We start from the raw sequence: 288358 nt of genomic DNA on the forward strand, positions 1-288358 counted from the left end.
CAATTTTTCTCACAGTATTACTAGAGGTCAGGGTAATGCCATCCAGAGTAAGGATCTGGTTAGACACCATGTTTCTAAGATTTGTGGGGCCAAGTACAATAACTTCAGTTTTATCTGAGTTTAAAAGCAGGAAATTAGAGGTCATCCATGTCTTTATGTCTGTAAGACAATCCTGCAGTTTAGCTAATTGGTGTGTGTCCTCTGGCTTCATGGATAGATAAAGCTGGGTATCATCTGCGTAACAATGAAAATTTAAGCAATACCGTCTAATAATACTGCCTAAGGGAAGCATGTATAAAGTGAATAAAATTGGTCCTAGCACAGAACCTTGTGGAACTCCATAATTAACTTTAGTCTGTGAAGAAGATTCCCCATTTACATGAACAAATTGTAATCTATTAGACAAATATGATTCAAACAACCGCAGCGCAGTGCCTTTAATACCTATGGCATGCTCTAATCTCTGTAATAAAATTTTATGGTCAACAGTATCAAAAGCAGCACTGAGGTCTAACAGAACAAGCACAGAGATGAGTCCACTGTCCGAGGCCATAAGAATCAATCAATCAATCAATCAACTTTTTTCTTGTATAGCGCCAAATCACAACAAACAGTTGCCCCAAGGCGCTCAAGAAGATCATTTGTAACCTTCACTAATGCTGTTTCTGTACTATGATGAATTCTAAAACCTGACTGAAACTCTTCAAATAGACCATTCCTCTGCAGATGATCAGTTAGCTGTTTTACAACTACCCTTTCAAGAATTTTTGAGAGAAAAGGAAGGTTGGAGATTGGCCTATAATTAGCTAAGATAGCTGGGTCAAGTGATGGCTTTTTAAGTAATGGTTTAATTACTGCCACCTTAAAAGCCTGTGGTACATAGCCAACTAACAAAGATAGATTGATCATATTTAAGATTGAAGCATTAAATAATGGTAGGGCTTCCTTGAGCAGCCTGGTAGGAATGGGGTCTAATAGACATGTTGATGGTTTGGATGAAGTAACTAATGAAAATAACTCAGACAGAACAATCGGAGAGAAAGAGTCTAACCAAATACCGGCATCACTGAAAGCAGCCAAAGATAACGATATGTCTTTGGGATGGTTATGAGTAATTTTTTCTCTAATAGTTAAAATTTTGTTAGCAAAGAAAGTCATGAAGTCATTACTAGTTAAAGTTAATGGAATACTCGGCTCAATAGAGCTCTGACTCTTTGTCAGCCTGGCTACAGTGCTGAAAAGAAACCTGGGGTTGTTCTTATTTTCTTCAATTAGTGATGAGTAAAAAGATGTCCTAGCTTTACGGAGGGCTTTTTTATAGAGCAACAGACTATTTTTCCAGGCTAAGTGAAGATCTTCTAAATTAGTGAGACGCCATTTCCTCTCCAACTTACGGGTTATCTGCTTTAAGCTACGAGTTTGTGAGTTATACCACGGAGTCAGGCACTTCTGATTTAAAGCTCTCTTTTTCAGAGGAGCTACAGCATCCAAAGTTGTCTTCAATGAGGATGTAAAACTATTGACGAGATACTCTATCTCACTTACAGAGTTTAGGTAGCTACTCTGCACTGTGTTGGTATATGGGATTAGAGAACATAAAGAAGGAATCATATCCTTAAACCTAGTTACAGCGCTTTCTGAAAGACTTCTAGTGTAATGAAACTTATTCCCCACTGCTGGGTAGTCCATCAGAGTAAATGCAAATGTTATTAAGAAATGATCAGACAGAAGGGAGTTTTCAGGGAATACTGTTAAGTCTTCTATTTCCATACCATAAGTCAGAACAAGATCTAAGATATGATTAAAGTGGTGGGTGGACTCATTTACATTTTGAGCAAAGCCAATAGAGTCTAATAATAGATTAAATGCAGTGTTGAGGCTGACATTCTCAGCATCTGTGTGGATGTTAAAATCGCCCACTATAATTATCTTATCTGAGCTAAGCACTAAGTCAGACAAAAGGTCTGAAAATTCACAGAGAAACTCACAGTAACGACCAGGTGGACGATAGATAATAACAAATAAAACTGGTTTTTGGGACTTCCAATTTGGATGGACAAGACTAAGAGTCAAGCTTTCAAATGAATTAAAGCTCTGTCTGGGTTTTTGATTAATTAATAAGCTGGAATATGAAGATTGCTGCTAATCCTCCGCCTCGGCCCGTGCTATGAGCATTCTGACAGTTAGTGTGACTCGGGGGTGTTGACTCATTTAAACTAACATATTCATCCTGCTGTAACCAGGTTTCTGTAAGGCAGAATAAATCAATATGTTGATCAATTATTATATCATTTACCAACAGGGACTTAGAAGAGAGAGACCTAATGTTTAATAGACCACATTTAACTGTTTTAGTCTGTGGTGCAGCTGAAGGTGCCATATTATTTTTTTTTTTTTGAATTTTTATGCTTAAATAGATTTTTGCTGGTTATTGGTGGTCTGGGAGCAGACACCGTCTCTATGGGGATGGGGTAATGAGGGGATGGCAGGGGGAGAGAAGCTGCAGAGAGGTGTGTAAGACTACAACTCTGCTTCCTGGTCCCAACCCTGGATAGTCACGGTTTGTAGGATTTAAGAAAACTGGCCAGATTTCTAGAAATGAGAGCTGTTCCATCCAAAGTGGGATGGATGCCGTCTCTCCTAACAAGACCAGGTTTTCCCCAGAAGCTTTGCTAATTATCTATGAAGCCCACCTCATTTTTTGGACACCACTCAGACAGCCAGCAATTCAAGGAGAACATGCGGCTAAACATGTCACTCCCGGTCCGATTGGGGAGGGGCCCAGAGAAAACTACAGAGTCCGACATTGTTTTTGCAAAGTTACACACCGATTCAATGTTAATTTTAGTGACCTCCGATTGGCGTAACCGGGTGTCATTACTGCCGACGTGAATTACAATCTTACCAAATTTACGCTTAGCCTTAGCCAGCAGTTTCAAATTTCCTTCAATGTCGCCTGCTCTGGCCCCCGGAAGACAATTGACTATGGTTGCTGGTGTCGCTAACTTCACATTTCTCAAAACAGAGTCGCCAATAACCAGAGTTTGATCCTCGGCGGGTGTGTCGTCGAGTGGGGAAAAACGGTTAGAGATGTGAACGGGTTGGTGGTGTACACGGGGCTTCTGTTTAGGACTACGCTTCCTCCTCACAGTCACCCAGTCGGCCTGCTTTCCCGGCTGCTCGGGATCTGCCAGAGGGGAACTAACGGCGGCTAAGCTACGTTGGTCCGCACCGACTACAGGGGCCTGGCTAGCTGTAGAATTTTCCACGGAGCGGAGCCGAGTCTCCAATTCGCCCAGCCTGGCCTCCAAAGCTACGAATAAGCTACACTTATTACAAGTACCGTTACTGCTAAAGGAGGCCGAGGAATAACTAAACATTTCACACCCAGAGCAGAAAAGTGCGGGAGAGACAGGAGAAGCCGCCATGCTAAACCGGCTAAGAGCTAGTAGCTGCGCTAAGCTAGCGGATTCCTAAAAACACACAAAGTGAATAATGTGTAAATAATTTAGAGGTGATTCAGCAGAAGGAGTGCTTTAGTTAAGGCACGTGAAGATAACACTGGGAAACAAATCGTTATCTAGATAACTAGATCAATCTAACTGCGCAGATTAAACAGCTAACAGATACAGAAAAACACTGCTGTGCTCCGGAACAGGAAGTGATACAATACAGCAGTGAGAGCCAACCACCAGTAGAGGCCGAGATGCAATCATGTCGAGTGTAGTTTTGAGCACTGAGTTTAAACTATCCACAAGTCTGTCTACTGACTGGGTATTTGTCAAATGTGAAGCTAAGACATCAGGCAGTCTAACTTCAAGTTCAGTCTTAGTTGAGGAGTTGATGCATCACCGTAATGATATATAAGGTTGTTGTTCCACTAAACACGGCAGCAAAACTGTAAACTTAATAAGTGAGTGATAAGACACCACTGATGTAAGAGGCATGATGTCAATATTCGTGACAGCAATACACGTGTGAGAACCAGATCCAGGGTATTTCCACTAATGTGCATCGAATCCCGAATGCATTGCCGAAATCCTAATGCATCCACAATTTCCAAAAATGATTTGCAGAGGGGATCAGAAGGCTTATTTATATGAATGTTAAAGTCACCAATGATCAGAATGTTATCTACACGAGTTGACAAATTAGAGATGAACGCACCAAATTCATCTAAGAATTGAGAATATCGGCCAGGAGGCCTATATATAGTGACAAAGTAATACGATTGATTTTTATTCTTCTGACCTTGGCAATGTGTAATATCCTGAGCAGAGCGGAGAATCAGATGCTCAAACGAGTGATATTTGTAACCCCCAACATCTAATAGGCTAAACCTAGATTTATAAATAAGAGCAACACGTGACTAAATGTACAACCCCTGGCAAAAATTATGGAATCACCGGCCTCAGAGGATGTTCATTCAGTTGTTTAATTTTGTAGAAAAAAAGCAGATCACAGACATGACACAAAACTAAAGTCATTTCAAAAGGCAACTTTCTGGCTTTAAGAAACACTATAAGAAATCAATAAAAAAAGATTGTGGCAGTCAGTAACGGTTACTTTTTTAGACCAAGCAGAGGAAAAAAAATATGGAATCACTCAATTCTGAGGAAAAAATTATGGAATCACCCTGTAAATTTTCATCCCCCAAATTAACACCTGCATCAAATCAGATCTGCTCATTGACATTGACCCTATGCCATGACATTGACCCTATGTGTCTTTTTGCAAGGAATGTTTTTGCAGTTTTTGCTCTATGGCAAGATGCATTATCATCTTGAAAAATGATTTCATCATCCCCAAACATCCTTTCAATTGTCCAAAATATCAACATAAACTTGTGCATTTATTGATGATGTAATGACAGCCATCTCCCAAGTGCCTTTACCTGACATGCAGCCCCATATCATCAAAGACTGTGGAAATTTACATGTTCTCTTCAGGCAGTCATCTTTATAAATCTCATTGGAAAGGCACCAAACAAAAGTTCCAGCATCATCACCTTGCCCAATGCAGATTCGAGATTCATCACTGAATATGACTTTCATCCAGTCATCCACAGTCCACAATTGCTTTTCCTTAGCCCATTGTAACCTTGTTTTTTTCTGTTTAGGTGTTAAAGATGCCTTTCGTTTAGCTTTTCTGTATGTAAATCCCATTTCCTTTAGGCGGTTTCTTACAGTTCGGTCACAGACGTTGACTCCAGTTTCCTCCCATTCGTTCCTCCTTTGTTTTGTTGTACATTTTTCGATATTTGAGACATATTGCTTTAAGTTTCTTGACGCTTTGATGTCTTCCTTGGTCTACCAGTATGTTTGCCTTTAACAACCTTCCCATGTTGTTTGTATTTGGTCCAGAGTTTAGACACAGCTGACTGTGAACAACCAACATCTTTTGCAACATTGCGTGATGATTTACTCTCTTTTAAGAGTTTGATAATCCTCTCCTTTGTTTCAATTGACATCTCTCGTGTTGGAGCCATGATTCATGTCAGTCCACTTGGTGCAACAGCTCTCCAAGGTGTGATCACTCCTTTTTAGATGCAGACTAATGAGCAGATCTGATTTGATGCAGGTGTTAGTTTTGGGGATGAAAATTTACAGGGTGATTCCATAATTTATTCCTCAGAATTGAGTGATTCCATATTTTTTTCCCTCTGCTTGGTCTAAAAAAGTAACCGTTACTGACTGCCACAATTATTTTTCCTGATTTCTTATAGTGTTTCTTAAAGCCAGAAAGTTGCCATTTGAAATTACTTTAGTTTTGTGTCATGTCTGTGATCTGCTTTTTTTCTACAAAATTAAACAACTGAATGAACATCCTCCGAGGCTGGTGATTCCATAATTTTTGCCAGGGGTTGTATATGCTGGTGGGCAGGCCTCATTTAAGGGAAGGACAGCTGTAGGTTTATGCCAGGTTTCACATAGCCCAATCATATCTAAGTGATGATCAATAATTAGATCATTGATCAACAATGATTTTGAGGACAGTGACCTTGTGTTAATGAGACCCAGTCTATGGACCTCAGTGGGGTTGACAGTTGAACTGTTTGGGTTTAGGGGTGATTCCAGAGTAGCATATATAAGATGCCTAGAAGTAGGTTTAGGTTTGAGACATTCCACGCACGTTGTAGGTAGCAGACATGAAATCTTTGCTATTGCTAGGACAACCACTGGGCCATCCTCACTTTCAACATCATCCAATATAGTAATGGGTTTTAAGTTTGGAAAGCATATCCCTCTATGACTTTTATGGACACGACTACGGAAGCAGGCCACAGTCTCAACTTGTTGAAATTCCCTCCCTGGCAAACAAATTGCACTATCACCATAGTCGATTTTCTGCACTAAATTCCGCGCTAAGCTAATGGATTCCACACCCACATTTGTCATAAGCCTTGCAGGATCTCTAATCACCTGCTCCGTGGCCTGCTGTAGATTCCTAATGTTACCCTCCCTGTAGAGCTCTATCTATGTTCTCAGACAAAATGGCGGCACCTTCCCCAGTAGGGTGGAGGCCATCCGCCATCAGCAAGCCACGGCGACCCCAGAACGAAGGCCAGTTATCAATAAAGCTAAAGCCTTGCTGTCTACAAAACTGCGCCAGCCACCTATTTAATGATGTCAGCCTGCTAAACGCCTCATCAGTACCCCGGGAGGGGAGGGGACCAGAGACTATTAATCGATGCCGACACATCTTTCTGGCAAGGTCACAAGTCCTTTCTATGTCCATTTTTGTGACCTCTGAGTGCTTCATCCTGATATCATTGGTGCCAATGTGAATAACTATGTGACTATATCTCATGTCATGTTCTTTTGTCTGTCTTCCCTTCTGCAGCATCAGCACCCTAAGATGAGATGCAATGTCGGGAGCTCTGGCCCCAGGAATACATTTAACGTCAGCTGGCATCTGTAACCTGACTTTGTGGGTGATAGAATCCCCTATCACTAAAATCTGGTGTTTCAGCCTGGAGACAGGAGTGGAAGTCACTTGTGGGCTCAGAGAATTCACATCAGGCAAATCCAAGGGGGAGAACCGATTCACAGTTCGCACTGGCGAGAGTGATCGGGGTGCCACAACTGGGCACCAAGCCCTACGGGGCTTCCACCGCCTAGCCACAGTCCAAAAGCCGTCCTCCACAGCCGGTGTTTCTAAGCTGATACTAATGGGCTTGCTAGCCGACCCAACACTAACCTCATCTGGAGTGCCCGTAACATCTAACTCCACTGAGCTAAGAAGCTGCTCTAACTTACGGACACGGCTCTCTAAGAGAGCCACCCTATCTTCCAACATCACGCAGGATTTACGGAGGGTGTAAAGTAGAATTAGTGGTGTACTTTGTGCACTAAGAAATTCAAGAATATAGCCAAGCAAACACGAGCTAACCAATAATGGATAAGCTAACCACTCCTAAGGCTCACACAGACGCAAATAAATGAATTAAAATTCACAGCAGTTGCACTGAAAAAGTAACAGAAGTATTACAGTAAACAGGTAAAAAAAAAAAAGCAGCAGCTATAAAATACACTAAACAGTTCATTAACTAACAGGAGTGTAAAAAATGATTATTGATATGACTAATTATCTTCCGATGAATTACCGTCTGACAACTTTTAGACCGATAACGTACTAAACTAAGCTGAACAGTGAAAACATTTTTAAAACTGTTAAAGCTGTTGAGACCTACCTGTTAAAAGTTTCCTAATAGGCAAGTTGTTCTACCCTCTGCAATCAGAAACCACTCTAGCATCTGTAAGCAAAGGAGAACTAGTGACCAAAAAAAGTCATTTCCTTTAATACCATACTAATATAATCGCAATGTCACCAAGTCATCCAGAGGCATACATGTTTAACTTATGGTTCAAATTTTAATCACTCATTTTAGACAAGTTATTTAAAATTATTGTCATGTCTGAAGTTTATAAAGTGAAAATATCAGATATATGTTTCGTTTTAAAGTAATGTGCTAATTTTTAAGGTTTTGTGAGCACATGCTGTGCCAGGCAGCAATGCATTATGGGTAGCATAAGGTAATCTCAGACGTTCACGACAGGACAAATGCATTTCAGACACTCTGTTCAGGGTCCACAGATAACAGCATTAAACTCTAGTGCCTAAAACGTTCGTGAATATATTCTCTGGGTTTATAGACGTTAGTGTATTTGCGTTTGTTAAATTCCACGCATCTTAAATGTAGCAGACACAGATTATCTGGAATTTTGTTTGACATTTTTTCAAGGCCGCTACTGCCATTTACTGGCCAGGAGTGTTCATGGCAGTATTAAACGTCTGGGTACATGGCTGCTCTCAAAGTGTTGGTATTGTCCATTATCCAGGTGCTTTTTGTGTGCATATATGTTAACTTTGTATTCTAAAACTACGGTTAGAAGTAATTCCGACTCCTTATCTGTCCACACGAACGAGGTTGGCGCCATGTTTTTAGTTTTTGTGGAAGTGACGACAAGAGAATAAGGCTCCTGATTGGATAGAATTTTAACCAGTACCGCCACCCAAAGGTTTGGCAGACTAATTACAACACATTTATACGGTTCGAAGTGGATGGATTTTTTTTTTAAACGACGTAGTGTGGATGAAGTTTTTTCCCCAAACTGAAAGGGTAAGATATTCAGTTTTACAAATACCCGACAAAGTGTGTACATGGCCTTATGTCTGTGAAAGGCACTATATAAATAAATTTACTTACTTACTTACTAATATTGAGTGCACATTTTACAACATCATAAAAGTTTTAAAACATGCAATTGCGATGACACTTCCAGGGCTCCGTAAAAAAGCCTGTTTTTACAAATAAAAATGGAATATTTTACAAAAGCACATTTATCTTTAAACCAACACACGACACACATCACATTAACGTGTTGGTTTACATAATGGATTACTGAACCAATCACTGTTTAGCACTTTTACCCAGAATGCTTTGCGGTCTGTGTTTGTTACAAAACCTCAGAATTTGTGCCTTATTCAACATTAAAAGATATATGTTATATTTTAACTTTGTACAAATGACAGAATTGACATTAATGGAGTTATTCTATCAGTATTTTCAAAAAACCATAAGTTAGTATGACTTTATTTTTCAAGACCTCCGCCTGACTGGAGTGTTGAAATTGATAGGGAGCTGGCCTTATGGCTGCTCTTGGTGCGCCTCTGTGGTGGGAGTGCTATTGTAAACAAGAGCTTCCAGCACGGGCAGAATGTTGAAAGAAAAATGATTATGATTAGTAAAGAGTTGATTTCGTGGGTGCTGTCAAGATTTGTCTGTGCTGCTTCCTCCATGGGGCACCATGGTCAAACATTCTTGCTTACTCTTTAGGTCTTTTGATGCTTTCAAAAGCAATCGTGTTAAAAATCAATTTCAGCTCTTTAGTAACTGCAGATGTCCCATAGACAACACCGGAATTTATCGGTTATGGATTATCTGTAACTTCCGATACATTTTTGGGTGGTTTATCGGTTTATCTTTATCAAAGATAACTTTTCAGTTATTTTATTATCTGTTATCGAAGTTAATTTTTTGGTTATCTGTGCCCACCACTGGATATAAATAGTATCACTGCATTCCTCATCCTTAAAAATGTAGGATTAGGCACCGGGATCAAGACTCTTGGTGGTCTAGAGCCTGCGCTACTAATAAAAACAATAACGTTTGGTGGCCATCTTGGAAAATGGCCGCATCTGCAATGCCCCTATAGCCAAAAATAATTTTTAGGGTATGCTCAAATACTGTGCCAAATTTCATTCTTTTATCGTCAAAGTCATGAGTCATCCACATATCTGCTCCGCTACTGTATTATTGCCACAATGACTGCTCTTGATGTTGCCAAACCATGTCATTACTGTAAACCACAAGGGTTTTTTTTTTAACTGTGTTCCACACAGTGTAATTTGATGACAACCTCACAGCTGCCATCATATTACAAGCAGTCTACTGTGATCAGTAATTTTGTCGTTTAACACAAACGATTGCAGCTTCCACACTTCATTTATAAAGTATGCTGTGACCCCCAAGGTAATTGAATTGCTCCAATAATCCTCAGTAAAGACAACGTGCGGTGCTCTCAGACAGTGAGGTGAAAACAGACACAGGCTCCGCAAGTGCTATTTTATCTCAACACATACACGTGCACATACGTATTGGCACACTTGCATGTGCATACATACAAACGATCATAACTCCGTGATGGAGTGGAGTAAAGAAGGACTGTACAACAGGAAAATGGATCAAATCTAGGGTCGGGCTGCCCATGTGCCTTCTAGCAAACTGCTGCAGAAAATTTGTATGTTTTTTTTTAAGTAAATTCTGCTCCATATCACTTCATCATGCAGCTGTATAACTGGTGAAGCAACAAACAAAAGTTGCAGAATGCACAGTTTCAGCACTAAAACTCCTTTAGTGCTGTCAGGGGTCGTTGTTGGTGGCTTCCTTCACTTGTCTCCTTCCAGTATGATCACTCAATTGCCTCCTTGACACAGATAACCACAAAAACCTGGCTGTAAAAATGATGATTTAAGTCTTATATTTAGGATAAATTGCCCCTGCCCAAATGTTTTGTTGGACTATGTTGCAGACCTGAAATGCAATGGATGCATATTAAAAAATGAAATTAACATGACCACACAAAACATGAAATATCTTGAGCTCATACTCTCTGCCATGAAAAAGAAGTTAAAGAAAATGTACCACTGCATTTTTGCTTTTTTAGATTTGCATATACACACACACACACACACACACACACACACACACACACACACACACACACACACACACACACACACACACACACACACACACACACACACACACACACACACACACACAAAAGTACACATACATACATATATCACATTTTAAAGACATTATACCTATCTGTCTCATAACTTTTGCTGTACGCCATTTATTTTATTCCTCTTCAGACACATATTGGCAAAAATAGTCTTAAAATCGCATTTGCAAGCCAACACTGTTTCGGGCCATTGTGCTTTACACTCTAAAAATGTTGATTAATGGCACTGGGGATACTATATCATAAATGTTTGTCACATTTAGGACTCTCAGGCAGCCCGACTGTTATCAATCTTGGATGGCATTTACTGTGGCGCATTAATATGCTGAATTTTAATCCCTGGGTTTTTTGACACTGTCTGATGCAGCAGATTGTGTCTCTAACCACAACAGTCTTGCAGAACCTGAGCTGAATAGATCTCCTCATACACTGGCACAGTATTGTATCAGAGGCTACTTTTCCCCACTGCGCCTTAACGACAAGCTGTAATAAGCCTATTTATGCTTTTACACTAAATGCATTTTTTTCTCCAGCAGTCTTGGCAGCAGTGTCAGACACTTTTTGTGTTGCAGTGCTGCTGAGTCATTGCATAGTTCTGTTCACAAGTAAAAGTAAGTCCCTTCTGTTGTTTGGGCCGCTGAAGAGGAGGTACTGCTGGCCCACCACCACCAGATGGCGCCCTGCTTGGAGTGCAGGCTTCAAGCACGAGAGGGCGTCAGAGCAACGGAGAGTGACAGCTGTCATTCATCTTCCACATCACCATAAAAGCCGGCCTACAACTCCACCTCCCCGCCGAGAAATCAGCAACCAAGAGGTAACCTTCTCTGCGGTAATTTCTCTGCTAACTAAACTCTTCTTTGCAGCCGTTTGCCCTGTGGTGTACTTATCAGAGCTGGAGTAAGAGCGTGACCGCGACGACTTCGCATCATGCTCCATAGCAGATAAGTGGTTACACAGGAGCTGCACGAGTGTGTGATTGGAGGTGGAGGTGCTCCCTCCTTACAGAACATTTATCTGCGAGTGGACTACTGAGTGTGCGGATTCACACTCACCTGGATTTTCTCTGTTCTCTGCCAGCAGTACCAGGGTCGACAGCCGAAGGCAAAGGCCACCTGGGGACTCGGGACTTGGCGGCTCCTGTGTTCTTCGGGCCCGCTGGTGGTGGAAGCTGTGTGGGAATCAGCTCTTCTCTCGCCAGAGGTCTTCTATCTTCGAGCCTGCCCACACGTCACCTGGTGTATAATTGGCAATGCATATTTCTGTCTGTATTCCATTGTGTGTTTCCACAACATTAAATTGTTACTCGTTGGCTTATCCATTGTCCGTTCCTTAGCGCCCCCTGTTGTGGGTCCGTGTCACGACACCTTCCCAACAGGATTTCTCGGCCAGCGTCATGGATCCCGAGGGGCGTCAACCAGCGCTTGAACAGGCAATGGAAGAGCGAGGTGCACAGGCGCCAGCAGGAGGCGTGTTAGGTGAGCTGCAGCACATCTTAACCGCCTTTACTGCTCAGTTGGACTTAGTAACCGAGCAGAGCATTATTCTCAATCGAAGGATGGAGGCTCTCACCACCCAGGTGGAAGCGCAGGCTCAGGGCGCTGCTGCAGCACCTCCTCCTGCTGACCGAATGCCAGAGACAGACATTCCAGTGGTCGTTCAACGAACCCCCCCACCTTCCCCTGAAGCATACATAAGCCCTCCGGAGCCATACGGAGGCTGTGTGGAGACGTGCGCGGACTTGATGCAGAGAAGACCGTCCGGGAGGCCCTGGCAAGAAACCCGGACCCGGGGACCGGCCCTAAGAACAGATTGTACGTCCCACCAGAGGCCAGAGTTGCCGTCTTGGACTTCTGTCACGGGTCCAAGCTCTCCTGCCATCCCGGAGTGCGTAGGACCGTGGCAGTTGTCCAGCAGCGCTTCTGGTGGGCGTCCCTGGAAGCCGACGTCCGGGACTACGTCCAGGCCTGTACCACCTGTGCCAGGGGCAAGGCAGACCATAGGAGGACCACGGGCCTCCTCCAGCCCCTGCCGGTGCCTCATCGCCCCTGGTCCCACATCGGCCTGGACTTCATCACGGGCCTCCCGCCGTCCCAGGGCAACACCGTCATCCTCACGATAGTGGACCGGTTCTCCAAGGCGGCCCACTTCGTGGCTCTCCCAAAGCTCCCGACGGCCCAGGAGACGGCAGACCTCCTGGTCCACCACGTCGTGCGTCTGCATGGGATACTATCGGACGTTTGAGGCGTGTTTGGGGTACCAGCCCCCATTGTTCCCGCTTGTGGAGGGAGAGGTCGGAGTGCCCTCAGTCCAGGCCCACCTCAGGAGGTGCCGCCGTGTGTGGCGGACCGCCCGTTCTGCCCTGTTGAAGGCCCGGACGAGGGCCAAGGCCCATGCAGACCGCCGGCGTTCCCCGGCCCCTGCGTACCAGCCCGGGCAGGAGCTGTGGCTATCTACCAAGGACATACCGCTCCAGGTCGAATCTCCAAAACTCAAAGAGCGCTACATCGGACCGTTCACCATCCTCAAGGTCCTCAGCCCGGCCGCAGTGAAGCTGCAGCTGCCAGCTTCACTGCGGATCCACCCCGTCTTCCATGTGTCCTGTTTGAAACCCCATCACACCTCGCCACTTTGCACCCCTGGACCTGCACCGCCTCCTGCCCGGATCATCGACGGGGAGCCGGCATGGACTGTGCGTCGGCTCCTGGACGTCCGTCGGAAGGGCCGGGGTTTCCAATACCTGGTGGACTGGGAGGGGTACGGACCCGAAGAACGCTCCTGGGTGAAGAGGAGCTTCATTCTGGACCCGGCCCTCCTGGCTGAGTTTTACCACCGTCACCCAGACAAGGCTGGCCGGGCGCCAGGAGGCGCCCGTTGAGGGGGGGGGTCCTGTTGTGTGGGCCGCCGAAGAGGAGGTACTGCTGGCCCACCACCACCAGATAGCGCCCTGCTTGGAGTGCGGGCTTCAAGCACGAGAGGGCGTCGGAGCAACGGAGTGACAGCTGTCATTCCTCATCTGCACCAGCTGTCTCTCATCTTCCACATCACCATAAAAGCCGGCCTACAACTCCACCTCCCCGCCGAGAAATCAGCAACCAAGAGGTAACCTTCTCTGCGGTAATTTCTCTGCTAACTAAACTCTTTTTTGCAGCCGTTTGCCCTGTGGTGTACTTATCAGAGCTGGAGTAAGAGCGTGACCGCGACGACTTCGCATCACGCTCCACAGCAGATAAGTGGTTACACAGGAGCTGCACGAGTGTGTGCTTGGAGGTGGAGGTGCTTCCTCCTTACAGAACATTTATCTGCGAGTGGACTACTGAGTGTGCGGATTCACACTCAACTGGATGTTCTCTGTTCTCTGCCAGCAGTACCAGGTTCGACAGCCGAAGGCAGAGGCCACCTGGGGACTCGGGACTTGGGGGCTCCGGTGTTCTTCAGGCCCGCTGGTGGTGGAAGCTGTGTGGGAATCCGCTCTTCTCTCGCCAGAGGTCTTCTATCTTCGAGCCTGCCCACACGTCACCTGGTGTATAATTGGCAATCCATATTTCTGTCTGTATTCCGTTGTGTGTTTCCACAACATTAAATTGTTACTCGTTGGCTTATCCATTGTCCGTTCCTTAGCGCCCCCTGTTGTGGGTCCGTGTCACGACACCTTCCCAACACCTTCGGCTGCTCCCTTGTTTTCACTCAGGGTCGCCACAGCAAATCCAAGGTGGATTTGCATGTTGAATTGGCACAGGTTTTATGCCGGATGCACTTCCTGACGCAACTCCACATTACATTGAGAAATGTGGTAGGGGTGACATTTGAACCTGGAACCTTCTGCACTGAAACCAAGTGCATTAACCACTTGGCCACCACCCCTCTTCTGTTCACAGGTACATTTTATATTAGATTTTTGATATGAATGAAATCCCTATTTCTGAAAGGTTCCTTTGAGATGTGAAGATTAGTAAGGTTAATTTTGGCCTCTTTTTTTTTTTGTCAGAAATGAACCATCACAAATGCACCACATAATATTGTGCAATTGTATAAACATATCCGGCCTAGTGGCTTGCCACGGAGCCCAGTCGGACACAACCCAAAAAGGCAACAGGGACTTTCCATCTCCACCCGCAGCGGAAACCGTTGGGGTCGGGTGCACGGTCCCATGGGTGTCCGTGAATGTCAAGGCCCTTGACGAACTAAACTCGGGTGGCAGGGGCTAGCTCTGGGGGCGTGGAACGTCACCTCACTGTAGGAAAGGAGCCAGAGCTTGTGCAGGAGGTGGAGCACTACCAGTTCAATCTGGTGGGCCTCGCCTCCATGGACAGCCTCGGCTCCGGAACCACTCTCCTTGATAGGGGTTGGACCTTCTTCTTCTCTGGAGTTGCCCAGGGTGTGAGGCGCCAGGCAGGTGTGGGGATACTCAGGTGTGGGGTCACGAGTATCCCCACACCTGAGTGCTGCTATGCTGGAATTTACCCTGGTAGATCAGAGGGTTGTCTCTCTGTGCCTTCTGTGTTTCGGGGGGAGGGGGGCTCTGACTGTTGCTTGTGTGTATGCACCAAATAGCAGTACGTAGTATTCCACCTTCTTGCAGTCCCTGAATGTAGTCCTGTATGGGGCTCCATTGGGGGACTCCATTGTTCTCCTGGGAGATGCACACGTGGGCAATGACAGAGACAGCTGGAGAGGCATGATTGGGAGGAATGGCCTCCCTGATTTAAACCTGTGTATGCTGTTGGACTTCTGTGCCAGTCATGGACTGTCCATACCAAACACCATGTTCAAAAATAAGGATGCCCATAAGTGTACATGGTACCAGAGCACCCTAGGCGGAAGGACAATAATTGATTTTGTGATTGTATCATCTGATCTGAGGCCAAATGTTCTGGACACTCGATGAAGAGAGGGGCAGAGGTGTCAACTGATCACCATCTGGTGGTGAGTTGGACCAGAGGGTGGGGGAGGACTTTGGTCAGACCTGGTAAGCCCAAACGGGTAGTGTGGGTGAACTGGGAATGTCTGGAGTAGCCCACTGTCAGATCAGACTGTCACTGTCTGATCCCTGTGGTGGTTGGGGCATTGTACAAGAATGGGCAATGTTTAAAGCTTCCATTGCTGAAGCCGCAGCAGGGAACTGTGGCCTGAAGGTCCTAGATGCCTCAAGAGGTGGCAAACCCTCGAACACCATGGTGGACACCGGTGGTCAGGAAAGCTGTCCGACTGAAGAAGGAGTCCTTATCTCAGAGGACTCCAAAGGCAGTTACAAGGTACTGACAGGCCCGAAGGGCAGCATCCTCTGCTGTGAGGGAGGCAAAACAGCGGGTCTGGGAGGCGTTCGGAGTAACCATACTACTGGTGGACCGTGAGGTACCTTAGGAGAGGAAAATGGGGAACCATCCAAGCTATCTACAGTAAGGATGGGAGTCTGTTGGCCTCAACTGATGATGTAATCTGCCGCTGGAAGGAACACTTTGAGGAACTCCTGCATCAGACTGGAGCACCCTCTATAGTAGAGCCAGAACTAGAACATGATGGGGGATGATCATCAATTTCCATAGTGAAAGTTACTGAGGTAGTCAAACAACTCCACAGTGGCAAAGCCGTGGGGGTTGATGAGATCCATCCAGAAATGCTGAAGGCTCTGGTTGTGGAGGGACTGTATTGGATGAGATGTCTTTTCAACATTGTATTGAGGTCTGGACAGTGCTTATGGAGTGGCAAACTGGGGTGGTGGTCCCACTCACTCACTCATTCATCTTCAACCACTTAGTCCAATCAAGGGTCGCAGGGGCTGGAGCCTATCCCAACAGTCATAGAGCGCAAGGCGGGGTACACCCAGCATAGGACGCTAGTCTGTCGCAGGGCCACAAACAGACAAACAAACACACCCACTCGCCCACCTACAGACAATTTAAAGATTCCAATCCACCTAATCCGCGTGTCTTTGGATGTGGGAGGAAACCGGAGCACCCGGAGGATACCCACGCAAACATGGGAAGAACATGCAAACTCCACACAGAAAGGCCACAGGCAGGAATTGAACCCGTGACCTTCTCGCTGTGAGGCAACAGTGCTAACCACTAAGCCACTGTGCTGCCAGGGTGGTGGTCCCCATATTTAAAATTGGGGACCAGAGAATGTGTGCCAAATACAGGGGCATCACACTACATCATCACTCACTCTTACAAGGATCCTGGAGGGGGCCTGGGAGTATACCCATCCAGTCTACATGTGTTTTGTGGACTTGGAGATGGTGTATGATTGGGTACCCTGGGAGATACAGTGGGAGGTGGACTGAGTGGGTCCCTTCTCAGGGCCATCCAATCTCTGTACTCACAAAGCGAGAGCTGTGTTGGGGTGCTTGGCAGTAAGGCTGACTTGTTTCCAGTGGAGTTGGTCTTCACTAGGGCTGCACCTTTTCAACAATCCTGTTTGTAATGTTCATGAACAGGATATTGAGGTGTAGTTGGGGGAGGTGGGTATTCACTTTGTTAGGCTCAGGGTCTCATCACTGCTTTTTGCAGATTATGTGGTCCTGGTGGCTTCATCAGCCCGTGATCTCCAGCACTCAGTGGATTGGTTTGCAGTCGGGTGTGAAGCAACTGGGATGAGGATCAGCACCTCTAAATCCGAGGCCATGGTTCTCAGCAGGAAACTGATGGATTGTCTACTCCAGGTAGGGAATGAGGTCTTGCCCCAAGTGAAGTAGTGAGGAGACAATGGAGCATGAGATTAGCTGGAGAATTGATGCAGTAGGGACAGTGTTCAATGCATTCTACCGTACTGTTCTGATAAAAATGGAGTTGAGTCAAAAGGCAAAGCTCTTGATCTACTGGTCAGTCTACGTTCTAACTGTTACCTATGGTCATGAGAGTTGGGTCATGACCAAAACAACTAGATCGTAGGTACAAGCTGCCGAAATGGGTTTCCTCAAGGTGTTTGGTGTCTCCCTTAGAGATAAGGTAAGAGGCTTGGTCATCCATGGGGAGCTCAGCTTTGAGCCGCTGCTCCTTTGCATGAGAGGAGAGGTGAGAGGAGCCAGCTGAGGTGGTTCAGGCATCTGGTCAGGATGCCACCTGGGCACCTCCCTAAGCAGGTGTTCCAGGCCTGTCCAGCTGGAAGGAAGCCCCGGGGAAGACCAAGGATTGGTGGAGAGATTATATCTCCACACCGATCAGAGAATGCTTCGGTATCACCCAGTCAGAGGTGGTTAATGTGGTCCGGGAAAGGGAAGTTTGGGGTCCCCTGTTGGAGCTGTTGGCACCATGACCTGGTTCTGGATAAGCAGTCGAAAGTGAGGGAATGAGTGATAAACATACGGTGCATCCGGAAAGTATTCCTAGCACTTCACATTTCCATATTTTGTTATGTTACAGCCTTATTCCAAAATGGATGAAATTCATTTTTTTCCTCATAATCTCCCCATAACAACAATGTGAACAAGGTCTTTTTGAGATTTTTGCAAATTTATTAAAAATAAAAAACTAAGAAATCACCTGGTGCAAATTCAGTTGATTTGGACTGCAGGAATGTCTTACAGACATAAAGACATGGATGACCTCTAATTTCCTGCTTTTAAACTCAGATAAAACTGAAGTTATTGTACTTGGCCCCACAAATCTTAGAAACATGGTGTCTAACCAGAGCCTTACTCTGGATGGCATTACCCTGACCTCTAGTAATACTGTGAGAAATCTTGGAGTCATTTTTGATCAGGATATGTCCTTCAATGCACATATTAAGCAAATATGTAGGACTGCTTTTTACATCTGCGCAATATCTCTAAAATTAGAAAGGTCTTGTCTCAGAGTGATGCTGAAAAACTAATTCATGCATTTATTTCCTCTAGGCTGGACTATTGTAATTCATTATTATCAGGTTGTCCTAAAAGTTACCTGAAAAGCCTTCAGTTAATTCAAAATGCTGCAGCTAGAGTACTGACAGGGACTAGAAGGAGAGAGCATATTTCACCCATATTGGCTTCTCTTCATTGGCTTCCTGTTAATTCTAGAATAGAATTTAAAATTCTTCTTCTTACTTATAAGGTTTTGAATAATCAGGTCCCATCTTATCTTAGGGACCTCATAGTACCATATCACCTCAGACTGCTCTCAGACTGCAGGCTTACTTGTAGTTCCTAGGGTTTGTAAGAGTAGAATGGGAGGCAGAGGCTTCAGCTTTCAGGCTCCTCTCCTGTGGAACCAGCTCCCAATTCGGATCAGGGAGACAGACACCCTCTCTACTTTTAAGATTAGGCTTAAACTTTCCTTTTTGCCAAAGCTTATAGTTAGGGCTGGATCAGGTGATCCTGAACCATCCCTTAGTTATGCTGCTATAGACTTAGACTGCTGGGGGGTTCCCATGATGCACTGAGTGTTTCGTTCTCTTTTTGCTCTGTATGCACCACTCTGCATTTAATCATTAGTGATTGATCTCTGCTCTCTTCCACAGCATGTCTTTTTCCTGATTCTCTCCCCTCAGCCCCAACCAGTCCCAGCAGAAGACTGCCCCTCCCTGAGCCTGGTTCTGCTGGAGGTTTCTTCCTGTTAAAAGGGAGTTTTTCCTTCCCACTGTTGCCAAGTGCTTGCTCACAGGGGGTCGTTTTGACCATTGTGGTTTTTCTGTAATTATTGTATGACTTTTGCCTTACAATATAAAGCGCCTTGGGGCAACTGTTTGTTGTGATTTGGCGCTATATAAATAAAATTGATTTGATTTGATTTGGACGTGATTTGGAAAGGCACACACCTGTCTACATATAAGTTCCTACAGTTGACAGTGCATGTCAAAGCACAAACAAAGTCAAAGGAATTGTCTGTAGACCTCTGAAAACCGGATTGTCTTGAGGCACAAATCTTGAGAAGGGCACAGAAACACTGTTGTTTTGAAGGTCCCAATGAGCACAGTGGCCTCCATTATCCGTAATTGGAAGATTGGCTCCACCAAAACTCTTCCTAGAGCTGGCAGCCCGTCTAAACTGAGTGATGGGAGAAGAGCTTAAGTCAAGGAGGTGATCAAGAGCCTGATGGTCACTCTGTCAGAGCAGCGAACCTTCCAGAAGGACAACCATCTCTGTAGAAATCCACCAATCAGGCCTGTATGGTAGAGTGGCCAAATGGAAGCCACTCAATAGTAAATGGCACATGGCAGCCTGCCTGGAGTTCACTAAAAGGCACCTGAAAGACTCTCAGACCATGAGAAACAAAATTCTCTGGTCTGATCCCCGCCTGACTGGAAAATCACTAAGGGCCCTTGGGCAAGGTGTGTAGTGAGCACCTTGTAAGGCAGCACCCTGACATTGGGGTGAATGTGAGGCATTATTGTAAAGCGCTTTGAGCGTCTGATACAGATGGAAAAGCGCTATATAAATGCAGTCCATTTACCATTTAATACAATATTTAAAAAGTCTAAATTCCTTTGTCATTGTCCATAAACACAGCACCGTTTCAAGAAATACGCACAAACCCACTGAAAAGGCTGTACACACCAGACCTGTATGTGGCGCTGTAACATTCCCACAAAAAACAGAAGAGGATCTTGAGCATGCGCAAAAACAATGTAAGAGCTCATCAGTGTAGCAGCAGAAGCTACACTACAAAGTGACACACGGAGTAACATAAAGCCTGAAATAGATTTATTGCATACTTAAAGCGAAGTAGTGTGTCCATCTGTTTTCATAAAAACACACCACACTGACCATGAAACTGGGCTCGACAATAGCACTGGTCCGATGGCCCGGCGGCCTTTTTTACATGTTCCGGGCCACCACGGGCCAGTGAAGTTCATATTTCACTGGTCTGTATGGGCCAGTAAGAATTAAAATCGCTTTGGGCAGATTTATTAGTCTAATGCCGCGTTCACACCGGGCGCGATCAGATGCTACAAATTCGCGGGGGTCGCGTGGCAACGGACGCACCTCCTTCACCCGGTGTGTCGCTCTGCTTTTGCTGCGAAAATTCGCCCCGGTGCGTCATCAAATAGGAGGAGCTTCCATTCAGCTCGCCGGCTCCGGTTGTCAGTCAAGTTAACATGACGGACCTTGATCACACGGAGCGAGTTGTTGTGGAAAGCTGACAAACGTCATGAGACGTTCCCAATTCAGGCAGTATCATTATTTGCTGCAGGAGCTGCGTCTGGATGATGGCTGCTTTCAGCGGTCCTTCTGCCTCTGCAGGACCCAACTTGAGGACCAACTGTCCCGTTCACGCGCGCACATGTAAACAATTAAAAAGAAAAAGAAAAGAAAAAGAAACTCCGCTCTCGCTGCTGTGAGGCTGCTGCTCCTCCAAAAACTCTTGTCATAGTTGTGAAATAAAGGACAAAAGAGACATACGTCCTGCTCACAGACTGCTACCAGAGACAGGACATGTTGCACCACTTCGCAATGTTCGGAACATTGCCGAAGTGCAGACAAACTTCGTCTGCAGGCGCATCTTCTGATGTGGCGCAAATTTCGCTTCAACATCGACACGTCATTTTCGCTTAAGCAAGATCGAGCGCAGTGAATATTATGAATTTCTTGAAACCTCCTGCCCCTGGGCAGAAACCAGGAAAGCAAAGGAAAGAACAGCTATCACCCTCAAAACAAGCACAGAAGAGGAAGGCTGCTGATGCTGAATATGAGAAGAAAAGGGTGAGGAAAACTTGGCAAACTTCCTGGAAGAAAAGACGGCCATGGCTGGAGTGTGATGAGGAGAGTGAGGTTGTCTTCTGTGGAACTTGTAGGGCCATGCCAGAATATGCTAACAAGTAAGTATAAATATACCAAGTCCTGGTAGACAATGTGGTATGATTTCATACGCCAGTTTAAAAGTCTAATCAGTATGCCCTTGTGGAAACCCCACGGTGACAACATTAGCAAGGGAACTTGGTTTATGAAATTTAACATATTAATTTTGTAAATGATCAAGAAATACATCAAATGGGCTTTTCTATATTACAACCCCAATTACAGTGAAGTTGGGACTTTGTGTAAAATGTAACTAAAAACAGTATACAATGATTTGCAAATCCTCTTCAACCTATATTCAACTGAATACACCACAAAGCATTTGGGCTGCTCCTTTAATACCCAAACATGACACTCACAGTTAGCGTCCTCAGTTCTGAAACGCTTATTGAGTGTTGTTAGAAGGAAAGGTGATGTAACACAGTGGTAAACATACCACTGTCCCAGCTTTTTTGAAACGTGTTGCAGGCATCCATTTCAAAATGAGAAAATATTTGCACAAAAACAATAAAGTTTATCAGTTTCAACATTAAATATTTTGTCTTTGTGGTGTATTCAATTGAATATAGGTTGAACAGTATTCTCAAATCATTGTATTCTGTTTTTATTTACATTTCACGCTATGTCCCAACTTCATTGGAATTGGGGTTGTAAATTCAAATGTCCACAAAATCCACTTTCCGGTTCAGATCCGGATCAAACCTTGCCAGGCAATAGTGAGTGCCATTGTGCACCTCACTTTCAAATATGAGAATGATTGGAACATGTTTGATTAAGATATAATGTAAAATATACATCAAATGGGGTTTTCAACGTTAAATTTAAATGGCCACAAAATCTGTAATCCGTATCAAACTTTGCTTTGATAAAGTACCAACCTACATAATGCCCTCAAATATGAAATAAATTCAGTCTTTTTGACAGTTATGAATTTTCAAAAACTCAGTTTGAAAAGTGAATCAGTTCTCGCCTTATCAGAATGTGAATCCTCTGTAAAAAAGAAATTCATAACGATACATGAAAAATTGGGGGTTCCAGCTGTTCACAAAAAGAAAACAGACAAACAGGGGCAAAACCATGACATAAAATGTCTTTATTCAGATTCAATCATCGTTTTCATCAACAGGGTGCACAGCGGATTTATCAATGTGGCTTCTGTGGAAAAGCTATGAAACCTGTAACATTGTGAAAAAATAAATAATTACCTGGAGAAACAGAGGGAACATGGGCAGAATTAGTTCTACTAACATTCTCTCAACCACATCTTCTGTTTATACTGAGGAAAGTTATTTCACAATAATTATCACTGTCGTTTTATCGCCCAGCCCTAGTTCCATATAGTGCAAAACTGTTTGAGGTTTAATGTTAAACTCCTCCAAAGTCTGCCAATTGTATGTATTTTTCACAGTTATAACCTTCATTTGAGCCTGGAACAGCTTGTTTGAGACCTCTGTTGACTTCTGTACATATAATGGAAATACACATAAACACTATCATTTTTACCTAGCTGGTTATTACAATTGCACTCAAACGCACTCAATATTTGAGAATGCATGATAATAATACAATAACATGCTTTTGGAGGACAGTATGCATTTTCAGAGGCCTGATGTTCATGCCCAGTTGCCCAAAATGACAGATATTCGCCCGAGTGCGAGGGCGAATATCTGTTATTGCGGGCGACGGCATGGATGGAGGGACTCAGAAAATGCATACCGCACAACAGCATGTTATTTGTTATGTGTCGGACGCAGCTCGGAGAACCGACCAGCTTTTGAAGGACCCAGTATGAAATAAGCAGAGCACGGTACAAAGGCTAACTGAATTTAATACATAACAGTGATAATATAATAACAAAAAGGTGCGGCCTGGCGTGGTGCGCTCCCAGCAGCGCTAACGGTCCGGAGCCAGAAGCTGTTTCGGACCCAAGGACCCCGCCGACACCCCCCAGGTGGCCGCAACAACCGAGTCTGTGAAAGAAGGAACCATTATGTGAGTCCACACTCTACACACAGAACACTTAAAGGTGTACAAACAGCAAACACTTCCTGGCTTGATTACTGATCAGCTTCCCAACCTGCAGGCATGGAACATCCAGTTCACAAAACTCCACTGCAGTGGAAGCTGATACATGACTAACAAACAGCTCAATACAATAAGGTGTGAGGGACACCACATTTACTGACTGTATAACTGTTAGTCACAAAATCTAACGTACCTCAGGAAGTGTGCTGACGAGCGTGAAACCTCACCCCCTCCTCTTTCACAGACTGTGCATCAAACCTGGACGTTCTCAGCATCCGCTGTTGATGAGATGGCTCCCGAGACGACGATCTCACCCGTCTGGTCACAAGGTCGAGTCTCTGGCAAATACACACTGTGCACTCCAGTCTTAAATGCCAACATGTTCCAATCCATCCAGATGCACCACAGCTGTGAGTCCTGACGAGTCGCAGGTGATCAGGGTGAGGTCCTGACAGCCTCAGCAACACAGCCACTCAGTCCCAAACGCACGCCACCTGGGAGGAAAACCAAAAAACAGAAACAAACCGGCAGCCAGGCCCCCCCAGCCATATAACAGTACCCCACCCTCACGGGAAGCCTCCCGGCGACCACACACACCTGGCCCAGGAGAAACACCCCCCTCCAGGGACCATGGCTGGAAACCGCGTCTGCGTTCATCCTCCAACAGACTGGTTGAACTGGCTGCATCTTTGCCCTTGTTTCTGACAGTCTCTTAGCACAGGTGTGGCCAGGAGTTCTTACACCTGTGCGGTCAGCCTTTATCCAAACATGTGTAATTAGTCATAAAACAAAACACAAACAACCAAAACACCCCCCCCCCCCCCTCCCCAGGGGACCGTCCCATCAAACCCCAGGGAAGGGGAGAAAAGAAAAACAACCCAAACTTGAGCTTACAAATAAAAATACTAAAACACCCCCCCCCCCCCAGAGGACCGTTCCATCAAACCCCAGGGAAGGGGAGAAAAGAAAAACCCAAACTTGAGTTTACAAACAAAAATGCTAAAATACCCCCCCTCCTCCCCCCCAAACGACATGTAGGGACCAACACCCCCCAGAGGGCCTCCCGCCAGCTCCAGGAGTAATAACCACGACCGAGGTCCCTCTGGGATCCAACGTCACCCACGGGGACTACCAGCGCCTCCCAGAGGACCACTCGTCAACCCCAGGAGACGCCTCCCCTCATGACCAATGGACCCAGCCCCGGCCGTCCATGGCTAGATGGGCCTACAGCCCTTTCCCCCCCAGAGGACACCACAGTCAAACCCTGAGGGCGGAAACGGGGGGGGGGAAACAAAAAGATACCCCAAACCCCCCCCCCTCCCCTCCCGGGTGCAGAGGCTACCTGGGAAACGCCCAGCACAACCCAACTGCACCCCTCCAGCAATGCCGACACCACGGCACACCCGGCTGGAGTCAGAGGAGAAGAGAGGGCATAACAAAAAACAAAAAGAGAAAAAACAACCCAAGTACCACCCCATCACCCCCCAGGGGACCGTTCCATCTAACCCTGGGGATGTGAAACAAAAAGAAGAAAAAAACAAACAGACCAACACACAGTTGTTTGGGTCCCTTTTTTGTTTTTTTTTTTGTTTTTTTTTTGTTCTTTTTCAGACAGGCTGCAGGGCACAACCCCAGACAAATAGTGGACAACAAAAAATAAAATCCCACACAAAAACCAACTCAAAAAACACCCACACAAAATTAACTAACACAAAACAAATCAGTGAGTTATACCGTCAAGCTCAACCAAATGGAACACACCTGTTCCTACTCAAGAGCTTGACGGTAACGTGATTCAGTCACCACAAGGGGGAGCCAAAGTGCTAAAAATGAAAAAACCCCTTTGGCGACAGAAAAAACAAACGAGCTGCTTTTATGTGCGCAGCTGAGTGCAACACACAACCAAAATGTGCTCAACTAAATAACGCCGGAGCTGATACAACAGACGCAGTAGTTACCTTTATCCGGGGAAAAGGGGCTACAACTGTAACACAGGAAGCCCAGCGACCCGTGCTAACAGAGCTCCGCCGTGCGCGTGAACCCATTACAAATGCACTCTTGCAGCTCCCGTTTAAACCTCTTATCCGGTCGGAGTGTGCTGCGAAACCGTCGCCAGTCACACTCCACCACGACCCACGGATAAGGCACAACACAGGAACACGGCTGCAAGAGAGCACAAATCAGTATCCAGTAATGGGTTCTCAAACACGCACCTTCCGGGCGGAGAGCCCCGCAACTGATCCGGATAACCACTGAACGTCTGCTGCCGCCTTCCCGGTGCGTTACCGTCTCTGCTACCGCTGGGTCCGTGATGTTTGGCCAGAGACTACTGTTATGTGTCGGACGCAGCTCGGAGAACCGACCAGCGTTTGAAGGACCCAGTATGAAATAAGCAGAGCACGGTACAAAGGCTAACTGAATTTAATACATAACAGTGATAATATAATAACAAAAAGGTGCGGCCTGGCATGGTGCGCTCCCAGCAGCGCTAACGGTCCGGAGCCAGAAGCTGTTTTGGACCCAAGGACCCCGCCGACACCCCCCAGGTGGCCGCAACAACCGAGTCTGTGAAAGAAGGAACCATTATGTGAGTCCACACTCTACACACAGAACACTTAAAGGTGTACAAACAGCAAACACTTCCTGGCTTGATTACTGATCAGCTTCCCAACCTGCAGGCATGGAACATCCAGTTCACAAAACTCCACTGCAGTGGAAACTGATACATGACTAACAAACAGCTCAATACAATAAGGTGTGAGGGACACCACATTTACTGACTGTATAACTGTTAGTCACAAAATCTAACGTACCTCAGGAAGTGTGCTGACGAGCGTGAAACCTCACCCCCTCCTCTTTCACAGACTGTGCATCAAACCTGGACGTTCTCAGCATCCGCTGTTGATGAGATGGCTCCCGAGACGACGATCTCACCCGTCTGGTCACAAGGTCGAGTCTCTGGCAAATACACACTGTGCACTCCAGTCTTAAATGCCAACATGTTCCAATCCATCCAGATGCACCACAGCTGTGAGTCCTGACGAGTCGCAGGTGATCAGGGTGAGGTCCTGACAGCCTCAGGAACACAGCCACTCAGTCCCAAACGCACGCCACCTGGGAGGAAAACCAAAAAACAGAAACAAACCGGCAGCCAGGCCCCCCCAGCCATATAACATTATTTGCATTATTATCACTTGCTGAGATACACAACACGTAATGAGTACATAAAAAGTTGGCTCACTTTAACTTTTGTCGTGTCGGCTAGCGCGCGCTGCTCTCCAAATTCGGCAGTGCGTCCTCACATCAACCTGGCTGCTTTAGCTGCTGGGCAATTCTATGGTAACGGAATTACAAACGGAGCGCATTTTTAATGGGGAGCTAAAATATGGCCAGATTTTCCCGTCGTCATAATTCCGTTACCATAGAATCACCCTGCTGTTCACTGTCATACTATCCATGATAAAATCATCCGGAATATCCATATTGGGACCAACACATACTTCTCGCCTTTTTACCTTTTCCTCTGCGGACAGTTTTTTTTTTCCTCTGCAGACAGTTCTTAGGCTGTGCGCTATGACGTCATTTGTTTACGCACAGCAGGCAGGTCTAGCCAGGTAGCATTGACGTAAATCTACGATACCGGCCTAGCAACGCCTCGGTAAAGTGATAATAATGTCCAATATCTCCCAAATGACAACGATACATTCCATGTACTTCCAAAAGTTGGAAAAAGGTAATACTGTGCAATAATACCATCACCGTCCTGAAACTGATCGCTCATCCCTATTACAAATGATCAAAGAGCAAAGTTTTGTCAAGATCCAGATAATGATATGGAGCAATAAGAATTCCAGGACTGTTCCACCTTGGCATTAGCATGTTCACTCACTGTCTTTCTAGCTCGTTTTTAATTTTTCAGATATATTCTTTGTCAAAGTGTTCTTAGTGCCTACAATTCAGCATGTGATGAACCTTGTCTTGGGAAAGAGGTGTTGAATTTTTAAAATGTAATTTTCAATGCTCGGTGCATCAGCAACAATTCAGTCATGAATCTCAAAACAGGATCTCTCAAAACCTCAGGAACAGCCTCACTGTGGCTTCCTGCCACAGGATACATGAGAAAGTATGGTTTTGTAAATTTGAGTGAGCTTACCCTTTAGCTCTGCCTCTGGAAAGATTCCACACACGCATTCTTATCTCAAATAAGCTGCTCTGAATCTGTTGGTGTTGTATTTAATTAGTTCTTCCCACCTGCTGCTTGTGAATCAGCTCGTGTTGGAAAGCCTCGGCCTGGAAGAGTGGGATGATATCAACCGTCCCGGGAATTGGTCGTGCAAGGCTGCTATTGTTTGGATTTGCGAAGTGAAGGCCTAATGCTCAGCTTGCTTTGTCAGTGTCATCCCTGTCATTTCCACTGATAAAAAAAAAAAGTCACTTTCAAAGTCCACCCAGGAAATATACTGATGCTGCAGAGAAACAGAAATGGGATTAATAATTCTTTCCTCTACTTTTAGATGATGGTATACAGACACACAGCAAAGCCCCTCAATGCTGCCAAAAATTTAGCCTCTACATCATAGCGGGGGACCGTAGGACAAGTGACGACATAATAATGTGCTTGCACGTCCCGCCAGCGCAGAAGACTTATAATTAAAATTTTAAGCCGTGAGGCCGCGTAAGGTCTGCCTATCACTCAGCATCTTATTGAGTTTGACTCTTTGGGGACGTGAATATTTTGCTCTCAAGCGCTTGTACCCAAGTTGAACTCACGTCTTAAAGCTCTGTTGCGTTTACACATAGGCAGGACGCATTACGAATGTCATATTTGCGTCATTCTTGGCACATTCCTGACATTCTTAATGTGACTTAATGCATCTGAATAGGTTTCTTAATAGTGCGTGTTGGTGCGTGATATTCATGATTTTCGTGGAGCATGTTTTTGGCTGTCAAAAAATCTTCCACGAATGTCACACAGCACCCTCATTTGGCCTCATGTCGTGGAGGTCGCAACTGACCGCGTTGATTCGTCTTGATTAGTGGTGATTCTTAATAGCGCGTGACAGTGTTCTTCTCTGACATGCACACAATTAAACCCTGCTGCATTGCTTTCAGTTTCATTGCTGCCGTATGCTGAAGAAGGACAGTGACGCCAAGTCTTCTAAAAGTGTCGTTCCAATACTCATCAGCGCGCTCCTGCAGGTGGAACACCTGCTGCTGCTGCTACGCCTGATGTTTGGGAAAATGAACGAGATGAGAGCCGCGTGGAGCCACACATCTGGCTCTCTCCTTCTCCTCCCCCTCTCTGCACCACTCCATGGCACAGAGCCCAACTAAGCATACAGTCACAAAGCTCTTCTGCTGTGGATTAATCTAGATTTTGAGGAGCAAACTGGAGCAAACTGGAGCAAACTGGAATTGTTCAGCAGCTGATGGTAGGATGAATATGGGTTTGTGTGTGTGTGTGTGAAGACAATTCGCCTCATTCACAGCCTGACAAAATGTACAGAACGTAATGATGCGCGGAACTTTATTCTTGACCATGCGTAATGGTTCCAGCAACATGTGTCATTAATCGCAATGCGTGGTAACAGGTTGCAGCAGTTCCTGATGAGACGTGATGCCTCTGCCCCAAATCATCACATTCGTGATCAGCGGCCAAGAATGTATACTTTGTGGCATTCGTGACTTGTTGTAGTTATGTGTAAACGCAGCATTTGTGTGCATATGTTTCACACACTGAAGACAAAACGCTCCTGCCAATAAAGAAGTCACTGTCCAAAAAGTACTTTAACTCACTTTAATTAAATTTATCACATGTACTTTAAGCATTATGTTTGTACTGTACAAAATATTTAGGCTTCACAGGACTTTAATTAAAATGTAATTTTAATAATCAGTGGATCACAATACAACAAAATTTATTTGTATAGTACTTTCTGATGCAGATTATACCTTTAAAAGTGTTTTCTATTTAAAAGCATATATCCATAAAAGTACACTGAAATCAAAATCTGATTTAAAAAAAAACACTAAAAGTACACACAATAATTACCACATTAACATAATTAACATCAAGAGAAAATGTAATTTAATGTATCCAAAAATTCCTATTTTATTTTCCCTTTCAGGAAAAGGGATGCGATTTGGCTCATTTTTATGTTGGATTTCCATCCATATGCAAAAGCAGTTCTCAGTGGAGAAACATGCTTACAGCTCCAGACCTTCCCAGAAGGAGTAATCAGGACCTATCCGCTTCTGAGATCGGACAAGATCAGGTGTACTCAGAGCGGTGTTCCTGCAGCAGACATATTTCAAGATTCTATCCATCAAAATCAACAGGCCACTTTCGGGTGTAGGGGATGGGCAAGGAAATGTCAAAACTGTCCTTTCTACAAGCTTTCATAAAGGGACCATTTCATTAAATGATTAGGAAGTCACAAACCTCATTTTTAAATACAAAAGGTTTATGTGAGAGTACTTCCAAGTAACTGACAAAACAAAGTACTCACTACAATAAATCAAGGCATTATAAAAGTCTGAATACATACATACACACACACACACACACACATATATATATATATATATATATATAAAACCGGAGATCATGTGACCCAACTGCCCACAGTAAAAACACAATCCTTCCTCTTGACGCCACTGTTGCTCCTCAGATGAGAGGCGTGTTCTACCCAAATTTGCAAAAAAAAAAAAAGTTTCATGATGTCATTATGGGGTGTTGTGCGCAGAGGTTTGAGGGGAAAAAAATTAATTTACTCCGTTTTGGAATAAGGCTGTAACATAACAAAATGTGGAAAAAGTGAAGTGCTGTGAATACTTTCCGGATGCACTGTAAATTCAAAAAAGCTTTAATTATAAAATGGACCATATTACTAGAACCCACATTCACAGCTCTAAGAAAATGTTCCGTCTACTCCTGTGGCGGATGCTGGTCTTTCAAGGGGGGGAAGCTCAATTTCGGCCTACATCATAAAATGTGTCAGTTTATTTATACGTAAATCCTACCCTCCTTTCCTTTTCAAGAAAATGAGCTGTGACCCTGTCGTACCAACAAGGCGTTTTTTCCAGGGACTTGACTAGTGTCCTCTCAATAGCCAGCAGATTAAGGAGGATTACAACCGGATTAAAGACGGCCCACAGCGGCGGAGAGCGCGCTGCGCTTCAAGCGGCCATCGACAGGCTGAAACGACCAGATCATTTCCAAAGTGAACGCTGTGTTGATCGTCTGACTACCAGAGAAATCGCAGAAAATGTGGACATCAGCACTTTTGCGGCACATTCCACTGTTACAGGAGATTTTGTAATGAAAGACATGCAGAGGAATTTGTGCGTCGGGACGGAGCCGCTCATGGTGCACAACAAAAAACACCTCCATGTTGGAAGTCTCACAGGACAAGTTGTGGCATGCCCAGCTGTTACACAATTTCTCGGATACTCACTCGACTGAAAAGCCACCGAAAGCTGTCTGAATCTTCCGAATGGTTTCCAACACAGAGGTGTTTTTTGTTGTGCGCCATGAGCGGCTCCGTCCCGATGCGCAGATTCCTCCACACGTCTTTCATTACAAAATCTCCTGTAACAGTGGAATGTGCCGCAAAAGTAATGTCCACATTTTCTGCGATTTCTCTGGTAGTCACACGACGTCCCAGATCAACACAGCCTTCACTTTGGAAATGATCTGGTCGTTTCAGCCTGTCGATGGCCGCTCGGAGTGCGGCGCACCCTGTGCTGCTGTGGGCCGTCTTTAATCTGGTTGTAATGATCCTTAATCTGTGTGACGCTCAGAGTATCTTCACTGAAAGCCATCTGAATTTTCCGAATGGTTTCCACCTGGCTGTCTCTCACAGTTTCTGGAAAAATTTGATTCAGTGCTGCTCCAATCGCTCAGCCATTTTCCTGACAATGAAAATCCGACGAGGGGTGAGGACCAGTGCTCACTCAAAGCCTGCCCACAGGCGAATGACGGAACTGACATGCGTGAAAAAAATCACGCATGCGCACGAAGGTTCAAGCTTGGCTGATGCAAGCGCACATGATTCAAATCCATATAGTTTTTTAAAAAATAAAAAGGTCGGATAGTTTTCTAACAGACCTTGTATATTTTATCACTTATTTTTTGACATTTTAGGGGAAGCTGAGCTTCCCTTGCAGTCTTAGAGCAATCGCCTCTGGTCTACTCTGGAATAGATAATTGTGTAGATGTGGGTGATTTTCACAGAAAGATATGAAAAGGTTCAGTCCAACATGGAAGAAAAACACAGAGGAATTCTTCAAAACTCTGCTGGACTTTGATTTGAACACTTAAAACTATGGAAGACTTGAGTGCAAGTGTGCACCCACACCCAAGTGTGTGTTTTGTGCGCTGCCGTTCCCCTTCCCTCTGGACTTCCTGTCCTTGCTGGATCAGCGTTTGTTCTCCACCTGAATCTTCTTGTCCTTTATGCACTTCACATATTTCTGCAGTTGCAGCCTCAAGATAAAGCACACTGAAGCACGACGTGAGTGCAGCAGAAGACATGACAGTAGAAGAAGTGCTGAAATGCATTATAATGGATTTTATCTGCAGGACACGTGCACACTTTTTCTTTGAAGACATGAAAAGTGAATACTCGCCAAAAACCTGTTTTAATATTTGAATTGGAAAAAAAAATGCTTCAGGGATGCTGTTTAACTGACATAACTTGCTGTCAAGTTTAGGGGAAAAAAAACAAAAAAAACTTTTTTTTTTTTTGATAATCTACTCAAAAAGGAAGAAGAAGAATTTTACATACTATACTTATTTTATTTGGGGGGGCTTAAATAATTTAATCACTTTTGTTTTCAGCTGACCCTGGTAGCTCGGGGTCACTACAATGGATCTGGCACAAATGTGCATTGGGATTTGGCTACTTTTCAGTGACTTAAAAATGACTTGTCTGATGTAAAAGTTAGTATTTGTATTCACAATAATATTTGCATTTAGTTTGTCCAATTACTTATGGGCTCCAGAAATGGAGGGATTGTATATAAAAATGGCTGTAATTCCTGTGAGATTTTTTTTTTAATCCATTGAATTAAAGATGAAAGTTGACACTATAAAAGCATCTTGACTGTTTTATTTCAAACATATTATAGTGGCAATACTGTTACTATCCAAAAACCTATGGACCTGACTGTACAGTCTCATTTAGGGATGGTCGCTAAAGGGGTAAAATATGATGCTTATGTTGCAATTTTTCTACGTTCGGGGACAGCCCTCGTCTGTCCCCAGCAGAAACACTGCACTTTCTCTGAGATTTTAGGCAAATTACACAGCAAATAAAGTGAAAATGCAAATAAAAGTGACAATGCAGTGGAAAGTGGACATGTGCTGCAATTTGTTTATGACCCGCAGCTCAAACATGTTGAGGCGGTTGTGCAGGTGAGAGAATGCAGCTACTCTGGCTAGCTGTGTAGACTAACACTTACCGACACAATCTCTCCCATTTGCCTTATCTTTGTTATGTGTCGACGCGGGTTGAGGAGCGGACCTGCGTCTGACGGAACCCAGCGCTAAAACAACCAGAAAGCGGTTCCAATAACAAAACAATTTATTTTCCCCCTTTGGTGCATAACAAAGTGTACAAACAAAAACTGCGTCGGTCTGGCGGAGTGAAGGACGGCACGCTCTCCAGCTCCCAAAAGGATCGAAGCCCGGCGCTTCTGGACCCACGTTCACCGCCAAACACGCCCCAGGTGGACATGACAAACCGACTCTGCGAAGGATAGAAAAGGTGAGGTAAGTCAGCAGCTACAACTAATATCCTTCAAAAGGCACACACTATCAGCAACACATTCAGGTCCGAATTCAAGCTTTATGTAAATGAGCAGCTTCTCACAACAGGTGGAGGATCATCAGTCCGCATGCCACGGCAGTGAGAAGCGAGCTGCACAACTCTCATCAAAGTTCAAATATACTGCGTAACAAAATACCAAGTTACTGTTAACAATTATTCAGATAATCAATCACCTCTGATGTGTGCTGACTGCATGTGTCCCTCACCCTTCCTCCTTCACAGGCACGATGTGTCAAACCCAGGCACGGTCCTCAGCGTCTCACAAACGAACATCACAAGGTCGAGTTCCCGGCAATTCTGCTTGCATCACACATGACTTAAATGCAGAACGCCATCTCATTATCTGCTTCAGCTGAAAGTCTTTAAGGTTGCACGTGAGCACCATCCACAGGTGCTGCACATCATGTTGATGAGGGTGAAGGACTCTTCTGCCAGCACCTTCTCCACAGACAATAAATCAATTTGCATACCACCTGGAGAGCAAAGAAAAGAAAAGAACACCAAAATGTCCAGCCACACCCCCCCAACACACAACAGTACCCACCCTTTAACGGGAAGCCTCCCGGCGACCGAACAGACCAGGTCCGAGAACAGCACCTTCCTCCGGGGTCCTCGTCAGGATGCAGACAGCGTAACGCTCCCAAGGTCCACCACAGACAACAGGACAGGGCACCGCAGCTGGAAGGCCGGCTGGCATCAACAAAAACCCCAAAACAGTCCCTAGTACAATCCAACATACAAGAAAAAACATAAAACCCACCCAAACACCTCCCCAGGGGACCATCCCATCCAACCCCGGGAAGAAAAGAAAAACTCCCAAATGCAAAAACCCAACACAGCCCCACAAACACAATACAAACATAAATGCACAAAGAAAAATAACAAACAACCCCCCAGAACGACCTGCAGAGTCCAACACCCCCAGAAGGCCTTTACTGCCAGTTCCAGGAGAAATAGCCAAAGCCGGAATCCCACAGAGGTCCCCAGGTACACATGGAGCAAACGGCGCCCCCCAGAGGACCGTACCATCAAACCCCAGGAGGCACTCTCCCCACAACCCAGGAACCCCAGACCCGGCCACACTTGGCTAGGCGGCCCCACAAGCCAATTCCCCCCAGAGGACCGTCCCATCAACCCTGGAGGTGGAACCTGGAAGGAAACAAAAAACATCAAAGTCCAACCCCCGGAGGACTACCTTAAACAACCCCGGGGGCAAATAAAACAACCAATAAACCCTGTTACCTTCCCCGGCACCCCGAAAGACCCCAGGTCCCTCCCAGAGCCCCTCGGCGACTCAATTTTGGTGAACGGCACAAAACATCAAGCCGGGGAAGGGAACAGGAAAAACTAACCCGGCCCCAACCCCAAGGCGCAGCGGAAAACCGGAAATACGTCCGGTGTCTCAACCCGACCATACCCCAGCCTATCGGCAGGGGTGGAACTACTGAAATGGCGAACGGCAACAGATCGGCAAACCCCTCCGACTGAGGTATGTTCCCGCTGCACCACACCCCGGCAACACCAATGACGAACGGTACAAAGGCCCACCAAGGCTGGAGTGAAACCGGGCCCTAACTAAACCAGAAAAAACGCCCCTAACAACCCCCCCCCCAGGTGCAGAGGTCTTCTGAGAACGCTCAGCGTGACCAACCTGCACCACCCCACAACCCACAAGACGAACGGTCTTGGGGCGAGTGAGGTTGGGGTTAGGGAAGTAGGGAAATAAAAACAACAAAACAAAACGACCCCAGACCCAAACAAAAAATACCTAAAGACACATAAAAAAAACAACGATCAAGTGAGTCCAGACGGGCTTCGAACCGCCTGTCGTTCACTCCACCAGACACGCCTCTGACTCCCCAAACAAGTTCTAACTCCTTTCAGAAAAAAAAAAAACATTAGCCCATACAATTTTTTTTTTTGTGTGTGTGTGTATTATTTCGCCTGTCCCAGAACACCTGGAGAGACGTCACCACTATTTTTCTTGACGCTTCTATAACGGGGCAATATAGCAGCTTCAGCTCGTCTGAGCTGCATGGGCTCATCTGCAAGAGGAGCCAGAGGTCCCGTCGGAGGAGTCTCAGTGGGGCGAAGAAGAGGCAGCCCAGATCTGTGTCAGGGAAAGCCCCGAGACAAAAAAACCCGTTCTGATGGTCGCCCACTCTCGCGTCCACGCTCCTTCATCCGATCATCTAGACGAATCACCAACGATATTAGCTCATCTAAATCATTTGGCTCGTCACGGACTACTAGCTCGTCCCTTAATGGATCATTTAAACCAACCACAAACACTCCGCTTAATGCTGTGGCATTCCAACCGGACTGAGCAGGAAAAATTCGGAAATCCACAGAATAATCCGCCGCACTCCACCTCCCCTGCCTGTGATTCAGCAACCGCTGGGCGACGATAAGAGCAAAAACCAGAGAACATTGCATCAAAAACGGAGCACAAGCTTCAATGTTTCCCGCATAAGGCTCCGGACGACAAATAATCAAGTCGGAAGCCGAATCTCTGGGTGACGGAGTTATCTGCACCGGTATCGATGGTGCCGCAGCTGGAGCAGCAGGAAGCGGAACGGCTTGCACTGCAAGCTCCGTAACGCGGACATCTGTTTGTTTAATTTGGTTTGTGAGATGCTGTAATTGCTCCCATATTTCCTCCAAGTGTTCTTGAACTCTTTCGGCGAATGGATCCGCCTCTGCCGCTGGGTCCATTATGGAATGGCCGGGAACTACTGTTATGTGTTGACGCGGGTTGAGGAGCGGACCTGCGTCTGACGGAACCCAGCGCTAAAACAACCAGAAAGCGGTTCCAGTAACAAAACAATTTATTTTCCCCCTTTGGTGCATAACAAAGTGTACAAACAAAAACTGCGTCGGTCTGGCGGAGTGAAGGACGGCACGCTCTCCAGCGCCCAAAAGGATCGAAGCCCGGTGCTTCTGGACCCACGTTCACCGCCAAACACCCCCCAGGTGGACATGACAAACCGACTCTGCGAAGGATAGAAAAGGTGAGGTAAGTCAGCAGCTACAACTAATATCCTTCAAAAGGCACACACTATCAGCAACACATTCAGGTCCGAATTCAAGCTTTATGTAAATGAGCAGCTTCTCACAACAGGTGGAGGATCATCAGTCCGCATGCCACGGCAGTGAGAAGCGAGCTGCACAAGTCTCATCAAAGTTCAAATATACTGCGTAACAAAATACCAAGTTACTGTTAACAATTATTCAGATAATCAATCACCTCTGATGTGTGCTGACAGCATGTGTCCCTCACCCTTCCTCCTTCACAGGCACGATATGTCAAACCCAGGCGCGGTCCTCAGTGTCTCACAAACGAACATCACAAGGTCGAGTTCCCGGCAATTCTGCTTGCATCACACATGACTTAAATGCAGAACGCCATCTCATTATCTGCTTCAGCTGAAAGTCTTTAAGGTTGCACGTGAGCACCATCCACAGGTGCTGCACATCATGTTGATGAGGGTGAAGGACTCTTCTGCCAGCACCTTCTCCACAGACAATAAATCAGTTTGCATACCACCTGGAGAGCAAAGAAAAGAAAAGAACACCAAAATGTCCAGCCACACCCCCCCCCCAACACACAACAATCTTCCCTTCTATATTGGGAAAAAAAACCTGCACATTTTGTGTCTCTTTCGGTGACTGCAGCCAAAAACAAAACAGTACTCCATTTTTCCGTTAGAAGTGATGCTGTTTGTGGGGAGAGACTAAACCCCAGGCGGAGTGTGGGAGTGTCAGCGGAAACCATTTTAAACTGGCACGTCTTAAACCGGCACATCTGTTAGGTGGCAGCGAGTATGCTTTTAAGTTTACCAAGCCAGGCCAAATGGTGCATGCTGAAACACCCACACTCTGCCCGGGGATTAGTCTCCCCTGTGTTAGTGCAGGCTGTCCCCGGATGTGGTCAAATCCCGAAATATCACGCAGGGGTTCAAATGAGACTGCACTGTCCTACTGAAAATTTTATTATACTGGAATTTTGCCTGCTTAGGCACAGTTCAGCTAATCCGATAGCAGATAATTACCGAAGCTAATGTTTTTGCTAGCGGATTAGCTTTTCAGATAAGTTTTAAAACCATCATCAGACCAATTATCTTCCGATAAATTTAGTTCTGATAACTTTGTCTATTAACTTTTTTTTTTTTTTTTGGTAAAGCGAGCAAAGTTTAACAGTCAAAAACATTTGTAAATCCTAAAATCAAACATTTTAGTCCATCTGTTGTGTGTTTATTTATGGCAGACTGGCTGTCACTTGCTGATGATGTCATCATTAAACGCAAAACGTGATTGGCCGGTCGACGCTGGGAGCATTGTGGGTAGTGTAGTTCAGGTTTACTTTGGACATTACAGTGTTTCCATCTTTTGTCCCTTGGAAATCTGCTGCAAAACCCATCACACATGATGCAAAAACAATTATTTAAATATTTAAAGGACACTGGATTACTTCATCGCATCTAAACAAATGACTATGGCTGCCAGGAGTTAAGGTTTTGTAAAATCTTAGCAGCCCAGTAGGTGGTGGTAAATGCACCTTAAGCTGGTGACGTCCGCCATTGGATCCGAAAGAAGAAGAAGTGTTATCATCCACTCAACGCATAAACAAAACGGACTAATTTTAACATTATTTTATTTTATTTCTTTGCGGCTAACTGTATCGCCAAGACTTGGTGGGAGAGAGGAGCTCTCACGGCACAGCTGTGTACAGACTGGGATGTTTCTTCACTGTTTAGACTGTTTTGGACAATCTCAGAATGATTATTTTTTCAGATGAATCCCACTGAAACTAACAGGTAAGAATTTATATTTACTATGTGTCTTTATTCTGCCAATCAATGCATTAATGGACGTATTTCAGTTGTTTAAGCCGCAGGGTCAAAGCGTGTGAAAAAAGCAGCAGCTTTTAGTTCGTAAATGACGGTGAATACCGAGATAAACTGTGACTTCTAATACTGTGTTTTACTGCTTTTGAAAGATGGTGACAGTGTTTGGGGTTTTATTTTTTTATTCATTCATTTTTCATGGGTTCTTGTGTGTTTGTGATCCTTGAATTTACCCAGCAGCGCTTAAAGTGAAACTGGTTTATCAGAAGCCGACAGTGTAATCTGATGTGGCCGCGTCTGAATCAATACTAAAAGTTATCGGTTATCTGTAATAAAAACCAACAGGATTTTTTTTTGCAGTTCATCGACTTATTGTCATAAAAGATAACTTTTCAGTTATCTGATTAATAGTTATCGAAGCTAACTTTTTGGTTAGCTGCATAGGAGTAGGAGGTGGGGGAGCGGGGGGGGCAACCGCCCCCTCTAGACTCGGCAAAATGCTCAAATTCGGCAGATGGGCTGGGAAATTTGGGCATGGGCCATGTTAAGGAAAATATGTTTATGTCTAAAAAATATTCCAAAAGCCAAGAAAAAAAAACTGATGATGAAATTTTACTCGAAAGTGTGATGACCATCATCAGTGTAGAAGTAGAACAGATGTCTTCAACTCTATAGAGCAGGGGTGGGCAATCATGTGCCATAAAGGGCCGAGACACTGCAGGTTTTCCGTGCAACCAGTCACCTCAGCAGGTGATTTCATTAATGATCAGGTGTCTCAGATGTGATTTCATTGACAAACAGGTGTTTATGATCAGGTGTCTCAGATGTGATTTCATTGACAACCAGGTGTTTATGTTCAGAGGAGAAGCTCATCAGCAACCCACCTGCTGAGGTGAATGGTTGCATGGAAAACCTGCAGTGTCTCGGCCCTCGATGCCCACCCCTGCTATAGAGTCTAGTGCCAGGGTCTAGGGTTGTAAATACTAGCATAAAGCCCACTCCTTCCAGTCCAAAGCCCAAGCAGTGCTGCCTTCTGGTGGATAGTAAGAGAACTAAAGGCCACCTGTGGATCAACCAAAAGGTTATACAGGGAGGAAAATAAGTATTTGAACGTCCTGCGATTTTGCACGTTCTCCCACTTAGAAATCATGGAGGGGTCTGAAATTTTCATCGTAGGTGCATGTCCACTGTGAGAGACATAATATAAATAAATAAATAAATAAATAAATAAAAATCCAGAAATCACAATGTATGATTTTTTTAATAATTTATTTGTATGTTACTGCTGCAAATAAGTATTTCAACACCTGTGAAAATCAAAGTTAATATTTGGTACAGTAGCCTTTGTTTGCAATTACAGAGGTCAAACGTTTCCTGTAGTTTTTTAACAGGCTTGCACACACTGCAGCAGGGATTTTGGTCCACTCCTCCATACAGATCTTCTCCAAATCTTTCAGGTTTGGAGTTTCAGCTCCCTCCCACCCCCAGAGTATGATGTTTCCACCCCCATGCTTCACGGTTGGGATGGTTTTCTTGGGGTTGTACTCATCCTCTAAACATGGTAAGTGGAGTTGATTCCAAAAAGCTCAATTCTGGTCTCATCTGACCACATGACCTTCTCCCATGCCTCCTCTGGATCATCCAGATGGTCACTGGTGAACTTCAAACAGGCCTGGACATGTACTGGCTTGAGCAGGGGGACCTTGCTGGTCAGATGAGACCAGAATAGAGCTTTTTGGAGTCACCTCCACTTACTATGTTTAGAGGATGAGAACAACCCCAAGAAAACCATCCAAAACGTGAAGCTTGGGGGTGGAAACATCATACTCTGTGGGTGCTCTTCTGCAAAGGGGACAGGACGACTGCACTGTATTGAAGGGAGGATGGATGGGGTCATGTATTGCGAGATTCTGGCAAACAACCTCCTTCCCTCATGTAAGAGCATTGACAATGACCCCAAACACACAGCCAGGGCAACTAAGGAGGGGCTCCGTAAGACGCATTTCAAGGTCCTGGAGTGGCCTGGCCAGTCTCCAGACCTGAACTCAATAGAAAGTCTTTGGAGGGAGCTGAAACTCCAAATCTGAAAGATCTGGAGAAGAGCTGTATGGAGGAGTGGACCAAAATCCCTGTTGCAGTGTGTGAAAACTTGGTCAAGAACTACAGGAAACGTCTGACCTCTGTAATGGCAGACAAATGTTTCTGTACCAATTGTTAAGCTCTGTTTTTCTAGGGGATCAAATACTTATTTTATGCAACAAAATGCAAATTAATTATTTAAAAATCATACAATGTGATTTACTGGATTTTTTTTTTTAGATTCTGTCCCTCACAGTTGAAGTGTACCTACGATAAAAATTACAGACCTCTCCATTCTTTGTAGGTGGGAAAACCTGCAAAACTGACAGGGGGTCAAATACTTATTTTCCCCATTGTACATTGTGCTCAGCAGAGAGGTCATTTTCATGTTTAAGAAGCCTGGAAAGCTACCTCAGGTCTACTATGGGTCAGGATCGTCTCTCATCATTAGGACTTCTGTGTATTGAAAGAAGCCACACCAACAAAGTGGACATCAACAGTATTGTTGATGTGTGTGGTATAAAGAGGGGAAGGAGTAACAAAATGTTTTTCTGATTGATTAAAATTTAATGTTGTCTTACACTATCTTGATGCCCTTTGCAGAAGTAGTCACCTGAGGTAGCTTTTGAGTCTTCTCTTATACAGCTGTATATGATAATTGTCAGGCATGTTTTCATTTAATATTGTACTTGATTAGGTTTGCCTTTTCTGGATATGTTATTCCCATTATAAATCTCTTGACAAGTATTGATACTAAGTTGTGAACAATTTTGTAACAAGTACTTTCATGTGTTGGTCTTGAGGGAGGTCTGTTTTATACACACTCACGGCAATTTATGTGTATGCATGTTGACTCTGAATACAGAATAGAATGACCTAAAATGTTGTCAGACTTATTTTTGCAATTAATGTAAACAATCAAACCGCTATTTGGTCACCAATATAAATATAAATATGGGTACATAAATATATGGTAATTTAAAGAGTCATGGGGGTTTCTGAAATTCGGGCAAATTTGGTGTCCCCCCCCCAAATAGACCCCACCTCCTACGCCTTTGATTAGCTGTGCCCACCACTGCAAATTTTTCTACTTTTCCACCTCTGCTCTCCCTCTGGCTGAATTTCATGCCTTCTCACCAAAGAAAGCATTAAAATAAAATGACAATTTATTGAACGGTTGCAGAAATGAAGCAGTTACTTCAAACTAATTTCATTGATATTTTGTTTTTTTGTTTGTTTGTTTGTTTTTTACATCAGTTAAACTGGATTAATTTGGTTGTTTCTGATTTTTGGTACTACTCAAAACTTCCTACTTTTCAAAAAAAAAAAAAAAAAACCAAAACTCTTTTTTCCTCGACCCCCTATGTCAAAGTGTTAATTTAAAAAATCCAAAACCTGCACAGAGAACACAAGAGTAACTTTCTTGCATTCTCAGTAAATTTAATTGCACATTTGGGAAAAGCACGCTGACTGGCTGACAAATGGCAAAAAGTGTGGAAAAATTACAGATCCTTGTTTGCATGAATGGGAATTTACAGCAGGGGAGAGCAGGCGAGCATGAGAGAGATTTTTTTTTAATTTTTTTAGCTCAGGGCTGCTGTGCTTAAGAAAAGCAGAGCTTGAAAGTCACTGCACATCCGTACGCTGGATTTAATCCATCCATCCTTATTTTTGTCTGTTCTTCACACCTTTCAAAAATTTTAATCAAGTTGTACTGCACTGAAGCCTCCTTTTTAATATACTCTGTGCAAGAAAAGCAAAAATGTTAAACAGCTGTTTTATTTCATTTGGAAAGCAAAATTCCTTTAAACAGTCTCATTAACATTTTAAAGCTACAGAATAAGAATGTATGGCAGCTTGATTATAACCTAAATAACAGCCACGGGTCATAAGGAGTTCAGGTGATTCAACTCAGCAATGCACTCATTACCAAATTTGGTTTGTTTCATGTAAAATTACTGCAGGGTGAGCTGATGAGGAAAAACTGGAAATGCAACAGATGTTGGAATAATTAGCTGACAAAAACTAGAAGGCAATTAAGGTCATTCAGACCGAAAAAAAAGTGAAATTTAACACTGGCTGAATAGGAAAATATGCATTTCAAAACCTAAAATAGGAGCCCCCTCCCTTTATGTCAGTTTGACATGTATTTTTAATGTGTTCAGGTAACATGTTACAATAACTAATTAAAACAGTAATAAGCATTTACTAACTAAATTAAAACTGAACTGTGTTTAGCAATCATTTATTAAAGGTTTTCATGTTGACTAATGTATTAATTTATACTTAATCAGTACTTATTAGTTAATTATTTATAAGATGGTAAACACAAGTAAATGTTAGTTAATGCATACTACTGCAATAACATGTCAATGATCTTGCTCTTATTGTAAGGTGTTATTAATGCTCAGTAATAACAGGTGCAAAGGCAAAAACAAAACAGCTTAAATCATGATTGAGAATGTGCACTGTTGCTGCGCATTATAAAACCCGACATCTTACGGGCCTGGACATGTGCTGGCTTGAGCAGAGGGACCTTTGTTGCCCTGCAGGATTTTAAACCATGACAGCATCATGTGTTACTAATGTAATCTTTGTGACTGTGGTCCCAGCTTCAGGTCCAGGTCATTGACCAGGTCCTCCTGTGTAGTTCTGAGCTTTCTCAGAATCATCCTTACCCCACAAAGTGAGATCTTGCAAGGAATCTCAGACCGAGGGAGATTGACAGTCATCTTGTATTTCTTCCACTTTCTAATAAATAATCATAACAGTTGTTGTCTTCTACCAAGCTGCTTGCCTGTTGTCCTGTAGTCCATCCCAGCCTTGTGCAGGTCTACAGTTTTGTCCCTGGTGTCCTTAGACAGCTCTTTGGTCTTGGCTATGGTGGACAGGTTGGAGAGTGATTGATTGTGTGAACAGGTGTCTTTTATACAGGTTCAAACAGGTGCAATTAATACAGGTAAAGAGTGCAGAATAAGAGGGCTTCTTACAGAAAAATTAACAGGTCTGTCTGAGCCAGAATTCTTGCTGGTTGGTAGGGGTTCAAATACTTATTTGCGCAGTAACATACAAATTAATTATTAAAAAAAAAAAAATCATACATTGTGATTTCCGGATTTTTTTTTATTTTTTTTTTTTAGATTATGTCTCTTACAGTGGACATGCACCTAAGATGAAAATTTCAGACCCCTCCATGATTTCTAAGTGGGAGAACTTGCAAAATTGCAGGGTGTTCAAATACTTATTTTCTTCACTGTACATGGAAAAAGGAGTCATTTAATATTTACCTGGTTTTGTATGGTGACAGTTTTTAGTTAGTTGATGCTACAGGTTTTCATGATAACTAATTGGGTGCAGATTACTTGTCTGGAGTGTCTGATGTGACGTGCATGCTGTCAGTGACAGTCGAGCTGCATGTGCACTTGTACTAAATAGGGCAGCACTGTCTCGCTTGAACCCTGCGTGATATTATGGGATTTGACCACTGAGACAGCTGCTCTGGTGTACGGTTTTGTTTTTGTCTGCAATCGCCGAAGCAGTCGCAAAAAGTGCAATTTTTTTTGGTTCCCAGTGGAGAAGGCTCTGTTCTCTCACCTGCACAACCACCTTGACACGTTTGCACTCCAGGTCATAAACAAACCACAACACATGTCCACTTTCCGCCACATCATCACGTTTTCTTTGTATTTTCACTTTGTGTGTAATTTGGCCAAGAGCTCAGAGAAAGTGCCGTGTTTCTGTCCCCGGAAGTAGAGACGTTACGTCATATGTGTCATATTTTAACCCTTTCATGTCCGTCCTCAAACGAGACTGCGCTGCCCAATTGACACTGAAGCTTTCAGAAGCCCAGAATGAGCCATCAGCCGCAGGAGAAGTATAAAACAAATACCTCAGCCTGATCGCCGCTCAGATTTGAACACAGACAAAACTTTCTGATGAACTCCACGGACATCAGCTGACAAGGAACCCATTTTGCGCTTTATAAAACAAACTATATTCATAAAAACCATGACACACAGCCCCGATCATTGTGCGCTAATTGGCTGTGATATTGACATGATATTGCTCTTTATTTTTCCTGAGTTCACGTCCAAACTCACACCACTCTGGTCATGTGTCAGTGGACGATATGATATTGCCGTTGGGCGGCCATGGGGTGGTCTGTGAGGTGTTTTTACGTGGCCTGTATATTGGTGCGTCTTCTGGGCTTGGGGACTCTCTGGCAGAAATCAAGTGCAGCTACATACTTCACGGCGACCATTGTGATCATGGCAGCTTGTGAGAGGATCATGAGAGGACCTTGTAAGGTTCTGGTGGCAGCTGAGCGCCACTTTGGCATCATGCAGCATTCAATGCAATTTCATGACTGCACAAGAGCCGCAGGGCTGACCCTATCCCTGTGTAAAGGGGGTTTTTAAGTGAAAAGGTGGTTTAAAGTTTGGTCTTAATCCTGAAACTGAGGCCAAGACTGGACCTGAATACTACCACATTACTTCACAGATATGGTTCTCTCCGAAGAGGACCTGCAGTTCATCCTCAGCTCACAAAAGTATCCCTCTCTCAGCCAAAGCCAGGGATGTGAATCAAAAACCGGTTCCACTTGAGAATCAGTTCAGACTTTTTCAATCCAACTAAGACCAACGCAAGTCCTCTATGCCATATTGTTCCTGACAGTTCCCTGTTGTGAACTCTTGTGTCATATTATCAGATGCAATGTCATGATATCAAATTTTGCTTCTAGCAATCAGGAAAATCGCTGCATTGATGCTGAAAATCTCTGGAAGCCTTCATTTTTATTGCAGCCTGACTGATAAATCAATTTACCGATAATATCAGCCGATATGAGCCTTTCACAAACACTGGTACCAGTGTTATTTTTTGCAAATGTGAACCTGTTTTACAGAGCAAACAATGCAGGTTGTTTGAAACGGTGTTATTTAGTTTGTCCAAAATCATTGAGATTGTCCAAATTTTGAGCGATGCAACATGGTGACTGCCAGTCCAAGTGAGGGCAATGTGGCGGCAGCATGATGTACATTAGTTGATTGCTTGAAACAAATAATCCAAGTTGGCACAACAGACTTCCAGACAGCTGTATTTCTGCATAAATCTATGTGGCATTTTTCTCTTGTGTTTGGGAAACGCAAGCGAAAAATATCGGTATTGTAAATTTGTTTGATTCGCTAATATAGGTATCATACCCCCCCCCCACCCCCACCCCAAAAAATCCGTATCTGTTGGGCTCTAACGTCACACATAAAAACTGATGAGTAATTGATAAGGGAATCACAACAAAATTGGACAGAGAGGTAGAATCAATAATGATGTCATTATCGATAAAGTGTCATCAATTCCCACCCCTCGCCATAGCAAGGTGTCACCTGGTTGACCAGTGAATACAACAAAGTAATTTAAATTTTCTAAGCTTTATTTATTTATTTTACTTAAGGTTTGATTAAAACTAAACAGGTTTATCTGATACTGTGTCGAGGAATAAGACACTAAAACTAGGGCGCAGTGTAAAAAGACTGGTGGTCACTACGTTAATATCTGATAATAAGTCAGCAGTGTCAGACCTTTCATCTTATTTCTAAAAATATTCAGCGCAGTGTGGCAGAGGAAATGTATGTGGGCGAGTGACAGAGATGTTTTTCTGAAAGCAAGCTGTTCTCATCCCACCTAATGAGCCAGATGATCAACCTGTCACTCCCAATGTAATGCAGGCACACTGACAGAGCCACACACAACGAACACCCGTTAGCATTAAAGTAAAAGCCACAAATATACCAAAAAAAACCAAAAAAAAACACATTTAGATGCTGATTAAAACATGTTCATGTAGATTTCAATGTCTCACTTGTCAAACTGTCACGTTGGCAATAAGTAAATAATTCACTACATTTTCTACCCATTATGTAGAGACACACACTAACTAAACTTGACAAAATGGTAAAAATCCTCCATGTTAATTCAACGTCGGCCAGGTCTCAGTTAACGTTATACTTCTGCTTCTTTATCGATTCCTTTATTGATCAATTTTCTGTGTGGAAAAATGTACATGGATTTATACCCCCTTTGTGGGGTTATAATTGTGGACTTTGAAAGTATAATACTTCAGTTTTTGCTGCATAGATGTCCGTTTCCCCGCCTACATACCCCAGCTCTGGCTGGGGATTCCAAAGTGTTCCCAAGACAGATGCTGTGGGTTAGAGCCCGACCGATATGGATTTTTTGAGGCCGATGCCGATAACGATATTTTGTTGAAAAAAATACAGATAATCAATAAATTGGCTGATTTGCCGATAGCCGATAAATCAGCCGATAGTGAATCTGAATGTTTCAACCTCCTAGCAGTAAATGAAAGTTTTTCATGCTAGAAATAAGGTCTACACAACGTAGGCTTAATAAAAAACGTGACCAACACAATGAAGCACACCTGACACATTACTACATAAACTGAGTTAATCAAACTGAGTTGAACTGAAACGGGAGAAATGTGGGGTGAATGTAATTGCAAAGTTATTACAAAAAACATCCTTATAAACTTACTTGTATGCTTTTGTCAGCCAATCAGTGCAGTGTGACGGCGAACTACGGGGGCTGATGATGAACACATTTAAGCAGGAGTGTAAGCAGCTCTCAGTTGAATGGAGTCAGAACTCCATCTACTGGACAAATGGTACAAGGACATTTTACATTGCCGACACAAACATTATTTCAGTAACTGTTCTGTTTATGAGAAATTATCAGCGTTCTATTGGCAAAATTTCGGCTGATAGTGAGTACTTTGAAAAGGGCTTATATCGGCCGATTATATGAGCCGATAATATCGGCCGGCCGATATATCGGTTGGGCTCTACTGTGGGTCAATTACAGAGTCTCCTTCCAGTTGAACATACCCAGGAAAGCTCCAGGTAACATGGAGTCATCTTCATCAGATACATGAACCACCTCAATCTTGTTCCTGTCACAATGGAGGAGGAGGGGCTTTGAGACAGCTTATTAACCTCTCAACTTGTCTTGAACGATCCATTTACCTTCCTAAGGATATTCATTTTGATCAATACCCAACGTTCTTGACCGGCAGTGAGAATAAGAACATAATTTGGTGAATGGAGGCTTTGTTCTTCTTGTTCTCAAGAATGCTTGCCTTCCACGTAATTAAACCCTATGTACCGGCCCGGGCTCTGCGTTCTCAGGGTGTAGGACTACTTTGTGTCCCTAGGGCCTAGGGGGAATAAAAAGTCTGTGGGTCACAGAGCTTTCTCCTATCATGCACCTGCTTTCTGGAATGATCTCCCTGCATTAATAAAACAGATTCTGTAGAGACATTCAAGTCCAGACTTAAGATGCACTTATTTTCCCTTTCATATGGCTAGCATACTGGCATAGCATGTTACTATGCTTTCTCCCCTTTTAAATTAATTTTATTAGTAAACAGAGCGGGTCACGGCCTCAACTTTATCTAAAATCTGAGTCTTTTAGTGAACCTTAGGGCTATAGTGGCCAGCGATCACCTTAGTATTTCTTCTGTTTTTCTTGTTGCTTAATGCCGACAAATTATACTGTATTTGTTGTCTTTCCAATGTCTGATTCTGTTTTTTCTCTCTGTTGAGGTGCGGCTCCATCCATAAGTGGGAGTGTGTGTCTTTTTCTGCAGGCCTTCCATCCTGTATACAAGCATGGACTCCCAAAATTTCTTGTATATTTTTATTTTCAATTGTCATTCGCATGGCCTAAGCAGAGGGTCGCCCCTTTGAGTCTGGTCTGGTTGAGGTTTCTTCCTCAAATCATCAGAGGGAGATTTTCCTTACCACTGTCGCCTGTGTGCTTGCTCTAGGGGTTGGTAAGGTTAGACCTTACTCATGTGAAGTGCCTTGAGCCAGCTTTGTTGCGATTTTGCACTGTAAAAATGAAATAAACTGAATTGAAATTGAATGTGTGAAAGTTATTGCACCCCAACAGACAGATGGCCTAGGACAATACTTCAAATCAAGTCCAACAGGCAGAATCCAAGAAGACTGGAAGTTCGTGACCTGCTGTGTCCTTCCTCCACTTTCATAACCATCATATGAATCAATTTCAGACCAATCCACACATTCCACCTGATCCACTGTTGAGGACTTGCTGGTAGGTCACTCTTGCTCATGTACGTGTCTGACGGCATCGCTCTCAGAATCATCTGGTCACATGAACAACATCACTGCAACAAGATAGCCTTTCATCAAAGAATATCCTTAATTTTCATCTGTTTGTTTAATACTAAACAGAAGCTTAGAAATACACACAATCTGATATACACTCAACAAAAATATAAACGCAACACTTTTGGTTTTGCTCCCATTTTGTATGAGATGAACTCAACGATCTAAAACTTTTTCCACATACACAATATCACCATTTCCCTCAAATACTGTGCACAAACCAGTCTAAATCTGTGATAGTGAGCACTTCTCCTTTGCTGAGATAATCCATCCCACCTCACAGGTGTGCCATATCAAGATGCTGATTAGACACCATGATTAGTGCACAGGTGTGCCTTAGACTGCCCACAATAAAAGGCCACTCTGAAAGGTGCAGTTTTATCACACAGCACAATGCCACAGATGTCGCAAGCTTTGAAGGAGCGTGCAATTGGCATGCTGACAGCAGGAATGTCAACCAGAACTGTTGCTCGTGTATTGAATGTTCATTTCTCTACCATAAGCCGTCTCCAAAGGCGTTTCAGAGAATTTGGCAGTACATCCAACCAGCCTCACAACCGCAGACCACGTGTAACCACACCAGCCCAGGACCTCCACATCCAGCATGTTCACCTCCAAGATCGCCTGAGACCAGCCACTCGCACAGCTGCTGAAACAATCGGTTTGCATAACCAAAGAATTTCTGCACAAACTGTCAGAAACTGTCTCAGGGAAGCTCATCTGCATGCTTGTCGTCCTCATTGGGGTCTCGACCCGACTGCAGTTCGTCATCGTAACCGATTTGAGTGGGCAAATGCTCACATTTGCTGCCGTTTGGCACGTTGGAGAGGTGTTCTCTTCACGGATGATGCGGAGATGTGTTGCACTGCATGAGGCAAATGGTGGTCACACCAGATACTGACTGGTATCCCCCCCAATAAAACAAAACTGCACCTTTCAGAGTGGCCTTTTATTGTGGGCAGTCTAAGGCACACCTGTGCACTAATCATGATGTCTAATCAGCATCTTGGTATGGCACACCTGTGAGGTGGGATGGATTATCTCAGCAAAGGAGAAGTGCTCACTATCACAGATTTAGACTGGTTTGTGCACAGTATTTGAGGGAAATGGTGATATTGTGTATGTGGAAAAAGTTTTAGATCGTTGAGTTCATCTCATACAAAATGGGAGCAAAACCAAAAGTGTTGCGTTTATTTTTTTGTTGAGTATACTTTATTTTGGAAATATCAGCTACATATTGTCTTATGCATGTAAAATCTTATACCTCTATATATATTCAGCTTTTGTCTTAAAAGTAGGCCATCCACCCACACCACTTTTTTCCTTTAATGTTATTTCTTCAATTCTCTGCTGGAAAATCATCCACAGTACTCACTTTAGACAGTCATCAGGAGGCAGCTGATGAACGTTCACTTGAATTCAGTGGAATTAGCTGCAGCTCCAACTCTACAATGCTACTTTTCGTGGAGGAGTGCATGTAGGAGGGATGATTCTGTGTGTGCAATAACGTGCCTCTATTTGTGAAGACTGAAAAATTTCCCCGATTCCATATCCTTCCAGAAACCCCGCACCAGGCCCACATATGCTTGGTTAGTGAAAAGCCACTGACAGGAAGCGTGTGCTGGTGCTGCATCTTTTTGTTTGTTTGTTTGTTTCTCTGTGTGTTTTGGGAATGCTGTAGTTTGAACGACTGATGGGCATGAGCCAAAAGCTCCAGGATGCCTCCGTGGAAACTCGGTCAAAAAAAAAAAAGAACCACATTTTCTCCTTGGCAGCTAAAATATCGTAGGATGCAATGAAAACATTTTATTTTAAGCTTGTCTCATTTAGTAGGATCTTGTGGCAGTGAGAGGAGCGGGCTAATGGGTTAGGCAAGTCTCTGCCCGATATGTAGGCAGATACCTCTAAACATGCAGCCGGCATCGACGAGTGGGTAAAGGGATGGAGGAAGGCGACTATAGGAGGAAGCACAGTGTACTTAGAATGTGCATATATGACTGTAAGTGCAAGTCTGAATAACCGTCACGCTGTTTGGTCAGATATTTCGTGCTGTATGCTGTGGAGCTGCTCTCAGCTGTCCCTCTGCACCCATGAATATCCTAATGAATGCGGCTGTCTGTTTCTCCGGAGAAAGCACCCACTGTTTGTCTCCGAGGACGAGGACGCAAGGTGCCGGTGCTTCTCTCATACGCGCCACTGAATATAGAGCGCCGTAAAGCTATTGCTTTGGGATTAATCCACTCCAAGAACCAATTAATGGAAGGTACAAGTTTAAACTCAGGCAAGTAAATAGCCAAGAGTTAAACGAGACACAGACACCAGCTGTTTTTTTTTTCTACTCTGCTTTGGTTTAATTAAATCATGCATTTTAATGGAAGGGTAACTGAAGTGCTGTGGGCTAAATAATAATACATGGAAATGACAAAAACAACAATCACAACAAAAACCATTATGTGATTGTATTGGTGAGTGATAAAGGTAAATTATGATATTTAAAGGACTCCTGTATGCTGCAGGTTAAGTGAAGATGTTTCAATCTAAAAATTGTAAAGCCAGCATTCAAATTTTAAAATTTAGTTTTGTCTTGAGGAAGAAGACACAGATTGCCTTTTAAATGTTCTGTTGCAGACTCCATTAGTACTGAAATAATTAGTCAACAGAAAATTAGTCATTATTCACTTTCTAGGATTGATTAAATGTTGAACTCAGAAAGTGAAAATTACAAGCACAATGTGGGTCCAGCATATCAAATATGATTTTATATTATATGGGTTTATACTACTGCTCCAGTACGTAATCCTCTGGGGTCCACAAACACACCACCGTGTCCAGATCAACTTTTAGTTATTTTTATATTCATAAATCAGTGATGGAATGTCACAGAGATGCTGTTTGACCAATTCATGAAACTACAATTTCTTAGCTGTAGTTTCCATCTTCCTTCAAGGCAATTCGTTACTCACAGCCAATCCTAGAACATATCACATGGCCCGGCAATGTCACCTTGTTTCTTTACAAGTGACTGAAGCATGTCGGTCTCATACTCTCAGTAAAACACGCTAATAAACATTCAGAAAATCCAGAAGAAATTCCCCACTGACCTGAAAATAGTTTCATTTTAATTTTTACTCTTCCACATAAAGAAAATCAGTGTGGAAAAACACACATACAAGGATTATTGTTTTATCCCTGTATTTTTAGCGCCCCCTATAGGTGCCGCCCTCGACTTCCCGCCAAAATTTGCAAATTTACGGAACTCTTCCCAACAAAGATGGACACCAATGAAAACAAAGCTCATTTTTTAAGCCCAATTTTGGCCCTCGAGAAAATGACCTTTCTAGAAGCCCTAAAAAAAACCCTGTTTGATTCAGGGACTCCAAATTTTAGAATTTTCTATGTACTCATAGACCTTCCACCAAGAAAAAAGAAAGAAAGAAAGATAAACAGGTAAATCTGACATTGGTCATATATCAAGCACCGCCTGATTCTTTTAAAAAACCTGCCTTATCCGCCAAGGAGGTTATGTTTTCGGTCACGTTTGTTTGTTTGTTTGTTTGTCTGTCTGTCAGCAGGATAACTCAAAAAGTTTTGAACGGATTTTGATGAAATTTGTGTGGTTGGAGTGGTTGGAAATGACCACAAGTGATGAGGAACAAGTGATTAAATTTTAGTGGTGATCCGGATCACGATCCGGATCCCGATGCTAACGCCTTAACATGTCTATGGCATTTTCAGTGTTAAAAGTTAGCATTAAGCAGTTGCATTTTGGAATTGCACTCCTTCCTCAAAACGGTACATGTACTTGTACGCAATTTTTGGGGTGCCCCTGTGAAAGCAAACTAATCAATCAAATCATGATTGATAAAAAATGACAGGTCTTGAAAAAAAGTATAGAGAAACGACAGCACTCTCTCTCGCTCTCCATCTCTCTCCCTCCAAGAAATTAGCTCTTTAGAATGCTGAAACACACGCAATTGTAAAAGAACGACACGGTATACATGTTGATGTAGATGTAAACAGCTCCACTGCTGGATCAGTGGCTGAAGTTTCATTTCTTGAACACCAGTTGGCACACACACCCTGAGTACATATACCGTTTTAAAGACGGCGCGCATTTTCGCAATTCCAAAATGCCACAAAAACCACCAAAAAATAAATACAAGTACTTCATTTATTCATATTTGGAGTCAGTCTGGGTCAGTTTGGTTAAATTGTGGCACCCTTCCTCCTGGTTGTGATGAAAAGGTGGTCAGTGACCACTGTCAGCGATCTGGCTGAAAACTGCAGGAAGGGACCCCCTCCCCCTCCTCTGCACACCACAGCTAGTTGAGCAAAGCAGAGCGGCCAGCAAGACATTTCAGCACACACACAGACGGGTCCTAGAATGGAAAACTCCGCAGGTTGTATCGGAAATTTCCACTCTGTGAATTACACTGGTATCGGAAGCCGATACAGATACTGGATCGGATCGGCCCCATCCCTACTCTTAAGTTCCACTTTATCCAACATTGGCAAGCTGACCCAACAATAGCAAATTAATATTACACTTTGTACAAAATGTACTCAGCCCCATGGGCTTTTACATGTTGATATTGGTTCATGACAAGTGATGTGCCTGTAGTCCAAAAACTTTAACAAAGTCAAGGACTACAATGCCATCAGAAACTAAAAACATTTCCACCATACAGCCTTTCACAACAAAGGGCCAAAAAAAGAGCCATAAAATGATGTTATCACTTGGGGGAGGAGGGATTGCGATACAAGGAAAGAAGTAGGCCTCACACTGAGATTGTATGATCAAAACACCGACTCTCCCATAAGACCTTGTGACAAGGTGGCACCACGAGAATACACATAACTGTGGCTACAGATGCACACAACCTCTGGACTCTGGCAGTTGACTTCACAAACTACTGAGGGGTGCTGCTTCACCACAGTGCCTGGCACCAAGCAGCCGCTAACAACATTCTCCATTCTTGTACACACACAAACACAAACTTGCTAGCCACCATCTTAAGAGGATATAGCCAGCCATGATCTTGAGAATGAAATGAAACGTAAGTCTTATTTCCAACTGCTCCTGGTTATTGGTCCTGTTACAGGGTGGTACACTAAAGTTAATTAAATTACTTTATCTAATACTGACAGTGACCTTGGGTAACTATTAAAATTATGCTGTGTGCCTGTCGCTATACTCAACAAATAACTAGATGACCACAAAATAATGAATGTATTGGTTCTCGACACATTTTAATATCGTCAAGTCATGTGCTGTGCTTTGCTGCACTCACAACACCACGGAACCATCTTGTGTCCTCGATGGCAACCACCCAGGCAGACAACCTGTCCACCCCAGACCTCTAAAATAACCATGTATCTGTCACAGCTAGGTAAAACATGGGCATCCTCTTGTCCTTCCCCAGCTACTGGGGTCCTCAACATCTGCAGAGTAGTGTGCCACATGGCCAAAGTGTCAAAGCTGATGTTCCCTCTCAATGTAAGTGATCCTTCTCATCTCATTCTCTCTCTAAGGAACCCCTCATTTGAATCAAAGCCATTCCAGCAGTCCCTTAGAGTTCAGTTAAATCAATCATGAAGAAATGTAGAGTTCAACGCAAGGAGTTGCAAGCTTCACTGGGTGTGATTGGAGAGACTGAGCTGAAATCGAGCTGAACTCAACTTGAAATGATTATTTCGCAAATATTGTTGCTATAACAGCTCTTAAATAACTATTATCATCTGGTTCCTACCTCACCCTGAACCGCACAGAATGTATCAACAACAACCTGAAAAAACACACAAAAGTTTGACATAATTTCAGCCAAGCTGTCTAGACATCTTTTGACTTCGATGTCTTATTTTACTTCTCAGTTGTTTAGAAAATCTGCAACATAAAATAAACTGCTGCTCAAAAACCATCAGTATAACCAGGAAAAGAGAACTAGTCTGGAAGCTCTTGGTTCACTTTCTGACTCTGACTGAGAGCAAAATATCTCTGGATACAACTGGCCACATCAGCAATTGATCAGTGGAATGAAATATGACGTACACAAAAAGTTCGAAGCAACTGTAAGCGGTCACGGAATCAGGTTACACACGCTAACAAGCTACTAGCAAGATTATTGACAACTTTGCTGATTAAAAAGTATTTTAAGTTCAATACTTTTTAAGTACTGAAATTTGATAATACAATATATTGTGATGTTTGTATGCATTTTGTAACCCTAGATCACGAGAAAAGTTGAGTAACACTACATGATCTAGATGGATGGATGACCACATTTTTAGGAGTATCAGCTCTACAATATGAGCTCTGAGATTCATCTGGTTGCCAGGATGGTGCCAGTATTGAGAGAGAAAAGGTTCAAGTGATTATGTTAAAGCTGAAACATTGCTTTAACATCAACTTTCGTCAGGCACTTTAGACCAAAAAGCACCAAAACCAACAAGTGAAATCCAGTCGATCCTGAACAAACACACATGCGCAGGCATGTGTACACACACACACGCACACACACACACACAGCTACACTTCACATTGCCCGTAAACACCCTCAAAATAAACCCAGCCGCCTCTCTTTTGCAGTTAAAATTCATTCAGCGTTCCCCTAACTGTTAACATTCTGACAGACTCTAAACACAGAGAACGTTCTGAATCTGTTTGTGACGGTTTCGGAGCTGTGTGTAAACACAGTTGTCTAAATACTAAGTAGACGGCAGTTTGCGAGGATGTTAGTGTGCAGAGGCTTGTGTTCAGAGCACTTCACACAGGGAGACCTCAGGATAGACCTGGAAGATGCCGGAGGAATTCCATTTTCTCATCTGGTCTGTGAACGCCTCTGGATCCCTCAGGAGGAGCCGGGAGCAAGTTCTTGATCCACGTGTGAAGATGGATGGATGCAATGTATCAGGGATTATTGCACTCAGAAAGTAGTTAGTGGAGAGAAAAAGCAACATCTTTTTTCACAGATTAATATAAAAAAAAAAGTTACGTCCGGCACGATCGTTCCATTGAAGGTAGGGATTGCCCGCAGAATGAACACGAACCCAAACACTGGAATTTTCACAATACATACAACAACAAATCCACTTCATAATGAGACTGTGATGGAAACTAGAAGGGCACAGCATTTGGTTTGTAGCCCTTGAAATGAGGCACATGCAAAGTTTAGCACAGTTCCACCAACAATTCTATGACAGTAATGTTTGTTATACACCACAAATTCTTTCCACTAGCTCATATAATATGCATTTTTTTCTCCAATCCCTTTTACACTATTGCAAGTCTCATTGGTTTCTCAGGGAAATGCTTCCATCATACAAGGACACTAAATCCAGTAGCCGCAGTGTTCCCGAAGACCTGTTTAGCAAGCAGGACCTGACAGATGAAGAACTGTAGAGATTTTTCACTGGATTAAGGAAAAACTCACACACACACACACACACACACACACACACACACACACACACACACACACACACACACACACACACACACACACACACACACACACACACACACACACACACACCTTCTCGATGTCCAAAATGGAGTATTGTGGGGTTTTGGCATAAGCAGGCCCTCTGGGTGCCATTCAAGTAGAATCTTCAAACATTAAAAAATGCAGTATAGCATGAGTTCTACCAGAAGACTCAGATTTTAAGTATCCACTGAAAATCAGTTAAATAATCTCTAAACAGAAGCAGGTGTCCCCCATTAACAATCAACTTTTAACCTACGTAAGTGAAACATGCACATGTATTAAAACCTTAAAGTTCTCACTCGCCTCTAGCTGTTTACAGCTTTTTTCCCCAGACGCTACCTCCATCACCTTTTGGTCCCTGTCCACTGCCTGGGGGAAGGCTTCACCCATGCCTTTTCCAACAGCAGAATTTGAGATCATCTTATCTCTACCAACTACTGTGATGCAGAATTATGCCAAAGACTGTTCAAACATCCTGTACTTTATCTTATTGTACTAAATATTTCAACTTTAACCTGCCTCCCAAGTTGAGCAGTCAGTCTGCTCTGTATTTAACTGATCCCATCAGATGTCTGAAGCTAAGCAGAATGGGTCCTGGTTAGTACTTGGATGGGAGACCTCTATGGAAGACCGGGGGCTGTGTCTCTTTCACCAGGTAAAGCTGGAGTTGCATCAGGAAGGGCATTTAGTATAAAACATGTGCCAAATCCCAGTACAGATCTGTACTTTATCTGCTGTGGTGATCCTGAACAAACAGGGACAGCCAAAAGACAAAACAACAACTTGCCTCTAGAGTTTTTCTGGTAGAACCTCCATCAAGGGCCCAACAGTCCTCTGCTGTAAGCATCAATAGTATGGAAATCAAAGGAACCCTTTTCAGAAATAACCAACTGAGCTGCATTTGGCTGAAAATGTAATTAGGCCCCAACTGAGCCAAGCTTGAGCTAAACACCAAATTTCATTAAAATCTGTTCATGTGCTTTGCTTTTTTTTTTTTTTTTTCTTTTTTCTTAGATAATCTGGCAAACAGGCAGAAAAAACAAGTGGAGATGAAAACTTTGCTTCCCTAGTGGAGCTAAAAAAAAAAAAAAAAAACTGGGCAGTTCTGGGTGAATGGCTTTCTTTTCTCCCTCTTTTAATATTAAACTGTAATCCAGGGGTGCCCAAGTTCGGTCCTCCAGATCTACCTTCCTGACACTGTTAGTTGTCTCCCTGTTCCAACACACCTGAATCCAATGAAAGATGCGTTAGCAGGCTATTGATGAGCCTTTCACTGGATTCAGGTGTGTCTGAGCAGGGAGACAACTAACAGTGTCAGGAAGGTAGATCTCGAGGACCGAACTTGGGCACCCCATACTTTTACCAGAGCCACAGCACATTGACACTGCTCCTCCTCTGTTCAAACAGTGCATAGATTCTGGGGAAATCTATATTTTCATTGTGGAGTTGCACTGGGCTCCCGCCAAACGTCACAGCCAATCCAAGAATGAAGTCATAGGAGAGGAGTTGGGTTAAAAAAATGTCATTGAGCAGAGGACATGGAAAGACGGCGTCACACACAAGCAGCCAGAGGAGGAAACAGTTTTAACACAATACTATTAAAAAAACTGAGCTCAAGCAGCGTGACGTCGTGCACTTCCATTTGTCTGCTTGCTCATTTCTTTAATCGGGCTCTATCAATTTAGGTAGCAAATTTAACTCCAACCTTGTCCAATTTATGAGGATCAACGTTTTGTTCAGAAACAAACATCGATACTGTTTAATTAAGAATGGGCTGTGGCACAAAGAGAAAATAGTCTGAAGCTTGTTATGCTGCTCTGGCATTAAGAGAATGATTACTGGGCTGAGACTTAGTTGGCATTAATACGTTTTGCTTGACTGGAGTCAGCGCCACAGTCTGTTTTTAACTAGACTGGTGTTCAGAAGCAGTGGCCTGGATGTGGGTTTTCTTGCTCCAAGCTGACTGGGTGGGTGGGAGGTGTCTGGAATCCTTATTAATCCTGACACTGCGCCCCATCCTCTATTATGTGTGTTTGCCCAACACAAACAGCTGATATGGCTAACTGGGAGCATGCTCTGTGCCGACACAAAGTGGCCACGGTGCAATTATCTTTAAAGGATTTGCACAATACAGGCAATTCTGTTGTATTATGTGATGTAATATGTGCTTAGTCCAGTCCAGAAATATTTGGACAGCAATGATTTTTGTGATTTTGTGAGGTAGTTTCTGTTGTCATTATGATTTGAAAAGAGTAAACACTGTTGTTTGCCAATAAATGGCTTCACCTAACCACTAACCATGAGTGAAAAAAAGGTTTTTGTGTTATTGTTCATATTCTCTGAAAAATAGCAAAAAAAAAAAAAAAAAAAAATCTGCCAGGGTATGTAAACATTTGAGCACAACTGTAGGTATTGAAAAAAGTCATATCAGTGCACAGAGGTGCAGATACCATCCACTGCACTGTTTAGGTGTGGAATAATATATTTATATTCCTTACGTCAATGTTAACTAATGTTTAGGTGAAAATAATAAACTAAGTTTCATAGAAAATGATCAATTACTGTGAAATGACTTGTGTCTTTTTCCACCGAAAATATTACCAGAAGTGTCTGCTCGTATGAAGAGAATCCCAACAGAGATATACGTATGAATGTTTACCTTACTAAATGTGAAGACACTTTTTACAACAGCTGATTATATACGCAGTCTTAGCTTTCTTCTGCTTTGGCAAGTCATTTTAATTTGATTGACAACAAGTGGCTCAGTTTTCTGCTTACAACACGAACAAGCCGTTCTACTGATTACACATTGGTATTTGTAATTACTGTATATTCTATCAAGAAATAATTCTTTAAGAGAAAAAAATAGTCACCTTTAGTTCACAGTGTTGTTATTCTTTAATTTAGGATTTTTGTGCATTATTGCTGTGTATTTCAAACACATAAAAAAGAAAAAAGTCCAATTTTATATGAGAAATTTTAACAAAAAACATTAAAAAAATAATAGCAAAGTTAATTTAAATATTACAAATTACATGTTCGAAAAGGAGCGGGAAGAAGTTGCTGTATACTTTTTATTGTTGACATTTTTGTTCTTTTTAGGGATGGGGCCGATCCGATCCAATAACAGTATCAGGTTCCGATACCAGCGTAATCCACAGATTGGAAAATTCCGATCCAACCTGCAGACATTTCCAGTCCAGGAGCCACATCTGTCTGTGTGTGTTTTCTGATGAAAAGTCTTCAAAAGGGATTCCCTGCTGGCTGCAAACTGTAGAAGGGATTTCCTGAATGGAGGCATGTCTCAATGAGACGCGGAGTAATGAGGCACGCCTCTGTTCAGGGAATCCCTTCCACAGTTTGCACCCAGCTAGCAGGCGAGCATTAAGCAGTCCTGTGGCTGACAAACTTTCAGCACGTCCGCTACATTTTACATCAGAAACACCGCAAAGCAAGACAGCAACGTGCAATGTTTGCAAAACCATTGTACCGAGAGGTGGAAGCTCCGTCGTAACCTAAAAGGAACTTAATCAAACATTTGAAAAAGCGCAACATTAAAAAGCACAAGGATTTTTTAGCCGGGACTAGAAAAACAGAGCCAGGAGACAGGAAGGGTGCAGCGATTTACACAGACTAACTCCAAATATGAGTAAATTAAGCACTTTCATTTATTTTTTGGTGGTTTCTTATTGCATTTTGGAAATACGGAAATGTGCTCCTTCAAAATGGTACATGTACTCTAGAGTGCCTTATTAAGAGAGTGGTGCCAACTAAGAACATGGCGCCATTTTCGTTTGAGCTGCACTGAACTACTGAATGAACCTTTTATGTTTTCAGCATTTTTTAAAAATTATTTAACCACATACAGCAACACATCCAGGTACAGGTACTATCAAAATAAATATAAAAACAGTTAATTAATAATAATAGTTAATAATTTACAATTTATGATTATTTATTTAATTAATTTAAAGCCTGATTTATGCTTCTGTGGCTGTGTAACTCTGTGTCATACAATGACATGCTTGACAGTTGTAAAGATGTCCGTCTCTGCTTTATTCTGGATGAATTTGACCTTCAACAAGCTTTTCTTTCTATACTCATCACTTCCAATTCAAAGGTAAGCTATACAATTTCCTGTTTTACCGACTTTGTGCTGTAAATGTGCAGACTTTTCTGATACATTTTTAATCAACGTGCACACTGCAAAAACAGTTAAAATATGATGGCAGACAAAGCAGTGAAAGCAGAAAAGTGTCAAATCACAACCTTTTGCAGTGTCTGATTTAACAGGTCCACATCCAGGCTGGGCACAGTTTGAAAAAATAAACGGGTGGGCTTTTAATCACGCAAATGACTCCGGTCCCACATGTGAGGGGATTTAATGGAAATATGTTGCGATCGGACAGGACATTTTATCCGATGTGAGCGAAAAATCCGTTGTACGAAATCCATTATATACGGTGTTTATTACATGGAAAACGATACAAAAACTTTGGGACTTTTTTTTGTCCAGTGACTGTGAATATCTGATTAAGACAATGACTGTTTAGGTAAATTTTACTGTACATGGGACTGAACAATAATAAATTGACCTACCTCGCAAAGCTTTGACGATGATGTTGGCTTCCATCAGACACGATTGACTTTTCCCAATTTTTTCTTCTGTTCGGATCTGAAGGGAATCTGTACCTCTTGAAGCCCTTGCTGTGTCTATCAGTGCATTCAAGTGCACAACAACCCATCATTTTAAGTGAATAAATAAATAAAATAACTGGACTTACATGCAGACAGATTAATAGTGAACGCTATTTTGAACCCAAGATGGCACCATGAGTCACATGACCTTTTTTTTTTTTACTCATCATGTTGCCACTCTCTCAATTAAGGCACGTGTACTCGGGGTGGGTGTGCCATCCGGTGTTCAAGAGATGAAACTTCAGCCACTGACCCAACAATAAATAAAAGTACTTAATTCTTTCACCAAAACATCAAATCTAGGCTTGCATCTTAAATGTACCTTCTGGCAAATGGTATCTGAACTTTCAGGTCTTCTTTTTAAGAAAATTCTCTTCTATACCACTTCATCATGAAGCTGTGTAACTGAGGATACAAAATATCCTCATATAAAATCAACAATGACAATAATATTAAAGCAAACCATTGTGGGATCGGAATAGTATCGTATCGGCAGATATCCAAATTCAGGTATTGGGATCGGAAATGAAAAAATATGGATCGGTGCATCCCTAGTTCTTTTATCACTGGAGTTTGTTTAATGCTTTGATTCTTGCAAAAGTCCTAAAATAGCTCTGATAATTATTACTATTATTGATAACACATGTAATTTTGCAGTATACAAGTCACCCTGGGATGTAAGTCACAGTACCTCCCAAACAAGTACGAAAAACATAACTTGTACTCTGGAAAATACAGCCCAGTCTCATGGGTTTTTTTTTTTTTTTTTGTGGGGGGCTGGGGGAGGGGGGGGGTCACAATACTGTCATGAAATGGGTCATGAAAATGTGATGCATTTTGTGACTACTTTTTAACCCTAACCATAAGCCCAATGGCCTTGCATCCTTGTGTCACCCCACATCTCGTGATACCATCACAAAATCATTTCGTGATACCGTCACGAAAATGTAACATCTGATGGTATCACAAAAAAATTGATTATATCACTTTTCATGATGCCATCACGAACCTGGCATGAGATCGAGTTGGAAAATACGGTAGTATTTTTATAATATCGCCCACTGGTATTCATATTATTTGTAAGGAATATGTAACGATTCAAAGGCCACCCACCCACACACACAATTATACTCAGATAAAACAGATAAACACTTTAAAAAAAACTGTCAGAAACAAAATCTGACCAGATTTTCTCTGATGTTATAATAACGTTAGAAATACAATATGGAAGTGTTGACAAGTCGCTGTGCAAAATGTAAAATATCAATGCAAAAACATCACAGATGTGGCAAGTTGAGTAACTTGCTGTCTATCTGGATCTCTGAATTAATTAAAACTAGTCACCTGTAATTAAGCTTTCAAACATTATTGCAACATAAAGTCAGAGATAAAGTTGCTTATTCCATTCAGATTGCTACAAAAGCAGATACAAGTTGCCTGCGGAGAGCAAACAGATTACAAGCGAGTATCACATTTGTTTGCAGGATGAATGCATTTTTAACAATGTTCTGTGTTTTTGCACTCATTTAACATGAGTAATTACAGCACAGGATGAAGTCACAAACAATTTGTCTATGAGATGCTTCATCTTCAAATTCAATTAGCATTCCCCAAAGCCTCTGAGCTCGTTTCCACACTTGCCTCGCTGCATTATGTATGACTATTAGCTGTATGTATAAATGAACTGTGAAAGCAAAATGCACAAGTCTTGTGACAAACGTGAGCAGAATGCAAGATTTGAAGCTATTGCTAAGAATGGGAGCAAGCAATGATTAACCATTTGAAATGGACCATTTTAGAAAAAACTTAATGCAGGAATTAAAAATAAGGTTTCTTTATGACAATTTTAAAACATAAGCAACAAAGCAAATGTGAAAAACGTTTGCAGAAGATTTTACAGGCTGTCAAAAAAACAGCACATATGAGCACAAAGAGGTAGCTTACTCATTTTTGAATGTCAGCTTGAAAATACTGTTCGGTGCAGATCACACAAGCAATTTACCAAATATTTGGAGTCAATTTCAAGCTGCGATAAGTGTGAACTTGCTCAAATGTGCTCACATTGCTAAAATATTAATTTATGGTAAACTTTTGTAAACTTTGACCTGCTAATGTGCAATAGGGTCCAATTATAAGTTATTTTGGCAGTGACGACCTTCAAAACACTGGAGACACTCGTCTGTCTTCGTTTAATAAAAATTTTTTAAAAAACCCTTATTTCTTTCAGCTTCTACTGTTTTTCTCATTGGAGCCACCACAGCAAATTTGACAGGGAGCTTCATGTTGATTTGACACAAGTGTTCTACTAATTCTGGCTTACCATATTTTCAGGAGTATAAGTCGTATATTTTTGCTTATTTGTTTGTTTGTTTTTACGAGATGAGAGGCGACTTATATAACAACAAATGACGTTTATTAATAATATTAGCAATTATAATGACTATTTGTACAGCACTTTTTCAAGAATTAAAGTGCAAAGTAAACTCTAATAATAAAAGAATGAAAAGTGCCCTCGAACACTGCACAAAGATTCCAAATTGAAGTGGTAATACAGAAAAACGTGGTACTTATACTCCAGTGCAACTTATATATGTTTTATCATCCTGTTCAGGAGGCATTTCTGAATAGGTGCGACTTACGTTCTGGAAAATACAGTAATTATTGAGGATCATCAGGTAAGGCAACATCTGGATCAGAATTAAGAAAAATATCCATATATGTGGGTAACAGATAGTTACTTTCATGAGATAAGGATGGTCTGCTCAGGTAGTTGCTAACAGAAACCCAGTGCAGCCACATGGAGTGTGTTTCTAAACCCAACAAGGCTGCCAAACATACACCAACACTACTGTTCATGCGATTCAATCTGAAAAAGATTTCAAGTGAAAAATTCAGACTGGGTGACTAGAGTTTGTATAATGCACGATTCATTTCTATAAAAACCAACAGGTCACCAAGTTAAACAACATCGAGAGGACAAACACAACCGGATTTAATTTTTTTCCTCTTGATGACATTTATACCGAACCTCTTGCGGGTATGAATATGACAATCTTAGCTGCATTTTCAATGGTTTAGTGGCTTTTTAAAAGGCCAAAAAAAAAAAAAAAAAAAGACATCCTTGTGATCAAAAGCCAGCTTCCATGTCTGTGCACAGCTTTTCAGGGAGCCAGTGATGACAAGGTAGAAAGGGAACATCATCATGGGCATGATAACCTGGTCACCTAAAGGCACACATGATTCTTCTTCTTCTTCTTGATCAATATTTTCTTCTGTTCAAATATTTACTGCTGCAGTTAGCTGTCAATCTTCCCTCGCTGGGTGTTCTCCCCTTGCCTTCAGCTCCCTTTGGACTGAAGCTGCTTTGTCAATGTCTGGCTCTGAAAGCTCACTTCTTTCTAAACGCCTTTTCTCATCCTGGGTTTGGCTGGAAAATGGATGCATAGTTTACAATTGACTGGTATTCAATACTCCAAACAACAACTTTTAACTACAATTTTTCCAAATGATGACAGACAGATTGCTGTTTGAAGCATATATTGCTGGCATGCAATAACAAGTATAAAGTATATGAAGTATATTTTTGATGTCTGAGCTGAACAGTAGTTGCATATTTAGCATTTAATACCATTTTTTAAGCAATCCTCACCACCCACATCAGCCTCTCTCTTTAACTGACATTCGGTTGGTTTACACTTCAGAATGCTCCATGAAAGCATTATGTTAATTAAAGAAATTAGCTTTTAACAGTCATCAGGTTTTGATAACTTTCCATCAGAATTTGGCTTGTAGAGATTGTCTCAATTTCCATAGCAAAGGTAAATCTAAGAAGAGCTCTCTTCAAGACTTCAAAGAGGTCTGAGAGGGGTTTTTTTCTGTCAGCTATTGCTGTTCTTCGTTGTACACTAAGCTCGATATGAGAGCTTGAATCTGTCTCATTTGTGTCTCCTCATTGTTGAAAGAATTACATTTTCAAAATATTCTCCCTTTGCACCATGTTCACTTATATTACCTCAACAAAATCACAAATGTCATTCTATTAAACAATTTGTGCCAAATCTTTCAGTTTTTGGGGGGGTTCTAAGGGGTATTTGTACCTACTAGTGGTGTCATGGATCACAAAATCCACAGCTCGAATTGGATACGGTTTATAAACCACAGCTTGGATTGCTTTGTTTTTTTGTTTTGTTTTGTTTTTTGGAAAAACAAACAAATACTACTTTGCATTCCATTTTTTAAAAATAACAACGGGCAAAGAAAACAGGAAACAATTGCCTGTGGTAATGAATGAAAACAAGGTGTCTGATGTTTTACATAATATTTCAAAATAAAAAAACACTTCATTGTTATATGAAATTGCAAGATCAACAGTAAATAGTGAATCAAAACAGCTTTTGTCAAAATAATGAAAAGTAAAAAAGAAGAAGACATGGAGAAAAACTGATCTAAGTTTAAAACTGCAAATTATTTTTCAAAAGGATAAAGATAAGGAACAATAATAATGTTATTTATAACCCTTTCAGGATAAATATATTTGTCCTATCACCACTGATTAACATCCATTCAGATCAATGGGCCTGCTGAGCAGATGCTTGGAAAAAGTTGGGAATGTGGTAGTCATTATTTTCTGGAGTGGTGGATTTTCTACCAGCTCGGCTGTGCGCACACATCAAGCGAAATGCTCAGTTCAGTGTGCTCAAAACCATACAGGTAAGAGACAACAGACACTTCACCCTCAACCCTCTTAAGAGAGACTGTCGGATTTTGGATCTCGACGTGTGCAGGGCATACTGTCTGTAGCAGAGCATGGCGCTGTTTTCACCCAGTTTTAACAGGCTGCATGAAAGTGGGGCTGAAACTCCACATGAAGCTGTTACAGGCTGCCTTTACGCGCAAATATATTTCTTCTACTCACGCTGTTGACTGTTATCGCATTGACAGGGTACACTTATGAGCATGCACCAAGCTGTCTCCCTAGGTGTTTTTAACATGCTGCATTCATGACTGATCGACGTGCATATGCCCCTCTTCTAACAGTGAAAAGGGACTGCACGTTTACCGCAACTACATGAAAACTAAAAGTTATCACTTTAAAAACTAGTCATTATGACACAACTACTACTAAGATCCGTGTGCTTTTTGTACTTATGATAGTGTGTGGATGTTTAGTAGGTCAACTACAGGTATATAATGCCAGAACAATGAAACTTGGCATTTATTTAAACACATCTGGAAAGTAACTGTATGTTTGTTGTAATACAGCAGTATTTGCAGTTTCATACAAGATACTGAAATTTGTGCAAGATGGTCTTTGTCGAACTGGGGGGAAAAAAATGGGATCATAATAACAAGTACCTGCAGAAAAATGGTTTAACTCCAAAGTACTTTGACAACATGTTGTTAAATTGGAGCTCTCATATCGAGCTTAGTGTACAACGAAGAACAGGTTGTTAAATTGGAGGATTATCTTTATAACTACAGATGAAGAGAGAGTCCGGAAGATGACCTTAAGTCTGGGCAGACTGTTGTGATTCAGGAACAATGCCATTTATTATGTAATGATTTCATTTGATGCAATCAGATACAATTTTTTGCTTAATGTGGACATTCAGGAACAAAAATGGCAACAAAGAAGTAGTCAACTGCTGTTAGCATTGCATAACTTTCCTGTTCTGAACGGGTATGACTGTATTAACAAATTGTGAAGTGAATTGATTCGTAGTAGTACGTTTATCAGTTACATTGTCTACCACTATCAAATATATTGATTGTGATTTTACCTCGAAAAGTTAAACATTCTTGTGACTAGTCTTGTGAGAGCCTCATGCCAATCTTTGAACTTTTATGAGAGTTTGAAGATGGGGACATAGCGGTGCGCTTAACGCATATGATTTATGACATTAAACTTAAGCCATGGACGTACCATGGAGGTACTGCTGGCTCACCACCAGAGGGCACCCTGCCTGTTGTCGGGTTTCAGGCACTAGAGGGCGCAGTCGCCTCTCAGGAGCACCGGTACTGACAGCTGTCAGTCATCACTCATCTACACACCACACCATAAAAGCCTGGGAGAGAGACATCACAACTCTGCCGAGTTATCTGCTTACCCTCAAGGTAAACCAACTCAGCAGTTCTGTGCCGTACGCACGTTTTTGCATCTGAGCTTTTTGCAGTCATAACCTTTTGTACACTTGCAGCTTGTAGCCAAGTTTGTGGAAGTTGAAGGAGTTGGCATCTCCACTCCTCAGGTCAGACTTGATTAAGTGATACATAAGGCACTGCACGTACTCTGTGTTCCTGTGTTTGGAGGTGGAGGTGTTTCCCTCCGGAAGGAACTGTATCTTTGCTGACTGTTTGCTGGGTGTACACACACCCACCTTTAACCTGTCTCTTTTCCTGCCAGCAGTACCGGATCTGACAGCTGGAAGCGATGGCCACCTGGGGACTCAGGACTTGGCGGCTCCGGTGTGTTGCAGGTCTCCGTTGGCGGTGGAACCTTGTGGGTCCCGGCTCTTCTCTGGTTAGGTGTCTCCTACCCTCGGGCCTGCCCACGCATCACCGAATTTTGTGATTGACAGACTAAAAGCATATTTGGGTGTTTTGTGCACATTTGCAGAATAAATTGTTATTTATTCGGACTTCCTATTGGCCGTTCATTTACGCCCACTGGCGTGGGTCCGTGTACTTCACTTTCCCAACACAGCCTGCAACCACCACCACTGAGGAACGCACTGATCATGTTCACCACCTGGTAATGAAAGGTATAGGCAGACCTCTGACCATCAATGAGATAATGAATTCTGCCATAATCTGTTAGAGAGTTGAGAACATTCTACAGAAGATGGCATGTCAAAGGTTTTCTGTTTCTGATCAAAACACCACTAGGAAAACAAGTAAGAGAGAATAGGGAGCATATAGAAACAGATTTGACTAACTTTATTGAAAGTTTCCGAGCCAGACACAAAGGTCATTGATTCAGTGTTAAGACACGTCATCACCCTTTCCGCCAAAATTCGTATAATCTGTAGGGAAGGTGAAGAACTCGGGTTTTCAAAAAACAAAAAAAAAATGTGTCTGTGGTATGTCTTCTAAAGGGCCAAACCACAAACAGACAGTACTCTGCATGTCTTTTGAGGTCACTACACAAAGCCATGAGGACTATACACACAGGAAATTTGATTAATTTCATCTGGACACCGCCCCAGCTCACAAGTGAGTTTGCCATGGATGCTGGGACTGACTACAATTTCATCAACTTCATATTGATTGACCACCTCAGACATCGTCCTGATTTCATAATATCTGACTTTTAGAGATGTGTATCTCCCCCTTATGAAATGATATCTTTTGTATCTAGATACATGGGCTGAAATACAATTCAGGAACAATACCATTTATTATGTAATGATTTAATTTGATCAATCAATCAATCAATTTTTTTTATATAGCGCCAAATCACAACAAACAGTTGCCCCAAGGCGCTTTATATTGTAAGGCAAGGCCATACAATAATTATGTAAAACCCCAACGGTCAAAACGACCCCCTGTGAGCAAGCACTTGGCTACAGTGGAAAGGAAAAACTCCCTTTTAACAGGAAGAAACCTCCAGCAGAACCAGGCTCAGGGAGGGGCAGTCTTCTGCTGGGACTGGTTGGGGCTGAGGGAGAGAACCAGGAAAAAGACATGCTGTGGAGGGGAGCAGAGATCGATCACTAATGATTAAATGCAGAGTGGTGCATACAGAGCAAAAAGAGAAGAAACAGTGCATCATGGGAACCCCCCAGCAGTCTACGTCTATAGCAGCATAACTAAGGGATGGTTCAGGGTCACCTGATCCAGCCCTAACTATAAGCTTTAGCAAAAAGGAAAGTTTTTAAGCCTAATCTTAAAAGTAGAGAGGGTGTCTGTCTCCCTGATCTGAATTGGGAGCTGGTTCCACAGGAGAGGAGCCTGAAAGCTGAAGGCTCTGCCTCCCATTCTACTCTTACAAACCCTAGGAACTACAAGTAAGCCTGCAGTCTGAGAGCGAAGCGCTCTATTGGGGTGATATGGTACTACGAGGTCCCTAAGATAAGATGGGACCTGATTATTCAAAACCTTATAAGTAAGAAGAAGAATTTTAAATTCTATTCTAGAATTAACAGGAAGCCAATGAAGAGAGGCCAATATGGGTGAGATATGCTCTCTCCTTCTAGTCCCCGTCAGTACTCTAGCTGCAGCATTTTGAATTAACTGAAGGCTTTTTAGGGAACTTTTAGGACAACCTGATAATAATGAATTACAATAGTCCAGCCTAGAGGAAATAAATGCATGAATTAGTTTTTCAGCATCACTCTGAGACAAGACCTTTCTGATTTTAGACATATTGCGTAAATGCAAAAAAGCAGTCCTACATATTTGTTTAATATGCGCTTTGAATGACATATCCTGATCAAAAATGACTCCAAGATTTCTCACAGTATTACTAGAGGTCAAGGTAATGCCATCCAGAGTAAGGATCTGGTTAGACACCATGTTTCTAAGATTTGTGGGGCCAAGTACAATAACTTCAGTTTATCTGAGTTTAAAAGCAGGAAATTAGAGGTCATCCATGTCTTTATGTCTGTAAGACAATCCTGCAGTTTAGCTAATTGGTGTGTGTCCTCTGGCTTCATGGATAGATAAAGCTGGGTATCATCTGCGTAACAATGAAAATTTAAGCAATACCGTCTAATAATACTGCCTAAGGGAAGCATATATAAAGTGAATAAAATGGTCCTAGCACAGAACCTTGTGGAACTCCATAATTAACTTTAGTCTGTGAAGAAGATTCCCCATTTACATGAACAAATTGTAATCTATTAGACAAATATGATTCAAACCACCGCAGCGCAGTGCCTTTAATACCTATGGCATGCTCTAATCTCTGTAATAAAATTTTATGGTCAACAGTATCAAAAGCAGCACTGAGGTCTAACAGAACAAGCACAGAGATGAGTCCACTGTCCGAGGCCATAAGAAGATCATTTGTAACCTTCACTAATGCTGTTTCTGTACTATGATGAATTCTAAAACCTGACTGAAACTCTTCAAATAGACCATTCCTCTGCAGATGATCAGTTAGCTGTTTTACAACTACCCTTTCAAGAATTTTGAGAGAAAAGGAAGGTTGGAGATTGGCCTATAATTAGCTAAGATAGCTGGGTCAAGTGATGGCTTTTAAGTAATGGTTTAATTACTGCCACCTTAAAAGCCTGTGGTACATAGCCAACTAACAAGATAGATTGATCATATTTAAGATCGAAGCATTAAATAATGGTAGGGCTTCCTTGAGCAGCCTGGTAGGAATGGGGTCTAATAAACATGTTGATGGTTTGGATGAAGTAACTAATGAAAATAACTCAGACAGAACAATCGGAGAGAAAGAGTCTAACCAAATACCGGCATCACTGAAAGCAGCCAAAGATAACGATACGTCTTTGGGATGGTTATGAGTAATTTTTTCTCTAATAGTTAAAATTTTGTTAGCAAAGAAAGTCATGAAGTCATTACTAGTTAAAGTTAATGGAATACTCAGCTCAATAGAGCTCTGACTCTTTGTCAGCCTGGCTACAGTGCTGAAAAGAAACCTGGGGTTGTTCTTATTTTCTTCAATTAGTGATGAGTAGAAAGATGTCCTAGCTTTACGGAGGGCTTTTTTTTATAGAGCAACAGACTCTTTTTCCAGGCTAAGTGAAGATCTTCTAAATTAGTGAGACGCCATTTCCTCTCCAACTTACGGGTTATCTGCTTTAAGCTACGAGTTTGTGAGTTATACCACGGAGTCAGACACTTCTGATTTAACGCTCTCTTTTTCAGAGGAGCTACAGCATCCAAAGTTGTCTTCAATGAGGATGTAAAACTATTGACGAGATACTCTATCTCCCTTACAGAGTTTAGGTAGCTACTCTGCACTGTGTTGTTATATGGCATTAGAGAACAAAAAGAAGGAATCATATCCTTAAACCTAGTTACAGCGCTTTCTGAAAGACTTCTAGTGTAATGAAACTTATTCCCTACTGCTGGGTAGTCCATCAGAGTAAATGTAAATGTTATTAAGAAATGATCAGACAGAAGGGAGTTTTCAGGGAATACTGTTAAGTGTTCTATTTCCATACCATAAGTCAGAACAAGATCTAAGATATGATTAAAGTGGTGGGTGGACTCATTTACTTTTTGAGCAAAGCCAATAGAGTCTAATAATAGATTAAATGCAGTGTTGAGGCTGTCATTCTCAGCATCTGTGTGGATGTTAAAATCGCCCACTATAATTATCTTATCTGAGCTAAGCACTAAGTCAGACAAAAGGTCTGAAAATTCACAGAGAAACTCACAGTAACGACCAGGTGGATGATAGATAATAACAAATAAACTGGTTTTTGGGGACTTCCAATTTGGATGGGACAAGACTAAGAGACAAGCTTTCAAATGAATTAAAGCTCTGTCTGGGTTTTTGATTAATTAATAAGCTGGAATGGAAGATTGCTGATAATCCTCCGCCCCGGCCGTGCTACGAGCATTCTGACAGTTAGTGTGACTCGGGGTGTTGACTCATTTAACTAACATATTCATCCTGCTGTAACCAGGTTTCTGTTAGGCAGAATAAATCAATATGTTGATCAATTATTATATCATTTACCAACAGGGACTTAGAGACCTAATGAGAGAGAGACCTAATGTTTACTAGACCACATTTAACTGTTTTAGTCTGTGGTGCAGTTGAAGGTGCTATATTATTTTTTCTTTTTGAATTTTTATGCTTAAATAGATTTTTGATGCAATCAGATACAATTTTTTGCTTAATGTGGACATTCAGGAACAAAAATGGCAACAAAGAAGTAGTCAACTGCTGTTAGCATTGCATAACTTTCCTGTTCTGAACAGGTATGACTGTATTAACAAATTGTGAAGTGAATTGATTTGTAGTAGTACGTTTATCAGTTACACTGTCTACCACTATCAAACATATTGATTGTGATTTTACCTCGAAAAGTTAAACATTCTTGTGACTAGTCTTGTGAGAGCCTCATGCCAATCTTTGAACTTTTATGAGAGTTTGAAGATGGGGACATAGCGGTGCGCTTAACTCATATTATTTATGACATTAAACTTAAGCCATGGACTGGTACATAGTGAATTTATCTTGATTCAGGGGTCTGTGTGTCCATGACTTTAAAATTGATTTTCGATTTGAACTAGGTAATTGTCCACCCCTACAGACATCTACTTTATATTCTATACTTCTATGTTATATTTTATATTAATTTGGTTGCGTGGTTGCAGAGAAATATTGAGGCATGGTGGTGCCACATTTCCTGTCACAGACTTTACTGTTGAATTCCAAGTGGAGAAAGTGCTGCAGTATCACTGAAACTGGGAGTTTGTTAAAAAAAAAAAAACAACAACAACATCGCATGTCACAGGCACATCCTGTTATTTTATGAATGTTTCAGAAGACTAGAGATGGGTACCAAACCTGGGTATGAAACATGCACCGGTGTTAAAATGATTAAAGACCAGAGTATCAATTAGCGCTGCCGCTTAACGGTGCAGCTTTTGGTACTGCAGAAATTAAGGAAATAAATTTAGAGCTCTCTTTCTCCCTGGATTGAAGCCTTGTGTGCAGCGCTGAAGACAGGTCTTCTTGTCACGCATCACATCTGTCTCGCTGGAAGCGTGTGTGTCATTGTGGCTGCTAATCAAAGTGCTCTCTCTCTCTCACACACACACACACACACACACACACAAAATCCAGTGATGATGGAGAGAATTAAATGCTCAAAAGTGTGGTTGTACTTGGCTGCTTTTTTTTTTTTTTTAAATGGTACACAGTAGAAAATAAAGCATTCTTAATTTAATTTTTCTACCAAAAAGATAAGAATACAGTTAAAGTACCAGACCGATAACCAGAACTGCAAAGAGTAGTAGTACTGTTAAAATCTTAAAAATACCATCCCTACAGCTGGCCTTTATAGATAGGAGACAACATTAGATGGTTTTAAAATGAAAATGAAAGATGAAACGGCAAATAAAACATAAAAATATAACAATGCTAAAATACCCTCTGTTGTATAAGCATGTACCTTTAAACAGCACCTGCAGGAGGCTCTGCATGTGCACATACATGAGGTTTTGAAAAGACCGGAAGTTACCTTTGACCCTGTGTAATGTGTGTGCACGCTGACGACCACAAGATGTCTTATAAATCAATCCAGATCACACCAGATTACAAAAACAGCGTTTTTAGTTTTAGAAGTGTTTATTTCTTGCTAGCTTTTACATAATATACAACCCCTGGCAAAAATTATGGAATCACCGGCCTCAGAGGATGTTCATTCTGTTGTTTAATTTTGTAGAAAAAAAGCAGATCACAGACATGACACAAAACTAAAGTCATTTCAAATGGCAGCTTTCTGGCTTTAAGAAACACTATAAGAAATCATGAAAAAAAGATTGTGGCAGTCAGTAACGGTTGCTTTTTTAGACCAAGCAGAGGAAAAAAATATGGAATCACTCAATTCTGAGGAATAAATTATGGAATCACCCTGTAAATTTCCATCCCCAAACTAACACCTGCATCAAATCACATCTGCTCGTTGACATTAACCCTATGTCATGAAATTGACCCTATGTGTCTTTTTGCAAGGAATGTTTTCACAGTTTTTGCTCTATGGCAAGATGCATTATCTTCTTGAAAAATGATTTCATCATCCTTAAACATCAGAAAAGTGTCCAAAATATCAACGTAAACTTGTGCATTTATTGATGATGTAATGACAGCCATCTCCCCAGTGCCTTTACATGACATGCAGCCCCATATCATCAATGACTGTGGAAATTTACATGTTGTCTTCAGGCAGTCATCTTTATAAATCTCATTGGAACGGCACCAAATAAAAGTTCCAGCATCATCACCTTGCCCAATGCAGATTAGAGATTCATCACTGAATATGACTTTCATCCAGTCATCCACAGTCCACAATTGCTTTTCTTTAGCCCATTGTAACCTTGTTTTTTTTCTGTTTAGGTGTTAATGATGGCTTTCGTTTAGCTTTTCTGTATGTAAATCCCATTTCCTTTAGGCTGTTTCTTACAGTTCGGTCACAGACATTGACTCCAGTTTCCTCCCATTCGTTCCTCATTTGTTTTGTTGTGCATTTTCGATTTTTGAGACATATTGCTTTAAGTTTTCTGTCTTGATGCTTTGATGTCTTCCTTGGTCTACCAGTATGTTTGCCTTTAACAACCTTCCCATGTTGTTTGTATTTGGTCCAGAGTTAGACACAGCTGACTGTGAACAACCAACATCTTTTGCAAACATTGCGTGATGATTACCCTCTTTAAGAGTTTGATAATCCTCTCCTTTGTTTCAACTGACATCTCTCGTGTTGGAGCCATGATTCATGTCAGTCCACTTGGTGCAACAGCTCTCCAAGGGTGATCACTCCTTTTAGATGCAGACTAACAAGCAGATGTGATTTGATGCAGGTGTTAGTTTTGGGGATGAAAATTTACAGGGTGATTCCATAATTTATTCCTCAGAATTGAGTGAGTCCATATTTTTTTTCCTCTGCTTGGTCTAAAAAAGTAACCGTTACTGACTGCCACAATCTTTTTCTTGATTTCTTATAGTGTTTCTTAAAGCCAGAAAGTTGCCATTTGAAATGACTTTAGTTTTGTGTCATGTCTGTGATCTGCTTTTTTTCTACAAAATTAAACAACTGAATGAACATCCTCCGAGGCCGGTGATTCCATAATTTTGCCAGGGGTTGTATGAGAAACATGTTATATTTACCCAGAAAGGCAGCGGTTTTGGCGGCCAGAGAGAGACCAACCAGTGACGTCATGGTCCCACTCTACTCTGAATGCCTGTCAAAAAAAGAAGCAGATTTGCATGATTCATTGCATAAAATTAGACCTCCTGACCTCTTAAAATAGGTCAAGGTTAGGCATCTTTGAACTTACACAAGGCCTGTGTACCAAGAATGTTCCCTATGAATTTAAAGACTCTGGCAGTAACAGAACTGGACTTATGATAAGCAGACAGATGGACAGACAGACAGACGGACAGAGAGACAGACAGGACTGACGGATGACGCAAAGCCTTCGCAATACCCAATGGCCATATTTGATGGTCTCGGGTAACAACATAAGTGTTTCTTAAAGCCAGAAAGTTGCCATTTGAAATGACTTTAGTTTTGTGTCATGTCTGTGATCTGCTTTTTTTCTACAAAATTAAACAACTGAATGTACATCCTCCGAGGCCGGTGATTCCATAATTTTTGCCAGGGGTTGTATACATGAAACACACAACTCTGTACCTGTTCTTGTTATCACTGTATTTTTCGGCCCTGTTCCGGGATCCGGGCTCCGTGCCAGGGCCTACCGGACGGTCTTCTCCACGTCCCAGGTAAGGGTAGCCACGATAGTGGACTCCGGTACGATGGGTTCCGGTGGATCCGACAGCTTGGTCTTGACTTCATGTTCATGCACCCGGGACAGGGCATCCGACCTCTGGTTTTTGGTCCCGGGGCGGTAGGTGATCCGGAAGTCAAAACGGCCGAAGAACAGTGACCAGCGGGCTTGCCTGGGGTTCAGTCGTTTGGCGGTCCTGATATACTCCAGGTTCCGGTGATCAGTAAAAACCGTGAAAGGCACTGACCCAGCAGGTGTCTCCACTCCTCAAGAGCCTCTTTCACCGCAAGGAGCTCTCGATTGCCCACGTCATAGTTCCGCTCTGCTGGGGTCAACCTGCGGGAGAAATAGGCACACCGGTGAAGAACCTTATCGGTCTCTCCGCTCTGGGATAGCACGGCTCCTATCCCTGAGTCAGAGGTGTCCACTTCAACCACAAACTGGTGGCTGGGATCGGGCTGCACCAAGACGGGTGCAGTCGAGAAGAAGAAGAAGCGCAACTCCCTGAACGCGGCATCGCACCGATCCGACCAGGTGAAGGGAACTTTTGGTGAGGTCAGGGCTGTCAGGTGGCTAACTACCTGACTATTCCCCTTAATGAACCTCCTGTAAAAATTTGCGAAGCCGAGGAACTGTTGCAGCTTCCTACGGCTTGTAGGTTGGGGCCAGACTCTCACCGCTGCGACCTTGGCCGGATCCGGGGCGACGGAGTTGGAGGAGATGATAAACCCCAGGAAGGACAAAGAGGTGCGGTGAAACTCACACTTCTCGCCCTTCACAAACAGCCGGTTCTCTAACAACCGCTGCAGGACCTGATGTACATGCCGTACATGGGTCTCAGGGTCCGGAGAAAAAATGAGTATATCGTCCAGATACACGAAGGCGAATCGGTGCAGGAAGTCCCGCAAGACGTCATTTACCAAAGCTTGGAACGTCGCAGGGGCGTTAGTGAGGCCGAACGGCATGACCAGGTACTCAAAATGACCTAACGGGGTGTTGAATGCCGTCTTCCATTCGTCTCCCTTCCGGACCCGAACTAGGTGATATGCGTTCCTAAGATCCATCTTTGTGAAAATTTTGGCTCCATGCAGGGGGGTGAACACCGAATCCAACAAAGGCAACGGGTATCGGTTGCGAACCGTGATCTCGTTCAGCCCCCGGTAATCAATGCATGGACGAAGACCGCCATCTTTCTTGCCCACAAAAAAGAAACCTGCTCTCATCGGGGAGGTGGAGTTATGGATCAGCCCGGCAGCTAAGGAGTCCCGGATGTAGGTCTCCATCGATTCGCGCTCAGGTCGGGAGAGGTTGTACAACCTGCTGGACGGGAACTCCACGCCTGGCATCAAATCGATGGCACAATCGTACGGACGGTGCGGGGGAAGGGTGAGTGCCCGATCCTTGCTAAAAACGTCAGCAAGATCGTGGTACTCAACCGGCACCGCTGACAGATTGGGGGGAACTTTGACCTGCTCCTTAGCCTGGGAACCGGGAGGGACCGAGGATCCCAAACACACCCGATGGCAGGTCTCGCTCCACTGTACCACCACCCCGGACGGTCAATCAATCCGGGGATTGTGTTTTAGCATCCAGGGAAACCCCAGAATCACACGGGAGGTAGAGGGGGTCACAAAAAACTCTTATCTCCTCCCGATGATTCCCTGACACCACCAGAGTTACTGGTAGCGTCCTGTGTGTGATTAAGGGAGTAGGGTGCCATCTAGTGCTCCGCACCTGCAATGGTGAAGGAAGCGCCACCAGAGGGAAGCCCTACCTCCCGGCCCATCTGCTGTCTAGCAGATTCCCTTCTGACCCTGTGTCTACCAGTGCTGGGGCCTGAAGGGTTAAATCCCCGCTAAGGATTGTAACTGGGAGCCATGTTGAAATGTGTGTGTGTCCCACGTGAATTTCTTGGCCCACCCTAAGCCCAGTTTCTAGGGGCGGGCGTTGGTGTTTAACCGTTCGGGGCAATCTCTCAATTGGTGCTCAATTGAGCCGCAAACAAAACACGCCCCGCGGGGAAGCCTCCTCTGTCTATTCGGTGGTCTGAATGTGGCCCTGCTTGTGTCCATAGCTTCATCAGCAGGGGGAGCTGTAGCCACACGGGGCGTAGAGGCCAGGGAGCGTGGGAAGGGCGGACCTTTTTCGGACCCGGAAGGAAGAGGAACGGCGCGTGCCCGGCCACGCCCTTCGTCTCGTTCCCGACAGCGTTCTTCCAACCGATTGTCTAACCGTATAACAAGATCGATAAGCCCATCTAATTCCCGCGGTTCATCCTTGGCCACCGGGTGCTCCTTCAGGACCGACGACAGTCCGTTTACAAAGACGGCGCGGAGCGCAGCGTTATTCCAGCCGGACCTCGCAGCCGCGATGCGGAAGTCGACTGCATAAGCGGCTGCGCTCCGGCGTCCCTGTCTCATTGACAGCAGCACAGTCGAAGCGGTCTCTCCCCTGTTAGGGTGATCAGACACGGTTTTGAACTCCCTAACAAACCCAGTGTACGTGTGAAGGAGCTGTGAATTTTGCTCCCAAAGCGCCGTAGCCCAAGCGCGTGCCTCTCCTCGAAGCAGATTAATTACATAAGCTACTTTACTAGCATCTGACGCGTACATGACCGAATGTTGTGCAAAGACGAGCGAACACTGCATGAGAAAGTCTGCGCACGTCTCCACACAACCTCCGTACGGCTCTGGAGGGCTTATGTATGCTTCAGGGGATGGTGGGAGGGGTTGTTGAACAACCACTGGAACATTCATATCCTGCACAGGGTCGGTAGGAGGAGGAGCCGCAGCGCCTTGAGTGCTCGCCGCCACCTGTGCGGAGAGAGCCTCCACCCTGCGGTTCAGGAGGATGTTTTGCTCGGTCATCTGATCCAACCGAGCCGTAAAGGCGGTGAGGATGTGCTGCAGCTCACCAATCACACCTCCTGCAGACGCCTGCGCTCCCTGCTCTCCCATTGGTCGTTCAACAGCTGGGTGATGCCCCTCGGAGTCCATGACGCTGGCCGAGATATCCTGTTGGGAAAGTGTAGTGACACGGACCCACAACAGGGGGCGTAAATGAACGGACAATAGAGGGTGGTGGGCCAGCAGTACCTCCTCTTCTGGGGGCCCACACAACAACATCCGTGAAAAAGATATTGCTTGGATGGCAGCATGTGTTGCTCCAAAACCTGGATGTACCTTTCAGCATTGATGGTGCCATCACAGATGTATAAGTTGTCCATGCCATGGGCACTAACACACCCCATACCATCACAGATGCTGGCTTTTGAACTTTGCGCTGGTAACAATCTGGATCGTCTTTTTCCTCTTTTGTCCAGAGGACACAATGTCCATAATTTCCAATAACAATTTGAAATGTGGACTCATCAGACCACAGCACACTTTTCCAGTTTGCGTCTGTACATTTCAAATGAGCTTGGGCCCAGAGAAGGTGATGGCGTTTCTGGATGTTGTTGATATATGGCTTTTGCTTTGCATGGTAGAGTTTTAACTTGCACTTGTAGATGTAACGACAAACTGTGTTAACTGACAATGGTTTTCTGAAGTGTTTGTGAGTCCACACGGTAAGATCTTTTACACAATGATGTTGTTTTTTAATGCAGTGCCACCTGAAGGATCGAAGGACACAGGCATTTACTGTTGGTTTTCTGCCTTGCGGCTTACATGTAGAAAGTTCTCCAGATTCTCTGAATCTTCTGATTATATTATGGACTGTAGATGATGGAATCCCTAAATTCCCTGCAGTTGAACGTTGAGAAATATTGTTCTTAAACTGTTGGACTATTTTTTCATGCAGTTGTTCACAAAGTGGCGATCCTCGCCCCATCTTTGCTTGTGAATGGCTGAGTCTTTTGGGGATGCTCCTTTTATACCCAATTGCGACACTCACAATTAGTTTCCTCAGTTCCCAAATGCTTATTGAGTGTTGTTAGAAGGAAAGGTAATGTAACACAGTGGTAAACCCACCACTGTCCCAGCTTTTTTTAAACGTGTTGCAGGCATCCATTTCAAAATGAGCAAATATTTGCACAAAAACAAAAAAGTCTATCAGTTTGAACATTAAGTATCTTGTCTTTGTGGTGTATTCAATTGAATATAGGTTGAAGAGGATTTGCAAATCATTGTATTCTGTTTTTATTTACATTTTACATGATGTCCCAACTTCATTGGAATTTGGGTGGTATAATTTTTAGTATGAATAGCTTTAAACTACACAGACTGAGCACTACAGATGCACTATTTGCACTGAGTGCGCTGATGGAGAAGTGTTGGCCAGAAGGAGTTGCATTGTTTGTTTCTGCACTTACAGAAAGCATTTGACAGAATGCCAAGACAAAAGGTGTGGTATTGTATGAGGAAGTCTGGTGTGGCAGAGGTGCAGGATATGTGCAAGGACAGTCACCTCACTGAGTCTGGTGGGCTTGAGGTTCCTTAATCACAATTCCTGAGGAAGTCTTTTTTTTGTGAACACTATTCCCAATGTGCTTGCTCAGGGAATGGTCAGGTTACACCTCAGAGATGGATTGGCCATTCAGAGTACTGGGACTTTTCTCAGTGGGCCGATCAATAAATGGGTCGATGGCTGCCCGGATTTTTTATGGTAATATAGCAGACTTTCTGATGCTTTACTTTTATTTATCATTATGTTGTATGGGGATTAATTTTGGCATGTTGGTGTTGCCCTGGGACAGGAGGTGCAAGGTGATCTGTTCCTGCCTGCACATGTGTGGTTTGATCGGGAGCGCACAATAAAGGAGCCAGCCATTTTGCTGCGCTCGAACGACGGTCTTTCGATTGTCCTGTGTTTTAATGCTCAACATGCCTCACAAACCCTCATCGGCTCAGTTACATTTGTGGCAGCGGTGGCATTGCTCGAGCAGTGTGTCAGAACATTATGTACTGAGCTGTTAATTTGTTGTGTTGCCATGCTAGCATAGTTGTTAACTCATATCAAGTGCGGTACTTCAAAGACTGTTGCGGCAGTGTTGCAGACAGTGGCGTGGACACAAAGACCGCTGAAGCCCTACACACCGTGGACCACCCTCGACTCGCTTAGCGGAGAGATTATGGTTCTGCCTGCCCCGCGTCCTTTTGCTGGTGCGCGTCACTCATTCATACAAGCCTTTCATATAAATGAAAATGGCTCCCCCTTTTCCGCTTTGAGTCTAAGATATTATGTCTCCATAAACTTTCAAATCAAACATGTAATTTACTCACCTCATAGCAAACTGCATAGTGTGGTGTTACAACTAAATCCATTTATTATAGTATTGGAAAACAATACCATCCTGATTAAATACTGTTACAATAAAGACCTGCATACTATTTCACAATTATGCAGTACCAAATTACAAGTATTTCCTCTTTTGTCATGCTTTATTGGCTATACATATGTTGAGCTGTAAAAAGTGTTTGTCCATTGTTCAGATCATTATACTATTGTTTTCCATACTAACACAACTAGCCAAAGTTCTGATTGCACCCAGGCTCATTTTTTTTTTGCATGTAGTCTTGCTCAAAGTTATTCAACGCTACTGGATTGTTAATTTACAATTTGTAATCCCTTAAATAATGGTATCTGTCTTTCACAGGGCTGAGGAGATCTTTATAATTTTGTACAACAATTTCCACATAAATTCAGCATTATTTCATCATAAAGAGTGGAGGAAGCGATCAGAGCACCGCGACTACACAAGCTGCTAGCTGACGCGTTCACTGAGCGTTTATCATTTCAAAGCGTCACAGAATACTCACCCTCGTTTCTGCTTAAAACTGACTTTAGAATGATTTAAGAGGTTTTACACTTATAATCTGAATGGTTATAATTACATTAATCCATTTGGATCACTTTGGGTGAAGAGACAAACCGTCTCAGACGTGCTTCTGTGGTCTGAAAATGGCGCATGTGCAGTGGAGACAGAGTGGACCAATTTTTATATGGCTACAAAGGCTACGCAACACTCTGATTTGCTGCTTGTTTTCCAACCAGTGTGGCTGTCATGTTTTGTAAATTGATACTTGTGCTTGCGTTAATAGCATGCACCCATAAATTTTTGGTCTAAAAATAAGGTGTGGTCCAGGATTGAGTCTAGAGACACCTGTGCATGGGTTTGTTTTAACATGACAATAGTCTTTGGACGCTGACCAACACACAGTCCTTGATAGGTTCTTTGCTTGGTCCAATGGCTGGGAAAACCCAGACGATCTGGGTCTGAGGACCTGCTGCAGCCTTCATACCGCCTTCATAGCCATTTGGTTCCAGAGCCATCACCTCTTCTGCCCAGTGTTGTATAAGTACAGGAAAATCACACTTAAGTAAAAGTACAGATACCCATTAAAAAATTACTTTGATTGAAGTTCAGTCACTGATTGAAATGCTACTCAAGTAAAACTCTTAAAGTATCTAGTATTTATTGTACTTAAGTATGACAAGTAATGTACAACTAAATGTACTCAAGTAAAAGTACAAGTAATGTTAATATCAAAAACGGACTGATTTTTTTTAAAATAAAAGTTTATCTAGGCTTGTAAATGACTGGTAGTGTTAGTCAAAATACTGAAAATTGTGCACGTCACACAAAAACACTTCAGAAACAATGTTCAAAACCTAAACGAGAGTAGGCTACTCACTAGGTGTTTCACAGGAAACGTTATTTATTTCTATATGTATTTATTTATTTATTTTCATTGTACATGGTTTTATCTTTTCTGTTGTTTGTTTCATTAGGTTCTTTTTTGTCTCTTTCTCTAAAAATTGTATTGTAACATTATTAGTCTATTATGATTGACTATTATTGTCTATTATGTAGACTATTGTTGTTGCAATAATACATGAATAAAAATAAATAAAAAAATTACAATTTGACCCTTTTACGACAACGAATGCTGAGCCATTAATTATACAGAAAACAAGTCAACACCAATGTGCTGATGCGAACAGCTTAATGCTAATTTTAACATTGAAAATGCCATACACATGCTAATGCGTTAGCATCGGTCCCGTTCCTAAGTTATAAAATACATCTATCAACTGTTTCAGAAGCCGATAACAGGTCGGTTTAACATAAAAATATTAAATATTACTCACAGACACATGCTCTTCAGGGTTTTAGCGGGAAAAAATTAGGATAAAGCAAAATAAAATCCACGAATCGTAGATCGAAGCACTGCTTCGACCTGCGAATCACTGCTTCGATTGGTTCAAGGTTCAAAGCAAAGCTGCACTGCAGAAAAGTTGATTACAGACCCGCTGCAGGTCTGTAATTAATGTAGAGAAATTATCATTTTCCTGACAAACACCCCCCAAGTGCACAACTGCAAAAAAGCCTATCGGACATGCAAATCGGCCTGACTTCGTTGCAGTCACTAGTAATCAGTGGTGTCTCTGGGTGAAAACACGACTTTTTTCGTGTGTGTGTGTGTTTTTTTTTTTTTGTAACAAGTAACGGCATGGCGCATAGAAGATGTATCGGAGTAGAAGTATGCAATTAAGGTCAGAAATGTAGTGACGTAAAAGTGAAAGTAAGTTGAATAATAAAAAAAAAACTCAAGTAAAGTACAAAGTGTCCCAGAACGTACTTAAGTACAGTAGGGAAGTATTTTTACTTCGTTACTATACAACACTGCTTCTGCCTGATCTGCTGTTGAGGACTTCTTGTTTCACCAGAAACCTGTTAGCCATCTCACGGTCAGGGTTCTTGTTGAGCCTTCATGGTTACTGTTGTGGCCAATGGTCACAGTTTCGGCCAGATCTGGGGTTTGATTCGGGTTTTCCCTCTTTCTTTTTTCCCCTTCACATGCCCCGGTCTTGATTTAATAATTATTTTATTTTCATCAGGTGGTGTATTTTCTGCTGTTTTGATTTGTCACTTTGTTTCTTATTACTTTTTACTTTTGCCTTTCATTCTGTTCTAGTTTTCTTCAGTCTGTTGTGTTTTCATTTATTGTTTATTAATGTATCACTTGTTCCTCTTATTTGTAATATTTGTTGTACTGTACGTCAGGATTTGTTTTCTGTTATTGTTAGTCACTGCTTTTTCTTATGGTTTGTTTTACCGTCTTGTTTCTTAAGTCAGTTTGTGTTTAATTTAGTTTTAGTATTTATCTCTGCTTTCTCATCCAGTTTTCATTAGGTTATCACTTGTTTAGTTTTATGAGGTCTGTTAGAAAAGTATAGGACCTTTTATTTTTTGCAAAAACCATATGGATTTGAATCATGTGTGATTGCATCAGCCAAGCTTGAACCTTCGTGCACATGCGTGAGTTTTTTCACGCCTGTCGGTTTGCGTCATTCGCCTGTGAGCAGGCTTTGTGTGAGCAGTGGTCCACCACCCCCCTTGTCGGATTTTTATTGCGAATAAAATGTCTGAACGATTTGGAGCTTTGCTGCATCAAATCTTTCCAGAAACTGTGAGAGACCAGGTGGACACCATTCGGAAAATTCAGATGGCTTTCAGGGACGATTTTATGGGGATTACACAGATTAAGGAGTGCTCCAGCCGGTTTAAAGACCGCCCACAGCGTCTGAGAGCGCGGCGCACTCTGAGCGCCGATCGACAGGCTGAAACCCGCTCAAGCAACCAGATCATTTCCAATGTGAAGCTTTGTTGATCCGGGATGTCGTCTGACTTCCACAAAAAAGGCAGAAGGCGTGGACATCAGCACTTTTTCGGCACATTCCACTGTTACAGGAGTTTTTTTCATGGAAAGAGGAGCGGAGGAATGCGCCACCGTGCTGCTCATGGTACGGCACAAATCCACCTCCGTGTTGGTCTCACAGGACGGCTTTCAGATGGCTTTCAGACAGCTTTCAGTTGCTTTTCAGTTGTGTGACTATCCGAGAAATTGTGGATGACCTGGACATGCCAGAACATGTCCTGTGAGGCTTCATCACAGCGTTGCTTTGCGCCATGCGGAAACGTCCCGACGCATGGAATTCCTCCGCACGTCTGTCTCAATGTGCCGAAAAAGTGCTGATGTCCATGTCTTCTGCAATTTCTGTGTTAGTCATACGACGTCCTGGATCAACACAGTGTCCAGTTTGGAAATGAACGGCACATTCCACTGTTACAGGAGTTTTTGTCATGGAAAGAGGATCGTAGGAATTCCGCATTGCGCAAAGCAATGCCGTGATGAAGCCTCACAGGACATGTTCTGGCATGTCCAGGTCATCCACAATTTCTCGGATAGTCACACGACTGAAAAGCCACTGAAAGCCATCTGAAAGATGCTGTGGGCGGTCTTTAAATCTGTGTAATCCCCATAAAATCGTCGCTGAAAGCCATCTGAATTTTCCGAATGGTGTCCACCTGGAGGTCTCTCAGTTTCTGGAAAAATATGATGCAGCAAAGCTCCAAATCGTTCAGACATTTTATTCGCAAAAAAATCCGACGAGAGGGGTGGACCACTGCTCACGCAAAGCCTGCTCACAGGTGAATGACGCAACTGACAGGCGTGAAAAAACTCACACATGCGCACGAAGGTTCAAGCTTGGCTGATACAATCACACGTGATTCAAATCCATATGGTTTTGCAAAAATAAAAAGGTCCGATGCTTTTCTAACAGACCTCATGCTTTAGTATTTTGCTCCATGTCTCCTCATCAGTTCTCATATCATGCCTTGTTCTTGGTTATGTTTTTCTGCCCTCAGTTTTTATTTTTTTTCTTGTTCATATATTATATTCAGTTGTAGGTCTGTTCTTAGTTCTCTGTTTCACTCCACACCCTGCACCTGCTTTATGTTTTCATCCCTCTCGCATCTCTGTCTGTGTTGTCACTCCACTAGCTCTGTGCCCTCCTCTCACTCTTTGTCCCAGTTTGCTTTGTGTTTTCATTTACTCATGCTCTAGGCACATGTTCACATATCTTTGTTTATTACATCACTCTGCTTTGTGCACTCCCTTCCTCACCATCTTGTCCCATCCATACTCTTTGTTCACCAGCCACGCCCCCTTTCGAGATCCTTCTCCATACATGCACCTTGTTAACACCTGCTTATTTAATCTCCTCCCAGCCATCACATATTTTCCAGTTTGTTGTCGCTCTATGCACATATTCTAGCCTTTGTATCTTCTCCTGATTTCTTGCCTTGCCATGTACCATGTTTTGCTCCATCCTCCTCGACCACGCCTTTTTGCCTCATCCTTGAAAACTGTGTTTGCTCGTGCCTTTGAACCCTGCCTAAACATGACTGTGTTGTTGCCTAACCCGTATTGTGCCTCTGCTCCGCTGACTGATCACCTATGTACTGAACCTGAGCCTGGAATAAAGACAATGATTTCTTACATGCCTAAACCAAGTCAGAGAGTCTGCTTCGTGGGTCCAGCCACTCCTGGTGCCGGGCAGCCGCCTGACACAATGAGCACACAAGGTCCCCATTGCATTTCACCCCAACAGGCAGTCCCCTATTTGATCTGTTACCCAGGTGTCACAACATGAAAGAGAGTTTTGAATTTCACACAAAGTGGAGATTAGGTGATTACTATAATGTTGTTGGCTTATTATATGACAAGTGCACCTTTAAAAAATAATGACCAGAGGGTACGTTCACATTTCTGGGAGGAAGAAATGCCTTGCTTTTGATGTCATAATGAGTCTTTTTTTTTCTCCTGTGCTTCCATCAAATCAAACTCGGTCAGCCTGATAGAACTAATCTGTTGGCTAATCTATAACTTTTCTGTCATCTTCTTGGCAAATTGTTGCTTATGAAAGTCATTGAGTGACTGGAGTGATTTTGGGGCCTTTAGACGTCTGTATTGCACTGAGAACTTTCTCGTTTGCCTCTTTTATCCCTGTAAGGCTGACAGCCCTATCATTAAAACAGAATTTTGCTGTGCTAAAAGCCACCTGTTTCTTTATTAAAAACCTCTAAAAGTCAACACAGTGCACGGTTTGCAGCAACAAGTCACGGCAGACGGCATCAAATAGAATAATGTAGCAATGATTCCTATTTACTGCTTTTAAAGTATAACAACAAAAAAAACTCCCAAACTTTTTGTTTTTCCTTTCTGGCCTCAGGTTATATGTTTGGCTTATAAATTCTCTGCATTTACTTTTTCATGTTTTGCACTCCCTTAAATCTTACACATTTTCAGAAACACATTTCCATAAAGATGTAATCATAAACAGTCTTATTGTTCACATTATTTCTTTGTTTTAATGTCTGCCGTAGATGCACAGATGGATGCATTAAAATTAAATTAGAATGCCCTCAGATAAACACGAGTAAAAGCAATGCTTCCCACATCCCTCTGTAGCTTATTGTTGTAAAGTGTCGTGCGCCGCGCTGTGATGCGATTCTCTAAAATTGCTTTTCTGAAGCAAAGGCTCCTGAACTTGGAAACGTTTATGTAGTTCTTTTATCATTTGCATATGCCCGAGCATAGTGGAAGTGAAATCACTCGACAAGATGATTGTGGTCTAGCCCCAGGAGGATTTCACTCCTCCCCGCTCCTATAACACTGGAAATAGAGTAATGTCTTTGAAATGCTCTCGAATCCCTCTCATTTTATTTATATATTTATTTATTTTTTACCTTGGAAATATACAATAACTGCATTATTATATTGGAGTGGAAATCCATGTTTTTATAGACGATATCCACGTCAATGTATTCACTCTGGTACAAAAGTGAAAAGCAATTCAACATGTCGTGTTCAGCTTTGGTCGGGCGATTGCACCGGCAGAGATGAATCTTGCAGCATGTCATTAGCTTATGAATGAGCGTACACGTTTTATTAATGATACTTACAGCAAAGCTCTGAGCTCATTCCGCCTACTGCCACTTGTGACTCTGCTGACTCTGCTTTTCTTTTTATGATTCTTTTTCTTTGCTTTTTACCTCAGGTATAGGGGAGGGAGAGGAAGTCTGACATTCTTGTCCCTGGTGGAAAATTAAAAAGCAACAAGGGCAAATGTGATTAGTGAAGGAATATTGTTCATTCTCCTGAGCTGGCACTTTTGCCTCTGTTTGCTGAGCAAATTTGTTAATTTATTTGTTCTTTCAAACAGTCGGGCTGTTAATATTCTGCCAGTTCACAGGTCGTTCACATCAACTTGGTGACCTGATCTTACACAGCCTGTCTAGTTTTCAACCAATGTGGCTGTCATGTCGTGTAAATTGACACTGTGCTTGTGTTAATCCATCCACCTGTAAATTTTCTTGGTCTAAAAATAAGGTGTGGTCAGGAACATTGTTGTTGTGTTGCTGTTGTGAGGCAGCAGAAGGTGATGAAGGATTCTCATCTCACCCATTTTTTTTTTCTTTGACAGTATAAGGGTGGGACTCTCATAAGTCAGGCTGGGGATTTGGGGGCCTGCGTGGCTCCTGCATGTTTCTAGAGGCGTCACAACCCGGTAGGAGCCCCAGGGGCACAAAGCTCCCTGGTGTTTCTGAGGTTTTTAGGCTACTTGCAAGGCTAATTTGGCAACCCAGAGGGGTATAATTAATGGCAGATTTTTAGCTTGGTACACAGTTAATGTCTATTATCAGGAACTTGACATAATATAATAGGTCTTGATTTCTGGTGATTTTTGGTGAGGGGCCATCTGAATACCAACTTCAAAAATTTAAAGGCCAGTCAGAATTTCAAAGTCATATTTTCAGGGTTCTCACTGGGGGGTAATCTCAATTTGGATGGGTGGGTAGGAATAAAATCTTCTCCTCCCATGGGTCAGTGGGTTTTTGTTTTATATATATATATATATTATATATATATATATATTATATTATATATATATATATATATAATATATATATATATATATATATATATATATATATATATATATATATATATATATGTCACAGACATGAATGAGCAAAGCTCTTCAGCATTTCACCATGTCATTTAAGTCCTTCAGACTTTTTTTTTGAGCAAATATTTCAGGGGAGCATTAGCATAGCTAAAACCTTTCAGCTTCTGGGGGGGGCATGCTGGTGGAGGTGGTACTTTTTTGTTAGCTATTTGGTCTAATCAACTGATTAAAAAAAGTTTTACTATCTGTGACATCAGAAAAAAGTGATGGTGTGGATTTTTTCTTCATGAAACAGGTACATTCAAATCTGAAAAAGTCACGAGGGACTGACTATATCAGCTATTTTTTGAATACAGTTAGTGTACTGTATGTTAGTAGCATAACACATTATTATTAAATATTAAAATCATTCACACAAGGAGTAAATAATATAGTCTTGCCTGTCCGTTTCAGTGAGATCATCTTCAGTTCATGCGAGTGTGCTCGTCAATAAAAGTGCTCCACCTGAGTATCAAAAGGATTCTGCTGGCGAAAATGAACCGTTCTGACACAGAAAACACAGTGCAGCACTGACCCAAACCACTCGGTGGAAAAGGGGCTGTCACTAGCCTGTAAAAATCCATAAATTTATGGGACTATGAAGATAATGCTTCTGACTGTGATGCCACTTCTTCTTTCTACTCCAATGTTGGGACCAGCTCGGAAGTTCCTGTGTTTTAGTGGCACACAGTTCAAAATCCGAGTATTTATCTCATCAGTAACTGCGTACCAGGAAAGGATAAATTTCAAACTGTTTTTTTAGTTTTAATAATAATTTTAGTCTTAAATACGCAAAAAACATTACATATCATGTCACTTACACTTTAACCCCCTGCCACTTTAAGAATTTTTTTAATGTAGATGGAAATGAATATTCAAAGTTTTCATCCAGTTGACAGTAGAGCTGTACAATATGGCCACATTATTGTATCTCAATATTGTGATATCAGTATGATATACGATATGACTATGATTTCACACAAAGTGCAGCAACAGTGAAAATTAAACATTCTTAAACAAAACAGTAATAACACCACATTCATTTTGCACTCATCATAAGGTTAGGATACTGTGCCCTTCAAAAGTATTGGTATTTCACACATTTTAATTTGTTTATGCCATTTCAAAAATAATAAATACTAAAAATATAAAGAATAAAAATTTCTAAAATTATCTTCCTCAAACTCGAACTGAAAGCAAATCTCTAAAACTTGATAATACCTATAAATAATAACCAGTTTAATTGCCAGTTTTCTTCAGACAAGTCAGAAATACAAACATTTATGTCACCAAAACATCAAATCTAGGCTTGAATCTCAGATGTACTTTTTGGCAAATTTCAGCTGAACTCTCGGGTCTTCTTTTTAAGAAAATCCTCCTCTACACCACTTCATCAGGAAGCTGGATGTTTATGTTTTTAATTAATTTATATCAAGTTGTAGTGATTTGCTTTCAGTTTGAGTTGAAGATAACTTTAGATTTATTTATCTAAAGTTGTGTCACTGGTGTGTCACTCAGACAGCAAAATTAAGAGGTTATTTAAAAATAAGTCCTTCAGAGAGCAAAATTAAGAGGTTACACAGGTTTTATACAGAACAGAGGATGAGTAAATTACCTGTCTTTCTTTCAGCCTGAGTGTCTTCACGTTATATTTCATGACTCAATAGCTGCCTGCTCGTTTAAAATCACTGAAACATGTATATATAAGGCAACCCAAATTAAAAGAGAAATGCCACCTGGACCTCATTTCTGGCATAAAATACAGTCATTTACTCACCAATATAGCTTTGGTGTCATTATTAGTCCACAGTTCAAACAACGTGTTAAATTCAAATCTGAGTCAAACATTTTTGTTCTTCTACTAGGGTGGATTAGAACTTTTTGTGGTACACAGCACCAACTACTGTACAAGAGGGACCTAGCAGTCGATATGTGTCACTGATTTCAAAATGCAGCTCTTTCTTTTTCCATGTGCCCTGAAATGTAAAACATCTGTGTCCAGTCAGATTTCGGGGGAGTCCAGTGCAACCCTGGCCTCTGCTCCAGCTCCACCCATGCTAGGAAGTGTTCAACATTTGACATTTCCTGTTTCACTGTGGACTCAAAATTTGGTATTTCCTGTTTCAGTCTCATCTTGCTGCTCAATTCCCACGATATCCCATGAGATCTCATCTCGTTGGATCCAGGAAGTGTTCAACATTTGCCGTTTCCTGTTTCACTGTGGACTCAAAATTTGTCACTTCCTGTTTCAGTGTCAACTTGCCACTGAGTTCCCGCAAGATTCCACGAGATCTCATCTGTCAATCCAGGAAGTGTTAATCCAGGAAGTGTTTGACAATTGCCGTTTCCTGCTTCACTGTGGACTCAAAATTGAGCACTTTCTGTTTGGGGCTCCTTGTACCATCGCTTTGGTCATAATATTTTCCTCAAAGCTGTACCCACTGGTCTTTCACGGTCTAGATTTCACAGCTGTATTTCAAATATTCATTAATATGTTTCCAAAATATGAAGTTGGTATCCAAACTATATTTATTTACGTATCAGATATGAATGCTTTACTGCCATCAGAAATCTACAATACAGAGCTGCTGCACTTAAAGTACAATCAGAAAATTCTATCAGCGAAGTTAAAACAACATGTCAGGGTGACTGTTGAGCTTTTCTTTGTGGTAATCGCTTTCAAACTCTTGCATTTTAACTGAGCCTTTTGTATCAGTGAAAGCCCTTCCAAAGACACAATAGAAGAATTTCTTTCCAGTGAACATTTATGCTCCGTGTGGTCAATAATGATGAACAGCACTGGAAGTGAATGTTCTTTCTGCATTAATATCACCTTTTAAATGCGAGTTTTTATGATGCATTTAATCGCTGACTGAGTGCAGTGAAAATCAATGCTCAACTACATAACTGTTGATGTGGATCATTATACCCACAGTTTCAACTCCATTTTATGGTGGAATATCTTTTATGCTCAAAACATTTGTATTCCTGATGAGTCTGAGTGGCATTTACCAAGCTATCGGAAAATCGCGCTCTGTGTTTAGAATCAGGTGGACGTCAAATGGATTAAGTATACAGACAGAATAATTCCTTAATATAAACTCAGTTTGGTTTTGAAGGTCTGTGAGGAGTTTTGAGTGGGGTCATACCTCCAACCAAAAAAAAATAAGACTGAAGAGCTAAAAATCCATAACCGTTTTCATGAACTGCTGCTATAATCCACTCTGAGGGAAAGGTGAAGGTGTCGAGTGAAAGTGGGAATCCAGCGTCATTCCGACTCCACTACATCTCCTAACATGCATTTCTTATGTTTCTGATGTTATGTTTATATCAAAATGTTACAAACTGATAGTTCAGCAGGTTCTTTCAGCAACTTTGTGGTAAAGTGGGACCAAGCACATTTGATTCCTAAAAAAAATGAGGTCTGACCTGAGTATAGCTGGGTCCAAATTATTTTCAGTCTAATCTGGATTAGGGGTGATTTTGTACCATTTCTTCAGATCACTGGTGTTTGTGGCCTTCATGTACTGCCAGTTTAAAAAGGCTGGATTTCAGTACAGTTTGAGTAACAGACACAGAAAGACCCATGTGATCTAAATATGTGGTCTGGAAAACATTTTATATTATATTCACTATATTCCCTGGTTGGAATGATTTAATTCAGACTGTGTTCTGTTCCCTTCCAGCTCTTCCTGTAAACTTAGCTGTGTTGTGGACTTTCAGGCCAACTAGATGGAAAGAAAAGAAGAGGAGTTATAAATAAAAGCTGTTGTTTTGAAGCAATTAAAGAGTATCATTTTTCAAAGGGTCACACCACACTAGTGTTTGGCTCGAAAACAAATTGGGATAAATTTCAGTTCCATAGAGATTTGCAGATTGATTCAAAGAGATGAAATATTCTCAAGTGTACTTTGGTATGGAATGTCACTTATGTGTGGATAGCGTATAAACATGTAAGTGGACCACATTTATATTGCGCTTTCATGGTCAAAGCACTTTACACTGATGCTTCGCATTCACCCATTCACAAACACACACTCGCACACAGATGTCAGGGTGCTGCTGTGCAGTGGGCTCACTACACACTGGGAGCAACTTGGGGATTACAGGGGGTCGTAGTAATTTTCCGGACTGACCGGGATTTGAACAGAGGATCCTCTGGCCAGAAGCCCACCGCTTTTCCACTTGACCTCCCAATAGTATGAGTCACTGCTGTCTCGTGGCCCCATACCATTAAGAATATATACAACTTTTAATATGGCAGCAGTGATTTATTGTCCCCATTTTATCTTCCCATAAATTAAAAGACAGACCATGCAATGATCATAGAAATATTATATATGACTTGCCTCCCACTATGTACCTATGCCCATGTTGTGTGCTACTGCCCAGGGAGATGCCCCGAGGGCACACGAACACCTCCCAGCCCCTCCAAGCCATAGTAGCCAAGTAAGAACCTCCGCAGTCATGGGTCGTGCTCCTTTGCTAAGTAGCATATAGCTGCTAGAAACCTTCCTGAGTTTGTTTTTGAACAAATAATGTCAGACTTATATTAAATAACTTGGCCTTGCATTTGTAGCATTAGATATTCATAACTGGCTCCACACTCACAGCACAATATGAAACATGGAATTTTGTCAAAGCCCCACCTTATTTTAATTTTTTTTAATTTATGGGGTGTTTACCTCTGATTTATATTGCCATGCCACATAATCTTTTGTGACCTACAATGTAACAGAAATGTCATATGAAATTTTGGGCACAGCGTTAGCCATCAATGACATTTTACACTTTTCAGAAAAAGGACAAGATCACAGAGGAGTCTCCAGGGACTATGGTGTTCACAGATTACTTTGTGATCTGTAATGAGAATAAGGTGCAGGCAGAGGCGAGCCTGGTTGGTGGAAGTAAACTCTGGAGGGTCAGCATTCATCTGGGTGAATGAGAGTGAGGAAAGAGGAATGGTGCAGTGGCATTAATGAGTTGAGGTGGTGAAAGTGGATGAGTTTAAATACTTGGGGACAACTATTATCCTCAGGTTTATGACCTGAGGATCCGATTCCCCGTCAGACAAGAAACTCATTAAGGTGCCCTTGTACAAGGTCCTTAAACCCCAGGTTGCTCTCGGTATGCAGTTTAGCGCCTTGCATGGCAGAACACTGACATCAGTGTGTGCGAGTAGGAGACATCATGTGCTTTGAGGATCTACACTGGATAGAAAAGTGCTATAGAAATGCAGTCCACTTAGTATTCGTATTAGTGTGAGTTGGCATGGTGGATTGTTTGGAGAAGAACTGCAGTGATTTGTAGGAGTGTAGCAGCTCTCAAATCTTGGGATTCGGATTGGATTTCAATTTTAGTCATGGCAAATGTTGTTTTTTCTTTTTCTGGAGATTAGTGAACTTTTATCCACCTTGGCCCTGCCCGAGTTTGGCTCAGTGTTCTCTGGACAGCATGGAGACAAAGCGATGCATTCACAGTCTTCAACTCCTGATGTTTCTGAGTGATTCTTTCCGTGCTTGCACTCTGATGTGCATCAAGCCTGCAGCAGGATGCCTCAAGCTGAGTGCAAGGCGACAGAGGCTGTTTCCTTTTAACATGGTCCGTTCATATGAACATTCAACTGCTTTGATTTAAACATTTATTATTTCCTGATTAGTCCGAGTGGCATTTACAGAGCTATTGGAAGATCATAATCTGTGTTTAGAATCAGGCAGACATTTTAAAAACAAGTCACTGTGAAAATGTTTAATGTAAACTTGGCAATTACTCTGCAGTTCATATGCCGTTACACTGTGTGTCTAGAAGAGTGAATGGCAAAGTTTGCAAGATGTTAGTGAGACCAGCTATGTTGTATGGTTTAGAGGCGATGGAGCTCATAAAAAGATGGAAGGTGGAGCTGGAAGTGGCAGAAAAGTCGATGCTTTGATTTTCTTTGGGAGTATTGAGGATTTGCAGGAGTAGGAATGAGTATGTTAGATGGACAGTGCAGGTAGGACAGTTTTGAGATAACAGAGAGGTGAGATTTAGATGGTTTGGACATGTGCAGAGGAGAGATGTATGTAGGGAGACTGACGCTGACTATGGAGACACCAGGCAGGAGGAGAAGAGGGAGGCCACAGAGGAGGATTATGGATGTGCTGAGGGAGGACATGCAGGTGGTTGGTGTGACAGATGAGGACAGGGTGAGACAGAGACAGATGATTTGCTGAAGGGAGCAGTGGAAAAACGCAAATTTGAAAACAGTAATTACATTTGATATAGGTGACATCCATTGTGTGAATTTAAAGCTTGTTCACAATGATGGTAAGTTCAAATATATTCATTTTTCATTTCACTGTGACATTAATAAAAACCCAGATGCATTTATTTTGTGAAAACAGTATTGCACCGTGTGAAATCATTCCACAAAGTTATTCAGTAGCTTTGGAATAGGCATCAACAACTTCTTTTCAAATTTAGCTTCAATTATTGCACGTGATTTTTCCCAGATGTTGTATTTTAAGGAAGTCACAGGTGGTGACACAACCTGAGCTAATAGAATTCTGGTGCAGCTTGAAAATAAAACACGTCACTGTGAATTGAGTCACTGACTCAGTGAATGCTGCAGCATTTTCCACACAAGCTGATTACAAAACAAGCAAGCACACAACATGAAATGTTTTCCGTGGTGTCTCTTAGTGTGAAATACACCACTACTTTGGCAGGAGGCCGTCTTTGACGGCCAAGAAATCCGCAGTGCTAATCTGTGCCCACCATCCCCTCCAGGCTACCAGGGGTTCCTGTCCTCTTTTTGCTTTCTGTCAAACAGACAAACAATGTGCAGCAGCATCAAACGGTGTGCACACTGTTTCGGTGCCTGCGTGTTATTTCAATTGTGTATTTCCATGTTTCTGTGTGTCTACTTTGTGGTTTCCATATGGATTTGAATTCTGCAGGCTGAAAAGCTTTTTGCCTTTGGTCTCTGGCAAAGCAGTGGCATGCTGTGAAGGGCTGGTTTACACAGGCCTCAACACCCGCGAGAACAAAGCACTCCTGCTGCTGATCTCTTACGCGCGGCCTCTTTCCTGGCCAATGGAGTGACAGACAGCAGTCGGCTTAATGATGTGCGTCATAGTCCAAAGGAATGACTGTAAAAGCCCCCTGACACTTGCACTACTTTGATTCACGCACCCGTACGCAGTGTGTGATACTGGTGAGTAAACTTGCTGTGAACCGGTATAGACTGAATGTGAGATGTGTCCCACCGCATGCAAGTGCGCAAAGAGAATTTTGAAATATTCAAAAAATCTCTCACGCATCAAAGTCCTGCAGCAAATGTGAAATCGCTGTGAACATTGCACGATCTACTCGCCAACACTACTTGTTGATGCACATTGATGCTTGATAGTGCATGACATGGCACGCGCAGTTCGTCAAGTTGAGTAAAGAAGCGAACAGTGTGAGTGGTTGTGTCAGCACACTGCATCACAGCGCAGCTCGTCTGAACAATTATAACAAGATGTTAAATCTATCATAAACATACTTTTACAGCTGCACACAAAAATTAAAGAACATGCAACTGTTTTACTAAGCCATTACAATGTAAAAATGACAAATAAGTACCTTTTAAGATGGCTCCAAATGCTTTCTCCACCTCGTTCAGCATGTGAGAGAAAAGCAGCAGCTGAGGCACTCCTCTGTGGTTTCGGAAGTGATTAGAGGCATTTTCAACTGTTAACTCAGACAGAAAGTAATTAATCTGCTACAGTATAATTATTTTACACATGCAGCCTCCAGCGCACAACGCGTGGCAGCCAGTGGAACAATGCATGGTGTTCAGCTGGGAACACAGCGGGTGGGATCATCACGACGTTGTGCGTGCAAGTGCACAGATCAAAGTTGTGCAAGTGTCAGGGCACCTTAACCCTAACCTTTGCAGGAAGAGGATTTTTAAAAAATTTTAATTAAGTGATGGTGAGCATGCACAGATGGGATGGAAGCGGGAAAAGTCATCAATGTTTATTTAGATTATGGAACAAAGTTTAAAAAAGGAACGCCAGTCAGCTGCAGCAGGTTTAGATTTTTGTGTATGTGAATTGAAGTGCTGCATAATTTAAAGAAATGAGCACAAACTAACTTTCATAAACAAAAGAGGAAAAATGACAAAAATGACTTCAGCTTTGGAATGGAGCAGCACTAATCATAAGTTACTGCTATTTTTATCTTCTCCAGAATCAACCATCTACATTTCTGTGCAACATTTTAGACAAAAAGAAAAAGGCAAAAAGGGATTATGGTGTATCCTCCTCTTGAAATGGAAAAACAAGTCATTTTAATGAGACAATTTTGTGTTTTGCATACAAAATTAAGATCTAGCCACTCAGGTGGATGGCTAAGAAAAGTATCTCTGTTTTGAAACATTCCTATACATACTGCTATATGTGGTTTAGTACACCTTAGCTAAAAATGTTCAAACTCAGTATACCTCAATATATCATATTCCATCCATCCATCCATTTTCTTTTCCCGTGTTACGGGGGGCTGGAGCCTATCCCAGCAGTCATAGGGTGTGAGGCGGGGTGCATCTTTGACAGGATACGAGTCTATTGCAGGGCCACATATAGACAAACACACTCACACTTGCGACGCTGCATATTCAACACAATCTCTCAACTATTAAAGGAGTTGAGGACAAAGTGTCCATTTTACGTACACATATATACATTTCTTTTAATTCACTGATACTGTTCATTTAGCAGTTTAAGACAATAATTAAGTGTTTTATTTTCAAGTATATAAAACGGCTTTTCAAAGTGTGGGAGAGTGAGCTTCCCCTCAGAGAACAAATGATTAGCTGCCCCCCCCACGACACACATACACACAATTTCAACATCTTTGTGTGTTTCTTTTTATTCTTTTACACATCTTAAACACAAAGTATTTGTGTGGTCTTAAGGAACTGTCTATCCATTTATGCATTTTACAGCCTTTGTAAACATTTTAAACATATTTTAAAGAACTTTCTATTCTTTCACACATTTTACAACATTTTCAAACATTTTAAACGTGTTTTTAAAGAACTTTCTCTTCTTCTATTTTTTTTAATCTTTTGTCATATTTTAAACATTTAAACATCTCTGTGTGTTTTAACGTCTTTGACATAGCTAACACATTTTAACATAAATAATAAGGGATGGGTATTGATAACATTTTATCGATATTGATGCCATTATTGATGCCCTTATCAATATCTCCTGTGAATTTTATGTGTACTTAAAGTACGCTTTAAGTACACATAGGTTTTCTATGTCAATAACATTTTATTGTGTCTTAAAGTAAATAAATATGAAATTGGTCACTGGATTACAGACCTGCTGCAGGGTCTGCAATCAATGTTAAGAAATGATCATTTCCCCGATAAAACACCCTCAAAAACAACGGCCGCTCTAAAGGACCGATAAGGGAATCGTTAAGCAAAAAGGCTATTGATGTCGGTGGATTGAATAATTTATTAATGATTCTCGAAAAGAAACAGTTCCTGATGCCCATCCCTCGCGCCCCTCCTGGAGAACTCTGGTGCTCCCAAGGCGGGGGGGGGGGGGGGGAGCACCTTACAGTTTGAAAACCATTGATGTAAAACATTGTACACCTTGTTTTCATTTTTCATTCAGAATCAAAGGCAAAGGTTTCCTGTTTTCATTGCTCATTAAGTTCTTTTTTTTAAGTGGAATGCAGTACAATAGTAATTTGCTGTTGATCTGATCTGTGTCTTAAGAACTACATCCGATGTGATATTTTGTTAATTCAATTTCACTTCAATTTATGTCATTTATATAGCACCAAATCACAGCAAAGTTGCCGCAAGGTTGAGGTTGCAAATATTAAACATTGTAAAACTAAAAATAAAGACAGTATGGAAACAATTTTCCTACTGATGAGGGAGGGCGCCCTCAGCAGTTGTGGGCTGTCCTTAAAGGGGCAGTAACACCCCATAATTTGTTTAATCCCCATAAAATCGTCCCTGAAAGCCATATTAATTTTTCGAACGGTGTCCACCTGGAGGTCTCTCACAGTTTCTGGAAAAACAATTGATGCAGCATAGCTCCAAATCGTTCAGACATTTATTCGCAATAAAAAATAGACGAGAGAGGTGGACCACACCTCACTCCAGGCCTGCTCACAGGCGAATGACGCAACCGACAGGCATGAAAAAACTCACGCATGCGCACAAGGGTTCAAGCTTGTCTCACGCAATCACACGTGATTCAAATGCATATGGTTTTTGAAAAAAATAATAAGGTCGGATACTTTTCTAACAGACCTCGTATAAACATCCCAGAGCTAGAGTTTCTATCTTCTAGTGTTGTTTAAAAAACAAACAAACATACAAACAAACAAATTAAAATGTTTGTTCTCCTAATTAGCCACATCAATCTGTCAGGATGCACATCAGACGGAGAATATTGAATTGTTGAAATGTGAATGCCCATCCATTGTTTAGGAAATTATAATCAAGATTGAGAAACATGTTAATGAGGGAGCAATCACAGAGTGAGTGCATGTTGTTGTTGTTGTTAAGGTTTTCTTCACAGCGCTGACAGCACTGAAATACACAATACAAAATGCCCAACTTCTAACTATGCAATAAATTTGTTATTTACTATTCACTACTTGATTATGGTAATGGCTTTAATTTGAAAGGCAGTAAGTACGTGTTTTGGAATGGAAGAGACAGCGTATGAATGATAAGAGGCTGCAAAAAGCTGTCTGGAATGCAGTGTTCATGTTGCACAATGTGTCAAAACATTGGCATTGTTATTGATGCTGTTTGAGAGACACAGTCAAGGGGCCAGATTTATTCCAAAAGAATGATTAAGAGCACCTGTTTACCAGAGGTAAAACAAGACAATGCACTCAAGCGCCATCACTTTTTAAGCAGCTGTGAGATCTTGCAGGAGTAAAACACTTAAAAATTTGTTCACTTAAGTTCTGGTTCAACTTGAAGAAGTACTTATCAACAAACAAAACAAAACAAGTTTTCAGATTTATCCAGCAGGACTGTGCAAGATATGAATTGATATGAAAATGACTTCAATTTCAATTCAGTTCCTGAATTTCACTTTTGAACTGAGGTAACAAACAGGATTACAGTTCTGTCTGAATTTTTTCATTGTCCTGTTATCGAGGAAGTGTAATTCAAGTTTGTTTGAAGCTTTATTAAATACTCCCTACTTTAGTGCTGTTAAGACATGATGGAACATTCTGTTCTTTAAAGGGCATTCTGTTTTTGGCCCTTTGTGTTCTCTGGTATGTGTGTAAGCACAATAACAGATTTCTACCAAACCTGGTGGAATAAATGCACAGGGTTCCAGCAGATCTCTTGGAATTTTCAGCACATGTTTTTGGACTGTGTGAATTTTGAAAGGTAATTTGTCTCCTTTTACTGTTTCATCACCAAAATAATGATCCATTAATCATTAAGATAAAAAGATTAACCCATAATCAAATCTTTGATTCACCCTTTTACAATTTAAAATTTTAATGGGATTAGATGAACTGCATTGTGGGATTACATGGATAGGCATTCCGAATGATAAAAAAATATGTCACGCAGTCAGAATTTGTGCACTGAATTTAAAAACAAAAGCAGCAGAGTGACACTTTCCTCAAATATGGAGGGGGAAATCAAGAATAATGTGTTTATGCAAAAATCACAAACATATATTCAGCACTGATTTTTATTTAATTCTTAGGGGGATTTTTTTTTAACATTACGTTTTGTGTGACAGTTGATGAAGCTGGAGCTTGGTTCAGTAACACTCTTTTCTGCAAATGTGCATGTGTGATTTTGTAAATTATTGCTAAATGAAAAAGTAAGAAGAATAAGAAGAGCCTTTATTGTCAGTGTACATTAGGGCTGCAACAAACGATTATTTGGATCATCGATGAATCTGATGGAGTTTCGACAAGATTAATCGATTAATCGGATTAGCGGGGAATTTTTTTTTAAAAATGTGCCAGGGAAACAATTTTTGTGAAAACTTAAAATACTTGAAAATCAACAAATCGTCAAATGTCCCTTGGCTGTTCAAAAATAAAACAATAAAGAATAAAACAGTTTATAATAAAGAACAAAAATAATTATTTCAAATGACATTGCTTTATCAAAGTGCTGAGTTGCCATAAAACAACACTGAAGCATATAAATGTTATAAAATATATGGTGAAAAAAGAGGTATTTTTGTTGCTTCTTTTGAGCAATTAGCATAACCAGTTAACCATAAAACCTAAATCAAAAACTGTAGCCTGAATCATTATATGTGCAACATTCTCTGTATAACTTGTAAACTATGTGGTCATTTCACAGTGACACGTGACTCATGTCTCTTTCTCTAAAATTGTATTGTAGCATTATTAGTTATTATTACTATTATTATTGTTGCTATTATTATTAATATATAAATAAAAATACATTTAAAAATATTATAATGTGTAATACATTTGACTCTTTTACGACAACAAACGCTGAGCCATTAATTATTATACAGAAATCAAATGCACAAACATGCTGAAATGCCAGCAGCTTAATGCTAACTTTAACACTGAAAACGCCATAGACATGCTAACGTGTTAGCATAAAATACATCTATCAACTGTTTGAGAAGACCATACCAGGTCAGTTTAACATAAAAAGGCAAATATTCCTCACAGATATATGCTCTTTAGGGTTTTAGTGGAGAAAAATTTAGACAAGCGAAATAAAACAAATGAAACCAACGAAGCAGCAGCTCGAAGCACTTTCATTGGTTTAAGATTCAAAGCAAAGCTCGGTTGATTATATGGAAGAAAGGAAACATTTGCGATAAAACAAGTTATTTAGCAACTAATCTATGACTAAATTAGTTGACAACTATTTTAATAATCGATTTTAATCGATTAACTCGATTAGTTGTTTCAGCTCTAGTGTACATACATACAACAAAATTTGTCTTCTGCATTTAACCCATCCTAATTACAGTTAGACACCATGCAACCACGAGGAGCAGTGGGCAGCCACAGTCTGGCGCCAGGGGACCAACCCCTGTACCTGGATTCATAAAGCATGCTATAATCTTGTTAACTTGAATAAACTCACTTAGTTGACTAATTTTTTGACGTTAGTTGTTGCACAAAGCGCTTACTCGGCTGAAGTTTCACGTTACCTGACTAAAATTTTTAGCCTGGTACAGAGGAGGTTAATCTTATTTAAGTCGACAAAATGTCAGTGTTTGACCTCAAAAAGTGGCGGCTATCATGTGCCATCACTTGTTGAAACACTCAAGAGCACCCCTACATCACTCGTATTTCTCCAAAAGGAGAGCTTTCTCCACTTTTGGTCATGGTTTCAGCAGACAACTGTCATGTGATGTGTTTGTGACAGTTCTCGCATTAGCCACTGGATGTTGCTGTGATGCTGAGCAGCATTGTGTGCACAGACACACAACAGACTTGACGTAAGTGCTGTAAGTATGTAGAAGAAGAACTGCTAGGCTAAGAGCTAAACACATTGTTCTGCAGTTCGTATGTGTCCATCCCCTCGGCTGCTCTCTTGTTTTTGCTCAGGGTCGCCACAGCACATCCAAGGTGGATCTGCATGTTGATTTGGCACAAGTTTTATGCCGGATGGCCTTCCTGACACAACTCCACTTTACATGGAGAAATGTGGCAGGGGTAGAGTTTGAACCGGGACCCTTCCGCACTGAAACGAAGTGCACTTACCACTTTGGTGTACATAAGTGTTAATAAAGCCAGTTAACAAAACAAAGGCTCGATAGTTCATGACAACAACCAGCCCGGAAGTAAACAAAACCCTCACGCATTGGAGGTGTTTCTTGGCAACAGCACTCGCGAGGCCATTATGCACGTGAAAATCATTGACTAACGTGAGACAACTAATCTACAAGTTTAGACGTCAATGTGAAATGGTGATTAGACAGATAATGTTGGGCAACTAACCATAGTTGACTAAAAGACTAGACTGCTTTATGAAACCGTTGTTGCCGACCAAACGGTCCCCTCTAAAAATTGGTCCGCCCTGCCTTCACTGCGCATTTGTCATTTCGGAGCGTCGACAGCAATTCCAGTCATTATGTATCTCAGCGTCAGATGTCTGAAGCTTTTGTACAACAATCGTTTCCACAAAAATTCAGCATGTGTAACCACATTGCGCAGCTGCTGTGAAAATAAAAAAAACTGTCACCCACAGGATTCAAACTCACTCTTTCCAAAAGCTCTGATTGCTAGTCAGAAACTTTACCAGTGAGCTATCATTGCTGGCCTGTGAAAGGTGCAGGAAAATGCTCAATATCAGGAAGGACATGGACGTATTAAAAAAATAAATAAAACCACACACCATATAAAAACTTTGCATTGTATTGAATCCCTCTTATCAAGCCAGCAATACAAATTTGATCCGTCTGTTTCTCTGTAGATGACTCATGGTCACAGACGTACAGTCATGAAATGACATGAATGAGAAGCAGTTCGCTTGTCTCATCATGTCTACATCTGCTGGCACGTGTCCAGCCAGCCCAGGTGCGTGTCCTGCCCAACATGTGTGTCTTGTGGATTGCGCGCTGCAGGACTGACACCGCATCATGTGGAACACAGCTCACGTGGGTGATGTGACAGTCAGATTGCCAGCTGCGTGTTATGATCTGATGGTCTGTTTCAACCTGGGGCAGCCTGTCAATGGGCTGCAGTGTGCGCACGCTCGCTCGCTGCAGCCCGTCACCACAGCGATATATGTTTTTATTTAAGTCCATGTGAGGACAGCAAGCAGACACAAGCATCACAGTGGGCAATTGTTAGTCCATGTCCATCCAAACACAGTACATGTTCTCCAGCTAGGATGTCCAGAACGACAGATCTCCACAGCCACTTTTGTCGGTGGCCACACCTCCTGTCAGTTCAGCGCACAGACCAAAGCCACACTCGTTGGGCACTAAAACAAATTTCACTGCCAGCACGACAGTGATTGTCTGCTGACTGTTGTCGTGTTAATAGTGCGAATGGCCATACATTTTCTAAGTGCCATGCGAGCGGTGTTAGATGTTTGTGTGTGTCAGCTGGAATTTGGCCGACACCTGCTGCGAGAGGGTTCGATGGGCTCACACAGCGCAACAGGTGTATGAGGCGTTAGAAGCAGCTATGATTCTACACATTTTGCATACGATTCCTGCTTCATGTGCAAATTGACCAAATTCGCACTATGTGTGAAGGTGCCCTAAGCTTTGCATTTTGTGTTGTAAATATTGCAGAAAGTGCTGTCTGGATTATGATTTGAACAGTAGAACAGCGCTTTCGGCTCCTCATTGCCTTGACCGTGGGGTGTGGTTGAAGAGGTTGCAAGAGGGTGAGATCAACGGGTCTCTAGCCTCACTTTTTTTTAACATAGCCTCGAATTTACGGTCTCACCTAGATGTGCTCTCAGCTACTGAAATTTGGCACCAGTTGATTTTGTGTTTGGTTCTCACTGCTGCTGGCTTCATTCTGGTAATACTCTTACAAGTACAGAGTTTGATGCCCTACCACGCTGTTCCCCACTGACAGAATCTTAGCCACACGAGTACGACCATGATGTTGTTGATGTTGCAAACATGATACAATTCACTTGTCACATTATGCTGAAGAATAGATGGTGTCCATAAGAGCTGCCAAAAGCTTTGAGCAGTGAGCCAGTGCTATATCTAGCATCAAATGAGGAAGCTGTACTCATACTCTCTCGTCAGTAGAGCCTGTTTCTCCCTGTCTTGACAGCATCAGAGATTACAGCTGGGTTTTTTTTTCCATATACTGCACCATTCTCAGAAATGTTTGCTGTTTATGTTTCGATCCTTTCATCCACTACTTCTACCATGCACTGGGAGTTTTTCAATGCACAAAGCATCTTGTGAGAGCTGCATTTGAAGTCTCATCATCTTCTAACCCTCACAGGACTCAATTCAACATTAAATGATATTAAATATTTCATTGTCACTTGCACTGGCATTGACACACAGTTAAGGCTTTGTCTCATTGAGACAGTGCATGACTACCTGTTTAATATTCAGAATTTTTCACTTGGTGTTCTCAAAATTAAAGTGCGTGTTTTTATGTACTAGGAACAGACTGCATAATGGATTTGCTACCTTATATACCTAAAACTTAAAAGCATTAACATTAAATGCTGACAAAAAGATCTCCTTTGCAATTGCATGGAAAATTGTTTGCTCTTCTGGAAAATTTAAAGATACTGATTATACAACTGTGGAAGATGTGCAGCATCTTAAACCACCATGCTCGATCGCTAGGTTTCTTTAAAAGTACAGTATAGCTTGGATATGATATGTTGTAAATACAGCATTTATTTCTATTTTATCATTTTGTATTTTTTCTAATTCTGAATGTGAATTTTTAAACATAGCCAGTGTAGAGCTTTTATTTAAACCTACATGCACATAACTAACATTTCCTCTTCATTTAAGTATTTACAGAATGTTTTTAAAAGAACTTTTGGCCTGTTCTTTGCTTGTATTCCTCTGTTGTAAGTTGCTTTGCCTTTGTAGTAGATTTCACCCAATTGAAACATACTTCCCTTTCCCAGTGTTTATCAGGGACAGGACTGCGTTGGACGTTGGCGTTACCAACAAACACTGTAGCACGTTGTCCATTATTTAGTCGAGAGATGGTGTTACTGTGAAGTGTTCATTCTGACTGATTGATTTCTACTTTGTTCTCTGTATGAGGTCAAGTTGCTGATGATGAAACAGACTACCAGTAACCGGGGATGGAGTGCTGGTCTTCTCATAGGTCCTTCTGCCCATCCATCAGCCATCTGATGCTGTGTTTTCCTTCCAGAACTGGGGTGCCTGAAATTTATGGGGAGCTATCTGGGCTGTACTGACGGCTTCTGGAAAACTTTCTGAGGACTTCTGGTGAATATTCCGACTTCATCACTGATTCCTTTTCCTTTTTTGAAATTCTGCACTGCACCATTTGGATGCTTTTTGAGCCATTGGGCATTGCGGCCACTGGAATGGACTTTTTACGTATACGGTTGCTTATCGGCAACAATTTTGTCTTTGTCTTTCATATTTGACAAATCTTTGTTGTGCTTTGCTTAGCTGTTGTTTTGTTATTGGTAGTGTGACTAAAGCAGAGGGTCACATAATCGATTAGAGTCTACTTAAGGTTTCTTCCTGTCATCAGAAATGCCTGAGGGAGTTCTTCCTTATAGACCGTGGGCCGTTGGTCAGAATTCTTAACTTTCGTGAACCGCATCGAGTAACTAATAAATTTTCAAATAATATTGCCCAAAAACATATTTGGAAGCATACTATGTAACTTGGCAAGCTAAGAATCCCACCATTATTTTAAAAAGTGGAAAAAAACCCTCCATAATTTTGACAAAGAGCCCTTAAAAATTACCCAATCACAGCAGACCTTTCATAAATGCTTCAGACTATCCCATACGCAATAGCCAATCAGATAATTTGTTTCAACACTGCGACAGTAACAAACATGGCATTGCCTATGTCGTGGGATGCCAACACTAGTGGCAGTGCATCTGCTAATGATTCTGAAGGTACATTATTTGGATTTTGCTGCATGCCCATAATCTCAACCCACAGCAGGATTATCCCTCTTGGGAAGGAGTTGTTCAAGAAAAACAAAGAATGTGCTAATCTTTGGAAACAAGCAAAAAACACGGTCGAAACTAAGGTAGCACCTGATGCAGACCGCTATGCTTGGAACTGTGTACAGGCATAGGCAGAGCTGCCAGGGTGCTCGCTGCCACATGGAAAACTGCATGTTCATTACGACGATCATGGTGAAAGAAGTGGGAGGTAAGTTTTCATTATAAAGCTAGAAATGAAATTATCAATAGTGTATCATAAAATGCATATTGGTGGTTCAGATTCTACAGGCTGGGCTTCAGTTGAATGAATGATTGACACATTGATATTTGGCCTAGGTCAACAACAAATATTAATTCCGTAGGCCTAGACTATAAAAATTGATATAACTTATGAATGACCTTTTCATGAATGTAGGAATGCAAAAAGGGAATATATTTTTTGATAGATTAAATATTGTTAATAGTGGTTCTTAACTTTGTAGGCTACTCTGAGTCTGTACTGAGTTTGTGTGTTTCTCTTGTACATTCTACTTGTCATGGGTAACAATGTTAATTATTAAATGATTAAATCATTGCTAAATGATATGAAGCGTTATGAGTGAACCATATTTATGATAATGATCCTAATGGTATGATGATAATATTGTTATGAATAATGAAATAGTGAACTTTATAATTCCAAGTACACCCCTTACTGCTTTAAAAACAGTAAAAATCAACACTAGTTATAGGCCTTAGTTGAATATATTTTTTCTTCCTCTAGCAGACATTCTTTTACTTATTTTGTGTGGATTTAATTGATTCACTTGACCACTACACATTATTTCAGATAAATAATTTTGTAATTTCTACATGTTGTGGCCTTTTGGATGATGCTTATGGTTGTAAATATTTTACTTGTATAATTTGTCGTTATTATTTTTGCTAACCTCAGGAGACAACTAGGCACTCCAGGATATCATGCTCAATCCTTCCGCCATTTTTGCAATATTACCAAAATCAAAAGGGCCAATCGGAGGAATAAAAAGCTAGGAGGTAAATATTGTTTGGCCAAGGCTATTCACCCAACCGTTGGGCAGATAAGTCATACATTATATATATATATATATATATATATATATATATATATATATATATATATATATATATATATATATATATATATATATATATATATTATATTATATTTCATTTGCTGACACAAGAGGATGATGTTCGTATAGTTGAATATTATCAATTACGAATACTTATTAGTGTGCAACTTTTGGCCTTGCCAAGTTGTGAATTCTGGTTAAGTGATTTTATATCTCCTATCAGTCAAAATCGCAAGTAGTTGGGCAATTCTATGGTAACAGAATTACAGCAGCAGCAAAATCTGGACATATGGCATCTAACCACGACAGATTAGCTCAGATTGTAATTCCGTTACCATAGAATTGCCCAGTTACCAACTGTGGGTCATGAAAAGTAAAAACAAGAAGGATTTAGATTGCTTGGCCCATGGTCTAGTTAGATAGATATTAGTAGATATTGTGACGCGCTTGGACTGAAATATTGTGATTTGGTGCTGAATTGAATTAACAGCAAGTTGAGCAAGGCAGCAAATTGATCCTTCTCTTGTGGGATCCCAAGGCAATCTCAGATAGACTGCATATATTATGCAATTATAGAATTTTGATTTCGGTGTACCCGTGATTATGCGGACCTGGTCAGGATGGGGTTCACCTCGTCCTTTCTATAACTGCTTTATTATATGGTAAACAAGAAAATTGGGAGTTTGTCTAACATACTAAAACTGAAAAATCAGTCTCAAGTTTCAACTCTTTATTATTACTGTCATACTGCACCAACAGGTCCAATCAGGTACAATCTCTAAAGCCCCTTTCACACCGGGGCTGCCTCGAGTTGCTTCCTGCGGTGTCATGACGACGCAGGAATGTCTGCGTGAGGTGCGCGCTGCAGCCAGACTGTGCACTCTGATTTCTCTTCTAGTTTATATTTGTTCTTGTGCTGAGCTGCAGGACTGCGCTCTGAGTTCCGTTATAGTTTATCTTTCCATGCGCGCATGAACGAACCGTCCGTGAGTAAATGTGGAGATGTCTGGAGTTATACTTGATGTGGACATGTCCTATCTCTGGCAATCAGTCTGTGAGCAGGACATATGTCCTTTATTTAACACAATTATGACAGAGTTTGAGAGAAGAATGAGGAGCTGCAGCAGCAGCTGCAATCAGCAGCATTTTTTTTTTCTGTGCTCTTTGAGCGTGCAGTTTTTACTGCATTGTGTACATGGTATAAAAACAGTCCTGCGTAATTTATACTTCGGGAACAATTGATCACAGCAGGAATCATACATTGGCGTCGGGTAAGGAATAGTCTTTGTGAAATAATGCACAGGCATCATGTAGAATCTTGTCAACAAACTGACAGCCAAAGTAGGCGTTGTATCACGTTATCTGATTGGTCATTATCAATAGGAGGTGTAGCTTGATTAGCTAGCACTACGCTGCACGCGAGGTGTACTCGGCTCCACCAGCAGTCAACTCGGCATGTTGTATAGCTCAGAAAGTGGCGAATGGGCCAATCAGAAGTTGGAAAAATCCCATACCATATAATAAAATTCCAACTGGGTCTAGCCTAGGGTCTACTTCCAATTGGACATACTCTGAAAACCTCCAAAGGAAGATTCCCAGGAGACGTCTTAATCAGCTGTTGGAGCAATCTCAACTAGCGACTGTCTGCATGGAGTAGGAATGGCCCAACGATGAACTCTTTCAGATGATGAACATCTCACCCTCTCCATAAGGTTTAATAGTGCCATGCTGTGAACAAAAGGCATTTAAGCCACTGGGCTCTATGTCATCATTCTTTTGCACGAGAGCACAAATTAATTCTAATTCATTCCGTGATGGCTGCATGAAATTAAAAGTGAATTGGGGGGGAGGGGGTCGGGGTGGTTATGGTTAGGGTGGGGGAAAGGAGTAGGATTAGGTTATGGTTAAGGTTAGGGTTGGGGGTAGGAGTAGGGTTAGTAATAGTGAGTTTAAAAAACCCTGTCATGAAAATTTGACTCATTTCGTCACGGGAGCACCAAAAATAAGTGAGACTGGGCTGCAATTTCTTATGCTCAACTGCACATAAAGGGTCCTGATTGTGGAAGACGATATCTAAAAATACTTTAGTTCCTTGTCGTGGCTGAAGAAATGTAGCGTTTTTAAAGAAAGTCCCTCTGTGTTTGTCTGCTCCTGGTGTGTTTCTCAGCCTGAATCTGAGAACACCGGCTCTTTCTGCCACAACAAGACAATTGACTTATTTAAAAGTTGAAAGAGTCACAGCGCCTCATTCATTCACGTCAGCGTTTACCAAAGGCATCAGTCGATTCTTGAGCTTTCTGCATGTGCTGAAAATAAAGCCCATGATCCACCAACACAAAAATAAAATAAAATTTAAAAAATGTTCAATTACTCTGTTTGACCTCCATAACAGAGACCACATGCTCAGTGACTTGCTCGTCGACGTGCTCGTCAATATTTGTATGTTCCACCAGCCAAACAAAGGGTTCCGCTGGCAGTAGAAACGCAAACCACGCCAGACTTGACTGTTTCGTCCCATACCATACTATGCAGTACCGACCCGAACCACTCAGTGGAAACGGGGCTGTTGGCGTACGCTGGCTAAATCATCATGGTGTAAAAGCTGCTGTAACGTATTCAACGTATCCAGCGTATTCGCCGCATTTTTCATACATCAGCATACGCTGGCTAAATTGTCAAGGTGTGACAGGGTTCTTAAAGACCTATAATAGACCTATATAATAATAAAATTGGGGGCCTTTCTTGCAGTTGGCCCTGGGAGGGGAATTTGCTGGTGATCATGTACTGGATGAACTTGTTCCATAGCGTTTGTGTGACAGGGCCCTTAATCTGGGGATCAACATGTAAAACTTATACACAACCATTATTTATTCTGCAGAAAAGAGCTTTAAAAATGATTAGAAATAGTCGTTTTAGAGATCCATCTAATCCATTATTCATTAAGTATAGGGTACTTACATTTCATGATTTAGTTGATATGAAAATATTACAAACAATGCACTAAGCTAATAAAAATACCTTACCAATAAACATTCAAAATATGTTTGAAAAAAGAGTAAGTAGTTATAATTTGAAAGGAATAGAAGTCTTTAAAAAAAAAACAAGATTCAGAACCAAAGTAAAGGAACGGAGTATTGCAGTTAATGATGTAAAATTATGGAACAACCTCAACAAAGAAATCAAAGAATCAAGGTCGCTTAAATTATTTAAAAAATGTATTAAACTAGATGTATTAAGTAAGTATGAAACTATGAAATAAGTCAGTGGGTGTGACAAAGTCTAAATTGTATCTGTTAATAATGTCTAAATGTTTTAAGTCTAAAATGTAACCTGTTAAAAATGTAATCTTTTAAATAATGGCTAAAATGATGAAATAAGTCAGTGGTATGTGACAAAGTCAAAAAATGTAATCTGTTAATGTTGAATAATGATGCTTAAAATTGAAAGATTGTATTGTAAAAACGGGCAGAAAATATGACTTGTTCTTCCCTCTGCTCCTTTTCATTCAATGTCTTGTAATATATTCATTTCTGCTTTTCTGTTTTTCTTTTAAATGAATGAAATAAATATTGAAAAAAAAAAGGACCTATAATAGACCTATATAATAATAAAATTGGGGACCTTTCTTGCAGTTGGCCCTTGGAAGGGAATTTGCTGGTGATCATGTACTGGATGAGCTTATTCCATAGCATTTGGGTACACTTAACAATAGTAACATGGACCTGCCATCATGTTGGTCCACCATCTACATGTGTGGGCAAAAGCTCAGGTGCTATGAAACTGGTGTGGCAGGTGGGATTACATACCTTGGTGTACTGATTCCTACCAAAGAAAAGCATAAATAAACATGTTAATGATACACTTTTATAACCTTGATTTGAGTCGAACCAATACTTATGCTGCTTTCTTTCTTGGCCGTGATAGGTTTTCTTATTTCCGCCCCTCTTTTCTGTAATTCACTATTGGATTTATGACAAGGCTGCTTTCAACTCAGCATGAACCATTTATAGTTATAAACTCCACTGCTAAGAGATTCTATTATTTTCCTATAAATACATTTGCCTTTGAACCTTAACATTTTACATCTTTAAATGCATCTTAAAACCTTGATATTTCCACAGTGTAATTAATATAGGTGGCTGTAATCAATAGCTGTTCAATGAAAGCAGTGAAGGCAGGACCCACTCAAGCAGCGGGTGCCAGGAAGGTGGCTCTCATTTAAAGGGTCTCTCTTCAAATACACGTATGTACAGTGTGAACTTGAATAACATATTATCCGTAGCTTTATTGAACTGCAGCCGTGATAAAGGATTTACAGCTACTATACTTGTCTTTGATGATTGCTTTGTGTGCAAGTAACCCATGTTTTTTTTTTTTTTAAGTTAGATGAGCAGGTTAGAGCTTTATAGTTGAGGAAGGGCAACTCTTTTGCCTTCTGGTGGCTTCCTGTCTTACTGCATTGTTTGTGAGACTTGGATACTAACTAAGTGACAACTGGATGTCTTGGTACCAGATATCTTTGCAGGATCTTTGGATACTACTGGAATGACTTTGGGGGAGGTGATAGTCTAGTGGTTAAGGTGTTGGGCTTGAGTCCAGAAGATCATGGGTTCAAATCCCCGCCTGACTGGAAAATCACTAAGGGCCCTTGGGCAAGGCATTTAATCCCCTATTGCTCCCGGTGTGCAGTGAGCGCCTTGTATGGCAGCACCCTGACATCGGGGTGAATGTGAGGCATTATTGTAAAGTGCTTTGAGCATCTGATACAGATGGAAAAGCGCTATATAAATGCAGTCCATTTACCATTTACTTTGTGTCAAAGGATCGGTTTCTTATGGAGACTCAGATGAGGAATATCACTTGCATTGTGAGGGGAGCATCAGCTTTGAAATTTTGACCATGTACAGAGTTTGCCTGCATGATCCAACATCTAGATGACTAGTGTTGGGGACCCCAGTGACTGGAAAAAAAGCCAAGCCCATAGCCATGCCCATACTTCACCTGGATCCAGCAGATGGTTACTTCTTGTATTCCATGGCATGTGGATGCGATGACATGTGACACCAGTGCATGCTCCCAGGCCTGACCTGACTTTCATCTATACCATGAGTTAAAAAATCCTAAATATGTTAAGATTAACAAAACATAACACAAATAATAAAATTTTAAATTAGTGGTACAAAATTCTGAAGAAATAAGGCCAGCTTACTGTATTTATTTATTTATTATTTATTTTAGTATATGTGAATGTCACACATGGTAAGTACAAGCAAATAGTTTATTGATTATACATGTTGTAACTAATCATAGAATGCAAGAGCACATTAATTACCCTATGACAAATTTCAGGTTTAATAAAACTCAGTTTAGATTAATTTAGAGCTTTATTACTAGCCCTTTTGTGACCCATGTTTTTGCTTTTTACTAATTTATGAAAAATTTAATTTCTCTGAAACTATGCAGAGGCTTGATTGTTAGAAATATTTTAGTATGGATAATGTGAACTAAACTATTCATATACCATTAAACCACCATAGCTGAGTGGTCTGTTTTGCATAATTTTCTATAAATGTACAAAATCATTGCACATGAAATGTAAATCAGCACAGTTGGTGTTGCGTTAACCAATCTTTCAAATGGAGATGCTTTTGTTTAGACCCGACTGATGAGGGTTTTTGGGGACAAATACCGATATTAGGGTTTAAAAAGTTTCAATACCGATATTCATTCATTCATTCATTTTCTGTGCCTGATTACTCCAGTCAAGGGTCACAGGAGTTTAAACATGAACATTATTATAAATAACTGTAATTATAACCAACAACTAAACAACATCTATCATCATGCCTTCAATTAGATTGACAGTCATCATGTCACATTGCTTGGTATTTGCATAATCTACACTTCTTGTCTTGGTTATCTGGGCTTGTATTTAGGGAGAGGGTGAGAACTCTAATACTTGCATTGAACGGAGCCAACTGAGGTGATTTGGGCAACTGACAGGATTCCCCCTGGTCTTCTCCCTCAGCAGGTCTTCCAGGCATGTCCAACTGGGAGGAGACCCCAGATAAGACTCACGACACGCCAGAGTGATTATATTTCACAGCTGGCTTGGGAACACCTTGAGTACCACATCCCCATCCAGGATAAGCAGCAGAAAATGAATGAATGAATAGACTTCTAGTAAATTTTGGCCCAGCCAAGCTGGCGGCATAGCAACCACTTGTCTCCTGTCGTTGTTAAACATTGAAAATTGATTGAAATGGTAGCTGGTTGCTTTGTCTCTTATAGTTAATGTGACCAAGGGGTGATGATGGTCCCTGCCATGATTGACAGCATTGTAAACAGTGTTGTTGGACTGTCCTCTGCTGGACAAATATATGTAATAGAACCATTTCCAACAGTCAGTGTTTTTTCTGCATTGCTTATTTGCTGACATTTTTTATATGGGCAAAAATAATGCCAAAACCGATGTTTGTGAACGGCTCACATCACCTGATATTATAATCCAAGTGATGTATCGGTGGGACTCTGTAGTTTTGTTTTTGTTAATTCTTAGTGGAATATTGTTTCACTGATGTAAGTACCCACCTGACCTGCACCTCTACACTGACCATAGTCACAAAATCAATGAGGTCCATCAGGGTCCGTCTGCAGTCCTACACCCACAAACTGCGCTCACATTGCACTCTTTCCAACAGCAATCACAAAGCAAGCTTTAGACTGTTGACTCCAACTTCAAACCTGAATCTGATGGTGAGGTGTTTTGTTAAAATTTCTACTTTGTGGTTTTATACATAAGAGAAGGTACAGTATGCTCCAAAAAGAACTTTGTTATAAGAGAAGAGAGCTCAGGGTGCACCACTCACTGCTTTGGTCTTCTGAGGAGTCAGAACACTTCTTAGAGGCTTTATTCTGTTTTTATTTCTTTAAAAAAACAACTATTTTTATAGATTGCCTTGTATTCTGCTCCATATAATGCTGAGAAAACACTGCAGAGAAGCTAAAAGTCAGCAGTCAGTCTGTTTTTTTTTTTTGTTTGTTTTTTTTTAAACTCATTTCTGACCTACACTGATGGAACAGGGCTCAAGTCGTGACTGGACAACTTGATGTCTCCAACTGCCTCACAAGACAAGTAGAATAAATGGCTTTGAATGTGGTCCGTAGAGCAGCTGTCACTGTGTTGCTGTTTGTTTCACAAAAATAAAAATGAATAGTACCTCCACAAGGGAGGGTTTTTTCCCCTGGAATTGGCAGGATGACTTCAGCAAATATGAAAATGCCAACTATCATAGCTCACTGCTTCAATATTCAAAGGAGGCTTGAGCCTTGGATTTGCTTATCCCTAAAATCATCTGTGCTGAGAAACCAGATGGATAACACCTACAGGAAGGTTAAGTACAGAAAGAAAGCAATACTCCAGCAAAACGTGGGGGACTTTAGGTCAGGCAGGATGATGGGAGTGGAGGTCAGATGATTTGTAGAACTGGAAGAGCACCAGATATGAACTATGCTGTTTTTATTAACCTAAAAACCCATCATAGTATTTCGCTAGATTTGGGTTGAGGAGAACACAAAAGCCATACTTAAAGTTGAGCTCAGACCAAGGAACGTGTGCTGGTGTAACGCTTCTGTATCCACCCTCAGCCCTGAATGTCGACCACCCAGGTAGACCAGCGGTCTGTCCCAGCTTTGTAAAAATAGCCATCAGTCTGCTTCAGGTTAAGTCTGAGAGCATGCGCTGTTGCTGCTGCACTTTGCCATATCACAAACACCACAGACCCGCCCAGAGGCCTGGATGGCAACCACCCAGGCCCACAACCGTTCCATTCCCACATCTCTAGAATAACCATTTGTCTACTGAAGCCAGGTGAAATGTGGATATCCCCTTGGCCTTCTCCATCTACTGGGGCCCTCAACACTCAGATGCCTGCATGCTGGATCACGCACAGAGAACCAGAGGACATGGTCAAAATATCATAGCTGCTGCTCCCTCACAATGGAAGAGATACTCCTCATCTTAGTCTCTCTCAGGAATCCCATGTTTAGGATCCTTCAATGACATTTAGTACCAAAGACATCCAAACTTCACTGGTTAGCGTCTCAGTCTCACAACCATACAGCAAGACAGGCAGCACCAGGACCCAAAAGACTTGGACCTTCATTCACCTGCAAAGACATTGGCATCATCAAACACCTCTGTCCAGTGACCTCATGACTCCATAATCCCTTCCGAGGTGCCTCTCGATCTCCAAGGCCAAGGACCTTGAGACTTGTATGTCACAGCCGAGATAAGTGAATGTTTCCACCATGTTCAACATTTTTACCACATACAGATACGCTTCTGATGGCTGATTCCAGTTGTTAAAAGGCTGAATCATAGTCTTGATGCAGTACAATCTCAAACTCAGACTCTCTGATTCCGTATTCAGCTTCTGCGATCAGAGCATCTATTGACTCCGCAAAGATTACAGCATCATCCTCGAAGTCAAGGTCAATAAACCTTTCCTTGCCATCAAAAGCACCCAAGTCACTGATTTCCACAACCCAACCCAACAACCAGTCCATGCAAGCATTGTACAGTGTAGGAGCTAGAACAGGTCCCTCAGGAACGCCGGATTTCACTGGGGATAAACTCAGAGTCTGTTAAGATAGATGATGATACTCAGTGTTCATTTGGTCTTGTCCAGTTGCAGAGTTTCTCAGAACTTTGACATCTGCCTGCTGGATCATGCTCAAGGAAAGGTGCCACAAAGATAAAATGCAAGTAGTGCAACTCATTTGAGTTGCTGTAAGTAGCCACTCATTTGACAGTGTTTCCAGTGGTACCAAAGGCACCCACTTACTGTGTTTTGTCGCTGGTTCGAGTCTAATTTTCACAACCATACAGTGAGACCAGTTGTGCCATGATCCTGACTTTTGTCCTGTAAAGATCTATCCAGTGACTGCATAACTCCCTAAGCTCGTCCCAGATGTCTTTCGACCTCGTATGCTGAGATCCTAGACCACTTCACCAGACATTAATTAAATTATGCACCAATTAACTTTACTCTGACTACTAGATCAGAACTCATTACAGCCCATGCCTCTGTCAAACGGTCTAAGATCTTGAGGAAAGTGATTACACTCTTCATTCAAGCCATGAATCAATCTAACAATGGGTTCTTTCAAAGTATTTTCTTTCAACATTAATTTGGTGCATCTTACAAATTGTAATTTAGCATCTTATTTTGCTCTCCTCAAGGTAATACATCACAAACGGTGTAGCTCTAGGCTTATGCACTGCTATGCCCTAAGTTTTTCGATGACCCTACAAGTCAGAGGCTGATTTTTGGGAGTTGCGCGACATATGCGCAGTTTATTTTGCATGTGTAGCTTTGGGGTTCCCTCGGAGTAGCTGGGGGATGTGTGTGTGGATCGGGAGGTCTGGGCGGCTTTGCTTGACCTGCTGCCCCCGCGACCCGACTCCGGATAAAGCGGAAGAAAATGGATGGATGGATGGATAGCTTTGTATGAAAGGAGCCACTTGTTCTTCTGGATCTTCTAGTCGCTATTAATAATGCATATAACAGTGAAGTTCAAGCTTCAACACGGTACAGCAGCTGCCAGGATTTGACAGCATGCTGTGTTCACTTGACCACAGTAGTAACTGCTTTTTGATGCACTGCCACTGAGAGCAGTATTGTATTCTTTACCCTTAAAAAGCTGTCACATTCAAGTATTTCCCTCTGCTTTGGGAATATAGCAGTCAAAATCACTTTGTCCATAAGAGCCAGCTATTTATCCATCTTGTCACATTACTCAGACTAACTGAATTTGCTCTCAAATTGGAAGTCAATAGAGATCGTTGCGCTGGCACACAGGGAAGATTGAAGATTGTTCACTCATTTCACTGTAGGAACTTGGTCAATCAAACCACAAAATTACTACCATATACTCAAATATTTTTTCAGGATTGGGTGGTATGGTGGTTCACACTGTTGCTTCACAGCAAGTAGGTTCTGGGATGGCTTTCTGCCTTGTGCTTTTCTGTTTGCATGTGGGTTCAGGGGAGGTGATGGTCTAGTGGTTAAGGCGTTGGGCTTGACACCAGAAGATCCTCGGTTCAAATCCCAGCTTCACTGGAAAATCACTAAGGGCCCTTGGGTAAGGTCTTTAATCCCCTGTTGCTCCTGGTGTGTAGTGAGCGCCTTGTATGGCAGCACCCCCACATCGGGTAAAGTGCTTTGAGTGTCTGATGCAGATGGAAAAGCGCTATATAAATGCAGCCCATTACAATTTAGTAAATAGTAGTTAGTAGATCCCTGCAGGTCCTCTTCCTCCCACTTCCAAAGACATGCAGGTTCGGTGAGTGGGAGTGGAAATGTTTGTCTCTTTGTGTTGGTCTGACAGACCTTGAGAACTGTCTACTCCACACAGATTTACCATAGAGTGCCACACTGTTTGCATTTCTTCTGTGCAATTGATGTAAATAAATAAAATATGTTCATGTATTCATCCTCTGACTTCTCTGAAGAAACTGGCAATAAAACTGATTATTTACAGGTATTATACCAAAGCATTCCATTTCTTATGCAACCCATCATCTTGGCTTTCATATTATCAATAACTTTATATCAAGTTGCAGAGATTTGCTTTCAGTTTGAATTTGAGGAAGTGAAATTGAAATTTTTATTTTTTATATATTTTTTTATTTGAAATGGCATAAACATATTAAAATGTATAAAATACCAAGTGTTCCAGTACTTTTGGAGGGCACTGTATTTCCAGTCATGTGCACTGACACATGCAAACGCCTATTAGATTAAAATTGGATGCAGTCCCATGGACTACTCAGAAGATTGAAGGAAATTGTTGGGAGTTGAAATCTGCTACTGAACCTGATTTTACCTTCAAAATATGTTTCTTTATATTTAGTTACAAATAGAATCATTGTCACTTTTTCCTCTCTGTATGTATGAATATCTCCAGTCAGGGGGTATTGTTTTATTTTTCAATAAGCTCAACAGGACCGAATGCGCAGGATCCATTCCAGAGTGACTGAGGCAACAGCACACATTGCGCTACAGCAGGCGTGTCCAGTACAAATCAATCAAATACAGAATCTGGCTGCTGTCACACTGTTTCTGGGCCACCAACAAAAAAGGTCGTGAAAGTCCGCTCAGAGGATTGGATGATAATTGAAGCAGTATTGGAGCCTTTCAAACTGATTTTTAAGGCTGATGAGATTTTGCTGATTTATGTCCACAACACAATAAGAAAGCAGCGAGCAGCTGCTGCCTGCCCATGGCAGCAAATCTCTCAGTTCTGCCACTTCTGTTAACACAGAAAACATGAACAACTTCTATCAAACCCACCGGTGGTCCTGTGAACACCAAAACAAACACAGCGTGACTTTAAATGTGACCGCAGCACCACGTCTGACAACACTGTTTGTGCGCCCACCCCCGTTCACAACATTACTCTCTGATTTTTGAAATCCACTCCTGGTTGCTGCCCTCGCTGTGGTCCACTGTACGAAAAATCTTCTTTCTGCAGGTCAAATCATTGGAGTTCGTGCCATTCATTTTTTGTAATTTTCCTAAATTGGCAAAACAACTGGTTCGAGTGTGTGACCAGGTGTGTTTAAAGGCATAAAAGTGGGTGGTACTGAACCACTCTTTGAAATGTTCTGTTATTGTTCGTGTTGGATGCTGATCCACAGTGATGGAGGCATTGTGCTTTTATAAGGACGTGCCTCAAATCCAACAAGTCAGATACAAAATCTACAACACAAAATCAACCTACATTTTTTTCTAAAAACTGCTGATCTCTGATCAGCTGGTACTGTGGTTGATGTAGTTAATTTTGAGCAAACAAAGTTACACGGAATCCACAGCTACAGTTCTTCAAACTGCACTGTTTCACAAATCAGCAGTTTATCAGATCACATTAATTTATACATATCGCACCAAATCACAAAAGTCGTCATCTCAAAATACTTTTATTAAAGAGCAAGTCCTGACTGTACTCAGTATTAGGGTTGGGCAGCATACCAGTCTCATAGTCATCATTGGTGTGACAGTGCGCCACAATATAGATTGTGCAGTACCATCAACAACCGTGATGATACAGAACACACTTTGGGTCAGTTTAACATGCCAAGGGGAAATTACATACAACACTAGAGCTGCGCTCAGAGAACGCAGGTACCTCTGCCGACAGAGTAGTTACTTTTTTTTTTTTTTTTTTCACAAGTATGCACACAGAGCAACAATCGAACAGTATGGGATCAGCTCACAAAGAACAGGGGGCAGTTAACATTTTCATTTAGATAAGTGAGAAAAAAAAATTTCCATTGTTAATGTCTTTGTTTATATAACTTATCCATTTGCACCATTTCCTATTAAAACCAAAACGGTTCTGTTTTGGGGCAACACCAGAAGATGTGTATGGTTTGCATTTATTTGACCACATTGCTTCCAGCATGTTTGTTGTTTTAATAATTGTTGCTTTTTAAATTTGGCGTAATAAAAAAATGTGTTAAATTTTTCTAATTAAATTCTCTCCATATAAATGAATTTGTGGATGTCTGTTGAGTTACACACACGTGATACCATTCCTCTTCGGAAATCGTGATATTCATCTCTTTTTCCCACTTGTGCTTCATGTATAATGTGGTTTTATTCTGACATTCCATTCGAATCTGACATTCCATTTTTGATATAACCCTAGATATTTTTTGATTGTATGCTTTTGGGCCCCTTCACACATGTGAAACAGTTGGAATTAGTGCTCACCGAGACTGCGCCGACGGGCAGGGGCGTGCATGATCCTGGTGCAACGGTTCGTGAACATGATGGTGTCTTTTGAGCAGGAACACAGTGCTAGCAGCAGCTCCCACTGTGGGATGAGTTGCGCCACATCGCGCTGCCGATGTGGACAAAAATAAAATAAAAAACAGCTGTATAATTATTGAATATCACTGGGTTGATATAAATGATACATAAAAGGGGATGCAATACAGGACCCCGCAGTTAAATAACCCTGGTTTAAAAAAAAAAAAAAAAATGCAACTTACAGGATTTGAACCCACATGCTCTGATTACCAGATAGAAACTTTACCACTGCACCACAATCACTGTCTCATAACATGAGCACGAAATGGTAAAAATCAACAAGCACATAAATGTATTTTCTAAAAAAAGAAAAAAAAAGCGCTGTGAAAACTGACCAAACAGGGTTTGGTACGGCGTATTTCTGCTGTTATGTGACTGAAAAGTGGAATATTTGTTGTACTGTTGGCTTGTCATATGGTCCTGCGGTGCGCTGTTTACTGTCCTGTCAGACAGACGTGACGTTCAGATCGCCTGCTGCATGTCCACATGAACTGCCGGTCCGGTCCAGCTGGAACAGCTGGTCAATATGCGCGCTTCCAGCCCGTTGCAAAAGTGATATATGTTTTTATGTATTTCGATGTGAGGACAGCAAGCATACACACGCGTGTCCGTCAAAACACAGTGCGTGTTCTGCAGCTCTGATGTCCAGGACCAGAGTTGTCAACAGCTGCCACGTCCCCGTCCATTCAGCGCACAGACCAAGGTGTCACTCTGTGATCACATGAGAGGTGCCTCGCCTGCGGGGTGGGGTGAACCACACGCATGCATGTGCAGGGGGTGGGGGGAGAGCAGGGGGAGCGCGCAACACATGCACACATGTTGTGGGGGGAGCCGACACTCTGGCACGTCACGTCCACTCGGCAACTCCACAGTCATGCGGCACTTAGACAAATTTCACATCCAGCTCGACAGTGATTGCTGACTGTTTTCGTGATGACAGTACAAATGGCCACACATTTTCTAAGTGCCAAATGAGCGGTGTTAGATGTTCGTGTGTATCAGCTGGAATTTGGCCGGCACCTGCCGCGAGAGGCTTTGATGGGCTTGCACAGCGCACACTCTGTTTTTCAGCTGCTGGTGTGCGCAAATAATTGTAGCGACAGGTGTACGAGGCGTTCGAGACAGCTATGAATTTACACGTTTTGCATATGATTCCTGCTTTATGCGCACTTCGTGCGCACTTCGACCAAATTCGCACAATGTGTGAAGGGGCCCTCAACCAACATTTCTATCACTGGGTTAGTTTCTTCTAGTGTAGCTCTGTTCACCTTTTTATTGTAATATTTCCTCAATTAAAGATATCTAAACAGGTCTTGATTGTTAAGTGCAAATCTTTTCTTTAAGTCTCCAAACCTCTTAGTTCTCCATTCTCTGTGGCAGTACAAAATGCAGTCATTCCATTTTTCTTCCATTTTTTTTTAAATATTGAGTCATACAGCCTGGGCCTAAATTCACTATGCAGTGCTGTCCATTTTAATAATTTTGGTCCCTTTTTCAATTTAAGTTGTCTGGTAAGAGTAAACCATGTTTCTAGTGTACGAGGGCTGTCAATAAAGTAACGGTCCTTTTTATTTTTTTCAAAAACTATATGGATTTCATTCATATGTTTTTACGTCAGACATGCTTGAACCCTCGTGCGCATGCGTGAGTTTTTCCACGCCTGTCGGTGACGTCATTCGCCTGTGAGCACTCCTTGTGGGAGGAGTCGTCCAGCCCCTCGTCGGAATTCCTTTGTCTGAGAAGTTGCTGAGAGACTGGCGCGTTGTTTGATCAAATTTTTTTCTAAACCTGTGAGACACATCGAAGTGGACACGGTTCGAAAAATTAAGCTGGTTTTCAGTGAAAATTTTAACGGCTGATGAGAGATTTTGAGGTGATTCTGTCGCTTTAAGGACTTCCCACAGTGCGAGACGTCGCGCAGCGCTCTCAGCCACCGTCATCAGCCTGTTTCAAGCTGAAACCTCCACATTTCAGGCTCTATTGATCCAGGACGTCGTGAGAGAACAGAGAAGTTTCAGAAGAAGTCGGTTTCAGCATTTTATCCGGATATTCCACTGTTAAAGGAGATTTTTTTAATGAAAGACGTGCGGACGGGTCCGCGCGTCGGGACGCAGCCGACGCGACGCTCCGCCACAGGAAAAACACCTCTGTTGAAAGCCTTAAGGACAAGTTGGAACATGTCCTGCCTGTTAAACAATTTCTCATATACTCACTCCACTGAAAGCCATCAAAAGCCGCCTGGATTTTACAAATGGTTATCAACACGGAGGTGTTTTTCCTGTGCCGCCACACCGCGCCGGCTGCGTCCCGACGCGCGGACCCGTCCGCACGTCTTTCATTAAAAAAAATCTCCTTTAACAGTGGAATATCCGGATAAAATGCTGAAACCGACTTCTTCTGAAACTTCTCTGTTCTCTCACGACGTCCTGGATCAATAGAGCCTGAAATGTGGAGGTTTTCAGCTTGAACAGGCTGATGACGGCGGCTGAGAGCGCTGAGCGACGTCTCGCACCGTGGGAAGTCCTTAAAGCGACAGAATCACCTCAAAATCTCTCATCAGCCGTTAAAATTTTCACTGAAAACCAGCTTAATTTTTCGAACTGTGTCCACTTCGATGTGTCTCACAGGTTTAGAAAAAATTTTGATCAAACAACGCGCCAGTCTCTCAGCAACTTCTCAGACAAAGGAATTCCGACGAGGGGCTGGACGACTCCTCCCACAAGGAGTGCTCACAGGCGAATGACGTCACCGACAGGCGTGGAAAAACTCACGCATGCGCACGATGGTTCAAGCATGTCTGACGTAAAAACATATGAATGAAATCCATATAGTTTTTGAAAAAAATAAAAAGGACCATTGCTTTATTGACAGACCTCGTAAATATATTTTTATTGGAGCAATCAAATTCCTACGTGTTCAGCCTCCCCCCAACTGATTCCACTCAGTGTGTGCTCTGATAGGCATGAGCTTTAATATGATATTAGGTTATTGTGAGGGAACACAAAAGGTATTGTGAGGGAACGCTGTTGCGAAAGTGTAGTAACACGGACCCACAACAGGGGGCGTAAATGAATGGACAATGAATGAGCCAAAATACAACACTTTACTGTTGTGAATGTGCACAACGAAATACAGACGAATACGGAATTTATATGTAGTCAATCCACAGAGGTGGTGTGTGGGCAGGCTCGAGGATAGAAGACGTCTGTCCAGACAGGAACCGAATCCCACATGATTTCCACTGCCACCGAACCCGGAAGATACTGGAGCCGCCAAGTCCCGAGTCCCCAGGTGGCCACCGTCTCCGGCTGTCGGATCTGGTACTGCTGGCAGGAAACAGAAACAGTGAGGTGTGGGTGTGTGCACACCCAGTAACAGTCAGCAATCCAGGTGGGAATTACTCCTCCACCTCCGCAATTACGAAACACACAGTCTTTTACAGAACCTGAAACAGACACTTGTCTCACTGATCGTGAAGGGTGCGATCCGTCACCCTGCCGTCACCAACCAGCTCAGCCTCCAGCTGACACAAGTAATTAGGTACTCCTGTAATAGACAGACAAAACAGTTTGTGTGCGATACGGCACAGAAATGGCTGAGGATTATTACCTCCTATGGTAGGTGATATCTCGGCAGCGGGGTGGAGATGTCGTCCGGCCTTTTTGGAGTGGTTGATGAGATGGTAATAGGTGACAGCTGTCAGGAGTTGATGAATGACAGCTGTCACCCCCGGCTGTTCCTGTGAGGCGGCAGCGCCCTCTCGTGCCTGAAGCCCGCACTTCAGGCAGGGCGCCCTCTGGTGGTGGGCCAGCAGTACCTCCTCTTCAGCGGCCCACACAACAGGACCCCCCCCCTCAACGGGTGCCTCCCGGCGCCCGACCAGGCTTGTCGGAGTGTCGGGTGTAGAAGTCAGCCAGGAGGGCCGGGTCCAGGATGAAGCTCCTCTTCACCCAGGAGCATTCTTCGGGTGACGAGGCACCGGGAGCGGTTGCAGAAGTCCTTGAGTTTTGGAGTGGTCTGCCTTGCCCCTGGCACAGGTGGTACAGGCCTGAACGTAGTCCCGGACGTCGGCTTCCATGGACGCCCACCAGAAGCGCTGCCGGACCACTGCCACGGTCCTTCGCACCCCCGGGTGACAGGAGAGCTTGGAACCGTGACAGAAGTCCAGGACTGCAGCTCTGGCCTCTGGTGGGACGTAGAGGCGGTTCTTCGGGGCTGTGCCTGGGTCCGGGCTCCGTGCCAGGACCTCCCGGACGGTCTTCTCCACGTCCCAGGTGAGGGTGGCCATGATAGTGGACTCAGGAATGATGGATACCGGCGGATCCGACAGCTCTGTTTCGACTTCATCGTCATGTTTAGTTATTCCTCGGCCTCCTTTAGCAGTAATGGTACTTGTAATAAGTGTAGCTTATTCGTAGCTTTGGAGGCCAGGCTGGGCGAATTGGAGACTCGGCTCCGCACCGTGGAAAATTCTACAGCTAGCCAGGCCCCTGTAGTCGGTGCGGACCAAGGTAGCTTAGCCGCCGTTAGTTCCCCTCTGGCAGATCCCGAGCAGCCGGGAAAGCAGGCCGACTGGGTGACTGTGAGGAGGAAGCGTAGTTCTAAACAGAAGCCCCGTGTACACCGCCAACCCGTTCACATCTCTAACCGTTTTTCCCCACTCGGCGACACAACCGCCGAGGATCAAACTCTGGTTATTGGCGACTCTGTTTTGAGAAATGTGAAGTTAGCGACACCAGCAACCATAGTCAATTGTCTTCCGGGGGCCAGAGCAGGCGACATTAAAGAAAATTTGAAACTGCTGGCTAAGGCTAAGCGTAAATTTGGTAAGATTGTAATTCACGTCGTCAGTAATGACACCCGGTTACGCCAATCGGAGGTCACTAAAATTAACATTGAATCGGTGTGTAACTTTGCAAAAACAATGTCGGACTCTGTAGTTTTCTCTGGGCCCCTCCCCAATCGGACCGGGAGTGACATGTTTAGCCGCATGTTCTCCTTGAATTGCTGGCTGTCTGAGTGGTGTCCAAAAAATGAGGTGGGCTTCATAGATAATTGGCAAAGCTTCTGGGGAAAACCTGGTCTTGTTAGGAGAGACGGCATCCATCCCACTTTGGATGGAGTAGCTCTCATTTCTAGAAATCTGGCCAATTTTCTTAAATCCTCCAAACCGTGACTATCCAGGGTTGGGACCAGGAAGCAGAGTTGTAGTCTTACACACCTCTCTGCAGCTTCTCTCCCCCTGCAATCCCCTCATTACCCCATCCCCGTAGAGACGGTGTCTGCTCCCAGATCACCAATAACCAGTAAAAATCTATTTAAGCATAAAAATTCAAAAAGAAAAAATAATATAGCACCTTCAACTGCACCACAGACTAAAACAGTTAAATGTGGTCTATTAAACATTAGGTCTCTCTCTTCTAAGTCCCTGTTGGTAAATGATATAATAATTGATCAACATATTGATTTATTCTGCCTTACAGAAACCTGGTTACAGCAGGATGAATATGTTAGTTTAAATGAGTCAACACCCCCGAGTCACACTAACTGTCAGAATGCTCGTAGCACGGGCCGAGGCGGAGGATTAGCAGCAATCTTCCATTCCAGCTTATTAATTAATCAAAAACCCAGACAGAGCTTTAATTCAATTGAAAGCTTGACTCTTAGTCTTGTCCATCCAAATTGGAAGTCCCAAAAACCAGTTTTATTTGTTATTATCTATCGTCCACCTGGTCGTTACTGTGAGTTTCTCTGTGAATTTTCAGACCTTTTGTCTGACTTAGTGCTTAGCTCAGATAAGATAATTATAGTGGGCGATTTTAACATCCAGACAGATGCTGAGAATGACAGCCTCAACACTGCATTTAATCTATTATTAGACTCTATTGGCTTTGCTCAAAATGTAAACGAGTCCACCCACCACTTTAATCATATCTTAGATCTTGTTCTGACTTATGGTATGGAAATAGAAGACTTAACAGTATTCCCTGAAAACTCCCTTCTGTCTGATCATTTCTTAATAACATTTACATTTACTCTGATGGATCCATTAACTTTAACTAGTAATGACTTCATGACTTTCTTTGCTAACAAAATTTTAACTATTAGAGAAAAAATTACTCATAACCATCCCAAAGACGTATCATTATCTTTGGCTGCTTTCAGTGATGCCGGTATTTGGTTAGACTCTTTCTCTCAGATTGTTCTGTCTGAGTTATTTTCATTAGTTACTTCATCCAAACCATCAACATGTCTATTAGACCCCATTCCTACCAGGCTGCTCAAGGAAGCCCTACCATTATTTAATGCTTTGATCTTAAATATGATCAATCTATCTTTGTTAGTTGGTTATGTACCACAGGCTTTTAAGGTGGCAGTAATTAAACCATTACTTAAAAAGCCATCACTTGACCCAGCTATATTAGCTAATTATAGGCCAATCTCCAACCTTCCTTTCCTCTCAAAAATTCTTGAAAGGGTAGTTGTAAAACAGCTAACTGATCATCTGCAGAGGAATGGTCTATATGAAGAATTTCAGTCAGGTTTTAGAATTCATCATAGTACAGAAACAGCATTAGTGAAGGTTACAAAGGATCTTCTTATGGCCTCAGACAGTGGACTCATCTCTGTGCTTGTTCTGTTAGACCTCAGTGCTGCTTTTGATACTGTTGACCATAAAATTTTATTACAGAGATTAGAGCATGCCATAGGTATTAAAGGCACTGCGCTGCGGTGGTTTGAATCATATTTGTCTAATAGATTACAATTTGTTCATGTAAATGGGTAATCTTCTTCACAGACTAAGGTTAATTATGGAGTTCCACAAGGTTCTGTGCTAGGACCAATTTTATTCACTTTATACATGCTTCCCTTAGGCAGTATTATTAGACGGTATTGCTTAAATTTTCATTGTTACGCAGATGATACCCAGCTTTATCTATCCATGAAGCCAGAGGACACACACCAATTAGCTAAACTGCAGGATTGTCTTACAGACATAAAGACATGGATGACCTCTAATTTCCTGCTTTTAAACTCAGATAAAACTGAAGTTATTGTACTTGGCCCCACAAATCTTAGAAACATGGTGTCTAACCAGATCCTTACTCTGGATGGCATTACCCTGACCTCTAGTAATACTGTGAGAAATCTTGGAGTCATTTTTGATCAGGATATGTCATTCAAAGCGCATATTAAACAAATATGTAGGACTGCTTTTTTGCATTTACACAATATCTCTAAAATTAGAAAGGTCTTGTCTCAGAGTGATGCTGAAAAACTAATTCATGCATTTATTTCCTCTAGGCTGGACTATTGTAATTCATTATTATCAGGTTGTCCTAAAAGTTCCCTGAAAAGCCTTCAGTTAATTCAAAATGCTGCAGCTAGAGTACTAACGGGGACTAGAAGGAGAGAGCATATCTCACCCATATTGGCCTCTCTTCACTGGCTTCCTGTTAATTCTAGAATAGAATTTAAAATTCTTCTTCTTACTTATAAGGTTTTGAATAATCAGGTCCCATCTTATCTTAGGGACCTCGTAGTACCATATCACCCCAATAGAGCGCTTCGCTCTCAGACTGCAGGCTTACTTGTAGTTCCTAGGGTTTGTAAGAGTAGAATGGGAGGCAGAGCCTTCAGCTTTCAGGCTCCTCTCCTGTGGAACCAGCTCCCAATTCGGATCAGGGAGACAGACACCCTCTCTACTTTTAAGATTAGGCTTAAACTTTCCTTTTTGCTAAAGCTTATAGTTAGGGCTGGATCGGGTTACCGTGAACCATCCCTTAGTTATGCTGCTATAGACGTAGACTGCTGGGGGGTTCCCATGATGCACTGTTTCTTTCTCTTTTTGCTCTGTATGCACCACTCTGCATTTAATCATTAGTGATCCATCTCTGCTCCCCTCCACAGCATGTCTTTTTCCTGGTTCTCTCCCTCAGCCCCAACCAGTCCCAGCAGAAGACTGCCCCTCCCTGAGCCTGGTTCTGCTGGAGGTTTTTTCCTGTTAAAAGGGAGTTTTGCTTTCCCACTGTAGCCAAGTGCTTGCTCACAGGGGGTCGTTTTGACCGTTGGGGTTTTACGTAATTATTGTATGGCCTTGCCTTACAATATAAAGCGCCTTGGGGCAACTGTTTGTTGTGATTTGGCGCTATATAAAAAATTGATTGATTGATTGATTGATTGATTGATTGATGTACCCGGGATAGGGCACCCGACCTTTGGTTCTTGGTCCCGGGACGATAGGTGATCCGGAAGTCAAAACGCCCGAAGAACAATGACCAGCGGGCTTGCCTGGGGTTCAGCCGCTTGGAGGTCCTGATATACTCCAGGTTCCAATGGTCCGTGAAAACCGTGAATGGCTCCGAAGCTCCCTCCAACAAGTGTCTCCACTCCTCAAGAGCCTCCTTCACCGCAAGAAGTTCCCGATTGCCGACGTCATAGTTCCTTTCAGCCGGGGTCAACCTGCGAGAAAAGTAGGCACAAGGGTGAAGAACCTTTTCGGACTCCTCGCTCTGGGATAACACGGCTCCTATCCCTGAGTCAGAGGCGTCCACTTCAACCACAAACTGGTGGCAAGGATCGGGCTGCACCAGAACTGGCGTAGTCAAAAACCGATGTTTCAACTCCCTAAACGTGGCTTCGCACCGATCCGACCAGGTGAAGGGGACTTTTGGGGAGATCAGGGCTGTCAGGGGGCTAACTACCTGACTGTAGCCCTTAGTGAACCTCCTGTAGAAATTCGCAAAGCCGAGGAACTGTTGCAGCTTCCTACAGCTTGTCGGTTGGGGCCAATCTCTCACCGCCGCAACCTTGGCCGGATCAGGGGCGACGGAGTTGGAGGAGATTATGAACCCCAGGAAAGACAAAGAAGTGCGGTGGAACTCGCACTTCTCGCCCTTCACAAACAGCCGGTTCTCCAACAACCGTTGCAGGAGCTGACGTACATGGTGGACATGAGTCTCAGGGTCCGGGGAAAAGATGAGTATATCGTCCAGATATACGAAGACAAATCGGTGCAGGAAGTCCTGCAAGACGTCATTTACCAAAGCTTGGAACATTGCAGGGGCGTTAGTGAGGCCGAAAGGCATGACCAGGTACTCAAAGTGACCTAACGGGGTGTTAAATGCCGTCTTCCACTCATCTCCTTTCCGGATCCGAACCAGGTGATACGCATTCCTAAGATCTAATTTGGTGAATATTTTGGCTCCATGCAGGGGCGTGAACACTGAATCCAACAGAGGTAACGGATATTGGTTGCGAACCGTGATCTCGTTCAGCCCTCTGTAGTCAATGCATGGACGGAGTCCGCCGTCTTTCTTGCCCACAAAAAAGAAACCAGCACCCATCGGGGAGATGGAGTTCCGGATCAGCAAGGCAGCTAATGAGTCCCGGATGTAGGTCTCCATTGATTCACGCTCAGGACGTGAGAGGTTGTACAGCCTGCTGGACGGGTACTCAGCGCCCGGTATCAAATCAATGGCACAATCGTATGGACGGTGCGGGGGAAGGGCGAGTGCCAGATCTTTGCTGAAGACGTCTGCAAGGTCGTGGTACTCAACTGGCACCGCCGTCAGATTGGGGGGGACTTTAACCTCCTCATTAGCAATTAAACCGGGGGGAACCGAGGATCCTAAACACTCCCGGTGGCAGGTTTTGCTCCACTGAGCCACAACCCCAGACGGCCAATCAATCCGCGGATTGTGTTTTACCATCCACGGGAAGCCCAAAATCACGCGGGAGGTAGGAGTAACAAAAAACTCAATCTCCTCCCGATGATTCCCAGACACCATCAGAACTACTGGTTGTGTCTTGTGTGTGATTAAAGGAAGAAGGGTGCCATCTAGTGCCCAAACCTTCAAAGGTGAAGGAAGTGCCACCAGAGGGAGCCCTACCTCCCTTGCCCATCTGCTGTCCAGCAGATTCCCTTCTGACCCCGTGTCCACCAGTGCTGGGGCTTGAAGGGTTAAATCCCCGCTCAGGATCGTAACTGGGAGACGTGTGGAAAGACGTGTATGTCCCACGTGAATGTCTTGGCCCACCCTTAACCCAGTTTCTAAGGGTGGGCGTTCGTGTTTAACCGCTTGGGGCAGTCTCTCTGCTGATGCTCACTTGAGCCGCAGAAAAAGCACTCCCCGCGGGCCAGTCTCCTCTGTCTGTTAGATGATCTTAATTTGGCCCTGCTCGTGTCCATAGCATCGTCAGCAGGGGGAGCTGTAGCCACACGGAGCACCGGGGCTGTGGAGCGTGGGGAGGGCGGAACCTTTTCGGACCCGGAAGGGAGAGGGACTGCGCGTGCCCGGCCACGTCCTTCGTCTCGCTCCCGACGGCATTCTTCTAATCGAGAGTGATGCTGAAAAACTAATTCATGCATTTATTTCCTCTAGGCTGGACTATTGTAATTCATTATTATCAGGTTGGCCTAAAAGTTCCCTGAAAAGCCTTCAGTTAATTCAAAATGCTGCAGCTAGAGTACTGACAGGGACTGGAAGGAGAGAGCATATTTCACCCATATTGGCCTCTCTTCATTGGCTTCCTGTTAATTCTAGAATAGAATTTAAAATTCTTCTTCTTAATTATAAGGTTTTGAATAATCAGGTCCCATCTTATCTTGGGGACCTCATAGTACCATATCACTGCAATAGAGCGCTTCGCTCTCAGACTGCAGGCTTACTTGTAGTTCCTAGGGTTTTTAAGAGTAGAATGGGAGGCAGAGCCTTCAGCTTTCAGGCTCCTCTCCTGTGGAACCAGCTCCCAATTCAGCTCAGGGAGACAGACACCCTCTCTACTTTTACGATTAGGCTTAAAACTTTCCTTTTTGCTAAAGCTTATAGTTAGGGCTGGATCAGGTGACCCTGAACCATCCCTTAGTTATGCTGCTATAGACTTAGACTGCTGGGGGGGTTCCCATGATGCACTGAGTGTTTCTTTCTCGTTTTGCTCTGTATGCACCACTCTGCATTTAATCGTTAGTGATTGATCTCTGCTCTCTTCCACAGCATGTCTTTTTCCTGATTCTCTCCCCTCAGCCCCAACCAGTCCCAGCAGAAGACTGCCTCTTCCTGAGCCTGCTTCTGCTGGAGGTTTCTTCCTGTTAAAAGGGAGTTTTTCCTTCCCACTGTCGCCAAGTGCTTGCTCACAGGGGGTCGTTTGACCATTGGGGTTTTTCTGTAATTATTGTATGTCTTTTGCCTTACAATATAAAGCGTCTTGGGGCAACTGTTTGTTGTGATTTGGCGCTATATCAATAAAATTGATTTTTTTTTTTGATACAAAGCACCAATCAGATGACAAGAATCCACTCAGCCATTATATAGTTGTAATTAGCCCCATATAAATTTGAGATATTTTTGGTTACATGTACCCCTAAGTATTTAATTTTTTGTTTTGAATCCCATTTGACACCGTATTTATGTTTGATTTCTAGTGAGGGGGTATGATTAAATGAGAGAATCTGGGTTTTTGCAAGATTTAATTCATATCCTTCATAGTAATTGAATTTTTCTATAATTTCTATCATTCGCAGGAAGGAAGTGTCTACATCCGTTACATATAGCACTACGTCATCCGCAAAGAGGCCAATTTTTTGTTCCCTATTCCCAACAGTTATACCCTTTAATTCCATATCCTGACAAATCGCTTGTGCCAGTCGATCTATATAGATCGCGAACAATGTGGGGCTAAGACAACATCCCTGTCTCGTTCCCCTCCCTAGTACAAATCTATCAGATAGTGATCCATTCACCTTTACCCTTGCAGTCGGTTGTTGATAAATTGCCTTGATACATTTAATTGATTCTTCAGTGAAGTCAAATTTTATGATACCCCCGTCACACATAGCCAGAATAACGCAGAGTGGTGTCAGACTTATGAAATAGCTCACATCCGAAAGGTGTCTATCAGTTCCAAAATCGTCTGACAACCATCTGTGGAAGTCAACACACTTGGTCAAAATCTGCCGGTGGCCCCGAGTGTGAAGCACATGTTCATAATTCTCCGTGTGCGGTCAAGATGGGACACCTGTCCAACGTCAGTCCATGTGTTACCTGAGGACCATCTAACCGCAATTTACAATTTCCGATGCCGGCAAAATGTGATCCAAAATGATTTGAGCGCATATGACGGAACCTCGAGATAGATCTGACACGGTATGCCTGCTGGTATGTCCTGCACGTGCCAGTATAATAATGTCCACCCCCCGTTTTGCTGTCACATTGTGTGAGAAGAGAAAAAAAAAAAATATATATATATATATATATATATATATATATATATATATATATATATATATATATATATATATATATATAGTCTCAATGCTGAATCCATCTCGCCTCCTCTCCTCTCACATTTGTCTATGTTGAGGTGTTTTTAAAACCATGACATTAAGATTGTATATGTGCATCATACATGATCTTCTTCCTTCATGTGCCAAATTGAAAACATTTTAAAATCAGTTGTTCTGGTACACATCAGAGACACACTGCAGTTTAAGGTTACCAGCAGATTTAAACCTGATCTCTTAAAGCAGTACTTGAAGTGCGTTGGTCTGGTTTTTTCCTGGCACAGCTGAGCATGAGTGCCACATTTGAGGACCACTCACGTGGTTGTGTGCTGGGTAATTTTTGAAATAATGTGAATACAAACTTGCTGGAATAGGCTCCAGCTCCCCGTGACCCTTAATTGGAGTAAGCTGTGGAAGATGAGTGAATACAGATGTAATGTAAATGTGCATCCATCAATGGAAGAAAAGAAGACAGTAATAGGTGAATGTTTTCCAGTGAGCACATGAAAAAAGAAGAGCAAACAGAGATTTCTGATGTCCACCAATCCGGATCCAGATCACCTCCTAAATTCAGTGGAGTCTTCCATGGCCTAATATCCATCTGTGGTACAAGTTTAGTGAGAATCTGTGAAGTAGTTTTGACGTAATCCATCAAAGCCTATATTAAGAGAAATCCTGATCCAGAATCCGGATCTAGATGTGAATCACCTCCAAAATTTAATGGAGACTTCCATGGTCTAATATCCATCTGTGGTGAAAATTTAATTAAAAACTGTGCAGTATTTTTGACATAATCCTGCAGCCAGACATATAAATAAACGCTTTTGCCTTTTCTGCATTGATGGTTATCATTGTTGCGTTATAACTTTCTTTTTGAATTGTATGTATGACATGTAGCGCTCTTCTAATGTTGTCTTGTGTTTGTTGGCCTGATATACAATAGTGTTCAGAATAACAGTAGTGCTATGTGACTAAAAAGATTAATCCAGGTTTTGAGTATATTTCTTATTGTTACATGGGAAACAAGGTACCAGTGGATTCAGTAGATTCTCACAAATCCAACAAGACCAAGCATTCATGATATGTACACTCTTAAGGCTATGAAATTGGGCTATTAGTTAAAAAAAAAAAGTAGAAAAGGGGGTGTTCACAATAATAGTAGCATCTGCTGTTGACGCTACAAACTCAAAACTGTTATGTTCAAACTGCTTTTTTAGCAATCCTGTGAATCACTAAACTAGTATTTAGTTGTATAACCACAGTTTTTCATGATTTATTCACATCTGCGAGGCATTAATTTTGTTGGTTTGGAACCAAGATTTTGCTCATTTATGAGTGTGCTTGGGGTCATTGCCATTTCAAGGGCATGTCCTCTTCAGCATAAGGCAACATGACCTCTTCAAGTATTTTGACATATCCAAACTGATCCATGATACCTGGTATGCGATATATAGGCCCAGCACCATAGTAGGAGAAACATGCCCATATCATGATGCTTGCACCACCATGCTTCTCTGGCTTCACTGTGAACTGTGGCTTGAATTCAGAGTTTGGGGGTTGTCTCACAAACTGTCTGCGGCCCTTGGACCCAAAAAGAACAATTTTACTCTCATCAGTCCACAAAATATTCCTCCATTTCTCTTTAGGCCAGTTGATGTGTTCTTTGGCAAATTGTAACCTCTTCTGCACGTCTTTTATTTAACAGAGGGACTTTGTGGGGGATTCTTGCAAATAAATTAGCTTCACACAGGTGTCTTCTAACTGTCACAGCACTTACAGGTAACTCCAGACTGTCTTTGATCATCCTGGAGCTGATCAGTGGGTGAGCCTTTGCCATTCTGGTTATTCTTCTATCCATTTTGATGGTTGTGTTCCATTTTCTTCCACACGTCTGTTTTTTTTGTGTCCATTTTTGTCCTTTTTAATCAAACTACGCTGTTCTTCTGAACAATGTCTTGAATGTCCCATTTTCCTCAGGCTTTCAAAGAGAAAAGCATATTCAACAGGTGCTGGCTTCATCCTTAAATAGGGGACACCTGATTCACACTTGTTTGTTCCACAAAATTGACGAACTCACTGACTGAATGCCACACTACTATTACTGTGAACATCCCCTTTTCTTTTTTTTACTAATAGCTCAATTTCATAGCATTAAGAGTGTGCATATCATGAATTCTTGGACTTGTTGGATTTGTGAGAATCTACTGAATCTACTGGTACCTTGTTTCCCATGTATTAATAAGAAATATACTCAAAACCTGGATTAATCTTTTTAGTCACATAGCACTACTATTACTATTCTGAACACTACTGTAAATCCTGTTTTATCTTCATTGATTAAGTCTGGCCTGAAGTTTTCAAATCATTTACAGATAATTGAAGTGTATAGTTTATACTAGAATTGATATGGGTCTGTAGTTATTACGATTTTCCTTATCTTTGTTTTCTTTAAGGATTAATGCTATAATTGCTTCTTTCCATGATGGGGCTATCTTACCTTCTTTCATAATCCAATTAAAAGTCCTATAAAGAAGTGGACTTGGTTCATTTTGAAATATTTTATACCACAGTACAGGAAAGCTGTCACTACCTAGGGCTTTGTTTCTTTTTAACCTACCTATGGCCTTCTGTATCTCCTCCAGTGATATTTCTGCTGTAACCATCTTATTTTATTTCTCTTCAATACTGGGTAGGTCAAGTATATTTAAAAAAAAATCTCTCAATTTAGTATCTACTGTCGATGTTTGTGTATATAATCCTTTATAGTACTCCCTGAAGATATTTTCAATTTCTTTTGTCTCAGTCATCAATTTGTTTATATTAGGATATTTTATTTTATGGATTGTATTATCAGCCTGTTGTTTTTTAATCTTCGGGGGAGTAATTTAATGGATTTAGGGCCCAGTTAATAATATAACTGTTTTGTGAATCTTGCTTTTTCCCCCTACCTCTTGACCCAATAATGTGTTTCTTCAAATCTTGTATTTGTTCATTAATTTTCTGATTCTTATTTGTTTCATATATCTGTTCTGATTCTTTCAAATCTGAGATCAACTTGTTATATGTTTTCATTCTGATTTTCTTCATATATGTCATCCTTGGAATTAACCTGCCTCGTATTACAGCTTTGAGAGAGTCCCATAGTATTGATGTATCTACCATTCCATTATCATTTTCTTTTAGAAATCTCTCAATTTCAGATTTAATGTCAAAATTGAACTGTTGTTTTATCATTTAGTATCCCCACATTTAGTCGCCACACTGTGTCCTTCTTTTTACTTTCAATTTGAATAGTTAAATATATTGCATTATGGTCCAAAACATCAGCTACCCCAATTTTAGAATCTTTTACCCTATAGCAATCTCCTTTCTGTGTGAAGAAATAGTCTATCCTAGAGTGGACGGAATGTGGTACAGAATAATGTGTATAATCTTTCTCTAGAGGGTGTTGGTTTCTCCAGATGTCTACCAGTCCCAATTTTGTACAAAATGTGTTGATTAGTTTTGTTAAATGATTTTTAGTCTTCTTTTTGCTCGTTGTATCCAGATTGTGATTTAGTACCACATTCAGATCCCCTCCACATATACACATTCCCTCAGTTTCCATTGCAATAATATCAAATAGCGACTTAAAAAATGTTTATTACTTTCAGGTGGTGCATAAATATTCACTAGTGTCATTAGATTATTTTCCACTTTACCTTTAGTATGATATCTCTCCCCTCTTTGTCTTTTATTTCTTTCAGATTTTCAAATTTAACAGAGTTTGATATCAAGATTGCTGCCCCTCTTTTGTGGTTACCCCTATATTAACTATAATGTGTATTTATAACCAAATCCCTTCTCATGGTCTTGTGTTGTTAGATGTGTTTCTTGCAAAAATTGAATGTGCATCTTTTATTTTTTTTTAATTTTGTCATTACTTTGGCTCTTTCATTCGGATTACCTAGACCATTAACATTTAAAGACATCAACTTAAGTCCCTGACCTTGAGTCATTTAGTTTCATAGACATAACAACTACTAACAGCTCTAAGAAAATGAGTGAAAGAACATTACCTAAGGAACTGTTGGACTTCCAAAAGCAGGTGAACACCTCCCACACGACAATTCTGGGTCGAGGGAACTGTCCCAAATAGCGCCCCTCTGTAGTAAGGTTGGGGGTCAACATCTTAATAGAACTTACTTATCGTCACCTTCCTAAAATAATTTTGGAAGGTGATCTTATGTAACTGCCGATTATTCATAACAATTAGGACAATCTAATATGAGAGCAATTTTGAGGAGTCTTAATCCAAATTATTAATTTCTAGAGTCTTATTCTTTTTAATTTGATGCACTCATCTACCTTGCATGCCCTTTATCTCCTTTGAAATTCCTGTAGCTTTAGTTTGGCTCACTCCGCGGTGCCCTCAGAGTGTCGGCTGTGCTGCCACAGCAACGCTCTCTGGAGCCGCTCTTCCATCCCAGTCCGGGATGCGCCTCTCCTGGATACCTCCACCTGAAGTCCTTGCCTGTTCAGCTCCACCGCAGCTTTCTGCGCACTGCTGCTTTCCCCGTGGATTCTGATTTTCGCCAGGGGTGTCTGGAAATGGATTCCTCTCTCCTTAAGTTCTCTTTTAATGCCAACATATTCCTTTTTTTGTATCATCTCCGTGGCATAAAAGTGATCAAAAAACAGTGCGTGGTTTTGGTATTGCATTTTCTTTTTCCATGCTTCCTTCGGTATCTTCTCCTTTGTCGTGTACTGTAAAAAGTTCACAACCAGTGACCTCGGGGGTTTGCCAGAGTCTGGTTTTTGTATTAAAGTTTGATGTGCCCGCTGTATTTTCAGATCTGTTTCTGCTGGCAAAGAGAGCTCAGTTTTCAGAAGTTGTTCAATGAATTGTGAGGCCGAGCTGCCCTCTACCCCTTGTTTCAAGCCAAAAATGCGGATATTATTCCGCCGATTTCTCCCTTCTTGGTCTGTCAGTCTTTCATGCAGTATCCTCTGTTGTTTCAGCGCCTGGAGCAGGGCGTCTTTTACCTCCACGTTCCAGTTTTCCACGTCGGCCACTCTCTGCTCGGCTTCATGTATGCAACTGTATGTTTGTGCTGCTAGCTCATTTGCTGTTGCTAGGAGCTTTTGGTTAACGTTACTCAAAGTCCTCGAGTTCCTCCATTTCTTTTTTGATCTCTTCTTTAAATGTGATTAACTCCATTTTCATTTCGCTTTTGAAGTCTTGAATCTCTCAGACAATGTCTTTCAGACCTGCTCGTATCATATCTGTAGTTGTTCTGCCAAGTTTTTTTGTAGTTTTTGTCCTTCTTGATCTCCCTCCCCTTTGCATCTCTATTTCAGAGACGTTAATTAGACTTTAGCATTGAATTTGGGGAATTCTATCGAGTGCTGATTGGGAGCTAATCTTTTATGCTACCATTTTGGGTTGGGTCAAACCCAGAAGTGAGTAGTTACTTTTGATGTCACACTATGAAATGAACATTGGCCGAAATGGAACTTCAAAATGGTAAAATTCAAGTCGGATCAAACATGTCTGAAAGAGTTCTGGCATGAACCCAACAATGTCCTGGAAGTGGTTCCACTTAAGAATTTTAACTAAACTAAACCAAAATGGCACTTCAGAATGGCAAAATTCAAGTTGGATGAAACATCTTCTGAATAGTTTTGTCATAATGCCAACAAAGTCCTGCAAGTGTTTTTACTTGAAAATTCCAATTCGTGACCAAAATGGCACTTCAGAATGTTGAAATTCAAATCTGATCAAGCATTTCTGATCACACTTAGTATGAATGTGCAGGAGCCAAGCCGAATCAGGCGGAATGTCAAAGAAACAAGAATCCGTGCCACATCTGGGAGGGATTAAGAATTGCAGAGGACAGCTGCCCAAACACCCAGACGTGCACATGAGCCTCCGACGCAGTACAAATATCTGTGGAATACAGTAAGAGTACATGGACAGCTGCCAGATTGCAGTAAGAACACAAAGAATGCACTTACAAGTTTTATGATTGTAGTCCATATGCGGTTCGGCAGAATATAATCCAGCAGCACTTGAGGCACACTCGTGGTGTGTTCAGGCACATTCGGGACATTTGGCCACCATTCAACGTGGTGGAAACATGCCAAACATCCCCCCACATGTGATCAGAATGTCACAAATGCTGTTTTCACGGAATCCGATTGTTTGGAATGCAGCCAGACGGCACTTTGACTGCCATTCGATAGTGGTTCCACCTCGACTGCACCACGACTGTTGAACATGTGCTAAACATTTGAGGTGGCCACACGACTGTGCCAACTGTTTAGACTGCTCTGAGAAAGCTGTCCATCATTTTCGAATGCACCTCAACACGCCCTGAATGTGGGCCGAATTTTCATTCGGATGTGATTTGGGCTCATTTGGCCTAGGATTACTTTGAAATGTAATCCCTAAGTAATCAGATTACAAGTAATCCAGATGTATGTACATACATACATGTAATCCACATGTATCTTTCAAAGTAATCCTACCCAGCCTTGGATGGGAGTATGAAAGAATTTTGGCATGAAGCCAGTGATTCCCTGAAAGTGGTTCCACTTGAAAATTCCAACTAAAGGTTAACCAAAATGACACTTCAGAATGGTGAAATTCAAGTTGGCTCTAAACTGATTATGCATTTTTTATGTTTTGTGTGATGTTGACCTTGAAATTTGACCTTGAAAAGTGAAATCACTGTATTCTAAGCCCCAATACACCACTTCCATGCATCAGATGTAAATAAAGAATACAGTTGCATACAAAGGTTTGGGCACTCCTGATGATTTCCATGGTTTTCCTTCATCATTGGTTGTTTGGATAAGCAATTTCACTTAAATATATCATATAGCAGACAAACACAGTGATATTTGAAAAGTGAAATGAAGTTTATAGGATTTACAGAAAGTGTGCAATAATACTTTAACAAAATTAGGCAGGTGCATACATTTGGCACCCAACAGAACAAATACATCAATATTTAGTAGATCCTCCTTTTGCAGAAATAACAGCCTCTAAATCAGAGGTCTCAAACCGGTTCCAGAAAGGGCCGAGAGGGTGCAGGCTTTCTGTGCAACCACCCGCTCCAGCAGGTGATTTCACTGATTAACTGATTCCACTTGCTCAAAGTATGTTAATCAGTGAAATCACCTGCTGGAATGGGTGGTTGCACAGAAAGCCTGCACCCTTTTGGCCCTTTCTGGAACCGGTTTGAGACCTCTGCTCTAAATGCTTCCTACAGCTTCCAATGAGAGTCTGAATTCTTTTTGAAGGTATTTTGGACCATTCTTCTTTACAAAACATCTCCAGTTCAGTCAAGTTTGTTGGTTTCCGAGCATGGACAGCCCGCTTAAATCATACCACAGATTTTCAATAATATTCAGGTCTGGGGACTGAGATGGCCATTCCAGAACATTGTACTTGTTCCTCTACATGAATGCCTTAGTAGATTTTGAGCAGGGTTTAGGGTCGTTGTCTTGTTGAAAGATCCAGCCCTGGCGCAACTTCAACTTTGTCACTGATTCTTGAACATTGTTGTCAAGAATCTGCTGATATTGACTGGAATCCATGTGACCCTCAACAGATTCCCAGTACCTGCACTGGCCACACAGCCCCACAGGATGATGGAACCACCTCCAAATTTTACTGTAGGTAGCAAGTGTTTTTCTTCGAATGCTGTGTTCTTTTTCTGCCATGCATACTGCCCCTTGTTATGTCCAAATAACTCAATTTTAGTTTCATCAGTCCACAGCACCTTATTCCAAAATGAAGCTGGCCTGTCCAAATTTGCTTTAGCATACTTCAAGCGACTGTTTATGGCAGGCTTCCTCTGCATTACGGCATCTCCTTGTGTAAAGTGTGCTGTATAGTTGAACGATGCACAGAGACACTATCTGCAGCAAGATCATGTTGTAGGTCTTTGGAGCAGGTCTGTGGGTTGACTATGACTGTTCTCACAATCCTTCGTGTCAGCTTATCTGAGATATTTTTTTTTTGGCCTGCCACTTCGGGACTTATATAGTACTGTGCCTGTGAGCTTCCATTTCCTCACTATGTTCCTCACAGTGGAAACTGACAGCTGAAATTTCTGAGATAGCTTTGTATCCTTTCCCTAAACCATGATGTTGAACAATCATTGTTTTCAGGTCATTTGAGAGTTGTTTAGAGGCTCCCGTGTTGCCACTCATTAGAAGAGATGCAAAGAGGGGAAACATTTGCAAATGGCCACCGTAAATACCCTTTCTCATTTTCGGATTCACCTGTGGAGGTCAAGGGTCAGTGAGCTTACCAAACCAATTTTGTGTTTTAATAATTAGTGATAAATGTATTAAAATCCGGAAAATGACAATGGTGCCCAAATTTATGCACCTGCCTAATTTTGTTTAAATAATTATTACATAATGATTCATTTCACTTCTCAAATATCAGTGTGTTCATGTGCTATATGATATATTTAACTGAAATGGAAATTATCATGGGTGCTCACGCTTTTACATAGAACTATATCTGTAACTTTGGGACATTCCTTCCAAATGAAAATAGCTCTAAAGTGGTGCTGCTGTTCAAATCCAGTCATAAACATGGTTTTTAAACTACAGGCCAATCTCACTGCTACCTCAGTTTTCAAAAATTCTGGAAAAAGTATTCATTAAGAGGTTGGATGATTTTATATCCAAACGTCACATACTAAATGAGCAGCAATATGGATTTAGAAAAAAATTGTACTACTTCACTGGCGGTAATTGATTTGTGGAACACATCACAAAATGCAATTGAAAACAAACAATACACCATAGGTTTTTTTTGTTTGTTTGTTTGTTTTTTACTTACAGCAAGCATTTTATACTATAGATCATACCGTATTATTGGACAAATTATGGAAGTATGGCATCAGAGGATTAGTACATGATTGGATAGCCAGTAACTTGTACATTAGGTATCAATATATTCACTTGGGTGGGATAAATTCAGAATTTTTGGGGTGCCCTGGGGCTCAGTCCTTGGGCCTTTGCTGTTTCTTTTATATATTGACATATATTTAGTTTCTAAGTTTGCGAGTTGTGTTTTATTTGCTGATGACACAACTGTGTTGTGTAATGGGGATCATTTGGGACAGGTCCTGGACACGATGGAGAGGGAACTACAAAGGTTAAGGAATGGTTTGATTCTAACAAATTGTCACTTCACTTTGGTTAAAACAAAGTGTATCATATTTGGTAATAAGCCCTAAGCCCAGGAATTTAGATAGAAATGATGTGAGATTGAACTCGTAAATGAAACTAAATTTATTGCGGTCTTTATTGACGATAATCTAAGTTGGAAAACACAAATTATGTTAAGTCTAAAATGGCGAAGATCATTGCCATTTTGTATAAAGCACAAGACTTCCCCCCAACACTCATTAGTTACCTTACCTTATATCATTCATTACTTGTTCCATATATGACTTACTGTATTGATGTTTGGGGAACCACCTACAAAACTAATACAAACCCTATATTTTTACTTCAAAAGAAAACTATAAGTAGGGCAGCATGGTAGATTAGTGGCTAGCACTGCTGCCTCACAGCAAGAAGGTCATGGGTTCAGTTCCCGCCTGTGGCCTTTCTGTGTGGAGTTTGCATGTTCTCCTGTGTTTGCGTGGGTTTCCTCTGGGTGCTCCGGTTTCCTCCCACATCCAAAGACATGTGGGTTAGGTGGATTGGAATCTTTAAATTGTCCATAGGTGTGCGAGTGGGTGTGAATGTGTTTGTTTGTCTGTTTCTGATGAAGGGCACTTGCCCGAAACATTGATTGATTTTTTTCTGTTTAATAAAACTTTTTCTGACTGAGAGCGCTGTGGCTGTGTGGATCATTTTGATTTTTTCATGGTGATATGCTGCTGATCCTGCACGCCTCTTCAGATGCTTGGGATGTGCGTGTCTCCACTGCATTGTTTGTGGCCCTGTGACAGACTGGCGTCTTGTCCTTGGTGTACCCTGCCTTGCGCTCTATGACTGCTGGGATAGGCTCCAGCCCCCGCAACCCTTAATTGGACTAAGTGGTTGACGATGAGTGTGAGTGAGAGAAAAACTATAAGAATTAGTAGTAACAAATCATATCATGAGCCAACAAATACATTGTCTGCTTGCATATTTTGAAATTTTGGGATTTCATTGATTATATCATAATACAAATTATATCAAAGTACAAACAAACTTCTACCACAACATGTCCTGGACTTGTTAAAAATGAGGGACTCCAGTTATAATTTATGAGGAATATTGCCGCTATGCGCAAAGCCTCCGATCCTCTTTCCATGACAAAAACTCCTGTAACAGTGGAATGTGCCGTTCATTTCCAAACTGGACGCTGTGTGTTTTATCCGGGATGTCATCTGGCTAGCACAGGAATTGTGAAAAGACGTGGACATCAGCACTTTTTCGGCACATTGAGACAGACGTGCGGAGGAATTCCGAGTGTCGCGGCGGTTGCCGCATGGCGCAAAGCAACGCCGTGATGAAGCCTCACAGGACATGTTCTGGCATGTCCAGGCACATCCACAATTTCTTGGATAATCACTCGATGGAAAAACCACTGACATCTGTCTGAACGCCATCTCAAAGCCGTCCTGTGAGACCAAAATGGAGGTGGTTTTGTCTCGCTCCAGTAGCTAATCCATCGTGACGCGCGAAACCTCCGCTCGGCTTTCCATGTCAAAATCTCTTGTTAAAAGTGAAATCTGCCGGAAAATGGTTGATGTCCAGCTCTTGTGATAACCAGAGAAATTGCACACGATGGTCACGGATCCATACAGCCATCCGTTTAGAAATTAAATGGTCGCTCAGCCTGTCGATGGCGGCTTCAGAGTGCGGCGCACCACCAGTCGCTCTGGGCTGTTCTTAAAGCGACAGTAACACTCCGTAATCTCTTTGAAGCCCATAAAATTTTCACCAAAAACCATCTGAATTTCTCGAATGGTGTCCACTTTGATGTCCCTCGCAGTTTCTGAAAAAATTTGATCAAGCAAAGCGGCAGTCTCTGAGCCATTCCTAAACAATGAAAAAACGACGAGAGGGGTGGACCACTCACAGGCGAATGACGCAACCGACAGGCGTGAAAAAACTCACGCATGCGCACGAAGGTTCAAGCTTGGCTGACGCAATCACACGTGATTTCAAATTTTTTTGGAAAAAATAATAAGGTCGGATACTTTTCTAATAGACCTCGTAGTCATTGTTGAAAATGTGTCTTACATTTTATTTAGAGCTTGTTTTGTAATTGTTGCAATATTACAACGCTGGGTGATTGTGATAGTCAAAATAACCCAGTTTTGAGAGTAACGTCTTGAGAGGAACTTCAATATGAATTTAAAGTACACATGATTTACACACTCTAGCCTTATATTAGATTATATATTATTGTATTAGAAACTAGTGTGCAATGATATATTGCCATACATATATTTTTTCATTTACTTATGATTTTTAACCACTTTCAACACTCAATATTTTCCCCTTTTCACATAAAGCAGGACTTTCTAACAAAGTAATTCTGTTAGTCCACGTCTGCCCCTTGTCTTGGTTCATGATAAGAATGTTCCTATAAATTCACAGTCAAAGCCGTAGAGGGGGATGCTTGGGGGCATGTTTCCATTGTTCTGTAACAGGTGATGATGCTTAGGAATGTAAGGTGTTGTTGTAACTTGGAGGCGACCTTCACATCTATTAGTATGATAATCAGAGTTTACGATCATTCGACTATACACTTTTGTGTGACCTGTTAAATGTGTGAATGGGTTACTTTAGTGCAATGTGTAAGCACTTCATACTGAAATCAATTTCCTCACCATCCCCTCTTTTTATATAGTTTATCTAAAATCTGCAGGTGGTACCTGAAGAGCACAATTCTGTGGGTGAGATGATGATTCCTTTCAAGGGGAAGTTCAGCAGCATCAAGCAGTATATGTGAGGCATGCCACAGCCATGGGGGTTCAAAGTGTGGGTGAGAGCTGGAATCTCTAGCATGATGCTTGACTTTGATGTTTACCAAAGGAGCGTGAACACTGGAGTACGAGTCAAAGCTGAACTTGGATTTTCAGGTGATGTTGTGATGAAGCTTGCCTCCACACTTCCAAAGGGTCAGAACTACAAGGTCTACATAGACAACTACTTCACCTCTGTTCCATTGGTAGTGAACCTTCTTTTGGAAGGGCAAGTCAGCTGAGGACAGACGTATCCATGGAGTTGGATTCGCCGTGAAGTCAAACCTTGTCAAAGAACACAACCAGACACCTGAATGCATTAGTGAGAGGATTATCATCATTCGTGTCCCTCTTTAGAACAACACCTATGTCACAGTCATCTCTGCATATGCCCCAACTCTCCTCTCAGACGATGACGTTAAAGCATCCTTCTACGACACTCTCTCTCGTTCCATTTCAAGCAGTCCTGCTGAAGACAAGCTTGTCATTCTCGGGGACTTCAATGCCTGTGTGGGCATTGATGATGAATGATAGTCCAACATCATTGGTAAGCATGGTGTCAGAACTTGCTTCTCGATCTCTGTGCGGAGCATGACCTTCTGATCACCAACACCATCTTCCAGCTGAAGCTCAGTCAACGTACCACATGGATGCATCCAAGATCTCATCACTGGCACTTGATTGACTACGTGCTTACCCGTGTGAGAGACCGTCGTGACGTTCATGTGACCAAAGCTCTGCCTCATGCAGATGACTGCTGGACCGATCATCGTCTAATCATCAGCAAGCTTCTACTCCAACTGAAGCAGAAGCCCAGATGCCCAGCAAAACAAGTCTCTGCCAAGAAGCTAGCGGTGCGACACTTGGAGGATCGGGATACAAGACTTGGTTTCTAAGATGTCCTCAGAAGAGAACTTCTTGACATCAATCTTTTTGAAGGAGACCCACTCCAGAACTGGGAAACTCTGAAAACAACTGTCCTCACTGTCGCAAAGTCAGAAACTGGTCTCCTCAAGAGAAAGCATTGTGACTGGTTTGATGAGAATAACACTGAGACCCAACAACTCATCCAGAAGAAAAACCAAGCTCATCTGAAATGGGAGAATGACCCAGGATTGAAAGTCAAAGAGAAGGCCTTCAAGGACCTGAAATCCAGCGTCCAGAGTGTGCTACGTCACATGAAAGACAACTGGTATTGTGAGCGTGCCCTTGAGCTCCAAACCTTTGCTGATCACATTGTACTGCATGACTTCTTCGCTGGGACTTGTGCCCTCTTCGGTCCTTGGAAACTGTACCAACACCCATCAAAGCAGCTGACAATCTGACCATTCTCAAAGACAACAAAGCCATCGGTCAAAGGTGGAAAGAACACTTCGAGCAACTGCTGAATAGGCCATCTTGTGCATCTCCATCATGCACTCTTCACCTCCCTGCTCATCCCACCGAGAACTGGATGGACCAACCGACAACAATGGAAGACCTCAACACCTCGATGGACCTTCTCTGCAATCACAAAGCCCCTGGCCCAGACGGCATCCCTACTGAACTGCTGAAATATGGAGGCATTACCCTACAAACCCTTCTCTTCTGCATCATCACCCAGATCTGGGAGACTGCTATTGTTCCTCCAGATTTCAAAAATGCCAAGTTGTGACCATCTTTAAAAAGAGAGATCATGGAGTATGTGGAAACTACAGGGGGATATCACTTCTCGCAACAGCAGGAAAGGTCCTTTCCAGGATTCTGCTTCAACATCTGTCAGGTTTAACCCTTTTTTACCTGCACATACAAATGACAAGACTCAACAGAACCAGACAGAGGATAGGAATTCCTTTGGTGGCTTTGCGCAAAGGGGAAGAGCTCAATAGAACTTGCAGCTTTTCTGTGCAGTCTTCTGAAGAGGTCCCACTTCGCAGAGCCTTTTTATTGAGACACAAACATGGGTGGTTACAGGATGAATCATTCATTTACATACACATGATCGTATGATGCACATCGCAGGCAGACAGATACAAGGCACTTCAAGGCTGTGGAGCATTCTGTTCCTCTGACTAATCAGTTTCTGCTGGCACATGTTAAACCACAAACAGGGACATGCAGTCCTTGATCAAGCCTCTGCTTGCAACCTCGACGGTTTTGGAATGTTAAGCAGTTATTTTCACAGGGCTCATCTCAGGTTGTGGTAACAGGAGAATGATGGTCAAATATATATATGTATATATATATATATATATGTGTGTGTGTGTGTGTGTGTGTGTGTGTGTGTGTGTGTGTGTGTGTGTGTGTGTGTGTGTGTGTGTGTGTGTGTGTGTGTGAGTAAATGATAATTTTAATGGCATATGTAAATTTTTCCAACATAATCCCTCCTGTTTATCATTTATGAACACGTATGTACAAAAACACCATTCTAAAACATCAGTTATAATCTCTTGCCAGTGACATTTTCAATTACAACATCATGAACAGAATGGATGTCATCTCAAGTTTTGCTTTACGTATTCACACAGAAGTCGTGTCATCATAGGCGTCCGGGTCATCTCGCATTAAAGATTGATAGTGGCATTGGGGTTGTTGGCGTTGAAGAACGTTGCATTGGACACGTTTGCGCTATAGTTTTAACGATCATGGAATGGATGCAGGGTATTACACAGCAGAATAACACAAAAATACAGCCATTATTACAAAGACCGGAGTCAACACTTTGAGCAGTAGTTGCCACCAGGTACCAGAAGAAAACCAGGACCAGAAGTCCCAGTGGTGGGAATGCATGGTGGACTCAACTGAGTCCCGAACTTCAGTCATTTCTCGCAAGGCTCGGTGATAGCTCCTCCATCAGTGGTGTTATCTGGAATGAAAGTGCAGCATGCTGTGCCCGCTATAGCACACACACCTCCCTGCGGTGCAGTCAACAAGTCCAGAACCATACAGTTCTGTAACACCTTAAGTCGGAGGGCTCTTATTTCTTCCGTCGTAGCGTTTGCCATAGTGAGGGTGGAGTTCATAAAATGTAAGAAACTATATCGTGTCATTTCCACTTGATCTGCCACTAGGTTGACCCCGGTTTGAGGAACAAAGCGAATAAAACCCTCCATCCATCCCAAAGAAACGTTTATCTGGAGGTATATCTCCTACAGTATCAACTAGGGTGCGCTTGGATCGTTTGATATTGTGGGCTTCCCTGAATTTAAGAGTAGAGGTTGACCATAAATGTTTAGGGATGTAAAGTAATTCTTCATGTAAATACACTAATCCGCATGTCCCTCCCCAACCTGGAGGGAGGTGGGCATAGACGTTGGTGCCACAGAGCCAGTAATAATCAGTTAGTATCCTGTTACCCTTTTTGGAGGGAGCAATTGCGGAACAACCACATCCTGATGAATTATAACACCACTTTTTGTCATCAAATGATTTCTTGTAGAATAGTTGTCTTAAGGTTGCATTGTTGGCACAGGTATTATTATTCATGCATTGTTTTTGGGCAGTTTTATTCTCATACCGACAATATGTGTAGGTTGCATTGCACAACCATTCTGGAACATCGCCTAATCATCTAGAACCATTGGCCATCACGCAATAGTCAAAGCGTGGTATATCAGTAGGTCGGATATTAGTAGGGGATTTTTTACTTGGGGCCATGCTATTGCGTCGGGTGTTCCATTCGCTGAACAATTTATGCAGGATAACGCGGAAAAACCCAGTTATATTAATTGGGATGGTAAAATTGGCCTGGTCTATATCCGTATTTATTCCTGGGTGTGTGGACAAAGCTAATAAGCAGTCCGTTTTAATAAGTGGTGGTACTGTAGCATGTAGCTCACTGTGAGTGCTGGACACTGGCATGTGAGCGCATACATAACAGTTAGATTGATTAGCCATGTGTGAAGTGTAATTCACAAATCTCCACCACATATTCATGGCATATGGGTGGCATGGTGTCTCCGGCGTGTCGACGTATCGTTTCACTCTGGTGGTCAGCTGTTGTTTCGCCAGTTGAACACGTAGCATCCATTGTTGGGCTATCCACCAAAACATTAGTCCCACCAGAACCATACATGCTAAGACCACAGCACAACAGCCTGTCCTGCAATGGGAGGGACGAGTACATTCTTTGGGCCGCGCTTTCCCTGCTCATTCATTTCAGGCATTGTTGCTAGGCTACAGTGTCGCCAGGGAACCACACCTAATTGAGTAGGGATCCCCCTGCTTCACTGACGTTGAGACAAACCACCCCTATATGGTGGAACCCCTTTGTAGTCAGACTTCGCCACTACTCGTTTGAGGCTCCTGGCACATGCTGCAGCTTACAGTGACTTAGATGTATCCATGTCGGTCTTTCAGCAATCTTCACTGCGGTGGGTGTAGTCAGAAGCACTTGATATGGTCCTTCCCAGTGTGGACTGGACCAACACTTTCTTTTGATAACTTACACGAACACCCAATCTCTTGGCTTGATCAGCACTTTATCCTGTGGAGACAAAGAATCAAGCGGCAGTGAATGTGCATTGGATATTTCTTTTTGTTGTAAAGTTTGTCTCATAAAGTCAGGTAAAGTCTGTTCTTCGTCTGCTGTCTTCAAGTCCATTGAAAAGAGTGGTAGCCTATAAGGTCGTCCATAGAGGATTTCAAATAGGGTCAGTCCTGAACTGGTCGGCGTTATGTGCATGTACAGCTTCACTAAGTCCAGGCATTCAGGCCAGGGACGACCTGTGTCCATGCATTTTTTCAGTCTGCTTTTCACTGTTCCATTTGTGCATTCTATCAGTCCTGCACTTTGCGGGTGGTATGCACAGTGATGTTTCAGATTAATTTTCAAATTGTCAGCCATTTTCTCCACTACTTTGTTCATGAAGTGTGTCCCGTTGTCACTGTACATTGTTTCTGGTATCCCATATTGTGGGTCAATGTTTTTACAGATTGCTTTTGCGACTGTCAGTGCGTCAGCATGTCTTGATGGAATGATTTCAACCCATTTGGAGAATGCATCAGTTAACACCAGGCAGTATTTGTATGGACCACTTTGATTTAATTCAAAGAAATCCATATGTACTGTCTGAAATAGGTACTGTGGCTGTGGAAACTGTTCACGTTTTGGTCTCATATTACCCTGAGGGTTGTGTTTCATGCATACAATGCATATTCTGCAAAGGTTTTTTGCATAGGAATTAAACCCAAAGGTGTGAAAATGCTGTTCAATCAGTGATACCATCCCTCCAGTTGACACATGGCAAGGACCATGGGTCACAATGGCAGCTGTCTTATAAAGATTTTTAGGAAGGATGGGCCTGTCACCAATGAGGTAGATGTTTGAGGAATTCAATGTCGCCCCTTTGTTCAACCACATAGTTTTTTCCTGCTGTGGTGATTGTTGTTGCATGTCTTTCAGAATATCTGATCCCTGCTTTGAGCAGATCATCAGTAACAGGTTCAATGCCCACTTCTGCATTGGGTATGAGTGGGTATTGTTTCACAAAAGGTCTCCACTCAGATTTTGGTTTGGCAGCTCATTACATGGAGTAATGAGCTGCATTTAACCTCTCATGACCACCTCCTGGTCAGCAATCATATGGTCAGATGAAAATCAAACCTGTTTGATATTCTGGTCGGCCGTCATGAGGGTATCATGCTGCTGAAGCGCTACAAGCATCCAACCTCTCGCACTGTGCATGTGCAAACACCGATACAGAATGGGAGAGAGCATAAACAGTGATCATCTCTTTGGGAGAGCAGCTTCTGTTTCTTTTCCCCCCTTTTTCAACTCATGTAAAGTCTTGTATTTTTTTTTTTTAACTTTGATGTCTCCTATCGAGAATTTTGGTAAAAATAAGAAATGTAAATAAAGTTTGAAAAAAAGCTTCTGTTTACGTTTTGCTTCTGGAACACGAGTCCGACGTGTGTTTTTGAACGTACAATCTGAGTAGTCAGGTCGCATCAGAGCATCGGCCCGTATAGTGTGAGAACATAAATCATGCGCTCTGAACTTTTACACCGTGCGGTTTTGTCGTACAGTTTCAGCTGGAGCTGAGTACGATTGAAAATATCATACAGTGTTTGCCCAGCTTTAGGGCGAACACTGCCATGAACACTACTGGCCAGTAGATCGCAGTAGAGACCGTGAAAACTTGCCAAAACAAAATTCCAGGTAATCCGTGTCCTCTATTTTTAAGATCCGTGGAATTTAATAAATGCAAACTGAATTTCAGACATGTTATATATATTACTCTGGAACAAGATGACAGACAGTCTTTGACCTAAGCAGGACTTTAAATATTAAACAGGAATCGATTGCAATGATTCCAATTGAAAATAATGGAAGTAGCAACCTGAGCTTCTTCTGGCATTTTTACAACATTTACAACATCTATAAACCCAAAGAATATATTCACGAGAGTTTAGGCACAACATACAAAGAGTTAATGCTGTTGTCCGTGTGGAGCCTGATCAGAGCATGTCCACACTAAAACCTTCAAAATTAGTGCATTACATTAAAACTAAAACATATATCAGAAATTTTCACTTTATAAAACTTCTGACGTGAGGTTAATTTAAATAACTTGTCCGAAATTAGTTTGGTTAAAAATTTTTAACCATAAGTTAAAACTGTATGCCTCTGGATGACTTGGGTGATATTGCCAGCGTATCAGTAGGGAGTCAAAAGAAATGTGCATTTTTTTTTCTTTTCCTGTGACCAGTTCTCCTTTGCCTGCAGAGGATAGAACGGTTTCTTTTAGAACCAGCTCTCCTTTTATTTACAGAAGACAGAACTGCACATCTACTACACAACATTTAAACAGGTAGGTTCTCAACTGATTTTAGATTTTATAAATATTTGTAACTATTCAGCAATGTTTACCACGTCTGCAAAAATACATTAGCGGTCTAAAAATGATCAGACCAAAACTTATCGGAAGATAATTAGTCCGATAATGGTTTTCAAAGTTATCTGAAAAGCTAATCCGATAATGAAAACATTCTCCTCGATAATTAGCGGTTAGCGGATTAATGGAACTGTGCCCACCACTGCCTCTGTGACACTTTTCTGAAAATTTTTCTTGATAAAATTTCTACTCGTAGGCAGTCTGCCTGCTCTTCTGCAGGCCCTAGCGCTGATATCACTGCCTCCTTTTTAAATGCTGTTTGGTCTGTTTGAGCCTGTATCCTCCCCTTACTGGCCAATGTATTTCAGCATTTGCAACCTACGAACTGCCTTCGAACAGTATACCTTCGTGTCTTTTTTAAAGAGGTATTCTGTATGGTGGTCTCTGAATTTTTTATTTATTAATTCCTGCCTTAGCACCGGATTGTTTCCAGCCCAATTCTCAAACACGCCGTTGTGCAGCCTCTCATCAAAAAGAATAATATGGAGCCCCTCTGTGCTGTCTAACTTCAGGCCTATCTCTAAATTCCCATTTTTGTACAGAATTTAGAGAACGTGGTTCTTCTTGTAACCAGTATATTAAGTGTTACTGTAAAATTGAGGTTATAATTATACAAGACCAGTGGAGAAGAAAAATTTCCAGAGATTAGCTTTGGTTGCTGGAGGGCAGCGACAGTAAATAAAGACAATGAAACCAATGCATGGTTGAGTGAATATATTATAAATCAAGTGAAAACAAAGAAACAAAATATATTCAAAACTGCAGCTAAATTAACAATGTGCACAACTGAAATTGAACTCATTTAGGCAAACCAGACCAAAAGCAAAAAATAAGCAACTCCAAAAGTCCAGTTTTTTAAACCCCCTGGATTGCAGGCAACCACCAATATGAGGTCTGTTAGAAAAGTATCGGACCTTTTTATTTTTTGCAAAAAACTATATTGATTTGAATCATGTGCGCTTGCATCAGCCAAGCTTGAACCTTCGTGCACATGCGTGAGTTTTTTCACGCCTGTCGGTTGCGTCATTTGCCTGTGGGCAGGCTTTGAGTGAGCACTGGTCCACCCCTCTCGTCGGATTTTCATTGTCAGGAAAATGTCTGAATGGCTGGAGCAGCGCTGCATCAAATTTTTCAAGAAACTGTGTGAGACAGCCAGGTGGAAACCATTCAGAAACTTCAGATGGCTTTCGGTGATGATCGTATGGGCATCACACAGATTAAGGAGCATTACAACCGGATTAAAGATGGCCTACAGTGGCTGAGGGTGCGCCGCTCTTCGAGCGGGGCCATCGACAGGCTGAAATGACCAGATCATTTCCAAAGTGAAGGCTGTGTTGATCCGGACGTCGTGGTGACTACCAGAGAAATGGCAGAAAAGGTGGACATCAGCCATTTTTCGTCAGATTCCACTGTAAGGAGATTTTGTAGGTAAAAGACGTGCAGAGGCATTTGCGCGTCGGATGATGTCGCATGGCAGAGAACAAAAGTAAGTCCGTGTTGTAAAGTCCACATGGGACATGTTGTGACATTCCCAGCTCTCCACAATTTCTCGGATACTCACTCGACTAAAAAGCCACCGAAAGCCGTCTGATCTTCTGATTACACAGTTTCTTGAAAAATTTGATGCAGCGCTGCTCCAGCTGTTTCAGACATTTCCTGACAATGAAAATCTGACGAGAGGGGTGGACCAGTGCTCACTCAAAGACTGCCCACATGCGAATGACGCAACCGACAGCCGTGAAAAAACTCACGCATGTGCACGAAGTTTCAAGCTTTGGCTGATGCAAGCGCACATGATTCAAATCCCTATAGTTTTTGCAAAAAATTAAAAGGTCCGATACTTTTCTAACAGACCTCGTAGAAGAGCGTTTTGTGTTCAGTGAAAGTTATGGAGAAATCCTGAAATGTCCAAAAGTGCATTGTCTGGAATTGACAGGATTATGGGACCGTGTCTCCTGGCTCCTTCTCACGGCAGGACCTCCACCCAGGAATGGGACTCCAGACCCAGGACAGCTTGGCTGCTGGAGAGAAGCCTCTGTCGCATGGATAGCCATGAGGCAGGCAGCCAGGAAAGTATCCCGAGTGTCATCGAGACCCTCTGGATTGACACCTGACTCCCCACAGTACAGCTACAGCACCCCGATATGGAGAGCGAAGGCCACGGCCCCTCCTGTCAGTGTCTCTGGCTCTCATCCTCTGATTCTCACCATGCACTCCCCTCATCTCCATTCTTCATTGCACACATGTCCTCATTTAATTTGTCCATGGGCCCTCTGAAGGCCATCCATAGCTGACACAGACTGGACAGCTGCACCTCTGACCCAGGTAAACACCCGTGAATGAACCCACACTATCTCTCTGTAGTACCCTCTGGCATTTTCACAGCGCTCAGCCACAGCCAGGGCCTCCTCAACGTCTGTCGTGTCCTGTACCAGGCATTTAGCTTCAACGCTGGGTCTAGGCCAGCCAGGAAGCATCGAAACTTCTCTCGCTGTTCGTTGCCACAATAGTCCTGGAAGGCCTCCACCACCAGCCAGCTCACGTCAGCTGCATACCCCTCCAGGCTATCCCCTGGAGCACGCACGCTAGTCCGTGAGCTAGTCTTCTACCCAAATGCTTGCCCCTCGTTTGTCCTTAACAGCAGAATAATCTCTTTTCACCCACATCAGCAAAACTGTCACACAGCAGAAATGCCGACTTACTGAGACGAGAAGGCAAAATACGTTTCAATTCATCTATACAGTCACTGCTGACAGGTGTTGCATCGACGGCAACCTCCAGCTGCCGCACGCAGCTGCTGAGGCTCTGGCTCCTATCACCAGCAAAAAGAGTAGGCAGGTCGAATCTAACTTCCCCACCAGTGTACATACAGAATAATACTAGTGCTATGTGACCTAAAAAGATTAATCCAGGTTTGAGTATATTTCTTATTGTTACATGGAAAACAAGGTACCAGTAGATTCTCACAAATCCAACTAGACCAAGCATTCATGATATGCACACTCTTAAGGCTGTGAAATTGGGCTATTAGTAAACAAAAAAAAAAGTAGAAAAGGGGGTGTTCACAATAATAGTAGTGTGGCATTCAGTCAGTGAGTTTGTTTTGTGGAACAAACAGGTGTGAATCAGGTGTCCCCTATTTAAGGATGAAGCCAGCACCTGTTGAACATGCTTTCTCTTGAAAGCCTGAGGAAAATGGGACGTTTCAAGACATTGTTCAGAAGAACAGTTTAGTTTGATTAAAAAGTTGATTGGAGAGGGGAAAACTTATACGCAGGTGCAAAATTATAGGTTGTTCATCTACAATGATCTCCAATGTTTTAAAATGGACAAAAAAAACAGATGTGTGGAAGAAAACGGAATACAACCATCAAAATGGATAGAAGAATAACCAGAATGGCAAAGGCTCCCCATTGTTCAGATCAGGATGATCAAAGACAGTCTGGAGTTACCTGTAAGTGCTGTGACAGTTAGAAGACGCCTGTGTGAAGCTAATTTATTTGCAAGAATCTCCTGCAAAGTCCCTCTGTTAAATAAAAGACGTGCAGAAGAGGTTACAATTTGCCAAAGAACACATCAACTGGCCTAAAGAGAAATGGAGGAATATTTTGTGGACTGATGAGAGTAAAATTGTTCTTTTGGGTCAAGGGCTGCAGACAGTTTGTGAGACGACCCCCAAACTCTGAATTCAAGCCACAGTTCACAGTGAAGACAGTGATGCATGGTGGTGCAAGCATCATGATATGGGCATGTTTCTCCTACATATATATATATCGCCTATATATCGCATACCAGGTATCATGATCAGTTTGGATATGTCAAAATACTTGAAGAGGTCATGTTGCCTTATGCTGAAGAGGACATGCCCTTGAAATGGGTGTTTCAACAAGACAGTGACCCCAAGCACACTAGTAAACAAGCAAAATCTTGGTTCCATACCAACAAAATTAATGTTTTGGAGTGGCTGCCCAATCCCCGGACCTAAAATCCAATTGAGAACTTGTGGGTTCTAATATGCTGGCAATATCACCCAAGTCATCCAGAGACATACAGTTTTAACTCATGGTTAAAATTTTAACCAAATTAATTTGGACAAGTTATTTAAATTAACGTCACATCTGAAGTTTTATAGAGTGTAAATATCAGATATATGTTTTAGTTTTAAAGTAATGCACTAACTTTGAAGGTTTTGGTGTGGACATGCTGTGTCGAGAGGTGCATTATGGGTGCCCTCAGTACATTCATGACAGAAGAAATGCATTTGAGACGCTGTGATCAGGCTCCTCTTTGTATATTGTGCCTAAAACTCTCATGAATATATTCTCTGGGTTTATAGACGTTGTTATTGTGTTTGCACGTATCTTAAATGTAGCAGACACGGATTATCTGGAATTTTGTTTTGGCGAGATTTCACGGTCTCTACTGCCATCTACTGGCCACTAGTGTTCATGGCAAGTAGGAGCGTCTGGACGCCAGGAGATGTAAGTGTTCTATTTATTTTGACACTGGTTATATCAGACCGGTTATTAATTACAACTTGACTTTTTTTTTTTTTTTTTTTGCAAAATGTACGGAGCCTGCCTGGGACATGGTTAATTTTTTTTTTTTTTTTTTTGCCCAGATTATTGTGTTCCGTCACAATACCTTTTGCTTTCCCTCGTAATATTATTGCATTCCTGCGCATAGTTTTTGCATTCCCTCACAATAACCTAATATCATATTAAAACTCATGCCTATCAGAGCACACTGTGAGTGAAATCAGGTGGGGGGGAGACTGAATACATATGCACGCGCGCATACACACCAGACAGCAACAGGATTCATGAGAGAATGGTTAAAAAAAGAAAAGAAAACAAACGTTCATAAGGCACACTAACAGGTGTTGCAACTTACTACCACCGTTGTATAAATAAACTATATTTCATACGGAGTCTTACAGCTGTAATGCCTAGCAAATTATTCCCTCATCTGTCGTGAATCCTGTTGCTGTCTGCTGTGTGTGTGTGCCCGCTATGCATATGCGTTCAGTCTCCCCCACCTGATTTCACTCACTGTGTGCTCTGATAGGCATGAGCTTTAATATAATATTATGTTATTGTGAGGGAATGCAAAAACTGTTGTGAGGGAATGCAATAATTTTGCTAGGAACATAATATCTGGGCCAAAAAAAATAAAATACCACCATGTCCCCAGGCGGGTTCTGTACAAATGCCTTTTTTTTACAAATAAAAATGCCATATTTTACAAAAGCACATTATATATGTAAACACCCAACACATACCTCACATTGATGTGTTGGTTTTTACATAGAATGAATGAGTCAACCGGTCAGTGTTTAGCAGAGGCACATTTTACCCATAATCCCCTTTGTATCTGTCTGTGTTTGTTACAAAAACTTCAGAATTAGTGCATTATTTAACATTAAAAGATATGTTATATTTTAACTTTGTACAAATGACAGAATTGACATTAATGGAGTTATTCTATCGGTATTAATTTTATTTTTAAATCCAAACCATAAGTCAGCACTGCTTATTTTCCAAGACCTCCGCCTCATGGCAACACTTTATGAATAGAGAGTTGAGCTTTCCTGCCCCTCTCAACAGCGTCTCTGCTGCAAGCTATGTAGTAAACAGGAGCTTCAAACAGTGGGCAGGATGCACAAAGACAGAAGTGCTGACTCATTGTTTGGGTCTGTGGTAGAGGTGGGTGATACCGGGAATTTTGGTATTGATCGATACCAAGTAAATACAGGCCCAGTATCGCCGATATCGATACAGTGCCTTTTCATATTTAAGCTTCATAGATCCAAAGGATCCAAAAGACCTATGATAGAATTTCGCCAAACATTGTCCGTGACAACAAAATACTTTATCCACACTCAACATTTTTGTTTAAAAAATATCACTCAGCTACCACTTAAAACCAAAATCTTCCTGAGGTAGCGGGCCGGTTGTGTGACACAGCGCATCGCTGCTCTTACAGACAGAGAGTAGACTTTAATGAATCTGCGGTGCGCAGCAGTCAGTGTGTGCTGAGAGGAAAAAAAGCTTGAGTATCGATCTTTTTACAAGAGGATCGTTCAATATCAATACCAGCATTGGTATCGATATTATCAATATTAGGATGATCCAACCACTTCTAGTCTGTGGTCCTTTTGATGCTACCAGAAGTGATCATGTATTAAAACTCAAAATCAGCTTGTTAGTAGTTGCAAGCGGAGACAATACTTTAAGTTATCGGTTAGCTGTAGCTTCCAATAAATTTTTGGGTGGTTTATCGGTTTCGCTTTGTAAAAGATAACTTTTCAGTTAGCTGATTATCTGTTATCGAAGCTTACTTTTGGTTAGCTATGCCCACCACTGTTTAAACCCCCAAACCCCAAACTCTTATGGTGCATTGCAGCACAATGTCCACTGTTTATTGGTTAGCCAAAAATGCCAGATTTCTTCAAAAATATTTGTCCTATCAACTTTCTGTTTTTGCAGCATTCATTCTTGACCCAAATACAATACCAAATACCAAACGGTAAATATCAACTCTTCCCAGTTTTTGCACAATCGAAGCCATACACACGCCTGTACATACATCCACAGGAGCCACTTGGCTCCTTATAATATAGATGTCAATATGTGCACATAACTGGCTCACAGGTGCGCATACATGTTAAAATAAATGCGTAACAGAATCACAGAAGGACACGTGCACTAGTTTTTAAACAATCATTACACAACAAACCCACTAAAAACCTGATTAAGTTTTTCACCCCAAGATTTTAATTTGAAGAAAGCAGTTTGACTGTGAAAAGAATCCAGGTTTAAACTTTGTCTCAAACAAATAAATAAATAAATACAGATAATTATTAAAAGACCCATCTTATCCAAAACCAGTAATAATACCAGAATACCATCACCATTCAAAAAGAAAATATTGTGATATTAATTTTAGGTCATATCCCCCATCATTACTCTGTATTATGTAATTGTAACCCACATTGTATGAGACCCAACAATTAACAGTAATAAGCAAAAGCAGAAATCCCCTTTAACAGGATGAAACCTCAAGCAGAACCCAGAGTACGGAGGGCCATGTAACACAACTGTTGGAGTGATGCTAAAAGTTTAAAATTCACCTTCTTGTTTGCAAAAATTACTTTTTTTTCCAATGATACCATCTGTGTTGCACATTTTACAGGCAGCCATGCCTGTTTTAGTTCAGTCTTTAACTTTTCTGTTAAATCCTGAATATGTCCAGAAATAATATTTTTTACTTAGTAGGTAGAGATGGTGTGATATATCACAAATCATCTTATCACATTGTGGAGCCTATATTGGACTTTTTTAAATGAGTATTGTTGATGCCATTAACACTCAGCTATTCCATGGATGAGATAATGACTGCTTGAAGACGTATAAATGATTTATGCATTATGGAAGTAGGAACGGATAATGCAAGGATGACCATTTATCCTTTAGAATAACCTGTTTGATTAACGTTAAATGTTCAACATTGATTCAATTTCTCCACAATTAATCCAAACACTGATGCAGTACTGTATTGTGATTTGTATGGTATAGTGGAGCTCGTGTACTGTTCCGCATGTGTAGGATACTGTAGTCACATTTGAACCCTCCGTGTATTTGTGGGATTTGACCACTAACACCTCCATTTAATATATACACAGCATAACTTCACACGGATAATGGTGTACTGTTTTGTTTTCGGCTGCAATCACCGAAGCAGTCGCGAAAAGATTATTTTTTTTTTTTCGGTTCCCAATGGGGCATAAAAGGCAAGGAGGTAGGAGACGTCATGTCGGTAAGCATTAGCCTACACAGCTAAGTGGGTTAGTTCCGTTCTCTCGCTTGCAAAACCGCCTCGACACATTTGTGCTCCGGCTCATAAACAATCTGCAACACATGTTCACTTTGCCACCGCATCTTCACTTTTTCTTTGCCATTTTGCTTGCATGTATTTGCCCAAAACCCCATTGAAAATACTGTGGTTTGTACCTCAGAAGTAGAGAAATTCCGTCATATGCGTCATAGTTTACCCCTTTATAGCTCCCACCCCCCAAACAAGACTGCGCTACCCTATTTGTAGGTGTCAGGCTTTGATGCACCATATGCTCACATTATATTATTTTATAGGCTCCAAGCTTTCTGTAGTATTTCACAGTCTTCACAAATGGCCTGAAGAATCCCCCCATATTGAATGATACAATGATAAAACTGTGCTTTTCTAGCAGATCCAATACACACTCAGGACTGTTCAACAACCTTTAAATGCAATATTTTACTCTATTTAAGCTGGTTATTCAGGTGAAGTACTTTTATTTTTCTCTCACTTAGTTTTAACTTTGTGCTTTGAGTTTTGTGCTTTCACCGAAATCATATACGACTTTAACTTTATGTCGTAATGGATGATGCATTGTGCAACTGGTTCCACATCCTCACCTTCAGCTCTTACAGCCTGTCCACCTGAAATACTTTCTATCCAACAGTGACTTTAGCAATACTCAGCAATATCACACAGTACAAATAATCATAATAAAAAATAGAGTAAGGAGGCGTAAACAACACGGCTGCTATAGCTGAGTTTTTCGGTTTTCAGCTGTTCATTTGGGATCACGTTGATGCTGGCAGATGGCCCAAGGCCAACGATTCTACTGACTGAGCTGCTGGCATGATTGAGAGGGGCACAGGGGTGAAATGGGGGGGAGTAGGGGAAGGAGATTTAAACACCTGAGCCTCCTCTACACGTATGGTGCAGAAGGATATGATGAGCTCCCTCCCAGAAACATACTGTAAATGTTTTCAATAAATTCTCTGAAGACACAATGAAATGGACAGCTAAAAATAGCAGAGTGGCTCCTGCTCAGGTGGTTGAAGGGTAACCAGCTCACTCTTTGCACTCCATGAAGATTAATACACAGTGTTGTCTACAACCCCTGGCAAAAATTATGGAATCACCGGCCTCGGAGGATGTTCATTCAGTTGTTTAATTTGTAGAAAAAAAGCAGATCACAGACATGACACAAAACTAAAGTCATTTCAAATGGCACTTTCTGGCTTTAAGAAACACTATAAGAATCAAGAAAAAAGATTGTGGTAGTCAGTAACAGTTACCTTTTTTAGACCAAGCAGAGGAAAAAATATGGACTCACTCAATTCTGAGGAATAATTATGGAATCACCCTGTAAATTTTCATCCCCAAAACTAACACCTGCATCAATCACATCTGCTTGTTAGTCTTGCATCTAAAAGGAGTGATCACACCTTGGAGAGCTGTTGCACCAAGTGGACTGACATGAATCATGGCTCCAACACAAGAGATGTCAGTTGAAACAAAGGAGAGGATTATCAAACTCTTAAAAGAGGGTAAATCATCACGCAGTGTTGCAAAAGATGTTGGTTGTTCACAGTCAGCTGTGTCTAAACTCTGGACCAAATACAAACAACATGGGAAGGGTTGTTAAAGGCAACATACTGGTAGACCAAGGAAGACATCAAAGCGTCAAGACAGAAAACTTTAAAGCAATATGTCTCAAAAATCAAAATGCAACAACAAACAATGAGGAACGAATGGGAGGAAACTGGAGTCAACGTCTGTGACTGAACTGTAAGAAACCGCCTAAAGGAAATGAGATTTACATACAGAAAAGCTAAACGAAAGCCATCATTAACACCTAAACAGAAAAAACAAGGTTACAATGGGCTAAAGAAAAGCAATCGTGGACTGTGGATGACTGGATGAAAGTCATATTCAGTGATGAATCTCGAATCTGCATTGGGCAAGGTGATGATGCTGGAACTTTGTTTGGTGCCGTTCCAATGAGATTTATAAGATGACTGCCTGAAGACAACATGTAAATTTCCACAGTCATTGATTGATATGGGGCTGCATGTCATGTAAAGGCACTGGGGAGAGGCTGTCATTACATCATCAATAAATGCACAGTTTACGTTGATATTTGGACACTTTTTCTGAGTTAAGGATGATGAAATCATTTTTCAAGAAGATAATGCATCTTGCCATAGAGCAAAAACTATGAAAACATTCCTTGCAAAAAGACACATAGGGTCAATTTCATGACATAGGGTTAATGTCAACGAGCACCAGGGGTGCGTAGGACCGTGGCAGTGGTCCGGCAGCGCTTCTGGTGGGCGTCTCTGGAGGCTGACGTCCGGGCTTATATCCAGGCCTGCACCACCGGCGCCAGGTGCAAGGCCGACCACCAGAAGGCACAGGGACTCCTCCAGCCGCTTCCTGTGCCTCATCGCCCCTGGTCCCACATCGGTCTGGATTTCGTCACGGGCCTCCGCCGTCCCGGGGGCACACCACCATCCTCACGACAGTGGACCGGTTCTCCAAGGCGGCCCACTTCGTGGCCCTCCCGAAGCTCCCATCGGCCCAGGTCCGTCTGCATGGGATACCAACAGACATCGTCTCGGATCGCGGTCCCCAGTTCTCCTCGCAGGTGTGGAGAAGTTTCTGCCGGGAACTGGGGGCCACCGTGAGCCTCTCGTCTGGGTATCACCCTCAGACTAACGGACAGGCTGAACGGCCAATCAAGAGCTGGAGCAGGCCCTGTGATGTACGACATCCGCACACCCGACGGCTTGGAGTGAACACCTGGCCTGGATCGAGTACACGCATAACAGCCATGTGTCCTCTGCCACCGGCCTCTCCCCGTTCGAGGTGTGTCTGGGGTACCAACCCCCTTTGTTTCCTGTGGTGGAGGGGAGGTCGGTGTGCCCACGGTCCAGGCCCACCTGCGGAGATGCCATCGGGTGTGGCGCACCGCCCGTTCGGCCTTGTTGAGGGCCCGGATGAGGGCAAAGGCCCATGCAGACCGTCGACGGTCCCCGGCTCCCGCATATCAACCCGGGCAGGAGGTATGGCTATCTACACGGGACATACCACTCCAGGTGGCTATCCCAAAATTAAAGGACCGCTATATAGGGCCATTCCGAATCCTCAAGGTCCTCAGTCCCACCGCAGTGAGGCTCCAACTCCCGGCCTCACTGCAGATCCATCCAGTCTTTCATGTGTCCCGGTTGAAACCGCATCATACCTCACCCCTCTGTACTCCCGGGCCGGCGCCGCCTCCTGCCCGTATCATCGACGGGGAGCCAGCTTGGACAGTACGCCGGCTCTTGGATGTCCGTCGAATGGGCCGGGGCTTCCAATATTTGGTGGACTGGGAGGGGTATGGACCCGAAGAACGCTCCTGGGTGAAGAGGAGTTTCATCCTGGACCCGGCCCTCCTAGTCGATTTTTACCAGGATTTTACCGACGCCACCCGGACAAGCCTGGTCGAGGGGGGGGTCCTGTTGTGTGGGCCGCCAGAAGAGGAGGTACTGCTGGCCCACCACCAGAGGGCGCCCTGCATGAAGTGCGGGCTTCAGGCACGAGGGGGCGCTGCCGCCTTACAGGAACAGCCGAGGTGACAGCTGTCACTCATCAACTATGACAGCTGTCACCGATCATCTGCACTTCACCCTGGATAAAAGCAGGATGACACCTCCACCACGTCGCCGAGATATCGACTTCTTTGAGAGGTAACTTTCTCTGCCTGCATTGATTGATTCCAAGAGCTATTGTGTTGCAGCTGTCTACTCAGAGGACCGGCGTGGGTCGCGACTGTTTCGTCCTACTTCCCACCAGATAAGTGGTACTCAGACGCTGCACGAGTGTGTGTTAGAGGTGGAGGTGGAATTCCCACCGTTATTGTTACGGGGTGTATACACACCCACACTTGACTGTCTTTGTTCTCCGCCAGCAGTACCAGATCCGACACGCTGAGACGGTGGCCACCTGGGGACTTCGGGACTTGGCGGCTCCAGTATCCTTCGGGTTCGGTGGCGGTGGAAATCGTGTGGTTCCGGTCCATCTCCAGACGGACGTCTCCTATCGTCGAGCCTGCCCACACGACACCTTCATTCATTGACTTGTATCTATTCTATAATCTGCTGTGTGTGGTTGTGACATTCACAACAGTAAAGTGTTCTAATTTAACTCCCTCTATTGTCCGTTCATTTATGCCCCCTGTTGTGGGTCCGTGTCACTACACTTTCCCAACAGATGTCCCTGCTTATTTCAGCAAGACAATGCCAAGCCACATTCTGCACATGTTACAACAGCGTGGCTTCATAGTAAAAGAGTGCGGGTACTAGACTGGCCTGCCTGCAGTCCAGACCTGTCACCCACTGAAAATGTGTGGCACATTATGAATCGCAAATTACGACTATGGAGACCCCGGACTGTTGAACAACTGAAGTTGTACATCAAGCAAGAATGCGAAACAATTCCACCAACAAAGCTTCAACAATTAGTGTCCTCAGTTCCCAAACGCTTATTGAGTGTTGTTAGAAGGAAAGGTGATGTAACACAGTGGTAAAGATACCACTGTCCCAGCTTTTTTGAAATGTGTTGCAGGCATCCATTTCAAAATGAGCAAATATTTGCACAAAAAACAATGTTTATCAGTTTGAACATTAAATATCTTGTCTTTGTGGTGTATTCAATTGAATATAGGTTGAAGAGGATTTGCAAATCATTGTATTCTGCTATTATTTACATTTTACACAACGTCCCAACTTCACTGGAATTGGGGTTGTAGTAACTTCGTCTTTGAACATTGCTGGTCTTTGATGGGTAAGTTGTTGAGAGATGAATTTCATGGTTTTCTATGCATAATTTCAGATTATTGCTTCCCCACTTGTGGCACCGACTTGTGACCAACACCTACAATATTTGGCAGACAGCTTTTTGTTCATTTTTCTATGTCATTGGTCCATGTTTCACGTATATTGGACTTAATCATCTTAATGGCATAAACAAGTGAGTGTCCACTGAATTTTATGCAGGTTGTGGTACAGATAACACTAATGACCAAAGCAGAGGTTGAAAAAACAGGTTTTACATTAGATGCAATTTTGCATAAAAATACAAAGGTATAAATGGGTATAGCCCATTGTAGAAGATTAAGTACACTTAACAAAATGTGAGAACAGATGAATTTTGACTGATTGTTGGAATGTTGACTGACGCACAGTCTGTGAGTTTAAAGCCAAGATGCATTCACCTGCAGGTGAATAAATATAATTCTTGGTATATCAGTAACATAAACAGATCTTTATCGTCCATAAAAATTTTAGCTTGAAAAGCTGTACGGTGTGGACTACACCCACTTTCATATTATGTCTTATTTTGAAAAAGTAAAAAATATTAAAGTTGAACCAAATGTAAAAAGAAATGACACACTTCATTTCTACAGGGAAGAAAATGTTCTTGTCAATTTGGTGGCATTTGATGTAAAATATAGAAAGATATTAATTTTAATATGATTTTTCAAAATTTGAAAAATAAAGAAGGACTGACTTGAAAATAGACCATAGGTATCAGTAGTAGAGAAGCTTGAATCTTCGACTGGACTGGGTTGCTTGACGCAAGGACGTTTCGCTTCAAATCGCAGAAGCTTCCTCAGCTAAAATTCTTGCTCTGGAAGTCTGACTTCTGTCTGACTCTTGTAGAGACGAATGAACAGAAGCCAACAAAAGCTGGAGTTTTAAACCTAACCAGACCCCTCCTACTGAGAGGCAGACTGCTATAGGCTAGTGACTAAACAATAGCTCTAATTAGCAACTATTGTGCTCTAGTTAGCACTCTCCTAATGACAGGGCAGCTGTCCCTGCTAATGATGGGATGGATGCCTTTCTTGATGGCTCCCTTGATGACTCTCCTGATGACGTGAACGCCTCATTACCATGAACAAAAGACTGAAACTCCTTTGACCTGAGTACCCCATTGTAAACAGGGGATAAAGCATGTCTCAGACCCCCTCCCCGGTTAAGGCTGGGTTTCAAATATTTCACAAAGAATGCCTCCTTGACCCCTCTCTCAACCTTCTTCTCTATGTCAAATTGAACTGTTGTTTTATCATTTAGTATCCCCACATTTAGTCGCCACACTGTGTTCTTTTACTTTCAATTTGAATAGTTAAATATATTGCATTATGGTCCAAAACATCAGCTACCCCAATTTTAGAATCTTTTACCCTATAGCAATCTCCTTTCTGTGTGAAGAAATAGTCTATCCTAGAGTGGACGGAATGTGGTACAGAATAATGTGTATATCTTTCTCTAGAGGGTGTTGGTTTCTCCAGATGTCTACCAGTCCCAATTTGTACAAAATGTGTTGATTAGTTTGTTAAATGATTTTTAGTCTTCTTTTTGCTCGTTGTATCCAGATTGTGATTTAGTACCACATTCAGATCCCCTCCACATATACACATTCCCTCAGTTTCCATTGCAATAATATCAAATAGCGACTTAAAAAATGTTTATTACTTTCAGGTGGTGCATAAATATCACTAGTGTCATTAGATTATTTTCCACTTTACCTTTAGTATGATATCTCTCCCCTCTTTGTCTTTTATTTCTTTCAGATTTTCAAATTTAACAGAGTTTGATATCAAGATTGCTGCCCCTCTTTTGTGGTTACCCCTATATTAACTATAATGTGTATTTATAACCAAATCCTTCTCATGGTCTTGTGTTGTTAGATGTGTTTCTTGCAAAAATTGAATGTGCATCTTTTATTTTTTTTTAATTTTGTCATTACTTTGGCTCTTTCATTCGGATTACCTAGACCATTAACATTTAAAGACATCAACTTAAGTCCTGACCTTGAGTCATTTAGTTTCATAGACATAACAACTACTAACAGCTCTAAGAAAATGAGTGAAAGAACATTACCTAAGGAATGTTGGACTTCCAAAAGCAGGTGAACACCTCCCACACGACAATTCTGGGTCGAGGGAACTGTCCCAAATAGCGCCCCTCTGTAGTAAGGTTGGGGGTCAACATTAATAGAACTTACTTATCGTCACCTTCCTAAAATAATTTTTGGAAGGTGATCTTATGTAACTGCCGATTATTCATAACAATTAGGACAATCTAATATGAGAGCAATTTTGAGGAGTCTTAATCCAAATTATTAATTTCTAGAGTCTTATCTTTTTAATTTGATGCACTCATCTACCTTGCATGCCCTTTATCTCCTTTGAAATTCCTGTAGCTTTAGTTTGGCTCACTCCGCGGTGCCCTCAGAGTGTCGGCTGTGCTGCCACAGCAACGCTCTCTGGAGCCGCTCTTCCATCCCAGTCCGGGATGCGCCTTCCTGGATACCTCCACCTGAAGTCCTTGCCTGTTCAGCTCCACCGCAGCTTTCTGCACACTGCTGCTTTCCCGTGGATTCTGATTTTCGCCAGGGGTGTCTGGAAATGGATTCCTCTCTCCTTAAGTTCTCTTTTAATGCCAACATATCCTTTTTTTGTATCATCTCCGTGGCATAAAAGTGATCAAAAAACAGTGCGTGGTTTTGGTATTGCATTTTCTTTTTCCATGCTTCCTTCGGTATCTTCCCCTTTGTCGTGTACTGTAAAAAGTTCACAACCAGTGACCTCGGGGGTTTGCCAGAGTCTGGTTTTTGTATTAAAGTTTGATGTGCCCGCTGTATTTTCAGATCTGTTTCTGCTGGCAAAGAGAGCTCAGTTTTCAGAAGTTGTTCAATGAATTGTGAGGCCGAGCTGCCCTCTACCCCTTGTTTCAAGCCAAAAATGCGGATATTATTCCGCCGATTTCTCCCTTCTTGGTCTGTCAGTCTTTCATGCAGTATCCTCTGTTGTTTCAGCGCCTGGAGCAGGGCGTCTTTTACCTCCACGTTCCAGTTTTCCACGTCGGCCACTCTCTGCTCGGCTTCATGTATGCAACTGTATGTTTGTGCTGCTAGCTCATTTGCTGTTGCTAGGAGCTTTTGGTTAACGTTACTCAAAGTCCTCGAGTTCCTCCATTTCTTTTTGATCTCTTCTTTAAATGTGATTAACTCCATTTTCATTTCGCTTTTGAAGTCTTGAATCTCTCAGACAATGTCTTTCAGACCTGCTCGTATCATATCTGTAGTTGTTCTGCCAAGTTTTTTGTAGTTTTTGTCCTTCTTGATCTCCCTCCCTTTGCATCTCTATTTCAGAGACGTTAATTAGACTTTAGCATTGAATTTGGGGAATTCTATCGAGTGCTGATTGGGAGCTAATCTTTTATGCTACCATTTTGGGTTGGGTCAAACCCAGAAGTGAGTAGTTACTTTTGATGTCACACTATGAAATGAACATTGGCCGAAATGGAACTTCAAAATGGTAAAATTCAAGTCGGATCAAACATGTCTGAAAGAGTTCTGGCATGAACCCAACAATGTCCTGGAAGTGGTTCCACTTAAGAATTTTAACTAAACTAAACCAAAATGGCACTTCAGAATGGCAAAATTCAAGTTGGATGAAACATCTTCTGAATAGTTTTGTCATAATGCCAACAAAGTCCTGCAAGTGTTTTTACTTGAAAATTCCAATTCGTGACCAAAATGGCACTTCAGAATGTTGAAATTCAAATCTGATCAAGCATTTCTGATCACACTTAGTATGAATGTGCAGGAGCCAAGCCGAATCAGGCGGAATGTCAAAGAAACAAGAATCCGTGCCACATCTGGGAGGGATTAAGAATTGCAGAGGACAGCTGCCCAAACACCCAGACGTGCACATGAGCCTCCGACGCAGTACAAATATCTGTGGAATACAGTAAGAGTACATGGACAGCTGCCAGATTGCAGTAAGAACACAAAGAATGCACTTACAAGTTTTATGATTGTAGTCCATATGCGGTTCGGCAGAATATAATCCAGCAGCACTTGAGGCACACTCGTGGTGTGTTCAGGCACATTCGGGACATTTGGCCACCATTCAACGTGGTGGAAACATGCCAAACATCCCCCCACATGTGATCAGAATGTCACAAATGCTGTTTTCACGGAATCCGATTGTTTGGAATGCAGCCAGACGGCACTTTGACTGCCATTCGATAGTGGTTCCACCTCGACTGCACCACGACTGTTGAACATGTGCTAAACATTTGAGGTGGCCACACGACTGTGCCCAACTGTTTAGACTGCTCTGAGAAAGCTGTCCATCATTTTCGAATGCACCTCAACACGCCCTGAATGTGGGCCGAATTTTCATTCGGATGTGATTTGGGCTCATTTGGCCTAGGATTACTTTGAAATGTAATCCCTAAGTAATCAGATTACAAGTAATCCAGATGTATGTACATACATACATGTAATCCACATGTATCTTTCAAAGTAATCCTACCCAGCCTTGGATGGGAGTATGAAAGAATTTTGGCATGAAGCCAGTGATTCCCTGAAAGTGGTTCCACTTGAAAATTCCAACTAAAGGTTAACCAAAATGACACTTCAGAATGGTGAAATTCAAGTTGGCTCTAAACTGATTATGCATTTTTATGTTTTGTGTGATGTTGACCTTGAAATTTGACCTTGAAAAGTGAAATCACTGTATTCTAAGCCCCAATACACCACTTCCATGCATCAGATGTAAATAAAGAATACAGTTGCATACAAAGGTTTGGGCACTCCTGATGATTTCCATGGTTTTCCTTCATCATTGGTTGTTTGGATAAGCAATTTCACTTAAATATATCATATAGCAGACAAACACAGTGATATTTGAAAAGTGAAATGAAGTTTATAGGATTTACAGAAAGTGTGCAATAATACTTTAACAAAATTAGGCAGGTGCATACATTTGGCACCCAACAGAACAAATACATCAATATTTAGTAGATCCTCCTTTTGCAGAAATAACAGCCTCTAAATCAGAGGTCTCAAACCGGTTCCAGAAAGGGCCGAGAGGGTGCAGGCTTTCTGTGCAACCACCCGCTCCAGCAGGTGATTTCACTGATTAACTGATTCCACTTGCTCAAAGTTATGTTAATCAGTGAAATCACCTGCTGGAATGGGTGGTTGCACAGAAAGCCTGCACCCTTTTGGCCCTTTCTGGAACCGGTTTGAGACCTCTGCTCTAAATGCTTCCTACAGCTTCCAATGAGAGTCTGAATTCTTTTTGAAGGTATTTTGGACCATTCTTCTTTACAAACATCTCCAGTTCAGTCAAGTTTGTTGGTTTCCGAGCATGGACAGCCCGCTTAAAATCATACCACAGATTTTCAATAATATTCAGGTCTGGGGACTGAGATGGCCATTCCAGAACATTGTACTTGTTCCTCTACATGAATGCCTTAGTAGATTTTGAGCAGGGTTTAGGGTCGTTGTCTTGTTGAAAGATCCAGCCCTGGCGCAACTTCAACTTTGTCACTGATTCTTGAACATTGTTGTCAAGAATCTGCTGATATTGACTGGAATCCATGTGACCCTCAACAAGATTCCCAGTACCTGCACTGGCCACACAGCCCCACAGGATGATGGAACCACCTCCAAATTTTACTGTAGGTAGCAAGTGTTTTTCTTCGAATGCTGTGTTCTTTTTCTGCCATGCATACTGCCCCTTGTTATGTCCAAATAACTCAATTTTAGTTTCATCAGTCCACAGCACCTTATTCCAAAATGAAGCTGGCCTGTCCAAATTTGCTTTAGCATACTTCAAGCGACTGTTTATGGCAGGCTTCCTCTGCATTACGGCATCTCCTTGTGTAAAGTGTGCTGTATAGTTGAACGATGCACAGAGACACTATCTGCAGCAAGATCATGTTGTAGGTCTTTGGAGCAGGTCTGTGGGTTGACTATGACTGTTCTCACAATCCTTCGTGTCAGCTTATCTGAGATTTTTTTTTTGGCCTGCCACTTCGGGACTTATATAGTACTGTGCCTGTGAGCTTCCATTTCCTCACTATGTTCCTCACAGTGGAAACTGACAGCTGAAATTTCTGAGATAGCTTTTGTATCCTTTCCCTAAACCATGATGTTGAACAATCATTGTTTTCAGGTCATTTGAGAGTTGTTTAGAGGCTCCCGTGTTGCCACTCATTAGAAGAGATGCAAAGAGGGGAAACATTTGCAAATGGCCACCGTAAATACCCTTTCTCATTTTCGGATTCACCTGTGGAGGTCAAGGGTCAGTGAGCTTACCAAACCAATTTTGTGTTTTAATAATTAGTGATAAATGTATTAAAATCCGGAAAATGACAATGGTGCCCAAATTTATGCACCTGCCTAATTTTGTTTAAATAATTATTACATAATGATTCATTTCACTTCTCAAATATCAGTGTGTTCATGTGCTATATGATATATTTAACTGAAATGGAAATTATCATGGGTGCTCACGCTTTTACATAGAACTATATCTGTAACTTTGGGACATTCCTTCCAAAATGAAAATAGCTAAAGTGGTGCTGCTGTTCAAATCCAGTCATAAACATGGTTTTTAAACTACAGGCCAATCTCACTGCTACCTCAGTTTTCAAAAATTCTGGAAAAAGTATTCATTAAGAGGTTGGATGATTTTATATCCAAACGTCACATACTAAATGAGCAGCAATATGGATTTAGAAAAAAATTGTACTACTTCACTGGCGGTAATTGATTTGTGGAACACATCACAAAATGCAATTGAAAACAAACAATACACCATAGGTTTTTTTGTTTGTTTGTTTTTTTTACTTACAGCAAGCATTTTATACTATAGATCATACCGTATTATTGGACAATTATGGAAGTATGGCATCAGAGGATTAGTACATGATTGGATAGCCAGTAACTTGTACATTAGGTATCAATATATTCACTTGGGTGGGATAAATTCAGAATTTTTGGGGTGCCCTGGGGCTCAGTCCTTGGGCCTTTGCTGTTTCTTTTATATATTGACATATATTTAGTTTCTAAGTTTGCGAGTTGTGTTTTATTTGCTGATGACACAACTGTGTTGTGTAATGGGGATCATTTGGGACAGGTCCTGGACACGATGGAGAGGGAACTACAAAGGTTTAAGGAATGGTTTGATTCTAACAAATTGTCACTTCACTTTGGTAAAACAAAGTGTATCATATTTGGTAATAAGCCCTAAGCCCAGGAATTTAGATAGAAATGTGTGAGATTGAACTCGTAAATGAAACTTTATTGCGGTCTTATTGACGATAATCTAAGTTGGAAAACACAAATTATGTTAAGTCTAAAATGGCGAAGATCATTGCCATTTTGTATAAAGCACAAGACTTCCCCCCAACACTCATTAGTTACCTTACCTTATATCATTCATTACTTGTTCCATATATGACTTACTGTATTGATGTTTGGGGAACCACCTACAAAACTAATACAAACCCTATATTTTTACTTCAAAAGAAAACTATAAGTAGGGCAGCATGGTAGATTAGTGGCTAGCACTGCTGCCTCACAGCAAGAAGGTCATGGGTTCAGTTCCCGCCTGTGGCCTTTCTGTGTGGAGTTTGCATGTTCTCCCTGTGTTTGCGTGGGTTTCCTCTGGGTGCTCCGGTTTCCTCCCACATCCAAAGACATGTGGGTTAGGTGGATTGGAATCTTTAAATTGTCCATAGGTGTGCGAGTGGGTGTGAATGTGTTTGTTTGTCTGTTTCTGATGAAGGGCACTTGCCCGAAACATTGATTGATTTTTTTCTGTTTAATAAAACTTTTTCTGACTGAGAGCGCTGTGGCTGTGTGGATCATTTTGATTTTTTCATGGTGATATGCTGCTGATCCTGCACGCCTCTTCAGATGCTTGGGATGTGCGTGTCTCCACTGCATTGTTTGTGGCCCTGTGACAGACTGGCGTCTTGTCCTTGGTGTACCCTGCCTTGCGCTCTATGACTGCTGGGATAGGCTCCAGCCCCCGCAACCCTTAATTGGACTAAGTGGTTGACGATGAGTGTGAGTGAGAGAAAAAAACTATAAGAATTAGTAGTAACAAATCATATCATGAGCCAACAAATACATTGTCTGCTTGCATATTTTGAAATTTTGGGATTTCATTGATTATATCATAATACAAATTATATTCAAAGTACAAAACAAACTTCTACCACAACATGTCCTGGACTTGTTAAAAATGAGGGACTCCAGTTATAATTTATGAGGAATATTGCCGCTATGCGCAAAGCCTCCGATCCTCTTTCCATGACAAAAACTCCTGTAACAGTGGAATGTGCCGTTCATTTCCAAACTGGACGCTGTGTTTTATCCGGGATGTCATCTGGCTAGCACAGGAATTGTGAAAAGACGTGGACATCAGCACTTTTTCGGCACATTGAGACAGACGTGCGGAGGAATTCCGCGTGTCGCGGCGGTGCCGCATGGCGCAAAGCAACGCCGTGATGAAGCCTCACAGGACATGTTCTGGCATGTCCAGGCACATCCACAATTTCTTGGATAATCACTCGATGGAAAAACCACTGACATCTGTCTGAACGCCATCTCAAAGCCGTCCTGTGAGACCAAAATGGAGGTGGTTTTGTCTCGCTCCAGTAGCTAATCCATCGTGACGCGCGAAACCTCCGCTCGGCTTTCCATGTCAAAATCTCTTGTTAAAAGTGAAATCTGCCGGAAAATGGTTGATGTCCAGCTCTTGTGATAACCAGAGAAATTGCACACGATGGTCACGGATCCATACAGCCATCCGTTTAGAAATTAAATGGTCGCTCAGCCTGTCGATGGCGGCTTCAGAGTGCGGCGCACCACCAGTCGCTCTGGGCTGTTCTTAAAGCGACAGTAACACTCCGTAATCTCTTTGAAGCCCATAAAATTTTCACCAAAAACCATCTGAATTTCTCGAATGGTGTCCACTTTGATGTCCCTCGCAGTTTCTGAAAAAATTTGATCAAGCAAAGCGGCAGTCTCTGAGCCATTCCTAAACAATGAAAAAACGACGAGAGGGGTGGACCACTCACAGGCGAATGACGCAACCGACAGGCGTGAAAAAACTCACGCATGCGCACGAAGGTTCAAGCTTGGCTGACGCAATCACACGTGATTTCAAATTTTTTTGGAAAAAATAATAAGGTCGGATACTTTTCTAATAGACCTCGTAGTCATTGTTGAAAATGTGTCTTACATTTTATTTAGAGCTTGTTTTGTAATTGTTGCAATATTACAACGCTGGGTGATTGTGATAGTCAAAATAACCCAGTTTTGAGAGTAACGTCTTGAGAGGAACTTCAATATGAATTTAAAGTACACATGATTTACACACTCTAGCCTTATATAGATTATATATTATTGTATTAGAAACTAGTGTGCAATGATATATTGCCATACATATATTTTTCATTTACTTATGATTTTAACCACTTTCAACACTCAATATTTTCCCCTTTTCACATAAAGCAGGACTTTCTAACAAAGTAATTCTGTTAGTCCACGTCTGCCCCTTGTCTTGGTTCATGATAAGAATGTTCCTATAAATTCACAGTCAAAGCCGTAGAGGGGGATGCTTGGGGGCATGTTTCCATTGTTCTGTAACAGGTGATGATGCTTAGGAATGTAAGGTGTTGTTGTAACTTGGAGGCGACCTTCACATCTATTAGTATGATAATCAGAGTTTACGATCATTCGACTATACACTTTTGTGTGACCTGTTAAATGTGTGAATGGGTTACTTTAGTGCAATGTGTAAGCACTTCATACTGAAATCAATTTCCTCACCATCCCCTCTTTTTATATAGTTTATCTAAAATCTGCAGGTGGTACCTGAAGAGCACAATTCTGTGGGTGAGATGATGATTCCTTTCAAGGGGAAGTTCAGCAGCATCAAGCAGTATATGTGAGGCATGCCACAGCCATGGGGGTTCAAAGTGTGGGTGAGAGCTGGAATCTCTAGCATGATGCTTGACTTTGATGTTTACCAAAGGAGCGTGAACACTGGAGTACGAGTCAAAGCTGAACTTGGATTTTCAGGTGATGTTGTGATGAAGCTTGCCTCCACACTTCCAAAGGGTCAGAACTACAAGGTCTACATAGACAACTACTTCACTCTGTTCCATGGTAGTGAACCTTCTTTTGGAAGGGCAAGTCAGCTGAGGACAGACGTATCCATGGAGTTGGATTCGCCGTGAAGGCAAACTTGTCAAAGAACACAACCAGACACCTGAATGCATTAGTGAGAGGATTATCATCATTCGTGTCCCTCTTTAGAACAACACCTATGTCACAGTCATCTCTGCATATGCCCCAACTCTCCTCTCAGACGATGACGTTAAAGCATCCTTCTACGACACTCTCTCGTTCCATTTCAAGCAGTCCTGCTGAAGACAAGCTTGTCATTCTCGGGGACTTCAATGCCTGTGTGGCATTGATGAATGATAGTCCAACATCATTGGTAAGCATGGTGTCAGAACTTGCTTCTCGATCTCTGTGCGGAGCATGACCTTCTGATCACCAACACCATCTTCCAGCTGAAGCTCAGTCAACGTACCACATGGATGCATCCAGATCTCATCACTGGCACTTGATTGACTACGTGCTTACCCGTGTGAGAGACCGTCGTGACGTTCATGTGACCAAAGCTCTGCCTCATGCAGATGACTGCTGGACCGATCATCGTCTAATCATCAGCAAGCTTCTACTCCAACTGAAGCAGAAGCCCAGATGCCCAGCAAAACAAGTCTCTGCCAAGAAGCTAGCGGTGCGACACTTGGAGGATCGGGATACAAGACTTGGTTTCTAAGATGTCCTCAGAAGAGAACTTCTTGACATCAATCTTTTTGAAGGAGACCCACTCCAGAACTGGGAAACTCTGAAAACAACTGTCCTCACTGTCGCAAAGTCAAAACTGGTCTCCTCAAGAGAAAGCATTGTGACTGGTTTGATGAGAATAACACTGAGACCCAACAACTCATCCAGAAGAAAAACCAAGCTCATCTGAAATGGGAGAATGACCCAGGATTGAAAGTCAAAGAGAAGGCCTTCAAGGACCTGAAATCCAGCGTCCAGAGTGTGCTACGTCACATGAAAGACAACTGGTATTGTGAGCGTGCCCTTGAGCTCCAAACCTTTGCTGATCACTTGTACTGCATGACTTCTTCGCTGGGACTTGTGCCCTCTTCGGTCCTTGGAAACTGTACCAACACCCATCAAAGCAGCTGACAATCTGACCATTCTCAAAGACAACAAAGCCATCGGTCAAAGGTGGAAAGAACACTTCGAGCAACTGCTGAATAGGCCATCTTGTGCATCTCCATCATGCACTCTTCACCTCCCTGCTCATCCCACCGAGAACTGGATGGACCAACCGACAACAATGGAAGACCTCAACACCTCGATGGACCTTCTCTGCAATCACAAAGCCCCTGGCCCAGACGGCATCCCTACTGAACTGCTGAAATATGGAGGCATTACCCTACAAACCCTTCTCTTCTGCATCATCACCCAGATCTGGGAGACTGCTATTGTTCCTCCAGATTTCAAAAATGCCAAGTTGTGACCATCTTTAAAAAGAGAGATCATGGAGTATGTGGAAACTACAGGGGGATATCACTTCTCGCAACAGCAGGAAAGGTCCTTTCCAGGATTCTGCTTCAACATCTGTCAGGTTTAACCCTTTTTTTACCTGCACATACAAATGACAAGACTCAACAGAACCAGACAGAGGATAGGAATTCCTTTGGTGGCTTTGCGCAAAGGGGAAGAGCTCAATAGAACTTGCAGCTTTTCTGTGCAGTCTTCTGAAGAGGTCCCACTTCGCAGAGCCTTTTATTGAGACACAAACATGGGTGGTTACAGGATGAATCATTCATTTACATACCACATGATCGTATGATGCACATCGCAGGCAGACAGATACAAGGCACTTCAAGGCTGTGGAGCATTCTGTTCCTCTGACTAATCAGTTTCTGCTGGCACATGTTAAACCACAAACAGGGACATGCAGTCCTTGATCAAGCCTCTGCTTGCAACCTCGACGGTTTTGGAATGTTAAGCGTTATTTTCACAGGGCTCATCTCAGGTTGTGGTAACAGGAGAATGATGGTCAAATATATAAATATTTATATATATATATATATAATAGTGTATATATGATATATATATATGTTGTGGTGTGTGTGTGTGTGTGTGTGTGTGTGTGTGTGTGTGTGTGTGTGTGTGAGTAAATGATAATTTTAATGGCAATGTAAATTTTTCCAACATAATCCCTCCTGTTTATCATTTATGAACCGTATGTACAAAAACACCATTCTAAAACATCAGTTATAATCTCTTGCCAGTGACATTTTCAATTACAACATCATGAACAGAATGGATGTCATCTCAAGTTTTGCTTTACGTATTCACACAGAAGTCGTGTCATCATAGGCGTCCGGGTCATCTCGCATTAAAGATTGATAGTGGCATTGGGGTTGTTGGCGTTGAAGAACGTTGCATTGGACACGTTTGCGCTATAGTTTTAACGATCATGGAATGGATGCAGGGTATTACACAGCAGAATAACACAAAATACAGCCATTATTACAAAGACCGGATGTCAACACTTTGAGCAGTAGTTGCCACCAGGTACCAGAAGAAAACCAGGACCAGAAGTCCCAGTGGTGGGAATGCATGGTGGACTCAACTGAGTCCCGAACTTCAGTCATTTCTCGCAAGGCTCGGTGATAGCTCCTCCATCAGTGGTGTTATCTGGAATGAAAGTGCAGCATGCTGTGCCCGCTATAGCACACACACCTCCCTGCGGTGCAGTCAACAAGTCCAGAACCATACAGTTCTGTAACACCTTAAGTCGGAGGGCTCTTATTTCTTCCGTCGTAGCGTTTGCCATAGTGAGGGTGGAGTTCATAAAATGTAAGAAACTATATCGTGTCATTTCCACTTGATCTGCCACTAGGTTGACCCCGGTTTGAGGAACAAAGCGAATAAAACCCTCCATCCATCCCCAAAGAAACGTTTATCTGGAGGTATATCTCCTACAGTATCAACTAGGGTGCGCTTGGATCGTTTGATATTGTGGGCTTCCCTGAATTTAAGAGTAGAGGTTGACCATAAATGTTTAGGGATGTAAAGTAATTCTTCATGTAAATACACTAATCCGCATGTCCCTCCCCAACCTGGAGGGAGGTGGGCATAGACGTTGGTGCCACAGAGCCAGTAATAATCAGTTAGTATCCTGTTACCCTTTTTGGAGGGAGCAATTGCGGAACAACCACATCCTGATGAATTATAACACCACTTTTTGTCATCAAATGATTTCCTTGTAGAATAGTTGTCTTAAGGTTGCATTGTTTGGCACAGGTATTATTATTCATGCATTGTTTTTGGGCAGTTTTATTCTCATACCGACAATATGTGTAGGTTGCATTGCACAACCATTCTGGAACATCGCCTAATCATCTAGAACCATTGGCCATCACGCAATAGTCAAAAGCGTGGTATATCAGTAGGTCGGATATTAGTAGGGGATTTTTTACTTGGGGCCATGCTATTGCGTCGGGTGTTCCATTCGCTGAACAATTTATGCAGGATAACGCGGAAAACCCAGTTATATTAATTGGGATGGTAAAATTGGCCTGGTCTATATCCGTATTTATTCCTGGGTGTGTGGACAAAGCTAATAAGCAGTCCGTTTTAATAAGTGGTGGTACTGTAGCATGTAGCTCACTGTGAGTGCTGGACACTGGCATGTGAGCGCATACATAACAGTTAGATTGATTAGCCATGTGTGAAGTGTAATTCACAAATCTCCACCACATATTCATGGCATATGGGTGGCATGGTGTCTCCGGCGTGTCGACGTATCGTTTCACTCTGGTGGTCAGCTGTTGTTTCGCCAGTTGAACACGTAGCATCCATTGTTGGGCTATCCACCAAAACATTAGTCCCACCAGAACCATACATGCTAAGACCACAGCACAACAGCCTGTCCTGCAATGGGAGGGACGAGTACATTTCTTTGGGCCGCGCTTTCCCTGCTCATTCATTTCAGGCATTGTTGCTAGGCTACAGTGTCGCCAGGGAACCACACCTAATTGAGTAGGGATCCCCCTGCTTCACTGACGTTGAGACAAACCACCCCTATATGGTGGAACCCCTTTGTAGTCAGACTTCGCCACTACTCGTTTGAGGCTCCTGGCACATGCTGCAGCTTACAGTGACTTAGATGTATCCATGTCGGTCTTTCAGCAATCTTCACTGCGGTGGGTGTAGTCAGAAGCACTTGATATGGTCCTTCCCAGTGTGGACTGGACCAACACTTTCTTTTGATAACTTACACGAACACCCAATCTCTTGGCTTGATCAGCACTTTATCCTGTGGAGACAAAGAATCAAGCGGCAGTGAATGTGCATGGATATTTCTTTTTGTTGTAAAGTTTGTCTCATAAAGTCAGGTAAAGTCTGTTCTTCGTCTGCTGTCTTCAAGTCCATTGAAAAGAGTGGTAGCCTATAAGGTCGTCCATAGAGGATTTCAAATAGGGTCAGTCCTGAACTGGTCGGCGTTATGTGCATGTACAGCTTCACTAAGTCCAGGCATTCAGGCCAGGGACGACCTGTGTCCATGCATTTTTTCAGTCTGCTTTTCACTGTTCCATTTGTGCATTCTATCAGTCCTGCACTTTGCGGGTGGTATGCACAGTGATGTTTCAGATTAATTTTCAAATTGTCAGCCATTTTCTCCACTACTTTGTTCATGAAGTGTGTCCCGTTGTCACTGTACATTGTTTCTGGTATCCCATATTGTGGGTCAATGTTTTTACAGATTGCTTTTGCGACTGTCAGTGCGTCAGCATGTCTTGATGGAATGATTTCAACCCATTTGGAGAATGCATCAGTTAACACCAGGCAGTATTTGTATGGACCACTTTGATTTAATTCAAAGAAATCCATATGTACTGTCTGAAATAGGTACTGTGGCTGTGGAAACTGTTCACGTTTTGGTCTCATATTACCCTGAGGGTTGTGTTTCATGCATACAATGCATATTCTGCAAAGGTTTTTTGCATAGGAATTAAACCCAAAGGTGTGAAAATGCTGTTCAATCAGTGATACCATCCCTCCAGTTGACACATGGCAAGGACCATGGGTCACAATGGCAGCTGTCTTATAAAGATTTTTAGGAAGGATGGGCCTGTCACCAATGAGGTAGATGTTTGAGGAATTCAATGTCGCCCCTTTGTTCAACCACATAGTTTTTTTCCTGCTGTGGTGATTGTTGTTGCATGTCTTTCAGAATATCTGATCCCTGCTTTGAGCAGATCATCAGTAACAGGTTCAATGCCCACTTCTGCATTGGGTATGAGTGGGTATTGTTTCACAAAAGGTCTCCACTCAGATTTTGGTTTGGCAGCTCATTACATGGAGTAATGAGCTGCATTTAACCTCTCATGACCACCTCCTGGTCAGCAATCATATGGTCAGATGAAAATCAAACCTGTTTGATATTCTGGTCGGCCGTCATGAGGGTATCATGCTGCTGAAGCGCTACAAGCATCCAACCTCTCGCACTGTGCATGTGCAAACACCGATACAGAATGGGAGAGAGCATAAACAGTGATCATCTCTTTGGGAGAGCAGCTTCTGTTTCTTTTCCCCCCTTTTTCAACTCATGTAAAGTCTTGTATTTTTTTTTTTTTAACTTTGATGTCTCCTATCGAGAATTTTGGTAAAAATAAGAAATGTAAATAAAGTTTGAAAAAAAAGCTTCTGTTTACGTTTTGCTTCTGGAAACACGAGTCCGACGTGTGTTTTTTGAACGTACAATCTGAGTAGTCAGGTCGCATCAGAGCATCGGCCCGTATAGTGTGAGAACATAAATCATGCGCTCTGAACTTTTACACCGTGCGGTTTTGTCGTACAGTTTCAGCTGGAGCTGAGTACGATTGAAAATATCATACAGTGTTTGCCCAGCTTTAGGGCGAACACTGCCATGAACACTACTGGCCAGTAGATCGCAGTAGAGACCGTGAAAACTTGCCAAAACAAAATTCCAGGTAATCCGTGTCCTCTATTTTTAAGATCCGTGGAATTTAATAAATGCAAACTGAATTTCAGACATGTTATATATATTACTCTGGAACAAAGATGACAGACAGTCTTTGACCTAAGCAGGACTTTAAATATTAAACAGGAATCGATTGCAATGATTCCAATTGAAAATAATGGAGTAGCAACCTGAGCTTCTTCTGGCATTTTTACAACATTTACAACATCTATAAACCCAAAGAATATATTCACGAGAGTTTTAGGCACAACATACAAAGAGTTTAATGCTGTTGTCCGTGTGGAGCCTGATCAGAGCATGTCCACACTAAAACCTTCAAAATTAGTGCATTACATTAAAACTAAAACATATATCAGAAATTTTCACTTTATAAAACTTCTGACGTGAGGTTAATTTAAATAACTTGTCCGAAATTAGTTTGGTTAAAAATTTTAACCATAAGTTAAAACTGTATGCCTCTGGATGACTTGGGTGATATTGCCAGCGTATCAGTAGGGAGTCAAAAGAAATGTGCATTTTTTTTCTTTTCTGTGACCAGTTCTCCTTTGCCTGCAGAGGATAGAACGGTTTCTTTTAGAACCAGCTCTCCTTTTATTTACAGAAGACAGAACTGCACATCTACTACACAACATTTAACAGGTAGGTTCTCAACTGATTTTAGATTTTATAAATATTTGTAACTATTCAGCAATGTTTACCACGTCTGCAAAAATACATTAGCGGTCTAAAAATGATCAGACCAAAACTTATCGGAAGATAATTAGTCCGATAATGGTTTTCAAAGTTATCTGAAAAGCTAATCCGATAATGAAAACATTCTCCTCGATAATTAGCGGTTAGCGGATTAATGGAACTGTGCCCACCACTGCCTCTGTGACACTTTTCTGAAAATTTTTCTTGATAAAATTTCTACTCTTAGGCAGTCTGCCTGCTCTTCTGCAGGCCCTAGCGCTGATATCACTGCTCCTTTTTTAAATGCTGTTTGGTCTGTTTGAGCCTGTATTCCTCCCATTACTGGCCAATGTATTTCAGCATTTGCAACCTACGAACTGTCCTTCGAACAGTATACCTTCGTGTCTTTTTAAAGAGGTATTCTGTATGGTGGTCTCTGATATTTTTTATTTATTAATTCCTGCCTTAGCACCGGATGTGTTCCAGCCAATCTCAAACACGCCGTTGTGCAGCCTCTCATCAAAAAGAATAATATGGAGCCCTCTGTGCTGTCTAACTTCAGGCCTATCTCTAAATTCCCATTTTTGTACAGAATTTTAGAGAACGTGGTTCTTCTTGTAACCAGTATATTAAGTGTTACTGTAAAATTGAGGTTATAATTATACAAGACCAGTGGAGAAAAATCTCAAGAGATTAGCTTTGGTTGCTGGAGGGCAGCGACAGTAAATAAAGACAATGAAACAAATGCATGGTTGAGTGAATATATTATAAATCAAGTGAAAACAAAGAAACAAAATATATTCAAAACTGCAGCTAAATTAACAATGTGCACAACTGAAATTGAACTCATTTAGGCAAACCAGACCAAAAGCAAAAAATAAGCAACTCCAAAAGTCCAGTTTTTTAAACCCCCTGGATTGCAGGCAACCACCAATATGAGGTCTGTTAGAAAAGTATCGGACCTTTTTATTTTTTGCAAAAACTATATTGATTTGAATCATGTGCGCTTGCATCAGCCAAGCTTGAACCTTCGTGCACATGCGTGAGTTTTTTCACGCCTGTCGGTTGCGTCATTTGCCTGTGGGCAGGCTTTGAGTGAGCACTGGTCCACCCCTCTCGTCGGATTTTCATTGTCAGGAAAATGTCTGAATGGCTGGAGCAGCGCTGCATCAAATTTTTCAAGAAACTGTGTGAGACAGCCAGGTGGAAACCATTCAGAAACTTCAGATGGCTTTAGGTGATGATCGTATGGGCATCACACAGATTAAGGAGCATTACAACCGGATTAAAGATGGCCTACAGTGGCTGAGGGTGCGCCGCGCTTCGAGCGGCCATCGACAGGCTGAAATGACCAGATCATTTCCAAAGTGAAGGCTGTGTTGATCCGGGACGTCGTGTGACTACCAGAGAAATGGCAGAAAAGGTGGACATCAGCCATTTTTCGTCAGATTCCACTGTTAAGGAGATTTTGTAGTAAAAGACGTGCAGAGGCATTTGCGCGTCGGGATGATGTCGCAATGGCAGAGAACAAAAGTAAGTCCGTGTTGTAAGTCTCACGGGACATGTTGTGACATTCCCAGCTCTCCACAATTTCTCGGATACTCACTCGACTAAAAAGCCACCGAAAGCCGTCTGAATCTTCTGAATTACACAGTTTCTTGAAAAATTTGATGCAGCGCTGCTCCAGCTGTTCAGACATTTTCCTGACAATGAAAATCTGACGAGAGGGGTGGACCAGTGCTCACTCAAAGACTGCCCACAGGCGAATGACGCAACCGACAGCCGTGAAAAAACTCACGCATGTGCACGAAGGTTCAAGCTTGGCTGATGCAAGCGCACATGATTCAAATCCATATAGTTTTTGCAAAAAATTAAAAGGTCCGATACTTTTCTAACAGACCTCGTAGAAGAGCGTTTTGTGTTCAGTGAAAGTTATGGAGAAATCCTGAAATGTCCAAAAGTGCATTGTCTGGAATTGACAGGATTATGGGACCGTGTCTCCTTGGCTCCTTCTCACGGCAGGACCTCCACCCAGGAATGGGACTCCAGACCCAGGACAGCTTGGCTGCTGGAGAGAAGCCTCTGTCGCATGGATAGCCATGAGGCAGGCAGCCAGGAAAGTATCCCGAGTGTCATCGGACCCTCTGGATTGACACCTGGACTCCCCACAGTACAGCTACAGCACCCCGATATGGAGAGCGAAGGCCACGGCCCCTCCTGTCAGTGTCTCTGGCTCTCATCCTCTGATTCTCACCATGCAACTCCCTCATCTCCATTCTCATTGCACACATGTCCTCATTTAATTTGTCCATGGCCCTCTGAAGGCCATCCATAGCTGACACAGACTGGACAGCTGCACTCTGACCCAGGTAAACACCCGTGAATGAACCCACACTATCTCTCTGTAGGACCTCTCTGGCATTTTCACAGCGCTCAGCCACAGCCAGGGCCTCCTCAACGTCTGTCGTGTCCTGTACCAGGCATTTAGCTTTCAACGCTGGGTCTAGGCCAGCCAGGAAGCATCGAAACTTCTCTCGCTGTTCGTTGCCACAATAGTCCTGGAAGGCCTCCACCACCAGCCAGCTCACGTCAGCTGCATACCCCTCCAGGCTATCCCCTGGAGCACGCACGCTAGTCCGTGAGCTAGTCTCTACCCAAATGCTGCCCCTCGTTTGTCCTTAACAGCAGAATAATCTCTTTTCACCACATCAGCAAAACTGTCACACAGCAGAAATGCCGACTTACTGAGACGAGAAGGCAAAATACGTTTCAATTCATCTATACAGTCACTGCTGACAGGTGTTGCATCGACGGCAACCTCCAGCTGCCGCACGCAGCTGCTGAGGCTCTGGCTCCTATCACCAGCAAAAAGAGTAGGCAGGTCGAATCTAACTTCCCCACCAGTGTACATACAGAATAATACTAGTGCTATGTGACTAAAAAGATTAATCCAGGTTTTGAGTATATTTCTTATTGTTACATGGAAAACAAGGTACCAGTAGATTCTCACAAATCCAACTAGACCAAGCATTCATGATATGCACACTCTTAAGGCTGTGAAATTGGGCTATTAGTAAACAAAAAAAAAGTAGAAAAGGGGGTGTTCACAATAATAGTAGTGTGGCATTCAGTCAGTGAGTTTGTTTTGTGGAACAAACAGGTGTGAATCAGGTGTCCCCTATTTAAGGATGAAGCCAGCACCTGTTGAACATGCTTTTCTCTTTGAAAGCCTGAGGAAAATGGGACGTTCAAGACATTGTTCAGAAGAACAGTGTAGTTTGATTAAAAAGTTGATTGGAGAGGGGAAAACTTATACGCAGGTGCAAAATTATAGGTTGTTCATCTACAATGATCTCCAATGTTTTAAAATGGACAAAAAAAAACAGATGTGTGGAAGAAAACGGAATACAACCATCAAAATGGATAGAAGAATAACCAGAATGGCAAAGGCTCACCCATTGTTCAGATCCAGGATGATCAAAGACAGTCTGGAGTTACCTGTAAGTGCTGTGACAGTTAGAAGACGCCTGTGTGAAGCTAATTTATTTGCAAGAATCTCCTGCAAAGTCCCTCTGTTAAATAAAAGACGTGCAGAAGAGGTTACAATTTGCCAAAGAACACATCAACTGGCCTAAAGAGAAATGGAGGAATATTTTGTGGACTGATGAGAGTAAAATTGTTCTTTTTGGGTCCAAGGGCTGCAGACAGTTTGTGAGACGACCCCCAAACTCTGAATTCAAGCCACAGTTCACAGTGAAGACAGTGATGCATGGTGGTGCAAGCATCATGATATGGGCATGTTTCTCCTACATATATATATATCGCCTATATATCGCATACCAGGTATCATGAATCAGTTTGGATATGTCAAAATACTTGAAGAGGTCATGTTGCCTTATGCTGAAGAGGACATGCCCTTGAAATGGGTGTTTCAACAAGACAGTGACCCCAAGCACACTAGTAAACAAGCAAAATCTTGGTTCCATACCAACAAAATTAATGTTTTGGAGTGGCCTGCCCAATCCCCGGACCTAAATCCAATTGAGAACTTGTGGGTTCTAATATGCTGGCAATATCACCCAAGTCATCCAGAGACATACAGTTTTAACTCATGGTTAAAATTTTAACCAAATTAATTTTGGACAAGTTATTTAAATTAACGTCACATCTGAAGTTTTATAGAGTGTAAATATCAGATATATGTTTTAGTTTTAAAGTAATGCACTAACTTTGAAGGTTTTGGTGTGGACATGCTGTGTCGAGAGGTGCATTATGGGTGCCCTCAGTACATTCATGACAGAAGAAATGCATTTGAGACGCTGTGATCAGGCTCCTCTTTGTATATTGTGCCTAAAACTCTCATGAATATATTCTCTGGGTTTATAGACGTTGTTATTGTGTTTGCACGTATCTTAAATGTAGCAGACACGGATTATCTGGAATTTTGTTTTGGCGAGATTTCACGGTCTCTACTGCCATCTACTGGCCACTAGTGTTCATGGCAGTATGAGCGTCTGGACGCCAGGAGATGTAAGTGTTCTATTTATTTTGACACTGGTTATATCAGACGGTTATTTAATTACAACTTGACTTTTTTTTTTTTTTTGCAAATGTACGGAGCCTGCCTGGGGACATGGTTAATTTTTTTTTTTTTTTTTTTTTGCCCAGATTATTGTGTTCCGTCACAATACCTTTTGCTTTCCCTCGTAATATTATTGCATTCCTGCGCAATAGTTTTTGCATTCCCTCACAATAACCTAATATCATATTAAAACTCATGCCTATCAGAGCACACTGTGAGTGAAATCAGGTGGGGGGGAGACTGAATACATATGCACGCGCGCATACACACCAGACAGCAACAGGATTCATGAGAGAATGGTTAAAAAAAGAAAAGAAAACAAACGTTCATAAGGCACACTAACAGGTGTTGCAACTTACTACCACCGTTGTATAAATAAACTATATTTCATACGGAGTCTTACAGCTGTAATGCCTAGCAAATTATTCCCTCATCTGTCGTGAATCCTGTTGCTGTCTGCTGTGTGTGTGTGCCCGCATGCATATGCGTTCAGTCTCCCCCACCTGATTTCACTCACTGTGTGCTCTGATAGGCATGAGCTTTAATATAATATTATGTTATTGTGAGGGAATGCAAAAACTGTTGTGAGGGAATGCAATAATTTTGCTAGGGAACATAATAATCTGGGCCAAAAAAAATAAATAACCACCATGTCCCCAGGCGGGTTCTGTACAAATGCCTTTTTTTACAAATAAAAAATGCCATATTTTACAAAAGCACATTTATATATGTAAACACCCAACATATACCTCACATTGGTTTTTACATAAGAATGAATGAGTCAACCAATCAGGGTTTAGCGGAGGTACATTTTACCCATAATCCCTTTTGTATCTGTCTGTGTTTGTTACAAAACTTCAGAATTAGTGCATTATTTAACATTAAAAGATATATGTTATATTTTAACTTTGTACAAATGACAGAATTGACATTAATGGAGTTATTCTATCGGTATTAATTTTATTTTTAAATCCAAACCATAAGTCAGCACTGCTTTATTTTCCAAGACCTCCGCCTCATGGCAACACTTTTATTGAATAGAGAGTTGAGCTTTCCTGCCCCTCTCAACAGCGTCTCTGCTGCAAGCTATGTAGTAAACAGGAGCTTCAAACAGTGGGCAGGATGCACAAAGACAGAAGTGCTGACTCATTGTTTGGGTCTGTGGTAGAGGTGGGTGATACCGGGAATTTTGGTATTGATCCGATACCAAGTAAATACAGGCCCAGTATCGCCGATATCGATACAGATGCCTTTTCATATTTAAGCTTCATAGATCCAAAGGATCCAAAAGACCTATGATAGAATTTCGCCAAACATTGTCCGTGACAACAAAATACTTTATCACACTCAACATTTTTGTTTAAAAAATATCACTCAGCACAACTTAAAACAAAATCTCCTGAGGTAGCGGGCCGGTTGTGTGACACAGCGCAGCGCTGCTCTTACAGACAGAGAGTAGACTTTAATGAATCTGCGTGCGCAGCAGTCAGTGTGTGCTGAGAGAAAAAAAGCTTGAGTATCGATCTTTTTACACGAGGATCGTTCAATATCAATACCAGCATTGGTATCGATATTATCAATATTAGGATTGATCCACCCACTTCTAGTCTGTGGTCACTTTTGATGCTACCAGAAGTGATCATGGTATTAAAACTCAAAATCAGCTTGTTAGTAGTTGCAAGCGGAGACAATACTTTAAGTTATCGGTTAGCTGTAGCTTCCAATAAATTTTTGGGTGGTTTATCGGTTTCGCTTTGTAAAAGATAACTTTTCAGTTAGCTGATTATCTGTTATCGAAGCTTACTTTTTGGTTAGCTATGCCCACCACTGTTTAAAACCCCCAAACCCCAAACTCTTATGGTGCATTGCAGCACAATGTCCACTGTTTATTGGTTAGCCAAAAATGCCAATTTCTTCAAAAATATTTGTCCTATCAACTTTCTGTTTTTGCAGCATTCATTCTTGACCCAAAATACAATACCAAATACCAAACGGTAAATATCAACTCTTCCCAGTTTTTGCACAATCGAAGCCATACACACGCCTGTACATACATACACAGGAGCCACTTGGCTCTTATAATATAGATGTCAATATGTGCACATAACTGGCTCACAGGTGCGCATACATGTTAAAAATAAATGCGTAACAGAAATCACAGAAGGACACGTGCACTAGTTTTTAAACAATCATTACACAACAAACCCACTAAAAACTGATTAAGTTTTTCACCCAAGATTTTAATTTGAAGAAGCAGTTTTGACTGTGAAAAGAATCCAGGTTAAACTTTTGCTCAAACAAATAAATAAATAAATACAGATAATTATTAAAAGACCCATCTTATCCAAAACCAGTAATAATACCAGAATACCATCACCATTCAAAAAGAAAATATTGTGATATTAATTTTAGGTCATATCCCCCATCATTACTCTGTATTATGTAATTGTAACCCAACATTGTATGAGACCCAACAATTAAACAGTAATAAGCAAAAGCAGAAATCCCCTTTAACAGGATGAAACCTCAAGCAGAACCCAGAGTACGGAGGGCCATGTAACACAACATGTTGGAGTGATGCTAAAAGTTTAAATTCACCTTCTTGTTTGCAAAAATTACTTTTTTTTCCAATGATACCATCTGTGTTGCACATTTTACAGGCAGCCATGCCTGTTTTAGTTCAGTCTTTAACTTTTCTGTTAAATCCTGAATATGTCCAGAAATAATATTTTTTACTTAGTAGGTAGAGATGGTGTGATATATCACAAATCATCTTAATCACATTGTGGAGCCTATATTGACTTTTTTTAAATGAGTATTTTGATGCCATTAACACTCAGCTATTCCATGGATGAGATAATGACTGCTTGAAGACGTATAAATGATTTATGCATTATGGAAGTAGGAAACGGATAATGCCAAGGATGACCATTTATCCTTTAGAATAACCTGTTTGATTAACGTTAAATGTTCAACATTGATTCAATTTCTACACAATTAATCCAAACACTGATGCAGTACTGTATTGTGATTTGTATGGTATAGTGGAGCTCGTGTACTGTTCCGCATGTGTAGGATACTGTAGTCACATTTGAACCCTCCGTGATATTGTGGGATTTGACCACTAACACCTCCATTTAATATATACACAGCATAACTTCACACGGATAAATGGTGTACTGTTTTGTTTTCGGCTGCAATCACCGAAGCAGTCGCGAAAAGTTATTTTTTTTTTCGGTTCCCAATGGGGAATAAAAGGCAAGGAGGTAGGAGACGTCATGTCGGTAAGCATTAGCCTACACAGCTAAGTGGGTAGTTCCGTTCTCTCGCTTGCAAAACCGCCTCGACACATTTGTGCTCCGGCTCATAAACAATCTGCAACACATGTTCACTTTGCCACCGCATCTTCACTTTTTCTTTGCATTTTGCTTGCATGTAATTTGCCCAAAACCCCATTGAAAATACTGTGGTTTGTACCTCAGAAGTAGAGAAATTCCGTCATATGCGTCATATTTTACCCCTTTATAGCTCCCACCCCCAAACAAGACTGCGCTACCCTATTTGTAGGTGTCAGGCTTTGATGCACCATTATGCTCACATTATATTATTTTTATAGCTCCAAGCTTTCTGTAGTATTTCACAGTCTTCACAAATGGCCTTGAAGAATCCCCCCATATTGAATGATACAATGATAAAACTGTGCTTTTCTACAGATCCAATACACACTCAGGACTGTTCAACAACCTTTAAATGCAATATTTTACTCTATTTAAGCTGGTTATTCAGGTGAAGTACTTTTATTTTTCTCTCACTTAGTTTTAACTTTGTGCTTTGAGTTTTGTGCTTTCACCGAAATCATATACGACTTTAACTTTATTGTCGTAATGGATGATGCATTGTGCAACTGGTTCCACATCCTCACCTTCAGCTCTTACAGCCTGTCCACCTGAAATACTTTCTATCCAACAGTGACTTTAGCAATACTCAGCAATATCACACAGTAACAAATAATCATAATAAAAAATAGAGTAACGGAGGCGTAAACAACACGGCTGCTATAGCTGAGTTTTTCGGTTTTCAGCTGTTCATTTGGGATCACGTTGATGCTGGCAGATGGCCCAAGGCCAACGATTCTACTGACTGAGCTGCTGGCATGATTGAGAGGGGCACAGGGGTGAAATGGGGGGGAGTAGGGGAAGGAGATTTAAACCTGAGCCTCCTTCTACACGGATGGTGCAGAAGGATTGATGAGCTCCCTCCCAGAAACATACTGTAAATGTTTTCAATAAATTCTCTGAAGACACAATGAAATGGACAGCTAAAAATAGCAGAGTGGCTCCTGCTCAGGTGGTTGAAGGGTAACCAGCTCACTCTTTGCACTCCATGAAGATTAATAACACAGTGTTGTCTACAACCCCTGGCAAAAATTATGGAATCACCGGCCTCGGAGGATGTTCATTCAGTTGTTTAATTTTGTAGAAAAAAAGCAGATCACAGACATGACACAAAACTAAAGTCATTTCAAATGGCAACTTTCTGGCTTTAAGAAACACTATAAGAAATCAAGAAAAAAGATTGTGGTAGTCAGTAACAGTTACTTTTTTAGACCAAGCAGAGGAAAAAATATGGACTCACTCAATTCTGAGGAATAAATTATGGAATCACCCTGTAAATTTTCATCCCCAAAACTAACACCTGCATCAAATCACATCTGCTTGTTAGTCTGCATCTAAAAAGGAGTGATCACACCTTGGAGAGCTGTTGCACCAAGTGGACTGACATGAATCATGGCTCCAACACAAGAGATGTCAGTTGAAACAAAGGAGAGGATTATCAAACTCTTAAAAGAGGGTAAATCATCACGCAGTGTTGCAAAAGATGTTGGTTGTTCACAGTCAGCTGTGTCTAAACTCTGGACCAAATACAAACAACATGGGAAGGTTGTTAAAGGCAAACATACTGGTAGACCAAGGAAGACATCAAAGCGTCAAGACAGAAAACTTAAAGCAATATGTCTCAAAAATCAAAAATGCACAACAAAACAAATGAGGAACGAATGGGAGGAAACTGGAGTCAATGTCTGTGACTGAACTGTAAGAAACCGCCTAAAGGAAATGAGATTTACATACAGAAAAGCTAAACGAAAGCCATCATTAACACCTAAACAGAAAAAACAAGGTTACAATGGGCTAAAGAAAAGCAATCGTGGACTGTGGATGACTGGATGAAAGTCATATTCAGTGATGAATCTCGAATCTGCATTGGGCAAGGTGATGATGCTGGAACTTTTGTTTGGTGCCGTTCCAATGAGATTTATAAAGATGACTGCCTGAAGACAACATGTAAATTTCCACAGTCATTGATGATATGGGGCTGCATGTCATGTAAAGGCACTGGGGAGATGGCTGTCATTACATCATCAATAAATGCACAAGTTTACGTTGATATTTTGGACACTTTTCTGATGTTTAAGGATGATGAAATCATTTTTCAAGAAGATAATGCATCTTGCCATAGAGCAAAAACTATGAAAACATTCCTTGCAAAAAGACACATAGGGTCAATTTCATGACATAGGGTTAATGTCAACGAGCACCAGGGGTGCGTAGGACCGTGGCAGTGGTCCGGCAGCGCTTCTGGTGGGCGTCTCTGGAGGCTGACGTCCGGGCTTATATCCAGGCCTGCACCACCGGCGCCAGGTGCAAGGCCGACCACCAGAAGGCACAGGGACTCCTCCAGCCGCTTCCTGTGCCTCATCGCCCCTGGTCCCACATCGGTCTGGATTTCGTCACGGGCCTCCCGCCGTCCCGGGGGCACACCACCATCCTCACGACAGTGGACCGGTTCTCCAAGGCGGCCCACTTCGTGGCCCTCCCGAAGCTCCCATCGGCCCAGGTCCGTCTGCATGGGATACCAACAGACATCGTCTCGGATCGCGGTCCCCAGTTCTCCTCGCAGGTGTGGAGAAGTTTCTGCCGGGAACTGGGGGCCACCGTGAGCCTCTCGTCTGGGTATCACCCTCAGACTAACGGACAGGCTGAACGGGCCAATCAAGAGCTGGAGCAGGCCCTGTGATGTACGACATCCGCACACCCGACGGCTTGGAGTGAACACCTGGCCTGGATCGAGTACACGCATAACAGCCATGTGTCCTCTGCCACCGGCCTCTCCCCGTTCGAGGTGTGTCTGGGGTACCAACCCCCTTTGTTTCCTGTGGTGGAGGGAGAGGTCGGTGTGCCCTCGGTCCAGGCCCACCTGCGGAGATGCCATCGGGTGTGGCGCACCGCCCGTTCGGCCTTGTTGAGGGCCCGGATGAGGGCAAAGGCCCATGCAGACCGTCGACGGTCCCCGGCTCCCGCATATCAACCCGGGCAGGAGGTATGGCTATCTACACGGGACATACCACTCCAGGTGGCTATCCCAAAATTAAAGGACCGCTATATAGGGCCATTCCGAATCCTCAAGGTCCTCAGTCCCACCGCAGTGAGGCTCCAACTCCCGGCCTCACTGCAGATCCATCCAGTCTTTCATGTGTCCCGGTTGAAACCGCATCATACCTCACCCCTCTGTACTCCCGGGCCGGCGCCGCCTCCTGCCCGTATCATCGACGGGGAGCCAGCTTGGACAGTACGCCGGCTCTTGGATGTCCGTCGAATGGGCCGGGGCTTCCAATATTTGGTGGACTGGGAGGGGTATGGACCCGAAGAACGCTCCTGGGTGAAGAGGAGTTTCATCCTGGACCCGGCCCTCCTAGTCGATTTTTACCAGGATTTTACCGACGCCACCCGGACAAGCCTGGTCGAGGGGGGGGTCCTGTTGTGTGGGCCGCCAGAAGAGGAGGTACTGCTGGCCCACCACCAGAGGGCGCCCTGCATGAAGTGCGGGCTTCAGGCACGAGGGGGCGCTGCCGCCTTACAGGAACAGCCGAGGTGACAGCTGTCACTCATCAACTATGACAGCTGTCACCGATCATCTGCACTTCACCCTGGATAAAAGCAGGATGACACCTCCACCACGTCGCCGAGATATCGACTTCTTTGAGAGGTAACTTTCTCTGCCTGCATTGATTGATTCCAAGAGCTATTGTGTTGCAGCTGTCTACTCAGAGGACCGGCGTGGGTCGCGACTGTTTCGTCCTACTTCCCACCAGATAAGTGGTACTCAGACGCTGCACGAGTGTGTGTTAGAGGTGGAGGTGGAATTCCCACCGTTATTGTTACGGGGTGTATACACACCCACACTTGACTGTCTTTGTTCTCCGCCAGCAGTACCAGATCCGACACGCTGAGACGGTGGCCACCTGGGGACTTCGGGACTTGGCGGCTCCAGTATCCTTCGGGTTCGGTGGCGGTGGAAATCGTGTGGTTCCGGTTCATCTCCAGACGGACGTCTCCTATCGTCGAGCCTGCCCACACGACACCTTCATTCATTGACTTGTATCTATTCTATAATCTGCTGTGTGTGGTTGTGACATTCACAACAGTAAAGTGTTCTAATTTAACTCCCTCTATTGTCCGTTCATTTATGCCCCCTGTTGTGGGTCCGTGTCACTACACTTTCCCAACAGATGTCCCTGCTTATTTCAGCAAGACAATGCCAAGCCACATTCTGCACATGTTACAACAGCGTGGCTTCATAGTAAAAGAGTGCGGGTACTAGACTGGCCTGCCTGCAGTCCAGACCTGTCACCCACTGAAAATGTGTGGCACATTATGAATCGCAAATTACGACTATGGAGACCCCAGGACTGTTGAACAACTGAAGTTGTACATCAAGCAAGAATGCGAAACAATTCCACCAACAAAGCTTCAACAATTAGTGTCCTCAGTTCCCAAACGCTTATTGAGTGTTGTTAGAAGGAAAGGTGATGTAACACAGTGGTAAAGATACCACTGTCCCAGCTTTTTTGAAATGTGTTGCAGGCATCCATTTCAAAATGAGCAAATATTTGCACAAAAAACAATGTTTATCAGTTTGAACATTAAATATCTTGTCTTTGTGGTGTATTCAATTGAATATAGGTTGAAGAGGATTTGCAAATCATTGTATTCTGCTATTATTTACATTTTACACAACGTCCCAACTTCACTGGAATTGGGGTTGTAGTAACTTCGTCTTTGAACATTGCTGGTCTTTGATGGGTAAGTTGTTGAGAGATGAATTTCATGGTTTTCTATGCATAATTTCAGATTATTGCTTCCCCACTTGTGGCACCGACTTGTGACCAACACCTACAATATTTGGCAGACAGCTTTTTGTTCATTTTTCTATGTCATTGGTCCATGTTTCACGTATATTGGACTTAATCATCTTAATGGCATAAACAAGTGAGTGTCCACTGAATTTATATGCAGGTTGTGGTACAGATAACACTAATGACCAAAGCAGAGGTTGAAAAAACAGGTTTTACATTAGATGCAATTTTGCATAAAAATACAAAGGTATAAATGGGTATAGCCCATTGTAGAAGATTAAGTACACTTAACAAAATGTGAGAACAGATGAATTTTGACTGATTGTTGGAATGTTGACTGACGCACAGTCTGTGAGTTTAAAGCCAAGATGCATTCACCTGCAGGTGAATAAATATAATTCTTGGTATATCAGTAACATAAACAGATCTTTATCGTCCATAAAAATTTTAGCTTGAAAAGCTGTACGGTGTGGACTACACCCACTTTCATATTATGTCTTATTTTGAAAAAGTAAAAAATATTAAAGTTGAACCAAATGTAAAAAGAAATGACACACTTCATTTCTACAGGGAAGAAAATGTTCTTGTCAATTTTGGTGGCATTTGATGTAAAATATAGAAAGATATTAATTTTAATATGATTTTTCAAAATTTGAAAAATAAAGAAGGACTGACTTGAAAATAGACCATAGGTATCAGTAGTAGAGAAGCTTGAATCTTCGACTGGACTGGGTTGCTTGACGCAAGGACGTTTCGCTTCAAATCGCAGAAGCTTCCTCAGCTAAAATTCTTGCTCTGGAAGTCTGACTTCTGTCTGACTCTTGTAGAGACGAATGAACAGAAGCCAACAAAAGCTGGAGTTTTAAACCTAACCAGACCCCTCCTACTGAGAGGCAGACTGCTATAGGCTAGTGACTAAACAATAGCTCTAATTAGCAACTATTGTGCTCTAGTTAGCACTCTCCTAATGACAGGGCAGCTGTCCCTGCTAATGATGGGATGGATGCCTTTCTTGATGGCTCCCTTGATGACTCTCCTGATGACGTGAACGCCTCATTACCATGAACAAAAGACTGAAACTCCTTTGACCTGAGTACCCCATTGTAAACAGGGGATAAAGCATGTCTCAGACCCCCTCCCCGGTTAAGGCTGGGTTTCAAATATTTCACAAAGAATGCCTCCTTGACCCCTCTCTCAAACCATTTCTTCTCTCTGGCTAATATTTTAACTTCCTTGTCCTCATACGTGTGGTTAGTGTCTTTAAGGTGGAGATGAACTGCAGACTGAGGTCCACTGACGCCCTCTCTGCGGTGCTGGTATAGTCTTTTGTGTAAAGGTTGCTTAGTCTCACCTATGTAGTGTTCGTTACAGTTTTCCTGACATCTGATTGAGTACACTACATTACTCTGTTTGTAACTAGGGATCCTGTCTTTAGGGTGAACTAATTTCTGTTTCAAGGTGTTAACCGGTTTAAAGTAAACTGGGATTTTGTGCTGTCTGAAGATCCTCTGTAGTTTTCCCCTACTCCTGCTAAATAAGGGAGAGACACTCCTCTTCTTCTTGTCTCCATCTCCTGTCTATCTGGTCTCTTTGTTCTCTGGGACTTCTGCACTTTGTCCAGGGACCATCGTGGGTACCCACATACTGTGAGGGCTTTCCGGACCCGTTGTTGTTCTTTAGCCCTTCCCTCTGCAGTTGTGGGAACCTGTAGGGCTCTGTGTTGAAGTGTCCTGATCACCCCGAGCTTGTGTTCAAGGGGATGGTTTGAGCCAAAGAGCAGATATTGGTCAGTGTGAGTTGGTTTTCTGTAAACCCCTGTCTGGAGCTGCCTCTTCTCTCCAATCGTAACATCACAGACCAAGAAGGCTAAATGGCTGTTTCTGGCATCCTCACGTGTGAACTTGATGTTGGCGTCCACCGAGTTGATGTGTTCTGTAAAGTCCTCAACTTCCTGTTGCTTGATTTTAACCCATGTGTCACCAACATGTCTGAACCAGTGACTGGGAGAGACACCGGTGAAAGATGTCAAGGCTGTCTTCTCCACTCGCTCCATGTAGATCGTTGGTAGATCGTGAGATGTGTTTGAGGAGACAAGATGGCGCCTGTGTGTGTTCCGGCTGCTGCTTGCCTGTTACCATGTCGTTTTTCTGTTATTTTCCTGATTGTGTGTGCTGTCATATCAGCTTTGACGGATAGCGATTGCGTGAGTGCAATACAGATTTATGATCGCGACTCTCTTTTGAAAATTAAAGAGAATGGAATGCCTCTTTCATGACTGGGATAGCTACAAGCAAACTTTCCCACCTCCATTTGTGTGTTCCCCCTCCTCCCGGGAATACCTGATGTTGAGGCGATGTCCAGGTAGTCCGAAAAAGAGGAGAAGAGGCTGCAGAGCGGGTGTCCAGGTTCGGATCAGACGAGGAGTGTGGCGTGCGGCTCGTGGATACCGAAGCTACAGGTGGCTTCGTCCAGTTCCACTCTTGCAGGGCCATACGGCTGGCGGTGCGGCCCTGTTCATGCATCCCACCACTCCTCTGTGTTGCAGGACTCAGCCTGGACATCACTGGGTCCCCGATGGATGAGTCTCTTGGGTCCCGGGTCCGTCCCTGTTTTCCGTGTTTACATCTCGGGAGCAGCGTGGGTTTCGCCGGTACAGTGGTGCCTCACGTGACCATGGGAGATGTCTGCAGCCTATCCTGCTGTGTTCAGCTGATTTGTTTATTGATAAGGTTAGAGTTATAAAGGACAACCTGCCTCCATGCCATAGTCCCCAGCACTGGGAACCTCCCACTCAGTGCTGGGCCTCATTTGACCCTGTTACTGTAGAGGACATCTCAACCATCATGAATAAAGTGAAGCCATCCTCTGGTATTTTGTATGTTCTTCCGTTTAAACTGTTTGTGAATGTATTTGACTCCATCGGGCCCTACATTGCTAAAATGTTTAATATATCTTTGTCGAGTGGTGTGTTTCCCTGTTATTTTAAACATGCCATTGTGGAACCACAGTTAAAGAAAGCTGGATTGGATTCTACAGAGCTCAAGAACTTTAGGCCAATATCTAAAACCCCTTTCTTGGCCAATGTCTTGGAAAAGGTAGTCTGTGCTCAATTGAGATCGTTTTTGCAGGCTAACAACATCCATGACACTTTTCAATCTGGGTACCGTGAGTTTCATTCTACTGAAACAGCCCTGGTGAAGGTGTCTAGTGACATGATGATGGCAGCTGACACTGGCAAATGTTCTGTGCTGATTCTGTTTGATCTGTCTTTGGCGTTTGATACCGTTGACCATGGCATTCTGATAAACAGATTGCGGGATTTGGTTGGAATGTCAGGTTGTGTTTTAGAGTGGTTTACCTCTTACCTGACTGGTAGAACTTTTAGTGTGATGATGGGCAATGCAGTGTCGGAATCTGCAGATCTTCTGTGGGGTGTGCCACAGGGATCGGTCTTGGGACCTGTTTTGTTCTCGTTGTATCTCCTTCCTCTCAGCAAGCTGATCCAGCAGTTCAGTGATGTGTCCTATCATTTGTATGCCGATGATCTGCAGCTGTACTGCTCTTTTAAGACAACTAAGCCACAGAAACTCTGCTCTCTCACAAATTGTTTGGCCAAAATTAAGGAATGGCTCACTGAGAACAGTCTGCAGTTAAATTCCAATAAGACTGAGACTCTGATTGTAGCACCAGATAGTGCTGTACCTGGAATTAAACAGCATCTTGGTAGCCTAAGCTGCACGGTCAAAAGCAGCCTGCGTAACCTGGGTGTTATTTTGGATGGAGGGATGTCTTTGAAGCAGCACACAAATTACCTGGTTAAGAACTGTTTTTTCCAAATTCGGAACATCTCTAAGCTCCGTAAGATGGTGACTTTAAAAGAGCTTGAGATGATTGTTCATGCGTTCGTCTCGTTGCCTTTGGATTATTGTAACAGTCTCTTCACCTGTTTGAATAAGAAGGAGTTGGCCCGCCTGCAGGTTGTGCAAAATTCTGCTGCACGCCTGCTTACCCGCACCCGCAGGAGGGACCATATTACTCCTATTCTTAATACTTTGCATTGGCTGCCTGTCTCCTACAGGATTCATTACAAAATCCTGGTATTGACTTTTAGAGCTCTGCATGGACAGGCACCGGAGTACATCAGGGACCTGATCCAGCCTTATGCTTCCTCCAGGAGCCTCAGGTCGTCCAATCAGAACCTGTTGATGGTTCCTCGGACCCGTTTTAAAACTCGCGGGGACAGATCTTTTAAAGTGGTGGCGCCTAGCCTCTGGAATGAGCTTCCCTGTGCCCTTCGTTCTCTGGATTGTATAGATACTTTTAGAAGGCAACTAAAGACGCATTTCTTTAAGTTAGCTTTTTAACCTAATATTGTATTTTATTGTTTTCGTATGTTATTTTTAGATTATTTTTGTATGCCATGTGCACCCTGGTCTGTGAAAGGCGCTTTATAAATAAAGCTTACTTACTTACTTATGTACAGATTGGCCACAATGGGGGATACCGGAGACCCCACTGCACAACCATGAATCTGCCAGTGTATCAGTGTATCAGTATCAGTGTATGAAAGTTTGGTCTTTATTCACTGGATAACAAATGGGTGATTTTTGGTGAATATTTTAAATTTTACGCGGGGGGGGGTATGTTTGAGTGTCATTTGCATTGCACGCCCACTTTATGCCCTCCTTTAATTGAGCCCACAAATTAATAAAACATGCTCTCAAATTAATAATTCGTGTGCACATTTTAATGGCCGTGATCATTCGTGTGCACGTTTTAATGGCCGTGATCATTCGTGCACACATTTTCCTTTAATTGAGCCCTTGAATTAATAAAACGTGCGCACGTTTTCCTTTTGTTCAAAATGAACTCCATAATATGACCTAAATATGACCTCATCCTCACGACAGGGAGACGCTTCGCCCTCAGCATCCTTTTTAATGTCTTTAAACTCCAGATGATACCATGCTGGGCAGCTAGAGTTCTCTATATGTCCTTGTGCGCCCAAACCATGATGATACACCCTGACCAGATCCATTTCTAATGGGGAAATGTATTACACTGTCTCCTGGTTTGTTGGATAATAGCCAACAAACCAGTGTCAAGACAATATTGAGTGCACGTTTTACAAATTGTGGCCACGTTTAAGTAGATCGTGCCCTTGTTTTACTCAAACAATGCTTAAAACGTGCGCACAATATCATAAAACGAGCACACAATATCATAAAACGTGCGCACAATATAATAAAACGTGCGCACATTCTCTCCATGTGCAAAACATTTTGCGATGACACTTCCAGGACTCTGTAGTTCCTTGCTCTCTCTCCCCTCAAACTCTGTCATAATTGTGTTATAAACCAGTCACCATTTGTTTTATTATACATCTGTGTAGTTAATAAATAAAATAATCTTCACGGACAATGAAAAAAAACTTTCTGCTGATGCTGATGCTGCTCTCCCCTCAAACTCTCCCCAGAGAGGAAGAGTCTGACACATCAGAGGAGGAGTTTTAAGGTTGATATAAGACTGACTTTTGGTTGTGCAAGTAACTTTTTTTGATGTAAGTAATTTTTTTGTTACTAGCACCAGTGCAAGTAGGTTAAAAAATGTATTTCGACCCCTGCAAAAATACCTTTATTCTGATTCAATCAAAGTTTTCATCAACAGGGTGCACAGCAGATTCATCAATGGGGGTTTTGCAGAAAAGCTGCACTCCACACCTCAGTTTTTCACATACTGCATTCACGTTCACATGCAGCCTGTCTGCTGACTGAGGATTTTGCCAAACACCTGCACTTATGGCCCGGGAAAGCTCAGAAACTCATAATGATGTAAAAAAATAAATTATGTGGGAAAACAGAGAGGGAACACCCTAAATTTGAAAATCTATATGATGGCTCATCATTGCTTAGGAGAGCCGTGGCACTATTGATATTGTTGTTTAAAAATGCAAAAGTATTTTTATCCAATTACTCCTTTAAATCGATAAAATCATCGTAGACTACTCGATTCCAAAAATATTCAGTAGATGCAGGCCTAGTGTTAATGTACGTGAAATGTCCCAATTGGTTTGGCTGCAATTACTGGGCCTCATTTATCAACATTGCGTAAAAACAGGTGCAGATCTGAGCGCATAATTGGTCTTACGACAAGACACACGTGTGATTTATGAAACATTCGTATCTGATCAATCCCAGCGAATGATCGGCTCTTGATAAATGCGGCGGCTGAATTTAATCATCATTAGCATGTTACACCCTTAAATGTTCATGGTTCGAAAGCCTCGCCCACTGAGCTCAACATAGACAGAAGAAGCACTGGGAAGAACAAAAACTTTTTGGAGATGGAAATCGGCATCCTAACATCGGAGGTGGAGAAAAACAAACTTGTACTTACTTTTTGGCAGTCTGAAAAGTGGAGTCAAAGGCGCTCATAAAAATGCCGTGTGGAAGAGTGTAACGGAGGCGGTCAACAGCGTTGCCGCAGAGGAATGGACTCTGGCTGAGGTTTGAAGAATTCTTTGACTTAACCTATGCCTAATGATTTTGAATCAATCTTTTATGCACCCACAGTTAAAAGCTTATGCCTGCTAATTGATTAAGAATTCTTTGCATTTAGGTCAAGAAAAAGTGGTCCGATTTAAAGCTGGCCACCAAAAAAACGTGTTGTGACACTTAAGCGCAGCATTAGGCAGACTGGGGGAAACCCAGCGGAAAACCGAGGCTATTTTGAGTTTGTTTGCAAACACAGATTTCAGCTTATTTATGATTATTTCACATTTTAATGTACAATGATTAGTTGTCATGATTAGGCTATTTAGCATATGTATTTTTTATTTTACAAAGGAAGCAGTATCATTAAAAACGTGGGCTTTTTTAAATTAATTTTATTTAATCCATTTTAAGAATCCGTTTTGATCTGTTCTGAATATGTGGGTGCTTATGCTTGGATGACAGCTGAGGTTTGTTTCATAATTATTTTCAGACTCAGACAGATTTTGTAGTGCTGCGCCGCAAATCCACACGAGCTCAGACCAGACGTAAGCTCTGTCGTGAGATTCGTCTTAGCCTCCGCTCACGTCCAAATTGATAAATACTGAAGTTTGCGTAAAAATGGTCAAACGCACGTTTTCTGCCACACGTTCGTTTGATAAATGAGGCCCACTGTGTTTACGGTACCTTTCAGTGGAAGACCTTGCCAATGCGACTTCAAGATGAGAATCAGTATTTAGAAATTGTTTTGCTTTCGTGGTTCAAGATTACAACTGGATCATATGCTGCTTGAGGCTTCCAAGTTTTCAAGGGCTGTTCTGTGTGAGCTGTGTGAGGAACTGAGTCCAGCTGTAGAGCACCTTACCCATAGAGTTTGTATATACAAGCAATTAACTGAGGGTGTGTCTACATCCACTCAAGGCTAAAGATGGGAGTGAAAACCTTAATTGTGGATGTGTGTAACATTCCATGATGATTTACATTTTTGTTGTTTTATTTTAAAGAGGTCCATGCATATGCATGGCTCATAATTCTGGCAAAAAGAATGGCCTGTTTGCATACAGCTTCAGTTGTGATTCTACATTTTATAAATGATGGACAGGAGTTAACAGTGTCTACACTATACAATCACTCCATTAGACCTCCAGTTTATTTTCAAAATAAGTCTGCCATTATGGCGGAGGGATATTTGTTGTCCCAAACATTTACCACTGTAAAAATGAAAAAAAAAGTGTGGTTTGTACAAATAAAAGGTGCTCCATAAAAATATTGCATCCAGTGGAAGCACTTACAATATGTCAAGAATATAATGAATATGCAATGTTGTATTTCAGTCTTCAATTTTGTTATTATCTCTGTGTGTGAAGGCATGGCCAGGCTGCACAGAAAACAAAAGCAGACCTTCGACTTCGAAAAGCCAAAACATCCATCCTATTTATTTTGGTGAGTCTCCATCTCCAGGGTCAATAGAGCACTCAGTTAATGCAGAGAGATGAAATTAGTGGTTTTAAGGCAAGTACTCAAAAATGTAACATGCTAGAAAACATCATAGTGCAAGGTTTGTTTTTGTTCTTTTAATTATTAAACACGTCTTTTTGAAATCACCTGAAACCACTTATACTGCAGCAGATAACTGAAACAATCCTTGAAATGATGATGCAAGCACCAAATCCAGCACTACGTGACCCTGAACCATCCCTTAGTTATGCTGCTATAGACTTAGACTGCTGGGGGGTTCCCATAATGCACTGAGTGTTTCTTTCTCTTTTTGCTCTGTATGCACCACTCTGTATTTAATCATTAGTGATTGATCTCTGCTCCCCTCCACAGCATGTCTTTTTCCTGGTTCTCTCCCTCAGCCCCAACCAGTCCCAGCAGAAGACTGCCCCTCCCTGAGCCTGGTTCTGCTGGAGGTTTCTTCCTGTTAAAAGGGAGTTTTTCCTTCCCACTGTCGCCAAGTGCTTGCTCACAGGGGGTCGTTTTGACCTTTGGCGTTTTTACGTAATTATTGTATGGCCTTGCCTTACAATATAAAGCGCCTTGGGGCAACTGTTTGTTGTGATTTGGCGCTATATAAATAAAATTGAATTGAATTGAATATATAAACACACTGCTTCACTTTAAATGCATAAGTCCGTTTCAGATGATCAACACCGACCCTTTATCTTAAAAAGCTTTATTTTACTCAGCATGTGGCTTTGTAAACTTGTAGCATCGCCTGCTACATTGACTAGCGCTTACATTAGTTATGGGCATGCTCTGTGGTCTTCTTCTCTGTTTTTTGTGGGAGCATTACAGTGCCACCTACAGGCCTGGCATATGTAGTACAGCTTTAAACGAAGCTTCGAGGCAAAGAATTTGCCTCAAACATTTTTTGTAATCGAATTATTCGAATTACTCGATTAATCGTTTCAGCCCTAATATTAACATCCATTGTTTACTGCTGTTACCTAATATCCCAATTTCTCCAAAAATATTTGTCCTATCAACTTTCCATTTTTGCGGCGTTCATCCTTGAACCAAAATACATTAGCACACCAAACGGCAAATGTGAGCTTTCCCCAGTTTCTCTGTGATCGAAGTCATACACAGGCACAGAGAGACCACTTGGCTTTTAATATATAAATAGCTTTGACTATGATGACTGTTTGGTCTCCAAAGTAAAGTTCAAACAATGTTGACGTCCATTGGATTCTATGTCATATGTTACCCCGTAACATGATAACTAAGCATGATACATGGTGCTAACTACTGCACCATTGCCACCCCTGTGAAATTGTTCAGTTGACCCCTACCTGGCTGCCTACTGAAAATTCAAGTGGCCAGTCCCCCCCCCCCAAAGAGAATATTTGTACCGAATCTGGTGCTTGCATCACCATTTGCAGGATTCCTCTGTAAATATTCTGCTATCTACTGCACTGTTAACCATGATCGTCATCATTACAGTCCTACAAAACATCGACAAATGATAATTTTGTGACTGCTTCTAAAAGCTTTTTCAAATTAGGGTATTTTATAAGGAATGCAAAAGCAAAAGCTTTTTCAAATTAGGGTATTTTATAAGGAATGCAAAAGCACATACAGTACACCTACTTTCATCTTTAGCGGGAGGCTTTTCTCGCTAAGATGTCCTTGGACTACGACGTGTCGTGTCTGCATTTTTCTTGATTTAGGTCCAGCTTATCGTAAGCTTATAGAGATGTCAGCAGAACCCACTTTTAATAGTGCAAGGCTCTTAATTCATTACCAAATGTAAACTTTGCTGCAGAGCAGAGCAGGATGGGCTGGAAGCTAAATTAGAGGCTGCATTCTACTCTGTAAATTCAAACTCCCCTTGGGAGCAGAAAATAAAAAAAAGAATCAAAACACAGACGTTTCTGTCCTCATTTATTAAGTCTATCTACCCAAAGGGTGTAATTGCACTTACTTTAAATGCTATTTTTTCCACATTTGCTTGCACTTCCAGTTGGCAGCAACCACAAAAGAAAAGAAGTTGAACCATTATCTGCTTTGAACACCGCAGCCGCTTTAAGGCACCTCGTCACAATCTGAGCACACACATCGACAGAAGCACACGTCAGCGTGGCAAACATCGATGTGTGTCGTCATGTGTATGCAGCAGAACAAAATTCAGCTATCAGACAGTTTCCTATACTGACAAGTCTGTTACATAGCGATGTTGCTATGGTAACAAAGAGGACGTGCCTGACAGTGGTGACAAACCCAGAGCTGACGTTTATATAAATCACATACAAACTGGTCATTTAACAGCCGTTACAGCGGCAGGGACAGTCTGCCAGAGCGCTTATCTTGTCTAAAGAGACAGAAGCACAAGGTCAGCAAGTGACCCGTCAATTGTCCAAACTGTCCACCACCAACACACAAACACCCATCCAACTATCAATCAACACTGATGCATTTTATCCTCAGCACGAGTTTTCCTTTCACATGGCTGTTAGTGGTACCTGCAGCCCAGAAGGCAGATATCTGCTGCCACTTGTTGCTTTGTCAGGTTCTTCGTAGGTTTACTCCAGAAAATAGATGGACTTATTTTGAAAAACCTTGGTAACAACGTGGACCTGTTTTGCTGAAGAACTCAGTAAATTTTTAATTTTTAGGAGGATATATTTAATAGTGCATGATAAGGCCAGTGACCACTGTACCCAGTTTGAACTGGGCAGAGATCAGTTCCATTAATATACAACCCCAATTCTAATGAAGTTGGAACGTTGTGTAAAAGGTAAATAAAAACAGAATACAATGATCTGCAAATCCTCTTCAACCTACTCAACAAAAATATAAACGCAACACTTTTGGTTTTGCTCCCATTTTGTATGAGATGAACTCAAAGATCTAAAACTTTTTCCACATACACAATATCACCATTTCCCTCTAATATTGTTCACAAACCAGTCGAAATCTGTGATAGTGAGCACTTCTCCTTTGCTGAGATAATCCATCCCACCTCACAGGTGTGCCATATCAAGATGCTGATTAGACACCATGATTAGTGCACAGGTGTGCCTTAGACTGCCCACAATAAAAGGCCACTCTGAAAGGTGCAGTTTTGTTTTATTGGGGGGGGGATACCAGTCAGTATCTGGTGTGACCACCATTTGCCTCATGCAGTGCAACACATCTCCTTCGCATAAAGTTGAAGAGAACACCTCTCCAACATGCCAAACGCCAGCGAATGTAAGCATTTGCCCACTCAAGTCGGTTACGACGACGAACTGGAGTCAGGTCGAGACCCCGATGAGGACGACGAGCATGCAGATGAGCTTCCCTGAGACAGTTTCTGACAGTTTGTGCAGAAATTCTTTGGTTATGCAAACCGATTGTTTCAGCAGCTGTCCGAGTGGCTGGTCTCAGACGATCTTGTAGGTGAACATGCTGGATGTGGAGGTCCTGGGCTGGTGTGGTTACACGTGGTCTGCGGTTGTGAGGCTGGTTGGATGTACTGCCAAATTCTCTGAAACGCCTTTGGAGACGGCTTATGGTAGAGAAATGAACATTCAATACACGAGCAACAGCTCTGATTGACATTCCTGCTGTCAGCATGCCAATTGCACGCTCCCTCAAATCTTGCGACATCTGTGGCATTGTACTGTGTGATAAAACTGCACCTTTCAGAGTGGCCTTTTATTGTGGGCAGTCTAAGGCACACCTGTGCACTAATCATGGTGTCTAATCAGCATCTTGATATGGCACACCTGTGAGGTGGGATGGATTATCTCAGCAAAGGAGAAGTGCTCACTATCACAGATTTAGACTGGTTTGTGAACAATATTTGAGGGAAATGGTGATATTGTGTATGTGGAAAAAGTTTTAGATCTTTGAGTTCATCTCATACAAAATGGGAGCAAAACCAAAAGTGTTGCATTTATATTTTTGTTGAGTATATATTCAATTGAATACACCACAAAGACATATAAACTGAAAAAAATTGTTTTTGTGCAAATATTTGCTCATTTTGAAATGGATGCCTGCAACACATTTCAAAAAAGCTGGGACAGTAGTATGTTTACCACTGTGTTACATCACCTTTCCTTCTAACAACACTCAATAAGCGTTTGGGAACTGAGGACAGTAATTGTTGAAGCTTTGTAGGTGGAATTCTTTCCCATTCTTGCTTGATGTACGACTTCAGTTGTTCAACAGTACGGGGTCTCCGTTGTCATATTTTGCGCTTCATAATGCGCCACACATTTTCAATGGGTGACAGGTCTGGACTGCAGGCAGGCCAGTCTAGTACCCGCAGTCTTTTACTACGAAGCCATGCTGTTGTAACACGTGCAGAATGTGGCTTGGCATTGTCTTGCTGAAATAAGCAGGGACATCCCTGAAAAAGACGTTGCTTGGATGGCAGCATGTGTTGCTCCAAAACCTGGATGTACCTTTCAGCATCAAAGGTGCCATCACAAATGGGTAATGTGTCCATGCCATGGGCACTAACAAACCCCCATACCATCACAGAAGCTGACTTTTAAACTTTTCATTGGTAACAAACAATCTGGATGGTCTTTTCCTCTTTTGTCCAGAGGACACAACGTCCATAATTTCCAATAACAATTTGAAATGTGGACTAATCAGACCACAGTACACTTTTCCACTTTGCGTCTGTCCATTTCAAATGAACTCGGGCTCAGAAGAGGCGGTGGTGTTTCTGGATGTTGTTGATGTATGGCATTCGCTTTGCATGGTAGAGTTTTAACTTGCACTTGTAGTTTTAGCGACAAACTGTGTTAACTGAAAATGGTTTTCTTAAGTGTTCCGGAGCCCACACGGTAAGATCCTTTACACAATGATGTCGGTTTTTAATGCAGTGACGCCTGAGGGATCGAAAGTCACGGGCATTCAATGTTGTTTTTTGGCCTTGTTGTTTACGTGTAGACAGTTCTCCAGATTCTCTGAAAGTTCTGATTACATTATGGACTGTAGATGATGGAATCCCTAAATTCCTTGCAAGTGAACGTTGAAAAATATTGTTCTTAAACAACTGGACTATTTTTCACGCAGTTGCGCACAAAGCGGTGATCCTCGCCCCATCTTTGCTTATGAATGGCTGAGCCTTTTGGGGTTGCACCTTTTATACCCCATCATGACACTCACCTGTTTTCAGTTAACCTGTTCACCTGTGGAATGTTCCAAACAAGTGTTCTTTGAGCATTCATCAACTTTCCCAGTCTTTTGTTGTCACTATCCCAGCATTTTTGAAATGTGTTGCAGGCATCCATTTCAAAATGAGAAAATATTTGCATAAAAACAAAAAAGTTTGTCAGTTTGAACATTAAATATCTTGTCTTTGTGGTGTATTCAATTGAATATAGGTTGAAGAGGTGTTGCAAATCATTGTATTCTGTTTTTATTTACATTTTACACAACGTCCCAACTTCATTGGAATTATGATTGTACTTATTATGGTCTATTTGTCCATTTTGTTGGTTTATGGTTTCTTGCAAAAGAAGATTAAACTAAAACAGATTTTAAAAAAACAATTACGTAGATGTGAGAAAGTTAAAAATAAATGGTAAATGGACTGCATTTATATAGCGCTTTTCCATCTGCATCAGATGCTCAAAGCACTTTACAATTATGCCTCACATTCACCCCGAGGGTGCTGCCATACAAGGCGTTCACTACACACCGGGAGCAATAGGGGATTAAAGGCCTTGCCCAAGGGCCCTTAGTGATTTTCCAGTCAGGCAGGGATTTTAACCCATGATCTTCTGGACTCAAGCCCAACACCTTAACCACTAGACCATCACCTCCCCTTTTGGTGTGAATTTGTTGATGTAAATCTCTTTGAAATGTATTAATCTGAAAGTGTGAACAAAAAAATTAATTTAGAACATTAAAGGGGGCCTTATTGAGCAAAATCAGTTTTTCATTTCCCATTCACAGTTAAGTGCAGCTGGGATTCATTCACCAAACTCCCATATATCTACAGTATGTCTGTTCTTTTAAAGCTGTCCTGCCATAAGCACAATGTAGGCCTGAAATGGCTTATTTTACATTTTGGTGACATATCTTAAAGCTCTGGGCCCTCATGTACGAAGACTTGTGTGGATTTCCTACTGAAACATGGCATATCAAAGTGTGTGTAGGCATGGACCCACACCATTGGTGCCCATGGGTGTAAGGCAAACCCAGCAGTGCACCAACACGGTGCACTGTGTTCCAGTTACTGCTAGGTTTTGCACTTATAATCTATGTATGGTGTGTAATATTATATTGCAATACAAAAAAATTCATACGCAGAAGCTTCCTGAAGTTTAGTCGATGCACCTGATACAAGTAACTTCATTAGTCTGGGACAGCAATGAGAGGAAACCAAGGACAACATGCTGACTAGGGATGTCCCGATCAGGTTTTTTGGCCCCGATCCGATTCCGAGTCATCTGATTTTGAGTATCTGCCGATACCGAGTCCTGATCCGATACTTTAAAAAACTGAATGAACAATGAACAAATGCTAAATATATAATATTTTCATTTTAATCACCTTATTTTATTATTTATCACTTAAACAGTGCACTTCTCCTTGAGGTAGTTTGAACAATCAAGTAATAATCTACCAGACTTAAAAAATGTACAAATTTCCATGTTATTTTATTTGTCTAAAAATTAGGGCTGGGCAACGCTAACGCGCTAACGTTGCGTTAATTATTGAGGTCATTATCGCCGACCATTTTGTTCCTCCCCTTAACGCTGCTGTTTTTTTCTTCTTTTTTTTTTTGCCTTTTATGACAGTAGTTCGTTGCCTTTTATTTTGAAAGCGTCACTCGGGAGCAAGCTTATGCTGCTGCTTCCTGCTGATAGCTGAGTTCACACAGAAAATGACACGAGGATCGAGAAAAGTACAGGCTATGCAATGCACAACAAAACAAAATGCAGAAAGACGCCGAACTTTTGAATGGATAATACAATAATAATTATTGTATGGCCTTGCCTTGCAATGTGGAGCGCCTTGGGGCAACTGTTTGTTGTGATTTGGCGCTATATAAGAAAAAAGTTGATTGATTGATTGATTGAATGGACATTTTCGGTACAAAGTTCTACAGGATCAGGCCCGGATCCAGACTGGTTTGGACCGATGCAGCTGCATCGGTCAAAATTTTTTTTACGCATCGTTCGTCATCGGTAAAAAAAAAAATCTTGAATAATCCCGAATAGTGCCGAACGTGTGTCCCCACGGTGAACACAGCTTTTCGGTGGTTTTCATGTGAACCTGGAGTCCGTAAATTATACGGATTTTTCTGAGTTTCAGAGTCATACGGACGTACAAATAAAGTCGGACATTCAGGGTTTGGTCTGTAATAAACCATTTCTGCAGCGCGACTCCACTTTGAAACTATGAACCATTGAAGCAATGCTTCGATCCAGTAGCTCGTTGGTTCTTTGATTCACTGCTCTTCAGAAATGGCAAGTCCGCTTCTTAACCCCTCGCAAAGCCATTAAAATATCGTCAGTCACTTTTGTGTGGATTAAAGTCACTAACTGGGACTCTTGTCTTGTTGTTGTCAAGAAACGAGAATTGTCCTCCGTTCCGTTCACACAGCTTGAAACGCTGTGCGGCCGAGACAGTCCGGTCGGAATTAATAAGTTCAAAATGAATCGCCGTTTTAAATAAAATGACACCTCTTTCCAAACGTTGTAATACAGACAAGAAACTACAATCGACTAAAACATTTTTTTCCTCCCAAAATGAAACATGCTGTATTTTCTTTTCAAATTACATCCTGAAGTGAAGCACAGCAGCTGTAAGAGCTCAGCTCAGATATATGGAAAGACATTCATGCCAATAATGCCTGAAAGGAAATGCTTTTGACAAAAACTACAGATTTTGTTTATTCCTATTTATGTCCAGAGATCAAGGATTCACCATGTAGAGTTTATTATGTCCAAAGTTTAAGGATCCAGTGATCAATTTCATATTTATTTACTTTAAGACTCAATAAAATGTTCAATTTAATCATCTTATAAAGTGCCAAATCACAACAAAATCTAAATATATGAAAACAAATACATCACAATTGTACACATATCAAATTGTGGTATGTGTACAATTGTGACGTATTTGTTTTAGTATATTTAGTCATGGACATGAATATTGGTACCTGCTGGACTGTTTCTAATTTTGACTGGTATCGATGGAAAATGTCTTCTGTGAACTGTATGTATCTCAATATATTATTAAGAACATATGCAGTCAAATTTTTATTGATTTTATCAATTGGAAAAAAAAATCATATGTAGATTCAGGTATAATTGAAAGATTTGTGCAATAAATTTGATCTTGTTTACAGTCAATTTTTGTTATAGTGTTGTTTTTTTAGGACATCATATTTATACAAATAAGAAGTGTTCACTATGGTCCATGAAGTATAATAAATATATTAAAAGAAGTGTGACAGTGTATGTTGCACACGAATAAAAGAATGAGGATTATTGAATGACAAGATGCGTATGATTTTTATTTTATCATTGGGCAAAAATGCATCTGTCAGATTTTCACTCTAGATCCAGCCCTGCAGGATGGCGCACTGGAGAAAAGCAAAGTTATCTGTAATCATTGCAACGCAGAATTTGCGTTTCACCGAAGCTATACAGGTTTCAGGTACCACCTCAACGGTTACTGTTTTTTATTTATTTATTTTTACAGATTCTCAATTTGATATGAAACAGGATAACAAATGACCTGCCAGTGGTTTTATATTTGATTTCATTAGAGTGTTTCAGTTGAAATTTACATTTTCAAATATATGCAACATTCATTTACATTTTCAAATAAAACTGTGCTTTTAAGCGGCTTTTGAATTCATTTTTGGGTTTCACATATACCATGTGATTAATCATGATTAATCACAGAAAGTTACTGAGTTAATGCAATTAAGATTTTTTATGTTTGCCCATATATACTAAAAATAAATGTCCAAGGTTCCTTATGTTAAACAAGAAATGATCGAATCTGAAATAACACGTGGTTCTAATTTACAGATGAAAGGTTTCTAAAGAAGCATTTATCGATTTAGCTATTTTAATTACAAGTGTTCTAAACTTTTTTTAACAGTAATCAGAAATTTTGAGGTAACAAACAACAACAACAAAAAACATTTCCAAGGATTTTTCTTCAGAAAACTGCTCTATAAATGGGCAGTCCTGTGGCAGGTTTCTGTTTTGTACAGATCAGTGGTTTCTGCCACTAGTCTTCCGTGTTTTGGCCCGACGCGTCGTTCCTATTGGACAGCGTGAAGCTACGTCACAGCTCAGAGCGTCAAAAGTTGGATTGGGTTGAACTTATGTTTTTCTTTTGTTCAATAAAAAAAAATAATAATAAAAAGATTGGGTTGAACTTTGACCACGTCAACCTGCTGACAAGCGGCAATGTGCGCTCCTGTCAGAAGCGTTGCTTTAGCTCGGCTTTTGACGCAACGCTTCTGACGCCTCTAAAAAGCAACACGTCTCATTGTAAATAATGCTTTTTAGACAGATTCTTGACGCCTCTGACGCTTCCGACACGTGAAAGACCCATTAATCTGCAATAATGAGCTTGAAATAGCGCTGATCAAAATAATGAGAATAAAATCAATATCGGATTCCTAATCGAGCTGCAACATCCGATTTTGATCAAGTCTGAAACCACGTGATAGGGCCCAATTTCCGATCACGTGATCGGATCGGGACATCCATAATGCTGACCTTTCCGGATTTCACAGTACATGTCAAGAACAGTGAAATTGAGATCTCCAGGAAGCCCACCCACATGAATCAGTACCTGTTGCTTGATTCACATCATCTTTTAAACAGAAACTCTGAGTTATCAAGACACAGAGCAGAACACATTCCCACCAGCGCACAAGCCAAAAGAGAAGAAAACAACACCTGAAGAAAGCTCTACCTATGGATACGGCTGATGGGTGTTTATTAAGTCCACCAACAAATTGGACGAAATGAGTGGACAACCAGAATCTGACCGTCCCACGTGTAGGCTGTCTTTCGAAAAACTAAAGGAGTTTCCGTCAATCCCATAACACAATGAGAAAGAGCTAAGTCCACCCTATTCCACTGCAGAAGAAGACCCATGTGGTTTATGCTGTCCAGTGTAGTGGAGTGCTCTGACCTCTACATTGGAGAAACCAAACACAAACGAAAGGCCCAACATAGGAGGTGCAATTCTTCTGGTCAAGACTCAGATGTGTTCCTTCACCTTAAGGACAATGTCAATTTTTGAAGATGGCCAAGTTCACATTTTGGACATGGAACATAGATGTTTTGAGAGAGGGGCAGAGGTCTGATTCATCACCTTTCCCAGGCTTACAATCTGGGTGTTCCCTAACCAGTGTTGTCCCCAACTGATGATGCCAGTTGGAAAAGTGGCAAACTGTTTCACAGCTACCAAGAAGTTGCCTCAACTAAACTCCAGGATGCTTCTGATCCTCACCTGGATGACTGAGAACCTACACAAAGTTACATTTGTATTTGGAGAAATTGTTCATTTTTTTCAACAAACTCTCACTCAAACTGATCAAAGAAGCAAAAACATTGTAAGGTTTCATCTTCATTTCTTGGGAGGTGATGTATTTTTTAGTTTTTAGCTTGTTTTTTGTTTGTTTTTTACAAACACATCAGAATTTATATTCACATGTCAAAACTATTTGGTTTGAGTTTACACCTGGTTTTGCAGATGATACTGTCTTCAAATGGAGCTCCAGCTGTTCCCTGTGTAGGGAGTAAGGAAACACTCGGGAATCTCCAGTGACATCATAAGGAAACCCAAAGAATAAAAACAAATAAAGCTGCTCTTGGCAATAAATTATGAGGAGAGACAAGACTGCTACTTGGCATTTATCACTGCCATTTAGAGAAAATTAATAAGGAATTTCTGGCGATAGTGTGAAATTCTGTGGGCTTTCTTTCATCTGTCTGCATCCAACCTCGTTGTTTCAGCTGACATTATGCAAATTTTGGAAGCTGAAAGATACACAGCTGCTCATGAAAACAAGGGTGTAGAAATAGACTTGAAATTGTTATACAAATTAAGATTTTTTTGTTAATATTATTAAATACGCCAACAGTTTAATCAATTTAAATCTTACTTGTAAATCATGAAAAGTATGTTTACACCACTGGGCTGCTTGCATTTGTGCATGACTTTCCAGCTTGGATATTATTGGTCATTCTGAAACTAAACTCAACGATCAAAAATCTCTGCCCCAACCTTTAAAAGTCCCAACTTCACCAGACTGTGAATTCTTCGAAATATATTTGGAATAACCATGGACTTGATCAGTTGGTCGCTCAACGCTATTGACACCACCTTTTCAACATGGAAATCAGGGCTAAGGGGACCCTGCATGCCCAGATGGTACCTATCCTGTGGGCTATGTTCTCGATGCCTGGGAGAAGTGGTGCATCACGTGCTTGGCACTACTCTCCGTGGAAGATGTTGAGGATTTATTCTTATTTGCTTTTATGACAGGAGGGCTTTTGCTGCTTGGATTAGGCACTGCCCTGACCTACCAGATGACTGGCAAGATGGCTGCTACCAAACCCACAACCCCACACCTGTCCGTCATTATTAATGAGGTGGGCAAAGCAGTACAATCTCAGACTGCGTTAACTCTTGAAATTAAACGCAAACTGGAAATCATCTCGGAGCAAATGTCTGCCCTGCAAAGGAATTGATGTTGGAGACCAGTGAGTATTCACAGTTGGATCTGGATGGTTAAAGAGTGGTTAAAGACTCTGCACTTCTCTGCCTAACCCAAACATGGCAGCCTTATTAGCTACTGAAGGTTAAAATGCCCCATTTGTTTTCCTCCAGAAGGATTTCAAGAACCTTTTGTAAAGCATCTGGCTCCTCTTCATTTGCCCTCCTCTACAGTCTGCGGTTGTCAAGGCCACTCCAGACCCTACACATACACAGACAGAAACTGATATGAACCCATCTACACACATGACGCACGCCCCTCCCCACCCCCCCTTGTGTTTCTGTACCCCCTCCGCCACCCTGGCCTCCGCTCTGCCACTCCCCCGAGCTCGGCTGCGTGGCGCAAATGCTGCTGCAGCCCCCACACACTCATTGCCTCAATTCGGATGAAGGACTATTTCAAAGTTTAGCATACATAAACATTCAAATGTATATGTGTGGTTGTTTTAATTCAGATGTGTGCCATTATTACGATCAACTAGTAATAATTGTGGATTAATTGCTGTATTTTTATTTGAGGTAATTGGGTGTGAAGATGAATTGCATTTTTAGGGATCAATAAAGTTGTTTGAATCTTGAATCTTGAAAAGGAAAATAAAATCTTGAACAAATGACCTTGCGTCCTTCAGTTGATGTGTTTTCTGAGAGCAAAAGATGAAATAATCACAAATTTGAAAGCATGACTCCATAGTGTCATCTCGCTCTGCTCTTGTGTAGGTTCAGATTTGCACAGGAACCCAACTGCAGTGTATTTTTGGTCTGCTTGTCGTGGGCGAGATCAAGAGTTTGTGTTCACCACATTTTTCTCTTAAAATCCTGTTGCACAGTGTGAAGCTACATCTGTATAGTTGGAAATAAACCGAACACCAAAGATGGATGGAAAAATACTTTACGGAAGAGAGCTCCAAAACAGTCTGCTAGAGGTTTAATGATGAATTCACTATTAGAAACAATTTGACAAATACCAGTAAAGTGGAAAGAAATTCCTTCTGGTTTCCACATGGAATCTCAGAATCTCAAAATAAATTTCTGTGATACTATCATGTTGACATATAAAGCTTTAGAGTCTAGAAAAACTGACTGAATTAGTGCCTGTGATTTTAAAACTGACAGCAATTTGACTTTTGGGGGTTTTAGTTCATTTGAGGCTCTGCTATGATGTTAAATAAAGAGCCAAAATCATTTTTGTATTGATTTTTAATTAAGATTTAATCAGTCTGCATCAGTCAGCTCCAGCAGGGGACCACAAACTTCCCTTTCCCAGGCCACATTCACCACCTCTGACTGGGGGATACCGAGGCGTTCCCAGGCCAGTGTGGAGTTATAATCTCTCCACCTCGTCCTGGGTTTTCCCCAGGGTCTTCTCCCAGCTGGACGTGCCAGGAACACCTCCCTAGGGAGGCACCATAAGGCATCCTTACCAGATGCCTGAACCACCTCAGCTGGCTCCTCTCACCTCTCCTTTCAATATCAAGGAGCAGCAGCTCTACTCCGAGCTTCTCATAGATGGCCAAGCTTCTCACCTTATCTCTAAGGGAGACAGCAACTACCCTCCTGTGGAAACCCATTTCAGCCGCTTGTACCCGCGATGTAGTTCTTTTGATCATGATCGAACCCTCATGACCATAGGTGAGAGCTGGAATGAAGATTGGCCAAGTGTCGCCTTTTGGCTCAGCTCTCTTTTTGTCACAACAGTATAGTAGAGTGAATGATGCAACACCTTCCCTGCTGCACCAATTCTCTGGCCAATGTCACACTCCATTGTCCCCTCACTTGTGAACAAGACCAGAGGTACCTGAAGTCCTTCACTTGGGGTAAGACCTCATTCCCTACCCGTAGTAGGCAATCCATCAGTTTCCTGAAACACTCTCCAATTACTCTTTAAAAATCTTACATTGGCAACTTTCCAACAAACACCCAAACTCAAGTTCATAGGATGACTGTGAATGAAGGTTGTTCACGCTTTGCAATAAATCACGTTGGGTGGTGAGAAGTGGTAGCGTCTGGGATTATTATGTTGGCAGCACTACAGAGAGTAGGACAGAGTTTCTTTAAGCTGGTTACTACAGTGGAAATGTCTGGATCTGTATCTTGGTTTGGCACAGATTTTATGCCAGATAGTGCCCTTCCAGATCTAACTCCAGATGGACAGGATGAATGGACTTGGGTGGGTTTGAACCCAGGACCTTATTGCCATGACCCAAAAGTGGTAACTACTGCACACCTGTGCTTCCACAGAGAAAAACAGATTTAAGTTTTCAGCAAGTAGGTCCAAAAACTCAAGCCAAGACATAAAACAAATCTTAACTTTACATTAATGCAGTTTTACTGTCTGTCCATGTTTATATAAAAAAAAGGCCAAAACAAGGATTGAAACAGATTTTACATTTGACCAAAGTTGTTTGTTACATTTCATGGAAGACTCTCCATGGAACTGACCTAAGTAGAAATCGCACATAACTTGGTACAGATGATTTGTAAAAAAAATAAATAAAACAGTTACGCAAAACTGATTGCTTTTCTGTAGTGCTTTTCCGTCTGATGAAATCACTGACAGTGCTTTACAAACGTTCACACACACAGGCCGATGTTTAAGATGCTGTCATGCAAAATGCTCAGCTATACATCCGGAGTAACATAAAAGAAATTAAAACTTTTTTATGGAGTGATATGTTTTAAGATTGAAATGCACAAGCCAGACTCCAGGAAAAAAAAAAGAATTATTAAGCTGTTTGCTTTTTGGGAACAAGCAGAAAAATTTCTGGGATTATTCCAACATCACTACACTCCAACAGCACAAAGCTCGGCATTTTGAAGCACATAATACAACCCAAACATTCACTTATAGTGTCATGATGTTTCATAATTTAGACATCAAAAACACCTACAGACATAATTTTAACAAGCTCTAAGAAACTTCAACATGTTCACCACAGCAGTAGCATAAAGCATTGCAATCTGCAGAATAAGGACACATTTATTTTTCAGTACATTTTGCCCACAATGCATTGCATTGGTATGTTAATTGTATGTTAATCGTATGCTAATCGTGTGAATGACGTAGTGGCCACTGACTTTCTAATTGGCTGAGAATTTATATACTACCAGAAATATCCTACAAATAAAATACTCTCTTCCAGGGAAGTACTAGAGGATGAGGTTAGGGGTCTTTGAAATCAATCGCATGCACATTCGGGGACAGTCTCCCATGGAGAGACACACCCACACTGCACACATCATTTTACCAATGCTGGATCCAAGATTTAATAGTTTTCTCTCAAAAAGAGGTTGATTCCCAAAATAAAGTATAAAACATATCAATCCCAATAGAAAATTAATGCTTCATATAATAATCAATGCAAGTTGGTTGCAGTGTTGAATCAACCCAAATTACCTGCAATCATGCAGGACAGCACATTCGCGGAAAATGAAAAACTTAATTTCTCAAAGTCAAACCTCTAAATTCCAAGTTAATATCATAAAATTCACTCACCATTAGACGATTTCACAAAATAATGAAGTAACTGTTGAGCAATAAATCCATGTGTTTTTGCTTCTGCTACCTATCAAACCAGTATCTACTAAAACGTCTTTGCCGATTTCTAAACGTTTATCATGAAACTTTTGGAAGATTTTTTTTTCCTAGCCGTCCTGAGCTAACGCGGCTAAACTAGCATTAGCATCGACAACGTCTTTGTCATCCTTCTTTTCTTTTCAGTGTGTCGCTTGCAGAACTGACGTTTCTTTTCTTTACATTTTTGAGATTGTAAAGACGGCACTTTTGAAATATTTAAAAAAAGAAAGGTCCCTGGTGAAAACATTACTAAGTGTAGCAGAGCTCACAGGCAGTATCATGTAAATGAAGGGTCAAAGGTGAAAATGTGCAGTTCATGTTACTAAAAAAAATATAAATAAATAAATAAATAAAAAATTTAAAAATAAAAAGTTTTGGAAAACACCCTAGAATGTGTTTTTACAAAGTTTTTATATATTTTTAAATAATCTAAAAAAAAATCTAATAAATTGAAGCATTTTCAGCAGTTCAGGTGCTGTCATAATTGTAGGGTGAACTACATCACCCACAAGCCCCTCCCTGTGGGTATGGGTCACCCGTAGGTGTCTGCGGTCACATTAGCTTATATGTATAGAGGGTTTTCAATCAGGTGACCGATTTGCTGCAGGACAGGTGCCGTCTCCATTCTGGATTACAAGGAGGCTGGCGCGTGATAGAAAAATGGAGAGAATGTCCAGTTATTACGATGCTTTAAATCCTCCAGATAAAGCTATTTTTCATGATCGATGTGTAGCAGTTGGTTTAGTGGATCCATATCTTATACCAGATAGTGAATTTAGTGGTGATGTAACAAACTGGCCGACAGTGTTACACTGCGATATTGTGAACTAGGAAGCTGCCGACCAGGTCAGCCTCACCAGCCTCCTGCAGAGCATCACAGCGGAGCTCTGAAAGCGGAGGTCGTCTTGAAGTCCTGAGCGATTTCTCTTACCAGGCGCTGGAAGGGCAGCTTGCGGATCAGCAGCTTGGTGCTCGAGGACCACAATGTAAATAAGCATCGTCTTGGAAGCGTTCTTGTGTTATCCTCGGCAGTATTTTTATGTATTCTTATATAAGTTTATTGCCGAATAAAATAAAATAAAATTCTGGGAGCAGTGGATTTCTGGTAGTGGCGGATCTCTCTCAGCGCCACGGTGCTGTGAGGCTTCTTCACACCGACGTTAAAGCTTCTGCAGTTGTTCGGCAAATGCACGTAGCGTAACAGCGGCCACCGCGTCGTAATCCAGAATGGCCGTGGGACACAAAATGACATGACCGATACGTCACATGAAAACCCTCTATATGTCGCGGACATGGTGAGCGAAGCTCTTCAGCATCTCACCATGTCATTTAGGTGCTTCAGACTTTTTATTGAGTAAATGCTTTGGTGGAGCATGAGCACCCGCCTTTTAAATATATATATATATGTATATATATATATATGTATATATATATATATATATATATATATATATATATATATATATATATATATATATTTGCCTTTCAGCTTTGACCCCCCTCCCCTGCCTTTTTAAGCATTTTTCTTTTTCTTTTTTTTCTTTTTTTGCCTACAATATGGCCAAATTATCATATGGCAATACTGTCATATCAAAATGATATACGATATGACTATGATTTCATACAAAGTGCAGCAACAGTGAAAATTAAACATTTTTAAACAAAATAGTAATAATACCACACTCATTTTGCACTCATCATAAGCTTAGGATACAATGCCCTCCAAAAGTATTGAATCACTTGGTATTTCAAACATGTTATGCTAGAAAGAATAAAAAAGAAAATAAATGGTAAACGGACTGCATTTATATAGCACTTTTCCATCTGCATCAGACGTTCAAAGCACTTTACAAATAATGCCTCACATTAACTCCGATGTCAGGGTGCTGCCATACAAGGCGCTCACTACACACCGGGAGCAACTAGGGGATTAAAGACCTTGCCCAAGGGCCTTAGTGATTTTCCAGTCAGGCTGGGATTTGCACCGAGGATCCTCTGGTCTCAAGCCCAGTGCCTTAACCATTAGACCATCACCTCCCCATCGGTGAAAGCATGTATTGATCTACAGCCACTGTTTTCACTGAGCGGCAGCGGGTGTGTGCTCTACCCGTGGCAGCTGCAAAGCACAGAGCGGAGAGAGATCTACACATCTCTGCATTCAAAGTGCAAATGACTCACGCACGTGCGATGCCGCCGTGCCTGTTTTAGAGTGAGATCTAAAAAAAAAATGCTTTTCTTACCTAAATCGCTGCTGCAATGATCTGATCATTGAATTGCACATGCACACCCAGCAGTATAAAAGTAGGCAACGTTAACATTTAGGCTAAGTGGGAACAGATGAAAGAATGTGTGATGGGAGAGCATCATGTGATAAATTAAGAGGCTGCAGGTCCGGATGTAGGTCTATTTAGTCTCCAGACTTTGAGAAGCTCTGGCCTATAGAAGTTATTTTATTTTAAGCTAAGATAAGATCAACTTTATTTATCCTGAAGGAAATTGTTTTGCCAGAGTACAGAAACAGTGTCACAGACTAAATGGTCCCCCTGCTTTCATTGTGCATGCGCCATTCGCTGCAGTTATGGATTAACACCTCATTTATGCTTCAAACTGCACACCAGTCATCATCTATCTCAGCGGCAGATATCTCAAGCTTTTGTACAACAATCATTTCCGCATAAATTCAGCATTATTTCATCATAAAAAGACAGACGAAGCGATCAGAGCACTGCAGCTAAGTGAGCTGCTAGCTGATGCGTTCACTGCGCGTTAGTCATTTCACAGCGTCACAGAACTTTGCTGAGTTTCTGCTTAAAATAACATAGTTTCTGCTTAAAACTGACTTTAGAGTGATTTAAGAGGATTTACCTTTATCATCTGACGGTTAATAATCACATTAATCCATTTGATGGCTTTGGGTTAAGAGATTCAGGCAGTGGCAGCGCCAAGGGGGGGCTTGGTGGGCTTAAGCCCACCCAATAATGAGCCAAGCTCCCCCTCAGCCTCCCCCCAATAATTCTGCCAATAATGTGACATATTGTGGATCTCAAAAACTGACATATTTGTGGATCTCAACTGCAGTTTTGTGCTGAGAATGTCTCAATATTGCGTAACTGCGCAAAGTGATGAATGTGTGTGTTCGGTGATCCACCAGTGCTGAATCACCCTTCACAAACAGAATTTTCAGTTTTGCAAATAAATGTTTATTTGTAAAAACCCACACATAAGTTACAAATCAGAAATTTGTGTTTGTGGATCACAAAACACGTGTACAAATCAAAGGATATTTGTAAATCACCTTCTGTGCATTTGCAAGTATTAATGAGACAAATTTAACTCCATACTCAAAAAATTTAGGTTTCCTAAATATTTATTACAACCACTCTTAAAACTTCACTTATCGTTATTTATACCTATGTGCAAGTTTACTGAACTTGCAGTCATTCTAAGTGATGTGTGTGTGCATTGATACCACATTTTAGAGGAGCACGAGTGACTAAAACATATACCTTGGTATTTATAAAGCAATTTACTATATATTGTTCATTTCGACGACATTTTGTGGAGCCCCTCCAACTTTATCCCAGCCCCCCCTCAGCTCCCCCCCACACCCCCCCCCCCCAAAAAAAATTTCCTGGCACCGCAACTGGATTCGGGTTCAGACGTGCTGCTGCTGTCCAAAATGACGCATGCGCAGTGAAGCAAAGCGGACAACTTTTAGGGGGAGGTGCCGTTTGGTCTGCAACAACGGCAAACAGTAGACAGTGAAAAGTTTTTTCAGTAAGTACAACAAATTTACTCTGAGAGTGAGGAGTATTTTGAGAAGTAATGGTGAATTTTAATCGCAAAATAAATAAACAAACCAAGAATCAAGTTTATTTGTACTTCTAAATGTTATTAAGGTGTTTTTACTCACTTCTGTGAATCTCCCACGACTTTATTCTTTTTTCAGACAACATCTGTTACGACATTATATTATGCAAATAATATACAAATTAGACAATGACATAATTTAGTGACTGAGGAGTTGGCAAGTTGGCAACATAGCCATTGTTTGTAGTTAATGTGAGCGTAGCATTAGCCAAATCAGGCGTCAGAGTTAGCTGTGGTGTAGGAATGCGCTCAGTGAGGGTGAGAGCGGTCGGTGCAGTCAGCGGATTGTCAGATTTATTCTGATGATGAAAATGAAACATCACTTAATCCAGGATGCACTGGATCATGTGACCAGTTTGTACAGCCAATAGTATCTATTTTCCTCTTTATGTGCTCACTTTGCAGCAGCAGCCACAGGACTCGGTTTAATTGCCTCCACGTAGCGATATTTCTCAACACATGCAGAGAATGATAAAGAGAGCTTGTACATGACAGGAAGAAATAAGGTCGACTGGGTGACATGAGGTCGCCCCGGTGAGCCAGTGGAGACGATCGGCTGAATGTGTGAGCAGTTTTCTTTTTTGAATAAAAGGTCAGCGAGGTCTGGTGGTGCATTCCTGTGTGTTTATTTGTCCTCATGCATGAATAGGGGTGTGATTCCTGCTGCATGTTTGCAGGAAGCTGCAGCTCGAGTACATACTGAAACCTTTAGTGGCAATTAAATATATATATATATATATATATATATATATATATATATATATATATATATATATATATATATATATATACGAGGTCTATTAGAAAAGTATCCGACCTTATTATTTTTTTCAAAAACCATATGGATTTGAATCACGTGTTGAACCCTCGTGGGCATGCGAGAGTTTTTTCACGCCTGTCGGTTACGTCATTCGCCTGTGGGCAGTCTTTGAGTGAGGAGTCACCCACCCTCTCGTCGATTTTTTTCATTGTTTAGGAATGGCTCAGAGACTGCTGCTTTGTTTGATCAAAATTTTTTCAAAACTGTAAGGCACAACTGAGTGGACACCATTCGATAAATTCAGCTGGTTTTCGGTAAAAATTTTAATGGCTGAGAGATTTTAGTCTGGTAGTGTCGCCGTAAGGACGGCCCGCGGCGCCGTGACGACTCGGCGAATTTGCGCGCACGTCTTTCATTACAAAATGTCCTTAAACAGTGGAATGTCCGCATAAAGTCCTCATGCCGGCCTCTTCTGAATCTTCTCTGTTCTCTCACGACATCCTGGGTGAATTAAGCCTTAAATTAGGATGTTTTCAGGTCAAAACAGGCTGACGACGGTGCCTGGAAGCGCTGCACGACGTCCCGCTCTGTGGGAAGTCCTTACACCGACAGAAACACCCCATAATCTCTCATCAGCCGTTAAACTTTTCACCGAAAACCAGCTTAATTTCTCGAATAGTGTCCACTCGGATATTCCTCACAGGTCCAGAAAAAATGTTGATAAAGCAACGCGTGCCGTCTCGAGCAGCGTGTGAAACAAAGGAATTCAGCCGAGAGGGCGGGACCACATCTCACTCAAGGCCTGCCCACAGGGAAATGACGTCACCGACACGCGTGAAAAAACTCACGCATGCGCACGAGGGTTCAAGCATGATTGGTGTAATCGCACATTATTCAAATCCATATAGTTAAAAAAATTAATAAAAGGGTGGGTTTATTATCTAATAGACCTCGTATATATATATATATATATATATATATATATATATATATATATATATATATATATATATATATATATATATATATATATATATATATATATATATATAGGATGGAAAAACACAGAGGAGGAGCACAGAGGTAATCTAATGGAGGGAGAGGGAGGACAGATGGAGAAATATTGGAAGGGAGAGAGGGAAAGAGAAGGAGAAAGATGGAGGAGAGAGAAGTAATCTGATGGAGGAGGGAGGGGGAGAAATATTGGAAGGGAGAGAGGGAAGAGGAAGAGAAAGATGGGGAGAGAGAGAGAAAGGAGGGAGAGAAGGTGAGATAGATGGAAAGAGAGGGGAGAAAGAAGGGGCGAGAAGGGAGAGAGGTCAGAGAGAGAGATAGAGGGAAAGAAAGAGGAAGGAAGGGAGAGGGAAAGAGGAGAGAGAGGGAGAAAGAGAGGAAGGAAAAAAGGAGGGAGAAGGAGAAAGAGCAGAGAGAAAGAAAGAGAGAGAGGGAGAAAGAGAGTAAGTGAGAGGGGGAAGGACGAAGAGGAAAGAGAAGGGAGAAGGAGAATGATGGAGGGAGGTACAGAGAAAGGGGGAGAACGGGCCGAGAGAAAGAGAGAGACAGACAGAGAAGGGGAAAGGGAGGGAGAGAGGTAGCGGGGTGATGAAGCGGCGGGGAGACAGACTGCAATGTGAGCGCTTCGGAGTAAAACTGGATGCTGAGGTTATTTGCTCGAGCTCGTCTGTGTGACAGCAAATGTTCACATTCAGTTTTTCCTTTGCTGCCGCCAACTTTTAGCTCCTTTATTTCTCTTTCTTGCATCTGTTACATTGCTATGAAAAAAAGGTGCTCACATCACCTCCTCGGCGGCTGGAATAATCAGATTAGCCCACGCTGCACAATGCCGCGTTTCTGCCCTCTGATTTATTTATTTAGATTTTTGTGCAAATTGTTGCATAAACAGAGAAACAGGAGAGAAGTTTTGTTTTGAAATCTTTCTTGGTGCGCTGAATATCATGAATTCATGATTGTAAAGGGAGCGAGCAAAAAAGCTCCAGCAGTCAGATTGTAGGTGAGGTCACAGCCCACGTCGGCTCTTCTGCTCCTGTAAGTTCTGACTGGAGGACAAACCATAGTCCTCTAATGATTAGATGCTGCAAAATCAATCGTACCATTGATCATGAAGATGCTAAGAACTAAGGATGTGGTCACATTAATTAGGATACAATTCCAAATGAACAACACACTTCATTGGCTGATGGGAAATCTGACCTTTGACCCCACTGTAACCTTAACCTTTACTTGAATGATTGACCTTTCGGTGAACTTACTACAAACACTGATCTCAACCCCAACGACTGACGTTTGGCAAATTTAACCTCATCTGGGTAATTCCGGAACCCACCAACATACACTCACGCGCCATTTTATTAGGTACACCTGTTCAGTTGATTAACACAAATAGCTAATCAGCCAATCACATAGCAGCAGCTCAATACATTTAGGCATCTACACGTGCTGAAGTTCAAATATCAACATGGGGAAGAAAGAGGGTTTGTGTGACTTTGTCCGTGGCATGGTTGTTGGTGCCAGACAGGCTGGTCTGAGTTAAAGTTGGTTCCACTCCTCCAGCCAATGCAAAGGAGTCGGTATCAGGTTATTTGGTCATGTGACTTTTAGTCAGGATTCTGACATTTTGCTGATTGGCTGTGACATGTCGCTCTCTGATTGGCTGCAGGCTTTGTTTACAACATAGCACTCTATTTCCATGCCACAGTCTCTGGAGGAGTGCAACCAACTTACATTTTCGGCGGTTACGCCACAGCCAATCACAGAGCGTGGCGTGATAGCCAATAGCGGCCGACATATCAGATGGACCAATCACAGCCATGTTTTCAAAAACACGCTACCAGATGAAAATGCCTTGCTGATGTCAGAGGAGAACAGGCAGACGGGTTGTATGACGCCATTGTGTCAATATGGACCAACATCTCTGAGGAATGTTTCCAACACCTTGTTGAATTTATGCCCCAAAGAATTAAGACAGTTCTGAAGGTAAAAGGATCCAACCCGGTACTAGCATCTAATAAAGTGAATGGTGAGTGTATGTGTTTTAATTTTGGTGCTTATTAGAGCACAAACAAAGTTTTGACCTTTGACACCAATTACCTCATCCTTAACACCATTAATGGGCTTTTGGCAAATTGGACCTAAGCTTGGTGACTCCATAACCCAGCTACATATACGTGTGCCATGTTCTTTGCAAACTGTATTTAAAATCAATATTTTGACCTTTGAAATGGTCAAAATGTGTCAGGTTGTAAACATGTTGACTCAGGTTTGTAGCCAGCCTCAAGTGGCCATTCCAGGAACTGCAGCTTTTGACAATTCCATGTGGGGCTTCGTTTTTCAGCACTGGCATTTGGGACTTGGTTGTGTCTACGTCAGGCTGCAGGTGAAACTATGACTTCAAAGTTAGAAGGTCATTTTCTGCTGAGAACTGCGGCAGTAACACGTCAGCTTCCAGCTGACTGCAGCACACGTTGCAGAGTGCAGGAACAAACCCACAAACTCCCGGCCCGACGCTGCTGATTTATTAATTTATTTGAGGAGAATATGCTTATCAAGTGTAAATATATCATGTTGTGGGAGGGCGTTTATTTACTGCAGCATTATCATGAGTAACACCTTGTGTGGTGAGTCAGGCCACATGCTGTGCATGTGGCGCTGCTGTGGAGGTGAGAAGAGCTGAAGAATAAAGCCGTGCCTCGCTGATGGAACCCGAGATGTCTTGTCTGGAGTAAATTACCAGCTGCTGCAGGAGAAAGTAGGCTGTGAAGAACGGGATGCCTGACATGAGATCTGTGTCCTCGGGGAGTGTTGTGGTGACAGCAGCAGGCCGGTGAGCAACAAGTGGCAAACAAATCCCTCCCTGAGTGACACACAGAAGACACAGTGCAGACAACATGGGTCAGAGGTTAAAACAGCACAAGTAGTAAACTTTCCAGGGCGGCAGGAGGCCTAGACAATCAGCTTTGATTGTGTTGTGAATGGGGGGCGGGGGTGCAACAGCCGTCCCCACAAGGTTATCTCAGGCTAGAGCTTGATGTTTACAAAAGATCCAGATCACTGGGGTTGGGTTTATTTTACACGTTAATATTTAATGATTTATATTTAGCTGTGGATGTACATCTGGCGTTCATCGAACACGGCAGGTACAACCGGCCTATAGAAGAAGAGATTTGATTTTAGTTAGGTCAAGGTCAGAGGTCAAGGTCAAATTTTCAGCCTCATGCTAATATTCTGGAAAATGGTAAATTTTATCAAAATAAGTTCAGATATTTTATTGTGAGTGTACTTGACTGGGGCAGCAGGGTGGCTTAGTGGTTAGCACTGTAGCCTCACACCAAGAAGGTCATGGGATTGATTCCCACCTGGGGCCTTTCTGGGCGTGGCTTTGCCGCGTCCACCTGTAACAGGGGTGGGCAATCATGTGCCATGAAGGGCAGAGACACTGCACGTTTTGCTCGATACCAATCATCTCAGCAGGTGATTTCATTGACAATCAGGTTCAGGGGAGAAGCTCATCAGGAACCCACCTGCTGAGGCGATTGGTTGCAAGAAGAATCTGCAGTGTCTCGGCCCTCGTTGCCCACCCCTGACTAAAAAAGCCAGATTTGAAATTAGGAACTTTAATGCTGAATTGGATAAATAGCCATCACAGTTAGGAACAATGTAGAGTGCTTGTTTAAAGCCTGTCTCCCGTTGCTGATTTTTGTTGTTGTTGTTGTTGGGGGGGGGCACTGATTGTCTGTGATTTTCATGCAAAAATAATTGAATAAATTGGATACCCAGTTGGTAAAAGTAACAATAAAAGTAACAATGTAGAACATTGTTAGCTGTCAGAAAAGGTTTAAACATGTTCCAAAAAATAAAAATCGTGACATCAGGATAAATCGCAATCCACAATCAGTGAGTAGGCAGATTTAACAAGTACAGGTCAGGAGTACATGTGTGTAAAAGTAGACAGTCAGGTCCAGTCTGCAGTAACAAGGACTAACTTGTCAGGCTGAGCGGAGGCGAGGCATAGACAGAGGCTGGACACAAACAAACAGGATGTACGTATGAGTAAAAAGGATGGTCTTTATTACAGGCAGGGATTCAGCAACAGGAATACAGTCCGCGGAGCAAAAGTACCAGACAAGGACGAGACAGAAGACGTGGTCAAAAACTAGCAGGGTCAGTGCACGAGCAAACTGGATTTTCAAAGCTGAGGCAAAAACAGGGTCAGGTAAACAGAGCAGAATCAAAACACGGCAAGAGCATAAACAGAATGAGACAAAGCGCTGGTAAGTGATGAGCATCATCGACAAACGAGCAGTGAGGGAGTGAACAGATGCAGTTTAAATAAAGAAGGCGATGACAGGAAAACAAGGTGCACGTGAGGACGAAGGATCTGGAAAGGGGGGCGTGGCTGGCAGATGAGGAACAGGTGCAAAAGAATGAATGAAGAAAACGCAATGCAAGCAAACCAAAAGAACTAAGTGACTGGAAAAATCAACAGAGAGAAATGAGACATGCTTAAGGCAGAAAATAATACAACCCCTGGCAAAAATTATGGAATCACTGGCCTCGGAGGATGTTCATTCAGTTGTTTAATTTTGTAGAAAAAATTTCAAATGGCAACTTTCTGGCTTTAAGAAACACTATAAGAAATCAAGAAAAAAAAATTATGGCAGTCAGTAACGGTTACTTTTTTAGGCCAAGCAGAGGGAAAAAATATGGACACACTCAATTCTGAGGAATAAATTATGGAATCACCCTGTAAATTTTCATCCCCAAAACTAACACCTGCATCAAATCAGATCTGCTCGTTAGTCTGCATCTAAAAAGGAGCGATCACACCTTGGAGAGGTGTTGCACCAAGTGGACTGACATGAATCATGGCTCCAACACGAGAGATGTCAATTGAAACAAAGGAGAGGATTATCAAACTCTTAAAAGATGGTAAATCATCACACAATGTTGCAAAAGATGTTGGTTGTTCACAGTCAGCTGTGTCTAAACTCTGGACCAAATACAAACAACATGGGAAGGTTGTTAAAGGCAAACATACTGGTAGAACAAGGAAGACATCAAAGCGTCAAGACAGAAAACTTAAAGCAATATGTCTCAAAAATAGAAAACACACAACAAAACAAATGAGGAACGAATGGGAGGAAACTGGAGTCAACGTCTGTGACTGAACTGTAAGAAACCGCCTAAAGGAAATGGGATTTACATACAGAAAAGCTAAACGAAAGCCATCATTAACACCTAAACAGAAAAAAACAAGGTTACAATGGGCTAAGGAAAAGCAATCGTGGACTGTGGATGACTGGATGAAAGTCATATTCAGTGATGAATCTCGAATCTGCATTGGGCAAGGTGATGATGCTGGAACTTTTGTTTGGTGCTGTTCCAATGAGATTTATAAAGATTATAAAGATGAGTGCCTGAAGAGAATATGTAAATTTCCACAGTCATTGATGATATGGGGTTGCATGTCAGGTAAAGGCACTGGGGAGATGGCTGTCATTACATCATCAATAAATGCACAAGTTTACATTGATATTTTGGACACTTTTCTTATCCCATCAATTGAAAGGATGTTTGGGGATGATGAAATCATTTTTCAAGATGATAATGCATCTTGCCATAGAGCAAAAACTATGAAAACATTCCTTGCAAAAAAGACACATAGGGTCAATGTTATGGCCTGCAAATAGTCTGGATCTTAATCCAATTGAAAACCTTTGGTGGACATTGAAGAAAATGGTCCATGACAAGGCTCCAACCTGCAAAGCTGATCTGGCAACAGCAATCAGAGAAAGTTGGAGCCAGATTGATGAAGAGTACTGTTTGTCACTCATTAAGTCCATGCCTCAGAGACTGCAAGCTGTTATAAAAGCCAGAGCTGGTGCAAAAAATACTAGTGATGTGTTGGAGCATTCTTTTGTTTTTCATGATTCCATAATTTTTTCCTCAGAATTGAGTGATTCCATATTTTTTCCCTCTGCTTGGTCTAAAAAAGTAACCGTTACTGACTGCCACAATTTTTTTTTCCTGATTTCTTATAGTGTTTCTTAAAGCCAGAAAGTTGCCATTTGACATGACTTTAGTTTTGTGTCATGCCTGTAATCTGCTTTTTTTCTACAAAATTAAATAACTGAACGAACATCCTCCGAGGCCGGTGATTCCATAATTTTTGCCAGGGGTTGTAGTCACTGCTGTCAGAGTGAAGGTTTTCCTCCAAAGTTTATTGTCATCTAAATAGAGCTGAAAACCATAATGCTGTGTCCCCCACAGCTGCTTCAGAAAAACCTTCAGACTGGACTTGAAAAAAAAGCTCCACACTATAAAAAAAACATTGTCTGAAAACAGCACCTCCACCGTGTTTACAACTGATTTGGACTTGAATCAGCAGGTGCCATTCCGGTGCTGACGCAGCAACAATATGGTTGCGGCTGAACAGGGCTGAAATAGAGCACAGGCTTCAGACAGCTGTAGTTTATCCTTCACCTGGGCACTTATCATTGATTTTTATCATTCAGTATTTTTAAAATATCAACATTTCATAATTTTTAGTGATAATTTTTGTGATTATTTGTGCACATTTGTTGGTGTTATCTACACTTTAAGGCTTGTACCACAGGCCGCAGGTTCTGCTTCTAGTATAGACAACCTTTGCTGCACGGCACTCCTCGTCTTTCACTGTTTTGTAGCCGTCTCTATAATAAAGACTGAAAGATACCCAAACGAATCATGCAATGGTAATCTATGTAATCATTGTGTTCTGCAGTAATTGTTTACATACAAATTTTGGATACTATTTTAAAAATCTGACTCGATGTCATCCCCATTTCAAAATTGAGGAATTTGGACCCAAAAACCAACAAACCGCCCAAGGAGTCCTTGTGTAGATACCTTCTGCGAAAAAGATCCAGGAAGACACAGTTCTTGGACCATACAGTCGGAAGTTATCACTCACCCACAACATCATGATGGGGACCAGCTGGTGGTGGCGGGGCGGAGGAGGTGACGTCTAAGGCAGCAAACTGCAAGAAGCAGAGAGGTAGCATTTTAAATGCTTATGTGCGCTTCCTGTCAATTGCACGTTAACTTCAATTTCAATGCTTTATTATGTCCCCGAAGAGCAAATAATGTGTAGCCAACAGTTTAGATCAGGGTGGGCAACTTGTTCCAGAAAGGGCCAAGAGGGTGCAGGTTTTCTTTGCAGCCACTGACTCCACCAGGTGATTTCACTGATTAACTGATTCCATCTCTTCAAAGTGATATTAATCAGTGAAATCACCTGGTGGAGTCAGTGGCTGCAAAGAAAACCTGCACCCTCTTGGCCCTTTCTGGAACAACTTGCCCACCCCTAGTTTAGATATACACACACACACTTTCATTCGCCAAATAAAACTTAAACAAATAAAACTTACATTAAATCTCGTAATTATATTTAAATTTAAAAGCACATCTTAATTAATGAATCAATCAATCTTATTTAAAAGGTTTTATTACAAATGAGATAGAGTTGCTAAATCTTTTTGGTTCTGCTTCTTGGCATTCTGCATCTCCTACCTGAAGGAAGCACCTAAAACCCTCTGAATAGTGGATAGTGGCTTGAATCAGCCAGGTGATTTCATTGATTAACTGATTCCATCTCTTCAAAGTGATATTAATCAGTGAAATCACCTGGTGGAGTCAGTGGCTGCAAAGAAAACCTGTACCCTCTTGGCCCTTTCCGGAACAAGTTCATTCACCAAATAAAACTTAAACAAATAAAACTTACATTAAATCTCATAATTATATTTATATTTAAAAGAACATCTTAATTAATGAATCAGTCAATCTTATTTAAAAGGTTTTGTTACAACTGAGATAAAAGATTACCCAGGCAGAAGTCACTGAGGTGGTTGGAAAGCTCCTCGGTGGCAAGGCTCCTGGGGTGGATGAAATCCGTCCTCAGTACCTTAAGTCTCTGGATGTTGTGGGACTGTCTTGGCTGACACGCCTCTGCAACATCGCGTGGCGATCGGAGACAGTGCCTCTGGATTGGCAGACCGGGGTGGTGGTCCCTCTGTTTAAGAAGGGGACCGGAGGGTATGTTCCAACTATAGGGGGATCACACTCCTCAGCCTCCCCGGTAAGGTCTATTCCAGAGTACTGGAGAGGAGAATTCGACCGATGGTCGAACCTCGGATTCAGGAGGAGCAGTGTGGTTTTCGTCCTGGTCACAGCACACTGGACCAGCTCTACATGCTCCATCGGGTGCTCGAGGGTTCATGGGAGTTCGCCCAACCAGTCCACATGTGTTTTGTGGATCTGGAGAAGGCGTTCGACCGTGTCCCTAGGGGCACCCTGCGGGGGGTGCTCCAGGAGTACGGGGTCCGGGGTCCTTTGCTAAGGGCTATCCGGTCCCTGTACGACCGCAGCAGGAGCTTGGTTCGCATTGCCGGTAGTAAGTCAAACCTGTTTCCAGTGCACGTTGGCCTCCGCCAGGGCTGCCCTTTGTCACCGGTTCTGTTCATTATTTTTATGGACAGAATTTCTAGGCACAGCCAGGGTGTAGAGGGGGTCTGGTTTGGGAACCACAGAATCTCGTCTCTGCTGTTTGCGGACGATGTGGTTCTGTTGGCTTCATCAAATCAGGACCTTCAGCGTGCACTGGGGCGGTTTGCAGCCGAGTGTGAGGCGTCCGGGATGAAAATCAGCACCTCCAAATCCAAGGCCATGGTTCTCGACCGGAAAAAGTTGCTTTGCCCTCTTCAGGTCGGTGGAGTGTCCTTGCCTCAAGTGGAGGAGTTTAAGTATCTCGGGGTCTTATTCACGAGTGAGGGACAGATGGAGCGTGAGATCGATAGACGGATCGGCGCAGCGTCTGCAGTGATGCGGTCGCTGTATCGGACCACCGTGATGAAGAGAGAGCTGAGTAGGGGGGCAAGGCTCTCGATTTACCAATCGATCTATGTTCCGATCCTCACCTATGGTCATGAGATTTGGCTCATGACCGAAAGAACGAGATCGCGGGTACAAACGGCCTGAGATGAGTTTCCTCCGCAGGGTGGCTGGGCACTCCCTTAGAGATAGGGTGAGGAGCTCGGTCACTTCGGAGGAGCTCGGATCGAGCCGCTGCCTCCTCCACGTCGAAAGGAGTCATTTGAGGTGGGCTCGGGCATCTTTTCCGGATGCCCCCTGGACGCCTCGCTGGAGAGGTGTTCCGGCACGTCCAATTGGGAGGAGGCCCCGGGAAGAGCCAGGACACGCTGGAAGATTACATCTCTCGGCTGGCTTGGGAACGCCTTGGGTTCCCCCGGAGATCTGGGGAGGTGTGGGGGGATCGGGAGGTCTGGGCGGCTTTGGCTTGAGCTGCTGCCCCCGCGACCTGACTCCGGATAAAGCGGAAGAAAATGGATGGCATGGATGGATGAGATAAAAGAGTTCCTAAATCTTTTTTGTTCTGCCTCTTGGCATTCTGCATCTCCTACCTGAAGGAAGCACCTAAAACCCTCTGAATAGTGGATGTGGCTTGAATCAGCCAAAATTTTACTAGCCGTCTTCAAAGACCTGACATCGGATGAACTTCTTATGTTAAAAGTTGAACGGTGACAAAACCTCCAAGTTGAGGATAATTAACAAATTTCGAATGAAAGATGGTAAAATTGGAGTCTTCCTGGGAGAACTTTCACTCACACCGTGTCTCTGAGCACTTTTGGTGGAACTTTGTGTCTGAGTTGGCTGTTGACCAGACATAACAACTGCCACTAATGATTATTTTAATTACAGTGCACTCAGAGTTCACACACCTCTGCAAAGCCACAACAGTCCTGTTTGTCAGACTTTAGCGTTGCTTTAGTCACGCTTGGAGTCTTGTTTCATGACAGAAGGAAGAATTAAATCAGTGGGACACCTTCAAGGAATATTCATTCATGAATTCATCTGCAGATTATTTTTTATGATTAATCAAAAATAATTTAGTCTGTTGAATTTTGAAATCCAAGATGATGCATTTTAAAGGAACTCAGACTCTGGTTTGACCTGCATCGTCATGGGAGCCTGAAAGGATCAACAGGGTGAGTTGATTTGCTTTAACGACTCTCTTATTAACAAGGCTCAGATCCTCAAGTTTGATTTGCAGGACTGAAGTTAGATTGGCTCATTGCGCCTTCTCTCTGCACTCGAGAGCACGGGCGGACGTGACAGGTCCAGATGGTGCATGTTTACCTCGCACCTGGTGAGGTGATTGTTTGCAAAGTCAACCTGCACCATCTTAGCCCTTCATGGCAAACTGTTAGCACCTATGCTCTTGAAACCCACACAAACACAGGGAGAACATGTTAACTCCAAACAGAAAGGCCCCAGGTGGGAAACTATCCCATGACCTTCTTGCTGTGAGGTAACAGTGCTAACCACTAAGGCAGGGTGCAGTCCACAGTTTCCTACCAATGATATATTTATTTAACTTGACGGATTAGGCTGAGGACCCTTGGGGAGTTCAGAGTTTAAAGATGCTACAGATATGGTGCATATGATATCCACAAGGTGCATCCTATATTGATATTCCAACTGTACTTCCGCTTTGATCCACATCATTGTTGCAGCTTAGCGATATGGTCAACATCACGGAGACTTGTTGTCCTAATTTTCACAAATACAACCTAATAAATCAATGTAACATACCTCTGTATTCACTTGTTGGTGGTATGCAGCAGGCAGCAAACTGGATGTTCGTTGTTTTCACTGAGAGGACAGTGGGAAAAATCCACCAATGGTGGCTGCACACTACAACCATACGTGTAGTCAAGTTAAAATTGTCAAATATTGCAGGGACAAGTTAGTGCAGCAGATAACTGAAACAATCTGCAAATTGGTGATACAAGCACAAAAGTCGTCACAAATCTCCTTAGACATTACTCTTTTGAAAAAACTGACTAGCCACTTGAATTCTCAATAGGCGGCCAGGTAGGGGTCAATTTAAGAATTACACAGGGGTCAAAATTAACAATGCTGCACTCAAATTGAAAATGATACTACATTATTTGTCTGATCATAATGATTCCAAAAATGTATAGTTTGGACTATCTATGACTGAATGTTCAGGAGTTATGGGTTAAAAACAGCAAAAATGGTGACAAAGGTCAGTTTCAGTTTGTACAGGGTCAAAAGTTAAAGTTCCTTCAATATTGGTAAAAAGTGATTGCAAATTATTGGTTGAGCGAATAGGATTAATAAATGGAATAGTTTTGACTGTGTTGAATGCTTGATCTCCAAAGTAAAGGTCAAACAAAGTCAATGTCCATTGAATTCTATGACATGTGACATATGTTACCCTGTAACATGATAAGTATGCATGATACATGGTCCAAACTATCCTTTTTACAAACCCAACTAAGTAGAGAAAAAACTTATATAGGTCCACTGCTGTCAGTATGTATTCCTGGAATTCTGTGTTTGCAGGTTAGAGTCTACGCCTCCCCCTCAAGGGGACACCAGTCCATTGCAGGTGATTACTGTACCTATTTCCAGCTGGGTGGACTGGGACCAGGCAGTTCAAAAACACAGATGGTAACATGACTGGGAATGAAACCCAGGCCTCAGTATTGGCAGCCCCAACTCCTGATCCCACTGAGATACCCCCAGCCACAAGGACAAAGTGAATTATGGTCCATGCCAGTATGCTACAGCTGAATGACCATTTCAGGAACGTTGGTTGGAAAATACATTTCTTTCCCACATCGTCACTACACAAAGCGTTCGTCCAAAGTTCCAGTAAGAAGTGTTTTTCTCCATCTTTCATTAGAGAAATTGGGACATGAGGAAAGCCTGCTTCCTGTGCAGTTTTCTAAGTCTCTTAGTGTTTGGAGGCACAGAGGTTTTGGAAGTGTGAATACGAACCCAGTGAGAATATATTGTGCACGGACATCTCTGCACCATATCATAATTTCATACTCAGTCATTCTGCCTCACCTCAGCGCCAGCAGACTCATCTCCTCGCTCCACGAACAGCTTCCTGCTGTGCTCCACTGTGGTTATTATTCTTCATGCACTGTGAAAATAATTGTGTATTTGGAGCAAGTGCAACACTCTGGCTGGAATATTTCATGGCCTTTTCTGGATTTATATTCTCTGTAATCCTTTTTTTTTTCATTCTTTTAACATTGCAGTATTTATGGTAATTTTATTGTACTATGCAGACTTTTATATGTCCCTTCAAAACACATTAAATCCGCAGAAACAAGTAACAATCAGACTGCCAAAACGTAATTACACATATTGTTTCATTGACATTTTTCATGCATTGAAGAAAAAGCTCTAAAATTCTTCTATGCACACAAAAAAGATGCTTCACAAATTTGTATAGTGAGTGCCCTCACTGTTGCCAAGATAATCCATCCACCTGGCAGTGCGCAGATACAGATGCTGATATAAACTGCATGATTAATGCCACAGTGTGACTTTGAGTGGTTGCAATAAAGACTAGAACCTGACCAATACCGACATTAGGTCATAAAAAATTATGATATCAATATATTGCCGGTTATATATACTCAACAAAAATATAAACGCAACACTTTTGGTTTTGCTCCCATTTTGTATGAGATGAACTCAAAGATCTAAAACTTTTTCTACATACACAATATCACCATTTCCTCAAATATGTTCACAAACCAGTTGAAATCTGTGATAGTGAGCACTTCTCCTTTGCTGAGATAATCCATCCCACCATCACAGGTGTGCCATATCAAGATGCTGATTAGACAACCATGATTAGTGCACAGGTGTGCCTTAGACTGCCCACAATAAAAGGCCACTCTGAAAGGTGCAGTTTTGTTTTATTGGGGGGGGATACCAGTCAGTATCTGGTGTGACCACCATTTGCCTCATGCAGTGCACACATCTCCTTCGCATCATCCCGTAAAGAGAACACCTCTCCAACGTGCCAAACGCCAGCGAATGTGAGCATTTGCCCACTCAAGTCGGTTACGACGACAACTGGAGTCAGGTCGAGACCCCGATGAGGACGACAAGCATGCAGATGAGCTTCCCTGAGACGGTTTCTGACAGTTTGTGCAGAATTCTTTGGTTATGCAAACCGATTGTTTCAGCAGCTGTCCGAGTGGCTGGTCTCAGACGATCTTGGAGGTGAACATGCTGGATGTGGAGGTCCTGGGCTGGTGTGGTTACACGTGGTCTGCGGTTGTGAGGCTGGTTGGATTACTGCCAAATTCTCTGAAACGCCTTTGAGACGGCTTATGGTAGAGACATGAACATTCAATACACGAGCAACATCTCTGGTTGACATTCCTGCTGTCAGCATGCCAACTGCAGCGCTCCCTCAAATCTTGCGACATCTGTGGCATTGTGCTGTGTGATAAATTGCACCTTCAGAGTGGCCTTTTATTGTGGGCAGTCTAAGGCACACCTGTGCACTAATCATGGTGTCTAATCAGCATCTGGTATGGCACATCTGTGAGGTGGGATGGATTATCTCAGCAAAGGAGAAGTGCTCACTATCACAGATTTAGACTGGTTGTGAACAATATTTGAGGGAAATGTGATATTGTGTATGTGGAAAAAGATTAGATCTTTGAGTTCATCTCATACAAAATGGGAGCAAAACCAAAAGTGTTGCGTTTATATTTTGTTGAGTCATAAAAAATGGCATTGATGCTAACATTTCAAAACCCCTTCTGACAATAAATGCCATTGAGATGTTTTACAGTTTAAATGTGACCTTTATTAGAAATAACTTTGATATTACTGTCAACCACTAGCATACATCACACTGCCTTCACTCTGATTGGCAGTCACTGTGTTGCATTGTTCAGCATTTGCAATAAAATAGAATAGCCACCATTCATCTCTTGTCGCTGTACAACGGCGGACTCTCATGAAATGGCTGCTGTTCTCTTTGCCTCTGTCTCATATAGCGAACATGACTAAAGGGGTGATGGGAGTCCCAGACATGACTGACAACATTGCAAAGAATGCTGTTGGAGCACCCTCTGTTGGGGGGGACTATGTAGTGACACTAGTTCCAAGAACCAAATTCTTTCTGCATTGTTTATTCTGTAAATGAAGATTTCATATCAGCAAACATAACACGATATTGATATGTTTGTATTATCAGGCCACTACTATGTCTGTCGGGCTCTAATAAAACACACTCCACAATGTGCAGTTTAATCACAGTTATCACAAGTTTTGTGCAATTAGCATGCTGACTGCAGGAACTGAATGTTCATTTCACGACTCCAAGCCGTCTTTCCATTTCCACACAGTCTCAGAAATGCAGACCAAATATAATCACACCAGCCCAAGATCACCGTATCAGTCTGTTTGTGCAGGTCACCACAGCAGATCCAGTACAGCACAGGTTTTACATCAGATGCCCCTCATGACACAACCCTACCTCTCCCGGGAGGGACAGACAGAGTCCCTGGTCTTCCAAAAAGGTCTCCCATCCAAGTGCTAACTTGTATTTAGTGCCTAGATGGGATCATCTGCATATTTTGTGTTTTTTTTTATTGTGACCAGTCCAAAGCAGGTGTGCAGTAATCATGCTGCTTAATCAGCATCTCACTCCGCCACACTAACGCAGATGCTGGATTATTTTGACAAATGTGAAGCACTCACTAACACTGATTTTAAGAACTAGATTTGTCAGAAATAAATAAGGCTTTTGTGTGCATAGACAAAATCTTACAACTTTTGCTTCAACTCACAATCAAGGGGAGCAAAGAATTAAAGTGTTTCCTTGACATGTTGGTTGAGTATTTACAGTAAGAAATGCAGTGCTTTATATTTACATATATGACCTAATTGTTGTGTGGGCCGCCAGAAGAGGAGGTACTGCTGGCCCACCACCAGAGGGCGCCCTGCCTGAAGTGCGGGCTTCAGGCACGAGAGGGCGCTGCTGCCACGGACACAACCGGGAGTGACAGCTGTCACACATCAACTCATGACAGCTGTCACCCATCATTTCATGACTCCATAAAAGCCGGACGTCATCTCCACCTCGCTGCCGAGATATCATCTACCTGTGAAGGTAATATTCTCTGCTGTATCTGATCTTAACACTGACTTTATAGTCTGAACTTCTTTGCAGCCATTTTCCTGTGGTGTTGCCTTATCTGTGGGATTGGCGTTTTGGTGTGATCAGCGACGGCTTTGCTTCACACCCCAACCAGATAAGTGGTTAACAGGAGCTGCACGAGTGTGTGATTAGAGGTGGAGGTGACTTTCCACCTTCTGACTGTTTTTGTTACTGGGTGTGCACACACCCACATCTCACTGTTTGTGCTCCTCGCCAGCAGTACCAGATCCAACAGTCGGGGACGGTGATCACCTGGGAATTCGGGACTTGGCGGCTCCAGTATTCACCAGGTTCGGTGACGGCGGAAATCATGTGGTTCCGGCTCTTCTCAGGACAGACGTCTTCTATCCTCGAGCCTGCCCACACGTTACCTTTGTGTACTGACTGCTATCAGATTCTGAGATTGTCTGTATATTCGTTGTGCACATTCACAACATTAAATTGTTACCTTTTGGCTCATCTATTGACCGTTCATTTGCGCCCCCTGTTGTGGGTCCGTGTCACTACACTTTCCCCAACAGGATATCTCGGCCAACGTCATGGACCCCGAGGGGCGTCAACCATCTGTTGGACAGCCAATGGAAGAGCAGGGTGCGCAGGCGTCGGCGGGAGGCGTGATTGGTGAGTTGCAGCACATCCTCACCGCCTTTACCGCTCGGATGGACCTGATAACCGAGCAAAACTTCATCCTTAATCGCAGGATGGAGGCTCTCACCGCGCAGGTGGAAGAGCGCGCTCAGGGCGCTGCTGCAGCTCCTCCTCCTGCCAACCCGGTGCCGAATACAGACATTCCACTGGTCATTCAACGACCCCCCCACCATCCCCTGAAGCATACATAAGCCCCCCAGAGCCATACGGAGGTTGTGTGGAGACGTGCGCAGACTTTCTTATGCAGTGTTCGCTCGTCTTTGCACAACGTCCCGTGATGTACGCATCTGACGCCAGCAAGGTGGCTTACATGATTAATTTGCTTCGAGGCGAGGCACGCGCTTGGGCTACAGCGCTTTGGGAACAGAGTTCACGGCTCCTCGCCTCTTATACTGGATTTGTGAGGGAGCTCAGAACTGTTTTTGATCACCCTAACAGAGGCAAAACCGCGTCTACCGTGCTGCTGTCAATGAGACAGGGGCGCCGCAGCACAGCTGAATAAGCAGTCGACTTCCGCATCACGGCTGTGAGATCCGGCTGGAATATGACTGCGCTCCGCGCCGCCTTCATAAACGGACTGTCGTCGGTCCTGAAGGAGCACCTGGTGGCTAAGGAGGAACCGCAGGATTTGGCTGAGCTTATCGATTTGGTTATACGATTGGACAATCGGTTAGAAGAATGCCGACGGGAGCGAGGCGAAGGGCGTGGTCAGGCACAAGCCGTCCCTCTTCCTCCCGGGTCCGAAAGAGAGCCGTCTTCCCCACGCTCCACAGCCACAGCGCTTCGTGTGGCTACAGCTCCCCCTCCTGACGGTGCTAGGGACACGAACAGGGCCACATTCAGACAGAGGAGGCTGGTCCGTGGGGAGTGTTTTGTCTGCGGCTCGAGTGAGCATCAGCAGAGAGACTGCCTCAAACGGTCAAAACACAAACGCCCGCCCTTAGAGACTGGGCTGAGGGGGGGTCAAAACATTCACGTGGGTCATACACATCTGTCAACACGACTCCCAGTTAAAATCCTGAGCGGGGATTTAACCCTTCAAGCCCCAGCACTGGTGGACACGGGGTCAGAAGGGAATCTGCTGGATAGCAGATGGGCAAGGGAGGTAGGGCTCCCTCTGGTGGCCCTTTCTTCGCCAGTGAAGGTGCGAGCACTAGATGGCACTCTTCTCCCTTTATCACACACAAGACACTACCTGTAACCCTGGTAGTGTCTGGGAATCACCGGGAGGAGATTGAGTTTTTTGTAACTCCTTCTACCTCCTGCGTGATTTTGGGCTTCCCATGGATGATTAAACACAATCCCCAGATTGATTGGCCGTCTGGGGTTGTGACTCAGTGGAACGAAACCTGCCACCGGAAGTGTTTAGGATCCTCGGTTCCTCCTGGTGTAAATGCTAATGAGGAGGTTAAAGTCCCTCCCAATCTGACGACAGTGCCGGTTGAGTACCACGACCTTGCTGATGTCTTCAGCAAGGATCTGGCGCTCACCCTTCCCCCGCACCGTCCTTACGATTGTGCCATTGATTTGGTCCCGGGCGCTGAGTACCCGTCCAGCAGGCTGTACAACCTCTCATGTCCTGAGCGCGAATCAATGGAGACCTACATCCGGGACTCATTAGCTGCCGGGCTGATCCGGAATTCCACCTTCCCGATGGGTGCAGGTTTCTTTTTTGTGGGCAAGAAAGATGGCGGACTCCGTCCATGCATTGATTACAGGGGGCTGAACGACATAACGGTTCGTAATCGATACCCTTTACCCCTGTTGGATTCAGTGTTCACGCCCCTGCATGGAGCCCAAATTTTCACCAAACTGGACCTTAGGAATGCGTATCACCTGGTTCAGATCCGGAAGGGAGACGAATGGCAGATGGCATTTAACACCCCATTAGGTCATTTTGAGTACCTGGTCATGCCGTTCGGCCTCACTAACGCCCCCGCGACGTTCCAAGCTTTGGTTAATGACGTCTTGCGGGACTTCCTGCACCGATTCGTCTTCGTATATCTGGATGACATACTCATCTTTTCCCCGGACCCTGAGACTCATGTCCAGCATGTATGTCAGGTCCTGCAGCGGTTGTTGGAGAACTGGCTGTTTGTGAAGGGTGAGAAGTGTGAGTTTCACCGCACCTCTTTGTCCTTCCTGGGGTTCATCATCTCCTCCAACTCCGTTGCCCCTGATCCAGCCAAGGTTGCGGCGGTGAGAGATTGGCCCCAACCAACAAGCCGTAGGAAGCTGCAACAGTTCCTCGGCTTCGCAAATTTCTACAGGAGGTTCATTAAGGGCTACAGTCAGGTAGTTAGCCCCCTGACAGCCCTGACCTCTCCAAAAGTCCCCTTCACCTGGTTGGATCGGTGCGAAGCCGCCTTCAAGGAGTTGAAACGCCGGTTCTCGTCTGTACCAGTTCTGGTGCAGCCTGACCCTAGCCGCCAGTTCGTGGTTGAAGTGGACGCCTCTGACTCAGGGATAGGAGCCGTGCTATCCCAGAGCGGAGAGACCGATAAGGTTCTTCACCCGTGTGCCTACTTTTCTTGCAGGTTGACCCCAGCTGAACGGAACTATGACGTCGGCAATCGAGAACTCCTTGCGGTGAAAGAGGCTCTTGAGGAGTGGAGACACCTGTTGCAGGGAGCGTCTGTGCCGTCCACGGTTTTCACTGACCATCGGAACCTGGAGTATATCAGGACCGCCAAGCGGCTGAACTCCAGGCAAACCCGCTGGTCACTGTTCTTCGGGCGTTTTGACTTCCGAATCACCTACCGCCCCGGGACTAAGAACCAGAGATCGGATGCCTTGTCCCGGGTGCATGAAGATGAGGTCAAGACTGAGCTGTCGGATCCACCGGAGCCCATCATTCCGGAGTCCACTATCGTGGCCACCCTCACCTGGGACGTGGAGAAGACCGTCCGGGAGGCCCTGGCACGGAGCCCGGACCCTGGAACTGAACCAAAGAACCGTTTATACGTCCCACCAGAGGCCAGAGCTGCAGTCTTGGACTTCTGTCACGGGTCCAAGCTCTCCTGTCATCCAGGGGTGCATAGGACCGTGGCAGTTGTCCGGCAGTGCTTCTGGTGGGCGTCCATGGAGGCCGACGTCAGGGAGTATGTCCAGGCCTGCACCACCTGTGCCAGGGGCAAGGCAGACCACTCCAAGACATAAGGACTTCTGCAACCGCTTCCGGTGCCTCGTCGCCCCTGGTCTCACATTGGCCTGGACTTTGTCACGGGCCTCCCGCCGTCCCAGGGCATGACGACCATCTTCACGATAGTGGACCGTTTCTCCAAGGCAGCCCACTTCGTGGCCCTCCCACAGCTCCCTACGGCCCAGGAGACAGCAGACCTCCTGGTCCACCACGTCGTACGTCTGCATGGGATACCAACTGACATTGTCTCGGACCGTGGTCCTCAGTTCCCCTCACAGGTTTGGAGGAGTTTCTGCAGAGAACTGGGGGCCAACGTGAGCCTCTCGTCCGGGTATCAGCCTCAGACGAATGGACAGGCAGAGCGGGCCAACCAAGAACTTGAACAGGCCCTCCGCTGTGTTACATCCGCGCACCCGTCAGCCTGGAGTCACCATCTAGCCTGGATAGAGTACGCCCATAACAGCCAGGTGTCCTCTACCACCAGCCTCTCCCCATTTGAGGTGTGTCTGGGGTACCAGCCCCCATTGTTCCCCGTGGTGGAGGGAGAGGTCGGTGTGCCCTAGGTCCAGGCCCACCTGCGAAGATGCCATCGGGTGTGGCGCACCGCCCGTTCTGCCTTGTTGAAGGCCCGGACGAGGGCTAAGGCCCATGCAGACGGCCCCTGCTTACTAGCCCGGACAGGAGGTGTGGCTTTCAACGAAGGACATCCCCCTCCAAGTGGACTCACCCAAACTCAAGGACAGGTATATTGGTCCATTCAAGATCCTCAAAGTCCTCAGTCCGGCCGCAGTGAAGCTCCAGCTCCCAGCTTCACTGCGGGTCCACCCGGTTTTTCATGTTTCCCGGATCAAGCCACACCACACCTCACCCCTCTGTGCTCCCGGACCAGCGCCGCCTCCTGCCCGGATCATCGATGGGGAGCCTGCATGGACGGTTTGCAGGCTCCTGGACGTCCGTTGGAAGGGCCGGGGGTTTCAGTATCTGGTGGACTGGGAGGGGTATGGACCTTCACCCTCCTGGGTGAAGAGGAGCTTCATCCTGGACCCGGACCTCCTGGCCGACTTCTACCGACGTCACCCGGACAAGCCTGGTCGGGCACCAGGAGGCGCCCGTTGAGGGGGGGGTCCTGTTGTGTGGGCCGCCAGAAGAGGAGGTACTGCTGGCCCACCACCAGAGGGCGCCCTGCCTGAAGTGCGGGCTTCAGGCACGAGAGGGCGCTGCTGCCACGGATACAACCGGGAGTGACAGCTGTCACCCATCAACTCATGACAGCTGTCACCCATCATTTCATCACTCCATAAAAGCCGGATGTCATCTCCACCTCGCTGCTGAGATATCATCTACCTGTGAAAGTAATATTCTCTGCTGTATCTGAACTTAACACTGACTTTATAGTCTGAACTTCTTTGCAGCCGTTTTCCTGTGGTGTTGCCTTATCTGTGGGATTGGCGTTTTGGTGTGATCAGCGACGGCTTCGCTTCACACCCCAACCAGATAAGTGGTTAACAGGAGCTGCATGAGTGTGTGATTAGAGGTGGAGGTGACTTTCCACCTTCTGACTGTTTTTGTTACTGGGTGTGCACACACCCACATCTCACTGTTTGTGCTCCTCGCCAGCAGTACCAGATCCGACAGTCGGGGACGGTGATCACCTGGGAATTCGGGACTTGGCGGCTCCAGTATTCACCAGGTTTGGTGGCGGCGGAAATCGTGTGGTTCCGGCTCTTCTCAGGACAGACGTCTTCTATCCTCGAGCCTGCCCACACGTCACCTTTGTGTATTGACTGCTATCAGATTCTGAGATTGTCTGTGTATTCACTGTGCACATTCACAACATTAAATTGTTACCTTTTGGCTCATCTATTGACCGTTCATTTGCGCCCCCTGTTGTGGGTCCGTGTCACTACACTTTCCCCAACACTCATCATGTCAACCAGTCCCACAAAATGTTATTTAAATGGAAGAAAAAATATTCAGTTAATTAATTTTAAATTTGCTTTCCTGTTTGAACAGTCGCATTTTGTAAGTGTGATCGTCATTCCTACATTAAATATACATAGTATTTCCTTTATTAGTGTATATATGTATAAGTAAGTTGCCCATAAGGACAGGGACACAACTATAAGTTCATTTTTGTCTGTCAGTCAATCTTATTTTCATCAAAAGTGAACATCTCAAATGAATAAACATTTGAGCATTTGAGCAGCTTTTGTCGCCATCTAGCAGGTGATGTGCGCAGTCCAGGGCTTCTATTACATTTCCTACTTGAAACCCATAATTCAGTGAAAAAAAGACATTTGTAATTGTCACAAATGTGTTTTTTTTTTCTTTCTTTTTTTTTGACACACAGAGCTGTGACCTCCCAGTAAAAATTTCAATTTTGAGAGTTTTACGGTTCTTGAGTTTTAGGACACAGAACGTTTTCTCGTACGGACGGACAGAAGGACAGCAAGTTCTCTTGACAAGCACAAACTGCCATGTTGAATATTAACAATAAAGTTGTTGTTCTTGACATGCATGGCATAGAACTGTGTCTCGCCACACAAACATGGGCAATCAAGTGGCAGCAGAAGGTTCGTCTGTAGCTGTGTTCAATGTAATAAATGAGGCCTCATTCACCGTTTCACTCATTTATAAACATATTTGCATGATACAAGATTTCTCATGTAAAGCAACCATCTACTGTGAGTTAATACTCTAAATGCAATATTTACTTAAATCTAGTTATGTCAACCAGGTCCCACAAAACACGACTGTTGAAATGGGAAACATAATATAGAATTAACTGCAATGATTTGTTTTTCCCATTTAAATAATCACCTTTTGTGGGACTGGTTGACATAACATGACTGAAGTCAATATGACGTCTCATTTCTTAGCCAGTGAAGCAGTTGGAGGTTTGATTGTTGTAATATGACTAGAATGGTAACATAATGCTTTAATATAAAACGTGGGAATTAGGCTGGTAGAATTTCATAAAGCTGTCAGATGTGTATTTAATTGAGGTGGGAAAAAAAAAATCATAAAGAATTGTTGACCAAAGTATTGGACATTATTGTCTTTCCAGGTCTGAGCTGCTATGATTCAGTTGAATGCAAAAACCTAAAAATTGCATCTGGCGGAGTCGCAATACCAGCTGCTGTAGGTGTGTTTCTGCTGAACAGTATCAGCGTGTGCCTGGTTTTTCCTTTAGTGTGTTTAATGTATGTCCCTGCTGTCTGGCTGACTGTAAGTCCATCTTTCTGCAAACGTGTTCCTGCAGACGGCTTGTCTGTGAAATGATCTTGCTGCTGCTGGAAGTATCACTAAAACCATCTGTGAGAGAATAAAGCTGCAGCTTAAAATGGAAAGCTCATATAACCGAGCTCTCCCCTGAGTCCAGAAAGTGTTGTTCAAACTTTTCCTCATGCTCTAACAAGATGTTCAGTCTGCTCCACATCTCACCCACAGGTGGACTATTCTTCTGCTGTACAAGAGGAAGAAGCGGGGAAAGATTCCTACGAGGCCGTGAGAGTCCGTGTTAAATGTCGGTGTGAGATCCTGAAGCTCTGAACGGGTTCTTCTCGCTGATGTTTCCAACATGTCTATGAAATAAATTAGCCTCGTCTGCCAAAGAGGTCAAACAAATCTCAACCCCGTGCTGTTGAAGGGCGCTCACGTCCACCCGCGGATCTGCTGTTTCCCCGTCAGCGCCATTAGTAACTCCACATCACTGCTCCTCTTTTTGAATAAATTTTATATTAATAAAAACCCAGGCCTGCAAAATTGTTTCATCTTAATTCACATTTTTAATAAAACCATTTGTTTGTGTTACTGCTGCAGCGTCTGAAGGCCAAGATGACGACTGTCTATTTATTTATTCGTCCTTCCATCATATCTCTGAACCCAAGGAGGCGACATTAGCTTTAACGCTCCTACTGGATGGAAGGAAAAATCAAGAAAGAAAGAAGATCAACTGGATGAAAAGCAAAGCGGCTGATAAATCCACTCTGGTCCATAAGTATTTGGACAGTGACACTCTAATAACCCCCCCCCCCCCCGAAGTAAACGCGCAAAGTAAATATACGGATAATTTTTTTAAAATACACACTCATCACCTTTACAGCCAGATTACTCGAGACAAGTCAGGTGATGAACACATGAACATTTCAAAGTCACTGAACTTTGTCTCAGACATTTACATCAATCATTAAGAAATGCAGACCGCGCAGTGGAGCTTCGAGTGAGAGGGTGAATGTTTGGCCCTGCAATGGAACAGATAAAGAATTTCTTAAAAAGAAGACGTGAAGTTTCAGCTGCAGTTTGCCAGAAGGCACAAGGGAAAACTCAAGCCTAGATTTGGACCCCACTGCACCATAAAATCTGCACAGTCAAGCCTTTGTGCTGTAACTCAGAGTTGTCATGGGTGTCTTGGTGGCTTCCCTCACTTGGAAAAAGTGGTGCTTCACCATACTTATTCGAATGTTTTACAAATAAAGGAGAAATTTATTTTTTTTTGGCCGTCACTGATGGGAAACCGCCCATGATTACACCCATGTTGTGAGCCATGACCTGCTGTTGTTCACGTTTACGTGTGATACTAGGTCAAAACTATGACCTATCTCAGACAGGTTTTTTTATGTAATGGGTGCCAATTTCTTTGACCTTTTCAGGGTTACATACAGAACACATGGAGAAAATTAACTGGTAATCAATAATTGTGTGCAGCAGCCTGCAGCGTTCTGGTTCGTGGGCCACACACATCAGACATTTTCGATTTGCTTATTGTCTGTTGTTTTATCTTAATTTATTTTCAACCTGCAATCTCATAAATTTTTGAAAGATTTGATGAGATCGGTGATTTCTTAATTTCCTGTTGATCAATATGTGAGTGTTGGTTTCTCTGCTTCTTCTTGAGTCGCGGGGACATGACTGTGAGACGATTACTGATGTGTGATTAGCCTTCACACTTTCAGTTTTACTGTTTGTAATGTAACGTGTGTATTACTAATTTATAACATAAATAATATCTACACGTCCACAGACTCGCCTGGTCTTATAACTATGATTGCTGAAGGACATTCTGAAAATAGCCTTGAACAAGTAGGACGTTCAATTTCATTAGTGCTTCATGGCTTAATCCAATATTACTGCACCGCATGAGTTATACGGCTGCGGTGCCAAATAGCTTTGGTCCCAGTTTCATCCAGCAGAGACAAGGCCATGACGACTGCGGTGGAAATTTTTTTTAGCAAAAAAAGATTTTACAAAGACAAGCTGTTCCTTTCTTTAGACATTTTCAGCTTCACCACAGTGTGTTCTTAAGTGCTTTAACTGATTGGTTGATATTTTTTTTTTTCAACAATCCTTTAAAATAAAAATAAATAAATACATTTTCACACAAGAACCAAACAAATCACTGGTTGAGTTTTCCCATCTTCCTTCTGGCAAACTGTAGCTGAAATAATCCTCTGCCTCCCACCAAACCAGTATAACCTGGCATTCCTCAGGCATGTGTTCTGGATCCGTTCCTGTTCAGCTCTTTTGTGGACTGGGTATTTGGTAGGGTTGTGGAAACCATTAAATTGGGTGCTTTTGTTGGCAAGGAAAGATTTAATGACCTTGACGTTGGGGCCGATGCTCTGATCTTTGCTGGATCAATGGATACTCTGGTTGCAGCACTTATGAAGTCTGAGTTTGTGATTATTCTGGATCAAAATGAACATCCAGGCTTTTAATGGCTTCCTGGACTTGGCTATCAGAAGTGTATCTTTATATTGAACTTCCAAGAATATTCCAAGAACTTCCAAGATACATTAAATTATCTCAACAGTGATGTTCATGTTTATGGGTCCTCGGCCTTTGAGATCAAGAGACACCGGGGAAGAGCTTGTGGAGTCATGAGATCACTGGTCAGAGTGGTTTGATGATGCAGAGACAGTATGGCTGTCAGACTTGGGCGAAAACCAGTGACCAAAGGCAGGAGGTCTTTGGTACCAGGTCTAGTTCATGGATCCTTGAGTTCCGCTGGAATGCCTTTGTGTAAAATGAATAGTTCCATAGAAAGACTGAGATGAGGGGTATCACTGGTATTGTGAGATAGCTTTGACATTTTGGGCATGTGACTCATTTCTCTGTGTATGATCCAGCACACAGGACACCATCAACCCTGAAAAGCCCAAGGGCACATCCCTGTTTCACCTGGCTGTGGCAGATAGATGATTTAGAGACGAAGCAATGGACCAGTTGTCTGCCTGGGTGGTTGCCATCCAGGACCCAAGGCAGTTTTGTAATGTGCTCGATACAGTCACGCCTGGTACCATCACAAACTCTAAGACATGACAATGCAGTCTTACCAAACTGCAAACCCATAAACAAGAAAACTAGTGTACAAATATAGTACATACCAGACTTTTTGTGTTGCGTTTTACCATTATTTAAATTTTTATTTTCTGTTCAGTTTTGTTTTACGATTTTCAAACCTGCACCCCTGTGAGCACAGTCAGAGTGTACGAGTGTTGTGAACCCCACTATGTAAGGCACATCTGAAAATTGCTTCTTATAAATAGCAGAACTTCGCCTGACTTCGAATGTGGTTTTTAGTGGTCGATGTCTCAAACAGTGTGCTTGACCACACCCCTTTTTAAGTTCAACATGCTCATGGGTGCACAGATGATCACAAAATACTTTTTGTTCTGAAATAGCAGGACTGAAAATGGGAACTGCATCAGCTGGAAACCTGCAACAACTCTGTGTTGCTTTGTGCCAGGTGGAATTTGAGCCACAAAACCATTGCTGCTCCTCCGTCATTACAGCAACGCCTTCATATAATCAGATGAAGAAATTAACAAACTCATTGGAAGCGACATAGAAACACAACAACCAGAAAACCTGCAGAAATAAATAATGGATAAGTGCAAACTGTGGCAGTGAGGAAAGTTGGATCTAAATGAACGCTTGTTCTCTTCGGCACTGCAGAATAATTAAATTCACTTTTTATATAATTTGTAGTTGGGGCAACGCCGTCGACCCCACTCACCCATCTGTAATCAATTTGACTAATGGAATCGCCTGTTTGTTTGCAGCTCTGAACATCCATTGTGTAGAATAGCCTATTGATGGCTGCATTTGGAGGTGAAAAACACAGACGGCTGTAATCATCACCACTTCAACTTCAGGCCGTCACCGATGCATCACTTAAACTCCTGTTGCAGTCTTCGTTTGTGGCGCGTCTTCTCATCTCTCAACTAGCAATTATATACATTTTGAAGCAGCAAAAAAGACGTGCTCCTGCAGGACATTTTTCTTCTCATTCTTATTGGCGGTGTGACAGCATAACTCTGACAGCACACCAGTTTTTTTTTTTGTTTTTTTTTTGCCGTCTTATCTGGCATTGCATACTTTACTTTCGGTTTCTGTAAAGTCTTTTGTGAAACCCAAAGCAGCCAACAAGTTCCATTTCATCACACAGTCTGGAAATCACAGTGAAAGTCTAAATGCACATCAAGGATGCTCTGTGGACTCGTGGCGGTCTACTGCCTGACACGTTTCAGAGGATCCGCAAGAAAGAGCAAATGAAAAGGTGAAAGGATGCAAATTCAAGTCAGTGAGAATCACAGAAACAGATTAAAACCTGACAAACACCAGCCACTCCAATAAATATAATACTGAACATCAAGTGAGGAGTGAGATATAAATAAATCCAACTAGGCCATTTGCTTCATCCAGTGGTGGGCACAGATAACCAAAAAATTAACTTTGATAACAGATAATCAGATAACTGAAAAGTTATCTTTGATAAAGATAAAACGATAAATCACCCAAAAATGTGTCGGAAGTTACAGATAACCGATAAATTTCAGTATTGTCTCTGGTACATTTGCAACTACTAATAAACTGAATTTGAGTTTTAACACCATAATTGCTTCTGGTAGCATCAAAAGCGACAACAGACCCAAACAATGAGTCAGCACCTCTGTCTTTGAACATCTTAGCCCCTGCCGAAAGCTCTTGTTTACTACATGGCTTCCAGCACAGAGACAAGCTGAGGAGAGCCACAAAACCCAGCTTTCTACCCAATCACAATGCTCCGGTCAGGCGGAGGTCTTGGAAAATAAAGCAGTGCTGACTTATAGTTTTAATTTATAAATAACATTAATATCGATACAATAACTCCATTAATGTCAATTCTGTCATTTGTACAAAGTTAAAATGTAACATATATCTTTTAATGTTGAATAATGCACTAATTCTGAGGTTTTGTAACAAACACAGACAGATCGCAAAGGATTCTGGATAAAATGTGTGTCGTGTGTTGGTGTTTACAGATAAATGTGCTTTTGTAAAATATTCCATTTTTTTATTTGTAAAAACAGGCATTTTTATGGAGCCCTGGAAGTGTCATCGCAAATGTTTTGTATGTGGAGAGAATGTGCGTGTTGTGAAAGTGTAGGTACACGGACCCACAACAGGGGGCGCAATGAACGGACAATGGAGAAAGGTGAATAACAAGTTTTACTGTTGTGAAAAGAGCACAACCAATACAACAATTAATAATTTGGAGTTTGAAGCCGAAATCTGCTGGTGTCGTGTGGGCAGGCTCGAAGGTAGGAGGCGTCCGTCCTAGTCGAACCGGAACCACCCAGATTTCCTCTGCCACCGAACCCCAGAAGTACTGGAACCGCCAAGTCCCGAATTCCCAGGTGGCCACTGCCTCCGCTCGTCGGATCCGGTACTGCTGGCGGGAAAGGGCACAAACACACAGGTATGGGTGCGACAGCACCCAGTAGACAGAGAGGGGAGAAGCCGCCTCCACCTCTTGTTACAATGAAGCAGGAAAGGTGAGTACTTATCCAAGCAAGTAGCTTTCTGTAGTCAGCTGTCCTGAAAAGGTTTACCAAGGTTTATCAGAGTCTTCAATATGAGCTTGCAGAGAAGGTTACCTTAATCTCAAGGCGATATCTCGGCACTGAGGTGGAGACGCTGTCCTGCTGATATACCTCCGTCCTGAGTGCAGTCAGCTGTGTCCAGTAATGGGTGACAGCTGTCACCCTGGCAGCCTTCGTCGGCGGCAGCGCCCTCTGGTGCCTGGAGCCCGCACTCCAGGCAGGGCGCCCTCTGGTGGTGGTGGGCCAGCAGTACCTCCTCTTCAGCGGCCCACACAACAGTGCGCTCATTTTATTATATTGTGCGCACGTTTTATGATGTTGTGCAAACGTTTTATTATATTGTAAAATGTGCACTCAATATTGTCTTGACACATAAATGTTGGCTATTCGCCCTATTGACGTTTCAAATCCCACAAAACCTCGGAGAGGTCACCGCGCTGCGAGATCTCAGTAACATTGAGAACTGCATTGAGATACTCTGATCATGCTGCACTTTAACCGCTGCACACAGACAACACCATTAACATCGCAACATAAAACTATTTTTATATTGTGCCTAAAACTCTTGTGAATATATTCTCTGGGTTTATAGATGTTGTTATTGTGTTTATTTTATGTAAACATGCGAGAATCACAGGCTGTCTCTCCGTTATTTTCAACGGGAGCTGTTGTGAGTTTTCTCTTTAACATCTTGATTATTGTTCTTTACAACACTGTTTGTCCTCTTTGTTCGAGACTAATATATACGTATAATATGTCTGAAAATATGTCTTGCCTGCAGAGGATAAAGTGTTTTTTCTTAAAGCAGCTCTTCTCTGTTTTGCGGAGGGTAGAACTACATATCAGCTACGAAACATTTAAGTAGGTGCTCAACTGATTTTAACTTTTATAAATACTTGTAACTGTTCAGCTTTATTTACCACGTTATCGGTCTAAAAATTATCAGACAAAAATTTATTGCAAGATAATTAGTCCGATAATGGTTTTTAAAGTTATCTAAAAAGATAATCCGATAATGAAAACATTATCTTCGATAGTTATCAGATTATCGGAACTGTGCCCACCACTGGCTTCATCCACCATGAAGACCCCTAGAACTGAAGAGTGCTGCCATTTTTAATGGTCACATGTGCCATCTGCTACGACGACCCGGTCGCTGCAACGTCACTTCCGGATTGCTTCAGCGTCACATCAGTATGAACCTCATCCACCATGAGGACCTCTAGAACCGAACTGTGCCACCATGCCACCTGCTTCATCTGCCATGAGGACCTGGTCGTGGCAACGTCATTTGCGATTTACTTCCGTGTCAGATCAGTATCCACCTCATCTACCATGAGGACCTCAAGAACCGAAGGTCATGTGGGGTGATCTAAAAAATCATGGGGGAAGAATGGATTTGGTTGCGGCAAAAAATAAATAAATAAAATTGGTGGCGGCAATGTCATTTCCGGTGTGCTTCCTTATCAGGTCAGTCACCTGCGTTGCTAAAACCTCACAGATGGAGAGTCAAGATGTGTAACAGAATCAATAGACTGAAAACATGTCTCAGATTTCAAAGTAAGTAGTGGGCAGTGTCCAAACAATTTAAATCTAAGCAAAAACAAAATAATTAAGCTGGGGTTTTAATAACTAGTGGTGCTGTGACACGTCTTGCTTTCATGTGCTGTTTTAACTTTATTGTATATGTGTTTTTGCTTAAAATGGCGGGGAGTCAAGAGGGCCCTGGTTAGGGGGTGTGGGGGCTTTAGCTGCAGGGTTTAAGCCATGCTAACGCTTCCCAGAACCATTTTACTGTGGGAAAAAAGTCTGAAGGACCTAAATGACATGGTGAGGAGCTTCCAGGCATGTGAGAGACAAAGAAAAATGCTTAAAAGGGTGGGGGGTGGGGTCAAGAAGGCCCTGGTCGGAGGGTGCGGGGGGCAAAACCCCCAAAGCTGTAGGGTTTTAGTCATGCTAATGTTCCCCAGAACCATTTTACTGAAAAAGGTCTGAAGGACCTAAATGACATGGTGAGATATTGAAAAGCTTTTCACCATTGACAAAAGCTTTGTCAATGGTCTTGTCCTTTGGCAGGTCTTCATCATCCTGCAGCCGGTATTCAAGGAACTCATCACACAGTACATCTGTGTCAAGGTCAAGCTGGGGGAATGCCTGGGACAACCTTACAACTGCTTCAGGTGAAACATTATGCCTTCTTTCTGGGTTGAGGACAACCAAATCCTTAAACACCTGGTTGAAGAGGGGGAATGACTTCAACATATTCTCAACCGCACTTTCATAGAACTTCCTGATGGTCTCAAATATACTTGTGACTGTAGTAGGAGGTATGTAATCTTTCTCTTGAATCAGGAAGGCTCTTGTCTCATTGCCAATGTTGAGATCCTCATCAGGTAGCTGGTTTTCTTGCCTTTTGTACTTGACGATCAAATCCTGGTTAGCAGTGGACCGGACAGGGCCAAATCCAAGCAATTTCTTGATAATCACCCCTTGTCTTGCTTCATCACCCCTTCAGCATGGAAGGCCAACAGGTTCAAGACATGACAAGAAATAATTGTAAATTTTCATTTCTTTGCTCTCTAACTTCTCATTACACTCTTTCATACGACCACGTTTCTCCACATCGTCATGGCTGGAGAAGTAAGACTGGAGTGCTGGCCACTGGCAAAGAATTCTCTGGACGTATGTCAGCAAGCTGAACCAATGAGTGCTATAACACATCAGAATATTCCGATTCCACACCAGCAAAACCTTGGAATTCTTTGTAGATCTCTGATCTCTTTGCACTTTTATCAAAGCCAAAGTAAATGTAAACTAGCAGGTCTCCTACTGGTAGAGGGAATTTCTTGATTCCAACTACAACTTTACAGGTTGGCAAGATGACAGATGCACCTCAGATCAAACACATTTGGTTACTGTGTCTAGATCTGGCTTAGATCATATTTGTGTTGGCCCTTCATAACACTGGCGTTATCACTGTTGAAAGCCAATACATTGTGCCATGGTATGTTGCGTTCACTAAAACTATTTAATGTGTCAAAGAGACTCTGTCCTGTGCCAGTATTGCAGATGGGCATATCAATGAATCTTGTTTTAACTTCACAGGAGTCCTCGTCATAGAGCTTTGCAAGGAGCACAAAGTTCTTCTCTTCACACCTGTCAATGCTTTCATCACACGAGTCCAAAGGGCTGATTTCTGCACATCATGGTGACTTTTTGGTCTGAGCGTCTTGCTAATGATACTGTAATTAAAAGTTTTGGTTAAGTTTGAGACCAATAAATAATTTTGGTATATAATTAATACTAGTCCACAGTACAATATTTTTAGTTGGTTATAATCCTTAGGCAATACAACAAGCTGATAAAAATACTACCGTTTTCACTCAGAAAGAATACATTCACTGAATATTTATTGATTGTGAATATAACATGGGGTATTTCAAAATACTAATATTTTTTAACTTTGCTCAGGTCATTTTGTTAAAAGTCATAAATATTATTTATTTAGATTATATAGCGCCAAACCACAACAAAGCTGCCTCAAGGTGCGTCACACAGGTAAGGTCTAACCTTACCAACCCCTAAAGCAAGCACACAGGCGACAGTGGTAAAGAAAAACTCCCTCTGATGATATTGAGGAAGACACCTCAAGTATACCAGACTCAAAGGGGTGACCCAATAATAATTTAAAAAAAAATGTGGATATAGCTTTTTCAATTTGTGTTGTCTTAGTTTTTCCTGCAACATACATCTTAGCCAGGTCACTGTCTGGAAACATCACTGACTATTTTAGAGAACTCATCACAAATGCTGATGGCAGATTGTGCTTAGCCACAAACATTGCAAATTTAGCCTCTGCATAAATGACCTTGTCAGCCTCCTCTGCTCCTTTGTTGACAAAACCAATGATTCTTGGGGTTTGCACCACAATATAGTTCTTATGGTTTTCTGATGAAATGTGTTTTGCGATATCATTCTTCCCACCTCGAGCGATACTGATGTTCATGTGACAGGGGACACACTTTACAAAGTTGACACCCTTCATACTCTTTCAACCTGTTATGGTGAAAAAACATCCAAAAGCAGAGATTAGGACTCAAATGCAGACCTTAAGTTCAAAGAATATAACAATTTATTGTGCAAGTAGTAGTTGAAATGAGCAAACAGAATAATCAGAGACCCAAGCACTGGAGCATATAGGCAGCATGAAGTGAACCAGAGCAGGACCAGGTGGCTGTGACAGAGATGATTGAGTCCAAAATCTGAAACACGGAGACAAAAGATACTGGAGCAAAAAGAGACAACAAGAGATCTAAACACAGAACTGAGGACAGATACCCCAAAGGCAGAGTTTCCAGTGTCTGAGAGGATGAAGAGCCAGATAGAAATTCAGGTGAGGTTGATTGCTGGCAGGTGTGTCCAATCAGCTCCATGACGCAGCCCAGAGAAACAGGAGGGGAGGGGGAGTGAAGCAGACACAACACAACCAGTCCTGTTGAAATTTACACAAATCTTTTTCATCTTTCTCATTGTTTTCTCAGATTTTTCACCATCTCCACATTTTACTCCTCCAGAGGCCATTTTGAAAATGACGTACTCACAATGCATCGCCTAGACATCCAGCGGGTAAATTAGTGATGACATCACTCCCTGCATTCATTTATGTTGCTGCAGCTTCCAAAACGGCAGTGGGCGGTGCCCACTCAGACTGTCAATCTTGATTTCTTGCTGCTTGGCTCCGCCCCTCTACCTTTAAAGCTGCTGCTGTCCTCCGGAGCATGTGCACCCTTAGCTGTCCGCTCAGTCCACATCAGGGCTGCGAGGGACCGAATGGAGGTAACAGTGATGTCTGCCCGCCTACTGCCGCTGCTTTTTACCACACAATATGCAATTTATTTCATTATTTTGTTGTTGTAGTCACAATTAAACAGCTAGATGAATACCTCTGTTTTTCAGACTCAGCAGCTCCTGCAGAGGGTCTTGATGCTTTCTACTGTTCGTCTGTCAGCGGTGCTCACTCATGAACTTTGATATTGGGAGATTTTAAATATGAATCAGTAGGTCGGGAGATAACTTTCCAAACTGGGAGACTCCTGACGAAGGAGCGTGTGCATTACCGCTGTTCCCCTGGACCGGATGCAAGTGCAACACATGTTACTTCACCAGCCAAGGCTGGCACCCATTTTACAGATGGATGGAACTGGACATGTAGAGGAAGTGTCTTTTCCAAGGACACAAACAGGTAGCAGACCTGTAATTTAACAGTTTCTGTCCCTCGGAGCCACTCATGACTGAAACTGGAAGGTCACGTGGTGCCGAGTGGGCACCTTTAATTCCCTTGTAGATTGTCAGTAGTATAATCTCTGTGAGCTAACAGGGTTATTCCACAGGGCGCCATTCTACTATGATTGCCCATGATCCAAAAAAAGTGAAAAAAAAAAACAAACAAACAAAAAAAACGGGATGAAATGGCTTAATCTGGCTTGCCTCCTAACAGGCTGCCTTATACGAGCTCTGTGAGAAAAGTATCCGACCTTATTATTTTTTTAAAAAACCATATGGATTTGAATCACGTGTGATTACATCAGCCAAGCTTGAACCCTCGTGGGCATGCAAGAGTTTTTTCACGCCTGTCGGTGACATCATTCGCCTGTGAGCACGCCTTGTGGAAGGAGTGGTCCAGCCCCCTCGTCGGATTTTCATTGTCTGAGAAGTTGCTGAGAGACTGGCACTGTGCTTGATCAAAATTTTTCAAGAACTGTGAGGCACATCCGACTGGACACCATTCGAGAAATTCAGCTGGTTTTCGGTGTAAATTTTAATGGCTGATGAGAGATTTTGGATTGTTTCTATCGCTGTAAGGACTTCCCACGGAGCGGGACGTCGCGCCGCGCTCCGAGGCGACGTCGTCATCCTGTTTCAAGCTGAAAACCTCCAAATTTAAGCCTCTGTTGACCCAGGACGTCGTGAGAGAACAGAGAACTTTCAGAAGAGGTCGGAATCAGCAGTTTATCCGGACATTCCACTGTTAAAGGAGATTTTTTTAACCAATCCGTCCGCACGTCTTTCATTAAAAAAATCTCCTTTAACAGTGGAATGTCCGGATAAACTGCTGATTCCGACCTCTTCTGAAAGTTCTCTGTTCTCTCACGACGTCCTGGGTCAACAGAGGCTTAAATTTGGAGGTTTTCAGCTTGAAACAGGATGACGACGGCGGCTCGGAGCGCGGTGCGACGTCCCGCTCCGTGGGAAGTCCTTACAGTGATAGAAACAATCCAAAATCTCTCATCAGCCGTTAAAATTTACACCGAAAACCAGCTGAATTTATCGAATGGTGTCCAGTCGGATGTGCCTCACAGTTCTTGAAAAAATTTTGATCAAGCACAGCGCCAGTCTCTCAGCAACTTCTCAGACAATGAAAATCCGACAAGGGGGCTGGACCACTCCTTCCACAAGGCGTGCTCACAGGTGAATGATGTCACCGACAGGCGTGAAAAAACTCACGCATGCGCACAAGGGTTCAAGCTTGGCTGATGTAATCACACGTGATTCAAATCCATATAGTTTTTTTAAAAAAAAACTGTCGGTTTCTTTTCTAATAGACCTCGTATAAGGTGCAGGCCTGGCAACCCACGTGAAAAAACAAAAGACCTCCACCCTCAGTCAGACATGATCAACAACTGCAACAAACGCTGCTTTGGCTTCAAATTTTTACCCCTATGGAGCATGATCAAACAGGTTTCAAGCCACAGTCCCTTCCAATACCCTGTTTAAAGCAGTTTGAACATGACAGAAGCCATTAAGACTTCAGATACCTGGAACTTACCACGTACTATCAAGATTTCGAGAATCAAGATTACATTTTTAACAGTTCAAAAATTGGATCCTGATTTCAAATCTGGTGTTCGTGACAGCTGTAACTACTACATATATCAAGTTTTTTAAGATTGACAAAGATGGATCAAGAAGTTACTTTGATGCTTCAACACGTGCCCCGACTTGCTATTCGGGATTAAAACAGAAGGAACAGTGCTCTATAGAATAACCCCATAAAATATGATTTTTCACTCACTAAGGGACCTAATAAAAACCAAATCCGGTCATTGTTGCTATGGTGACTGCTCTCCCTACTATTACTAGTCAGTTGCCAAGTTTGGCTCGTGCTGACCCAAGGGCCTTGGACATACAGTAGAAAATATTTGGCTGGACGACATTCTCGACTATACCCTCTGCTGCTACTTTGATGGGCGGGCTGGGAAAATAACAACTGAAATTCAAGTATTATATTACCAACCATATATAAACATTTTTGACACAATGAAGAAGTAAATATCATTACATACAACATTCCACGCGACTGTGTCTCCTGCCAACAACAAACAGCCCGGAATAGAACCGATCCAGTCCAGCGGTGTCCTATGGAAGTATTCATAGTTCCTTCATTATCTGTGCTCGACTTCATGATTACTTACAATTATTACAAGATGTGAACCATGTTGATGGCAGTGAACGAATAATTAGTTCAACTTGAAACTTTTTTCTCCGTTGTCTGACAGTCCTTTAATTAAACACCCGCATTTGCAGGATTTATTAGTATTACTGAGAAAGTGTGAAAATGCTCATTCGCCCTGTCAACATCCCTACATGCAATTTACTTTGTGTGTGTGTGTGTGTGTGTGTGTGTGTGTGTGTGTGTGTGTGTGTGTGTGTGTGTGTGTGTGTGTGTGTGTGTGTGTGTGTGTGTGTGTGTGTGTGGGTGAGCTCAGCGGGCACTGATGCTACAGCCTTCTCTTTCTAAATTAATATTGTTGGGTAAAGAATTGTTTTCATATTGTGTTACACTTCACACGTGGTTGATTTTGCACAAGAGGCAAAGCTTCACACTGAAACATCATCATGTTGAAAGTGCTGAAGGCTGTAACATTTAAAAAGTGGTATTCATAATAAAAATAATTGTAGCCTTCTTTGTGTGGAGCGACAAAGTTGGTGCATAACATTAAAACTGAGTGTTAATTTAAATTGAAGTATCATTTGTCACTGAGGAAATTGCTGGTAATGAGATTTATAAATTATAAAGTTGTACAATGCAAACATAAACACTAATGTGGCAGAAAAAGTAGCAATAAAGATTGTTCTGCACACTTACTTCAAGTAGATCTTTAATGTACCTTTAAAAAAACAAACAAAAAAAACAAGCGTTCAGTCTGAAGACATTTATCAGGGCATTGCACATCAAAGAGAAGGCAGTTTTTCTTATATCAGTGGTTTTCAAACTGTGAGCCTACCCACCCCCGCGTGGGTCGCCAGAGTTCTTCAAGGGGGGAGCATGGAATGGGCAAAAAGAACCGGTTCTTTTCGAGAATCGTTAAGAAATGATTCGATCCACAGACATCAATTGCCTTTTTGCTTAACAATTCCGTTATCGGTCCTTCAGAGCGGCCGTTGTTTTGAGGGTGTTTGTTGGGAAAATGATCATTTCTCTATGTTGATTGCAGACCCTGCAGTGGCTCTGTAACACTGATCTGGATATAACACTGGATAGCTCATTGGCCCACATACTCCATCCAAACCGCTGAAGCAAACTGGCGGTCATCTTATCACTCACAACTTATGCGGACCGCACATAGACGGCTTATAAGAACGTCAACAATTTCAAGTAATAACTGAGCTGATTCTCTCATTTCCTTTTTTGTTCTCCAGTTAATGTAACCTTCATTCCTCCTAATCTGTCTGCCATGATTAGCTATTTGATTTATTTCCTTACTTTCATTTAGTACTTTGACACTTTCTCCCCTTCTATTCTCAATTACTCATATCTCACTGGGACAAATACTGAATTCTAAAAATTATGATTCTTTAAATAAAGTATACACACACACACACACACACACACACACACACACACACACACACACACACACACACATATATATATATATATATATATATATATATATATATATATATATATATATATATATATATATATATATATATATACATAGGTGGATGGATAACAAATTATTATTATCTATGCCTATATGCTGGAATAAGGGATAGAAGTCTTCAAATGATTGTTTATTACTTTCCATTTCAGTCATGCTCACAGGTGAAATGTTCAACCACAGCCTTTGAACTGGCAATTTGCACACTTCATAGCTGCACATGACGGCATTTTTTAAATGTATTTATTTTTTACAAAATCACAAAGAATAAAGTTGAGTGCACCTGGTTAAAGATCAATAGAAAAGACTGTTCAGGAACGGAACATGCGAGTGGTAATATGGTGGCCGGTTTGCTTAAAAAATATTGGCTTATGAGCTATCCAGTGTTTTATACCACAACCGGATGTGGATCCTCGGGTTTGCGAGTGGATCCGGACCACACGTATCAGATGCTGTGGATCCACGTTGTGTCAAACTACATTCCTTCGGCTATCTTGTTGATGGAGGGACAATAGTTCCACACAAAATGGCTCCCCAATCTTGTTTAATATATCAGTTTCATAAAAATACAGTCACAGTTGAGGTATAAAAACAAAACACCCACTCATCTGGGAAGCAATATGAGCGGAGGATCCAGTTAGATGAGGATGGCGGATTACCTTTGTTTCCGGCACAGGTGATCCTCTGCCATCCCCAACTCACTGGATCCGCTCATATTGCTCCCCAGACACGGGGTGTTTTGTAAATCAGTGGGCTGTAATCAATGTTTCTGCAATGGCTGTTCTTGAAGCTTAAAGCAACAAAACAGTGCTCCGATCCACTGCTTCACTGTTTTTCAGAAGCGGCAAGTCCGCTTCTTAACCCCTCTCAAAGCCATTTAAAAATGTCAATCGTGAGTCACTTTTGTGAAAGGAGACTCGTCCTCCATTCCGTTTGCACAGCTCCAAACGCTGCGCCGCTCTCTGCCAAGTGTTAACCATTCCTGCTTCAGTCTCCTAACTCTTTTAGTTGGGGGACACAGGGGAGATCCATCCTCCAGGGCCGAAGGCAGCTGTTCCTCCGGGGCTAACTCCCTTGAACGTTCCACGCTGCTATGGTGTGGTGCGGCACAAACAAAGCAAGCATTACTGTGCTGAAGACTTGCTGCTTTAATTATAACTATACTGTTTACAGCACGAGCCCTGCTACCTGCCCGCTAAACCTCTCCATTAACATACACTGCTACACGCATCACGCCACTCAGCCGAGTCTCGCTCTCTTGGCGGCGTGCGCCACCGTCACGCGCTCTCTCTTTCACTCACGTTCACACACACACACTCACTGAGCTAAACACAACACATTAGACCCATCCCACAACACTACCCCCACCATGGACTGGCAATTAGCAATAACTCCATTTCATATTATAAAGAAAAGTTACCACACAATCTCTATTCATGTAGGCCTAAATACACTCAACAAAAATATAAACGCAACACTTTTGGTTTTGCTCCCATTTTGTATGAGATGAACTCAAAGATCTAAAACTTTTTCCACATACACAATATCACCATTTCCCTCAAATAGTGTTCACAAACCAGTCTAAATCTGTGATAGTGAGCACTTCTCCTTTGCTGAGATAATCCATCCCACCTCACAGGTGTGCCATATCAAGATGCTGATTAGACACCATGATTAGTGCACAGGTGTGCCTTAGACTGCCCACAATAAAAGGCCACTCTGAAAGGTGCAGTTTTATCACACAGCACAATGCCACAGATGTTGTGTGGGCCACTGAAGAGGAGGTACTGCTGGCCCACCACCACAAGATGGCGCCCTGCTTGAAGTGTGGGCTTCAAGCACGAGAGGGCATCGGAGCGACCAGGAGTGACAGCTCACTCATCATATTTGTCTAATAGATTACAGTTTGTTCATGTAAATGGGGAATCTTCTTCACAGACTAAAGTTAATTATGGAGTTCCACAAGGTTCTGTGCTAGGACCAATTTTATTCACTTTATACATGCTTCCCTTGGGCAGTATTATTAGACGGTATTGCTTAAATTTTCATTGTTACGCAGATGATACCCAGCTTTATCTATCCATGAAGCCAGAGGATACACACCAATTAGCTAAACTGCAGGATTGTCTTACAGACATAAAGACATGGATGACCTCTAATTTCCTGCTTTTAAACTCAGATAAAACTGAAGTTATTGTACTTGGCCCCACAAATCTTAGAAGCATGGTGTCTAACCAGATCGTTACTCTGGATGGCATTTCCCTGATCTCTGGTAATACTGTGAGAAATCTTGGAGTTATTTTTGATCAGGATATGTCATTCAAAGCGCATATTAAACAAATATGTAGGACTGCCTTTTTGCATTTACGCAATATCTCTAAAATCAGAAAGGTCTTGTCTCAGAGTGATGCTGAAAAACTAATTCATGCATTTATTTCCTCTAGGCTGGACTATTGTAATTCATTATTATCAGGTTGTCCTAAAAGTTCCCTAAAAAGCCTTCAGTTGGTTCAGAATGCTGCAGCTAGAGTACTGACGGGGACTAGCAGGAGAGAGCATATCTCACCCGTGTTGGCCTCTCTTCATTGGCTTCCTGTTAATTCTAGAATAGAATTTAAAATTCCTCTTCTTACTTATAAGGTTTTGAATAATCAGGTCCCATCTTATCTTAGGGACCTCGTAGTACCATATTACCCCATTAGAGCGCTTCGCTCTCAGACTGCGGGCTTACTTGTAGTTCCTAGGGTTTGTAAGAGTAGAATGGGAGGCAGAGCCTTCAGCTTTCAGGCTCCTCTCCTGTGGAACCAGCTCCCAATTCAGATCAGGGAGACAGATACCCTCTCTACTTTTAAGATTAGGCTTAAAACTTTCCTTTTCGCTAAAGCTTATAGTTAGGGCTGGATCGGGTGACCCTGGACCATCCCTTGGTTATGTTGCTTTAGACGTAGACTGTGGGGGGGTTCCCATGATGCACTGTTTCTTTCTTTTTTTGCTCCATGTGCATCACTCTGCATTTAATCATTAGTGATCGATCTCTGCCCCACTTCTTGGCATGTCTTTCTCCTGGTTCTTTCCCTCAGCCCCAACCAGTCTCAGCAGAAGACTGCCCCTCCCTGAGCCTGGTTCTGCTGGAGGTTTCTTCCTGTTAAAAGGGAGTTTTTCCTTCCCACTGTGGCCTAGTGCTTGCTCATAGGGGGTCGTTTTGACCGTTGGGGTTTTTCATGGTTATTGTATGGCCTTGCCTTGCAATATGGAGCGCCTTGGGGCAACTGTTTGTTGTGATTTGGCGCTATATAAGAAAAAAGTTGATTGATTGATTGATCATCCGTACCAGCTGTCACTCATCCACTACTCATCACCACCACCATAAAGGCCGGACTGCAACTCCACCTCCCCGCCGAGAAATCAGCTACCATTCAGGTAACCTTCTCTGCTGTAATTATTGTTGTCCAAAACATTGTTCTGTGTGCAGCCGTGTTCCTGCGGGCTCTGTCGGATGCTGGATTGGCGGACAGTGAGAGGACGACGTTCTTTGCCTCTCACTCCATCCAGGAAAGAGACCAACAGGAGCTGCACAGGTGAAATTGTTGCTGGAGGTGGAGGTTCTCCCTCCTAATTGTGTACAGACTGTGGGATTACTGAGTGTGCGACCTCACACTCATCAGGACTGTCTCTGTTCTCTGCCAGCAGTACCGGGTCTGACTGCTGAAGACAGCGGCCACCTGGGGCGCAGGGCTTGGCGGCTCCGGTGTTCTTCAACTCCGTTGGCGGTGGAAGCTGTGTGGGATCCGGCTCTTCTCTCGCCAGGCGTCTTCTATCGTCGAGCCTGCCCACACGTCACCTGGTGTATGATTGACAGTCACCATATTATTATTGTCTGTACGTCGTCGTGCGATTCACAACATTAAATTGTTACTTTTGGCTTATCCATTGTCCGTTCATTAACGCCCCCTGTTGTGGGTCCGTGTCACGACACTTTCACAACAACAGATGTCGCAAGATTTGAGGGAGCGTGCAATTGGCATGCTGACAGCAGGAATGTCAACCAGAGCTGTTGCTCGTGTATTGAATGTTCATTTCTCTACCATAAGCTGTCTCCAAAGGCGTTTCAGAGAATTTGGCAGTACATCCAACCAGCCTCACAACCGCAGACCACGTGTAACCACACCAGCCCAGGACCTCTACATCCAGCATGTTCACCTCCAAGATCGTCTGAGACCAGCCACTCGGACAGCTGCTGAAACAATCGGTTTGCATAACCAAAGAATTTCTGCACAAACTGTCAGAAACTGTCTCAGGGAAGCTCATCTGCATGCTCGTTGTCCTCATCGGGGTCTCGACCTGACTCCAGTTCGTCGTCGTAACCGACTTGAGTGGGCAAATGCTCACATTCGCTGGCATTTGGCACGTTGGAGAGGTGTTCTCTTCACGGATGAATCCCGGTTCACACTGTCCAGGGCAGATGGCAGACAGCGTGTATGGCATCGTGTGGGTGAGCGGTGTTCTGATGTCAATGTGGTGGATCGAGTAGCCCATGGTGGCGGTGGGGTTATGGTATGGGCAGGTGTCTGTTATGGACGAAGAACACAGGTGCATTTTATTGATGGAATTTTGAATGCACAGAGATACCGTGACGAGATCCTGAGGCCCATTGTTGTGCCATACATCCAAGAACATCATGTTGCAGCAGGATAATGCACGGCCCCATGTTGCAAGGATCTGTACACAGTTCTTGGAAGCTGAAAATGTCCCAGTTCTTGCATGGCCGGCATACTCATCGGACATGTCACCCATTGAGCATGTTTGGGATGCTCTGGACCGGCGTATACGACAGCGTGTACCAGTTCCTGCCAATATCCAGCAACTTCGCACAGCCATTGAAGAGGAGTGGACCAACATTCCACAGGCCACAATTGACAACCTGATCAACTCTATGCGAAGGAGATGTGTTGCACTGCATGAGGCAAATGGTGGTCACACCAGATACTGAATGGTATCCCCCCCCAATAAAACAAAACTGCACCTTTCAGAGTGGCCTTTTATTGTGGGCAGTCTAAGGCACACCTGTGCACTAATCATGGTGTCTAATCAGCATCTTGATATGGCACACCTGTGAGGTGGGATGGATTATCTCAGCAAAGGAGAAGTGCTCACTATCACAGATTTAGACTGGTTTGTGAACAATATTTGAGGGAAATGGTGATATTGTGTATGTGGAAAAAGTTTTAGATCTTTGAGTTCATCTCATACAAAATGGGAGCAAAACCAAAAGTGTTGCATTTATATTTTTGTTGAGTGTATGTGAAGAGATAGCTGTGTCCAACCAGTATATTCTAATGTAAATATTAAAGTAGGTAGGTTTAACTGTAAGCACAAGTGTCTAAGCAGTGATACATTTTAGCTCATTTCACAGTGAACAAGTGAGTAGAAATATATATAGGAACATGCAATGACCTTGCTATGAAAATAGTACATTACATATTAAGCTGCACTTCTACGACGGTCGGGAATAACTCACTGGTCTTATAACCACAATACATGCAAATGTTACTGCAAGAATATAAAACATTGTCTCTTCAGCTTTTTTTTTTTAACAATGAAAAAGTGCTTTGTAGTGGAAATGCAAAACATTGCGAACAGGACTCGAGTCTCAACAGAACTATAACGTCTCTAGTGCAAATATTAACCTTGAAAGTGACTTACTCAGTGACCCAGTCCCCATACCGATTTGGTCTCCTGTGCTGACGTTCAGGACGTGACACAGGCTGACTCTGGTGGTCTGGCTCCTCCACCGCACCCCCACCATGGTCAAATATCACATGGGAAGGAGTGGATGGAAGCAACCCGATGACATTGGAGTCGTTGGCAGGTGGAGTAGATGGTTGAGAGCTGCTGAGGCCATCACTGGAGGCAGTAGAGTAGAGGTGGTGCAGGCCGAGGTCCTGGAATGCTGGTTCTTCGTCCAAGGCTGGTGGCTGGATCTCAGAAGGTGTCCAGTTCTGGGCTTGGTCCAGTACCCAAGTGTTGTCCAGGGGCTCGCGGCTGCAGTAGTGTTTCAGTTGGTCATGGTGGACGACTTTGACTTGACTCTTGGGCTCTTTTGGATCCTGTAGACCAGATCGTCCAGCTGTCCCATGACAAAGAAAGGTCCTTCATAGGAGGGGAGAAACTTTTTGACTTTGTTTCTGACATGACAAGTTCCTTTGATCAGATACCACACAGCATCTCTGACTTTATACTGAGCGTGGCAAGCATTTTTGTCATATTGTCTTTTAGCACGTGTGACTGACTCACCCAGGGCTTCACGAGTGATGCTGTGAGCCAGTTCCAGCCGCTCACGCATTTGTTGTACAAACTCTGGGGCTGAAAGTGCACAATCAGAGTCCGGTGGCAAACCAGCAACCAGGTCCACAGGCTCATTTATTTCACGTCCGAACATCATGTAGTTAGGGGTGAAGCCAGTAGAACTGTGCTTGGTTGCTCTGTAGGCCATAACCATATGGGATCATCAAGTCCCAATCCCAGTGACAACGTTCCGCAGTGGAGGCCAGAATCTTTTGTAGAGTGGCATTGAAATGTTCAACTTGGCCATCGGACTGTGGTCTGAAAGGTGTCGTGTGGGTTTTCTCAATGCCAAACAGACGGCACATTTCTTGAAAAACCTCAGATTCAAAATTACGTCCTTGGTCGCTGTGTAGCAAGTGAGGCATTCCGAAACGACACACCCATTCGGTTGCAATGACCTGTGCCACTGTCACAGCTTTTTCATCAGGGATGGCGAAAGCTTCAGTCCATTTAATGAAGTATTCCTGTATGACAAGCACATAACAGTTTTTGCGTTCTGTCTCATTAAGTGGGCCCATAATGCCCAGTGCAATGCGCTCCATGGGGGCTCCAACCCTGACAGTTCCCATGGGCGCTTGAGGGGTTTTGTGGGGTCGGGCTCTGCACGCACAGTTTGTACAAGTCCGGCACCAGAGGGCGACATCTTCCCTCATGTGGTACCAGTAGTATCGGGTTTGAAGTCTGGCCACAGTCCGTTCAATACCAAAATGTCCACCTACTGGCCCCTCATGCAATTGGCGCATAACATCGGGTTGCATTTTGCGTGGCAGGACAATTTGTGGATAGAACTGTGTGTCGTCCAAACAATAAAAACGACGAACCAGGACTCCATCTCGGAAGTACAGTCTTTTCCATTGACTCCAGTATGTTTTGGTGGCTGGGCTGCATGGGGCGATGGTAGTTCAAGGGGGGCGCTCACTGCTGGCCTCTAACCAGGATCTGACAGGGGAAATGTCTGGATCAGATGCTTGGGCCTGGCGCAACTCATCCATGGTCCAGCCGGGAAACAGTGTAGTCTCGTTTGTATCAGTCACATAGATTGTCTCTGTTTGTTTTAAAGTGTCAGTGGCAGTAATGTTTTCGCTTACCCCCACCGGACTCAAGGCTGCGGTTGTAGGGCATGCCACTACCCTGACGGGACTCAATGACAGGGAGCTGGTGTTGCAGTCCAAATCACACTGAATCGCTTTGTGACTTTTAGCATTTTGCTGTGAGGAGGGCTCCTGCAGGCTACAAGGGCAGGATTGGCGGCAGGGCCTGCGAGAAAGGCTGTCAGCATTAGTGTGTAAACGACCTGGGCGGTGAAAGATGTCAAACTCATACTCCGCCAGCTTCTCAAGCCACCGGGCTAACTGACCTTCTGGCTCTTTCATTTTGGTTACCCAACGGAGACTGCTGTGATCAGTACGCACCTTGAAGGACCGCCCAAGCAGATACTGACGGAAATGTGACGTGAAATCTACAATGGCAAGCAGCTCTCGTCTTGTAGTGCAATAGTTCTGTTCAGTCTTAGAGAGTTTGCGGCTGCCGTAAGCCAACACACATTCAGCGCCATCTTGCATTTGTGATAGGACGGCACCGATGCCTGCGTCACTAGCGTCGGTGTCAAGGATCATCTCACCATTGTCCAGCGGGTAGCCTAAGATGGGGCGGTGGTAAGGCGGTGTTTGAGTGTGTCAAAGGCTTCTTGGTGTTCCGCGTGGCACTGAAAGTGTGCATTTTTCTTTGTCAGGTTGTGTAACGGTTCAACAATCGAGGCAAAGTCTTTCACAAACCTGCGGTAGTAGGAGGCGAGGCCCACGAAACGTCTGACCTCCTGGACAGACGTGGGAGTAGGCCAAGTTTGGACTTTGTGGACCTTATTGGGGTCTGTGGTTACACCACGCTCGGATACAATGTGACCTAGATAGGTGACTTGGCGCCGAAATAGGCAGCATTTGGTTGGCTTTAGTTTGAGGTTTGCTTGTTTAAGTCTCTGGAACACTTAGTGCAACCTCTGCAGCATCTGGGGCACGCCTTTGGCCAGCACGATGATGTCGTCCAGATAGACGAGGCATGCCAGCTAGGACGCGGTCCATGAGGCGCTGAAACGTCGCCGGCGCGTTGCATAAGCCAAATGGCATGACATTCCATTCAAATAGTCCATTTCGCGTACAGAAGGCAGCAGCACGCCGGGCTCTGGGTGTTAGTTCGACTTGCCAGTAGCCTGAGGCAAGATCCAGGGTGCTGAACCATTTGGCAGTGGCAACTGTGTCCAGGGTGTCTTGGATGCGGGGCAGCGGGTACGCGTCGGTGATGGTGCGGGCGTTGAGGGCCCTGTAATCAATGCACAGGCAGTACATACCATCCTTTTTATGAACCATAACGATCGGTGAGGCCCAACTGCTGTGGCTGCGGGAGGCGAGGCCGCTTTGGAGGCTCTCACGGATCTGCTGGTCTGCATCCTGCTGCTTGCCCCCAGCCATCCGACGAGGTTGTTGCTTCACTGGAGCCCCAGGCCGGGTGATGATATCGTGCTGCACAAGGCTGGTCCGGCCCAAGTCACCAGGTCCCCTGGAAAAGATACTTTCATATGCACATAACAGGTTAGACAGTTCAAGTTTTTCACAGTCATTAAGGTCAACGGAGCTCTGAGCATAAAGTTCTTGGAGGTGCTCCGGCACTGCCGGGGAGCTGGCTGGACGGTCTGCCGCCATGGGGACATGGGGTGGCGGCACAATTTCAGCCGGTTGGAGGAGGCCTGCAATAGCACCTTCTTTAATAGTCACAGCCTTGTTGCCAGGGTTAAAGAGGTGTAGTGGAACAACACTAGTGGGCTTAGTGTCAACTAGGGCTCTGGCAATGAGTACTTTATGCTTCTCAACAAAACCTTTTGTGGGGCTAAGCATCATGTCTCCCTGAGCAGCTTTGTTACAATGCACAGTGCCCTTGACGAGGTACTCTTGTCCGGGCTCAACCACAACAGTTCTGGCTACTCTCACAGCGTGCGACTTTGGGATGGTCTCAGGATGAAAGTAGGGCACTTCCTCTCCAAACAGAACTATGCAGTGCTTACCGAAATCCAGACGGGCCTCTGCTTGGGTGAGGAAGGGGTGACCAAGCAGCACTTCGTGACCTGCAATGTCCGCCACTAGAAAGTCCACTTCGACTTGACGGTTGTTGACGCTGACAGGTACTTTGGCTTCGCCAAGTACTGGTACGTCTCCGGGTCCCACACCAACCAAGGTGTCAACGGTGGATGACTGAAGCGGAGGCCTCATCTCTGGATGAATGGCGTTGTAATGATGAAGGGGCAACACGCTCCTCCGCGCCCCACTGTCCAAGACTGCGCATACCTCCAGCTCGTACATGTGCAGGTGGATGCTCATTTCACAATTCTGTTCTTTAAGGAGGAGTACAGCGGCCTGGGAGTTTTCTCGGTTGATGCTTGGAACAAAAGTCTTTATGTTTCTCGGAGAGGAGGGGCACTGGCTCTGCTTGTGACCCCAACCCTTACAGTTGTAACAGTGGATCTCGCCCTTTTTATAGTTCTTGTGCGGCTTTGGAGTTTTAGCAGGGATGCTTGGGACAAAGTGGTTAGTTGAGGGGCTGGCTGCAGGTGTAACAGCAGGTACTGTCTCATTTTTCTCCATTTCCCTGACAACAGCAGCACGAGGTCTGCGTTCAAGGGTGTTGCGGGCCCCTGGCTGCATCATGCTGGTGACATAGGATGCGGCCCTTTTTGTGGTTTCATGACGGTGTGCTATTTCATATGCTCTGGCTAGTGTAGCTGGACGCTTTTCTAACAGTCTTTGGACTAGCTCAGCATCACCCAAGCCATTTGTGAAATCCTCAACACCTATAGCATCTTGTTCAGACTCTGACCAATCTCCATAAGCTACAGCAACTTTTCCATAAATGTCATCTCTGAAAACATCAAGAGCCTCGCCAGATTTGCGTACTCTTTGCTTCAGCTCCACTGCCACGGCTGCTGCATGATCTGAAGAGGGGCCGTATGCAGTCTCCAGTTCCTCCAGCAGGCGGCAGTAGTCCCATTTGGATGAACGAGGGTTTCTGTGGACAATAGCGCCTGCAGCTCCAGTAAGACAGAACTTTAGCTGGGTGGCCTTTGTCTTTGCTGACCAGTGGTTTGCCTCAGCGCAGCTCTCAAATCTGTGAAGAAACTCTCTCCATGCTGTATTGCCATCGTACTGGCCAGGGCGTAGCGTTTGGTACTCTCTCTTTGGGGTCGTAGTCCTCATCACTGTCCGATAATGGAGGCAAACAGGGCGCGGGCCAGCTCTTAGATAGAGCTGAGTGACGGGGGTGGCTTACTGAAGAATGTCCATAGTTAACAGTCTTTGCTGGATAGATGCATGGATAGGACATGGGCAGTGCTTTTGCTTCTGGTTTGGATGTAGCTGGTGTACTATGTATAAAACTGTCCATGTGTGCAGTAGCAAAAGGGTTAGTGTCTGCATAATGCACCTTTATTGACATGTCTGGAGGAGGAAACAGTGGCATATTGACATCTGGTACTCCCACGAAGCCGTGGCGGTGACTGTTAGCTTCGAAGAAGGGATTAGTGGGGGAAAATTGAGCAGGACTGTCAGACGGCGTGAACAAATCTTCTCCATTAGCATGTGTGCTAGCGCCGTTTTCAGCGCACAGAAATGGGTTATAATGTTCATATTTGCTCTCAGTCCTGCGTTCATAAGCTTCCACAGTACCTTGTACATTGTCCTGACCATTGGTAAATGACATGAATGGATTTGAGAAGTTGGATTCTTGTCCGTAAACATCGGGAGGATAGCATGCGGCCGCCATGTTGTTGTTAGCTTAGCCATGCAGCTATTTCAGTCACTCGTCTTTGGCCTTTTTTTTTTTTAAAGCTCACCACTCTTATAACAGCACGAGTGTCCCTTCGTGGTCGCCAGTGTTAACCATTCCTGCTTCAGTCTCCTAACTCTTTTAGTTGGGGGACACAGGGGAGATCCGTCCTCCAGGGCCGAAGGCAACTCTTCCTCCGGGGCAAACTCCCTCGAACGTTCCACGCTGCTATGGTGTGGTGCGGCACAAACAAAGCAAGCAGTACTGTGCTGAAGACTTGCTGCTTTAATTATAACTATACTGTTTACAGCACGAGCCCTGCTACCTGCCCGACCGCCGTCGCTAAACTTCTCCATTAACATACACTGCTACACGCATCACGCCACTCAGCCGAGTCTCGCTGTCTCGGTGCCGTGCACCACCGTCACACACACGCTCTCTCTCTCTCTCTCTCACTCGCATTCACACACACACACTCACTGAGCTAAACACAACACATTAGACCCATCCCACAACACAAGTCATGTGAGTCCGGCCAAAATTAATATCTTAAAAGTGAATCACTGTTTTAAATCAAATTACACCTCTTTCCAAACACTGTAATACAAACATTAAACTACAACAGACTAAAATTTTTTTCCTCCCAAAATGAGACGTCTTGCGTTCTTTATGAATTACATTGATGTTGACTTGCAGCGCAGCCGGCTGTAAGGGCTCAGCTCAGAGGTATGGAGTGACATTCATGACAAAATGTCTGAACGGAAAGGCTTTTGAGAAAAACTACAGATTTTGTTTATTTATGTTTTTGTCCAGAGGTCAAGGTCCAGTGACCAATTTCATATTTATTTAATTTAAGACTCAATAAAATGTTATTGACATAGAAAACCTGTAAAGCCTACTTTTAGTACACAGAAAATTCACAGGAAGTATTATAAGGGAATGGATAAGGAATCGGATCGATAAGTGGAATCAATAATGCCATCGATATTGATAAAATCTTATCAATACCCAATGTGTTAATTATGCCAAAGACATTTAAAAACAGATGTTTAAATGTTTTTTAAAAAACGATGTTTAAAATATGACAAAAGGTAAAAATAGAATAGAAAGTTATTTAAAAACATGTTTAAAATGTTTGAAAAGTGTAAAATGTGTCAAGATGTGTAAAAGAATAAAAAAGAAACACATGAAGATGTTGAAATTGTGTGTATGTGTGTCGGCTTGGGGTGGCGCAGCTATTCATTTGTTCTCTGGGGGGGACCTCACTCTCCCAAACTTTGAAAAACCGTTTTATATAACTTAGAAATAAGTTATAACTATCATGTTCAAACCTCTTTCTGAATGCAGCACAAGTGCCGACTCAGTGGAAAGCAGCACCACCGAAAGGACTGGAGGCTAAGGTAAGCAGCTAACTGTGTTTTGTTACTTTTATTGAGGTAAACTTGCATGTTTATCTCCAAACCCATTCTCTCCATGCTAGCAGACACTTCTAACAATATTCTGGTCTGTTCAGGGTGAAAAAAGTGATTGAATGTGTGTTGTTAGCTTGCGCAGTACAACATTATGGCATCAGTTAGCCTGTGAGAGTGTTTGTGTTCTAAATCAATACTGCACCCGTTAAAATAATTGTTGTCCGAGTGAAGAAAATAATCTCAAAACATGTAAAAGTAGAGACAAGACTGAAAATGCCAGAATTCCAAGGTCCTTGAAGTGGAATATCTCCATCTTTTGGACATTTACCATTAATGCAGTTACAATTGAATTTTGCCAAAAGCCTTGGTATATAATATGCATAAGGAAGAAAATGATATAATCAAATAAAATTAGGAGAGGACAGCAGTGTGTTTGTTTACTCAGTTGCCCTTCTTAAAGTTTTTATTCAATGTCATTACTGATAAAAAGTATATATTTTCTGAAACCATGCAAAGAAAAGGCTTTTAAAGGTGTATTCATAATTTTGTTTATCAAATATTATAAAAAGACAATATAGTACACTCCTCTTTTTTAACAGTGTATAATACAGCTGTTATAAATTTTATACAGCAATGATCGCTTACATTCTCCCAAAATAACCTCTTTTTCAAACATTTCTGTTGGTTTTTGGAGGGGTTTTTTGGGGGGATGCAAAATGAGCAAAAAGCAACAGAAACAATTTTAACGATTTAAGTTTTTTTTTTCTAATCTTGACAGGCTGGATCAATGTACGTGTCAACATCTTTCACCCTGTTTCATCAGACACGTAGCGGGAGTCGAATGTGTGAAGACGAAGGCGTTGAAAATGACAAGACTGAGCAAACTAAAGTGCTCCTGTGATAGGATCAAACATTTTTATAGAAAGTATCTAGAATTCATTTGAAGGTACAACAAAGGACAAAAAGATTTACAAAAAATCATCCAAAGAAGCTCATTTCAAAAACAAATTCAACATTTTTATGTGAAGACATTAGTCACTAATTGCATGTAGATGTATTCAATATCTATTCTGACTAAATATACAAAAAAGAAAACAATCTGCTTTATTTGTAAAAAAAAAAAAAAAAAAAAAAACACAATACAACTTGAACAACAATTAAAAAGATGATGATTAATATCATTGCTTCAACATTGCTGTTAACATTACTTCAACCCCCGGGTGCTTTATTTATTTTTTTCTGTTTATGAAACACATTGTGGTCTTGTTTTTCACCTGCAAATCATGCACCTGCATCTTTTGATTAATATAACACATTTATAATGTCATAAACAATAAAGCAGGAGATATAAGGTGAATTTATCTGATAATGTATTTTACAAAAAAATGAAAAAAGATGGAATCTACCAACAACATTTTCCCTTGAGGCCACAAGTCTCATGTGCGCCACTAGCTTATGGCATGCCAACAGTGGACGCTCTCGTTTTGGCTGACCAATGATATATAGTTTCTGTATATTCCGTGTTCGTACGCGCCCGCGGCCGACGTGCTTCATGAATTCCTGCACAAAAAGTAGTTCCCAGACCTACGACGTCTGTGCGTTTTCATGGGTAACAAAACATCAAGAGTATATTTGGCACAAGAACGTGTGTATCTCGTGTGTTTTTATGCCTAAATGATCGTAAGTCAATATTCACACTCATCCAGCAGCATCTTCTCATGTCGGCAAATTCAGTGCTGGGTCAAGCTAAAGTAGTCCAGCGAGCTATCCCACAATGCCAAAATAGAGATGTCGCTCCAACGAGAGCGCCACGCTGAGCAGTGTGGCCACAAGTGTTATCTTCAATACAGGAATCCAGAGAGTAGGTTTCTTTTTCTGTTCTTTCTCACAAATCTCTCTGTCCTCTCCTCGGTTCTGCAGTTCAAAGAGTCACTGAGTGTTTTTGTCATAAGACTGTTCTTCTAATCTGAGTCATTCAAAGTGAATGTGGGCAGAATTTGTCACTTTTAACAGATTCTGGACAGAACAAATGGTTTATTTTTGGTGTCATCTTAAACGAGATGTAAAGTGATTCTGATGAACTATCACGACTTTAAGCTTTGATTTGTTTCTTGATGGAAGCATTCAGTGCATGATGAGTTAAACGTCTGTAGGAAATTTGTAAACCCAGCAATCATTTCTATTTTTAGTTTTTGATTGATAATTTGTGTAATTTAGGTGATTTTTATTTGTTTTTAATTAAAAAAAGTACCCAGTCCTGTTCAATCCCACCAGTGTGTCAGGGAGTTTAAAGGGTTAAAGCCTATCCATCTTGAAAAGCCATAAGCTACAGTCCAATTAGCTACAAACGACAGAGGCAAAGCCACGACTTGCCATTCATTTTCAATCAGAGCGGGCTTTTGGCAGCGACGAGAGCCAATGGTCGCTCCACCACCAGCTAGGCGGGGCCAAAATAGACTGAAGTCTATTTTATGTAAATACTGAGCGACACAGCGACTACTGAGTAGGCTACATAACGTCAGCTGGTTGTGAGGTAGAACAAAATAACCCAAGATGGTGGAATACGCTCCAAAACTACTGTAACTTTCTCATATATTTTGTAAAAGTTAGCAAGAAATAAACGCTTTTATATATAAAACCTCTGTTTTTGTATTCAGATTTCACTGATGAACATCACTTTAAGCAGATGGAATCAGTTAATCAGTGAAATCACCTGGTGGAGTTGGTGGTTGTAAAGAAAACCTGCACCCTCTTGGCCCTTTCTGGAACGAGTTGAATACCCCTGATCTAGATGATGTGTTTATTAGAAAATAAACGAATGACTTTAATTCTCTTTGGCATCACTTCAACATAGATCTTGTGCCTTTACTGCATGTGAAATTTCTGTTTGTCATTTTGCACGTCGTGTAAATCTGCTTTGCAGTCGTTGGTGTTTAAATCATTTGCAGACATTCACAAACTGTTTTTCTGTCTTCACGCATGCAGCAGGTATTTTGACAACACAGCAGACAGAACGAGGAGTAATTAGTGCTTGTTGCTGAGAATGAGCCGCGATTATCATCTGCCAAGTGTAAAATGAGGGAGATAATCAGCAATACTACCATCGAAATATTGTCGGACAAGGCTAATTTAAAGATTGAAACCTAAATGTTTTTTTTTCTGTCCAGTGGATGTGCACATGCAGGCCTGAGCCTGAGAGGTTAGGATTCACAACACGTCAGAGAAGTTAATTACCTCCACGAGTGGCTCCCAGCAGAGCGCCGAATAAAAGCGTAGCGGGAGAGAATTACTTGTCCTCGCCGGTCCTGGTTTTGTAGAACAGAATCCATCTTAACCCTTGTTCCACTTTAATTACCAGTTCACCCACGAGACAAGAGTTTGTGAAAAGCATCTATTTAGTTACCCTAACGGCAAACACCGCACATAAAGTGTGTTTTACACTCTTCATGATTACAAAGTGTGCTCATGTACGATCGATGATTTCGCCTGTAATAGACGGCTTTAGTGTGTCCTTGACAACACACTCGTGCCACAAGAGGAGTTAGCCCAATTCCTCACACTGCATGTTGACTTAATTAAGCACTATTCATCTTTTTCATTTTTCTCTGATGGAAATCGGCTCATTATGATTATTGTTTCGTTTGGACAGGAGTCACCTTCAGCACACCTGACTTTTTTTGCACCTTAATCATGAACGTGACTTTGCTTAAGTGTGACATAATAAGAATGTTTCACTGCATACAACTCTAAACGGGGGAGGGGGAATTTAACCTTCTCAAACTAGCAACAGTGCTTACAAAGGCATGGAAATACAGGCTGGAATGGACGTGCGCGCCTCAATCTATTAGCATTGCTCAGGACAGGAAGGCGCCATTACTAAGGGTGGAGATGGAGATGGAGAGAGACCATCAATAATAAACTGACCGCTTTTTGTTGCACTAGCGTCGCTATTTCTTAACGGATTTTAATAAATGTAGGCTTGTTTTAAAGCCATTTGAAAGCTCTTTCCAATGAACCTATGCATGTGTGGGTGAAAAAAAACTTTTATGTAAAATGCATGAATTTGGGGAAATTATGACAAACTGTGCTGCTTTTCTCTCTCTATTGTCATTATATGTTAACAGATTTGGCTTGTTTTAAAGCCCTTTAATTGCTCTTTCTAATGAACCCATACATATCTGGGTAGAAAAAAATGTTTTATGTAAAGTGCGGAAATTTGGGGAAAATATGCCATTCTGTTCATTTATTGTGATGTTTTTTTTTTTCCTGTCATCATAATTCTCGATGGATTTTTATAAATGAAGCCTTGTAAGTTGTATTCATGCTGATTAAAAGCTCTAACGAACCCATACATGCCTGGATAAAAAAAACCTTATGTATTAAAATATACATCTGAAGTATGCCTTGCCATTGTGGTCATTTACCTTGCTGCTTTCTTTTTCCACTGTAATATTACTGCTAGACCTTTAATGACAACAACATATATATGATTTTTACTAACATTTTATTACAAGTAGATATAAAGCCATTCAGAATTTATGACTTTTGACCCTCAGTCAGGGTAAAAAGTATCTCCTCCATCCCCTCCAACCACACTGTTAAAATTTAAATGCCGCCTGTGACCACCATGTACATATCATATTAAACAACTGCAAGTAGACATAAATATATTTAAACATTTTTCTTTCCATATTTGTATGCATGTGAACGCAGCTTAATGAACTTAGGCATTGAGTTATAGTCTCAGTATATTGAGATTAAATTGCGACATAACGACTTGTTTTACATAATTACATTAAGGCTCTTGTACAGTTCATTTTAGTATTGGAGAATTTGTTTTTGTAGTTGGTGCAGTTGATGGTGAAGCACTGGCTGCCTTTTTTCCCCTCATTTCGCTTCTGTTTAACTGGCTCAAGCCGCTCTCTCCACCCTTAGTAATGGCCGCCGTGCGGCACGCCACTAGTCACGTGACATCCATTCCAGTCTCTATTTCCATGTACAAAGGTAGCGACTGATGACTTGATAATAAAAACAATGTGTAAAAAAAAACAAAACAAAACATTTTTTCACAATGTAAGTCATATTTTTCTGCATGTGTGGAGCACACTTTTTAAGACCATGTATCGGGGGGGGGAGCTTAACAGGAGACAGAAACTTAATGTACATCTGCACATCACAGCGTATGGTGTTACTTAAGTAGGAAATGCATAACTTGGGATTTAGCTTTTTAAGGCATGAAATTGTGTTGTAGTTTAACTGAGTTTCATCAAACTTGTTGAAAAGGTCAGACCTGGCGAGGCCTAAATCTCATTACATTTTGGGGCTGATGTCAGTATTTTAAAAAAATACAGAGTGAGAGATTTTTAACGTTAAACCAATCTTCAAAAAACATTGTGAAAAAGTTCGTTTGTCAGAGTTTATTCAATTTTAAGGCCAATCCCAGCCATGATGTTTTTAATTATTTATTCATTCAAATTGAGGGTCTTACTCCAGCTGATATTTATTTTACAGAGAATCTGAAAATGAAAGAAGATGCCAGTGACATGCAGCTGACTCACCCAAGCTAACGTCTGGAAATGAACTGTTTTTATCTGAATATTTGAGCTGTATTTTTTAAGTTTTCTGAGTTTGTGTACTGTTTTTTTTCCTCTTTTCTATTTCTCTTTTCTTTCTGTTGCACAGTATTGTCCTAGTTTGTAACAGACTGACAGACAAGTAGTATATATATATATATATATATATATATATATATATATATATATATATACATATATATATGTGTGTGTGATTCCATCAGCCAAGCTTGAACCTTTGTGCGCATGCGTGAGTTTTTTCACGCCTGTCGGTTGCGTCATTCGCCTGTGAGCAGGCTTTGTGTGAGCAGTGGTCCACCCCTCTCGTCGGATTTTTATTGCGAATAAAATGTCTGAATGATTTGGAGCTTTGCTGCATCAAATTTTTCCAGAAACTGTGAGAGACCTCCAGGTGGACACCATTCGGAGAGCGCGGCGCACTCCGAGCGCCAATCGACAGGCTGAAACCCCGCTGAAACAACCAGATCATTTCCAAAGTGAAGGCTTTGTTGATCCGGGACGTCGTCTGACTTCCACAGAAATGGCAGAAGACGTGGACATCACCACTTTTTCGGCACATTCCACTGTTACAGGAGTTTTTGTCATGGAAAGAGAAGCGGAGGGATGCGCCACCGAGCCACTCATGGCGCAGACAAAAGCACCTCCATGTTGGTCTCACAGGACGGCTTTCAGATGGCTTTCAGACGGCTTTCGGTGGCTTTTCAGTCGTGTGACTATCCGAGAAATTGTGAATGAGCTGGACATGCCAGGACATGTCCTGTGAGGCTTCATCACAGCGTTGCTTTGCGCCATGCGGCTCCGTCCCGACGCGCGAATTTCTCCGCTCCTCTTTCCATGACAAAAACTCCTGTAACAGTGGAATGTGCCGATCATTTCCAAAGTGAAGGCTTTGTTGATCCAGGACATCGTCTGACTTCCACAGAAATTGCAGAAGACATGGACATCAGCACTTTTTCGGCACATTGAGACAGACGTGCGGAGAATTCGCGCGTCGGGACGGAGCCGCATGACGCAAACCGACAGGCGTGAAAAAAACTCACGCATGCGCACGAAGGTTCAAGCTTGGCTGATGCAATCACACGTGATTCAAATCCATATGGTTTTTGCAAAAAATAAAAAGGTCGAATACCTTTCTAACAGACCTCGTATATATATATATAGTATATATATATATATATATATATATATATATATATATATATATATATCCTACACTTCTGGAATGTTCTAGAATAGAATGAATCCATGAGTGACAGTGAGTCCATCCCTCCGCTTTGTTACATAGTTAAACTGCAGTATCTAGTGTCATATTCCAGTAAAAATACAACCATTGGATACACAAGGTCATATAATCTTGTTATAGGTCAAATTATTCCATGCAAAAATAAATCCTGTCATAAATCTATGAGAATCCATGAGACAAAACAAGAACCCTGAGTGTAATAGACGCACTGCGGTTGTGTTTCATGCTAATTGTGATGAGTTTTGGCGCTGCAGCCAGGTATCTCTAACGCCACGCGGCTGTTTCATTTGTATATGACATTTCATTCATAAGCCTGTGATTGGTTTCTAGTTTCGGGAATCACTTCCTGGCATTTGCAAATACTTCATTCACATCTTAATGGACATAATAAAACTGTACTTGCTTTAAAGCTAATCCCTCTAAGTACATACAATAACTCTGAGGGGAAAAAGGTAGCTGTATAACCATCACATTTAGGAGCCAATCAGCATAATTCTTTCTTTGTGAAAGGTTTCCAGTGGAACGTTGTGCCCTGGTTTATTCTTCATGTTACCCTGTAGTCAAGGCCATTTTTTTCTTTTTAATGACATTATTTTTGTTGAATATTTAACATATACACCCTATATGTACTCATGACTTACTGTTCTAACTTCAAAAACAGTAAATTTACATATTATTATTATCTGTACAGAATTGCCCATTTCAACATCCTTTCCCCTCTGATTTCTATTTAAAAAAAAGACAAGAAAAGAAAAGAAAGTATTGCTGACTACAAATCCCCAGAGCAGCATGCAGGTTTGATCATGTGTGGACCGGAGGTACAATATGTGAAAATGAAAATGTTCTACAGAAGTGAAACATTGATCTGCAGTAAATGTAGCCTCTTTGACTGAATTTCAATTATAGGATGGATATCCCACAATGCCCCAGTACACTGTGGAGTTCAGAGTTAATTATTTGGCTGACTAATGTGAAGGCCCAAAGCTAAAACAGAAAGTTGGACTGCTTTTTCCTTTTTCCGCTATGGTTCAGGAATAAACCGATTTGTCATCACATTTTAAGAAAAGGCAACTTTGCTATTTGAGAAACATTTGTGGCCAGAAAGTCACAGGTTTGATCCCCAGAACTAACTCGCTAATGGGTGTGTGTGTGTGTGTGTGTGCTGCTTTAAGGACCTATCTTGATGGCACACAGTAGCACGGTGCTCTTTAGTTGGCAGATTCACCTAAGAGGTTTTCCTGTGAGCGGATTGTTTACAGGAATAAAAATCAAAGCTCCTGGAGTATTTACTTTTATTTCATTTTCATTTCTGGCTTCACTTACATTTCATTGTATTTTAATGCAAACTTTATGCAGACTGCCAGAAAAAATTCTTTATGGTGCATATATGATTTTAATCATTACAAGTCTGAACAGTCAAATTGCAGGAAATCCATTTTTTCAAAATCTGTTTCGACCATCGATTTCTATTTAATCCACCAGATGGCGGATGCAGCCTGTGAGCTGTTGCCGGCATCCGCCATCTTACTTAGCGTTATTCCGCGTTGTCAGGCTTTAGATTAAATAGAAATCTATGATGCGCTGACTTAAACTTGGGTTAAAGTGATCTGAAAATGCTGTTTTGTGCAGCGTTCAGGTGTTGTGACAAGCTGACAAAGGAGTATCAGCTGGTTAAATAAATAAATAATAATAAATTGTGGAGTGAACTTTCATAAGTGTGTATGTAATATTACTGATGTGGATAAATTAATAAATTGCTGAATAAAGGTTAAAAAATTATTTATTTTTTGTGTCGATCTGTATTCTGAAAAGTTTTCCTGTCTGCTTTGCCGTGATAAATAGCGCACCATTCGTTTAGCGATTAAATTTGAAGGCTCACTTTCATAAGTCTCAATTTATCCCTTTTAAATTAGCCTCTGGGTTTTTCTTCACATCAGGTTTTCCATCCTGAAATAATCTGTAAGAGCAAATTCATAGATTGGAAATGTTTTTTCTCTCAATTTGGTGGGTCACATGACAGTCACTCTGACATTGTATATTCTACTAATATAATTTTGTGGAAGTGCTCTGGGAAAGCAGCACCGCAGGTGAGTTAAGAGTAGTCTTTAATATTAATAGCTTTAATATGATGTGAGCATGGGAAGCTCTTCCTTTCATCCTGATTATTTCCGTCTTTAACTTCAAATGAAATTAATTAAGGGATCAGACCATTATCTCGTGTCGTGGCAGACATACTGTGTTTGACAAACTGATGGTATTATTTTCTGTCTTGCTTCACAACATCTGGACTGGGACGAATAAATTCATTCAAGTCTATTACATAAATAGCCTGGATCCTCTTCTGTCTTTGTTTTGGACAAATAGTGGCTGTGCAAATGTGGGACTGAGTTTGAATAAATGTAACAGCACAGTAATAGCAACGGAAAATACAGATTTATGATGAAACTCTTAAAAATATTGATCATGCCAACATTGATTTCTATTTATGTCTGGTTGTTGGAACGCTAACTAAGATGGCAGCGCTCTGGCAACAGCCAGCGAATGAGCGGATCGCCCCAGTCCTCCATCTAGTGAGATAATAGAAATCGATGGTTTAAACTCTCAAATCACCATCATCATGGGATCAGATTCTGGGTGTGTTTTGTCATGACTGTGAACTTTTGACACCATGTAAAGTTTGTGTTTATGGCACATGTACAGGAAGCCTGCAATTTTGATGGCTTGGAAGTTGGATCTGAGTATGCAAAGAATGAGTGTCGTAGGCTGTACGGATCTGGTGACACCAATATTGAGCAAGAGCCCACTGTAAAAATACGTTCAGCACATGCATCAGCAATGTTGACTACTTAGGCTTCTGAGTGCTATGTTTTTACTACAGCAACCGATGTGGATGAGACAGAAAATGAGGAATGACAAAAATTAATCTCCTCCCACACATTTAAAAGCATCTATTCTGCAAAATGCTCAACTTTATATTCCTTCATTAAAGTTGATAATATACTCCACGTATATATCCACCTCATAACTGAAGTGTAGTAAAAATCAGGTTATACATTTCAGAATACATGTAATGGAACAAAAACAAACCATGTGAATAAAAAAGAAACCTTCTTGATAGAGGTAAAATCATTTAGGGGGAAGTAAAGCTTATGTCACAGTTCACATCCCGGCTATTTCCTGCTCTTTTTGAGAACTGTTATAATATTTCTTACCACTTCCTCATGCTCTGCTAGTGAATTCTCCTCTCTGTTAATATTCCTCAGACTATTATTTTTAAATCTGCTCTGTGTGTATTTCCAGAAGCTTTACGTCCTGTCATTTTGGTTTCCGGTTTCAGATGCAGTTACTTCCTCACTGACTGTTTTGTGCACTATTTTAACTGTCCACATCCCAACAACTTTAGTACCAGATTATCTAACTCTCATGCATGCTTTCTTCTCTTGTGTTATACCTGCAGTTGCCAACTTTTGCTGTCTCTCTACGTTTACAGAGTTTTTCCTGCTGTTTCCTGTTGTGCTGTACTGGTATATTCGATAGTTGTGCCCTGACTCTCTGCCTGTTTATTTGGATTACTTGCTTACTGCTTCTCTCATGGACACACTTGTCTGAAGAACAGTTTCCCTGTGTGACCAAGTCTCGCCTGTGTCCTCCACCATCCTCCTGGTTTGTTTCCACTGGAGCGACTTTACTGTATGGGCTTCCTCTGCTATACATTCAGCCTGTTCCAGTTTGTGCCTCCCAGAATAAACAGTTTTTACCAAACATTAGTGTTGTGCTCTGCTCTGGGGTATAAGGTCCAGCTGTTACAGCTTATAGTTGAAAAACCCGACAAAGAGAGCTCAGAGGCTTTCACAGATGGTGATATCTTAGATCAGGAATGGGCAACATTTTGGTAACAGGTTTTCACTGCAACAAAATCGCCTCAGCAGGTGGTTTTACTAATGAGCTCTTCCTGTCAACTAGAAGTCACTGATCATCTATGAAATCACCTGCATCATCATCATCTCTCTCTTCCCTTATTCATCAGTTCTGGTCACCAATGTATTGATTCATGCAACTGTCATGACGTCTGTTTTAAACACTGTCACTTTGTTTAGAAGATGTACATTTAATTCACGGAGGGTTTCATTGGTCTATTTTGAGATCAAGTCCAAACTCCAGGACCATGAACACCTCGAGCGTGTTCAGTATTCCACGCACACAAACGTGCATCTCCTTTGTTGCCACACATTTATTTGATTTAATTTTGAGGATATACAGCCAACAATGCTTGGTGTGGAAACACCCACAAGGATGCAGCGCTGACATTAAATTTAAATCAGATTGTTGTAGATACAACCAGGATGTACGGCTCAGAGACACCATCAATAATTAGAATCAAAAACAGTATTTTCTTACGTGAACACATAAAAATATCAGCTCGCAGTCTACATACCACACAAGTTCTACAACTCTGTTACTTATTTGGTCAATAATTACAATACGCTATAAATCTTTATAGATTTTGTTTTTGCGTGTGTGTGTGTGTGTGTGTGAAATGATGACAGGAAACTACATTATCACCGAGGCCCCTGTGGGGGAATGTCTGAGTTCCGGCTGTTGGATAGTTACGGTGCTCCAGTGGAGCTGCTAATTAGAGATCTGTGAGCTGGACAGCAGTTTCCAGGTGTGAATCCGAGTTAAAGTATGAGTATAAAATCGTCACTCGTTGAAGATTTGACTCCACTGAAAGTAAAGCTAAAATTAGAGAAGGAGAAAAAGACACTTGTTTCCTTTTGTGGGACAAACATTGGGACCTTCCTCAGGTTCTGAGAACAGCCATATGTCTAGTTTCACCCTTTTTATGTCCTAAAAATTCATAACTTAGAAGAGAAAATTAGAAAAAAATTTCTGAAGGAAATTATTGTATTGCATCAAAATAAAGTTTTATAGTATTTTCTTTGTTTTACGAATGTCTGTACATACACACATACTTTAAAACCCATTAGTTGATAATAGTTGAGATGTCTGTGAGTGATGAATGCTTGTCTAAGTACATGAGAGAATGTGGCCGAGCATTATCACAGCTTTTATCAGGATAATGTTAAAAGAAAAACATCTACATTGCCACAGCGATGGGTCGAAGCTGCTGCATGTCTGCAATACTTTGTTTTTAATCGCAGGCACGGTAACCTATGTGTGATGGAAAAAACTTACACACACACAAAAAAAAATCACTTTTCAAATTCAGTTTGACAGACGCCATATTGAAAACCTCATATTCTGTCTAGCCTTTTTCTCCCCCTCGTATAAAAAAAGAAGCAAAACAGATCAAGAAAAGCTGTTTCTCTCTGATGTGTTTCTATGAGGAGAAAGGACACACCAGATGAGCCGAGCCCTCGGATGGAGGCAGTCAGAACAGCACGGTGGTCGGTTTCTGGCTCCCCGAAGCTTTGAAGCCCTGGGAGTAGAGAGAGCCGAGTGCAATTTTTCACTGCCTTGGTGGAGCATTGCATGCTGGGAAGGCTACTGCACAACGCAGTCTTCTGTAGATCCAACGAAGGAAGCAGGCCTGTGGGTAAAGGAAAGTTGTGAAATTATCTTCTGAGTTTGCGGACTTTGTGAAACAGATGTTTTATTACATTTCTGTTGCTTCCTGGGCTCCTTTTCCTGCTCTGCATCACATTTTAACAGACATTTTTCACTGAGATGACAGAATTCAACAGTATGTATTGACTAAGATTTCCTTGGGCATGTCATCTTTTGATGAATTTCTGGTGACAAGTTGAAATTTGGTTAACTCCAGTGCAAAAATATGCATCGATGACCAATCACAAGACTTTGTGCTTCTGCTGACCTTTGACATGATGGAAGCAAACAACGTAAACAGAAATCCACTTTAGCTAGTGTGTTCCCTATCAAAGTCCAAATGGTTCCAGAACAGATCAATGTAGTTTGTGGAACAATCCTCGGTTCAGGTCTGGAAGCAAGCGTGCTTAGCCACATCCAACACACGACAGAACCCCATCTGGCTCTGAGAAGCAGCTGCCAAGGCGGACAACCAATCCATGCCACCTCTCAAAGGTAACCATCAGAGACGGGTGATACAGTAAATGGGCGTGTGTCCTTGGCCTTTTACAGTTGGTGGGGTCCTTGACACCGAGTCACCCGTGTGTTGGACCACATGGTCAAAATGTTACAGCTGAAGTTCCCTCACAGTGGAAGAGCTATCCTCCAACTAAAATCCAGAATAAAACAGCTCAGTTGCCACAAAGTAATTTTTCGTGGTACCCAAGGATCCCCTTAGATACCTAGTAGAAACCGAGTATCAAAGACGACAAGTTGCGGCTTAGGTCCACTGGCTAAGTCCAATTGCCACAACCATACAGTAAGACAGGAGGCAGAACAATACTGAATAGCACAATTACATTGTAGGAGAGCCCAGTCACTAATGCTAGCTTATTTTCGTTGCCATGTAGCTGGCTCTGAATGCAGTGCTTGACAGAGAGTGCAGCCTCCTTCTCATGTTCAGAGAAGATATGCTGGAAGGTGACAGTTTGAAAACTTTGTCCACACCTTGCACAAAGGGTCAGTGAAGGAGACTCAAAATGTCTTCATGGTGCATGCCTGAACTCCTCATCCACAAGTGCCCTAACTTTATAGATGTAAAATTTGACAAGAATTCTCAATGTCAACACAGTTCCAGCACGTCACACTCCGTTGGGTGAGGTGAAGATGGACTCAGACGTCCCTTTACTGACATAATTCATGCACACATTACATACATCACGAGCATCATTACACACTGCAACTCGCAAAAGGTTTTCTCCACTAGAGGGAAGACATGAGCCAAATCCCTCCTGAGGGACTGATTCTAAAACTATTCTCTCATACAGGTGGGAAACTGACCAAACAAACCTCTGCAACAGCTTTTTTATTTTTTCCCTCCACAGTTTCAGTCTAAATGAAGAACTGTGTTTACTAAGAATATCTCACCATTAAGGTCTCTGGACTGCAGGCAGATATCTGCAGCATCCCACTCATAATTCTCATCAACGGAGGCCTTTCTCCTGGAGAGAGAGAGAGAGAGAGAGAGAGAGAGAGAGAGAGAGAGAGAGAGAGAAAACATCACCACGAAAGAGAGAAACTGATATTTCATTAAATACACGCAGTCATTAGTGTAGAAAACACTTTTTCATCAGCTCTGCTTCCTAAGCTGCACGCTAATGTTTCTTTTTGCTCTTAACGACGCATTTTATTTTATTAAATATAAAGATTACATTTTTCACTTACACAGTAATGACGGACTCCGAACCTAAAGCAGAGGAGAGTGTCGACGTCTCTAATCCCCTAGGTTATCACATGTGCCACTTTATGCAGTCTCCCATTCAAAGTTTTAATTGCATGTTGTTCAAATAATGCATCATCACTGCAGATCTGCACTTCATAGCACTTTGAAAACTAAGAGCTTCTCAAAAACATGAACCACTTGAATTAATGCTCTCGAAAATATCACATTCAAAAAATGCTCAACTTGAAGTGAAGCTGCATAGAAAAGCATTCACCCCTTGTGCACACTGTCGTTTCCCTTTTTTTTTTTTAAATTCTTCCAAAGTGTTTAATATTTCTGGCTGAACTGATGAGAAATAAAACTGATAATTAAGAATATGAAAGCCATCATGATTGCATCTGGAGTCACCACTGAGGCATGCACGTTTGGTGGATCTTTATCAGTTTTGCACATCTCCATCCTGCAGGTGTTTGTGATTCTTTGCAAACTGTTGACGTTCTTTGGGGTTCTGCTGGAACTATCAGACTACAGCTGTTTCTCAAGTTCAGATATAATTCCCAGCTGGACTGATATCTGGACTCCAGGCAATTCCAGAGTGTTAAACTGTTTTATAATCTGTTCATGTTTAGGTTCAGCTTCATGCTTACGCTGGTTGTTTTTATAGAAAACAAATTTTCCCCTTTTTTTAGGATTTCTGCGAACTGGTCCTGGTTGCTGCATGTATTCCCCCCCCAAGAGCCACAAAAAAAAGATGCAAAGAAAAAATGGAAGAAGAAAAAAGAGAAAGTTAAAAACAAATAAATAATAAAACGAGAAAGTTTTAAGTTTGATAATCTAATGGAAAGAGTTGGTTACTACAAGTATAACAATTTTTAATATCAGTACGCTGTATCAGAATGCAATATTACATTGGCATTTCATGAATGAGTGGAATCTGCTCAGTGGATTGTCCAATCAAGATTGTCCAATCCCCCCCCCCCCCCCCCCCCCAAATTTCTGGACTCACCCCTGATCACAGCATGCTGCTGCCACCACAGTGATTGATACATGATAGTGTATTTATGGTGTGCTGTGTTGTCATTAAACTAAATACTGTCTTTAATGTGAAGGCAAAAATAAAAAAGCTTCAAGTTGGGCCTTATTAGACCTCAAATCTTTGTCTAGTAGACTTCAGAGAGCTCACAAGTTTTCTTGCAAACTGACCAATTTAGCTGTAAAATTGACTGGTCAGTTCCATGGACAACACAATGTCTGCACAGTGTCTCTAATCTGATGATTTGAAGATGTTCATAGTTAACATAAGCGGCCTCACTGAGTAATCTTCTTGTGCTGTCACTCAATATTTTAGTATCAAAATGAAGGTTTTAGGAAGGAAAACGTTGCTGATCAGCCTCCAGCATGCCGTTAACATTTTTAGGCCTCATCAATTGAGTTTGTTTGAAAAAAAACTGAAAGGTGCTTCAATAAAAACTGACAAAACGATACATTCCAAAAGGTTGAATACATTTTATACAGCGTATGCCAGATTTTTGTGCTCAAATTATCCTTGAAAGCCAGTTTGCTACAAGAGGACCCTCTTTTAACATGAATGCAAGTGGCTGCATTTTGTTCTCACAGCAGTACAATACCTGTGTTTGGGTTCCACTCTGTGAATTTCTGTGTCCTCTGTGTGGCTCTGCTCCAGTGCCTCAGGTGAGATGGTGAGAGTCGGCGAAGGCCGGCACAGGGACAGACATCCATTAGCAGGTTCCATGCTTCCTCTGCCGCTGCTGGCGTAACTGCTGTAACTGCTCCCAGACTCCAGCACTCCATCATAGACCCTTGTCTCCACGTCCACTGCCCTGTTTTTGCCATCATCATGAGAGGGCAAACACCTGGAGGACTCCTTCATGGTCTCTACAGGTGTCGTGGCCCTTAGAGCTTCCTGATAGATGAACCTGGACGGGTCTCTCCCGGTCTCAAAGTGGGAAGGCGTGCTATGATTTGATGCAAGTGCTGTTGGACCCTTCCTTAGAGACGACGGGTCTGCAGCAGGATGTAACGGAGGGGTCACGGTTGACTGCTCTACATGCAGAGGAGACTGTAGGCCACCCTGAGAACTTGAAAACTTCCTGTCAACAGCATGAGAGCGTGCACGATTAGGTAACGTGGCGGAGCAGTTCTCCTGCTCAACAGAGTTGATCCATGGGTCACGGGTCAGGAGGTTGCCCTGCTTCTGTCTCCTCGAGTCCAAACTTTGACTGCGTCGCTTTGTGTCCCCCCTTTTGGAGCTGCCGGTTTTCCACAGCTGTGACGGCTGTGGAGAAGCAGGACCGCGGCAGGAAAAGCTTCGTTGAACATGCAGACCGTTTTGTGTCAGCTGGTGTTCTCCTTGCAAGTGAGAGGCGATTCTGTGGTGCAGCATTAGCTTTGCAGGCCGCATTGCGCACACCTGGAGGTCTGGCTCATCCACGCTCATCTCGACACACACGTCCTCACCGTATCCATCAGTGGGTTCAGACGCTGGTGTTGCTTTGAGAGTAGAATTTGATCTTTCAGTGTTTTTATTGCTATGGATGAACGATGTGGGACGGCTGTCATTACTGGGATCGCTCCATGGCCATGATCCTGAGCAGAAATCCGCTATTTGTGTTTTCAACACCGGGGAGTTCAGTATATTATCACAGACTTCTTCTGTCTCTCCCCTTTCATCTCTCTGGTGCTTGGAGTACAAACGTGGGCGGGTTAATCTGTCTGTAATAAAAGAGCCGCCTCCACAGACTGGAGGTGGGACTGATAAGTAAACGACGGGGCACAATGGCGGTTACCAGACTGAAAACACAAGGTAGCGGGAGGTGAAGCCGCACTGACACCGCTCTGATCTGGGATCAGAGTAAAAGGGGAGACAAGAGGCCGGGTGTCCCAGTGGACCGAGGATGAAGAGAAAGAGTTCTGTGACAGGCCGCAGCGCTCCTTACTGCCCTGATACGGGCGCGTGGCAAGGTACTGCTCTTGTGTTTCCAGATGCATCGACTGTCACCGTCCTCTCTCCATTTCCTCTCCTCAACCTCCACGTGTGGCGTCTCCCTCCCTGTTTCTCTCGTAGAGCTTCTTCCCAGTGTGTATTTCCTGAGCTCCCTCTCAAGCATCTCCCTCTCCTGAGCCAATTTCAGGCAG

This window comes from Thalassophryne amazonica, chromosome 17 (assembly GCF_902500255.1).
Source record: "Thalassophryne amazonica chromosome 17, fThaAma1.1, whole genome shotgun sequence".
Classification (NCBI taxonomy): domain Eukaryota; kingdom Metazoa; phylum Chordata; class Actinopteri; order Batrachoidiformes; family Batrachoididae; genus Thalassophryne; species Thalassophryne amazonica.